General features: G+C 39.0%; 5 protein-coding genes across 10 annotated transcripts; 3 read left to right on the top strand and 2 right to left on the bottom strand.

The window, feature by feature from the left end:
* Positions 1 to 6,742: 6,742 nt before the first annotated feature.
* On the top strand, positions 6,743 to 8,764 carry LOC144035796 (uncharacterized). Of its 2 annotated transcripts, none has more exons than XM_077545734.1 (4): positions 6,743 to 6,857; positions 6,934 to 6,984; positions 7,070 to 7,141; positions 7,225 to 8,764. In XM_077545734.1, exons 1-4 carry the CDS (start codon positions 6,774 to 6,776, stop codon positions 7,318 to 7,320), a joined length of 303 nt encoding a protein of 100 aa, XP_077401860.1. In that variant the 5' UTR covers positions 6,743 to 6,773; the 3' UTR covers positions 7,321 to 8,764. The 2 variants fall into 2 exon arrangements, with proteins under 2 accessions (XP_077401860.1, XP_077401861.1); XM_077545735.1 differs by having other exon boundaries at positions 7,076 to 7,141.
* A 29,049-nt stretch (positions 8,765 to 37,813) lies between these two features.
* On the bottom strand, positions 37,814 to 41,542 carry LOC144036632 (pannexin-3-like). The gene is made up of 4 exons (XM_077547418.1): positions 41,463 to 41,542; positions 41,016 to 41,230; positions 38,843 to 39,594; positions 37,814 to 38,537 (listed from the first exon to the last, which is right to left on the bottom strand). The coding sequence occupies exons 1-4, from the start codon at positions 41,520 to 41,522 to the stop codon at positions 38,479 to 38,481; spliced, it is 1,086 nt and encodes a 361-aa protein (XP_077403544.1). The 5' UTR covers positions 41,523 to 41,542; the 3' UTR covers positions 37,814 to 38,478.
* A 16,065-nt stretch (positions 41,543 to 57,607) lies between these two features.
* On the bottom strand, positions 57,608 to 178,072 carry LOC144036631 (homeobox protein PKNOX2-like). 2 transcript variants are annotated; one of them, XM_077547417.1, is made up of 12 exons: positions 178,001 to 178,072; positions 148,631 to 148,708; positions 112,680 to 112,786; positions 107,089 to 107,225; positions 76,217 to 76,388; positions 70,759 to 70,944; positions 70,506 to 70,641; positions 65,957 to 66,054; positions 64,264 to 64,383; positions 64,091 to 64,167; positions 61,756 to 61,934; positions 57,608 to 59,953 (listed from the first exon to the last, which is right to left on the bottom strand). In XM_077547417.1, exons 3-12 carry the CDS (start codon positions 112,764 to 112,766, stop codon positions 59,673 to 59,675), a joined length of 1,473 nt encoding a protein of 490 aa, XP_077403543.1. In that variant the 5' UTR covers positions 112,767 to 112,786; positions 148,631 to 148,708; positions 178,001 to 178,072; the 3' UTR covers positions 57,608 to 59,672. The 2 variants fall into 2 exon arrangements, with proteins under 2 accessions (XP_077403543.1, XP_077403542.1); XM_077547416.1 differs by lacking the exon at positions 112,680 to 112,786 and having other exon boundaries at positions 178,001 to 178,063.
* Positions 178,073 to 179,093: 1,021 nt separating this feature from the next.
* On the top strand, positions 179,094 to 188,129 carry tmem218 (transmembrane protein 218). Its single transcript, XM_077546839.1, has 3 exons — positions 179,094 to 179,452; positions 180,434 to 180,536; positions 187,494 to 188,129. Exons 1-3 carry the CDS (start codon positions 179,343 to 179,345, stop codon positions 187,626 to 187,628), a joined length of 348 nt encoding a protein of 115 aa, XP_077402965.1. The 5' UTR covers positions 179,094 to 179,342; the 3' UTR covers positions 187,629 to 188,129.
* A 9,567-nt stretch (positions 188,130 to 197,696) lies between these two features.
* Positions 197,697 to 242,168, top strand: robo4 (roundabout, axon guidance receptor, homolog 4 (Drosophila)). 4 transcript variants are annotated; one of them, XM_077547524.1, is made up of 19 exons: positions 197,697 to 198,059; positions 215,780 to 216,106; positions 216,786 to 216,943; positions 220,036 to 220,156; positions 220,260 to 220,398; positions 221,678 to 221,805; positions 222,883 to 222,995; positions 223,073 to 223,304; positions 223,389 to 223,510; positions 226,262 to 226,433; positions 226,553 to 226,750; positions 227,413 to 227,470; positions 227,543 to 227,655; positions 229,992 to 230,309; positions 231,528 to 231,629; positions 231,745 to 231,880; positions 234,257 to 234,490; positions 234,630 to 234,922; positions 239,344 to 242,168. In XM_077547524.1, exons 1-19 carry the CDS (start codon positions 197,864 to 197,866, stop codon positions 239,523 to 239,525), a joined length of 3,342 nt encoding a protein of 1,113 aa, XP_077403650.1. In that variant the 5' UTR covers positions 197,697 to 197,863; the 3' UTR covers positions 239,526 to 242,168. The 4 variants fall into 4 exon arrangements, with proteins under 4 accessions (XP_077403650.1, XP_077403651.1, XP_077403653.1 ...); XM_077547525.1 differs by having other exon boundaries at positions 227,413 to 227,455; XM_077547526.1 differs by lacking the exon at positions 197,697 to 198,059 and adding an exon at positions 205,062 to 205,155.
* The last annotated feature ends 21,745 nt before the right edge of the window (positions 242,169 to 263,913 follow it).

Genomic DNA, 263,913 nt, shown 5'->3' on the forward strand with positions numbered 1-263,913 from the left:
CGGGGGTCGACGGCTCCCCTCTTTGATGGAGATTTTTATGCATGCCAGATCCACCACACCAGCATCTATCGAAACTCAGACACAATCTGTTTCTCCCTCAGGTCATTGAATCGGTGGAGGCTGGTGTCTGTGGATCTCACTCTGCTTAGTCTGTCCTTTCTACCTTTCCTCAGTTTCTCCTTTGGGCCCTTGAGGTCTCCCTGATTTGTTGGAATTTAGATGTCTCTGGGGTTGGTGAAGGACTCTGGTTAGTGGCCCAGTGGGTGGTGTCTGGTCGGTGCTGGGCTTCGCTTTTCTTTCTTTTCTTTGGTCCCTCTTCGGGTCTCCTGGCGGCCCCACGACTCTGGCTGGATTTTGAAGTGTTCGGTTTAGGTGAACGGTATGGGATTTTTTTTTTTTTTTTTTCACGCACGCACGCACGCACAAACACACATCCACATACAAAAAAAAAAAAAAAAAAAAGGGAGAACTGGGACTGGTCTAAAATCCAGGAGCCGGGGACCCACTGGCGGTCCTCGGGTCCGTACCCTTCCCAGTCGACCAGATACTGCATCCCCCTGCCACGCTTTCGAGAGTCCAGAATGACCCTCACCGTGTAGAATGTAGCGGAATGTAAGGGCGCGAAAGCTGAGTCCATTAGCGGCAACGGATATTTGTTTTTAACTCTTTCACTGCCACTGACGTTTAAAGACATCAAGTAAAAACCTACGGAGCACTGCCAATGACGTCAAAAGACGTCATCCAATGATTATTTTTATTTTTTTTGAAACGGGTAGAGGAAACCCTTCCGCATGTCTGGTGAAAGTTTCCAGCCTGTCTGTTGTGCCTAATGACTATTTTTGGCCCCTAGAGGGCAGCGATGACTCTCTTTTGACAAGATCGGGTGGGTGTCAGTAGAGGCGGAGCTAGAGCGTCGAGCAGGAGATGAGAGTGGAAGACAAAGGAAAAATGGCAGCCGGTCGTGAGGAGCTCACGCCCGAGCCGTTTTTTTCAAAGGCCAAAAGCATTGCTGAAAGAGCACATTGTTGACGACGATGATCATCATCGATGATGAAGATGAGGGTGGTGACTCCGTGGTTGGGAAGCATTGATGCGGCAGTAGAAGACGTTAGATGGAGCTAGATGGAGGAGGGAACGGGCAATGGCGAGCGTTTGCAAGCAGCTCTACACTTACAAGACGAAAGGCATCGACCAACGCTAAAATAGAACATTGATGACGACGATGATCATCATCGATGATGATGAAGGTGAATCCGAGCTTGACGGCGAAATTGGAACCGCTGACGTGGCGGCTATGACGGTGTCGTAACGCGGAGCACAGCCGAGCACGCACAGGCGGACGTTCGATCGGACGACGGAGAGTGCCCCGAGTCCAATGCATATTCATCGGAGGAAGTGTGTACAGTCTGTTACTTGCTTTTTATTCCCCGGAAAAAAAGGCCGTCAAGAAAGTGTAACGTTTGCACGCAAAACGGACCAATGCGAAAGTGAAAGTAAACTGTTGTGCGAGTCCTGGCGTCTCCTTGCACGCAGGAGAGCGTTACAAAAGGAAAAACTGTATTTGAAACATCCACATAATTGTAAGTAGTACCACAGATGCACACATTTGTAAATAGTTTGCGAAATTGTTTTGTCAAATTGTTACACTGTTGAATGGAAATAAACGTATTTTGCAATCAAAAAACACTTTTTCATTGTTGGTGAAAGCGTTTTACAGAAGTAAAGCACTATTTAGGTGTTTGTGGCATCATTCATGGACAAAAAGAAGTGTACAATTCACTAGAGTGCATGAAATAACATCGTTTCACAAAAAGCTCCTTTTCTCCGTTTTTTGTTTCAAAACAGAGAATTTCGGTGAAAGTAACCATTTTCTATTGTTGATTACTGAAGAACGGAATAAGGTAGAAACAAACTTTTTTTTCTGATGAAAGCTGAGAGTCCAATCTTTCATTTGGTAGTATGTGTGTTTCCATTGTCCAAACACAACATTTTCTGTGGACCTTGAAAGATCACTCAAAATGCTTAAATCGGCTGGCAGTGGGGACAACCCGTTTCTGAAAACGTCTGGCAGTGAAAGAGTTAACGGTTATGTCATTCAGACCACGGAAATCGATGCAATGGCGCAGGGTTTTGTCTTTCTTTTCGACGAAGAAAAACCCTGCCCTTAGTGGTGACTTGGAAGGTCGAATCAGCCCGGCCGCCAAAGACGTGGTGATATAGTCCTTGAGGGCTTGAAGTTCCGGCTTAGCAACTTGGTACAAGCGTGTACTAGGCAGTGGTGCCCCAGGAACCAGTTATATTGCGCAGTCATAAGGTCGATGTGGGGGGAGAGACATGGCCCGGTCTTTACTAAAGACCTCCCTCAAGTCGTGGTAGTCTGCCGGCACATCATCCAGGTCAATAAACTCCCTGGTTGCTTTGGCTTGGCCACTGTGGTCATTCACCGCCGACTGTAGGCAATGCGAGTGACAAAACAAGCTCCAGCCTGGGCATGCCCCAGTTAATGTCAGGGTTATGCCGGGCCAGCCAAGTCAGACACAGGACCAATGGGGCTGACCGTGACGGCATAATGAAGAACTGTCTGTCTCCACGTGGTTCCCCGATAGACGCATTAGTAACCCCTCGGTCCTGTGCGTAATCACACCCAAGAGGCGCCCGTCAAGATCATACATCTTCTTGGGACTCTCGAGTCTCACCACCGGACACTTCAAGGTGTTGACCATCCTCGGGTCGATTATACAGTCGTCCGCCCCCGAATCCACCAAAACCGTCATCTTTGTGTTCACCCCAACCCACATCATTTCTCCCGAAAGTTGTAGCCTCTTCGAGGTAACAACGACCATGGACTGGGAGTACTCACACTGGCTGTTACGTCGGGATGGGATGGTTGTGGCAGAAACGGTTGTGACGTCACGACGCCTCTCAGGCCGCTTCCAACACTTGGCCGATTGGTGTCCGGACCGACCACGATATCGGCATGCCAGGTCTCTCCACCCTCTCGAGTGCTCCGTCGCCGAGAGGCGCCCTCCTCCCAGCTGCATAGGTTCGACGCCATCTACAGCATGAGGGCGTCGCCACGAAGCGTCGGGAGGCGAGGCGTTGAGTACGTGCCCCGCGGAAGCGGCCGACACCGGCTGCGCAACCGTGGCCGTTGCCTCCGGTCGTCGCTCCTCGTCCCGTTCCAGTCGTCGCTCCCGCAACCTGTTGTCCAATCGGATGGCCAAGCCGATAAGCTCCTCCAAGGTGGACGTCTTGTCCCGTGCTGCCAGCTCGTCCTTGATCCGCGGGTTGAGTCCCCGCCGGAAAATCCCGCACAGCGCCGCTTCGCCGTAACGGCTCTCGGCGGCCAAAACCCGGAACGATATGGAGTATTCCGCCACGGAGGAGCCGGATTGTCGGAGGTCCAGTAAGCAACTGCCCGCCTCCTTCCCTTTTACTGGATGGTCGAAGACGTTACGGAAGTCCGCTAGGAAGGCAGGAAACGAGGCTCGGAGCTCCGGGTTGGCTTTGCTGACCGCCATCGCCCATAATGCCGCCTGGCCTGAACGAACTGGTCACACCCACCGATTTCGCCAGAGTAGCGGGGAGGATGGGGAATACAACATTGCCTGCTGGTCGGGACGCAGGTAAGACAGGAGACGCTCCGGCTGGTCGTGATCCTTCCGCGGCCGTAGATTCCGATCTCCGTTCCACCTTCAAAGAGAGCGATCCAATCTGGGCGGCTAGCATCGATATCGCCTCCTTTAGTTCATGGAAATATTGCTCATGCTGTCCGAGCAAGTGTCCATGGCTGGCCAGGGCCTGGCGCAGGCTGTTGGGATCTGCGGGGTCCATTCTTGGTCGGGTGATTCTGTCACGGCTTGTGAATGGAGGACCCAGATGCAGGGAGGTAGGAGAGCCACGGCAAGGATGCGGATAACGTAGTTTTAATTTACTAACAAAAGCAAACATAAAATCACGCTCACAGGCGGACAAAAGCAAACACAAAATCACGCTCACAGGCGGACAACAAACAAAACCAAAATCATGCTCGATGGCGGCAAAAAGGCAAGTCATGAGAAGCAGGAGAAAATTCTTGTGGGAGCGAAACCAGTCGGGTCAGGAGAGTAGCGTCTCGAGGTAATCACCCGACACTCCTTGCTGTGTCCGTCAGGCTTTTATCCTGGCCTGATGGGCAGCAGGTGTGTATGGTGGGCTCTGCCCACCAGCTGTTTCCCCAGTGCCTGCAAGGGAAACAGAACAGCTGACCCAAATCATGACAACTCTCACATCCAAATTTATTGGATGCTGCTCAATAAAAAGTTGCATTAAATAGGACTGGCAAAAATACTGGCACATTGGAGGCAATTTAATTTAACGCTTACTCTACCCAGCAACCAGAGTTGGGGAAAAGTACTGATATTCGCTACTTGAGTAAAAGTACAATTACTTGGGTAAAAAGCAACTTTGGTAAAAGTAAAAGTGCTCACTCAATTAATTACTCAAGTAAAACTAAAAAAGTACAGGCTCTGAAATGTACTTGACGAGTAGAAGTAAAAAGTAGGGATGGCCGAGTATCGGTATCGGGCCGATACCAGGCCACATTTCGGTACTCGCGACGGATATTGATACTGGTATTGACCCCCGCTCTAGCGGCCAATTTTGAGTCAGGAAATGTCAGAGAGACTTCGGGGAATGAACGTTTTGTTCTGTCTCGTTTGTTTCCTGTGTGTATCCTTATGAGGTAACGCTTGTTCATTTCATTACTTCCGGCAGCGCCATTTTGGTGTGCGTTACTGAGAATAAGTATGTACTCTTGTTGGGAGTAATGTAACCTATATCTGTGGTTCAATGTACAGTATGTTATATATGTTTGTAGCTCACTTAACTACGCAGTGTTTAACTCTTTGACTGCCAGACGTTTTCAGAAACGGGATGTCGCGAGTGCTAGCCGATTTAAGCATTTTGACTGATCTTTCAAGGTCCACAGAAAATGTTGTGTTTGGACTATGGAAACACACATACTACCAAATGAAAGATTGAACTTTCATCTTTTATCAGAAAAAAAAGTTTGTTTCTACCTTATTCCGTTCTTCAGTAATCAACAATAGAAAATGGTTAGTTTCACCGAAATGCTCTGTTTTGAAACAAAAAGCGGAGAAAAAGAGCTTTTTGTGAAATGATGTTATTTCATGCACTCTAGTGAATTCTATACTTCTTTTTGTCCATGAATGATGCCACAAACACCTAAATAGTGCTTTACTTCTGTAATACACCACCACCAACAATGAAAAAGTGTTTTTGGATTGCAAAATACGTTTATTTCCATTCGACAGTGTAACAATTTGGCAAAACAATTTCGCAAACTATTTACAAATGTGTGCAAGTGTGGTACTATTTACAATTATGTGGATGTTTCAAATACAGTTTTTCTTTTTGTAACGATCTCCTGCGTGCAAGGAGAGGGACCAGGATTTGCACAACAGATTACTTTCACTTTCGATTGTCCCTTTCGCGTGCAGACGTTACACTTTCTTGATGGCCTTTTTTTCCGGGGTAGCAGACTGCAGCAAGTAGCAGACTGTACCCACTCCTCCGATGAATATGCATTGGACTCGGGGCACTCTTCGTTGTCCGATTGAACGTCCGCCTGAGCGTGCTCCGCGTTTTCCGGTGTTAGCATCGCTAGCCCGTGAACCTTTATGACGTCGTCATAGCCGCCGCGTCAGCGCTTCCAACTTCGGCGTCAACCTCGGAGTCACCATCATCATCATCGATGATGATCATCGTCGTCATCAATGTGCTCTTTAAGCGTTGTTCGATGCTTTTCGTCTTTGAAAAAAAAATGCTCGAGCGTGAGCTGCTTGCAAACCGGTCGCCATGTTCTTCTTCCCTTCCCCAGCCAGTCCCCTCTAGCTCTGCCTCACGTCTTCTACTGACACCTACCCAATCTTATCAAAAGAGAGTCATCGCTGCCCTCTAGGGGCCAAAAATAGTCATTAGGCTCACTAGACCTGCTTGAAACTTTCACCACAGCTGGGCAAGGCTTTACTCCACCCGTTTCAAAAAAATAATAATAATAAATGGGTGGACGTCTTTTAACTCTTTCACTGCCACTGACATCAAAAGACGTTATCCAATGATTTATTTTATTTTTTTTAAAAACAGGTAGAGGAAACCCTTCCGCATGTCTGGTGAAAGTTTCCAGCCTGTCTGTTGTGCCTAATGACTATTTTTGGCCCCTAGAGGGCAGCGATGACTCTCTTTTGACAAGATCGGGTGGGCGTCAGTAGTATAAAAGGCCAGGCGGGGCTAGAGCGTCGAGGAGTAGACGAGAATTGAGGAGAGACGAAAAATGGCGACCGACGGTAAGAAACAGACCACGCTTGATCGATTTTTTGGAAAAGGAGAAGCATCAACCAGTGCTAAAGTGCACCATTATGATGACCGCGATGATGATGGTGATAAGGAGGTTGACGCCGAAGCTACAGCGTTGACGCAGCGGCAGCTTCGTTCACGTCCTAAGGCCTCAGAGGCTAGCGGTGCTAGCGCCGGAAAACGTCGTGCACGACCGAGCACTTCTGCACGCGAGGACGTTCAATCCGACGAAGGTGATGATGATGGCGACAATGAGGTTGATGCCGAAGTTGCAGCGTTGACGCGGCGGCAGCTTCGACCGCGTTTTAAGGCCTCGGAGGCTAGCGGTGCTAGCGCCGGAAAACGTGGTGCACGACCAAGCACTTCTCCGCACGAGGACGTTCAATCGGACGACGACGAAGAGTATCCTGAGTCCGATGGATATTCTTCGGAGGAGTGGGTACAGTCTGACCACGGAGAAAGTGATTCGGACAGTATTTCATCCGCAGAAGACGTCGAAGGTAAGCACAAACTTGCTATGAGATACTTTTCCAGCACGCTGCTAGCACCTCGTGTAACGTGAATGTGCATTCATAGATCGTGGATCGTGCTCACAGCGACGTCCCACTGCAAAGACGACAAAGAGAGGTATAAAAAAAGTGTTTTCAATACACCGCAACAACAAAAGAAAACGCTCTTTCGATATTATTGTAATTGTATATATTTCTTTCAGCTGCAGCTCAGAGTGACGCTCCTCAGAGTGAGCAGAATAAAGGTCCATCAACCAGTGGATCCAAGAAAAAACGTAAATATATATATTTATATATATATATTGCATCACACTGATCTAAAATGAATATTATATGATATTGAAATGTATATTTGCAGATCCCCAAAAATCTGGCTGGCATGAAGCAGGCTGGCAGCCAAACGCATTCCCCTTTACTGTGGCGCCAGGACCGAGAGGTGCCGCAGCAGAGCTGAATTCAACCCGGCCAGTTGACTTCCTGCAGCTCTTCATCACAGACGAACTTCTGCAGCACATTGCTGATCAGACAAACTTATTTGCACGTCAGTCAATGCAAAAACGGGCTGAAAGTCTGCCACACTGCAGGAGTCGTGCTTGGAAGCCAGTGTCTGTGTCTGAGCTCAAAACGTTTTTTGCACTCCAATTCCTTACTGGGTATATAAACAAGCCCAGTATCGAAATGTATTGGACTCAGGACGAAATAGAGACGACACCATTCTTCAGTCGCGCGATGCCTCGAAACCGCTTCCAGCTCATCTGGAGTTTCCTGCACTTCAACGACAACGAGACGGCACACAGTTCAGACGACAAACTATTTAAAATTCGTCCTGTGTTCAATCACGTTGTAAACAAGTTCAAGGAACTGTTTCAACCGGGCAGGAATATTTGTATTGATGAGGGAATGATGAGTTTCCAGGGACGTCTTTCGTTCAAAGTGTACAACCCCCAAAAGCCGGTCAAATATGGGATCAAATCATACATTTTGTGTGACTCCCAAACCGGCTATTGTTTCAATATGCAACCCTATGTTGGCATTAGTTGTTCTCTCCCCGATACAGTGTTCAACTTACTGGATCGTCTGCCAGGAAATGGGTACACACTATTCATGGACAATTTTTATAACTCGATTGCTTTGTGTGAACGTCTCCTGGCAGCGCGTACCAATGTTTGTGGAACGCTGAGGAAGAACAGGGGTGAACCCAGTGAGATAACGTGCCTAACCAACACTGGCCTTGGGGTGGGGGGGAAACTGGTAAGGCACAACACAAATGTTTTGATTGTGGCATGGCAGGACAAACGTTTGTTGAGGATGGTGACAACGTTTCACAAAGATGAAATGCGGACAGTGGAGGTGTGGCGGAAGGCACAAAAAAAAAAGTGCCTTTCGAAAAACCAATTTGTGTTGTGGACTACAATTCCAAGATGAATGGAGTGGACAAGATGGATCAAAACATCTCGTACCACCCATTCACACGGAAAACGTTGAAGTGGCACAAAAAGTTTGTTGCCTATCTTTTCCAAATATGCATGTTCAATGCTTACATCTTGTACAAAAAAAAAAAATCCTGGGACGAGTCAACCTTTTTTGGAGTTCATCCAGCAGGTGGTGAGAGGGTGGCTGTTGCCACAAGACCAGGAGGAAGTTGGGATGGAAGAGCATGAGGAAGCCAGACAAAATACCAGGTCACCGTATTTTGATCCTGAAAGCCGACTTGATGGTAACATGGCCAAACACACGCTGGAACACATGCCTGCTACTTCCCGGAAAAAAAAGCCAGCAAGAAGGTGTCGGGTCTGCATGCGAAGGGGCATTCGCAGTGAGACAAGGCTGTGGTGCAAATCTTGCAGTGTCCCCTTGCACGCAGGCGAGTGTTACACTGTTTACCACACAAAAGTAAAATTTATGTACTTCAAACATCCACACAATTGTAAATAATCACACATGCACAGTTGTACACTTTTGTAAATAGTTTGTCAAATTGTTACTGTTTTCTATGTAAATAAACTGTTTTTTTGCTATAAAAAAAGACTTTTTCATTGTTGGTGGTACTGTTTTATAGAAGTAAAGCACTATTTAGGTGTTTGTGGCATCATTCATGGACAAAAAGAAGTGTACAATTCACTGAAGTGCATGAAATAACATCGTTTCACAAAAAGCCGTTTTTCTCCACTTTTTGTTTCAAAACAGAGAATTTCGGTGAAAGTTACCATTTTCTATTGTTGATTACTGAAGAACGGAATAAGCTAGAAACAAACTTTTTTTTCTGATGAAAGATGAGAGTCCAATCTTTTATTTGGTAGTATGTGTGTTTCCATAATCCAAACACAACATTTTCTGTGGACCTTGAAATATCACTCAAAATGCTTAAATCGGCTGGCAGTGGGGACAACCCGTTTCTGAAAACGTCTGGCAGTGAAAGAGTTAACATCTTTGGCGCTCCGTAGGTTTTTGCAGAACGTCATTTAACGTCTTTGGCAGTAAAAGAGTTAAGTGCCACGTTTACGTTTGCCACACGTTTACGTTTGCCACACGCTTAACTCTTTGACTGACAAAAACGTTTAATGACGTTTAGTAAAATCCTAAGGAGGGCTGCCAAAGATGTTAAAAGACGTTCACTATGTTTTTTTGGGGGAAACGGGTGGAGTAAAGCCTTGGCCAGCTGTGCTGAAAGTATCAAGCAGATCTAGTTAGTATAATGACTATTTTTGGGCACTAGATGGCAGCGATGACTCTCTTTGGACAAGATTGGGTAGGCGTCAGTAGAAGACGTGAGGCGGAGCTAGTGTTGAGGTGAGAATGGCTGAGGAAGCGAAAATGGCGACCGGTTGCAAGCAGCTCATGCTTGAGCATTTTTTTCAAAGACGAAAAGCATCGATCAATGCTAAAGAGCACATTGATGACGACGATGATGATAATGGTGACTCCGAGGTTGACGCCGAAGTTGGAAGCGTTGACGCGGCGGCTATGATCACGACGTAAAGCCTCACCGGCTAGCGACGCTAACACCGGAAAACGCGGTGCACAACCGAGCACTTCTGCACAGGCGGACGTTCAATCGGACGATGAAGAGTACCCCGAGTCCAATGCATATTCATCAGAGGAGTGGGTACAGTCTGATCACAGAGAGAAGACACTGGTTCTGGACTACGATGCCACCATGAATGGAGTGGATAAGATGGATCAGAACATCTCTTACCACCCGGTATAGGAACTGAAGGACATGAGGAAGCCAGACGTAACACCACCGTAATGTCACCGTATCATGATCCTGAGAGTAGACTTGATGGCAACATGGCCAAACACACACTGCAGTATATACTTGCTATTCCCCGGAAAAAAAGGCCGGCAAGAAAGTGTAGCGTCTGCACGCGAAGGGGCAATCGCGGTGAAACTAATCTGTTGTGCAAATCCTGCTGCGTCTCCTTGCACGAAGGGGAGTGTTACACAAAAAGAAAAACTGTAGTTGAAACATCCACACAATTGTAAATAGTACCACAGTTGCATACATTTGTAAATTGTTTGCCAAATTGTTTTGTCAAATTGTTACACTGTTGAATGTAAATAAACGTATTTTGCTATCAAAAAAACACTTTTTCATTGTTGGTGGTAGTGTTTTACAGAAGTAAAGCACTGTTTAGCTGTTTGTGGCATCATGCATGGAAAAAAAAGTGTCAAATTCACTAGAGTGCATGAAATAAAATTGTTTCACAAAAAGCTTGATTTCTCCATATTTTGGTCCAAAACAGAGCATTTTGGGTGAAACTAACCATTTTCTATTGTTGATTACTGAAAAACGGAATAAGGTAGAAACAAAAAAAAAATTCTGATGAAAGATGATAGTTCATTTGGTAGTATGTGTGTTTCCATAGTCCAAACACAAAATTTTCTGTGGACCTTGAAAGATCAGTCAAAATGCTTAAATCAGCTGGCACCCACAGCATCCCTTTTCTGAAAACGCTTGGCAGTCAAAGAGTTAATTGCCTCGTTAACGTCCTTGAGCTGTGGTGCTAAAAGTGGAAAAATTCTGATGAAAGAAGAGACTCCAATCTTTCATTAGATAGGTTCCATGTCTTTATAGCAATAGAACAGAATAATATTCCGTGGGCCTTGCAAAATCAGTCAAAATCCATTGAAATAGCCGGGAGCGAAGGGGGTTGCTTCAGTGAAAATGGCTGGGAGTGAATTAGTTAAAATGTAACTGATAAAAGTAAATAGTAGTAAATAAAATAAATACTCAGGAAAGTACAAAGTACTGAAAAAAACGACTCAAGTACACTAATAAAGTATTTAACTCAACACCTCGTGTCGCGTTCACAGTACACCAACACTTAACCATGGAACACAAGATATAAGAAGACATCGAGGAAATCACCAACTAGTAGGACGATGACATTCAATCATCCCATTGTTTTCTTCCCAACACCCACCTAATCCTTAAACCGACGGTTGCTTCCCCCTAGAAAATTGCTATTTATAGCAGTTGAGCATTTGTCCCTATGGGAAAAGCAAAACGATAATCTGCACTCAGTATCTCATTGAAATATTTGTGTCCTTAAGGTGGATTAATGCCGGTATTTCCAACATTGAATATTTTTGTATGCAAATAATCATTCTATACGAAATTGCAGGCCTGCCTGGTGAATAAATAGGCTTACTTTGTGTCACCCTGGTGAAAACATGACAGTTAACAGAGGACAATAATGAGACATTTTTAATGCACCTATCACATCAATCTCCTTGTTTCCGCCATCTCTGTGTCTGTGGTAATGATGAGGTTGAAAATGAGGCTTTGTCTTGCCATATTAATATGTCTGGCCTTTGCAGCGGCATTCAGGCGCCCTGATTGACATTGCAATGCATTATATGTTTATGCTACATTTTCATTTCAAAGCGGAAACAACAAATGCATGAGATGATCACAGCGTTTGGAAAATGGGTCACAGCAGAGATGTTGATAGTTCTATTTTGCCCCCCAGTGGCATACACACTCAGTGCAGACACAGAGCATGTCATTATCTCCTCCAGGCTTTTGACTTTCTTCCACAGTAAAGTTGGAGTTATAGACTGGATGCATACATGCAAATGTGATGTGTGACTTCCAAATTCCATCATCCTCTTGTGACATACTATGACATGTATAGTATATTTCACTTTTGTACTGTATATTTTAGACATAAATGCTGTATTGTGTTTCACATCATTCTGCACTGAGATGGATGACTCATATGTCGAAGCCACAAGTCACCACTTACACTAATAAAGGCTACATTGTATTTCACATTTTGTTCAAGAAAAAAATCCACAATGGTCCCTGAAATAATACCTTTAAACTGGCAAAAAGTAAAAATAAATAAGAAAATGAACATTAGCTATAAAATAAAATAAAACTCTGTCATTTAATATTTTAATATTCTTTTTTTTGTAGGGGTCACCGACCTCTTTGAATCTGAGAGCTACTTCTTGGGTAGCCTACTGATTAACGGCTATCAGTTTGATACACACTCCTGAGATATAAAAAAAAAATCAAATTATGAATGGTTTTGTTATGCTTTTATGAATGATGGTTGTGTGACATTATTTGAATGATTTATCACAATTACGTAAATATTAATTGACAGCTAATCAATTATCAAATTAAGAATTATTTTTGATAATCAGTGAATTCTTAAGGTATCTTTTTAATTTAAAATTGTCCAAATGCTTGGAATTTCAATTCCTCAACAGTAGATATTCTCCAATTTCTGTCGTCTTCCATGAAAACAGACAGATTATCTTTGTGAAAAAAAGAATTAATTGATTTCACTTTGGAATACAATGATCAAAATGTTTTGCCTATTTTTCTCACGTTATAGATCAAACCAGTAACTTAATCACAATTTGAAATAATGTCTTCGTGTGTAAACGTTTTTTTTTGTTTTTGTTTTTTTAAATCCACTTCATCGATTAAAGGAAAAAATAATCACCAGATTAATCTATTATTCAATTATCTGTCACAATAGTCACAATAATTAGGAAACAGACACTTATTATGCAATACTATTTCTATAAATTGCTACCAATGTTGACATTTTCAAATGGTCACTTCTCCAAATTGCTAGGAAATTACAATGTCTCATTACTAAGCTATTTTTAGAGCAGTACTCATGTGGTCCTTACCGTCGGGTACCACATTGGTGACCCTTGCCCTATCTTAATATTTGAAAAAAAGAGTGACAGTGAGACAAGGCTTTAAATTCTTGGTTAGTTTGATGTATTACTGTTAACTTCAAAAATAAGGGAAAGAATAAATAAGAGTTTAACTTGATAGCCTTAATGGAATGCATTACCACATAATTGCGCTACTGCAAACATGATTTGATTTCAGCAAGTTGGGAATAGTTTCTATACTGTTTTCACATGAGGGAAATAATTAATTTCCTGTGTAAGCTACTGTGATATAGAATTCTTGATTACTTTTGTCACAGATTAATTTGCTTTGATCTCAACCCTACGAATCATTCAAAAATAGTGCAATTATGTGGACTTAATCATGATCAAACCCCTGAATTTAATCATCTGTTTTAATAATGCTGACAAAATATGCCATATTCAAGTTATTTTCATATCTAAAATATTAGAAATATAATAGCAGAGGTGGCAAATCCAGGTCCAGAAAGTAAAAACCCTGCCACCGTTTGCCTTTAGCCTCAGGTGCTAGCTAGCTCCCTAGCAGGTAACCGAGCACCCGGGGAGCTAGCTACCGGGGGCTAAAGCCAAACTGTGTCAGGGTTTTTACTTCTGGACCTGGATTTGCCACCTCTGTTAGGTTTAGGAGATGGAAAGATGACAAACATATGTGTAAAGTAGTAATTTTAATCTGAATTACAGCATTCAAAACTGTGCATTCATAACCCAACCAACTAGTGATTATCTCTTGTACTGGATGACGCTGGCTCTCATTAGATATGGAGGTGTATCTATTGTTATGGCTGGTGATTGTAAATGAACAAATGCAGCCACAGTAGGACTGAGAACCTCATTAGAGGAAGGAGGAAATCTAGGCCATCCCAATCATAATACCTCCCAGTTGGCAAGTTGCACTCTCTCCCTCATATTGACTGTCTAGCGGGTTTTCATGGAGAAAATCCATTATGATGCAATTACTAGAACAAGTACAATCCATTTGGATAGATTACTGAGTTTATTCAACACAGTAAATATTTATAATTTCGTCATGTGGTTCACATTGTGAGAAGTACCTGAGATAATGGTGTTTTCCTTACAAGCGGCACGATAAACACGGGTTTAGTAATCCCTGTTGGGAGTTTGTTCCTGGAGAACGGAGATAATGGCTGGCACCTGGGGCAGCAGCTTGGTTTCTGCACAGTACACATCAACATTTTCCATCGTTGGAAGAGCCCCAGAGTCAATCTGGACAATATTTCACATTGATAACAGCATTTGTAGGTGCTTGAGTAAATGGAGTTAGATACTGAAGGTGATGGCATGGGGTGACCTTATCAAACTGTGATAAACTCGAAACGCCAGACGGAACTCAAAATAACATCATAGTGAAGTAGATGGGATTCATTTGCTGTTCTCTTGCAGCACCCAGTGAGATGAGAAAAAAAAAAGATTGTGTGATGATGGACTTTGCCAGCTTGAAAGGAAAGGCAGCATGATTCAGTGTTGCTGTATTTGCTCTTTTTTGCCCAAATATCTCAGATGAAGTTAATGGCGATTGCTCAAGCTTGTCTAATCAAGCGGCACAAACCTCCTCTGGAGTGACACATTAGTATTCATAAAGAAACAAACACTAAATTTGCCCTAATTGCATCCTAATGGTACCTGATCACTCAACTACACAAATGTGAAAATCTCTGGGCCATAACTATAGTCAGGACAAATTGAGTTGTGTCCCACAATAAGATAAAGGAAGCATGTTTATCTGCTGTGTCTCTTGAGTAAATGGCCCCACCCACCAGCTAATTCATTTAGTATTTACTAACACTATGGCATTGTCACCACCACCTGCAAAATATTGTCCCAGCAGATGTCAGTGTTATACAAGCTATTCAAAATCCAAGACAAGCTCTCCTTTGAGCACGTGCCACAGTTATATCATGTATTGACAAAATAACTTCTAAATTGCTTACACAATCTGAATCTCAAGAATGACTCAAAACTCAATATGTCAAGCATGCACACAAGTGATTTTATGAGCAAACCGCGTAAAACTGCAAGAGAAACATAAGAGGGAGCAGGGAAGAGAACAAAAAAAAGAAGCTAATGTCAAAAAGTGTTTAATATAAGTCAGATTTATGACCCCACGATTCACATCCCTAATAAAACCATAAACGTGTAAAATATCAAACGGAAACAATAAAAGCTTACCTGTGAGCAATAATACATATGGGAACCATAAAAAAGGTTTTACTATCCCAATTTTAAAAGAGTAAAACAATATTGGGTGCCTCCAAACTAGCAAATCAATTATCGGATATGGTTTAGGGAAAAGCTGTGAAAATGAATAGCAAGAAATTGAAAAGATACGCCCCATCCCAGCCAAGGGAGTAATTGCAGTTATGGATAAAGCAAACAATTTGTGATGACTGAAAATCACTGTTGTGTTCATCCTGCTTGGATATTACCTCTGGTGTCCACCAGGGGTCTGTATCTGGGCCCAAAGTGCAGTATTCATTTCACAGGGTTTTTCCTGTATCAAAAAAGCGAAGTGCGCATCTCGGACCGCACAGTTGTGGGTAGGGGGCGTTACCCGGCTACCAAACAGTAGTCAAGAGTAATGGAAAGCAATGTAGACTAAAACGATTTCAACTGCATGGAAGTTGATGATTTAATTCAGCGTTTTTGTAGTTGCCGTGGATTGCCTGTTACAACGAGGACTGCGTTCGGCAACAGACAGAAACGGAAAGACTGGCTGCCCTTGCATATGCTGCATCGATCCAAAAACTACCAGTTTTATTAACAAAGGAGGAAGAGAGGGACGCTGTGAAAAATGACTACGTCATTGTTAATCGTTGGAGACAAAGTCATTTGTGACCCCTTGAGGACAAGTAACGGATGGCTGGAAGAAGCCCATGGTTTGAAACTGTCTGGAAATTGGGAAGAGTGAACAGAGGTTTGCAAGCGTTCACTTCCGTCTTCTCGAGCTTTGCAATGGTGTTTTTTTTGCCTATAAACTCCATTAGGACAGTTAAAAATGGCACCAAGTGCACCTGTTGTTTTGTCACTTAAGGCTGAAAGCCATTTAAACAATGCTTACACGCTTTATGGCACAGCACCGTCAAGCGAGGAAACAGCCGGGGAGCGAACCGATTGGATATTGACAGCGCGGGCGCATTAGTTTTGCACGTATGGAATGATGTCAGGACAGTCAAATCTGAGTGTTTCAAGCTGCTCAGACTGAGACACAACCTGACTACAAAAGAGCCATCCACATTCAATCTGGATGGGCTAAAAATCGGATTTGGGCTTCCAGTCTGAACAAGGCCCAAATGAGAGCAAAATGTGGTTGAATCCATGTTGAAACATAGTTCAGCTTAAGTATTGAATTTACGTTGAGATCTAAAGTTTAAATTATACAGAAAGCGCAAGGTTGATAAAATGTTGAGTCAACATTTGCTTTTTAACCACAAATCACACAATACCAATGTTGGTTCAACCACCATCTAAATCCACACTTATTTCACCTTATTAGTGAGCAAATACTTATTTAGAATAGACCAGACAAAGGCTCATTTATGCTTAACGTTGAATACGGATACAGTTACATACATTATTGGAGCCTTTCAAATGACAATGTGAAAGTGGAGGACTTTGCCTAGTTATTAAGCATTGAAGTGTGAATCAGGATTAGTCTAAAGTGTGAGAACTTTGCGTAGGAATGTCACACAGAAATGATACAAATATCCACTTTTGTCTTGGCGAGTTTAACAACATAATAAAGGATGGTCTTTTAGGTGGATAATTTTTAGTTAGAGTCCTGGAAATGGCTAAGAAGTTAAGTTGCATGCAACAGGATGAACACCAGCATGTTCAGGGCAAAATTTTTTTTTCAGAAAAGTGTCTTTAAAAAAATACTATTTAAATATATAATACATTATATGTGTGTATACAATATATGTGTGTGTGTATGTAAATATATATATATATATATATATATATATATATATATATATATATTTACATACACACACACACACACACACATATAATGTATTATATATTTATATAGTTTTTTTTTAAAGACACTTTTTCTGAAAAATGTATATATATATATATATATATATATATATATGTAAATACATATTTATATTTATATTTATATCTAGAGCGAGAGAGAGACAGAGAGACAGACAGCGATTGAAAATTATGTCGGAAAGATCACAACTCAGAAGTGTCGTAGAGACAGGGGACCAAGTTTAATGGATTCAGTGTCCTTCAAAAATTCAGAAATACTCTTGCTCGAAAGAAAAGATATTAAAGAAAATAGTATTTTATTGATTTTTAAGGACTCAAGTTCATTGGATTCAGCGTCCCTCAAATAACAATAAGTTGTCGTGCTTGAAACAAAAGGAATTGCAATCATGTAAAATCGCAATTATGCAATATTTATATGTATGACTGTGCAATAATTATAGCAGGCCTGTCCACAGAAGACCCCCCCCCCCCCCCAAATCCCTTTCTCCGCTGAAGGAGAAAAAGGAGAAAGGCAAACATAGAACGTTAATTAAACATTGACCTTTCAAATGTTTTAATTCTACCAAAATAAAATGTAGATGCAATGTCATCTTTTAAACACAAACTTCAATGTTGACATAAAGTTGCTGAACCAATGTTTATTGACCAATCAATCTTCAACCGTAACCAGAAATCAACCTTCTTAACCCTAATTCAATGTTGATTTAACATCTTTTGCTATCTGGGTGCCGTCTTGTTTTTGCTCGGGTGAGTAACTGTGATTCAGAATCATTCTCTTTTCATCTCAAATGTACAGTACACAAACGTACCACTAGCGTCAGGCTACAAGCTAGCTGGCTAACTGTTACGACTGGTCTTAAACTCATCAGTTATGCATCTACGTTCTGTAATTATGTAGACACCCTGTGAATGAACCAATGCTTAGGTATAAGTACTGTATATATTTCCATCAGTATGTTGTGGCCTTCCTGGAAGAAGGACCTCAATTTAAGAACCGTCGCGATAGCTAACATAGCTAGTATTGCTAAAAACAAAGACACAGCCACCTAACATGGACACAAAATCTGTAGAACAAACTCCACATAGCAATATCATGGTTAGCTATGTTTCCAATAATATCACACTTGCCTGTTGAGAGTTTTATTCAGCTATGTATTGTAAGTAGTTTCATTACTGTAGCCTTACCTTTCACAGAGTGATCACTGCATATACAGCCGTTGGCCGACTCTGCTCCTCCGGATTTCAGACGAAGGTTTTTAATCCAGTTTTGCCGTCTTCTTTCGGTAATTAAAACAATAAAATTAAATTGGCCTTTATGGGTTACTACTTTCGGGATGCGAAAGTAGCTTTTATTTTTTTTTCTCGATTAGACCGGTTGGTACAGCCATAAACAGCACAAAACTTCGGCATTTTCTCAGCTTTTTCCTATGGGCAAATTACTTCCTGCCCCCCATTAGGGGTTGCGCCGCTTGTCGTGACGTCACATGAAACCCACCTATTTTTTTTATCTTGTTATTTATTTATTTATTTTTATTATATTTATTGCCATTCATAGTTTTCATTCAAATTAAATGAATTACATGAATTATATTTTTAGAATATTTTTTTCTCTCTCACTTTTATTTACTTATATATTCATTTATTTATTTTGTGTTTATTTTGGGAGTTTTGGTCTTTCATACTATTGGTGTGAAGACTATAGATGCTTTGTACAGTTTGAATGCCACACTGGATAGCCTTCCTGTCCTATATGGCACATTTCTCATATTAGAGTGTGATGGAGTTAGTCAGGAAGCCTCCAGTGTACATCTGTACAAGGTGCTGTGTATTTGAGGGGGATTCTAAACTGTCACATCTTCAAATGCTCATTGTTAAATGACTGATTGATTTTATTCAATTAGTTTCAGTAAAACACACACATTAGGCATAGTATGAAGCCGCAGTTTATGAAGCCTATGCTCTCCCCCCCACCCCTCCTCTTTTTTGTTTTACAAATCAAACTTACTGAGCTAAGAAGACAATCGAAGCACCAACACAAAATTCACCACTTCACAGATATTAAGTCGTGAAAAGAAAACAAAAACGCATCTTATTAACACATTTCTATCATTAAAGAAAAACATTGATGAGAACTGAGGCTTCTAAAAATCTGAGTTTTGTAATGACCCAGCCAGATTCCAAACCTGAAGAGGGCTGGGCACAAGTTTTCCCTCTGGCATCCTAATCTACTGTATGTATCCTGATTGACTTTGCCCCATAGAAGGTGTTCCTTTTTAACAAATGTGACATCATTGTCCCAGAATAGCACCAAAAGCAGTGACACAGCCAGTGTCTGCATTTCTGGAGGCAAGATAACATTAAATTAAATGTGACAGGCCCAGCTGATGGGACTGAAATGAGAACAGAATGTGTGTGTGTGTTTTTTTGTGTTGCTTTTTTTTTATATAGGAGCTTACAAAGTTGTATTAGGGGCACATATAAATATATATTTTTAGAGGGTGGGGGCAAATTTGCGAGAAGAAATCTAAAAAAAAAAAATTTTTTTAAACAAAGTATTAATGACGATGTCTTTTCATTATTGTTAATACTGAGGGCAACATTGTTTAATTCATAAATACAAGCATGGCAATAAAAAACACTTATTTTAGACTTATAAATAACATTCACAACAAAAAGGCTACGTATTTGTAAAACTTAATGTAGTTATTTGAATGTATATGAAAAGTAAATAGTGGTATTATTGAGCATAAACAGCTAAAAAGGGGGAAAAAATATGTATTTTAACCTCATCGGTCCACAAAACTTGTTTCCCAAAATGCGTCTGGCTTATCGGTATGTTCATTTGCAAATTCAAACACTGATTTTTGTGGTGAGGATGTAAAGGAGGTTTTCCTCTGAAGACTTCTGTGAAGATGTATAGTGGGATAGTACTGTAGCACAACGCCAGTGTCTGCCAGATCTTTCTGGAGGGATTGTGCAGTTAAGCACAGGTTTTGACTTGCTTTTCTCACAATTCTGCAAGTTGTTCTGTCTGATATTCTATTTGTTTTCCAGTTCTTGCTATAACTTCCACTGTTACTGATGACTGCCATTACTTAATTACATTCCAAACAGAGGATATTGGCATCAGAAAACACTTTGCTATCTTCTTATTAGTGATGCACCGAAAATGGCAAAAATAGGCATTTGGACAAAATAAAATTAAAGCCGAAAGAATATGGCCGAAATAGGATGTTATGGTCCCCAAGGCTGTTTTAGTCAACTAAAACTACCGAAAAAACTCAGCTAAAATTCAAAAAGCAATTTCGTTAATAAAATAAAATAAACGAGAGGAGGGCAGCACGGTGGCTGACTGGTTAGCACGTCCGCCTCCCATTGCAGAGGACGTGAGATCGAGTCCGGGCTTCGGCCTTCCTGGGTGGAGTTTGCATGTTCTCCCCGTGCTTGCGTGGGTTTTCACCGGGTGCTCCGGTTTCCTCCCACATTCCAAAGACATGCATGGCAGGTTAATTGAACACTCCAAATTATCCATAGGTGTGATTGTGAGTATGGTTGTTCGTCTCTGTGTGCCCTGCAATTGGCTGGCAACCAGTTCAGGGTGTACTCCGCCTACTGCCCGAAGCCAGCTGGGATAGGCTCCAGCACCTCCGCGACCCTAGTGAGGAAAAGCGGTCAAGAAAATGGATGGATGGATAAACGAGAGGACGCATGCGCGAGATGCTGTGATTATCGCGAGACCGGGAAACCCCAACATGGCAGCGCCCTGCTGCTAAGATAGAACTAGCTCTATTATGCTAAACTAATTCGAGTTTAACCATTATATATCTTGGCTTTTCTCTTTTCTCTTTTCATCCGACAGATTTGGAACACCACCCAACGTGGAGGACATCGAACGCTTCATTGACGGTTATTTTTACAACTGCGCGATGGAGGACTCTTCCGTCGAAAAACCGTCGAAAAAACCCTCTAAAAAGAGAAAGAATGACTCAGCGACGGACACGGACGACCTAACCACTACGGAGGTCTCGGTCAGTATGCTGGAGTCCATAAATAAAAAATTAGAGGTCCTCTCCCTAATCTGCGAGGACGTCAAAGGATTAAAAGTAAACATCGAATTCTTCAGCCAACAAGTAAGCGATCTCCAACGCGACAATGCCGAGATACACTCTACACTCGTGACTGTTTCAGCCGAGTTAGAAACCGTTAAAAAGGAAAATAAAATGCTAAAAGAAACTATTCTGGATGTTCAATCCCGAAGCATGCAGGATAATTTAATATTCTTGGGTATATCCGAGAATACCTCTGACAATCCAGAGGTTGAGATAAAAAAAAATTATGACGACGTCGTTAAAAATTCCTCAGGAGACGGTAAATAACATCTCTTTTCACCGGGTACATCGGCTGGAGCCCGTAGGGGCAACAGACCCCGTCCTATTATCGCCAAATTTGAGCATTTTAAACAAAAAGTATTTGTTAAAAGTAAAGGACGGGAGCTTAAAGGGACCTCATTTGGAATGAACGACCAATTCCCGAGAGAGATTAATGAGCGGCGAAAGGTACTGTTTCTTACTGGTACTGTTTACTTACACATTTCCTCACATTTTACACAAATTATATAAATCACCTAACTACTTTGATTCTATCCTATAACATGCCAGTATTGACAAATGGCCTATGCAGATACACAGGACTGAGCCTATATTGTTTGTATGCATAAATTAGTTCTGGTTTCCTGGAATGTTTGTGGCGCTCGCTCACAGGCAAAAATAATAAAAACTTTAGACCATCTCTTAAAATTAAAAGCAGATATTTGCCTCCTGCAAGAAACCCACCTACAAAAATCTGAAGAAAAATTACTTATTGATAAGAATTTTAGCCAAGCATACTCTGCCCCTTATAACAGCAGACAAAGAGGAGTCTGTATACTCATACATAAGAATTTACTCTTTACTCTAAATAATACAATAACAGACCCAGAGGGCCGATACATTATTATTCAGGTAACTATATTTAATAAAATATATACATTTGGCAATTTATATGCCCCTAAAAATGATGATCCGGCTTTTTTCCATGAATTTTTCTACAGCTGTTTGATTTAGCAGCGAACTCTACTATTATTATTGGAGGAGACTTTAACACAGTCTTAAATCCATTAATAGACCGTTCTAATAACACAACATGTATAAGGCGATTACAATCTACTAAAGTAATAGGGGAATATATGGATGATTTTGGCCTCGTCGACAGCTGGAGACTTAAAAACCCAAATAAGAAGGAATTTACCTTCTTTTCCGCTGTGCACCGGTCTTTTTCAAGAATTGATTATTTTCTTACAAATAACTCTATTGCTGATAAAACTGTTACAAAAATACATCCTATCATTATTAGCGACCATGCACCAGTCTCACTTTCCCTACAAGTTGATTATACTTTTAAACCACCACCAACATGGCGTTTTAACATCTCACTGCTAAACGATGTAGAGTTTGATAAAATTATAAGGAAAGAGTGGGCAGACTTTTTGGAAATAAATGACTCTCCAGGCCTATCGCCATCTCTTCTCTGGGAAGCTGGGAAAGCAGTAATTAGAGGTAAAATGATATCATATTCATCTTATAAAAAGAAACAGGATCAAAAATTAGAAAATGACTTGGAAGATAAAATTAAACAACTGACGGATGAGTACGTAATAAACCCAAATGACCAAATATGGACTGACTTACAAGATACAAAAATACAGTTAGACGATATGCTAACTAAAAAAACAGAGTTTATAATACAACAATTGAGATACAACAACTTTGAATATAATAACAAATCAGGTAAATTTCTTGCAAACCAACTTCAACGCAATCGGGAAAAATCTCTTATAACGGCTATCAAAGGGACAACTGGTGAATGTACACAATCACCAGAAGAAATTAATCAAATTTTTTATAACTATTATCGCAACCTATACTCAGAAACTAACAAGCCTAACCCTGAACATATTGAGGCATTCCTCAGTAGCTTAAATATGCCTCAGCTAACTACTGAATATAAAGATATGTTAGAAGCGCCACTTACTATAAACGAGTTGTACAGTGCTCTACATAGTATGCCTAATGGCAAGGCACCTGGCGCAGATGGTTATCCGGCTATATTTTTTAAGCACTACTGGTTAATGCTTGCTCCGCTATTCTTAAGAGTAGTAACAGAAATCAAAACTAATGGTTACATACGTCCACACATGAATACAGCAGCAATTAAACTTTTATTAAAGCCAGAAAAAGACCCCACCCTTCCATCAAGTTACCGTCCGATTTCACTAATTAACACTGATATTAAAATTATTACTAAGGCTTTCACATCTAGACTAGAAACAGTAATCTCGACAATTATTCATAGCGACCAAACAGGCTTTATTAAAGATCGTCACTCTACTAATAATATTAGGAGGCTCTTTAACCTTATTAGCATGTCACAGTGGCATGATAAAAAGGCAGTTATTATATCATTGGATGCAGAAAAAGCTTTCGACAAAGTTAACTGGTCCTTCCTCTTTGCTGTTTTAAATAAATTTGGCTTTGGGAAATCATTTATCCACTGGGTGTCAGTATTATATGATTCTCCCAAAGCAACAGTTACTACTAATGGGATTATATCTAAGAGCTTTATTTTACAGAGAGGCACAAGACAGGGATGCCCACTGTCCCCTTTATTATTTGCAATATTTATTGAGCCACTTGCAATAGCCATACGCCAGGAAAGAAGGATTCAAGGAATTCACTCTGGGGTAACAGAACATAAAATTAATCTACTGTATATGCCGATGATATTTTACTTTATTTAGAAAACCCGGCGATTTCGTTAGGGGAAGTATTTAACTTAATAACTAAATTCTCACAGTTGTCAGATTATTCTATTAACTGGACAAAATCAACACTTCTACCTATTACAGAAAATTCATGGAACCCTGCAAGCCAGGACCCACACTACTCATTTTCTATAGGTAATTTAAAATACTTAGGCATAAAAATCTCACCTAAATTAACTGATTTAATTCATTTAAACTTTTCTCCACTTCTGGATAACATTCATAGTGACTTGGAACGCTGGAATAATCTTCCTATTTCTTTAATAGGACGAATAGCCACCGTTAAAATGAAGGTTTTACCTAAAATAAACTATTTTTTTCTCAATGATTCCATTTAAACCTACGGCTAACTGGTTCCAGTTGTTGGACTCAGCCGTAAAAAAGCAAAGATTAGTCTATCTACTCTTCAGAAAAGTAAATGCAAAGGTGGTCTAGAGGCACCAAATTTTATGTACTACTATATAGCTAACCAGCTACAATATATCGTTCTATGGGCGCAACCCAACAGAGATACTAATTGTTGGCTGGAACTAGAACAAAAGGATTGTAATAACCTCAGACTTCTAGATTTACTCTTTATTACAACATCAATTAAGCGACATAATTGTTTTAAAAACCCAATGATTTCCGCCACCCTGACTGCTTGGTGGAAGGCATTAGAAATTACAAAAGCCCAAGTGGAGCCCTGTGGGCTTTCTCCCCTATGGCATAACCCTGACTTTCGAATTAACAACCAATCGTTTTATTTAGGTGTGTGGGAGCAGAAAGGAATTACACAGCTCCACCATCTCTTCTCAGATAATATGTTTATATCATATACATCCTTGCTCCTAAAGTACAAAATAACAAACGGAAATTTTTTACATTATCTGCAAGTTAAAAATATGATAAAGAAACAAATTCCAACACTTCAGGGTACACTCCAACCGCCTGGTTTAGCTGAAGATATTACCAAGCTTTCTCCGACAACAACAAAAAAACTTTCAAAAATATATAAGTTACTTTCATATACGGATAAAATGTCTTTACCCATGTCGAAATGGGAGACAGACTTGTCTATAGCTCCGGAATCTGACTTTTGGATTCAAGTTTGTGAAAATGCATTTAAAATGACAAAACACACAAATTTACAACTTATCCAATATAAAATTATCCATAGAACATACATTACTCAATATATGATGAAGAAAATGGGACTCTCCGACTCCGACATTTGTCTCCAGTGTCTACAAAACACTACAGACACTTATTTTCATGCTTTATGGTTATGCACTCCGGTTATGTATTTCTGGACTAAAGTCTTAGAAAAACTTTCCGCTATCTTGGACTATAGGACACCTTTATCTCCAAACTTGTGTTTGCTAGGTGACCTAACAACAACTGACTTACCACACAAACAATTTCAATCTACACTTGTAGCCCTTACTATCGCAAAAAAAACAATTCTTGTTAACTGGAAAAATAAACAAACTCTGAATATCGACCAATGGTCTAACCTCCTCATAAATCACTTTTTAATGGAAAAAATATCGGCCTCAAATAAAAAACAAATATCAAAATTCATAGAAATATGGTCTACGTATATAGAATATTTTAACCTAATTCTGGTTATTTAATTCTGCCTGTTAGCGAGAGCCACTACATCGTGATAACTTGCATTGATGTTTCTGCATTTGGCAATTTATTATTATATTATATTATTAGTATGGGATTTTTTTTTTAATGGGCTTTAGGTGGGCTTTAGGTGGGCTAATGTTCGGATTCACTGCATGCCAGGGGACTAACTCTACAGGTGCTGTCCCCCCCTGGCTGGGCGTGGGCGGGTCTGCCCCTCTGTTGGCTGCTGGGTGGCGGCTGCGTCTTGGTCGTTCCCTGGGTCTCGTGGGGGGTGCTGTGTTGCGGGGCTCTCCCTGGTGTTCGGGGCGGCGCCGCCCCGGTGCGGTCCGTCGCTCTGGGCCCGGCGACGCGGGTCGGGGCCTGTGGGCCGCCGGGGTGCCCCGTAGTTCCCTCTCCCCTCCCCCTTCCTCCCCCTTGCTTCCTCTCCCTCTCCCCGCCCGTCCTCCGCCTCCCTGTCCCTTCTCCCTCGTCGCCCTTCCTCCTCCTCTCCCCCTCTCTCTGCGGCCCTGCCGCTGCCTCCTGCCCTTCCTGTCGTCTCCTTCCCCCGTCCCCTCCCCCTCCCCTGTCCGCCCTCCTCCCCCTCCCCTAGGCCGGGGGTTCCATCCGTGGCCCGGGTCTCGGCGCTCCGGGGGCCGGGAGAGTGGGCGGGATCGGTGTTGTGCCCACCCCGCTCCGGTGGACCTCTGGGCACTTCGGGCGGACCCCGGTATCCGGGGGGCGAGCCCCGCCGGGGTCCCGGTGGGGTGGGTGGGGGATTGGTGGGCAGATGCGCCTCCCCCCCCCCCCCCGCCTGGTTGGGGGGGGCCCAGCTGGTCGCTCCTCTTAACTCACGGCACTAGTTTTGCACAACACATTTTAGGGCACATAACACACTTTGGGGGGGAGTGGGGTAGGGTGGAGACACCGTCTCCGCCCTGCAGCTCCCCTCCAATTTTAATGCACCACACAACTGGGGGGGGGGGGGGGGGGGCATCGGTTGGGGCGGGCCGCAGCATGGAGTAGTGCTGCGGTCACCTGTCCCCCCCCGAGGGCCCCCCCCCCATTAATTTCTTTTAATGCATCACATACGCTCCTTGACATGCCTGGGGGGCGGGTGGATCGGAGCAGAGGGGGATATCATTTCCCTCTGCTCCGGTTCACCTGCCCCCAATTTTAATGCACCACACACACACACTTATGTATATACACTGGGTGGGGTCACACTCACGGTTTAGGGGTAGAGTTCGCCAGTCGGCGAGCTGGCGAACTCAGTAACAGGGTTAGTTTTTCACTTAGATCGTTGGGGTGACGACCGGGGCCTCTCCCCGCTGGGCCTGGGGTTCGGGGATGCCGCCCGTCCTCCGGTGCCCCCTTCTCCCCTTCTGCCCCTGGTGTTCCGTCCCTCCGCGTGGTGGGGTGGGCGCGGGTGCCCTCTCCGCTCCGCTGCCCGGCCCCTCTTCGGCGCGGATGCCTGGGTGCGGTGTGTCCCTGGGGTCGGGGGCTGGGGGGCTGTCGGTGGGTGGTGGTGGGGGCGGGGGGCTGGGCGGCTTGGTTGGGGGGTGGTGGGGGTGCTGGGGTGGGGGGGTGTCTGGGGATTTAGGGACCTGGGGGCGGTTGGGGCTGGGTTGGGGTGGATGGCGGGGGTGGGGGGTCGTGGGGGGAGTGGGGGTTGTCGGCTGGTGGGGTGCCTGGTGGGCCTGCAGTGCCCCGTCCTGCTGCGTTGGGTTGGGGGCGCGGGCCGCGTTGGGGTGGGGTTGCGCTCCTGTTCCTGGGTTTGCTCTCCGGCCGGTGGCCCCTGTGGGGCCCGGGGGTCGTCCTTTGGCGCTGCCGCGGCCTGGGGGGCCCTGAGGTGTTGCGCTTGCTCTGTCCTGGCGGGGGTCGACGGCTCACCTCTTTGGTGGAGATTTTCATGCATGCCAGATCCACCACACCAGCATCTATCGAAACTCAGACACAATTTGTTTCTCCCTCAGGTCATTGATTTGGTGGAGGCGGGTGTCTGTGGATCTCACTCTGCTTCGTCTGTCCTTTCTACCTTTCCTCAGTTTCTCCTTCGGGCCCTTGAGGTCTCCCTGATTTGTTGGAATTTAGATGTCTCTGGGGTTGGTGAAGGACTCTGGTTAGTGGCCCGGTGGGTGGTGTCTGGTCGGTGCTGGGCTTCGCTTTTCTTTCTTTTCTTTGGTCCCTCTTCGGGTCTCCTGGCGGCCCCACGACTCTGGCTGGATTTTGAAGTGTTCGGTTTAGGTGAACGGTATGGGGATTCTTATTTTTTTTTACACGCACGCACGCACACACGCACGCACACACGCACGCACACACACACACACACACACACACACACATACCAAAAAAAAAATATATATATATATATATATATAAAAAAAGGGAGAACAATGATGATGACATGTCAAATGATCAATACTGAGCTCTCCCCAGGGAAAAATAAATAAATAAATAAATAAAATAAATAAATAAAATAAAATAAAAACGAAAATGCAAAAAAAAAACTTACTGAAACTACATTTTATTTTTACAAAACTAACTATAATTATAACTAAAATGTCCTTGGTTTTAGTCTTTGGTAATAATTTAATGCATTAGACTTTGATGATGGGGATGATTTTAAATGTGATTTTAAGTGGATTTATTTTGATATTAACCGGAATAAGGACGCTTGAAAGTGTGTAACACAGAAATGAGGTCATCTAGCAGCAGCCAATAGAAAAGCAAGTAATAGACCTTTTTTTGAACTAAAACTAATACCGAAACTAATTGAAACTAAACTAAAACTAAGCATTTATTAAATAACTCAAACTAATACAAACTAACAGAACCAGCCTGAAAACTAATTAAAACTAACTACATTTAAAAAACAAAACTCAAAACGAAATGAAAACAGAAAATTCCAAAACTATAATAACCCTGGTGGTCACGCAACCCTCCACCCCCCAAAAAATGCTAAAAGCAAGCGTTTGTTTTAATGTCCGGCTCGCTGCTCGCTGGCGTTTCACATGTTTGGTGTGGACGCATTTCAATTCATATTGTCCTTTGCCAGCGCAAAATAAATATTTTATAATAATACTATAATTGTAATTAATTCTAACAAATGCAATATAGTAAAAAATTTGCATAATTTTTATCCGGCGTTTAGGTTTTCGGCTAAGCATATCTCATTCTCGGTTTTCATTTTCGGCCCCAAAAATTTATTTTGATGCATCCTTAATTCTAATAGCCTTCTCCTGCTTTGTGAGCGTCATTTTTTTTTCAGTTTCGGTTGTTCATGTAGACTTTTCCCGACATTTATTTTTTAATTTAATTATTTATTTATTTATTTTAAATATGGCCGTCACTGATTGTTTAGGCAAGATCAGATGAGTCTAAGCATTTAAAACATCTGAGATTGACATCATCTGGCCTTTCCAGACAATGATTGGACAAGGATTCAGCTGTGCCAAGCTGGTGCATGCCAAAAATCTGCAGGGTGCCAAACTTTTGTAGATGTCATTATATATATTTTTTTTCTGTTATGTTGGAAGTGTAAATGATGGAAATAGTATCTAACTTATTTAGACATGTTATAAGACGTGTCTGTAATTTGATACCTTTTAGAAATTGTTCTATCTTTCCTTGTCTTATTTATGCACAATAATGCAAATTACTGTATAATGTTTTTAATTGCCATAGATTCGCCTTTATTAAACCAGAATTCAGCTGCAGTAATTGATAAATTAACAAGAAAAATCACAATAAAATGATAATGAAAAGGGATGATAATCATGAAGTGTCATTTGGCTCCTACCGTAAAGGGTCACTTGACACACTTGAATGGTTCATTTGCACTCTTTTTTTTTTTTTAATGATGCATGTGTTTGTTATTACCGGAGGAAGATAATGCATAATTATGACCAAAATTTAGCTGAAAACTAAAACTCAGTGCAAATTAATTGAGTTGTTATTTTAATTAATATAATCTCACATCTCACTGATCATAAAACAATTTGTCAGTTAATCTGTAAAGGGAAAATTTCGAATGGCTGAGGAATGGCTGCGTTTTTGCCAGGGCATTCAAAATGAGAAACAGATGGAGATAACAGATGGGATTAGTGAATACAAATCTTTCATCCGAGCTGACAATTAACTAGGGGTAAATTGATGCATGTTACGATAATTAGATGCATGGAAAATTAATAACATTTTTCAAATGACTTACTACATCGTAAACTAAGATTTTCACTGATGAGGAAATAGGATTTCTGAAAAGCAAACAGCAAAAAGCATCAACTATTTTACTGTAATACTGTTCTGACAGAGGTTGGTTCACAGATTGTATTCCATAAATAATTAATGATGCGGTAAACACTAAACAAGACTGTTCTCAGCAAAAATGAAGCCATAAATGAAGAGTGAAACATTTGTATTTATTTATGTTGGCAAAGTGTAGCATGTGCACTGTGCAGTAGAACGATTTTGGGGGGTACAAAACAAGAAAATGTTTAAACGTATAAATCAAATGAAAACAATATTAAGACAAATAAATTTCTTTGAAATACTATAATTATGCAAGTTTCTTTTGGATGAAACAAAATTTATTAAATTTGTTATTTTAAAAAAGCTGCAAATGTATACATTTAAACAACTCAAAAAGTATTAATAATCTTTTTTTATGATTATGCTGATTTTGTAATTGTGGAGTGTAATAATTGAAATTGAAATTGAATTTTGATTAATTTCAACTAGCTGTAACTCATGGGTTACGGGTATGTTTCAAACATTTTAAACTGTCGTAATTTTGCAGAGCCGACACGCAGATCTGTTGTGGGGCCATTTACTTAAGATACAGTACTCTAAACAGTATGACGTTGTTTTTTTCCCCCTTATATATATTTATATATATATATATATATATATATATACTGTGAATTGAAAATTTTGATTTGGGGTAATGTTGAAATGTATATGAGTTGAACATTTCACTTTTTTTCTTCCTACTGTTGACAAGCCGCTGTTCTCAAATACAACAATCATGCCACTTTTTTTTATGTGAAGCACCTTGTGTTGCTTTTAAATTATTAAAGGTGCTATACAAATAATGATTTGATTGATTGATTCACTAAAGAACTAAACTGATCAATTACTACGAATAATTAAGTTGTGAATCACTCTTCTCCATTCATATTAACTGTACTCAACTTTATTCGTATTGCACTTTTAAAACAGTGGCAGCTAGTTTTGTTACCCCTAAGACTGAAGCTCCAAAACACGCTTCGAACTCGATAGGTGGCTTGAAGTGAAGCAGTGGGCCGCAGCTTGCTTCAGTTTACGTCACTGATGACGTTTGAACCACGTCACTGCTTCATTCCGGCCGAGTCGGCTGACTGCTTTGGTTTGACAGGCGGAGATTTGAAACTTTGGCACGAGACTCAGTGCATTTAAACTGGCTGAAACACCGCAGCGGCATCATGTCCGTGTTCTACACGTATTGTACGTTATGAATAGCCATCGCTTGTTGTTTGACATTCGGAGTTTTGGACTTTTTGACTGATGGGGCCATCCAGGAAGCGTTTTATATATATATATACACACATATATAGATATAAAGTTATGATTTGTATTAATATTATGCATCATCTTTACTGCTCTACCAGAACCAATTAACTCATTTGCTCCCCAAAACATTCTATTTTAAATATTGCCATGGTCCAAAAACGTATTTATAGGTTTTTAACGTTTTTTTTGTTTGTTTTTTTTTCATGCTAGAGCATGATGCGGCCTCTGACCTGTAGAGGTCGCTTAAAGCAATGGCAGTTATTACAAAAAAACAGCCAGCAGGTGGTAGCAGAGTATGGCTTCATGGCTCTCAAAAACGTACAAAAATGTTCCAGTTTAAATATTGCCATGGTCCCAAAAACTTATTTATATGTTTTTTTAACGTTTTTTTTTTTTTATGCTAGAGCATACAGACTTACAGAGGACTTTGATGCAGCCTCTGAACTGAAGAGAACGCTTAAAGCAATGGTAGTTACTACAAAAACGGCCAGCAGATGGCAGCAGAGTATAAGAGATCAACTAGGGCCATGTTGCAACAAGCTCGTTTCCCAACTGTTTTAAACAGATTTGTGAGTAATGATGAAGCTATATTCTAATGCCAATTGCTGCAAAATGGAAAGATACAAATATATATTTTTTTTTTCCTGATGAAAAAAAGAGACTCTAATCTTTCCTTTGGTAGGTTCCATGTTTTTATAGAAATATAACACAATATTCTGTCTTAAAAAAAAGGTTATAATTTATACGATGAGGTACAAATTCATAAAACACAGTTGCATTACCAAGTCATTTGACTAATTGCCACATTAAAAGTTGTGTTAGGTTTTATAATTATTATTTTTTTAATTATTTTATTTCTTTATTTGTCACAAGAAGCAGGTCACATTTTTCTTCTTTTTGGGGGGTTGATAAGCTCAAATGCACAATTGTGCCTACTGACACTAGAGGTCACCCAAGGGTACTGAATGAAGCTTCGTGTCGCGAACCACTTTACGACACAGTGGTTCAAAAAAGGTTCAGAGCTTCAGAAAGCCTCGTTTTGCCATCTAGTGGCAGCTGTAAAAAACTAAATAAACAAAAAACACTTTATATAAAACATAACAAACTAAAATTTGTAATTACAAGATCATGGACAAATGGGTTGAATTTGTATCATCTGATTTTTACCCAATATCAGGATTTCTCTGACACATTTTAGAATATTTTTTTAAATTTTATTTTTGCATGCATTTGTGTGTGTGTTTTTTTTGTTTGTTTTTTTTTTTACTATAGTACTATATAGTGGTGCAACGGCAGTCACGGATCGGATCACGGATTTGAATCACGGATCTGATAATTTTTCGGATCAGAAAAAAAAAGAAGAAAAATAGTACTTTGTCTTCATTTATTTTGTAAAGCGCTTTTTCCATTAAATAAAAAAAATATTTTAAAAATCTCTCATATAGCCGTTTAGGATTTAGGAACACAACTTTAAGTTCAACATGAGGCAGAAACATTCGTATTTTTACATGGTTCATGTGTAAAATAAAGTATTAATGTCTAAAAGTTGTGTTCCTATAATGTAAACAGCTAAATTTTAAATTTTGAGTTTAATGTTTTTTCTTCTTTTATTAATGGGCAAAGTTGTTTTATAAATTAATAAAGACAAAGTTCTATTTACCTTTTTTTTTTTAATTAAAAGACCTCAGCGTCCAATTTGAGGCACATTCCCTTCCTTTAAACGTGGAGAGTGAATTACAAAGTAGCCTTGGTCCAGAATATTGAAAAAGAATTCAAGTAAGACAGGTACCAGCTGTCAAACTTGCATACCAGCCACATACTCGTTGGTAATACTAACAGCTAGCCGCTTACGTCGGAGACTTCTGCCGTATCATACAATGACGGCGTAATTAATTAGCGGTTTCTTAGCGTCCTAAATTACCGATTGAACATGAGTTCGGGATAGCGTTGTGTTGATGTTGGTCGCAACTTTAACTCTTTGACTGCCAGACGTTTTCAGAAAAGGGATGCCGTGGGTGCCAGCCGATTTAAGCATTTTGACTGATCTTTCAAGGTGCACAGAAAATTTGGTGTTTGGACTATGGAAACACACATACTACCAAATGAAAGATTGGACTCTCATCTTTCATCAGAAAAAAGTTTGTTTCTACCTTATTCCGTTTTTCAGTAATCAACAATAGAAAATGGTTAGTTTCACCCAAATGCTCTGTTTTGAAACAAAATACGGAGAAATCAAGCTTTTTGTGAAACAATATTATTTCATGCACTCTAGTGAATTTGACACCTTTTTTTTCCATGAATGATGCCACAAACACCTAAACAGTGCTTTACTTCTGTAAAACACTACCACCAACAATGAAAAAGTGTTTTTTGATAGCAAAATATGTTTATTCCATTCAACAGTGTAACAATTTGACAAAACTATTCGGCAAACTATTTACAAATGTGTGCAACCGTGGTACTATTTACAATTGTGTGGATGTTTCAAATACAGTTTTTCTTTTTGTAACACTCCCCTGCGTGCAAGGAGACGCAGCAGGATTTGCACAACAGATTAGTTTCACTGCGATTGCAGACGCTACACTTTTTTGTGGCTTTTTTTTCCGGGGAATAGCAAGTATATACTGCAGTGTGTGTTTAGCCATGTTGCCATCAAGTCTACTCTCAGGATCATGATACGGTGACTTTACGGTGGTGTTACGTCTGGCTTCCTCATGTCCTTCAGTTCCTATACCGGGTGGTAAGAGATGTTCTGATCCATCTTACCCGCTCCATTCATGGTGGCATCGTAGTCCATAACCAGTGTCTTCTCCGTGATCAGACTGTTCCCACTCCTCCGATGAATATGCATTGGACTCGGGGCACTCTTCGTCGTCCGATTGAACGTCCGCTTGAGCAGAAGTGCTCGGTTGTGCTCCGCATTTTCCGGCGTTAGCATCGCTAGCCGGTGAGGCTTTATGACGTGATCATAGCCGCCGCGTCAACGCTTCCAACTTCGGCGTCAACCTCGGAGTCACCATCATCATCATCGTCGTCATCAATGTGCTCTTTAGCACTGGTTGATGCTTCTCTTCTTTGAAAAAAACGATCAAGCGTGAGCTGCTTGCCACCGGTCGCCATTTTTGCTTTCTCAGCCATTGTCCCCTCAACAGTGTTGAGTCAACACTCTAGCTCCGCCTCACGTCTTCTACTACTGACGCCTACCCGATCTTGTCCAAAGAGAGTCATCGCTGCCATCTAGGGGCCAAAAATAGTCATTATACTAACTAGATCTGCTTGATACTTTCAGCACAGCTGACCAAGGCTTTCCTCCACCCGTTTCCCCCCAAAAAAAAAAACTTGGTAAACGTCTTTTAACGTCTTTGGCGCTCCTCCGTAGGATTTTACTAAATGTTATTTAACGTTTTTGGCAGTCAAAGAGTTAATGTCAATCAAAACTATGAACGTCTAAAAGGGAAGTCAAGCTAGCCATCACACCACGACGTGGGCCAACTTCAAAGTAAAAGTGTACTAAGGCTATTTGAATTGCTGTCAATCTATTACTGTATTTGGTCAACTTTAATTTGAAGTTAGGCTTAGCGAGTTACATTGAGAATGTTTCAGCTTCCTTGACATGTCAAAATGGTATCAACTGTGAATGCACACTTTGTTTTTATATATTAATGTTTATTTAATATATTAATGGATAGCTGATAGGCCAAGATTTTTGAAGTCGTAAGCCCACCAAATTACTCCTCCCAAGAAACGTGTGTCTCTCTCTTTCTCTCTTTATTTTAAACTTGTTAAAAAATAGTGACCACCATGCGCCCTATACTATAAGAGCCTACGAGCTGTATATGTCTAATATGTATGTATACATATAGTTTATACAGTAGTCTGCTCGCGAGATGGGAGGAGTGAGATGGCTGCCCTGTGGCTTCAATGGCTAGCATGGGCGTGTATGGGCTGCTATTCAGTAATATATATATATATATGGGGCAAATGTTTTCAGGAATGCCGTGCGCTAAAGCAACAGTGAGGTCTGAAGACTGTCATGGTTGCCGTGGGGTGAAGGACCCAAATGCAGGGAGGCAGAAGAACCATGGCAGGGATGCACGGAATACTGAAAACAATTTATTAACAAAAACACTAACAGGGGTACTGGGTGAAACTCAATACAAAAAAAAACAACGAAGTTCAGAAAACACCAAAACTCAAAGTAACAAGAAAACACAAGAAAGGTGACAGCAACAATGATCCAACAAAGACTGAACAAAACCAGGAAACTAAGGCTCCGTCCACACGAAAGTTTGTTTCAGTTTATCCTCACAAGTTTCTTACCATTTATGCTGTTCATCCACACGGCGGTGCTGTATCGAAGCTTGAAACCGATCACTTTTGTAACCGGTCTTCAGAGTGGAAAGATTTCAAAACGCGTCCATCTGGACACCATATGCAGGATAATCCTCCAGTGATGACGTAATGGTCGCAGATCAATGACGACGCATTGTCGTAGTTTGATGACGAATGCTCCAATTCTCGCGTGACTGCGCGCGAACCCCCAGTCTGTCAACAACAATGGCGGATAGCCGTGTCGTAGTCGTTTTGCGCAGCCTCCTTGGCTTGCTAAATATAGCAAATATAAATAAATAAATATTTTGCTTCCTTATTCCCACGTTCAACAAGCGGTGTAGTTTTTGTATCACCCGCCATTGTCACGTCTCCTGTGTTCGTTGTCTTCATGTTGTTTTGATACATGCAAAGCCATGTTTGTTCTGTAGATTGCAATAAAGTTAGAAAAAAAAAGTGTTTGTCTTCTTCGCTGATTCTACGCTTTAACGCTTTACGTTAAGTCCCTGTGGCTGCGCTACAGCGCCACTCCAGACTTGGCATACACATTACAGCCGTTAAACGTCCTCAGGTCTTCTTTCCCGTCGGAAGTGATGTTGCAGCCAACAAACCCAGCCTTCATATTTCGAATTTGGACACAGCGTCTATCTGAAATCGGTCACTCTTGCTAAAGGGCCTGGATATTTGTCAAACGAACTGAATTTGAGTGGAGGCAATTTGAATTTGTCGAGTTTATTGATTCAAATTAAAATCCAAATTATTCAGATTCAGTTTCTGGTGGCACATATTTCATTCAGCCAATAGAAAAGAGAGAGTTATAAACATCTTACTGAAATTGTTCCTTTGTTTCTGTTGTACAAGTTGAGCAAACACATTTTTTTTTTTACAGCGTGGTAAGACTTGTGCTGTGATGGTGTGTTCAAATGAAAGTCGGAAGTTAGAGCACATGACATTGTAACGCCAGAGTTGTGTGCTCCCAGCGCTTCCCAGCCATATAAATACAACAAAACATGTAACTAGAATGCTTAGATGATTAGCAGATAACATCAATTATTTTTAAGATCCATCTGCCTTGCTGATTTGGAGTCTCAGAAATACAAACGAAATAGACGGAATATGAAAAAGTTGGAATTTAGCTGTTCACACCCACATAATAAAGTCAGATACAGGTCGTATTTGGGAAAGAAAAAAATAAATCTAACATGGGTCACGTTTGCCTTCTTGTGAAAGTAGCCTCAGTCTTCAACGTCACCAAAAATCAATCTTCTTCACCTTAATTCAACATTGATTCCACATCTTTTGCTGTCTGGGACCTGTTGAACTGCTTCAATCACGAAACAACAGTATCTAATCAAATATTGTTTATTTAGAATACTATAAATACACATTTTAAATTCACATGATTTCACTGATTTTATCAAAGTTAACGTATGAAGACAAGTATAATTCTAAATAAGTACGCATTTCTCTATTTTACTGAAACTTACACTCATAGTTGCCAAAAACATCTTGTTTTTCTGCACATTGCAATCAATGAGATATGAAATGTGACCAATGTGAGTTTTTCTTGATCAGCGGGGAGACAGGCATATACAAGGGGGGGAAAAAACGGTTAATTTTCTCCAAACAAGTTGAGTAATTTTAACGATCACATGAATTTTGAGACAGCTTTAATTTGTTTCACATGTTTTGTGTCACGTTTTGTCGGCACATTCTCCCATTCGCGCTTAAGTCATTTTTATTTCACGTCTAGCATGTGTACTTTCCAGGTGCAGCGGGTCTCCTTTACAGACTTCTGACCGGCCCACCACGTGTAACCTTTAAATTTCTACGTAACCATCAAAGAGGCATGACTCGGTGAAGTCCAAGGGTACGTAGCTGTAGATGAGTCCAATCTTAATCAGCTCGTCTTACTACAGCTGTGAAGTTTTGATTATCTGGAAGGTAAGATGCGGAGCAAAAACTTGTTGTGGAGGGAAAATAAATCAATTAAATTTGGGAATCAGTATGCCAATTTTAGTTTTAATCAGCATAAAAAAAATTAACTCAAAAGAGTATTTTTTTTCCAAGTTCATTGTTAAGGCTCTTTATTCCTTCTCCTGAAGCTCCCTGTAATCTATAAAAAAAAAAATTGGAAGTACACCCACCCACATACATATATATACATATACATATATATATATATATATATATATATATATATATATATATATATATATATATATATATATATAAAGTTAGGATTTGTGTTGATATTATGCATCATCTTCAGTGGTGTCCAAACTTGGTCATCAAGGGCTTTGCAGGTTTTGGATTTTTCCCTTCTCCAACACACCTGAAGCTCATCGGCAAGCTGTGCATAAACCTGATAACGATTCTGTTCATTGGAAACGTAAACATCCAGAACTTGCAGGACTCCAACCCTCGAGGACCGAGTTTGGACACCACTGCATGAAACTAACACTAACACACGTTCATCACAATGTTCAAATCTTTTGCAGCTCCAAAAAGATTTTTGGTTAAACCCGTTTGAATTCGACTCGCAGTCCTCTGTCTGGTCATTCATGGTCCTTTGTAGTACAGCGAGCATTAAAGAAAACAAAAAGACTTCAGTTCAGATGGAACTTAATACTCATTTCAGAGTCGGTCCATGCAGAGTGCATACATTTCATCAAGGTGCGTGATTGACACACTTGATTTGATGGGAGTATTTAGATCTGAAATGTTCAACATTACCTGCTAACTTAAAAATACAGGGGTAAAATGATTGTCCTGACTAAAACTAGACTAAAAGTTCAAATTATGTTTTCTTGGACTAAAATAAAGACTAAAATACTAGATTTATAGTCGACTAAAATGGACTAAATAAAATTGGAATGAGGTTGACTATGATAAAAACTAACTAGCGTGATTGAAACTGGACTAAAACAGACAACATTTTTAAAATGGTGGATAAAATTAACACTTAGTTCAGCCAAACAAGTGTGCAACAGAAAACCTTTTTTGACTTAAGCACATGGGAGAATATGCCCAAAGCCTTCCTTCCCCCAGCTTTTCACATTGATTCAGTCCATAGGAGGCCTAGTAATGACTAAATGGTGCAGTCTCCTTCAACTCATGGTACCCCTGGTGGTTTGGCTCTGTGAAGAGACAGAGAGGTAGTTAGACTTACTACAAATCCATCTCTTTTACAATCACCATTGGTTTTCACTCTTTGACAGATAGATGTGACAGTATGGAATTGTGGAAATAAAAATACAGACTAGAACAATGATTGCCATTAACTCACTTGCATATAAAGAGTAGTGTACATGTTTTGTTTTGTTTTTTTTAACATTGATGAGTTTTCAAGTTCACTTAATGATTTTCTGTACATCCCAAATGATGTAGGTAAAAATAGCCACTAGTAGAATGCGTTTGAGTGTGTAGATCAGTGTTACGGTACCAAAACTCATATTCTCCTCCACCATTGGCCTCTGTTCATTGCAGTTTACAATTCTTCCCTGCGCTGCTCCCAGAATAGTCATGAGATCCACAAGGTTGAACTTTCCTTCCTCTTTTGCTTCCTGCACCTCCTCGGCCAACTCCATTGCGGCCTCCTCCCTTTCTTCCATCTCCTCTTGGCTCAGCATTGCATTCAGTCCTTGTCCTGCTGTAGTCTTACCGACCATTGGTGGTGCCAGAGAGCACAAAGCCCTAACCTGCCCATATGACTTAAGGTGAGCAACATTGGCTCGCAGGAAGAGCAGCAGCACATTGAGATCATTCAGGGGACATCCTAGCCTGCGTTTGTTGAGAACATCCAGGGCTGGAAGGACCTCATATACGGAAATGAAGGTGGTGTCCCAAACGAAGAGCCTCATAATACTGAAGAGGACAATTGGTGCGAACAGCACATAGATGGCGCCATTAGCCACACTTATCACCTGAAAGACCAACTGGCCAATCATTTTACATTGAACCAGCTCAGGAACCCAGTTCTGATCCCGTAGCATGCCGCTACGCACAAAGCAGCTGAACTCATCTTGCAGGAAGGCGGACAGGTGGAAGTAGGCAAGATAAAGACAGGCAGCCGCCATGAAGGTCAGCAGGAGGAACCCTCGCAGGAAGAGCATGCTCACGAGGAAGTAGGAGTTTTGCTTGCACTGCATGTATCTCTCCAGTAGGGGGTACTCAAAGTACCGCTTCCTCTTTGCTCTGCAATGAACAAAAAGAGAAGGATATGAAGGATAGAAGGTGTCATACAGTTGCACATCATTCCGAGTGGGAAACAAGCACTTCTATATTTATCTTGTAGGAGCTGCTTACCACATTGCCCACAGTAGGCTTCCATTAAGAGGTTTTCCCCTCATTTTCTCCTTACCTTATCATTATACAGATACATTTAATTTGGCAGGAAGCTATGGTACACTGAAAAAACAACCTATAGAATTGACCCAATAAATGTAGAGTAACAATCTGCAGCCACTTTGTTGGGGTAAATATAAATTATACAGTGGTTAAATACATAGGTGGCAAATCCAGGTCCAGAAAGTAAAAAACCCTGCCACAGTTTGGCTTTAGCCCCGGGTGCTAGCTAGCTCCCATGGTGCTCGTTTACCTGCTAGGGAGCTAACTGATAGCATCAGGGGCTAAAGCCAAACTGTGGCAGGGCTGGAACTGGATTTGCCACCTCTGGATTCAGTAATTATGAAATACTTAAATATGTTGGGTAGAGTTTACCTAACATTTTTGATTACATTCTACGGCAACTCCAATCAGACAAACTACATTATTCCATTATGTGCTTGTTAAAACTCGTAGTGTGATGACCCATACGAATATTGCGGTGCAGACCGGTGGCTGTTGGGTATATTTTACTAAAAAAATGTCTGTATGTTTTGTTCAGTGTTTATCTGTAACACTTTTTACTGTTACAAAATAGATAGTCTAAGTTGAATTTACCCTGTATTTGATAATTACTTTACTGTCAAAAGTAGTCAGGTAAATTTTAAATGATTTTTGTGGATCTCGCCAAAATCTTTTTTTTTTTTTTTTTACAGTGTACTGTCCCTTCTACCGTGTTTCTATTCACTTTATCTGTATTTTGTCATGTCATTCATTGAGTCTTTTTTTTTTTACAAGAGAAATTACTAAAATGATAAGCATAAATCAAGTGTTCATAATTTTTTTTAGATAATCCAATTTACTTTGCCTTAATACTGTAGATAACTGATATTGGTAACGCTGTAATTTCCACTGATTGTTCTGCTTCTGTGATTCTTACTTTTCATGAACAGTTTGGTAAACTGTCTTTTAAGGCATTACTTGGGGCACAAACCAACGCACAAAATGAGGTCCATAAAGATATGGTTGAATGAGAAGTTGAGTGGTTTGCACAAGCTCTGACTTCACCATCATTACACAACTTCAAGAATGAACTAGAGCAGTAATTGGGAGTCATTCCGGTATGGATGAATGGACAAAAATCCCACAGACACACTGCATATCTTAGAGAAAGTTTTCCTAGAAGCTGATTTAACTGCAGAGGAGTGACTGAAACCTATTATCTTTTATATTTGGTTCCTGTATTGACGCGTTATCATTTGACAAAAGGTAATAAGGTAATAAGTTCTTACCTCTGCAGTTCTGCCTGAAATGTTAATGGGTTCCTGGTGTTCTGGCGCATATCCAGGATGCTCTGAGCCAATCGGATTGAGCGATTGTATGACTTGTCTAGTTCATCAATTATGAAGAGTAGGTCTGAGCCCAGTGAAGGTATGACAAGCTGACGCCAGATGAGAGCCGGAAGATACATTAACACTGCCATAGCCAGAAGAGAATATGGGAACATCTAGAGAGTGGCAGAGAAAACATTCAGGGTAGCAAAAGCATTGACAGTTCAATTTCTTTATACAGTGTGTTGTAGTACTTTTTGGTTCATTTGTCACTGGGCCTTAAATATCACAAAAAGGAATCAGTTGTTCTACCGACAAAACAATCAGCTTCCTAATGTGGGGGGAAGTGTAACCATCACGTTCTTCTACAAACCACAAACCTGTACGAATCAAATAAATTTCACTTACTTTGTGTACCCAAAGGGAGCGCTCCTCAAAGTTCCCATTGCTGTCAAACTCGTGATGCATGAGTGAGTCCCAGCAGTATGTATCAACATAGCTGGCCTGCTTCATTGTGAAATTGGTGGGAGGGAAACAGCTAATCTGTGGGCCTGCGCAGAAGAAAAAAAAGCGACATTATCAATAACATTATCTGCTAATGAGGGGGAATTTGAGACTGATCTATGTCAATAAATTGTCTTCAAGCAACCCTGACAACCAACACACAAACACAAATGAACCATTTTGTTATTATTGCTACATCAAGTGGAAAATGAGGCAGAGAGAGAGAGAGAGAGAAGAGACTATTGCTTTCAGTGGACAAAGGTGATGTCATCTCACAGCAGTCACGGCTTACTATGTCTTGTTTACTCTGAAGTCTTAAATCTCAAGAGATTTACTATCTGACCTGGGAGTTTTTTTTTCAATGCTTTATTTATGATCACAAAGCAACATAGGCTATCAATATAACAGATAGGGGAGACAAACAAAAATGAAAAGAAACTTGTCCAACAAAAATATGATAAAGCTCACACAAATAGAAAGTCATGGGTCCTTTCCTTCATATTTATGGAGTGTCCAATGAATCAGGCGTATGTCGTCGAGGTTTTGCGTAAATAGATCGCTTGGACAGAATGTCAGTTTTGAGATTTCTCTAAAAGTAACATCCTTAAGGTCTCTATTTTCATTTTCCAACATTACAGAAGTTGACATCTTACTATAAGTTTATAAAAATAAGTGATTTTGTAGACAATGTACATCGTAACTCGTAACTAGGGCGTGTTTTTAGCCGAGCTGTTAGCTAGCGCCACGTCTCAGGCACCTGTTGCAAAACACCAGAGTTCCTCGCCTCTAAGGTCATTCACAAATGATTTATATAAATGGACACAACAACCAATAAAAGTCACAAACACCATCATGTGTCCCTCAATTCGAAATCGAACAGAAGCCAGAGGCACGTCGTACAGCTGCGTGTTGAATAACGAAGATGCACATTTATGCGACACGGCTGTATACCTGCACTTTATTACCTTAAAGCAGATCATCATGTACGTAAACAATGTAACATTTTGATCAATGCCGTCATTCACGCGACGTTAACTACTGATAACATATCACATATCAGTCTGGATACCATCAGCACCACAATTTTCCATTTTATGCTCTTTTAAGTGGGATGAAATGTAAATATTTGCTATGAAATATAAAACCTGAAGATGAAAAGATGATGGTGAATCGTGATTTTTTTCCCTATTCCCTTTTTGTCTTTCTTGCAGTAAAGGTAGGTACTCTTGGGTCCACCTTTTCCAGAAAAGGTCAGCGAAGTACTGATTTTGTCTCCATCGTCTTCTTACAAGCAAGTCCTCCTTCACGAAAAGTCCAGTACGAAGAGTTCACCTGCTCTTCCTCTTAAAAGTCTACAAACATAACAATTTTTAATTATGCTTCCTGTCGCTGAATCAGCATTTGTGATCCAATATCTTTTCCTGAGTTTGTAAAGTACATGATTCTTTCTGCCATGTCCCAACTGCTCATGAATATGTCAGAGAATGAGAGTGGAGATGTGCTGATCTTTGTCCAAAAGGAACAAAAACTTTGTTTCCTCCGGCATGGAAGATCTATTTAATCGTCCTCCAACTCTCAAAAATCCTCCTTCATAAATTGGGTCATGTTTGTAGACTGTGCTCATTTTTTTTTACTTTAGAGCTTCCAGATGCGAGTGCTGCAATCTCAACATGGAACCTTTCATTTTGGCTGAAGCAAATGATGGACATTTCGGCTCCAGACAGGTCTTCTACAGATAGTCTTTGATTTCTGAATGTGGCCTTCAGCTTCTGCATTTCCAACTTGACGTTTGGCAATTGACTCATCCTTGTCAGTAATGCTCTCAGAAATAAGCAGTTTCCTCCTTTGACTCAGTCATCAAAATCCTCTTAAACTTCTTGGTGGCATTTTCAGTGTCCTCAGTGACGGATGCATTCACTATGCAATTTCTCTTGACTTCCAGGTCATCAACTGTCTGTTCACTTTCTGCTTCCCACAGAAATTTTGGACTGTTGATCCATTTTCCTTTAATTAAGTGTTCAATTTTCAGCCCCCTGGAGGCGTGGTCTGCAGGGTTTTGTGTGGTAGGGATGTACCTCCACTCCGAGACATCTGAAGATTCTCTAATTATTGCTATTCTATTAGCAACAAATGATTGGAACGTTTTGTCCTCATTTCTTATGTATTTTTGCACTGATGTTCTGTCCGTCTAAAAATGTGACTCTGACTGCAGCTCCGAACGCAACATTTTATCCATTTTGACAGCAAGAACTGCCGCTGTTAGTTCTAAACGAGGTATGGTCACGTGTTTTAACGAAGCAACTCTGGCCTTGCCTATTAAGAAAGCAGTATGGACCATGCTCTTACAATTACATTGAGAGGAGAAAACAAACAAACTGCGTTCTCCCGCAAAGATTGCGTTCCCTCGCAACGATAGTCAAAGTTTGTTGCGAGGGAACGCAGTATATTGTTTTCCCTACAATGTCACCTTAGGGGCTCTGTAGTAAACTTTGTTGTCACACCATTGCTAATAATCAATTGACACAAACATTTTAAATCAAATTTCCCAGAATTTGACTTCATTAAAATAAACGCGCACACACGCACACGCACGCACGCACGCACACACACACACACACACACGCGCGCGCGCGCACACACACACACACATTTATCAAGCATTAAACAAGCAAATTTCTTGCAGATGATTGCCCAAAAGATGAATTGCAAACTTAATTGAATCTTTAAAATTGTTTTTGGTTTTGAGGTCAAAATTAGCATTTTTGCCCGATTTCATCAGTTGAGATGTCAAACTTCCTCATATTTTAAAGGGTGAAAATATTGGATGACGCCTTATCTTTTATTGAAATGAACTTAAAATGAGGATCTTTATAATAAAAACACGTCCAGCTTCTTTGCTCTTGCCCAACTCAGTCCGCCTTTTATTGAACATGCAGCATCTCCACCTCCACACTTGTTAGTTACACACACAGGCTTCAACCTGACTCTCTCGGCACAAGATCGCCCCCTATTGGCTTAACTGATAACAATATATCATATTGGTCTTTCAACACTTCCTGAAAATTTGGGACCAATAGCTTTTTCCTAAAGTATCGATTGCTATGGACCTTTAGAGGATGTACGTACCAAACACTTTAAACAAGTTTTTCTCAAAATGAGTTATTTCAACTTGCCAACATTGACATTTCTCTAACTTTGTCAATTCTTGAGGTACCACCACATATTATACATCATTTAAACGTAATTAAGTGTAGAATTAGAATTAGAATATATGAACATCTCAATTTCCATTGAGACATAAGCCTGATTTTGTGAAAACGCATCACATATATTCTCTGACTTCATTTTCCAACTTATTTTTCCCCAAAAAATGTCTGACCTGGGACTATTCATGAATGAAATCGGTGCATGCCTATGATTCAATGACGAATGACGGAAACATTGACGGATGTCCATTTCGCTGAGAATAGACCAATGATGGTCTGACAATTACAATGCAGTTCGGCTTGAAATATTGACGGAATGATGATGACGGAAGTGTGTTCCGACTATTGACGATTGCCAAATAACAGACACTCAAAATTAATTGACACACTCACCTCCGTCAATTTCTTTATACAAGGAGAATGTGAAAATACAAAATTTAAATACAGCTCAGGGTGGAATTTTATCAATGCACTGCTTACATTTGCTGTGTGCTGAGAGGATGAGAGCACTGCCCAATTGCTCACCCACACAGCTTGCTCAATGGATTGGCAACATTATAAAAATGACTTCCCTACCACACCTGATCAGTTTACATTAGTGGTGCAACGGATCACAAAAGTCACGGTTTGGTTCGGATCACGGATTTGAGTCATTGATCGGATCGTTTCACGGATCAGCAAAAAAAAAGGAAAGATAAACAGTACTTTGTTTTCATTTATTTAGTAAAACGCTTTTGCCCTTAAAAATAAAAAAATAAACTCAAAATGTCTGATATGGCTGAACACAACTTTAAGTTTAATATGAGGCAGAAACATTCTTATTTTATACATTGTCATTGTAAAATAACTAGGTATTAATGGTTTCAAGTTGTGTTGATAAAATCTAAATGGTTATGTTTGACATTTTTGTTTTTAAATTATTTATTTAATGGGCAATAAATGAAGACAAGTTCTTTTTTTGTTTTGTTTTTAATAATAAGGGAAAAGGGTTTGCTTGACGGTGTGTGCCTGCCAGCACACGTTTTGCTGCCTTCATCATACACGATGCGGCTTTTCCCCACTGTGGTCGATATTCTCCCAGGCTATAGGAGGCAGTGAAGAGCGTCAATGGCTAATGAACAACACTTCACCCCATTAGAAGTAGAAAACAATTATATTTACTTATTTTTTTCAATATACTTACGACTTGGGCAGTTTGGGGTGAATGGTTTACATACATTCAACATGTGTGTGTGTGTGTGTGTTGTTTCCTCAATGTGAAAGATAGAAGGAACAATATTCAGTCGGTGTTTTAAACTTTTTTCTCATTAGCTAGATAAGGCTTGACATGTACTGTTGTGATAGCTGAATTGAAATACATTAAAATATACAGTATATGTCAATTGCTGTATTTTATTTTAACATTTACATATATATATATATATATAATACAAACACCGACTGAATATTGTTCCTTCTATAGTATACAATGTTTTAGTCCGTCCCCCCCAATTCCAAAATGCCATCTGCGCCACTGGATTTCAGTTACCATGATCCTAATGAGGAACAGCTTAGGTAAAGTAAAGGATGGATAAAAGATTGCAATCATCACCAGTAGTATTTTTGGGGTGCTGTAATCAAATTCAAGGTATTCATTTACATTTTTATTGCGAGTGTTGGTCTTACATAACATACAACATTAGAAAAAAAGGAAGAAGCCTTTTTGAGTAATTTTCATAGCCGCTTCTGAACCGTATCACAGGCACTCACTGAATAATGCCATTCTTATTGGTTGTGCTCTCCCTCATCTTCACAGGACTTGAATTCTCCAGGAGCTGATCCTTTGTCAGCAAAATGTGTGCAGTAATCCCAGTCAAGTTTTGCCTCAGCATTGTGGTTTGCAATTACATCCATGCAAACCCCAAAACTGCTGCCAGTGCCATCAAAGTCAGTATCTGAGTTGCAGTCTGACCCACTGTCAAGAAACTCATCCCACCATCTCATTTTATTGTTGTCACTCTCTTCGTCTTCTTCATCCTCACTGCTGAATTCTCCATTTAAGTCCTCCAACGGGGCTTCCACGTTGTCGTCCATGTCGACATTGTTGTTACTGGTGTTGACAGGCTGGATTGTGAGCTGTTGCAAAAGCTGCCTCCTGCCACCAAAACTATCAACTAATCCAACATCTACCATAAATTCAATGGGTTCCAAACCTGCATTCAAAACTGGATTGACAGGTGGAGTATCTCCATTTATAATTAACCTTGGGTATAGGTTAAACTGTGGTCCTGCAATATCATATTAGGCTTAGTCATTATGGATACATAATGTACAGACTAATCTTAAGAGGAAAAGAAAAATGTCACTCACCTTCAGCAACATTGTTGCTTCTGTCACCTCTTCCATCCATTATTAGATTAGAATCACATAATTTCCACTTTCCAGTTCAATAAACCAAAAATGCTTAAGTCATTGTATCATCATGGAAAGATACAGCATACATCTGACTTGCTCTTATTTGAGTCTGATCTGTATAACTGAAGACTGCCTGTTGCAAAAGCAGAAATACTTATATTTTCCTCACATGATGTATTTGAAATTATTGCATCATGCCTTGAATTTTGATTGGTCTCGATGAAGTGATTTCACAGTCTTTCAATATTATGTCATTACCCATTGTTCTTTAATTATGTCATTTATTATAGGCATAAGTTCTTTGATCTTTCTATGTTGCTGCGATGTCATCATTTTGTTACGGTGCCCCTTGAGCAAGCCACTACCCACACCTTAAGAGGTGCAGCATGTTTGTGTGCTACTTTTACTCTGAAATCTCCTCTTGAATCCTTAAAATAGACAACAGTGGCAAGTTGAATTTGGTGTTCAAATGTATCCTTAAATTATGTTTTATTTAAAATTAACTACGTCTTAACTGGGTATCACGTTGGATGACTGTCGTTGGTTCGAATCCGGGCTCCGGCCTTTCTGTGTGGAGTTTTGCATGTTCTTTCCGTACATGCAAGGGTTTTCCATTTCCCTCCCGCATACCAAAAAAAGGCATGGTTAAAGAATCCATAGGTGTGAATGATTGTTTGTCCACAAAGTACAACCCAAATTCTAATGAAGTTTGAGCACTGTGTTAATCATAAACAGTGTGGTAAATCCAGGTCCAGAAAGTAAAAATCCTGCCACAGTGTGGCTTTAGCCCCTAGTGCTAGCTGGTTAGCTAATTCCCTAGCAGGTAAACAAGCACCATGGGTGCTAGCTAGGGAGCTAGCTAACTAGCACCTGAGGCTTAAGCCAAACTGTGGCAGGATTTTTACTTTCTGAACCTGGATTTGCCACCACTGTTTATGATTAACACAGTGCCCAAATTTCATTAGAATTTGGGTTGTACTTTGTCGACAAACAATCATTCACACCTATGGATTCTTTAACTCTTTGACTGCCAGACGTTTTCAGAAAAGGGATGCCACCAGTGCCAACCGAAAATGTTGTGTTTGGACTATGGAAACACACATACTACCAAATGAAAGATTGAACTCTCATCTTTCATCATCATCTAGTGAATTGTACACCTCTTTTTGTCCATGAATGATGCCACAAACACCTAAATAGTGCTTTACTTCTGTAAAACACTACCACTAACAATGAAAAAGTGTTTTTAGATTGCAAAATACGTTTATTTCCAACAGTGTAACAATTTGACAAAACAATTTCGCAAACTATTTACAAATGTGTGCAACTGTGGTACTATTTACAATTATGTGGATGTTTCAAATACAGTTTTTCTTTTTGTAACACTCCCCTGCGTGCAAGGAGACGGAGCAGGATTTGCACAACAGATTCGTTTCACTGCGATTGCCCCTTTCGCGTGCAGACGTTACACTTTCTTGACGGCCTTTTTTTCCAGGGAATAGCAAGTAGCAGACTGTACCCACTCCTCCGATGAATATGCATTGGACTCGGGGTACTCTTCATCGTCCGATTGAACGTCCGCCTGTACAGAAGTGCTCGGTTGTGCTCCGGTGTTAGCATCGCTAGCCGGTGAGGCTTTATGACGTGGTCATAGCCGCCGCGTCAACGCTTCCAACTTCGGCGTCAACCTCAGAGCCACCATCATCGTCGTCATCACTGTGCTCTTTAGCATTGGTCGATGAGCTGCTTGCAACCGGTCGCCATTGTTCGCTTCCTCAGCCATCTAGCTCCACCTCACGTCTTCTACTGCCGCGTCAACGCTTCCAACCTCGGAGTCACCATCATCATCATCGATGATGATCATCGTCGTCATCAATGTGCTCTTTAGCACTGGTCGATGCTTTTCGTCTTTGAAAAAAATGCTCAAGCGTGAGCTGCTTGCAACCGGTCGCCATTTTCATTTCCCATCCCCAGCCATTGGCCCCTCTAGCTCCGCCTCACGTCTTCTACTGACGCCTGCCCAATCTTGTCAAAAGAGAGTCATCGCTGCCATCTAGGGGCCAAAAATAGTCACTAGGCTAACTAGATCTGCTTGAAACTTTCACCACAGCTGGCCAAGGCTTTCCTCCACCCGTTTCCAAGAAAAAAAAAAACAAGAAAGAACAAGATCCCGGATACAAACGGCTAGGGGTGTTAAAAAAATCGATTTGGCAATATATCGTGATATTACAGCGCGCAATTCTCGAATCGATTCAATATGCAGCCGAATCGATTTTTAAACATCAATTTTTGATGGAAATATTCAACAAAATGCCCTACTTAAGGTTAGGGTTCACACTTGAAGCATGGAAGAATGTTATATTAATGGAACATTAAGCCTTAAAATTTTATTTCAATACAGTTCAAACATAAAACAGATTGCAACCCGTTTGTTATATACAGTGGCTCACAGTTATAAGACTGAAGTACTTTTTCATACAAATTTTATAGTGTACATGTACAAGTTTTCTGATTAGTATTTTCTAAATTTGAGTTACAAAATTGCAATAATTGACTTATAGATTCGTATCGAGATTAATCGGTATAGAATTGAATTGTGACCTATGAATCGTGATACAGATCGAATCACAAGGTACTAGGCAATTCACACCCCTACAAATGGCCAAAATGAGTTTCCTCCGCAGCGAGTCTGGGCTCTCCCTTAGAGATATGGTGAAAAGCTCGGTCATCCGGAAGGGACTCCCTGGAGAGGTGTTCCGGGCATGTCCCACCGGCTGGAGGAAATGAGGAGTTCGAAAAGGCTCGCCTTGTTTTCACAAAATGTTATTTCTACCTCCTCCCGCATCTCTCCTCTGTAGAGTGTGTGGGTTTATATTGTTTTTTGTAAATTGGGTTTTGACTTGAGCCATTTGAGACTCTTTTGTTTGCGATACAAATAAACTTGACTTGAAACATATCATCATGCGGATAATGTTTATATTCTAATGTATACTGTTGTATGCATACATATTCTTGAGCCCGGCACAAAAGGATCTAATTATTCAGTGAAATTATAAAATCACATTGATACAGTTTTTTGTTCGTTTTTTTGTTGGTAAACCTGGATACCGGTACTTAAAAGAAAAGTTTTGAAAGTTTTGAAACTGTGAGTACTTCCCAAAACTGCGCTTCACCATCTTGTATTTAGTTGACTTTCCCACAACCACATATAATATACACCCATCTGTCATTTCCCAAAGTCTACTCCATCCTTAAACAAAAACTAGGGAGGGAACACACAAGGATTGAGCCCCACCTACATTGACTGAGCCTCACAAACACAAACATAGGACTGCTATTTTTGAAATGCTGCCTCCACAGCTGCCCTGTAGGAAAACACACCCTCTAATTGAATCTTAGGATGTCAGCTTTTCTAACTCATAACAAGCAAATGTTACATGGTCCACATTCTTCATCCATGCTTGTAATTTAAGCAACATTTTCTAATAACCCTGAGCATGCTAACAGTGATACGCTTGATATAATCACGATAGCTGTGAAAAATGAAAATATATTACAAATAATATTACATGTATGAATGCATGCTCATTTATTTTTCCACTGGCAATTAACCCAGTGAAAATCTTCACAAATGGCAGGCATTATTTGAAGAAATAGCCGTGGAATATATTTTGTACTCACATCAGTTTAAATTTTGTGATAAGAGTTATAATAACTGCTCTTAATACTGTGCTTTTGGCACTGTAGTTCATAAGTAAGAAGGCCTTCTTCAATTTTTTTAAACCTCACACCCACCTCCTTTACTCCTTGTATTACTTCCATAACCACAATGACTGAAGCATAACTACGACGAGCAGGTATTATTACTTCAACTGTTACAAATAATAATAATAATAATAATCCCTTACTGCTAAATCCAATTAAATTAAGACAATTACATATATGTATATATATATATATATATATATATATATATATATATATATATATATATATATATATATATATATATATATATATATATACTTTGTTTGTTTTTTTACTGAGCAGATGCAAGCAGGATGCACCATAGAAATTTTCACCTATGTGCATGCAGACAGGTAAATAATTTGAATAAAGTTGAATATCCCACAGTTATAGAGGACATAATAGGCATGTTTTAGAATAAACAATGAACACATACAATTAAGGACAAAAGCAAATATAATACAGTACAAACAAATAAAAACAAAGTCTGAGATCTTCTTACCGAGGGACACCTCACGGGCAAATGCCATGCAGACCAGCAACAGAGGGAGGCCAACAGATACATATTTGATGACTCTGTCCAAAGGAAGTTCCAGCTCCAGGTGGCTGATTCGGTTTAACGAAGCACTGTTCGGCAACAGGGCATCAGCTAGCATGGCCTTTGCCGCTTCTTTGGCAATGGACATTTTGAACACCTACATGTCAAAACATGTATTACTGTAGTGTGTTGTCTAAGCCCATTAAAAGTCAGTTTTTGAAACATGAACCAGATACATTTCTTAAAACATTAAGTGAGGTTACACACATGAAAAGAACAAAATGTTTTTATACACGGAACACACTTTTAGGCAAAACAAGCACTTACCGTATGTCTTCCAGCTTACTCCAGTGGTGCTCAAAAGGAAAAAGTAGTTGCAAAGCAAAAGCTTTGGACAGTATTGGAAGGTGCCCTATGTATTCTGGGTGTGTTTCAGTAAATGAGAGGTTGGATTTGGGTTGAACTAGAATCAGTTAGGTCCAAGCTTAATTACAGAGAACACATTTGGGACCATGCAGCCACCCAGATGGCCCTGACTCCAGCAAACCTCTAGTGGATTACACCAGGCTATGCAATTATATCTGTGTAATTGTGCACGTTTCTCTGGCCTGACCACACTTTGAAGCATGGTGGCTCTGTCTCCCTTCAAACAAGTGAGCCAGTGCTAGTGGTTTATTTAGGCTCTGTTATTAGTGAGTCTATTTTTATATTGTGCAAGACGGAATATCTTTCTACCGTTCCTTTCTAATCTAACAGTACATGTTTTATATGAAACACTGTGCAAAAAAAACAAAAACAAAAAATAAAAATTGAATGGATTAGACATGCACAGAAGAATATAGTGGTGCTTTTTCTGAAAGAATGACAAATCACACACACACAGCCACAGGGGTGATGTTTGAACTAAATTACTGGTTGAGCCGAGTAGCCCTGGATGCAGAGCACAGTCCGAGGCGTGGAGCCACGCAGGGCGGACTTAAATGTTTGGCTCCGCCCACCCACACGAATTTTACAAAATGAGAACAAAGATTTCAGACACAACTGCCATGAACATTGTTTAGGATGCAAAGGAAAAACTTGAATGAAAATGGGCTGCACAGTTGCATTGCCAGAAAAAAAGCCATTACTGCACTACGACGGCGTATTAGGGCCACGTATAAATATATATATTTTTAGAGGGTGGGGGCAATATTCCGAGAAATAACTCGTAAATTTGAGAGTTTTTAAAGTGGCAAATTTGCCACTTTATTAAGTAGCAGATTTGCCCACCCTGAGGATCAAGCATTTAAATTAATTTGTTAAAACGTATATTTACTTGTACATTTATGTTTCCAGAATTGTTATTTACACATTCATACATTTAAAAAAAAAATTGTGTGTACAAGTAGCTAAGTTGATGTGTCGAATCTGCTGCTCTTTGTCTTTCACTTGCATTTACCTTAAGTATGCTAGCTTTTGATTGGTTAGTGTTTAGTTGGCTGAGAGGGCATCTTGAAGAGTTTTCTTTCTAGCTGCCGTGTATGACGAGTAAAGTTTAAATTAAGAATGAATACATCTCCATCCTGCCTTTTCATTTTATGAAGTGTCCCATTAACGAATCCTCACATTAGACTATAGCTACGTTACGTGTATTTGTCGTAAGTTTCAGATTTTTTCTCTTGCAGATCTGCCACTTCATAAAGTGGCAAATTTGCCATTTTATAAACTCGCAAATTTGCATATAAATGCAATATAAAGTCGCAAGTTCATCAGAAAATTTTGGATGACACTTTAACATTCATCAGCCATGGGATGCATTTAGACTTTCCAACATGACAGTGACCTTAAAGCACAAGGCCAAGTTGACCCTTCAGTGTCTACAGCAAAAAATCATGAAGGTTCTCCTGACCTCAATATCACTGAGCCACTCTGGTAAGTTCTCACATGTGCAGTTTATGTAAAACAACACAATAATTTATAGGACTTGGTGGTTTTTGCCAAGAAGAATGGTTAGCTTTACCTCCTGAGAAAATAAAGGTCCTCATCCACAACTATCACAAAAAAACGCAAGCCATTACAAATGCTGAAAGGGGCCATGCACAGTGTTACAAACTAAATGTATGAAAATTTCCAAACGGGGGATGAGCTCATTATTTTCTTTGATGTTGTTTTGTATAATGATTGTGTTAGTCTGAAAGGCCATGAAGTGTAATTTGAGTACAGTCAACTAAAAATAGTGTTTTGCCTGATCACACACATTTTATTCCACACTTTGCTAGGGTAGGCTATGTAAATTTATGAACACGACTGTTCACATCACATTGAATTTTATGTGTTGTTTTCTGGTCTTCCCATTTGTAGTATTAAAAGCCGGCAGCAAGTGCAAAACGTCTGGTTATACATTATTAACCTGACTCACGGTCCACCTGAGACGTGATTTTAAGGCTTTCATCTTGCCTTTTTATTTCACGGCTTAACACCTTCTACGGATATCTTGCTGACTTAACTTCTAATATTCCATCCTAGGCCTTAAACTCACAACATACTGGAGCTAAATAAGTCAGCAGGCAGATGCATAGGCAGAATGGCCTATGGGAATTAGAATAGCTACCTCTGTAGAAATGATAACATCTTAAAACTTATGACATCATTTATTTCCTACATGCTTTCATTCGGTAAAACCACACCTCGTCTGCAACTATTCTCTCACCCTGCCTCAGCTCCTGACATCTGGATTGTGGTCTACCTTTAGTGCCACCCCTCTTGTCTCTGCGCTCTCTTCTCCTGTTCGGTGAGGGGGCCAGGCGGTGATGAAGTGAAGTGAGGCTATGGAGAATTCTGCATCAACATACTAGGACAGGAGCCATCTAGCTGCATGCAGAACAAACACACTCTCATTCTGGTTAAACTAACATTGTACTGTATAGCATTTATTTATCTATCATATCATGTGATTAACGTTGTCTACTCTGTATCACTTGTGGCCTGGAAGGGGGTTTCCTTTCATCTGTGTTCCCATCTCTGTGAACTGTGGGCTTGTGTAGCCCTTTAAAAAATGTGTTTGTGTGTGTTTAAGTGCTATGTAAATAAATGTGTTACTGAAAATAGAAGTAATTTAAACTACATTAGGGTGACCAAACGTCTTCTTTTGGGAGGTCAGACCATTTTCTTATGTCCTTTTCGGGCCTCCGGGGTTTTTATAAATTCATGAAAATGTTCAGTTGGCATTGCGTGACTAATAAGAGGTGAAGTATACTGTGAAACTGCGACTGGTACCACAATGTCAAGGCCGGGACAAGTGTCCTCTTTTTGGGGGGAAATGGGAAATCAGGTCACACTAAACTACTTACTTACTGAGAAAGAGCTAGCTAGTTAACGAGCTATATATATCTAGCGATAGATACTCTATAGCAGTGGTGGGCAAACTCAGCAGGCCCACCAGGTACCCCACCGGACCACAGCCCCACGATCATTACCAAACTTATGCAGAGCTTGCTGATGAGCTGATCATATATCAGCTGTGTTGGATAATAATAATAATGCATTGGATTTATTTTGCGCTTTTCTAGACACTCAAAGACACTTTACAGAGAAATTGATACATTATTCATGCACTCACACATTCACACTGTGGTGGCGGTAAGCTACTTAAGTAGCCAGAGCTGCCCTGGGGTAGGCTGACGGAAGCATGGCTGCCAGTGTGCGCCTACAGCCCCTCCGACCACCACCAAACATTCGCACCTTACATGAACCAGTGTGAGTAGCACTGGAGGCAATGTGTGTGAAGTGCCTTGCCCAAGGACACAACGACACATGACTTGGGGAGAGCAGGGATCAAACAGCCAACCTTCTGGTTACTGAGCGACCGTCTCTACACCCTGAGCCACGGCCGCCAGAAGGGAAGCATCCAAAACCTGCAGGACTCTGGCCCTCGAGGACCGAGTGTGCCCACCCCTGCTCTATAGCTAGCTTGATAGATAGATAGATAGATAGATAGATAGATAGATAGATAGATAGATAGATAGATAGATAGATAGATAGATAGATAGATGGCCATCCTTCATAACAATCGATTGTTCCAAACCTAACCAAAAAAAAGAGGATTTAAATTTTTTTTTTAAGGTTAATGTCTTAAACAAGATGAATTGTCGTGGGATTTGTGAGTTAACATTTTCACCAATGGTTCGGACCATTCACAAATCAAGGTTGTGTTTGTGGGGCGGCTGGGACGAAACTAAAAAGCGCAGAGGCTGTGGTGGGAAAAACAACAACAACCTAAGATGGACAGGGACACTGCAATTAAAGAGACACTTGACTCATTGAACCATTTTCAGGAGTAAAAAGTTAATATTTTATCCAGAATGAATTTGATAACTTCATTACTTTTCATGTACAATTAATACCTTTAAAAACTAATTTTTCCACTTGCTGTCGACTGAAGAACCTGTCCTAAGGAAGTAGGTAACGACCAATCACGGCTCAGTTTGCTAGTTTCCTGACCAAACCCAGAAAACAGGTGAGGCATGATTGGTCGTTACCTACTTCCTCAGCACAGGTGATGTCATCTTCAGTCAACAGCTAATGGAAATATTAGTTTTTAAAGGTATTAATTTAATATGAAAAATAATGAAGTTATCAAATTCATTCTGGACAAAATATTTGTTTTTTACTGCTGAAAATGGCTCAATGAGTCAAGTAACCCTTTAATTCAGTTCTTGCAGAATTATTAAGGTTTTTTTGTTGAATAAAGAACAGCAATACAGTATGCATTTTGAGCTGGTTAAAGATGTTTGTGCTTTTTTTAAAATTTATACCTACAATGGCATTTTCATCCGCTGCCGTGATTGGTCAAAACCAATTATGGTAAACGTGCACAGTTGCCGCATTGCCTACTCAGCTTGAAGTAGTGACAATTCCAAACATCCGGGCATTTTTGATACTTCCCTAATGCTTCCTTTATACGGTGAAAACAAACGGCGTATTGTATTGCTTTTGTCTGTGACTACAAATACAAATCATACAAATCACACAGATTGTTATAGTAGTCAAATGTCATCTCATAACATTTTAACATCAAAATAACCCTCACAAATCAAATTACAATGATCCAAAGTCAAAAGCTTTTCAATGAGTGGAGAGATTTCTTTCACCGAACTGATCGCCATTTTGACTTGTGACGTCCCTCGGAATTGTACTGAATGTCCCGCCTTTCCCAATCAAATCACACTGGAGCAGTCCCAGATTTATTTATATTGTGGAGAACTCCTTTGAGTGATTCACATCATTAATCTGGTTCTTGCCAGGTTAAAGTTGTTAAAGTGCAGTTGTCTCAATTCAATCTTTGCGGACTACCGAGCTTGACCTGGATGACTGAATCATTCTATACAGACACTTTTGCTGCATTGAAGAAAGTGTGAAGTCATCTTTACTTCCTTTAGTTTTTCCTCTTTATTTAATTTAGATGTTTCTGGAGTTGGTGAAAGATTCTGGTTTTGTAACTCCGGGTGGTAGGTGGTGTCTGGTTGCTGCTGGATTTCACTTTGTTTCATCTTTCTTTCCTTTGATCCTTCCTCTGATCTCCTGACAACGTCACGACTCTGGCTAGACTCTGAAGTATCCAGTTAAGGTGAAGGGTTTGGGATTTTTAACAGGTTTCAGGTGAATTAAAGAGCACCAACTCATAGGCATGCATGCACACACGCACACACGCAAAAAAAAAAGAGTGATGATGATGATGACATGTTGACTTGGGAAGGCTACTGAATGAATAATACTGAACTCTCAAAAAAAGACAAAGAAAAAAGAAAGTTGTAGTCTGACTTTACCAACCTTGACCAGGAAAAGTGCACATATCAGGAATAGTTCAAGGTTTGACAACATAAGTTAAATGTATTCTATAATTCATAGACCTTTGACATCAGACGTCTTTGTTTTCTTAAGATGTTGTTGTTGATTATGGGAAAATAATACATAACATTTGAAACTGCATAACATGCGGTACCAGTTTGCATATAATTGAAAAAGTAGGGCGGTGTTTGTGTGGTTATTTTACCAAAAAAATCCCACCTTTGTGCAATAGTCTGTTGGTGGAAACTGCACTAGTAGTACCAACAGCAGCAAAACATTATGAGGGTTCGAAAGGGTCATGTACGCTCCATACTTGGTGAAAATACATAATCCACATCTGTCAGTTTACATATTTTAATTATTAAAATTGGTCTATTTAAACACTGCAGATTATGACAAGAAGTGTACAAATGAAATATAAATATTCCCCGTTGTGGGTTACTGGAAGATCGAGTTTAAAAAATGTAGTTGAGAAAATAATATTAATGAGTAACATACTTCACAGTCACCACTCAAAACATTACATATAACATGTTTTTTTTTTTGACTTCTTCACAATAGAAATTAGTGAATCCATTTGTGATGTAGTACAAAACAAAATGAACTTTGTTTCCCAGTTTCTTCAAAATCCATCACATAAAATTGACTTCATGGCAGACTTTCTTCCGCAACCTGTGCAGTCTTTTGTCTTCATCAAAATTGATTTCTTCCCTTAAAAAGTCAGTTTGTAAATGATGATGGCTTATTCAGTCAGATATCCCAAGTTCCAACTTGTGTGTTTCCAACTGATGTCAAGATGAGTGTGAAAAGTTCGTTGGGGGTTGGAAACTCTTACAATGCTCCCCTTTATCACAATATCACATAAAATAGCCGAGCAGATCTCTAAGGACCTACTGCAGTGTGCAGGCAGCCATCATTGTCATTTTGCTCGAGCTACCCTCTGAGCCCAAGCAAAAAAACAAAAATAAAAATGCAAATCTTCAACCATCAAGACACTTGCCTACTACATTAGGTTTGCTTCTGGGGAACAGAAAGATCAAGGTCAAAGATCATGCTTAAAAGGCTTTCGGCAGCTCAAATATGATTTAAGTGGAAGAAAAATGCTCAGTGTTTGTTTGACCTGAGAACCCATAATATTTTAACAGGTATGAACAAGTATTGTGCAGATATTTAGACATCATCCCCTCATTTCACTTGACTTTTTTAATACCCTCTCTTTTGAAAAGTTGAGTATCTACTGTTGGTACCATTTTTGTCAAGCAAAATAGTTGGACTACTTACATTGAGAAAACTCTGTGTTGCATGAATGTTTCTACAACGGCGTATCAGGGCCACGTATAAATATAAATATTTTTTTAGAGTGTGGGTGCAATATTCCAAGAAAAAAAACTCGCAAATTTGTCATTTTATAAAGTGAAACCTGTAAATTTGCTACTTTATAAAGTGGCAAATTTGCGACTTTATAAAGTGGCAAATATACGAGAAAAAAAATCGTAGATTTGCGAGTCTATAAAGTGGCAAATTTGCGAGAAAAAAACACTTCACTTCCTGATCCCCTATCAGCTGACTAAATACTAACAAGCACATGCAAGTGAATGACGGAGAGCAGCAGATTTGACACATCAATTTAGCTACTTGTACATAAAAATAAAAAAAATATGTATGAATGTGTAAATAATAATTCTGGAAACATAACATGTACAAGTAAATATACATTTTAACAAATTAACTTAAATGCTTGCTCGTCCGGGTGTGGACCTTCGCAAAGCGGGGCGTCTTTGTCGCTGGCCAGTGGCCATACACAACGGTTCAAAGAGTGAATGCTTAACATGATATGGTTAATCTATGCTAAAGCAATTACTATCTCCTTATTTGGAAACCCGACCGAAAAAGTATTGGCACAAACAGTCGAGTAGTACGCTATGTGTATTTTTCGTAGTTTTTTTCTCGCAATTATTTTTACACTTTTTAAAGTGACAAATTTGCGAGTTTTTTTCTCTCTGTATATTGCCCCCATGCTCTAAAAATGGCACTAATACTAATATACGCTTCTGTACTTTGTTAACTCAAGAGGAAATTTTAAGTAGTCCAAACTATCAGGCTCGCTGAAGCATAAAGTTTTTTCACATTTGGCTATGTTGAGCATTTTATTTAGTAACTGTATTTTAAAAAGCCCACTACAGTTAAGTAAACTGTAACAACCTTTGTCTTAATATCATTTTCCGTAATTATAAGGGTGATTATGTCATATTTTATTCCATAGTTTCTCAAAAGAAGAAGCCCTGATTGATTTGCATGCCCTCAAATGCATATGGCAACAGTGCCATCATTTTGTGTTGGAATCAGAATGTTAATGGGGCCAGGTGGGGTCAACGTCTTGTCCAGTATGTCCCTCTTCTCCTACTACTCCAGCTCCTCTCTGTGTTCCATGCTCGCATCTCTTCTTCCCGCTCCTCCGCTGGCCATCGGCCTCCCCCTATTGTTTTCATTCTCTCCATCCTCCTCCTCTTCCTCCTCCTCCATTCCTTCTTCTTCTTCTTCCTCCTCCTCTTCCTCCTCTTCCTCATTTCCATCCTCTTCCTCTGTGCCATCCATGGAGTCATCAGCTCCCAACATGGCTTGCTGCATGGCCAGAGTGGCAGAGTCCGATGACAGCGACTGGAGGCTGTCCAGGCTAAGCGGGTCTGACAGTCGGGAAAAAGCAGCATTATTATCCAATTTTAATCTGAAAGTTAAATCATTACATTTTAAAATGAACTGTCCTTGAATCATATCACAACCCATGTACAGTAAGTCAGGGGTCACTAGCCTGGGGGCTGTTCCAAAAATAGCTTACCAGTGATAGGACATTGTGATTTTCTAGGAATGTTTTGCAAGTGATCATTCAAAAATTCAAATTAATGAAAAAAGTCTTGGATATGATATTTTTCTGTTTCCTTAATCTCATGAGAAACCACTGACATCATTGGTGCCTTCACAAAGACGAGTATCATTAATTATTATAAAGTGGCAAATTTGTCTGTTAGGGGTGTCAGGCGATTCAAATTTTTAATCGTAATTCATCGCTTTACTTCAATATTTATATATGTTCTAAATGTACAAAAAGTTGTTATACTGTAGTTGACATAAAAGTGCAAACAAATCTTAAACTAATACAATATAGCTGCATATTTTAGTCATTGATACAGTTATTTCATAAAAAATCATAACATTTAGTTAAAATGACAAAGATGTATTGTACTTTAAAAAAGAATGTGATATTGATTTGTGTTGAGGTCATCATTCTGCCACTAGATGGAATAATTGCATATGTAAGACGGTGACAGCTCAGTGCATTCTTCTTTTCATATTAAGATCTATCTAATCTTTAACATGAAGTAACTTGTGAAATTCAGCCCATTATTAATTTTGACCCTCGTCTCCACAAATATATGCATTATTATTTAATTTATTACTGCTAAATTGTGATGTGGATGTGTCTGCTGTGTTGCGATTGGAATGCTCCCAGTACAGGCTTTCAAAGTAAGGGCATTATGGGAACTTTAAATTAACTCAAAATTAACACACTCATTTTGACATCCCTAACAATAACACATACTAATAGTATTAAAGGTAATTTGAACAAATGTGTTACTTCAAGTGTGTATTATTATTATTATTATTATTATTATTTTTTAATTTTTATTTTGATATATTGTTTTACTGTTTCTCAGGTATCCTTTCCCCAAAACGTTTAGCTTCTTACTTCTATCAATGGTGGCATCTAGTGGTGAAAATTGGAAACATACAGGGCTGAAATTCTTTTTTTTTTTTTCCTGCACAGTATAGCTAAGACCGTGGCCAGATTTGGAATTCATGTGGATTTTTATTTGATGAATGTAAAGGAAAATAATTTAATAAATAATCTCATTGTTATTTTCTCAAAGTATGTTTTTTATGAATTTTACATGGCAGGAAAATGTGTTTTACACATAAGTTTAAATTGTTAAAAAAAAAAAAAATTCTTCAACATGCAATTAAGTAAAAACCATCGAGAGAACCATCATTGATTATTATGTCCACTCTATTTTTAAACTTTTGATAAAAACTTCCATAGCTAAAATTATTGAAGCCCTTTCTCAATGAAGGCATACAACATTTTCCAAATATACTGTATAGTGGATTTGAATTATTTTATGTGTTTATAATTATTCTACAGGTTTTCAGGATTGTTTAGAGTGTTGCTGACGATTTTAGTTCCTCAAAATTGGCCTATAAAGGAAGGCATATGAATAATTTTCAAAATGTCAAGTTATAAAAATGTTTTTTGTTTTCAGCCTGGCGACACCAATTCATCATTTACCTAACCAAAATCTAGCCAAGGTACAAATAATATTGGGGCTTAACTACATGTCTTCTAATCACAGATACAGTCATTTGCATGGGAAAATAGTATTTGTGTTTATGTATACAGTATTTACATCACATAGAAAGTATTTGGTATTACCGTCTGAATGGTTTCCTGTTTGAGATCTGTGTGTTTGCAAAACTCCAGCCACAATGGAGTCGGGCCAGAAACGCTGTGTGGGACGATGCTGGGACTTCATCTTCTTTGCTTTCGGAGCTGGGTCCGGGTTACTGGCATCCAGCATAGGCTGCAGGATACGCCGGCGAGCATTGATGAACCTAAAAAACGGGGAGGGAAAATGAAGTTGATGCAGTCAGGCACAATGGTTTACAGCCTGAATTGGTCGTAGCACACATATATAATAATCCCATTCACACCCATGGTCTCCAATTAACCCAACAATGAAATGTGGCAGAAAAAACACTCAAGCATTCGAAGAACATGCAATATCGACACGACGGCCTGAACTCTTGCAAGGCTCGAAAGAAGCAGGCGTGTATCGAGGACCAAAACTGCCAAAATTAAAAATAAATAAATGACTAAAAGTGAAAATAAAAACGGATATAAAAATATAATTCAAAAATTAAATCCCCCAAAATAAATAGAAATGGAAATAAAAACAACTATATACATATATATATATATATATATATTTTGTATTTCATTTTTGAATTATGTTTTTCATATCCGTTTTAAATTTTTGCTTTTACTCATTTATTCATTTATTTACTTTTCATTTTGGCAGTTTTGGTCCTCCATAGGCATGCACTGATAACAATTTTCTGGCTGAACACCAACACCATAGGCCTGCACCTTGAATTATAGATTTTTTTTATTTGATTGTAGACTTTAAACAATAGAACAGTTTAGTTTAACTGCACTTGAAGTAACACAATCAAATAGAAATGAAAAGCCTTTTAGTCATTTTAAAGCAGAGAAGGACAGTGTCTGACTTTTTAAGACCTCTGCGGATATACTGATCCCAACTGAGCACCCCAAGAAATAAGCAGTTTTGCATCATAGATTGTGAATCAAACTTTTCATTTTGCACCTAATCAAAACATATTGTCAACATATTTTGATGAGGCCAATTTAGGATGACGGAAGGGGGCCCAGGACGTCAACGAAAGACAGACCAGCAACAATTTGTAAAATGCCTTCCTCTGCATATTGAACAGCAAAACTGAAACTCACAGACTTTTAACTTTTTGCGATAACTGAACCACCGCGACAATCTCCAAATTCTCAATTCATGGGTTGGACGTGTGTGCATTAACGTGTCAACTACGTGTTGGTAGTAGGAAGTCGAGGCAAGCTTAGTGCTACTCAGGACTGTATTGTGAAAACAAATCACATTAGTTATAGTGAGTAGTGAACACTTAAATTTTCAGACTATACACGCTTTCCTGTGACTCGGGTGTGACAATTAGAACTCGGACTGGCTCTCTGTTTTGATATTCATTGTGGTTTAATGAGACACAAAATGCAAATTTAGAATCGCAAACTGTTATGCAAACCCGGCATACCTTGAGGTGTTGTTGTTGTGTTGTTAATTCTTTCCCAAAGAAGTAGTATTGATGTGCATTCACTCACGTCATTTAAAAAAATGTTTTAATTAACTGTTGGATTTAATTTTGCATGGTAAGTTAGTTTGTCATGTATGTGCAGTATCATGATTTTCACTTAACCAGCTTGTTGTTCAGTCTGCCACCTGGTGGCATCTGTGTAAAACAAGCATAGTAAGTGAAAGCTTGTGTCCATCAAATCAAGCTGCCTCTTTTGTGAAGGAAAAAAAACTACCAAAATAAATAAATAAATAAACAAACAAATAAAGAAAATGGATTTAAAAATATATATAATTCAAAAGTAAAGAAAAAATAAAAGTAAAATACAAGATTAAAACCAAGATAAAAAAAACAAACAAAGTAAATATAAAAATAAATGTGAAAATAATACAAAAAGATATAACTATAATTAAATATAAATCACTACCCAAGACACACTTAGGAATGCTCGCTCATACCATTTCCTTGCACATTTCATGACATGTCTGCAGCATGAAATAAATATATGATAGCAGAGGGTCTTGATTGATATTTAATTTTTTATTTATTTCCACATTCATTTTTATATTTATTTCTATGTTTTTATTTTTTGAATCGTGTTTTTCATTTTTGTTTTTCATTATTGTTTTTTATCATTTTCATATTTAACTAATAAAAGCTAACAAATTTGTTCTACAAAAAAAAAAACAGAAGCAAAAAATAAATAAAAATGAACTATAATGAAAAATCCAAACTGATTGTGACACTAGTCTTGACTGAGAGGCATAGAAACTAACCAACACCATCCTGACTGGAATAGTACACTACAGATCCAGAAGATGGCAGCATTTGGTAAGTCTTATATTTCCACACCGTCTTTAACATCTTACCAGTTATTCACTTGCAAAAGCGTCAAGCTTGTTTGTCCTGCAATTTGCCTTTTCTCATCCTCTGTTGGGTATGGGTGCTAACGGAGAACAGAACACAGCAATTGGCATCAGACACTTTGTTTTGCCACCCTAACACACAATATAGTACGTGCAATTGACAATTTCTGCCTTACCATAAGATGCTGAAAGAGCCACGAGCGCATGATGTTAGTGGCTTGTTTGGGAAGGACCCCCCTCTTATTCCTTGACTTCTTGTCTTCGCTGTCCAATAGGGCTGACAGATCCACATTCAACTGTGGAGAACAGTCGGGGAAAATTGACAAATCTAGTAAGAGAAAGGTGAAATCAAAGTGGATGCTGAAGCTTAGTTAACGTTGCCACGGAAACACAAGGGGGCACCCGGTTATCGTTTTTTTCTTTGACAATGGCAGAAACACCTCTTCAAGTGTCACCATGGTAACTGAATTTGAGTAATAACACTTCTTGCTTCAACCTGTAAAGCATCTTTAAATGTTCTATAAAGCAGTACAAAAACGTCATTTATTATTATCACTAAAATATATAAATCAACATGTGAATCTAAGCTATAGCGGAATAATGTATCGTATCGGCAGTACGGGTGGATATGAACATTAAAGATATTAATATCTTAGAATCAATGATATAGGTTTTCCCTGTTCGAAACTGCACGTACAACTCACTATTAAGCAAAAAGAAAAAAAGAGGCTCTAAACCAGAGTGTGTTGTGCAGGTTGAGCTCACTTAGCAATAATCATGAATCGATGAAGTATGCCAGCACAACATTAATACATTCCTCCACGTGACAACACGATAACAATCTTTTTAGTGCATCCAGCTACCGGTACATTGCAAATTGTGAGAGTTCACTGAAAAAAGTGATTAGTTGGACTAAATAAAAAAAACAAAAACAAATATAAAAACAAAAATAAAATAAATAAATGAATAAATAAAAGTTACATCCAAGTAACTTTTTTACTTTGGAATAAACTAATGTAAGTCAAATTTATTACTTTACCTCGAATCAAGCACCTCAGGTTGAACCCCACAAATTTTGTTCATACTGAATCAGAAATTCGATTTGGGGTAAAGTAATAAAATTGACTTTAATTAGTTTATTCCAAAGTAAAAAGTTACTTGGATGTAACTTTTTTATTTAGCTTGGGAAAAATAAATGTATTTGATTTCTATTCAATTGAAAATGATGCTTTCAACCAAATATTGAAAACAAAAAATACAATAAAAAATAAAAATAAAAGAAAAAAATAGCTGTAACAATTTACAGCATTTTATTTAGTTTAGTTCAATTAAACTTTTTTTTCCCTAGTGTTCCTTTCTGGAGCAGAAATGAGTAGTAAGCCAACGTTTCTCTCAAGGAACCTGAAGAAAGTTGCACTGTTGCATTCCAGGCACACATGCACACAGTTGTTTGTAGGCTAACAATAATATATGCTATTATTAAATTATAATATAAAATTGCCCCTTTTTATCACATTTAAAATATAATTGTTATTTAATTAATCAGTAGTTTGACATTTCATCAAGAAGTTTCAATCCTTACTTAATCCTTAAATGCAAATTTGCATTAGATTTAGGACTTTGAGAAAAATGTAACCTCAACGACAATAATTTCAAATATCGAGAAAAATAAAATAAAAAAATCTGCGGATATGAGTGGTGCGTGAATGCAGGGTTCGACTGTATCTTAGAAAGTCTCTCTGTTCGACTTGCATTTCCTATCATTCATCAAATGTTTTGTTTTCATCTGTATACCAGCATTGCATTGAGAAAGTGCGAATCAGGGGATAAATGTGTTGCGCATAAGAACCAACATTTGTAATGCTTTACCTGTGAGTTCTGGATGTGAAGGGTTCCCGGTGGCAGTGCCTGCGTTAACACTTGTCCTTGTGAGGTCACCATGGCAACTGGTTGATACAGGGTTCCACCTGAAATGAGAAATGACTGTCATTAGAGTAAGCAGACTGACACAACTAATTGATTTTAGTATACAGCAGTATACAAAAGTAAATAAAAGCCTGACAACCAAGAGCAATAACTGCTGAATTAAGTTGTGGGAAAAAAGAGAGAGATTTTGCTGCTGGGCTAATTAGCCTAGATAAAAACCACAGTCTGCTCTAGCTCTTCAATGTCTCGCGATCAAAAGCTGACACATTGATTTATTTGAGGTTAAAAGAGATTTCCAGGGGGCAGGATTAACATTTCACTCGACACGCTTGACATTATAAGGGTCTGTCAGCCATGCACCCTGTGAAGGATAATTACTACTGCTACTAAACCTCGTGTACGGAAACCTAACAATGTGTGAACACGGACCATTTGATGTGATTGAACCTACAGTATAAACGATTAATTTATGCCACCTAGTTATTATTCGTATCTATCTTTAATTGCCGTTTATCTAAATCTAAAAATATCTAAATTTTGTAAAATAAACTTGGACAATCACATGGAAAAGTACTGATAAAGTGTAAAAGTAACATTCTGAAATGATCGGCAATTTAACTAATTCAAACCCAAAAAACGTGTAAATACGTTTTTTTAACTAATACTTTGTCCTTCACCCCCAAAAGCGTATTGATAAATTGTTCATGTTTTTTTAAGGGCTGTCAAAGTTTAAGTGTTAACTAATTAGTTAATCACAAAAATATTGCATTAATCATGTATTAACACAGATTAATCACACTATTAATTTTGAGTGCAAATGATCCTTTAGCTGACAGCGGATGGTTACGTTAAATGTAGCACAGGTTGTGTTTGAGCAATAAACATAACTACATGAATTAAAGTAAAGCATTTCATAAATGTTTCCCTATGACATTCAGAATATTTGTTCATGTCAAACTATTGGGGTCATTTTATTTTCTATTTTAAATTATGCAAGTAATTAACTGATTAGAAAATGAGGAGGATGAGCGTGTGCAGTGGATCAAAAAATGTTAAAGACATCCTCATAACATTAAATGTCGAAAGAATCAACACAACACAGGTGCTGTTTAAATTTGGTGGGCAAATTTTTTTGATAAAAATGACTTTTAATTAAGCGATTAATCGTGATTAATCAAAATTCTAAGATGTGATTAATCTGATTAAAAAATTTATCTATCTGACAGTTCTAGTTTTTTTTAATGCAAGAGCATACAGAAGGCTTTGATGCAACTTTTGACATGAAGGGGGTGGTTTAAAACAATGGTAGTTATTACAAAAAACGGCCAGTAGGTGGCAGCAAAGTATAAGAGATCAGCCAGGGCCATGTTGCAACAAGCTCCTTTGTCCAATGCTTTGCACAGGTTTGTGAATAATGACGAAACTTAGCTATATTCTAATGCTAATTGCTGCAAAATGGAAACACATACACCTTTTGGTAGGTTCCATGTTTTTAAAGCAATAGAACAGAATATTCTGTGGATCTTGCAAAATCAGTCAAAATCAAGTAAAACAGCCGGGAGCGAAGGGGGTTGCTTCAGTGCAAATGTCTGGGAGTGAATAAGCCAATTATACTGTATGCATATTTGCTAGAATTAGCGTGTTTATGCTAAGTTGAGACAGGACACTAAATATTGGCTACCGCCCTGCAACTGCACTGAAGGTTCTCCGAGAGGAGAAGAGAAGAGAATCCTCCGACAGATGAAAAAAAATAGTTTGAAAATCGCTAGTGAACAGATGTGGCAAATCCAGGTCCAAAAAGTAAAAACCCTGCCACAGTTTGGCTTTAGCCCCTGTTGCGAATAATGGAATGTGAATAATGATGAAACTAATTGCTGCAAAACAGAAATAGATGCAAATATCTTTTTTTCTGATAAAAGATGAGACTATAGTCTTTCTTTTGGTAGGTTCCACGTTTTTATAGCAATAGAACAGAATATTCTGTGGACCTTGCAAAATCTGTCAAAATCCAGTAAAACAGCGAAGGTGGTTACTTTAGTCAAAATGGCTGGGAGTGAATGAGCAATGAGTAAATATGATGAGTTATATGGGGGGAAAAACTCCTTAGAGACGCTTTATCACATTCGCTTGGTTCAGTGGTACAGTGGCTGTCTCACAACGCAAAGGTTGCGGGATCGATCCTCAACCCTGGTGACCATGCCGAAGTGTACTTGAGCAAGCCACTGAACACTAACTTGCTCCCAGTGGGACCTGGCAGCGTCCTACAGGGCGGCAGCCGACCACTGGTGTATTAATATGTGTGAATAGGTGAATGTGATGCATTGTAAAGCGCCTTCAGCACCATATGGTGTAGAAAGCGGTATATAAATTCAGTCCATTTACCATAGATGGCAAGTTATTATAAACTAACATTATTTTATGGAGACATGCAACTGTGTATCAAAAGTTCGAAATGCATTAATTACCGTATTGTTGGGACCATAAGGCACACTTAAAATCTTTTAATTTAGTCAAAAATCGACAATGCACCTTACAATACGTTGCGCCTTATGGTGTCGATGTTTTTAGTTCGTCATCTTTAATTCATATTCCTCACTATTATGTTCGCATTCTCGGCTGTATCTAATTGCTAGCAAGCGTCTATTTTCGGCGAAACAAAACACTTTTTCCGTGTCAGAGAATCATGGAAAATGTAGTCGTTCTAACCACGCCCGTCATCACCATGATTGTGCACCCCCCCCCCCCCCCCATTTGAGGCATGGATCTCTAAAAATAAACTTTACTATTATATTTTTCATAGTAGCTCACTTTGTGTTTTAAAATACTAATGTTGAGTTATTTATCACTAAGACGTTAAAAATATGAAGAAATAGTGTTGTGATTTTGTTTGCTTGATGGTCAGTCTTATCTGCAACAGTCATCACAGCCTTGCTGTAAATACTGTTAGGTATGCTGGTTTATACGCAACGAATACGTCAATGTTGGCGTGCGAGATCCATGTACATTTTTCAACGTGAATCTGCAAGTTTATTTTTTTTGTTATTGTGTAATGTGGCAAGACTTGTCGGTATAACATGTACATACGACCAGCGTACGGCAAGTGAGGAGGGACATAATGCATTAGTGTCGGCAACTAAAGAGCCACTTGGAAAAAATAAACTACAGGAGCCACATATCGTTTGGGCATCTAAAATTAGGTTGGATTTTGCTTTCCTTTGTCATTCATACGCCATATTGGATGTGGCAATTGTATTGCCATTAAATCGGCAAATAATTAGTAAGATTGAGTTAGGATGGGGGCGGCACGGTAGCTGACTGGTTAGCACGTCCGCCTCCCAGTCCAGAGGACGTGAGATCGAGTCTTCCTAGGTGGAGTTCTCTCCGTGCCTGTGTGGGTTTTCAACGGGTACTCCAGTTTCCTCCCACATTCCAAAAACATGGGCAGCAGGTTGATTGAACACTCTAAATTGTCCTTAGGTGTGATTTTGAGTGTGGATGGTTGTTTGTCTCTGTGTGTCCTGGATTGGCTGGCAACCAGTTCAGGGGGTACCCCGCCTACTGCCAGAAGCCATCTGGGATAGGCTCCCGCACCCCCGCAACCCTTGTGAGGAATAAACGGTTGAAAAAATGGATGGATGGATGGAGTTAGACTGGGATAATATAATCAAAGGTAATGGTTCCTTATTAATCCAATGAGTTGTGGCTTGATGAAACATCTCCAAGGAGACAGTGAACGAGTCATCTTTACAAATAGATTCACTTTGCCTCATCCAATATGGCTGCGGCGTCAACGTACTCACGACAGAGTTGCCGTCTACTGTATGTGTACGTCTATGATAATACTTGTCATGGATGGATGCACGGCAGTGCTATGTAAATTTATCCAAATATATGGGGCAAGTTAATGCTATTTGTAGGGTATTCGTAATAATTGGGAACGGATTGATTGCATTTACATTATTTCCTATAAGAAAAAATGTTTTGGAGGTTGAACAATTCGGACACTTTTGAACACTTTACAGGAGCGAATTGTGTTCAAACTCCGAGGTACCACTGTATAGCTAAGTTACATCATTATACACAAACGTGTAAAAAACACTGGCAAAAAGAGCTTGTTGCAACATGGCCCTGGCTGATCTCTTATACTCTGCTGCCACCTGCTGGCCGTTTTTTGTAATAACTATCATTGCTTTAAATGACCTCTTCATGTCAGAAGCTGTATCAAAACCTTCTGTATGCTCTAGCATAAAAATAAAATAAAAAAATCCGTATAAAAACGTTTTTGGGAGTGAAGGACAAAGTATTAAAAACATATTTATACGTTTTGGGGTTTGAATGAGTTAGAAGTTTTTACTTAACACAGTGCTTCACCAAGATAATTTACCTAACCTGGTGCACCTTATGTATGAAGATATTTTAAAATAGACCCGTTGATATTGTGCCTAATAATACGTCCGTAGAATGTGGTAAAAGTGTATGTGCAAATTCTTACCTGATACCACTTGAGAGTTTATGTTTGTCATCGAAACATTGCCCTGTTGCAAACCCCCACTGGGTGCCACAATCCCTGGAGGGTTGACAGGGTTGGACACAGAGGTCATGGATGGAGAGGAGGTCTGATTTAGTTCCTGGGGATCATACAGAAACACAATACTATGAAGACAAAAATAACTCAAACTAGCAGTGGTAATGTAGATAGTGACATGGTGTATCTATGGAGAAGTTGACGAAACTGTAAAACTGACCTGCTGCATGCTGAGACTGGTGTGCGTAGGAGAATAGGGTCCCCCCAGGTCGTTACGGAGAAGGTTGTCACTGTGCATCTTGGTTTTGAGGCAGGTGATGTATCGGTTGCAGAAATCCTTACAGAGTTCATTGACCTTCTCGAGCTCCAGTAAGTGGATCCGCAACACTTGAATAGCTTTAACTATCTGAAGTTAACAAAAGCACATGATTCACAATCCAACTACAATTTTGGTAAACTTGACACACTCCTAGAATGCCCACTTTAGGGTTTTATATCCAGTATTGCAGCACATTAATGCAATGTTCAAAATTGTGTACGCTACTTATAGAAACAATGTCTTGGCCTGAATCTCAAGATGTGAAAATATCTCAAGATATGAAAATAAGGATACCGCTGTCAATGTATTTTACACACAGCAGTCATAACACATAACAAATGGGAGGAGCATGGAAAAGTTGTAATTAGCTTTAGTTTTAAATAGTTGGAGTATTTTATGTGTTTAAATTTGATATCTATGGCAATGAGCAATGCATTGAAAAAAATGCTAGCAGCTCGACCAGAGTGTAACATTTCGAGTTAAATGGCAAATAAATGGCTACAAAATAGTGTTAAATGAATATCATCAGTAAAAGGAATCTGTTTTGTATTCAAAAAGCACACAATGCAATTTTGATGAAGCAAGTCCAGGGCCAGTGTTAAAATTAAAATCTAAATCTGATCTTTGTCCAATCAACACTAACAAAGTAAAACAAAATATTACAAATATTATATCTGAATTGAAAACAACAAAAATGTTAAGTCATCCATCGATCCATTTCCGTTGCTCCTAAACTGGTCCCTAATCAATCACAGGGTGTCAAAATGAGTGCATTAATTTTGAGTTAATTTAAAGTTCCTTTAACGCCGCAAATTTTTTTAACTCGCGATTAATGACCACCCTAAAAAAAAAAGGTCGCCTGACACCCCTACACAGGGTACACATAACAATAAAACATTCACACCTATGAACATTTTTTTTCTTCAGGAAAGATGCATCCTTTTGAGATATAAATGAGTGTGTTTTTAACCACTATTGGATATCCGATGCTTCTGTTCTCAATCACCACATAATGTTTTTTCTTCTCATCAGCAGTTGTCTAAGCATCAATGACATTGGTGTTCTTCATTCTGTCAGACACACTACAATAAACTCCTTCAAAATCGACACTTAAGGTCAACATAATGGACAGAAACGTGCTTAACTGAGGAGAAAAGTCATCTAATTAGACGCAGTGAGCTTAATAACAGGACCAGTAACTTCTGTTTCCATCGCAACCATTCAGTCCCAATGTGACATTACCACCGGGAGAAAAAGTGAATGGCCCCTGGGAGGGATGCCTGTACCCTGTGCCTCATAAAACACACAGATGCAGGCTTAATTGACTGTTCAGCCCTCATCGGCCTGCTGTCCCAAACAAAAAAGTGTTAAGTTTTGTATCTGTCTTTGTTTCAAGGTAGATAAAAACCTTGGAATTCACAACAATTCAACCACAAGAGTCAAATTATCATTACAATTTTGAAAATTGTCATCACTGAGAAATTTGTAGAAGCTTAACTCCTTCACTCCCAGCCATTTTCACGCTCCTGATTGGTTTACTGGATTTTGACTGATTTTGCACGGTCCACAGAATATTCTGTTCTATTGTTATAAAAACATGGGACCTACCAAAAGAAAGATTAGAGATTATTTCAAAATTATTCACTGAAAGAAAAGGATGGTTTCATAAAATGTTTATATATATATATATACAGACGCTCCCCTACTTACGAACATTCGAGTTACGAACAACGGTACATACGAACATTTCTGCGCGTACAGTATGTCGAAAAATGTTCGGAAAGAGATGCTGTAAGTTAGATTTTGTATTGCGCGTAGTGCTTCTTTCCGCCGCTAATACCGACGCTTGGCGCTGTGAGAGCTCATTGGAGGCTCAGCAACGTGTCGAGGAGGAGGAGGAAGAAACGCCGGTCCCCATGGAGGAAATAACTTTTGAAGCCGATTCCAGCGACGACGAAGAATCTCTCATGATATAAAATCCTCCTCTTCCTCCTCCTCCATCATCTCCTTAAGCATCGAGTACATCTTCCAAAAGTAAGTTAAACTTCATTTTATTTATCTTATTACGTACATGTACATACTGTGTGTGTCTCTCGCTCTCTCTCTCTAACATACGTAGTACAGTACAGTACTGTACATTTCTCTCCATTTTATTAAAAGTTTTTTTCAGTACAAACCAATGCAGGTTACTTGTACAAGCCTTAAACATACTTATATAAACCTTCAATATACTTATATAGGCTTTAAACATAAATTATAATACAAAATATAGCACTGAAGCAACTTACAAACAAATTCACCTTACGAACGATCGTCCGGAACGTAACTCGTTCGTAAGGTGGGGAGCGTCTGTGTATATATATATATATATATATATATATATATATATATATATATATATATATATATATATATATATATAATTTTTATTATTACGAGAAAAAACTTGCAAATTTGCCACTTTATAGTCGCAAATTTGCGAAAAAAACTCCCCTAAATTTGCGAGTTTATAAAGTTTATAAATTTGCAAGAAAAAAAACCCTCAGACTATTATGACAGATACACGTAGCGTAGCTATCGTCTAATGTGAGGATTCGTTGGTGGTTAATGGGACACTGTTTATAAAATGAAAAGGCAGGCGGGAGACGGATTCATTCTTAATTTAAACTTTACTCGTCATACACGGCAGCTATTGTGACAACACTTCCTGATCAGCTGACTAACACTAACCAATCAGAAGCTAGCATACTTTAGGTAAATGCAAGTGAATGACGGAGAGCAGCAGATTCGACTTATCAACTTAGATACTTGTACAAAAACATTACCAAAATGTCTAAATGTGTAAATAATTCTGGAAACATAAATGTACAAGAAAATATACACTTTAACAAATAAACTTAATGCTTGATCTTCAGGGTGTGGACCTTTGCAATGCGGGGCGTCTTTGTCGTTGGCCGTACCCAATGCTTCAAACGTCATACGGTTAATCTCTGTTAAAGCAATCTCCTTATTTGAAACCCAGACCGAAAAGTATTGGCACAAACATCCGAGTTCTATGATTATTTCTTCCAAGTTTCTGAATTTGTTTCTCGCAAACTTGCCACTTTATAGTCGCAAATTTGCCACTTTATAAACTCACCAATTTGAGAATTTTCTCTCTCGCAAATTTGCCACTTTACAAAGTGGGAAAGTTTTTCTCTGAATATTACCCCCCCTCTTGGAAAAAATAAATAAATATATATATATATATATGTATATATATATATGTGTGTGTGTGTGGCCCTAATACGCTGTCGTACTAACAGCTCGCCTTCTCGTCTGGGGTAAACGTCTACACACTGTAAAAATGGAGTGATATTTACTTGAAAAAGCCTAGTAAAGGTTGATGCACTCAGAAAATTTAAGTAAATTTTACAAGGAATTTAACTAGAAACTTTCCTAGATTTTTTTCAAGCAAGTGCCGTCGGTAACGTGCGAGCTCATCTTCATCAGTCTCTGCAGTCGGCCTCACTTCATGGATGCATGTCCTCTTGCGGCTCTCAGCCATTTTCAAAGTATGCAGTGAGATTGGTGGAGCTACAATGATGAATGTCTGAATCCGAAGCTCAGCGGCTACATGCTACAAACGCTCGAAGTGAACGAGCACGAGTCGAGCACGAATGTAGTTCTTTTCCATTTGTTTCCATTCACAAGCGGAGGAGGCAGTAAGGTACTATGCAAAATTAAGTTGCTATCGAATTTTCAGTATCAGAGAGAATTGCACTATCCTGGTTTATATGAAACTTGAAATTAATATTCATGACATGTTTCTTTGTACATTGTACCAAGTTTTGGCAATGAATAAATGCATAATTAGATATTTTCCCTTTTTTAGGTATGTTTTTCTTTTTCAGTCACATATTGTTGATGAAAATTCTGAATATATATTAAATATCATAGATAATCATGTATCGTGATTAGGGATGCGCGAGTACCGATACCAGGTATTGGTACATATTCGCCCCCGCTCTTGTGGCTGTTTTTCGGTCAGGAACTAAAGGCTGAAATGGCTATTTTGCATTTATTGACCGCCACAGGGGGCTCCATTAAGAGAGCACATAAGTCTTCAGTTGTACTCAACAATTTAATTAGCTCTGACGTGCATATTATTTGTATTATTTATATATTATATAGTATAAATCATCATTGACTACTGCACTGCTATGAGATGAATGGCTAACAGAGAATGTGAAACAGGAAAGGGAAATAAAGAGCAGCCTTCCAAATTAAAAGCATGGATGTCAAAACAAGATATAATTAAACATCACACACTAAACAGCTTGAGGAATTCTTAACATAGTAGATATTACAAAATTACTTGAAGCACTATGGTACCGAATTGAACTCTTTGCACTTCACTGTATTCTTTAAAAAGAAGTTGTACCGCCACCTATTTTGATTGAGGATTTTTATGTATCATAAGTACAAATAGTATCGGTACTTAGTATCGGTGAGTACTTAAGATTTGAGTATGGTATCGGTCTTAAAAAAAAGTGTTATCAAACATCCTTAATCGTGATATTGTCGTTAATGTGGGCCATATATCATCACAGTATCAAATCATGAGTTACCTGTATGGTCCCACCCCTACTCTATGCCCTTGTGGGGTCCTCATGGGTACATGGGAGTTTTCCCAACCAGTCTACATGTGCTATGTGGACTTGGAGAAGGCATTCAACCGTGTCCTTTGGCGAGTCCTCTAGGGGGTGCTTCAGAAATATGAAAAAATATACCGAACGTATCGGAATTCTCCTAGACAAAGTGGCTGAGGGGAGGGAAATCTGGGCTTCCCTGCAAAAAGATGCCCCGAGACCCGGTCATGGAAGAGCAAAGAAAATGGATGGATGGTAATTTCTTCAGTGTCGTCCCATGAACAGCTACAATAAAATATTTACAAAAATGTACACACTATTGCGATATCGTAATTCTTTAACACTTGCTAAAATTATTTCACCTGAGGTACTTGTTTGGTGGTCTTTAATGAAGACACCATCCAACATTCATTCACTAATGCTCCCAACTGCTTATCCTCACTAGGGTTGCAGGCTTGCTGTATCCTATCCCAAGTTTGTGGTATGCTGATATGTTTTATATGTAGTTCTAACTCAGAAAATAGATTGAATATTTAAGTTGTGACTGTGGGTGGATGCAAACAAAAGGAGAATATGCAAACTCCACACAGTCCTAGTCACTATTTTAATCGAGGGTCTTCAAACAAAAACATGTATTTGCATATATTGCTACGGTCGCTGTAGCAATATATATACGGTCAACATAGGCGGCAATCACGATGAGTTATTTGTGAAACCAGTGAACTCACCAAGTTGTCTAGCTCTGGATCTTCACTGAAGAAAGGCTTATGATCCCGCTCCTGCTGGTGAACAAAGTTTTCAATGTCGACATCAAAGCTGGCGGATGTGATGCACTCAGATCCCTGTGTAGCCTGCTCACATTTCTCAAACAACAACGCCAGCAGGGGGAATAACGGATGTCTATGGAGAAAGAAAGAAAGAATGAAAGAATGAAAGAATGAAAGAAAGAAAGAAAGAAAGAAAGAAAGAAAGAAAGAAAGAAAGAAAGAAAGAAAGAAAGAAAGAAAGAAACAAATAAAGAAAGGAGCAAAGAAAGAAAGAAAGAGAGAAACAAACAAACAAACAAACAAAGAGAGAGGGCCACCAAATAGTTAAACTGATTCACAATATGTTATTACCAGGGGTGACAAATTCAGGTCTGGAAAGTAAAAACCCTACCACAGTTTGGCTTTAGCCCCAGGTGCTAGCTAGCTAGCTGGCTCTCTAGCTAGCTCCGCGGGTGCTTGTTTACCTGCTAGGGCGCTAGCTAGCTAGCATGAGGGGCTAAAGCCAACCTGTGGCAGGGTTTTTACTTTCTGAACCTGGATTTGCCACGGTTATTACTGTATATAATTGGGATATTGGGATCGGAAAATGACAAATACAGATACATTTAGGAGTAGTAATGATGTGTTTTTTTCCCCAAATACTTTTTTAATTACAGAGAGAGAGAGAGAGAGAGAGAGAGAGAGAGAGATGTTGATATGGTGTAGATAAAGTGCTATATAAAAAGCAGTCCATTTAACATGTTAGAGGTGGAATGATTACTCGATCAATCAGCAACTGCTCAATTATTAATTTAATTGATTGATTGATTTCAAATTGTCCAAATCCTCAGAACTTCAGCTTCAACAATAAATATTCTTTGATTTCTGTAGTCCCATGAAATCATGATGATTTTTTTGCTTTGCATTTAAATAGAACACTTGCTTTAATTTTGGAACACGATGATCAAAATTTTTGCCAATTTTCCGCCATGTTATGAACCAAACCATTAACTGAATCAATTGATTTGTTTGTGTATTTTGTGCACTGCCAATTTAAAGTATTGTCCTCTTTTCGAATGAAGGCATGGAAATTAATGTGTTTAAAAAAAATCTAATTTATGAATTTATTGACAAAATAATCCATCCATCCATCCATTTTCTTGACCGCTTTTCCTCACAAGGGTCACGGGGGGTGCTGGAGCCTATCCCAGCTGGCTTCGGGCAGTAGGCGGGGTACACCCTGAACTGGTTGCCAGCCAATCGCAGGGCACACAGAGACAAACAACCATACTCACAATCACACCTATGGACAATTTGGAGTGTTCAATTAACCTGCCATGCATGTCTTTTGGAATGTGGGAGGAAACCGGAGTACCCGGTGAAAATCCACGCAAGCACGGGGAGAACATGCAAACTCCACCCAGGAAGGCCGAAGCCTGGACTCGATCTCACGTCCTCTGCACTGGGAGGAGGCGGACGTGCTAACCAGTCAGCCACCGTGCTGCCCGACAAAATAATCATTAATCAATTTATTTATAACTAATTAATTATTAATTGCCTATACAATTAGGGGAATTAATTATAAAAACGTTCTGAGATTGATGCGTCGGGCCCAAACCTCATAAGTCACAAATTGGCAAAGTTATTATTTTTTCAAAAATCTATGCTTTGGGTCAGTCCACACGCGTGGGAGTTATTTTTATGAATTATTGACCAGTCTATTGACGATGCAATGTTAATAGTTAAACAAACATGCCGTTTTGGGGCTTTCCTGAAAATAAACTATTTTGGTTTATCTAACCTAAAACATATATGTATTGCATATTAATTCGGAGCACACTGTCGTCTTGCAGAGAGTCCCACTTGCATGGTAGGCCCATCTTCAGACTAACCTGTGACTCTCATTTGCATCCTCTAATAGTCCTCTATATTACACTCTAATCTGCCTGATCCCAATTTAATGTCACTCCTTCAGCCAGACGTGGCCAGCATAGTAAGCAGGACGCTTACATGCACAGTAAGAGGCTCTGTCTTGTCTGTTTAATGTCTACTTGAGGGAGGGGTGGAAACAAATGAGCCTGGTATTACACAGGAACTAAGGATGAGCTCAACACACACACACAAAAAAAACAGTTCTGGTGCTCTCCACCGTGCTCAACTTGAGTACACCCCCTTTAAAAAGTAAGATTGTTGCAGTAGAGTGAGTAAACACAGTATGATGATTTCAAAATGTCCATTCATTAAAAATAACTTTGATACCTCAATGCCCCCCATAACAAAAGATCTTCATAAATGCAAACAAATATGTAAAAAAAAAAAAAAAAACGTGAAAAAAGAAAAGAAAAGACCATAGCAGTGCCGCCAGAAATCCATTTCCAGAGCAAACTGTTTGCAAAATTTTGCATTTCTAATATTGTCAAGAATGTCACAGGATTACTGCCACTTCATAGCTCAGAACAGCCCACTGTAGTTCACAATTTTTTTCAATGAAGTTTTAACCCTTATTTAGCTTACCATTCATCTTACCTCAATTTGTATATTGTATTTACATTACATTTGTTCAAAAAAAAAAATCTGAATTACAACTGAATGTGCTTACAAGATCACAATCAGTGTTTATTTGAAGAAATATTAGAACATAAAGTTAAAATGGCCAAAAAGGGACCAAACATTGATAACATGGGTTGCAAAACTTCACAGTTCACACACGTCAGTTGTCACCCGCTGTTAAGTCAACAACATTTAGGTAGCTGACATGGTACTTCCTCTTTACACACTTGAACTCAAGTCAAATAACGTCCGGCCTGAAAATGGGTCAGCTATTCGGGGAAACTCCCGAAATTCCCGATGGCCAGTCTGCCACTGGCTGCATGTGTGTGTATGTCAAAGCCAATAATTAAGAGGTAAACATAGCAAGCACAACTGAAGTTGATCCACAAATTATTGATGATATGATTTTGACTGGAATACCACAGCCAACAGTCACCTCAACACAGGTTCAGCAAATGGTCCAAAATCTGCAGTATCATTCCATAAAGTCATGTACTACCTATAACATTGTGATTTAATGTTGACCTAATAGTGTCTGATTTTAGGTCCAACCAAACAGCTTTTGCGTTTTCAATTGAATAATTGCAATTACTGAAAAATCCTGTGACTAATGCTCTTTTTTTTTTGCAAAAAAATGGTGCATGTTACTCACGGGAATTTACAGTAATTAATATTTTATTCACTGTTTAATTTAATTCATTCACTCACAGCCATTTTTACTGAAGCAACCCCCTTCGCTCCCGGCTGCTTTATTGGATTTTGACTGATTTTGAAAGTCCCACAGAATATTGTGTTCTATTGCTATAAAAACATAGAACCTAGCAAAAGAAAGATTAGAGTCTCATCTTTCATCAGGAAAAAAAGTGTATTTCTATCTGTTTCTGCTGGCCGTCTTTTGTAATAACTACCATTGCTTTAAGCGACCTTTTCAAGCCAGAGGCTGCATGAAAGCCTTCTGTATGCTCTAGCATGAAAAAAACACAACAAACGTATAAATACGTTTTTGGGGCCATGGCAATATTTAAAATAGAACGTTTTTATCTGAATTTTGGGAGCAAATTAGTTGATATAATCTACCTACCAAATTTAGAGTTTCTTGTGATAGGTGTGTACAAGAAGGTTCAGAAGATGAAAATTTTAACAATTTTAAATACATTTCTAATAGACGAAAAAAACATTACATTAATTCAATTCAAGCCACTGGTACAAACCGGAGGCATACACCAGGACCCTCCTGAATAGACCACAGTGCTGCACACCAGCCGTACATTACACGCTTCATCAGCATGGAAAAACAAGACTTTTGCTATTCGGAAACGCCTTATAGTTTATTTTAAAAGACAATAAAATGGTCTTGCGCATGTTTTCTTAAAGAATGATACAAGCATTTGAAATTCTGGTAGGGTATGTAGACATTTCGGATCACCACTGCACTGTACCATACATTCATTGTCCTACGAAGTGGAGGTGGTATGCACTGCTTGCAGACAGATGCTACTAAGCAATGGATAATGCAAATGGCCAGTGAAATGTGCAGTATGTGGCAAATAATAGAAGCCTTTCTGAGCCGAATCTTAAAGGGGACATATAAAACAGATTACCAATGAAGTGTGAATTCACGCATCCAAGTCGATATTTTATGAGCTGCCTATTTCCCAAAATATGAGTGTGAGCAAGTCTTTCTGAATTTTGCCAAACTGTGACGATGGGCAATATTTTTGTTTGGCAATGTGTCCTCTGCATGCGAGACATACACATGCATCCTTACTTGACAAGTGGCAGTTGGCAGCTTGGCAGGGAGAATCAGGTGCGGCTTCGCGCAATCACAATTGCGTTAAAAGGAGGGAATATCTTTAGTTCAGAATGCTACTGGGGTTGAGTCAATAAAAGTCTCTAACAATCACAGAGCAGGTTACTAGATTTGTGTCTTTAATTTTTTTTTTTAAAGAGGGGTCTGAGCACTCGTTAAATGACAACAAAGTCACTAAGTAAGCCACATTGTCACACTCTTTTTTCTTCTTTTTTTTTAAAGAGGGGTCTGAGCACTCGTTAAATGGCAACAAAGTCACGAAGTAAGCCACACTGTCACACTCAAAGCTGAGTTGTTCATGTGCATAAGGCTGGACCACACCGACAAACAAAAGCTACTTTTCAGCGAGGCCAAAAATAAATAAATAAATAAATAAATAGAATTGTGAGCCACAGGGCATTTTTGACAAAAGCACATTGTGAATAAGATATTTAAACTATTTTACCGCCAAAAAGTCAATTGACCTTAAGGACACTCCCGCTGTATACTGTCAATAATGTAAATTAGCGTCAACAACGTTTTTTTATTAATGGGCAGTGCAACCTCTTGTGCAGCGTTGATTTGTGAATGGGGTTGGAAAATCCCAAAACACCCACTAACAATATGGCCAGCAGATGGCAGTATTGTATCTCTTTTCAATGGGCTCCCGTGTATCAAATTACATGAAAACATGGCGGATCTTAGGAAATAGAAAGGCTTTCAAGGATGACATACATGATCAAAGCGTTTGTCACATTAAATCTAATTGACAGAGCGTCGCTAAACAAAAAATATTTGTGTCAAAGTCACTGTTGTGCAGAAATTGTACCTTTTAACAAAACACTTGTTTTCTCCTTTAATTTTTCAATTTTTGCTTGCTGGAACTCAACTTACCTATTTTTAAATGGTGATTACTAAAGAACAGAATAAGGTCAAAACATTATTTCTTTTTATAATGAAAGAATGAAATACAATCTTTCATTAGGTACTATATTTATGGAGTCATAGCACACAATATTCTGTTTGCCTTAAAAGATGAGTGAAAATGCTCGAAATCGGCTGGCACTGTAGGGGTTGTTTTTTGGATAACGTTTAAGAAAGTTAAGACACTTGGACACTATATTAAGCTGTAAAAAAAAGAATAAAGCATAATACGTATGTCTTTTTTAATTCATTTGTACTTTTTAAAGGATGCTTAACTCTTTGACTGCCAGACGTTTTCAGAAAAGGGATGCTGTGGGTGCCAGCCGATTTAAGCATTTTGACTGACCTTTCAAGGTCCATAGAAAATTTTGTGTTTGGACTATGGAAACACACATACTACCAAATGAAAGATTGAACTCTCATCTTTCATCCCAAAAAAAGTTTTTACCTTATTCCGTTTTTCAGTAATCAACAATAGAAAATGGTTAGTTTCACCCAAATGCTCTGTTTTGGACCAAAATACGGAGAAATCAAACTTTTTGTGAAACGATATTATTTCATGCACTCTAGTGAATTTGACAACTTTTTTTTTTCCATGAATGATGCCACAAACACCTAAACAGTGCTTTACTTCTGTAAAACACTACCACCAACAATGAAAAAGTGTTTTTTGATAGCAAAATCCGTTTATTTACATTCAACAGTGTAACAATTTGACAAAACAATTTGACAAACTATTTACAAATGTGTGCAACTGTGGTACTATTTACAATTGTGTGGATGTTTCAAATACAGTTTTTCTTTTTGTGTAACACTCCCCTGCGTGCAAGGGGACGCAGCAGGATTTGCACAACAGATTAGTTTCACTGCGATTGCCCCTTCGCGTGCAGACGCTACACTTTCTTGCCGTCCTTTTTTTCCGGGGAATAGCAAGTATATACTGCAGTGTGTCTTTGGCCATGTTGCCATCAAGTCTACTATCAGGATCATGATACGGTGACATTAACGTGGTGTTACGTCTGGCTTCCTCATGTCCTTCAGTTCCTATACCGGGTGGTAAGAGATGTTCTGATCCATCGTATCCACTCCATTCATGGTGGCATCGTAGTCCAGAACCAGTGTCTTCTCTGTGATCAGACTGTAGCCACTCCTCCGATGAATATGCATTGGACTCGGGGTACTCTTCATCGTCCGATTGAACATCCGCCTGTGCAGAAGTGCTCGGTTGTGCACCGCGTTTTCCGCCGTTAGCATCGCTAGCCGGTGAGGCTTTACGACGTGATCATAGCCGCCGCGTCAACGCTTCCAACTTCGGCGTCAACCTCGGAGTCACCATCATCATCATCGTCGTCATCAATGTGCTCTTTAGCATTGGTCGATGCTTTTTGTCTTTGAAAAAAATGCTCAAGCGTGAGCTGCTTGCAACCGGTCGCCATTTTCGCTTCCTCAGCCATTCTCCCCTCAACACTCTAGCTCCGCCTCACGTCTTCTACTGATGCCTACCCGATCTTGTCCAAAGAGAGTCATCGCTGCCATCTAGTGCCCTAAAATAGTCATTATACTAACTAGATCTGCTTGATACTTTCAGCACAGCTGGCCAAGGCTTTCCTCCACCCGTTTCCAAAAAAAAAACAAAAAAAAACATAGTGAACGTCTTTTAACGTCTTTGGCAGCCCTCCTTCGGATTTTACTAAACGTTACTAAATGTTTTTGGCAGTCAAAGAGTTAAGCAGTGTACTTAAGCAAGAGTAAGAGAATCCAAACACTTGCCCTCAACCCCGACCCAGTGACAGGCTCTGGCAAATGGATCCTCATGTGTCAAAAACTCAAAATTGAGATATTCTTATATTCAAATTCTACACTTAGTTCCCTTTAAAATGCTATCTAATACATGGATGTACCTCTAAACTTTACAAAGTTCAGCAATTTTAATGTTGCCAGGTTGAAATCCCTAGTTTTGCATCTTTCTATTGTCCATAGCAACCAGTACCTTATGAATAATATAAAGACCCCACATTTTTAGGACCTGCTACAATATCACTGAAAAGGCAATTCCAATAGCAGACAAGGCCATCATCCAAGATACAAATCCTTTCAATGTTTTTGAAATTTGACCTCTCAACAGATGAAACAGCCTCAACTTTGAAGATCCTATTGCGTTTACAATTTATCTTCTGAGGCATCAGCCAAGGTTTGGTTATTTTATTATTGCTCCTTGCGATATTTTCTCATTTAAATGACGTCCTATTACTGCAGTGGGGAATTTGGTTGAATAATTTTGTGTGAATTAGAAGATTATTTGCCACTTGGTGTTGCCTGTGACAAATACGTTTATTGATAACTTATTAATGTTATGTCTTAAACACAGTCAACAACTTTATTGTCAAATAAAGACAATGAAAATTGTATGATGGTTCAACAGTTCCCCACCACCACACCAGTTTTTATATACATCAAAACAAAAATCGGCATGTCCAAAATTAGTCATACCCTTCTCAAAAGTCAATAAAAAAGCCTTTATTGGCGATTACAGCCTGATATTATGATATTATTGTCCATTCCTCTTAAGCGATGAGCTCCATCTCTTTCCAGTTGGAAGGTTTTCTTGTCATCACCCTGATCTTCAGTTCCCTCCACAGATTCTCAACTGAATTCAAGTCTGAACTTTCTGGGTCACTGCAAAACGTTAATATTTTTGTCTGAGAACCATTTCTTAATCAGTTTTGCTTTGTGTTTTGGGATTTTGTCATGCAAAACTGTCTACTGGTGCCCAAGACCAAATTTCACCACAGACTTCCCTAAGTTGTTTTGGGAAATCTCGAGTATCTCTCTTTTTCTTCATGGTGCTGTTTACTGTGATTAGGGACCCTGGTCCAGGGGCTGAAAAACACCCACAAAGTATGAGGTTCCTAAGACCATGTTTGACAGTGGGGATGAAAGGTGGCAAATCCAGGTCCGGAAAGTAAAAATGCCAGTTTGGGTTAAGCCCCAGGTTCTAGCTAGCTAGCCGCATAGCTAGTTCCCGTGGTGCTCGTTTACCAGCTAGCTAGGGGCTAAAGCCAAACTGTGGCAGGGTTTTTACTTTCTGGACCTGGATTTGACACCTCTGGTGTGGATGGTGTTTTTCGGGTTGAAGGCTTCCCCCTTTTTATCGCCAAATAAAGGTTACATCACTGTGGCCATAAAACGTCATTTGTTTCATCTGATCATAAAATATAAGACCAAAAATATTCAACTTTGTTCAGATGACCATTTGCAAAGGCCGAGTTGCTATTTGTGGAGAGGTTGTGTCTGCCCTGGTCCGCGACCGTGGACGCCTGTTGGGCGGTAGAGGCCACATTCACCAATATATCCTTGGTGGTGATCCTTAAATTCTTTTTCACCTCTCTCCCACCCTTTAATTTGCCATCTTTCATTTTCATTAAAACGTAATGTTACTGATATCAGTGTTCAATGGGTTGAGCCCAAGTTGCCACACTTTATATCCCTGCATTCAAGCTTGGGTGTACATGAGCGCAAAGTTGAGCATTATAATGATATACAACCGTACAACCTTGGAGCCAGTTAACTAATTTCCTACCAAAAATGTACAACCACGTTCTATCTTAAATTTTGCCATGATTTCAAAAACGCATGTATACGTTTTTTTAATGTTTTTTTTTTATGCTAGAGTATAAGTCTTTGATGCTGCCTAAAGAGGTCACTTAAAGCAATGGTAGTTACAAAAAACGGCCAGCAGGTGGCAGCAGAGTATAAGAGATCAACCAGGGCCATTTTGCAAAAAGCTGTTTTCCCTAGTGTTTTCAACAGATTTGTGAATGATGATGAAACTTAGCTATATTCTAATGCTAATTGCTGCAAAACTGAAACAGATAGAAATATACTTAACTTTCCTGATGACTCTAATCTTTCTTTTGGTAGGTCCCATGTTTTTATAGCAATAGAACACAATATTCTGTTGGCCTTGCAAAATCAGTTAGAATCCAGTAAAACAGCCGAGAGCAAAGGGGGTTGCTTCAGTGAAAATGGCTGGGAGTGAATGACTTAAAAATAAAACTTCAACAATTTCAATGACCTTTACACACGAAGTCACAATTAATGTAGCTGGAGTATGAAAAAGCATGCATTTTCATTAACGAGAATAGAACTGCACTGTGTGCATCACTGGATGGCCATCCTCATGCAATGTGCGTTTGCCAGTCTCCTACAATACCTTTCCCAACCATCCTGAGCCCTTCAACCCCCCATCATGTCGGCAGCCATAAGCAGCAGGTTCTATCTGCACTGCGACAGAGTGAAGATTGCTGGCTAGGGGATCATTACAAGGGCCATAAAACAGCGATTTACAGGACAGCCAGCGAGTGGAGTCAGCACGATCTTCCACCCTCTGGCGCTGCACTGTGCTGGGTCATCAAGGAAAAGCCCAAAACAGAGAATCAGAGGTCAGTAGGGTATAAGATGACTTAAACATGAAGGAAAGGAATGTGGCAGCTCAAGTAGCATATGGTAAACCTATGGTAAGGGCAAAATGGAAGAAGGTGCTATAAATCTTTATGCATTTCGGGTCAGTCAGCTCCCTTATAATCTTCTGACCCAATTCTAACATGGTATGTTTCTGTAAGGCTGTCTGGGGATTGGGGTGGGGGCGTGAAGGTGGAGGGGGGGGGCATTCATAATTTCACGGCTCTGTAATGTATGGATGCAGTCACTTTATAGCTGTATATAGACTGCTTTGGTGCGCAAGATTTCCCGGTCAAAGTGATATCAGTCCATATTACAATGGGGAAGACATTTTTTTGCTGAATTAGGTCTGACAAAGACATGACTGCAATGTTTAGCTAACACTATTAAAATATATATACAAAGGATATGGCTACTACCTCATAATTCCTACTACTGTATGCTAGCTATTTGCAGATATTGATAATACTGACCTATTGGCAGGTGCACACACCTCTCACCATCTTTATTGTGACGGCTCAAACAGGTTGCCATGGAGCTGTAGTCGAGTCTAATAATAGTCAGCTCTTCTTACTACAGTCTTTCTACAGCTATTCAGTTGACCTTTGCTTAACTCTTTGACTGCCAGACGTTTTCAAAAACGGGTTGTCGCCAGTGCCAGCCGATTTAAGCATTTTGAGTGATCTTTCAAGGTCCACAGAAAATGTTGTGTTTGGACTATGGAAACACACATCCGACCAAATGAAAGATTGGACTCTCATCTTTCATCAGAAAAAAAAGTTTGTTTCTACTTTATTCCGTTCTTCAGTAATCAACAATAGAAAATGGTTACTTTCACCGAAATTCTCTGTTTTGAAACAAAAACCGGAGAAAAAGAGCTTTTTGTGAAATGATGTTATTTCATGCACTCTAGTGAATTGTACACTTCTTTTTGTCCATGAATGATGCCACAAACACCTAAATAGTGCTTTACTTCTGTAAAACGCTTTCACCAACAATGAAAAAGTGTTTTTTGATTGCAAAATGCGTTTATTTCCATTCAACAGTGTAACAATTTGACAAAACAATTTCGCAAACTATTTACAAATGTGTGCAACTGTGGTACTACTTACAATTATGTGGATGTTTCAAATACAGTTTTTCTTTTTGTAACGCTCTCCTGCGTGCAAGGAGACGCCAGGACTCGCACAACAGTTTACTTTCACTTTCACATTGGTCCGTTTTGCGTGCAAACGTTACACTTTCTTGACGGCCTTTTTTTCCGGGGAATAAAAAGCAAGTAGCAGACTGTACACACTTCCTCCGATAAATATGCATTGGACTCGGGGCACTCTCCGTCGTCCGATCGAACGTCCGCCTCTGCGTGCTCGGTTGCGCTCCGCGTTACGACACCGTCATAGCCGCCGCGTCAGCGGTTCCAATTTCACCGTCAAGCTCTGATTCACCTTCATCATCATCGTCATCAATGTACTCTTTTAGCGTTGGTCGATGCCTTTTGTCTTGTAAGTGTAGAGCTGCTTGCAAACGCTCGCCATTGCCCGTTCCCTCCTCCATCTAGCTCCATCTAACGTCTTCTACTGCCGCGTCAATGCTTTCCAACCACGGAGTCACCATCATCTTCATCATCGATAATGATCATCGTCATCAACAATGTGCTCTTTTAGCGATGCTTTTGGTCTTTGAAAAAAACGGCTCTGGCGTTAGCTCCTCGCGACCGGCCGCCATTTTTCCTTTGTTTTCCATTCTGATCTCCTGCTCAACGCTCTAGCTCCGCCTCTACTGACGCCCACCCGATCTTGTCAAAAGAGAGTCATCGCTGCCCTCTAGGGGCCAAAAATAGTCATTAGGCTCACGAGACCTGCTTAAAACTTTCAGGAGAGCTCCGCAAGCCTTCCCAGCACCCGTTTCAAAAAAAAAAAAAAAAAAATGGGTGGACGTCTTTTAACGTCTTTGGCGCTCCTCCGTAGGTTTTTGCAGAACGTCATTTAACGTCTTTGGCAGTAAAAGAGTTAAGCTGTGCAGAAAAACTTGACATGCTAAAGCAAAGTTAATGCAATTTTGGAATCAGCATTCCAATTTTAGTTTCAATCAGCATAAAAATTTTACTTAACATAATTTTGTCTCAAATTGTTCCCCACTGTTATTAGTTTAAAAATTGCCAAGACAGACTTGTCATTTTAATTTGTAATTTCTTTATGTGCTAATGTTGAATCAATCAATCAATCAATCAATCAATGGGGTAGATGCCATGGACTTCTGACTTCCGGGTTTCACACTTCAGCGTGGTTTCCGGCCACTGATGACCGCGTTCCAACAATCTCACCCTCACCCTTGCGCCCCCCAAGCGCGCGCTCCCGCCCATTAGCGGGAGCGCGCAGAACGTCTCAACTGCAAGAATGCATGAAAGCAGGTTGAACTCAAAACAACGTATTCAAGGCTACCAAGAGGGTCCAGCGAGAGGGACAGTAGGATTTTAATGGTATGTGTTTATGTGACAGTGGGGAAGTTGGTCTCTCACTCTCTTGCCCCCAAATGTTTCCAGCCTAATCAAGCCTGCTATATCCTCACATATTAAAAACCCAGTTTGTGGTAGTTTGTTCCTGCTGTGATTGCTCCCTACAGGTAACTATTGTAGACACTTGAAATAATTCCTGTGTAAGATTGTGTGTGAGGGGCTGGCACACACACAAAAGCATACGATGCACACACAAACACTGAAAAGGGACAATTAGGCACATTCTGAATAAACCCATGTATTTCTGTTTTTCTGAATAACTCATTCACTCCCAGCCATTTTCACTGAACCATCCCCCTTCGCTCACGGCTATTTTACTGGATTTTGACTAATATTGCAAGGGCTACAGAATATTGTGTTCTATTGCTTTAAAAACATGGAACCTACTAAAAGGTTCAGGAAATTAGCATTAGGATATAGCTAAGTTTCATTATTATTCACAAATCTGTTTAAAACTGTGGGGAAACAGCTTTTTGCAACATGACCCTGGTTGATCTCTTATACTCTGCTGCCACCTGCTGGCCGCTTTTTGTAACAACAACCATTGCTACAATAAACGTATAAATACGTCTTTGTGGACAATGATAACATTTAAAATAGAACGTGTTTATACATTTTTAGGAAGAACTACCATTGCTTTAAGCGTTCTCTTCAGTTCAGAGCCTGCATAAAAGCCTTCTGTATGCTCTAGCATAAAAAAAAACATTAAAAAAAACGTATAAATGTGTTTTTGGGACACTGGTAATATTTAAAACAGAACGTATTTATACGTTTTTGGGAGCAAATGAGTCTGCCCTTCTCATTTTCTTGACTGGTCTTGGTTTTTTGTTTTCAGACCTTAAGCCACCGTCAGTATCTAGCACTACACTAGCTGGTTTTCAGCATAAACTGTCCAAGAAATTATGACTTATACTTACAATGACAATGTTTTAAAGCATACACAGGGCAATAGTTGTTCGGTGAATCAAGACAAACTATGATGACAAATAGAGATAAACACTTATTCTTTCTATACATAGTAAAAATTACATACACAGTGTACTATATATAAACATACCCTCACAGCCCTGCCAGAGGGCATTCAGTGGCAGCTGTGAAGTGCAAAACATGTTCTTTTATGTTCACTGGAGGCAACTATTATGCCAGAAAAAAAGATAACACAGATTGCTAAATTGTGCATGTTGTGAAGAAAAAATAAAACATCCATCCATCCATTATCTGAACTGCTTATCCTCACAATTGTAGGCTATTTCTCTTGTAAGAAGCCAAAGAGGGAGAAAATGCATATAGGAATGTGTTTGTATCTAAAGAGTCTACTAATATAAGCAATTAAGCTGTCATAGTTTATTTTAGTCAGCAGCAGCTGGACACCAGCACACAATGACCTGCTGAAAAGAAGAGGCATAGCAAAGCCTGTTTTACGCCTTGCATCAACACATATACAGTAGATAAAAATACTTTTTTGGTGCAGCTCAGATGCAGACAATCACAAGAAACTTGTACACCACCGGACTGCACAAATGTCAAATGCAAGGATGATCAAATAGCGACATCTCATACAAATGTTTAATAAAGGAATTTACAAGAGCTTTAAAAACCCTTGAATTCTGACTTAATGCAAAATTAAAAGGATAACCAGTGCAAGTAACGAGTTAAGGAAAACAACTTATTCAAACCCAAATATGTATAAATACGTTTTTAATACTTTGTCCTTCACTCCCAAAAACTATTTATACGTTTTGTTATATTGTTTATGCTACAGTGTACAGAAGGATTTGATACAGCTTCTGACATGAAGAGGTCACTTAAAGCAATGGTAGTTGTTACAAAAAAATGGTCAGCAGGTGGCAGCAGAGTTTGAGATCAGCCAGGGCCATGTTGCAACAAGCTCTTTTTCACAGTGTTTTCAACAGGTTTGTTAATAATGATGAAACCTAGCTATATTCTAATGCTAATTGCTGCACACGGAAAAAGATAGAAATGTACTTTTTTCCCCTGATGGACCCTATAGGATGAACAGATATTCAAAATAAAAAAACGGGACACAACTATTTAATTGAAAATTAAATATGCAATAAATACTCACCAGGAATATAATACCAACCCAGTGACCAAACATCTTCTTTTGCCCGAACATGTAAATTTTTTACATCCTGTCCGTCCTTTTTTTCTTTCTTTTTTTGATAACTTCAAGAAAATATCCGCTTGTTACTGTGGGACAAATGGGAGTCAGAGTGTTATTGCCGCAACTGGTAAACCAGGGATTGCTCGCAAGTTGATCACGAGGGACGTAGAGAAAAAAGGGCTGGGTTTGTGTGTGCATTTTATTATTGTCATATATATTTAAACATATTTTTTTAAAGAAAAAAGTAGATTAGCTGTTCAAATAAAGTCAAAAGCTGTGTCTGCGGCCCAGAATGTTAACTCACCGGTAGAGCTTTGCGCTCACAAACCGGAGACATGGTCTGGGCCTCCATTTTTAAAGCATCAATTCAACAGTCTCTACATTCCTAATGGCCTCTGGCAGGCTGTTCCAGAGGCGAGCATCCTAGAACCTCCAAGCTTTGATATGATAAAAGGAAATCGGAGACATGGTCTGGGCCTCCATTTTTAAAGCATCAATTCAACAGTCTCTACATTCCTAATGGCCTCTGGCAGGCTGTTCCAGAGGCGAGCATCCTAGAACCTCCAAGCTTTGATATGATGAAAGGAAATCAGATCAATATAATGGGCCCCAGACCATTAAGACACATAAAGACTTGTAAAATAACCTTAAAACCGATCCTGAAACACACGGTCAGCCAAAGCCATGGTTTTTACACCGGTGTAATAATATTTTAGTTTTTTGAGAGCTCGGTGTTATTCTTCAGGCAGCCTTCCCAAGTCAACATGTCATCATCGCGCTCTTTTTTTTAATTTAATTTAATTTAATTTTTTTAAACCTGTTAACCTGAAACCTATTATAAATCCCAGACCCTTCACCTTAAACGGAGTCCTGCCAAGGTCGTGAAGTTGTCAGGAGACCAGAGGAAGGATCAAAGGAAAGAAAGATGAAACACAGTCAAATCCAGCACCAACCATACACCACCTACCACCCACAAACTAAAAAAAAACTGAATCTTTCACCAATCCCAGAAAACATCAAAATTCCAACAGATTAGGGAGACCTCAAGAGACCAGAGGAAAGACTAAAGGAGGGAAGGAAGGATAGATGAAGCAGAGTGAGATCCACAACACCATTACACTGGTGTAATGTGCTCCCACCCTCTGGTCTTTGTCAGCACACAAGCAGCTAAGTTCTGAAGAAATATTATCTAAATTAAAGAAGGAAGCCCTAAACTACGACCTTACAAAAAATAAATCCAGTAACAGCACTAAAGATGACTTAACACAACCAACACTACTACTGCGAAGACCATGAACAAACAGACGCATAAAAGTGTAGCTTTAAAACTGTATGTATTTTCCTTTCGATGTATTTCCAAGAATCACAAAAATATTTCAGTTGAGGAAAGGACAATAGCAATGCTTCTATCAATTAACAGCATATCTGCATTTGTACGCCAAACCATCCTTCGTCACTCACATGCTACATCTGCAACCTGAGAAATAAAAGACCATCTTCTTTTAATGGGATGCAGAGGCTCCAGAAGGATCTTTATAGTAAACGCCACAACTCATTAGGCTAATTCCCCTATCACACATTTACTGCGCATCAAACAAAGGAGGAAGAGATGCAGAGAGGAATCCGCATACCCTCATAAAAATTGGAATTCTAGTAATTAGTGGAAAGAGACAAGAACTTGTGGGTAAAAGAAAAATGGTGGAGATTTGATTCTTGACATTCTTCTCTTTTCTAAACCTTTTAAAAATCCCTCCATGCTCTGTGTTTTCATGTTATAATTAGAGAGCACTGTAAAAAAAAAAGTGCTTCTCAATCTTTTTGTCAAGTCAAGTTGATTTAATGGTAAGGTAACAATATGCATATATATATATATATAATTTATTTGCACATCTAGTAAGTAAATTATACTGTTGTTAATCATAATATGTATTAGGTGTATGCATGAAACATTTGTTGGTTGGATGATTAATTGTGTAGTGAGATGTTAAAATGCAAAACAATCTGCCATTAATGTTAGAATAATGTTATTATACATATATTTTGTGTTTGTTTACATACTGTATTCATTGACCCAGATTCGGAAAAATAATTATACCAAGTAAATGTTAGCGCTTTGTTGTAGAAATAGGGCTACAGTTATTTCGAGTGTAATTGTATGTAGTTTTATGAAAATGCCTAAAACGAAGGGTTTACCTGTCAACTTTACAAACACAGCAGCGGTCACCAGTTTCACATGAAGACATTTTCACAGAACAGCATTGAAGCAAATAAAAACAAATTACTAAATATACAATTTAACATTATGCCGAATGCAGATGTTGTAATTACTGGTAGCCTTGCACATATTTTTGGTCCATAGGAAGGCATTGACGGCACATCGTAGCCAGGCTCCAAAAATGCTTAGTTTTAACATTTCTATTCTATTTGTGCTTATATTATGCTTATTTTTATGTCTAAGAATACACCTGCAAATTTTGCAAGTCCTACATTCTCATTTTCATTCAAATATTTCCTCAAGCTTGTAGTATGGAATGGGCCTTATGACGTATCGCAACACAGCATTGTAACGTGACATGTCGTGGATTTGGTGCGTGCGTGATCCTTAGCCTGTGGCTGGGCAGCGAGCTCCAAAGCCGTAGAAAACAAAGCCTTGACAGTGACTTGAGTGGGCGCCATATTGTCACCCATCTTAATTACATCACTATACAATGCAATACAATGCAACTACTTTCAAATGGACTGTATTAAAGGGATAGTTTCCACAGAAACCAGTTACAATATTCAGTTTATATTTATGTTAATCTGAGATATCGCCATGGTCAGTTAGTGAAATATAAAAGAAATAGGCCTGCATTATTAAGATTTTTATTGACATTTATTATTTATTATTTATTTTTACCAAGGCCATCAAAAGGTTGGCAAGCATCCATTATTTTTTTGTTAGAAAAACAAAACAAAAAAAACATCTCTTTCAATTAAATTCACATTAAATTAGTTGTGTGATTCATATTTGATTAATATAGGGTTTACCTCCCATAGGCATTGCCTTTTTGGGTTATTCGAGAAACAATGCATCCAGGATGAGTGGAAAAGAAATAAGACCAACAATTTTGCCCAAATAAAAAAATCGTCCGCAAAGCAAAGCCCGGGACAAACAAAAAAACAAACAAACAAACAAACAATCAATCAATCAATCAACTAAAATGATTAGGAAAAAATAATAATAGATGTATAAGAGCAGAGCTTCTTGGTGGCTGGGCCTCGGGGGTGGATGAGATCTGCCCGAAGTTCCTAAAGGCTCTGGATGTTGTGGGGCTGTCGTGGTTGACACGTCTCTGCAGCATCGCGTGGACATCGGGCACAGTGCCTCTGGATTGGCAGACCGGTGTGGTGGTTCCCCTTTTTAAGAAGGGGGACCGGAGGGTGTGTTCCAACTTTAGAGGGATCACACTCCTCAGCCTCCCAGGTAAGGTCTATTCAGGGGTGCTGGAGAGGAGGGTGCGTCGGGAAGTCGAATCTCGGATTCAGGAGGAGCAGTGTGGTTTTCGTCCTGGCCGTGGAACAGTGGACCAGCTCTACACCCTCAGCAGGGCCCTTGAGGGTGCATGGGAGTTCGCCCAACCAGTTCATGTGTGCTTTGTGGACTTGGAGAAGGCGTTTGACCGTGTCCCTCGGGGAGTCCTGTGGGGGGTGCTTCGGGAGTATGGGGTACCGGGCCCCGATACGGGCTATTCGGTCCCTGTACGACTGATGTCAGAGTTTGGTCCGCATTGCCGGCAGTAAGTCGAATTTGTTTCCTGTGAGGGTTGTACTCCGCCACGGTTGCCCTTTGTCACCGATTCTGTTCATAACTTTTATGGACAGAATTTCTAGGCGTAGCCGAAGCGTTGAGGGGGTCCGGTTTGGTAGCCTCAACATTGTATCTCTGCTTTTTGCAGATGATGTGGTGCTGTTGGCTTCTTCAAGCCGTGATCTCCAGCTCTCACTGGAGCGGTTCGCAGCCGAGTGTGAAGCGGTTGGGATGAGGATCAGCACCTCCAAATCCGAGACCATGGTCCTCAGTCGGAAAAGGGTGGAGTGCCCTCTCCGGGTCGGGGATGAGATCCTGCCCCAAGTGGAGGAGTTCAAGTATCTTGGGGTCTTGTTCACGAGTGAGGGCAGGTTAGAGCGGGAGATCGACAGGCGGATCGGTGCAGCGTCTGCAGTGATGCGGACGCTGTATCGGTCCGTTGTGGTGATGAAGGGGCTGAGCCGAAAGGCAAAGCTCTCGATTTATCGGTTGATCTACGTTCCTGCCCTCACCTATGGTCACGAGCTGTGGGTCGTGACCGAAAGAACAAGATCCCGGATACAAGCGGCCGAAATAAGTTTCCTCCCCAGGGTAGCCGGGCTCTCCCTTAGAGATAGGGTGAGAAGCTCGGTCATCCAGGAGGGACTTAGTGTCGAGCCGCTACTCCTCCATGTTGAGAGGAACCAGTTGAGGTGGCTCGGGCATCTGGTACGGATGGGGAGGTGTTCCGGGCATGTCCTACCGGCGGGAGGCCCTGGGGACGACCCAGGACACGCTGGAGAGACTACGTCTCTCGGCTGGCCTGGGAACGCCTTGGGATCCCGTCGGAAGAGCTGGCTGGGGAGAGGGAAGGCTGGGCTTCCCTGCTAAAGCTGCTGCCCCCGCGACCCGACCCCGGATAAGTGGAATTGAAGACGGAACGGTATAAGAGCAGTGTAAAAATAAATGGTCATAAAAGACCCAAAAAATACAAATATGAAATATTAGCTAAAGCTAAAATAAAAGGTGGGACTTGAGCCTGGGATAAAAAATATATATATATATATATTTTTTAAAAGCATTCTGTGTGGAGGTTGTCCGGCAAGCTGTTCCAAATATGGGGGCCATAAAAGATAGACGACGATGCTTCGCCGTGTGTGTCCTGACTTTTGGAATGACTGGAAGGCCGGAAAAAGAGGACTTCAGAGCTTGTGACGGTTCATCAGTAAAATGAGTTTAAAGATATAAGAGGGTCCAAGATCCTTAAGACATTTACAAAGTGTTGAAGTCAATGCAGTGATTTTAAAATTGGTGTATTGTGCTCCCGCCCTCTGATGATCGTCAGAACACGCACTGAGTTCTGTATTCATCAAAGAGAATACAATAATTTGCAAATCATTTTCAACCTACATTATACAATATTTGGTAATCTATTTTGCGTTTCAGAATGCATCACTCATTTTCAATGGCAGGCAGGTCTGGACTGCTGGCAGGCCAGCCTAGTACTCAGACTCTTTTACCACAAAGCCACGCTGTTCTACAACGTGCATAATGTGGCTCGGGATTGTCTTTTTGAAATTAGCCTTTACTGGAAAGTCATTTTATGTGTCTCAATCTCCTGCATGAACTCTTGTGAGTCCTTTCTTCATTTAGAGCGTGCGCCTCTCGCTGCTAGGAATTTAATGATATCCAAACATCACAATACAATACATATCACCATATGAATCTCACGATATATATATATAAATATATATATATTTAAAAAAGCTGAGAAGTTGATAAACATTTGCTGGTATGATGATAATTCAGTGGAGTGATAACAATTAAACTGCACTAATAAACTAACCACCAGATGGTGCTAAAACTGAACAAATGGAATACAACCTTCCATTTTAACAGATGTGCTGCTTTGAATATCGTGACATGACGAAGACGATATTGTGGCAATTTTAACTGCAATATTGCCGTTATCTACTCGCTGCACTCAATTTTAATAGATTATTGAAGGGAGCCGCTTTGATTGGCTGTGTATCAGCTGCATTCCCTCCCACAATAGCACAAATGTCCTCTTCTACCTGCACTAGCCTTGAAAAATACCAAAAGAAAGAAAACTCCACCCACAGTTTGTTTGTGCTTTGACTTTTGGTGAGCATGAAAATAAGGCCATCCGTGTCCATTTTTTTTTCTGGAAATTGGCTGTTCTCATCGTCGACTTTTTTTCTGCATGGCAGGTTTTGAAAAAGACATGATTGGGACTGGGAGACAGGATATTTCTTCAACTTCCACTTTGTGTCACTACAGAATTACATTTTGCCAAAAGCTGTCATGAGCCTGAGCTATGGTAGCCCATAAGTGATTTAAAAAACAAACAAGTAAACAAACACAAAACACCCAGGACAATGACATGGCCAAATAGGTGGGGGCTGCACTAACATTAAACTTTGATACCAAAATATCATCCTGCAGAGGCACAAATGGCCACAAATTAGTTTGAGCCCCCTAGTAAAGCTAATAAAGGTTCCAACAGCAGTTGAATTATGTGTTTGGTCATGTAGTCCACCATAGTTCATATAGCATTTATTGTACAAGTGCTACATCTGCAAACGCTATATGCCTCAATCTTCTTCCACTTTGTATGCATGTGAAAAGCCATTTTGAATTAACTAATGTGTATAATGCACTAAAGACTGGATATACAGATCACAGCTGTTGCAGGCACTCCAATCAAGCTGCTAATGAAAAACTACAGGGCTTTCAACATTACAGTAATGTATTTTCTAGGCAGAGGGCGACAAAGAAAGAGAAGGCAAAGAGAAGGAAGAGAGAGGGGGGGAGGGGGGTTGAGAAAGAAAGAGAAAGTGAGGGAGGGAAAGAGGGAGAAAGAGAGAGAGAGAGGCAGGGAGGGAAAGAGAGAGAAAGAGAGTGAGAGAGAGAGAGGTACAGAATGAGGGAGAGAAAGAAAGAGGGAGAAAGGGAGGGAGAAAGAGAGGGACATAGAGAGAGAGAGGTAAAGAATGAGGGGGAGAAAGGGAAAGAGAAAGGGGGAGGAAACGAGGGGGAGAGAGAGGGAGGAAGTGAGCGATAGAAAGAGAGGGAGGAGAAAGGGAGTGAGGGAGGGTGAGAGACAGAGAGAGAGAATGAGGGAGAGAGAGAGAGAAAAGAGAGGGAGAGAAAAAGAGAGAGAGGGGGAGGGAGGGAAAGAGGGAGGGAGAGAAAGAGGGAGAGTGAGAGAGAAGTAGAGAATGAGGGAGAGAGGGGAGAGAGAGAGGGAGAAAGAGAGGGACAAAGAGGGAGAAAGAGAGGGAGAGAGCGAGAGAGGGACAGAAAGAGAAAGAGGTAAAGAATGAGGGGGATAGAGAGAAAGAGAGAGGGGGAGGAAGCAAGGGAGAGAGAGGGAGGGAGAGAGTGAGATACAGACAGAGAGAGAGCGAAAGAGAGGGAGGAGAGAGGAAGAGAAAGGGAGGAAGAGGGAGGGATAGAGAGAGACAGAGACAGACAAAGAGAGAGAGAGAGAGAGAGAGAGAGAGAGAGAGAGAGAGAGAGAGAGAGAGAGAATTTCCTGGTGCAGTCAAGTTTCTACCTTTCTACCTCAGATTGTATTTGTGGATGACTACATTTATGTTGCTTTAATTCCTCATTCTAAAAAATGAGCATTCACGCAACAAGGTTTTCCTCATGTTTTTGAGAATATAGTGAAATTTGCATAGGTAGAAACAATGAGGAAATAACTTGTTGAACAGTTCCACATTTTGAATTATGAACTATGAACCAAACTGTGGATAGTTCAATTTAAAATTTATGACCTGAACTTTAAACTAGTTTGTGTAGAAAATAAACTTTCCCAACACTGCCCATGTGCTATACATATACTGTGAGGCTACCTGAATCTGAACCTGAGTACTTTAATTTGTATGTGGTTACGGAAGGAAGAGGCAACTGAAGGCCACCCAAAAAAAGCATGAGAACACTAAGAAGGGAATGATTAGACCAGAGCCTCCAACCAAGAAAAACTGCTCCAAAGATGGCTGCTCACATCAAAGCAAGCCTTGTATCTCGGAGGAGTTGCAAAGGATTTTACAGCAGCTTGCCTCAGGCCTGAGTGCAGGGGCTCGCACCTACTTAGCCTGTGCCGGCGGGTAGCCTCGGGTGGGACCCGGGCCAACAGACGACCCAATACAGTCTGCAGTGTCATCATTACAGAAACATACAGCAACAGACATAAGGCACCTTGCTTCTCATTTGGCAACAAATTAAAAATAAATAAAAATTCTGCATTGTCTAAACCAGATGATTATTCAGCCGGATACAAATCTGAATTTTTAATAATCTATTTCAAAAATACATAATAGAAGCTGATCAGGTTGCATCAATATTCTAGAGAAAAGTACGTTTCTTTTTTTCTTTTTCGTTTTAGGTAAGAAGTTAAGTCTGTTCCTGATCTACCACATTCTAAAATCCTCAAGTTTCTCAAGTTGCCTTTAACTGAAATGACTGAAATCTTGAATGTTTAAAAATGGCACAGTACAAAAATCATTTTGGGGGCTGTGGATGTAGGCCTATTGGAGCTGTCAAACAATAATAATAAAAAAAATCTGATTAATCACACCTTAGAATTTAGATTAATCAAAATTAATAACTTCATTGAAAAGGCTTTTTATCAACAATTTTTTTCTGCCAAATTTGAAGAGCACCTGTTATGCGTTAATTAATTTTGACATTTAATGTCATGAGGATGTCTTCCACATGTTTGATCCACATGTTGATTTTTCTAATAAATTAATTACTTATACAATTTAAAAAAAAAAAATATTAACCCAATATTTTGACTAGAACAAATAATCTGAATGTCATACGCAAACGTTTATTAAATGCTTTACTTTAATGCATGTAGTTATAATTATTGCTCAACACAACCTGTGCTACCTTTAATGTAACCATCCACTGTCAAGCTAAAGGATAATGTGCGGCCCAAATTAATAGTGTGATTAATCTGCGTTAATACATAATTAATGCAATATATTTTTTTAAGATTAATAAATTAATGCTTTAAAGTAGCACTAAGGAGCTTTTCAACCTTAATAAAATAATTTATATATATATATATATATATATATATATATATATATATATATATATATATATATATATATATATAAACTAAGTTTCATGATTTGCAACATGTTTTTCTGAAGATGCTCATTCAGATTTGTGATTTATAGGATTTTTCTCCTATTGGCTAAGGTCGTTTCCCACTGAGTTGAGAACGAGAACTGTGAGGTTGTCGCCGCAATCATTTTGCGACATTTCTACGACATCTTTGCGACAATTGAGACGAGTGAATTAACCTGAAATTTGTCCCACGCAACAGATGAAAATGATTATTTTTCTTTGCCTTTTTATTATAAGATGTAATTATTGGACATTTTTGTCCAGTGCACGTCATCGCTGTGATGTGTTGCGCGCAGGCAACACGGCCCTGTTCATTTTGGACTTATTTCCTGGTCTATTGTGCTCTGAAAAAACAAACAAAACAATTTTTTTTTTTTTTATGTATATATAAAAAAAAAAATTCTAAATGAATACACGTGTAGACAATATTAGATTAGATAAAATATTAGAACAAAGCTCACGTCATAATTGGCTCCTCCGCCTCGTAGACACACAAAAATATTTCTTGTATGTCCAAAAAACATGACAATTATGAGCACATGTTGTGACATGTTAGAATGAAACAAAAAATATTTTGGATAATAATTACGCCGGAAACCTGCATTTATTTGCATAATAACATTTTTGAATATTATCCAAAATATTGCTCGTTTCGTTCTAATATTTTCAGACTATGATTATCCCACGTCTACACATTTCATCAAAAATTTGGGTGACAATCAGTCTTGTTTTTTGGACATAAAGTGACGTAATGTTTTGTGTCTGCACGACGAGAATAATAATCATTAAAAAAATACTGCGAGTTTCGTTCTAATATTTATTTATTATGGGAATGCTGAACGGTACTGCATGCCTAGGTGGCACTATTCAGTGATTTTTTTGGGGGGTGCATTTTCCAATTGGATATCATTAGTTCCATTTTTCCATCTAAATGAATAGAGGGTACTGCATGCCTAGGTGGCGCTATAGAGTGATTTTGTTTTGTTTTGTTCTGCATTTTTCAATTGGATATTAGCTCCACTTTTCCATCCAAAAGAATGAGGGGGACTTTCAGATAACACTTTTCCTTATAAATTTCAACTTGCTTCAAAACTTGACGCCTCCCGGGTTAAAGCGCTCTTTTTTTCATTTATCTTTCAGCTACAATTAATACTTCATAATTTTCACAATTTATCTTTTAATTTAATTCATAAGAATTCATCTTAGCAATCAGCTATTAGCATTCAGCCTTCAGCATTCCCATGTAATTTCTGCAGAAATTGCACTTAGCATAGATATATTTATTATTTATCATTAGCACATGTACCCATAAATTTTGGTGACAATCAGTGACAGTTTTCATTCATATGCCACCTTAATGGACCGCTTGCGCACACTACAGATTAGCTGTGTTCACTGCAGTCATTTCCATAAATGCCTTTTTTTGCTTTCTTTCTCAAAGGAAGAATATGAAACCTGAGATGGTTCGGAGGGCTTTCTAAATTATGGCAATACTTGAAGACGCCATTCGGCATTTTTATAGCACAATAGACCAGGAATGTATTTATTAATAAGGAAATTGTGCAACTCACATGATTGATATAAAGCTTTTTATGTCTTTACTGTTATGCACTTTTGTCTTGACCATTATACCTGAAAGTTGTCAGTGCTTGATTTCTCCCACACAAGTTTAAGAAATCTTGCTGTAACATAACATTTGAATATACCGCCATGAAATTCATCTCCTTATGGACTTTACTATTATGGTTTAAATGTTTAAAAAATAGCAATAACTTTTTGAAAATGGGACTTCCGGCAAGGCTGTTTCGGCATGAGAGACATTTACTCACATAAAACCAGGCGGCATAACAGGCTAAAGCCTAAATTTGAATATTTTTTATTATATAAAATGACCTATATATTATTAATCCTCCTCATTCAAAAATGGGTATAAATACATCTGGAAAAATTAGCATTTTATTATTTCAGTGATTAAATTTTTTTCTGGTATTTTTTGTGAGTGTTGGGGCAGCAACCTTGTGCCCTCTACTGGCCAGCCACCATTTTGGGGTTTGCATCCCATTTCATTTGTTACATTGTTTGTCACAAAGGTGATTATCCCTGGTGTTTTTCCCCATCCATCCATCCAACTGTCCATCCGTCCTTCCGCCCATCCATCCATCCATCCATTCATTCATCCCTGCATCCATTGTTTTAGCCTCTTATTCCTCACACGGATCGCGGGGGTGCTCTCAGCTATCTTTGGGCAGTAGGCAGGGTACACCCTAAACTGGTTGCCAGCCAATAGGTGAAGTGTGTATTACGTTTGCGCATGTGTGAAAATCAAGTAAAAAAAAAGGTGTAGCTACCAAAATAGCCGTCATTTTTATGGCAGAGATTAGAGTGTTGAAAGTGTTTGCATAATTGTACACCTTAAAGCTGGCAAGCATAACAAATTACAGCATTTTTTTTAGTTTAGTCCAATTATTTTCATTGTACACATAATTCACCGCCGAGATGCACACTTCGCTTATTTCCCCTTGGAATGTAATTGTTTATGCTTGTTTCATTTTGACCGCAGAATGTCCAAGACTAAGAAAATTTGCAAGATTATACCTTAAAGACCTTTAAAAGCAATTAAAATGGAAACGTTACAACTTTTCACATCCTAAAATGTTTTCTAAGTACAAATCTTTGTGTAGTCTGTGACTGACATGGGGAAAACTATTTAATGTTTTTCTATATTAGTTTTCTAAACTACCTAGTTTTTATTTACAGTATTTTCATGACCATAAGGCGCACCATATTAAAAGGCGCAGTCTCAGTTACGGGTTATATTTCTGCATTTAACACACACATAAGGTGCACCGCACTATTGGTCGCAGGCACGGGGAAACATACGCTAGCTCAAAACATATGGTAGGATGCTTTCACACTAAAAACGTTTTTTAAAAGGCAGTGGAACAAATCTGAGTTTTTTTTTACTCTATTGAAGTATTTATCAATGTAAACAATGAGTTCAGTTGTATTTGAAGCATTTAACAATGTACTCATTACTTTTGATCAATCCTCATCTACAAATCCCTTAAAGTCCTCATCTTCTGTATCTGAAACGAACATCTGGGCTAGTTCTCCATCAAATACGCCAGGTTCCCTCTCGTCATTGTAGTATTGTCAGAGTCCAAAATGATGCCGGCTTTTGCAAAGCTCCAACATTAGTGCAAGCAGACATGTTTAGCCCAAGCACGCACAATCCATTCACAAATTGCGGCGTAATTCGCTCTAGCAGTTCCATAAAGTGAAAGCAGTGAGCACCATGACATCCTAAGCCGCGTTTTCACCGCAGGACATTCGGGTATGGAGAGGGGGGTAGGGACTTTCACAGGAACCGTCCTCTCAGCCGGCCCGCTTGTGGCTGTGTCTCCACTGCAGAGTACGAAAATAGGCAAAGGATTATTAAGAGAATTGTTTTGGTGGAAGAGACTTAAACCGAGAAGGCATCATCGTCGCGCATGAAGGTAAGATCATTTTTTATACTAAATAATTTTTAGCCAATCAGCACGAAAGCCCGATCGGGAGTTTATCGGGCCGGCCCAGGATCTACCCTCGAGTAGGACCTCTGCTCGTCCCCGTAACTTCCTGTAAATGTGGCCCGGTTGGGAAAACTCCTGCAGTAAATTTAACCCGAAGTTCCTGCGGTGGAAATGCGGCTATTCTGTATCTTATATAAAGTAAACCTGGCCCTGGTTGAAGACTGGCAGGCATGAGAAACCAAAAGACTCACATCATCATTCAGTTGAGTCTTTCGGGTTCTCATGCCTGCTAATCCTTAACCAGCGCCAGATTTCCTGTATACAAGCAATATGTCGGCACTGCTTTGCTTGACTGTCTCTCGGCAGAAATGCTCCCACACAGATAGTCAAGCGGAGCCCTTACCGAAGTCACACAACATTTACAGATTTTGGAACTCAACTGCACACAAAAGGCGCACCTCACTATTAGGCGCACCGACGATTTTTGATAACATTTAAGACTTTTAAGTGTACAGTGTTGGGAATAACGGCGTTTAAACTAACAGCGTTAGGTAACTCTGATTTTTTTTCATAAACAAACTAATATAACTAATTATTCTCTCCATATTTGAAACACCGTTATCGTTATTGTATGTGAAATGCGTTGCGTTGCGTTACAATTCATTTATTAGTTTCAAGGCTCGAAGTAAGCTTACAAGACGAGGGGTGACTGGCTCTGAAAATGTAATTTGCGCACAGTTACAGGCACCGTTGAAGTCGGACCTCATCACAATAAAAGTGTCTTGACAGCTGAAATGTGTAGTGACTTTTATTTTTGAGGTGCTGCGGGAAGCGTGTCACGACGTGACGGACGTGTCTTCCTTCTGGACGGGTCTTCTTTTCTCCATTTTAGCAAAGACAACTTTGACAAAAGTGACATTAATCAAAATAACAGTAGAGATTTGCAGAAAAAAAACGGCCGCTATGTGGAGGGATTTGTTGACAATTCTTGCGACTCCGCAAACACCATAACCACCATACAGGTCATAGCGATTAGCAACTAGTGTAGTGCCTGGTGTAATTAATAGCGCCAACAATTGTATTTCTCTTATTTCACAAGTGCTAAACACGTGAACAGTGTTGAAAGAAATATCCAGTCTCGGCAAATCCCACTGAAGAGGCGATGGAGTTGAGGTCTGTCGGGAGCATTGAACTAATTAAAGTGAGAACGGTGTGCAGTGATGATGCAAACATAAATCAATAAACATTTCTATATATGTATAAAATTATCAACTGATGTTATAACACCATACTCTCTTAATTAAGTGTACAAAGGGTTTTTCAGAAGGATCAAGTGGAAGCTGATGATTTTGAGCAGGAAATGGAGTAGTAGTTCTGGCAATGATTTTGGCCATGATAGCATTAAGCACTGTATATTTAATAGCATTGGCAATTTCTTTTATATATTATTGATTATTTTAGTCCGCAACGATCATAAAAAAAGCCTGTGAAATCCTGGAGGGGCTGGCTAGGACTGACACAAATCACCATAAATCCAGTATTTATTTTATTTTTATTATTATTCTGATTGCTGTAGCAATTGGCAGTGGTGAACATGCATCACCACTCCAAATTTAATAAATAATATAATATATTATATATATATATATATATATATATATATATATATATATATATATATTAAATTAAACCATTTATTATTATTATTATTATTATATGATATGTCATTATGGAGTGAGGCATTTGTGTGACATAAATATTCACAAAAATAAATGAAAACACCCTATAAAGCCTGGAGATAATTTGAATACCTTGTATATAATAATATTTAAAAAATGTAAAAAAAAATCCAAATAATTTGACATGAAACTTGAAAATAGTTACTTTGCCTGTTAACGAGTTACTTTTATTATGAAGTAATTCAATTACTAACTCAGTTATTTTTTTAAGCAAGTAATGAGTGACTATCACTAATTACTTTTTTAAAGTAAAGTTCCCAACACTGGCCGTATAGTCGCAGGGTTGAGCTTTAGCATTTCAGCGTTTTAGCTCCCCAATGGCGACTAAAAACCACCTCGGGCAAACTCAATTTACGGTACCATTCGCCTGGATGGCTACCTGAAAATTATTGTGATTAGAAGAGTGCACACAGACGCGTGACAGCACGCGCTATAAAACGACGTTCATTTGGAGACTGAATCAAAGAAGACGGCACCGTTAGCGTACACTGCTCAAATACATTTTGCGACGAGTATCACGAGACCTCTTCCATACTTTCGCTTTTCCCATTTGAGTGTGCTATTAGCTTGCGTTCATTGTGACCATTAGCATAGCATGAAACTGCGTTGACCAATCAGGGCAGATAAAAGCCTTTGGTCGCCGAAAATTGTCTTAAATTGGGAGGGAGTTGCTATCTGTGCTTGTAGTGAACACTGGGTTGGATTATCTGTACTGTACAGTATTCTCAGTAATCATTCTTCCATTAATATTTAATCAGTCAAAATTCATTCATCATCGATGACTTTCTTCTTCGGCTGTCTCAGTGAAGTACATCATTACGTGGGTAGCACCCAGTGTGCCACCTGGTGTTCAAACAGCGACACCACTCCAGATAAACTGGTACTGTACTCCTAAACATATTTAAAGCACACACTGTTTTATCGAATGTCATTTAATTCCTTGCACTACAACCACATACTGTAGTTTGAGTGGAACTTTTTAATGGGCACTAGATATTTTTCTTTCATTTTATTAATGTATTAAGTTATTTTAATTAATTTTATTGTGTATTCTACAGGCTGTCCATATAGTTTAGACACAGAGTTGAAAATACAAATAGCCTTACACATTTCATAAATAAATGTGATTAAATCAGCACTTAACATACAGTAGAGGCCAAACGTTTATACACACCTTCTCATTCAACACTTGGCTTTATTTTCATGACTATGTACATTGTAGATTCTCACTTAAGGCATCAAAACTACCACGACAACTATGACAAATAACTAACAAATGTTGAGTTACGGACTTCACAAAGGTAAAAATAATAAAATAAATACATAAATAAAAAGACACCCTTTTCTCTGATTACTTTTTTTGCACATTCTCGGCATTCTCTCGATGAGCTTCAAAAGGTAGCACCTGAAAGGGTTTTCCAACAGTCTTTAAAGAGTTCCCAGAGGTAAGAATGTCAAGAGTTTGTAAAAAAAAGTAAGCAGAGCAAAGGATGGCTATTTTGAAGAATCTATAATATAAAACATGTTTTCAGTTATTTCACCTTTTTTTTTTTTGGAAAGTACATAACTCCACATCAGTTCATACATAGTTTTGATGCCTTCAGTGAGAATCTACAAAGTAACCAGTCATGATTATAAAGCAAATGCATTGAATAAGAAAATGTGTCCAAATTTAACAATAGTTTTCAGTTTTACATCTTTTATTATTAGTGTAGGAATCATTATTTTCTTTTATTACTTATTATAGTTATCTTATTGGTGAATATTTTGTCAAAAATAACACACACGTGTGACCAACTAATAGTATAGATTTTTTTTTTTTAATACAGTATATAAAATTGACCAAATTATGATACGCGGGGGATCGGACCAAGCCAGCGATATACTGGGGCAGTGCTGGTTCTGGCAGGGCCACCACCCGAAAAGGCTTAACGTAGAACCATGCATTATTTTCAGTTTTGTGACGATATGACTTGGGAAAAAAAAAAACATATTTCTTATCAAAGGCTCGGGCTACGTGGAAAATTGTCGGGCTATCTCAATTTCCCATGTTAGGAGCCCGGCTGGGTCCTTAGCCTGGCTGGCTGGCTGGCTAAATCTCAGGCCTTTAGTCGTGAAAATACGGTACTGTACAATAAGGACCCGTGTATTACTATGTTTGTAGCAATTTCATTGAGCTGGCTCTTAAAGTATCTTCAAGTTGAAATCGGCTGCAGTTACAAACTTACACAACCATTAAATATAACCTTTGGGCAAGGTTTGGATAGATGGTAAACTATATACTGAATGTGTTGTACCAACCTGTAAACAGCCCTCTTGTCAGATTCGAGTTGGGTCTGTGGGTCAAGGGTCACACTGACAGAGTTATTTCCTCCTGCGGAGGCTGCTGGGATATTGACCTGTGAGGTCTTGTTGTTCTGCTGGGTTGTGCCCGTCATCTGTGAACCAAAATGTAAGGACAAAATGAGGATACAAACCCAACAGTGTTCAAAAACCAACAGATACAGAGAAGAAGCAGTGTTTATATGTGTTTATAAACAATGTCAACTGCTACAATTCTAATCATCATGCAGCTTCGAGTAAGGTATTTTAATAATCACTTCCCAAATGCAATCAGCTGTGACATGCATTTCATACTGGCAGACTACAAATGAGAATTGACAGGGAATTATTTTGCACAACAGGGCAGCTCTTTTATAATCAACTTGTTAAATAAAATGAAACAGAAGACTCAATTAAATATTACACAATGTGCAGGTCGTACATCATTTAAAGATTCCTGTTAAACAACTGTCAATTGGCATTTAATAAATGAAACACGTTGCTGGCCATTTAACCTGAATTAAACAATTTATTATTAGTAGTATTTATTATTATTACATTTTTTTTCATTTTCATTTTATTATTATTATTTTTTCATTTGTTATTTTAATTTTATTATTATTATTTTAAAAATGTAAAAAATGTTTCTCTCTACCTTCTATTTCTCTGTTTAGTTTGTGCATTCCAGCACCCCACCCCCACCACCATTCTTGTGACAGGTTGGGGTGGGTGAAAGCTTCAAGTCTTAATCCCAGCACCAAATGGGAAATAAATTAGCTTCTTCACACTTAACTAGCTCTCATTTGCATTTTTCTAACATGCAAACTGCTTCTCTCCTCTTGCATTAATCCTCTGGGTGAAAGCAGACAGAGGTGGTGGATGATGATGATGATGAGGAGGAGGGTGAGGATGAACATGCTCTACTTCCTCTCGGTGGGATTGTCTGCACTGTGGGACAATGGCTAGATCCAGATACATTCAAAGTTTATTAATTAACACTGACCTGTTACACACATCACACACTGTGGTAAGCTGGTTGATGATGAAGTGTTTGTTACCCATCCATCCATCCATCCATCCATTTTCTTACCCCACACACTTATTCTGACTCGACTACAGTAACCTATGTTGTATTTATTGTTGGTGCACCCTGCGTGCAATATGTATTATTATGCATCCATTGTTGTTGTTGTTTTATATATCCTGATGTTATTTTTTCCCCATTTTATCAGTTTTGCATCATGTAATATAGATTTTTAATTTTAATTTATCGTACAGTCTCCCACTACACAGTAAATTCTGTAGAGTAAATTTGACTATTTAGAGTGGGATCAAATGTTTTAGAGTAGACTATTGTTTACACTTGGAAGAGAGTAAAATAAAGAATTGGAAAATAATAATAATATAAAAGTCACTCAAGTGTTTAGGAATAAACTCACGACCTTCCGCTTGGGAGACTGCCACACTACCACCTGAGCTATGCAACTCCTCCTATTTGCTTATCTCCAAGAAGAGAAAAACAATGTTTTTGGTCTCTTGCGAGTTAGGAAGATTCCAGCTGATACTAGCGATATACTACACTATAACAAAATTGATTGTAGAATTTACAAGAAATAACTGGCAAAAACGTTGCTTATTCTTGTAAAATTGCATTTAATAACTGTGAAAATCTATTACAGTATGTACTGTATATAAATTACAGTTACTTACTGTATTTACTTTTTTAAGAAATCAGCAATTCACTGTAATATAATTTACAACTGGTTCTTGTATTCTAATTTACAGGAATTTACTGGCAACTAGAGTTGCCAGCAAATTCCTGTATACCTAAATAATGCAGTATGCCATTGTAAAATCCATCCGTTCATTTTCTTAACCGCTTATTCCTCAGAAGGGTCGCTGGAGTGCTGGAGCCTATCCCAGCTGGCTTCGGGCAATAGGCGGGGCTACACCATGAACTGGTTGTCGCAGGGCACACACAGACGAACAACCATCACCTAGGGACAATTCAGAGCGCTCAATTAACCGGCCATGCATGTCTTTGGAATGTGGGAGGAGACCGGAGCACCTAGCGAAAACCCACGCAGGCATGGGGAAAACATGCAAACTTCACCCCGGAAGGCCGAAGCCCGGACTTGATCTCACGCCCTCCTCACTAGGAGGCGTACGTGCTAACCAGTCATCCACCGTGCCGCCCTCATTTGTAAAATCAATCCTCGTTCTGCAGCTGAATGCATAAAAGAATGTTAGCTGTAATGTTGCCTGTTTATCTAAAAAATGCATTGTGAAGACGCTGCAGACTGTGCTAAAATATTACTAAATTCCCTGAATTCTTGTCCTTGCTCCGGTGACAGTACAGGGTCCGCTATTTGCTTCTTCTCCTATAGAGATACCCGCCAAAATCCGACTATCTTTAAATATTTACCTGTATTCCACATAAATACATACCAAAACAAAGTTACTGTTAAATTTACAGTATTTGACCGCTTATTATACGGCAAATTACCGTACTTGGTGTATACAGTTAAATAATGTAAAATTAAAAAACAAGAACATTTTGTAATTTTTTACTGTTGATTTTGCAGAAATTTGTTACAGTGTAACACAGCAGCTCCGGCAGTAGATCGGCTGTCTCCCAAGCTGAAAGTCGGGAGTTTGCTCCTCAACCCTTGAGTGGCTTTTATTTTTTATTTTTTTTATCTTTCTTTATCTAACTCTCTTCCAAGTATATTACTCTAAAACTGAGTCTATTTGGTCCCACTCTAAAAAGAGACAAATGTATTCAATATAATTGACTGTGTAGCAAGTTTTAATTTTGACATTTTGAAAAACTGTAAATTAGTGTGATTTACATTTAGATTTAAGTGAGTCAGATCACACACACACACGCACATGTTGGGTTTACATTTCTAGGGGTGACATCTCATTTACATAATGCATTTCCTAGACCCTTACCCTAACCTTAACCATCACAACTGACTGCCTTACCCTAACCCTTACCCTAACCCCAACCAAAACCCAATTCAAACCTAAACTCTAAAACCAAGTTTTGACCCTCAAAAAGAGGTCTGCCTCATGGAGACCACCAAAATGTCCCCACAAGGACACCTGGTCCCCACAATGATACTAAAAACCCAGAAAATGGTCCCCATGATGTCATAAAAAACCCGCGCGGACGCACGCGAACATACACACACACACACACACACACACACACACACACGCACACGCACACACACACACACACACACATTATACGCTATATGTAAACATACTGCAGGTCTTACTTGCACAAGTTTTGGTTGAACCCATAAAGTAAGTTCTTCAAGTCACTCACTGTACACTCTAAAAAGAGAACTGTTGACCAATTTAAAAAAGTTAAATTAAATTTAATATATTCACTTTGGATTACCTCTGGATTAATTTAATTCAAGTGAATATATTAAGTTTAATGAATATATATTCACTTTGGATTAACTTAATTCATTCGTGAGTTACCAATTTTTTAAAGTTGGTCAACAATTCAATTTGTAATCCTAAATAGGTTCAACAATTCTCTTTTTAGAGTGTGGCAGACCGCACACTGCAAAAAACAATTACTAATTTAAGCATTTAGTAATAGTTGAGATACAGTATATACTGTGTGTACAATAACCCAATAAAATACAACCGTGTACAATAATGCAAATATTTTGACCTTACTACAATTGTATGCTCATTTATCAGATGTAAAAACTTACTTGATTTCAACATATCGTATTTGTATAATGAGGGAGCGTATGGCCTAAGAAAATCAACACTCGAGGGATCTATTTTCGTAGACAGGCACACGTGGGCTCGCCATAAAAAAGGTGCATCTCAGTTTTCGTGCAGAGGCAAGTCTAGCCAATATTTCTCCCAGCGGATCAGGAAAGTTGGTAACATATGGTAGGCTGCGCTCGGTCCAAAAACATTTTCATGCCAGGGCAAGTCCAGTTAACGTGTGTTTGTGAATTTGCGAGACGTGCTAGGCCTCTGTGGCCGTCCCGGCGCACCGAGCTGTTGCACCCCATCGGTGCATCTCCAGTTTGGTGACAAAAAAGTAGATGCGATTTTAGACTCTGTAAGACCAGGTCTAACTAGTGGTGCAGGTGGTGTAACATGATTTTAGTGGATTTAATTGAGGCTTCACGTTTCGGTACTGTGGGGTCGAGTTTTTGTTTGATTTTGGTTGTTCATTTTCTTTGTTGTCTGAGTGTTCAGTGTTTTGTTTTGTGTTCCTTGTCTTTCCCTTTGTCTCGTTATGTGTAACCACATCCGCCTGTGTGTCTTCCTTTCCCCTGTCTGTCAACCTATCAGTGCCCGCAGCCACTTGTGTCTTCCGCAGGTGTGTCTTGTCAAGTAATTAGCAGAGGTGTATTTAGTTTGTGGGGTTTGTTCAGTCATTGTGGGAGCATTGTCTATATTATGTGTTGAAGTTCATGTGTCAAGTCCTCATCACAGTCAAGTCGTCCTCATCACAGTCAAGTCGTCCTCATCACAGTCAAGTCGTCCTCATCACAGTCAAGTCGTCCTCGTCACAACCAAGCAGTCTACGTCACAGCCAAGTCATCTTTGTCACAGCCAAGTCATCTTTGTCACAGCCAAGTCATCTTCGTCACAGCCAATTCGTCCTTGTCACAGCCGAGAAGCCATAGCCCCAGCCAAGTCATAGCCACTCCACAGCAAGTCAAGTTAAGGCAAATCAGGTCCTTCCACGTCACGCTCGTTACTGTCATGGTGACCAGTCTATGCACGTCTTGTCCAGTCATGGCGACCAGTCAATTCTCCTCCCGTCCAGTCATGGTTGTATGCTCACCATTCTCTCTATGGTTTATTAGAGTACCACGCATTGCACACAAGTTTACCTGTAGTTTGACCTACCAATGTCATGCACAAACACCAGCAAGTCTTTCTCTGTTTCCACATGTGAAGCCCGATGTGCATTCCGACCACACTGATTCTAACGCAAATGAGGGATGCCACTGTAATGGGAAAAGTCTACGCCGCACAACAAAGCAAATGCTCCGTTACACCCAACTCTACCTCAGCAAGTCTACAAAAATACCATAGGAAAGAAATCGCCACCCATGCGTTAGCCTGAGCATTGCGCTAGACTTGCACTGGGAACAAAAAAAGGACCTTGGATGTCAGGGTGTGCATAAATATTTGCCAATGATTATCTTTGGGCAAAATGGTCCCCAAAAGAGCTATGACTGACTATGAAAAGTGAAAACTTTTGAAAGAAGAGTGCTACAGCATGCGTGAAATTGCAAAGATAATGGGCCATGATCACGGAACTATCAACAATTTTGTTGCAAAAGGTCAACAGGGTTGAATTTTTTTTTTGTAGAAATATTGGGTTTCACATTTAAAAATGTTTGCTATCTTTGTTCAGTGTTGTGTGTGAATTCATTCAGAATCAGGAGTGGTGTGATTAATAGGAATATTCTGCAGCCAAAATGTGTGATCACATATTGTAAATGTGACTTTTTAGTGTTGGTCAATTAATGATTGTTTTTATTTTTTATTTTTTCCCAATTCTGACCAACCTGTTGGCTCTCCTGGTACGATGGTGGAGGAACACGCTGGGTGGCCATCATTATCACTGCAGGTGCCGGGGACACATGTTGCATCATGGGATAGCGTCACATTGAGACTGAGAATGATAGAACATTGAAAAGAGGAGTCAAGTGATTGAAAATTGTATGACTACAGTAGCCACCAGGTGCTAGTAAGAAAGTATTGTATTTCCAAGCATGTCACACATACTATTTTCGATTTACCCAAGCCACTATCAGTTCCCATCTGTAAGCGCTGCACATAGTTGACAGAGACACTCGATGCATCATGATAATTGTTTGATTGTGCAAACACAAACACCATGTTATTTATGTAAATATATGTTACATGTAAGCGGGTTCATAATTATACTGGAAACAAAGCTATGGCCAAAACAGGGGTCTGCGACCTGCAGCTCTGGAGTCACATGTGTCTCTGTAGTCCCTCTCCTGTGGCTCCCTATGGAGCTCTAAAAATTGTTATATATATATATATATATATATATATATATATATATATATATATATATATATATATATATATATATATATATGTATATATATATATATATATATATATATATATATTTATTTATTTTTTAATTTTTTTAAAATATATTTACTTTAATATTTTAAACAAAATATTCTTTGAATGAATTAATGATGAAATTAAAAAAATGAAGAATTAAGTACAGTATTAAAAAAATGTGAGAGTCCAAAGTTTTAAGTTGTCAGAAAAAGGAAGATTAAAGGTAGATGAAAAAGGTTGAAAAATTACCTAAACATGTCGAAAAAAAGTTAGTTAGTTAGTAAAGAAGAAAGAAAAAAAGCAGAAAATTACAATAATTACCAAATATGTCAGAGAATTGACAAAAAAATGGCAGAAAAGAAAATGTTCAAAAAGTAACGATAAAATGTCCATAAACAAAAGAAGAAATCTGGGAAATGACCATAAAATAGCTACAAAATGTCCAAAAAAGGAAGAAGAGAGGGAGAAAATTACCACATACACAAGTTTCTAAAAATGTATTAAAAAAAATATATATATATATATATATTAAAAAATACAAAAGCAAAAAACAATCCAAAACTAGTAGATGAAAGGTAGAAGAAAATGAATCTTAAAAGTATTGGATGCTGCATAATTGTCTGTTATGGTGCAGCTCGAATTAGCTATTGGGCCCTCAGTACATTAGACTAAGACTAACTCACAGTTTCGTTCATCACAATGTTGAAATGTTTTGCTGCTCCAGGGAGATTTTTTGTTATTTATTTGGCCTAAAATGGCTCCTTTGAAAGCTAAGGTTGCTGACCCCTGTCCTAAACAAAGCTGTAGATTGTAATTATGGCTTGAAGGAATTATTTTGAAGATAATTTGTCATAGTGCAGCAACTTTGGTTGTCTCCACATGAGGACAGCTGGGTCATTGTTGAACCGTTATCAAGCCAATCAAAAAGGCTAATTAGGGCTGTTGTCAGTGGGCTAATTGCTATCGGCCAGGACCCCACACAGCTAAATGCTTTACCCTGCGGAATGCCACTGTCGCATTCACCCAGTCACTGTAGGAGCTAATTGGTTCAGGGGTGCATTGCACACACATACGAACACAAATAGGCCCCCTGCAATCAGCCCAACTTACTATAGGCAAGCACAGCAGGTGAACCATCCCGAAGCTACAGATAACCTATGTGTTTATGCTGCATGAAAATATCCTGTAAATTGCCACTTTGAGCCTGAGGAGAAAGGGTGTTTTGGTGTAATATAATAAGGTAACCAATGATGCCTAAATAGATGTAACTGCAAGCCTTAAAAAATAAGTCTTCTTCATTAATGGAGATATAAAAAAACAACAACTATATTTCATGGATTCAAGATGCAAAATCAAAACCTCTCCAAAAATATCTGGGATGATTAAATACAGAATACAGTGCCAGAGTTGAAATCTGTCACAGTATGCAATAGAGCTGCCAGATTAGTCGACTAGTCATGACAACGTCGGTATCAAAACCGTCGCCAATTAATATTAATAGTCGATGAGTCGTTATTTATGATTTATTTGGCGCTCTGTTTTTGTCGAAAACTGCCTCATCTTGCACTCATCTGCGACGGAAAGAAAATCATTATGGGTAGTGTAGTGTCATGACTAACTGTGTTAGCAACAGAACCTGAAACGTCTGGCGCATCTCAACCATCTCAACAGCTCATGGTAAACCTCCCTTTCATGTGATAAAGCAGCATTTAAAAAGGAAGCATGTTGTGGCTGATGCTGAAATTTTTTTTTGGCATAGTGTATATAGTCATGTCTGAAAGCTAGCATTAGCACCGTGTGTGTAACATGATGTTCTGTTTGGCACGCTAACATATTTGTAAGGTTTCACCGAGGCTTTAGTCAGCGAATTCGCGTTTATTAAAAACCAAAATACTTTGCCACCGTTGACGCCGAACGTGCCTCTTCTCGGAGGTCACAGTGTTGCGTTTATGAACTTGGACATTGCAAAACTCAACAAAACATGACAGCTTTGCCACAACCCCTCAACGGCAACACATTACAATAAAGCACAAAATAGTTTGTTACATAAAAAAAGTTCCTCCTAATCTTGAAGGATTTATTTATTTATTTGTTCATTTTTCAGGTGCATACCATATCTTGTTTGCGTAGATCAATTTACTCCTTTTAAAATACACATACAGTGCTTCCCATGTTCACCGTGTTAATACTTGGGCGGGCCACTCAAGTAAACTGGCTGCCACCGAAGAAATTTTCAAGAAAATTTAATAAAAATATATATATATTTTTTTTAAAGAGAAAGAAAACCATGTCACGACCAGATATACCGCATATAACGTTACCTCGCCGTCACTCAGAGACACAAGTAACACGACTGAGAACGCCCCGCGCGACTACTGTTGGTGATTAGTCGACTAGCAAAATAATCGTTTATGGCAGCCCGAGTATGCAATTAATGTGCTTTTGTACGAGTGCTAAAACTACGAAAAAACATCTAGTTGAGGTGCAGTCTAACCAGGAGAAAAATCTCAGTTTTTACTTTCTGACAGGCTTCTATGTCAGCACTTCCAAATATCATCACGCTGGCAACCAGTCATTTCACATTGTCTCTCACTGAGTGAGTGGAGTGTGAAAAGGGCTCTACAGTTTACATGCATTAAATGATTTACTCCTTGGATAAAACGACAGTCTTCTGACAAAACTTAACTACCTATTACAAAATCAGGAACTGATTATTCCACCAGGTGTTCGCACACCCACATAATAAAACAAAATAGACCATTATAAAATAAGACTGTAGGTCATTTTTGGTGACTTTGTGGATTTCATTTTATTTATTTTTTACTTTTGTTTAGTGGTGTGCATGTCTGCGCAAGTCATTTTGTGTACTAATTGTGTCTTCTGTTTTTTGCTCTCATTCCAACTGTTATCTGCTGAAAGGCATCTTCTCTGTTATCTGTCCTCAATTTAATTGCAAAATACAGCCAGCGTGTTAGTGATTAAATGGAAAATTGTGCATTAATTGATGAGACTGAAGATAAAGCAATTCCAATTATGGCACAGTATTTTAGAGGGACTCTCAAGTTTCACCATCCCTCGAGGGAACAAAACCACAAAATAGCAATTTGGAGCACGGAACAATGCCAGTCTATAAAAATACACAAACACACACACATTTCAAGAGCATCCTGAGTGTAGATGTAAAACAGTAGTAAATACATCACAATTGTAACTTTTCATTTAAGTAGTGAAGTGACTAACTGTAATAAATTATTGCAGAAATCACATTATATATTGCAAATCATTTGGAAATTGCCTGCAGCAGCAATCAAAATTCACTAGCTAGCATTAAATGAAAAGTGAGAAGTAGGCATAAAATTATTCCCAGTAACATCAAAGAGGTCTGTGAATTTGGATTGGAGGCAAACATGCACACACATGCAAACAGTGCTTTATGGTTTTTGTGCAATACAAAATTCCTCTGTTTAATAGTCAACGTTCAGACAATTCCAAGGTGTAGACTGTAGCTCTGCCTAACAAATGCAAAATTAGTCACTGCCACGGCTTCTACATGCATATTTGGTTACACATGATTGCCTCAAGCCTGTACTTCAAACGAGCTGTTGCATATCAGACAAGGTGTGTATAATGTACAGAGCTTCATTCTTCTCAACCCTTAATTGAAAAGACTCAGAAAGCAGTCACAACAGTTCATGCCATTCAGACTGTGAGATGTCTAATTTATTAAATGCAACATACTACTGTTACTGCTTATCTTCAGTCAAACATAATTGCCTATACACAGTATGCAATATCAGACTTTTACATTTACAGTACTACTATATACTTGGGGTCACCAATGTGGCACTCTTAAAGATTATTAACTCATTCAAACCCAAGAACGTATCAATATTTTTTTTTTAATATTTTGTCCTGCACTCCCAAAAACATATACTGTACAGTATACTTTTTTTTTTTTTTTAAGCATACAGAAGGCTTTGATACAGCTTCTGACAGGAAGAGGTGGTTTAAAGCATTGGTAGTTATTACAAAAAAAAGGCCAGCAGGTGGCAGCAGAGTATAAGAGATCAGCCAGGGCCATGTTGCAACAAGCTATTTTTCCCTAGTGTTTTCAACAGGTTTGTGAATAATTATGAAATTTAGCTATATTATAATGCTAATTGTTGCAAAACTGAAACAGATACAAATATACTCATTTTTCCTGATAAAAGAAGAGACACTAATCTTTCTTTTGGTAGGTTCCCTGTTTTTATAGCAATAGAACACAATATTCCGTGTACCTTGCAAAATCAGTCAGAATCCAGTAAAACAGCCGGGAGCGAAGGGGGTTGCTTCAGTGAATAGGGCTGGGAGTGAATGAGTTAAAGGTGATTTGAGCACATTTGTTATTTTAGAAGTGTTATTAAACAGGTGGCCCATTAATCAATACCCAAAAAGGTCGGTGACTACTTTTCTACAAATGGTATTTCACTTGTATATTAAGGCACTCAAAGCACTTCACACTGCCCTGGCATTCACCTATTGATGGCACCGCTCTTTCCTCAAGGACACTTGGACATGGCCACAAGGGCCAGGAATCGAACCCACAACCTCTGGGTGGGGTGATGACCACTCTAGCACTGAGCCACGCCACCTCCTATACTGTATTGACTCCAAAGAGAGGGCCAAGAATCGTAAACGATAAGTCAACCGTTGATTTAACATGAGTATTAGTACTGCTAATTTCATCATAAAGTTTTGAAATCTACTCTACATTTTATTTTGTAAACTCAAACTGTACCCTGTAAAGTGAATTCAGATTGATGAAAATGTGCCAATATGGGGAACTCTTGTAGTAGTCAATTGAGGAGTATTGCATTAAACTGTCTGTTTTTCGCCATTTTTTAAAACAAAAGGGAAAAAAGTAACATACCATATTTAGTGGTTGAAAGTTAAGTGCTCTAGCGAGCTAGTTTCAATGTCAACACTATATGCATCTCTGCAAGACATGAACATGAATAAATGTTTTTTTTTTGTTTTTAATAAGGATTGACTCGAAACATCACATTATCGTCAAGCCTAATTTACAATGCAAACAGAGCACAAACACCATATATACTCTTGGGAACAGGAGTGCACGTAAACACAGGCTTAATCCAAAAATTCCAACACCAAATGTATGTGTATATTTCAAAGATTTACATTCAGACTCAAGTACATACACACTCAGAGGAAAATATTCTCTCACTTTAGGGCTTTAGGCTACAAATCCCCTTCAGTGTTAACCTAGCTCGACATACACCGCAGTCAGAATCCTGTTGACACTCCCAGACCACCTCATTAACCTGTTCTAGTGGCGTTCCCCCCTGCCTTGAAGTACAACAACCCCCTCTTCAATAACGCATGCTTAAAATTCATGCTGGTATCATTTATTCATCTGCCCATGATGGCTGGACCACTTTTTGAACACCAAGTACTTGCATTGTGTCAGACATTGCTGACCAAAAGTGGTGAGAAACTTTGTTGTCACTGACAACATTTACATGCAATCAGTCCTTTCATAACACAAATATTGCCAAAATTCTGGTTTTGAAAGGCTATGTCAACATGCGCAAAAACCCAAATATGCTCTTATTTGGGATTTTGGGTTACCCCTTTTGTACCCGAATACTTGTTCATATACATGTGGCTGGAATACCTCGTTTGAGTAAGACATTGGTTTGTATTCTGCTCATGCTCTATTCGCAAAGAATCTTGGTCTTTTAACTCATTCACTCCCAGCCATTTTCACTGAAGCAACCCTCTTCGCTCCCGGCAGTTTTACTGGATTTTGACTTATTTTGCAAGACCCAACAGAATATTGTGTTCTATTGCTATAAAAACATGGAACCTATCAAAAAAGGATTAGAGCCTATTCTTTCATCAGGGGGAAAAAAGTATTTATATATATATATAAATTTGTATCTGTTTCCATTTTGCAGCAATTAGCATTAGAATATAGAGTATATATATAGAATATATATAGTTTCACATTACAGTGTTCCCTCGTTTTGCGCTGGGGTCAGGTTCCAAAAAGTACCCGCAATAAATGAAATTCTCAAAGTAGTTAGCTTTATGTTTTACATTAGTTATAAATTATTTAAGGCTCTAAAACCCCTCACCACACAGTTTATACACTTTTCTCATCGATGCATTTACATTTTCTCACATTTGTCTCTCGTTTAAACATTTTCAAAGTTCAAATTTTACATTGAAGTTGCCGTGATAGCTAGCTTGACTTCACTTTTGGACGTTCGTAGTTTTGATTGACATTAAAGATGTGACCAAAATCAACACAACGCTATTCCGAACTAAAATTCAATCCTAATTTAGGACGCTAAGAAACCGCTAATTAATTACACCATCATTGTATGATACGGCAGAAGTCTCTGACGTAAGTGGCTAGCAGCTAGCTAGCATTACCAACGAGTGGCTGGTAGCTCTAAATGAGTTTGACAGTTGGTACCTGTTATTTTTCAATATTCTGGACCAAGGCTAATTTGTAATTCAGGCTCCATGTTTAAAGAAATGGAATGTTCCTTAAATGGTATTTTCATTATTAAAAAAAAAAAAGAAAAGATAAATAGAACTTTGTCTTGATGCACTTTATGGAACACTTTTACCCATTAAAAAAAGAAAAACATTGAACTCAAAATGTCAAACAATGCCGTTTAGATTTACAAAATAAATTAACACAAAGTACTATTTATCTTTTTTTTTTCTCTTTTTTTTGCTGATCCGAAAAACGATCCGATCCGTGACTCAAATCCGTGATCCGATCTAAACAGTGACTTTTGTAATCCGTTGCACCGCTAGTGTTTATAAGTCCGTGCGTCTGGCGCGCAGCCCACCAGACAACGCAGAAAATAACCACACTTTCACACTTTATTAGTGTGGTGAGTGACGTGACTATAATGTTAAAAATGTAATGCAAAGCCCACAATATATAAAATTGGAGATTGTGTAGAGTAAGTGGTCATTTATAATAAGAAAGCATTGTCAATCAAGCAAAACATCTGTAAGAATGTCAATTTCAGTGGGGGGGGGGGGGGGGGTTTCCCCTCTGATGTTCTAACAAATTATTTATTGGTCTCGTCCTTATCAATTTCAATTCCGATGACATTTTATGCTTAAATTCAAATTCTATAACCGTTTCTACTTGATTCTTTCATGCTGAACTTCTTAATGAATGTCCTTCATATATTCAAATATGCCCTACAGCAGTAATAAAGACATCAGGATTTCCCTGGGGCATGACAGTTTGCAAGATTCATTGCTTCCTTTCTAACTGCTGACAATGGCATCAGTGGTCCAATCACATGGCAATTGTTGTTGTCTTTTATGCAAATGTGGATATTACACATTCCAGTTATATTGGGATTTTGCCTTTGAAAAGTCGATTAAAGTCTCAAGTAAAAAACTACAATACAGTGCAAAATTCTTGTAATTCCCAAATGACAGGAGGAATACATGAAGATAAACTCATTAACATAGCTAAAAGCCCTTATAATGAGGCGTGTTCTTTTTTTTTCTTGATGAGGGGCCTTCTAAGAGGGAGAAAGATGAAAAGAATATTCAGATAGCACCAAGGATTTCTCAATGACTGCTGAATGTTCTACTGTTTCCAAAATATCACTGGATAAAGAAAAATAGTTTTATTTAATAATTATACCTTTTCAGATTATGCATTTTAAATATTTAAACCAATATTAGCAGGGTTGTGTGCCGGTTACTTTATACTAAATGTAAATCCAAACAGCATTCAGCATCCAAACCAGAAAGTGAATCATAATTGATTTATGTTTGTGCCTTTGATGCACTGTCAATTTGAAATAATGTCCTGTTTTTTTTTTTATTAGATATTTTATTTAGATTTGTTCTATTGTATTCAGCATTTATTAAAGGTTTTTTTTTTTTTTACCTCTTTTAATACACTTCTACATGGGCACCATTAGTTGGACGAAGGACATCAAGACGGTACTCGATTTCTTGCCATGTTCGCTGTAGCATAGCCTCATCAATTGTGGCAATGGCATCAGTAATCCTTTGCTTAAGGTCAGTAATGATAAACACTGTGTGTTTTTTTAAACACTGAATACAGTAGAACAAATCTCAATAAAATATCTAATCAATTGCGATTTTAATAAATTTTTTAAATGGCAAAGAGACTTTATGGACACCCTGTATATATATATATATATATATATATATATATTTTTTTTTTTTTAAAGGGAAGTCAACCTAATACATTTCTTGACAATAATATGTTATATGTGACCTCACTAGTCTAAACATGGCATTCTGATTAATATTACATTTGTGGAATATGAGTTATGAAGCAAAATCCAGCCGATTTTATCCAGCACAGCTTCAGGAAACAGGTGAGTTGTGATTGGTCGTTGCCTGAGCCCTGAGCAACATTTATGTCATCTTCAGTCGACAGAATGGCCGCCCCCTGAGATGGATAAAAACGGCTAGATTTTGCTGCTAAACTCATATTCGACTAACACAATATTAACCAGAATACCATATTTAGACTTGTGGGGTGCATAGAACATATTGTCCAAAAAAATGTTTTGGGGGTTGAATTCCCCTTTAGCAAGCTATTTCAGATTGTATATCCATGTGTAGAATACTAGAATGTTAGCTTAGTCAAAACTGACTCATTCCCACTGAATAACAAGATGGATTTGTTTCCTGACCTACCAGAATGTAGGAAGTGGAAAATATTCATGGAGACAGATGCTTTGACTAGATCACTAGCTACCCACTGAGCAGTAGAAAAAGTATACATCATTTTGAAGCACTCTTGTTTTTACTTATGCTCAAAGGAATTTGGTCTTTAGCTATCATTGACCTACTGTACTTGATCTATTTAACATCCTGTGAACAATGTGCTTATCAACTGTATTTGTTTCACTTTATTTATTTATTTATTTTATTTTATTTATTTATTTTCAATTCAATTTACTTTGCACGTTATGTGTATACAAAATGTCTTTTATGATCAAATGGAAAATAAGATAATAGAAAATTGCCATTAATTTGATGCAGTTTTAATTAAGGAACATTGGGATGTATAAGTATTTCTTTAAAATTATCTGTCATATGAAGGGATGGATGTTTCTGGATGTGTGTGTGTGGACCTTTTATGTATCTAAAGTACAAGTGGTATCATCAAATTTTTATCTGGAGAAAAATAGGTATCCAACATCAAACAAATGCATCATACAAAAGCATGCAAATTATTAAATTATTTAAAAAAAAAAATCAATATAAAAACTTTTTGGCCTTTTTTTTTTGCATTTTCGATAAGAATTGGCATTCCTAGCATGCTTTGCTGCGGGTATAACTTGCATTTGTGCTTGTGTTTGTTGATATATTTAGTATTATTTTTATTTTTTTTAAATTATTATTTAAGTTTACAAAAAAGAATACTTATTTCAGAATTGGAGTGGGCATTCTGGCCAATGTGGCCGACCCGACCCTCACCTTGATCGGATTAAAGTTTGGCGAGTAGGGATGGGTACCTTTCACATTTGAATACTCGATACTGGTACTCAACGTTCCCAATTTTCAGTACTTTTGTACTCTTTCAAATAAATGTTCATCGTTGTTTATTTAACATTAAAATGCTTTAAAAAAAAAAACGATTTAACAATTACTTTTCAATATATACAGCTTGACAAATAACAAAAATGTAAAATCTACAACAAATGACCCAGAGAGGAATAGTGAAAAAAACTAAAGTTAGAACGTGGACAATGCGGGCCAGACCGAGGCGGCAGCGGCACCCACGGGGCGGGCGGTCTCTCGGCCGAGCCGCCGCTGGGGCTGCCCGCACCCGTCTGTCTGTCCGCACCTGTCGCTACCGCAGGCTGCCCCCGCAGCTCCGGACCTGCCGGGTTCCTGCGAGCCTCAACCACGCCCCCTCTCTCTCGTTCTTCGCACGGGAAATCCTGCGCGAGTGGGTGACATCAGTACACCAGGTACACATAATGTTGCGTTGAAGTGCGCCATGGAAAATCGTCAACTCATATACTCCCTCACAGTCACAACTTAAAACAACGTGCTTCAAAACCAAAACATGGCACCGTTAGATTTGATGTGAATCAGTGCTCGGTAGTACCGACCCAAATCGGTCCACACCACAAAAAGTACCGTTTTCGGTACCCATCCCTATTTGCGAGCGTACCTTTTTCTGCTAAATGTTAAATAAATGTTTTTTGCTGCACTTGGGACACAAATGTTCTAAAAGTGTTATACTTATTCAATGGCAAATTTGATATTTTTGTTAATCTGTTAATACTCCTCAATTATTGCTGTGTAATTCCAACAGTGACATGTATTTAAAAACACTGCTATTTAAATTACGTGAACCGAAATGTGTCCACAGTTATAGCACAGCTAAGCATGGAAAACGTGCAAATTGGAGCATTTGATTGTTTAATATGTAACTATGCTTGGCATAGATAAATCAATGTTTGTTTTTTATGAGAAAATAATGATTTTTGCTCAAATTAACTGGAAATGGATCATTTCCCGCGGCACACCTGACAATATCTCACGTACACTGGTATAACAGACCAGACCAGCATAAACGGCTCCTTTTATGCATCAGAGATCTTGCGTTGGAGAAATTACCACTTGCTGGAAATCATTTTCAATACAAAAATATCACTGGATGCATATCAAGACTCATTTAACTTCAGCTCTTATTTAGAAGAGAAATTATTATACTATATAGCTAGGGTGACCAGATTTTTTAAAAAATTAAAAAGCGGGACGGTTAAACATACAATTAATTTTTCCTAATTTAAAGGGAAACTTCAGCCGTGATGGCATTTTCACTTTCATAAACTCTCTTTATGTATTTTTGCCAGGAAAATTATATTAGCTTGTATTTTCATTTTAATCAATTTGTTTGGGATACATCAGAGAATAACTAAAATATGCCCCAGTTTAGCAGCCAAACATTAACTACGCTTTGATAGCTGTCTGTTTTTACCCAGGCAGCTAATTAGCAGCCTGCCAGTCCAACAAAACTTGCATCGCTAAATGTCAAAAAATCTAAGCCCAATTGCCACTAAAATTTATACGCACATTCCTATTCTTGTCCACGTCAACCTGTAAAAGTAAAAAACACCAATCAGCACAATATTTTTGATGTTGTGGAGGTGGTAATGTTTAATGTTTTTTTTCCTCATAGAAGCTCACCTTATGTCAATAAAATCTCAAATAATATGCTAATCGCTTTTATATTTTCACATGTTGAGGTGCACAAGAGTGTGAATGTGCATAATGCATGTTTTGGTGACGATTGGTCACTGTTTTCAGACACTAAGTGACAATAGAACGTGACAAAACAAGCCAAGAAACATAATTACGATGCTTGCCTCCTTCCCTCTTGTGACGTTGACACGGTGAGATAGGGGGAAAAGGCAGGCCATGCGCAAAAAGTGGGTGGGGCAAAATGTGTAAAATGTAGTCATATAAAATGCGTTAAATCACTACTGAGTTTTTAAGGGGGGGGGGGGATTTTAGTGTGTTTTTACATAGAGACCTTTCAAATAAGTGCCCATGTTCATATCAATCAAGCGTCATTTTTTTAAATTTATTTATTTATTTATTTTTTAATTTAAAGCTCAGTATTGTTCATTCGATTTGACATCATCATTGCTCTCCTTTTTTATTTTTTATTTAAAAAATAATAATAATAAAAAAATATATATTTTTTTTTATACATACATACAGTATATATATATATATATATATATATATATTTTGTATGTGGGTGAGTATGTGTATGTGCGTGTGTTGTGTGCGTGCGTGCGAGCGTGTGTGTATTCATCAGTTCACCTAAAGCCTATTAAAAAAAAATCCCATACTAATAATATAATATAATAATAAATTGCCAAATGCAGAAACATCAATGTAAGTTATCACGATGTGGTGGCTCTCGCTAACAGACAGAATTAAGTAACCAGAATTAGGTTAAAAAATTCTATATACGTAGACCATGTTTCTATAAATTTTGATATTTGGTTTTTATTTGAGGCAGATATTTTTTCCATTAAAATGTGATTTATGAGGAGGTTAGACCATTGGTCGATATTCAGAGTTTGTTTATTTTTCCAGTTAACAAGAATTGTTTTTTTTGCGATAGTAAGGGCTACAAGTGTAGATTGAAATTGTTTATGTGGTAAGTCAATTGTTGTTAGGTCACCTAGCAAACACAAGTTTGGAGATAAAGGTATCCTACAGTCCAAAATAGCGGAAAGTTTTTCTAAGACTTTAGTCCAGAAATACATAACCGGAGTACATAACCATAAAGCATGAACATAAGTGTCTGTAGTGTTTTGTAAACATTGGAGACAAATGTCGGAGTCTGAGAGTCCCATTTTCTCCATCATATATTGAGTAATGTATGTTCTGTGAATAATTTTATATTGGATAAGTTGTAAATCTGTGTGTTTTGTCATTTTAAATGCGTTTTCACAAACTTGAATCCAAAAGTCAGATTCCGGTGCTATAGACAAGTCTGTCTCCCATTTCGAGATGGGTAAAGACATTTTATCAGTATATGAAAGTAACTTATATATTTTTGAAAGTTTTTTTGTTGTTGTCGGAGAAAGCTTGTTAATATCTTCAGCCAAAACAGGCGGTTGGAGCGTACCCCGAAGTGTTGGAATTTTTCTCTTTATCATATTTTTAACTTGTAGATAATGTAAAAAATTTCCGTTTTTTTTATATTGTATTTTTGGAGCAAGGATGTATATGATATAAACATATTATCTGAGAAGAGATGGTGGAGATGTGTAATTCCTTTCTGCTCCCACACACCTAAATAAAGCTGTTGGTTGTTAAGTTGAAAGTCGGGGTTATGCCATAGGGGAGAAAGCCCACAGGGCTCCACTTGGGCTTTTGTCAATTCTAGTGCCTTCCACCAGGCAGTCAGGGTGGCGGAAATCATTGGGTTTTTAAAACAATTATGTCGCTTAATCGATGTTGTAATAAAGAGTAAATCTCAAAGTCTGAGGTTATTACAATCCTTCTGTCCTAGTTCCAGCCAACAGTTAGTGTCTCTATTGGGTTGTGCCCATAGAACGATATATTGTAGCTGGTTAGCTATATAGTAGTACATAAAATTTGGTGCCTCTAGACCACCTTTGGATTTACTTTTCTGAAGAGTAGATAGACTAATCTTTGCTTTTTTTTTATTCCAGTAAAATTTTGTAACGGCTGAGTCCAACAACTGGAACCATTTAGCCGTAGGTTTAAATGGAATCATTGAGAAAAAATAGTTTATTTTGGGTAAAACTTTCATTTTAATGGTGGCTATTCGTCCTATTAGAGAAATAGGAAGATTATTCCAGCGCTCCAAGTCACTATAAATGTTATCCAGAAGTGGAGAAAAGTTTAAATGAATTAAATCAGTTAATTTAGGTGAGATTTTTATGCCTAAGTATTTTAGCAGGGTTCCATGAATTTTCTGTAATAGGTAGAAGTGTTGATTTTGTCCAGTTAATAGAATAATCTGATAACTGTGATAACTAATCAAGCGTCATTTTAATCACAAGCCCAATCTTCGTCAACTGGGGTTTGGGGTGCAAACGAAAGACGGCCGACGAGCGAAAGGCGGCTGACGGGGGTAGTCATCATTAATACAAACAGTGTTGGGCAAATTACATCCAAAATGTAACATATTTCATATTATTAGTTATTTGTGTTTGAAAGTAATACGTTTCTTTACAATATTACCGGAACCAAGTGGCTATACCGTAAATACTGTATAAACAATTGCTGGTAGAGGACGTAAGGTACTAACTAGTAGGGGCCACGTCTCCATGCGTTCCATGTTGAAAGGACAGCACCAAAACATAACAAAAATCAAGGACGCATGTTCTGTTTTGAAAATTGGTTGATTACGACGGCATATTAGGGCCACATATAAATATATATTTTTTAGAGGGTGGGGGCAATATTCTGAGAAAGAAAACTCGCAAATGTTCCACTTTTTAAAGTCACAAATTTGCCACTTTATAAAGTGTCAAATTTGCGAGTTTATAAAGCGGCTAATTTGTGAGAAAAAAATTGTAAATTTGCGAGTTTATAAAGTGCCAAATTTGCAAGTGTATAAAGTGGCAGATTTGCGAGAAAAAAACTCATTTACAAATTCATACATTTTGGTATTTTTTTTTGTACAAGTAGCTAAGTTGATGTATCGAATCTGCTGCTCTCCATCATTCACATGCATTTACCTAAAGTATGCTAGCTTCTGATTGGTCAGTGTGTCAGTTGAACCACCAACGAATCCTTATTTGTCGTAAGTTTCTGAGTTTTTTTTCTCAGAATATTACCCCCCCCCCTTCCCCCTGAAAAAAAAAATTATATATGTACGTGGCCCTAATACGCCGTCATAGTTGATAAATGAGCAGATTATGGCTTCTTTTCAATGTAAGTCCTTTGAAGGAACGTTGTCACCATGTGTCGCCACAACGCTTAGCTGGGCTGCTACTGCGTGCAGGAATGTGAGGGCAGTTGATTTGCTTGTCCTTTTGTGTTTGTTCATGAATAGAGAGGGGGAATATAACAAGTTGCTGTGCTAGATTGCTAATCACTGGTGAGATAGAAATGTCATGAGTGAATTCGCATTAACATTAGCAGTTGCAGCATCAATCACCGCAGAGAGTTTCACAACGGGCCAGGGTCGCTGTCAGGGCTACCTGTACCAGACATTCAGATTTGGCCAGTGTAGGTTGTTTTTTTAATTAACTGTATTTACAGCACAGATATACGTACATTCAACATGACACCAGATTTTGTTTTCTATTCTTCATTTCTTCGGCTTTTGAAGTAAATTTTTTACATGGTGTGTTTAGACTGACACACGATGCCTGGAACAAGATGACAAACTTGTTTTCCTAAAACACGGGTTGAATGGTAAATATTCCTCAATGTTACTTGAAGCGCTGCTGTAATCAATTTATTTATTTGCACTACATTGAGCTGTACAACCACATATTTTGATTGGGAGTGTGTGACAATGATTTGTGTTATTTTTGCCCCCCCATTTTTGTGTCTTCTATACAAAATATGTATTTTGTGAACAAATGGGAATAAATGATATAAAATTTCTATTTTATTAATTTCATGTAATGTTAAGGAAAAATTGATATATGGGGGGAAAAAAACAAAAAATTATCCATCCATCCATTTTCTTAACCGCTTGTCTTCACAAGAGTCGCGGGGGGCGCTGGCTTGGGGCAGTAGGCGGGGTACACCCTGAACTGGTTGCAAAAAAATTACATAAAAAAATATATATTTACAAAACATTCAGTTATTTACATTTGAGATATCTATATTATTTTTATTATATTTTTATTTTATTATATTATTATTATTATATCTACAGTATATTATCTGATATGGTAGTAGTGTGATTATTTACATTCAAGTATTGCACAGATTTTTGATTGGGGAGGTAGTGGTGTGTAGATTATTTCACGGCTTGGTGGTAGAAGCTGTTTTTGAGCCTCACGGTTCTAGACTTTAATGTCCTGTGGTGTTTTTGCAGGGGAAAGGAAAAATGAGTGGTCAGGGTAGGAGGGGTCTTCTTCTCTGGCTTTCCACAGTGGAATCATTAAGGACCCCTGCCACCATGGACACCCCCCCCCCCCCCCCCTTTCCCCTCTGGGAAACTTGATGAATAGAATAGAATAGAAAATTCACTGTCACATGAACAATGAAAATCTGTTAGGATCTCATAACATATATATATATATATATTTATTTGTGTGAGTAAAACTTTACTCACTTGCCAAAACACAAAGTTTGAGAGTTTGCTTCTTGGTATGAAAAGCAGTGCATGCCTTATTTCCTCAACCCACAACCCCACCCTCTCCTTTCAGATGGCAGGACATCTGGAGTTTATTTCAGCACGAAAGGACATTGGATCTCCCCTGAGCGGCTGACTGGATGGGTGGCCCACTGTTGTCCAGTCCAACCTTATTGAAAAAGGGAGCCCCTCACAAATACACACTCACACACCTCAACATGTGTTGTAACATTAAGGCTGAAACCCCCATTAAACAACGACTCAATCAATCATTATATAATTACCACTAACCATCCAAAATTAAAAAATTACACACATATATTGTATTATATGTATTGGCTTGAACTTTGTATAAGTACAAGTTCTGAATATAGAGTGATTTCAGTGATGTCATAAAATCTGCGTGATGTAAAGAAATTAAGTTAATAGCAGTGATTCTTAACCCTGGTTTGATCGAACCCACAGGTTTGGTGTGTCTCAGGGGTTCGGCAGATGGTTTGTGATGATACGCCCCGCATGGAATTTGGTTCGCTCAATAGTCGACTTATGACTTTTGTGATGGTACGTCGCGATTAATTTATTATGAGGTATATGCCAGGAGATTTGATGAAAAGGCGACTCTTCGTGTTAATTTTGTTCACCATGTTTGGGAAGGTTTTTGTTTGTTGTTGTTGTTGTTTTGTTTTTTGGGGGGGTCACATTTTATTTTTCAATAAAGAAGTGTTCGGTGAAGGCACATTGGAAACTGGTGGGGTTTATTACTTCCAACGAAGTTAAGAACCACTGGTTAAGAGGTATGCATACAACCATAACCTAATCACAAAGCCGGCACAAATCAAAGCCGAGGAACATATAGGAGAAAAGAATGAAACTTCAACGCACCTCATTTACAGTTAATTGTTTTATTTGATTTCACATCTAAAATAAATGTCTGTGTAGGCTAAAATTGTGAATTTAAGGATCCATCCCTTCACACAAATGTGTGAACATACAGTGCAGTAGGATGGAAGCAAAAGAAAGAGGGGGAAGATCGGTAAATCCTTGCCAGGGAGTGGGAAAAAAGTGAGAAAATGGAAAGAAGTGTCATTTAGAGTAAATGGCATCCAAAAACCCTCTCCAATTATCTTTGCTTACCATGCCACACAGGCTGACTTAATTAAAATAACTTGAGAGGAAGCGGAGGAAGGAGCTGCCAGTGATTGAGGGGGCAAGCAGTTGATGTACTGTATCTGCACTGAAACACAAAGCTCATACATTGCGCAGGCTGCCGACCACTCTGCCTTTTCAATTGCTGACTTCAAAAGAGGGGAAAAAATACATTCTTATAAATATTTTTTGGCTGGGTGGGGGAGGGGGTGCGAGTCTCTCACTTCTCAGAGATGTAATTGCACCAATTCTTCATTTTTATCATCGCTGGAATATCTGTTAGGGGTATAAGGGGGCATGGGTAATACAAAGGAATAATAAAACTGCATTTGTTTTCATCTTGTCTGATTCTCCCCCTCTTCCACAATTCATCTGCCTTTCTCTGAGAAAACCTTTGACAGTGACCTTTTCACTGTGTTTCTATGGGAACAACACCCAACCACTTACTATATGACTGGCGCTTATCTGTGATTGTGGAGACAAATTTGGCCCACTTTGTGTCCTAAAGTATGCATCACATTTAAAATGTAATGCCTATTTTTTATTTCATGTGCACAAAAATGCCTAAAACATTTGCCACAACAGGTCTAAAACATGTCATTTCATGTTAAGACGTACAAAGAGTTAAATACGTTTCCACCATATCAGGGGTAATACAAATCTTAAAGGGCCCCAAATGTATTATTTTTTTCAATGACACAAAGGGGCATTTATTGACGTCGGTCAGGCCCCATGCAATAATACTGCAATATTGAAAGCAAAAAAATAGGGCCCGACCGATTAATCGGCCACCGATTATAATGGGCAGATTATTGCCCTTCAAACATTTGCCAAAACAACCAGCCAATTAGGCCAAATGGCAGATTAATTTTGCCGAAATTTCCGACACTGTGAAAGTACCCCGAATGCACTATTTTGCTTCCGTGGCATTAGCAACTAGCAAGTGTGTAGCGTGTTATTCTGGTTGTTCTGTTTTCCCCAAGTCACCTTTAAGCTGTTTAATGACATCACAGTTGGGGTTAACTGTAAAACTAAACACACGACAATAAGAATATCATCCATTGTATATTTAAACACAAAACATGCTTGGTTTTTAAAACATCGCTAACCTAGCGTTAATGCTAAAAGCGAAGGGAGGGTCCCATTCAAATGCTAACCGGAAGTTAGCATCAACTTTGGGAGTGTTTTTCCTTTAAATCACGAATATTCACACACAAATGCTGTTACAAACAAGGGTTACAAACAAGGATCGCAAGTCACTTTTGACAAAGACAGACCCCGACCTCCCTCGATTCAACCTACTACAGTCACGCACCCTCAGCAACGCAGACAGAAGCAATGTTAGAAACAATGGCGACACAGAAAACAACCAAAAGCGGGAACCACATACATGTAAATGTAATTACTGTACTGTAATATCTATTGAGTTTCATAGTACTAATAGTGGCTTTATCAAATGTTCTCTATTTCGGTACAATTGCGTGTTTTGGTAAACGCTCACTGGTGCCGGAATAAACAACGAGCAAGGTAGTACAGTGTTGTTGCTCCTGAATATAGTGACAAATTGATTTTCATGCCAATGAAACTCGAAATTTCATTTCATACACTGTCGTTTGATACAATTGGCCATGTTTTAAAAGCCTACTAGGAGGCTGCTTCTGAATTATGTGGCATCCGTTTGTCATTAATTAGTTAGCTAATCAATCATGTAATATAGTAATTAGAAGTAAGAACAAACTGATCCTCAAACTGATGACGTAGTGTTGATCTACAATGTTGCCAATTCCGAGAGAGATTTTTTGTCTTTGCCCCCAAAGAAGTAGAAGGGGGAGGGGAGAGATTAAGGAGACAAAGGGTGTAGTGTGAAGAGGAAATAATTGGATTGGGCCTTGCAAAAATGTTATTTTCATTCAAAACACAAAAATACTCAAATGAATGTGGCTTCCAATTTGACAAAAATTGTAATAGTTGAATGAAACAAAACATGACCCCCTATCATGAATTCAAAATATGGGTGTGTAATGTCATTCCTTCTACAATATTACCGGTGTGTTTTCTTGAGTGATTAAAATAATAAAATAAAAAATTATATATTGTGAAATTGACACTGTAAGGACGTGATGACGTATTCAGTAACATCATACGTCATGTCATCCATTCGGACATACACACGTTGTTCCCTACTGAATAACAACAATGTCGGGGAGCGTGAGCAGCTCTGCAACGTCAGCTTCGTCTCATGACGATTTAGTGCTGCAAAAGGCCACAACACATTGCGACACTGCATGCCCAGTGGCTACCTCTCTGTGAAGCCTCACTATGGCAAGTCACCACCAACCAATGTTAACCCCACTTAGTCGGTTGGGTGTGACAATCACTGGCACTTGAAGTTCCTAAGTTAAGTTCTTACCAAAAACTTGTCATCATATCACAATACAAAAATGTCAATAGCTAGAAAGAGGTGATGGTCAAACAACTCCAATTGAACAAGGAAATTTAATGGTCCATTTATGGACCATACATCAACCACAGCTACCCGCCAGAGAACAGCAAACCGTGCAAAAAGCATTTTAAACACCCAACAGCTGGACACGCGCACCCAAGGCACCAGATGAGGTCAAGCCAAACTCACATGCAAAGGCCACAGTGCACTTTAGGTCCATCCTGAAGCACCACCAAAAATGCTAAACATCACCAACTCCCTGTAAGCAATGCATAGACCAAGTCATCAGCAGCCTTAATCACATTAATCACCCCAAAACGTCTTGGGTGCTGATTAATGCGAGAAATGCGACTTTACCAGAGTCCAACGTGTCCTGGGTCTTCCCCAGGGCCTCCTCTCGGTGAGACATGCAAGGAATGCCTCAACAGAGAGGCATTCAGGTCAGGAGGCATCATGATCAGATGGCCAAGCTACCTCATTTGGCATCTCTCAATGTGGAGGAGGCTGGAGGCCGAGGACTGAGATTGCGTCTTTATGCAGCCAGCAGAACCAGAGATGTATCAAAATGTCACTAATATGTACACCTTCAATGCCTAGAATTTCTATCCATTAAAACTCATTCACACACATTCACCGGCTGGTTTACTGGATTTTGGCTGATTTTGCAAGGCCCACAATAATATTGTGTTCTATTGCTATAATAACATGGAACCTACGAAAAGAAAGATTCGAGTCTCTTCTTTCATCAAGAAATAAAAGCATATTTCTATTTGTTTCCGTTTTGCAGTAATTATCTTTAGATTAGTTTCATCATTATTCACAAATCTGAAAAAGCTTTTTGCAACATGGCCCCGGGTGATCTCTCATACTCTGCTGCAACCTAATGGCCCTCTTTGGAATAACTACCATTGCTTCAAGCATTCTCTTCAGTTCAGAGGCTGCATCAAATCCTTCTGCATGCTCTAGCATTAAAAAAACAACACAAAAAACTTAGAAATACGTCTTTGGGAGCATGGTAATATTTAAAATAGAACGGATTTATAATTTTTTGAGGAGCAAATGAGTTAAGGTCACGAAAAAGTTGATGACAAAGGTTGCAGGGTTAGAGGAATCCAACCCCCACTGGAAACGACTCCAACTTACTGCCGAAAATGCGGACCAAACTCTGACGTACAGTGACCAAACAGCCCAAATTAGGGCATCCTGTACACCCTACTCCTGGAGAACCTCTCACAAGATCCCCTGGGAGACACCATCAAATGCCTTTTTCTCTCCGACACCTTCGAAGACCCTGCCGAGGTTGTAGAGCTGGTTCACTGTTCCACAGCCAGGACAAAATTCACTCTTCTCCTCCTGAATCTGAGATTTGACTTCTCAACAGGATTTTCATTTACATCTGAAGGTTATTGCTGTTCTAATATCTTTTGAACTTTCTTAAATAATGAACATCAACTGAACAGTCTCTGCCAAAGTATGGGCTAGCTTTAGCGACCTCTACATCAAACACACACTCACACATTCTCACTCTAACACACATTCCTCTCACCTACTCAGCCAACACACAGTAGCGGCTCGTGTGTCACAGCTGTGCTTTTGTCTTGCAAGCTTATTGTCCGGGAGTGTACAGTAATGTATTTCCTACTGAACATAACACAAACTCAGACTGTTTAATCAAATGTGTTTGCACAGAAGGTTGGTGGGTGCAAAAATCTGAAGTTTAAGAGTGAGAATGCATTGTTTCTTAAACACGCCAAACTTTAGCAACTACTTATTATTACACAAAATATCAACTTATACAGTATGGAAAATAGTTGTGATCTTTTACATGTGTAAAAATTTTACAGTGCCATCAAAAGTAGTAGCCTCAAATTTGTTGACTTTTGCATAGTTTAAGATCATCAATAAATGTAAATATCAAATACAGATATCCCAAGTAAACAGAAAATGCAGACTTGTTCAACATTGACCCCACTGTCTCAATGTTGGTTTACAGGTGACATCTTTGTGGTTAAGGAAGCCAAATAAAATGACTGTTGAGTGAGCTGACACGTCTCGCTCCGGCTCTCCTCCTTCAGTTTTGTACTTCATCTTGCACCATTCACTTTCGCATTTGTCTCTTTTCAAAACCGTGTCGTAAAACATGTCAGCGTGTAGCATTCACCGGAAGGAGTTACTCAAATATGCAAGTCCATCACAACAACAAAAGCACAAGTGATTTAATTACAAACAGTGAAAATAATATTAATTACAACTACACTCACTATTATCAACTTTTTTCAAACCGATACCAAATACCGATACCACTAGTACATCAAATTCCCCAAAGAACAAAGTCAGTGAATTTTAAAGAAACACCTATATATCTCAATATAGCATTTCCCTTAAAATTGCATGAAATCAATGGCAATTTTCTATTCTTCTAATTCCTAGTTCCTGATCATAAAAAGGCCACAAGAAGGCGGCCGGTACTGGTATCAGCCACCATAACAAGTAGTGATCTGTGAAAATAAGGCTTTACCTGCTCAGATACAGATACCTGGTACCTACTCGCCCATCCCTACTATTTATGAACCCATCCATAGTGTTAAAAAAAAAAGAAAAAAGGTTGGGGACTGCTGCAAAATATATCAACGACATCATCGTTTAATCAAACTTCGACTTCACTTAGATCACACTATAATTGACAACAAAAAAACATTTTTGTCTTTGAACTCTTAGTCAACGCAGCTTTTAAGTGATGATCAAGTCTACCCTTAACCCAAAGCCCTCCGTTTCTGCTACTGACAGGCTACATTGTTTTACCCCTTTCACACACCAACTGAAAAATACTATGACGGGCTCAGCTCCAGTTGCCAGGGAGACTTCCATACAAGGGCTGTGACCCAGGAGGTTTGACACCCCCCCCCCCAAAAAAAAACACACACACACTTGTCTTTGTATCATTGTGGGGACATCTCATTGAAATGATGCATTTCCTAGACCCTTCCACTAACCCCAACCATCAAAAATGATTGCCTACCCCCATTCTTTACTCTAATGTCATCCATAACCCAATTCAAACCTAAACTCTGAAACAAATTATTGACCCTCAAAAAGAGGTCTGAACTTCACAATTTCAAGTAGAAGTCGGTTCCCACAATGCAATAGTTAAACCTGGAAAAACACGAGTGTATGGGCACAATGTAGCAAAGACAAAAATGCACACGTACATGCACAGACACTGCCGCCACCAAGTACAGAAGAAATGACGGGCTAGAGGAGAGGCGTTCCTTCTACCAGGTCCAATCCTTAAAACATGTATGCTGGAAAGAATTTCAGGGGCTTAAACATCCGACAGCCCAAATGAAGAGATACTCTTGCAACATCCTATTCTCCATGATAAACAAACTGTCTGGCTTGTGGTAATGATTCCTAATAATGGGATTGAATTAATTAATATCCAGTAACATATTTATTTCTGGTTTTGACAATTAACATTAGTTAATATAGAACCAGTACTATCATCCATGCAGTTCAACTTTAGCAGGTGTCTGTTTTCTCCTGTTATTATTGGAACTACAGGGATTAAAATACAACATCTGAAGCTAAAGGACCTTCACAGTCTATCCAAATTCACATGCAGGGCCGCCTCGCCCTACATGCAGAGTACGCTTAGCGTACCATCGTCTCGGCAGGCACCATCGGACGTGTGGGGCAACATTTTACAACATCATCGAGTCACGTCATTGGTGAGCTTCTAACATACACATGACATGTTGTTGTCGTTAGCACCCGTGCCAATGTATTAACTATTTACCCCCACCACCACCACAAAAAAAACACACACAAAAACAATTGCATCACTCGCCACACAAGGGCGCGCATGCATTGGATGTGACATGACCACGTTTGTTTTTATTTAAATACATAAAGAACTCACTTTCGAGTTTTTAAAATGTTCAGTTCCATAAAAAAGGTTTTGGGTTAAAAAGTGCTTGCATTCTACAATTCAGAGATGCGTGGAGAGAAGCATAATAAAAGAATTACGTAATTCACGTTCGGCAGTAAACTCAAGGTTTGTTTGACCATCCGCACGGTAGGGTATTTCAAACACACATAGAAAAAAATCAATGTATCAAACACTTTGGCTTTAGCCCCTCGTGCTAGCTAGCTAGCTCCCTAGAGCACCCGGGGAGCTAGCAAACTGTGGCAGTGTTTTTACTTTGTGGACCTGGATTTGCCACCTCTGATTGTGACATTACAATAACATGCAGCTGGGAGCATCAGCGGCTGATCAGACGCAACGGAAATGTGCGTGACACCAGTCAATCAGAGTGCAGGTTTTCCTTCTCTTCTGCGGTTTGCAAGTTGAAGACATAAACAGAAAGTGAAAGAAACAAGAAGTAAACAATGACCGAACGCGCAGCTTAACAAGCCATGACTTGGTTTCATCTTCCCAAGATGAAACAGTTTCAACAAGATGGTTCTTCCCTGTCACTTTTGAGGAGGTATCTCATGGAGTAAATTGTTGTGCAAGGTAAGTCCTCAAAAACAGTTAACACAGCAATCCTGTGATCATTAGAACAAGCTAGTGGAGCTACCATGTGGCAAAGATGACAATGCGAGAGGGGTATGCACAGGCTGCTGACGTACCATTAGCAGTTTAACCGCCAGCTAGCTGTGCAGCCACCAGACCAAAGCAGCAATCAATTGTGTCATCTTTTGTTCACCCCACCCCGAGTGAATTGCGAATGATTGTCGGTCCGCAAAAACTTGCTTGAACCAGTCCGTAGCGCAAAAAAGGTTGGGTTTGGGTCTTAAAGCCATGCAAACTATTATCGTTGTATGAGAAACGCTACCCACCCCCACCCTACCCCGTAAAAAAAATTTAGTGGCGGCACTGCTCACATGTGAAAAATATAGGTTGTCATATTTGTCATTATCACACAGTGATTTGCAAAGATCAAAATATAAATTTGCGTAACAGCCCAGCACTAACATGTACAATCATTATTACCATTATTTTTACTTCCCTGCCTGCCAGGATTTTTCTCTAACCACCACTTCATTAGTTGGGTGTGTTTTTATGTCATTGGGATGGTTAAGTCTCTGTCAGATCTTTTGTTGTTCCACCTGGACACCGCCAAGACTTGATAATGAGTGCTTTATACCTAGAACCCACATTGTTAATTTAGCTTTATTCCTTTAGTCTGGTTCAGATCCCTTTGTTCTTCCTTGTGCTTATTTGAAAGTGCATTGTTCAGAGATTTATTTCTGTTCTTGTTTACGTGATTAAATCTTCATTTCATCTTTTTTGACCAGTTATTATTTGGTTTTTGGTCAGTTATTATTACTTAGAAAATAACATAACAGGATTTTTGGGGCCGATCACAAGCGCCGATCAGAAAAAAGTTTAAAAACTTGTATATTTACTCTACAGTATAACACAGGGGTGTCAAACATACGGCCCGCGGGCTGGATCAGGCCCACAAAGGGATTTAATCCAGCCCGCGAGACGATTTTTTAAGTTGAAAAGTTGTAATGTCCAACCAATTAATCAGCCGGCCACAATCAAATCATATGAATTCGTAATTTCACAAGCAGTCCTGAGCAATACAACTTGTACACGGAATCGTCCTGGATGTCATTATTTTACACGCAACTTAAAGTTACGGTTTGTTTTTCAAAGAATGATAATAACAATCATAGACCAACATAAACGTGTTAAATATGACACAAATTATATATGACAAGGATTAACGTCCTTATAGCTTCATTAACTGCGCCACAAATCAAATAGTATCGATTTCAGAATTGGCAATACTGGCCCTATATTTAATTAAATTATTTGTAGTATCTCACACCACTAATGGAAGTCTCAGAGAAAGTGGGTGTGTGTTTAGTAGAGGCTGTGCGGGGGTGGGTTCGTGGGTTCTAATGACGTCATAGAGTGAGCACCCGCTCGTTTTCTCGGACTGGTGCTGGGAGAGCAAAATGAGCTAGGATTTCTCATCGAGGGGCGAATAGAGGAAAACACTACTTAATCGATGTTTTTGGTGAGGAATTAGCATTTTTACATGGCTAAAAGCTAAAAAATACTAATTGATTTTTCATGTTACTGTCACTTTAAAATTAAATAAATGGCACACATACTGGAGCTAGTTATTTTTATTTGATGTAAATAAAATGGTTTTCTGACTTTTTACCAGTCAAAATAAACAAACAAAATAATATACAGAAAGGCTATTACTTTGTGATTGGCTAGTCGAGGGCGTGGAGGCGGAACTTCCACCTATCATTCGAAGCCTTTCCATAACCTCTCCCACAACACGCAAGAATGTTAAAAATAGTTTAGCTTTTGGACTCTCATACAAACTAGCACAGAACAACAGAGAACAACTTTGGAGTGAATGGAGTTGTTTTTTGTTGGCTCAATGGTAGAGTTGTCGTCTCGCATCCCAGCGGTTGTGCATTCGATTCCATGCCATTGTGACGACGTCAAAGTATCCTTGAGCAAGATACTGAACCCCCGGTTGCTCCTGATGCTCCTGACATCAGTAGGTGAATGAGTAGTTGAATGTAAAGCGCTTTGAGGGCCTTGTAAGGTGGAAAAGTGCTATATAAATGAACTACCATTTGCCATTTATTTTGCGCATCTGGTCAATGACGTCATTGATCGATCACGCAAATTGTGACATTACAGGCGATCAGATTGGTGTAAAGTCGACTGTAAAATAACAGTTAAATGCTGTAAATTAATTAATTGGGATTTTACAGGGGAACTTCATTGGAACAAATTACTGTAAAATATAAAGTTACTTATCGTGAAATGCTGGTAATTTACAGTGGTTTGGAGTAATGCTGCCATCCAAGCAACATCCCTTTTCAGGGGCGTCCCTGCTCATTTTTGCAAGACAATGCCGGCTCCCATTCTACATGAAACAGCATGGATTCGTAGTAAAGGTGTGAGAGAACTAGTGAGACCTGTCTCCCATTCAAAATGTGTGGCGCATTATGTAGCACAAAAGACTATTTAGCAGCGAATTGTACATCAACCAAGAGTGGGGGAAAATTACACCTAGAAAGCTTCAACAATTACAGTTCTCACTAAGCGTAAACACGATGACGTAACGCAGTGGTAAAGATGCCCCTGTACTGTCAGGCATCAAATTCAAAATGAGCTTTGGCATTGGTGAAACCATTGTTCAGATGCTAGAGGCGTCACTAAAGCAAACGATATTAGCATCAATGTCTATGTTCTGCTTGATTGTTTCAGCTTATTTTCTCTGGTTCGTGGGAAAACAAGTGCATTTTGTAAACCTGACTATGTTGAACTGCTGCTTACAAAAAAAAAAGGTAGAATCAAACTTTCCTGGTTAAAATGTATTCTTTCAGTTGTTATATTTGGTATACCAAATATAAATAAAATATAATATTGTATAATCATAGAACACAATATTCTGTGGGTCCGAAAAAAAAATCATTAATAAAACTCTAAAATGGCTGACAATATGGGGTGACTACAGGGAGTCCTCGAGTTACATCATACTGGACCTACGTCGTTTCGACTTTACGGCACCCGTGCCTTGTCCATAGCACCATCTTTTTCGTTAATTTCCCACAGTAATCACGCCATTTTAAAGTTATTTAAAGGTGTGTTATTGTTGTTACCTCCAGCAACGGACGTCCATCGGGCAGGTCAAAATATTGGTTCCGGCTCTTCCGGGTCGCACAAATATGTTTTTTTTTAAATTACTGTACAAAGTATTTTGATGTAAATATCTACTTTAACGGTGAAATCTGACTTATGTCAAAATTTTGGTTAAATTTGGTTCGAAATTTGGTACTCCCTGTACTCTGAAAATGGCTGGCAATGAATGAGATTTAATGAGGAAAATAACCACAAATGTCCCATTTAATGCATGGGTGCCAAACATACGGCCCGCGGGCCGGATTAGGCCCGCAAAGAGGTTGAATCCTGCGAGATGATCTTGTAGAGTAAAAAAAATGAGTAATGTTTTTTTGATTGTTGAAATAAAATAAAATAAAAACATAAATCAAGCATAAACTTGCTGAATGCAACACACATTCAGTTGCTGGTAACACAAACACATATGCCATGGAAAAACATCCTACAGCTTCATTAACTGCACCATATAATGCATTCTGGGAACAATAAATGTGCAAAACAGGTAGGCACACCCGGAACTTATACGGGCAAAGAGTTGCCGCGTTCCATTTGCATTTGTGATTTTTTTTTGGAACAATATATTTACAGTTGAGGCCTGCTATTTAGGGCTGGCCTGCAAATAACGAAAATCTGTGTATAACTGACGCCAATTGTTTTGAAGCTATATACCATTATTTTACTGATCCGGCCCACTTGGCAATATATCCATGTGGCTTGAGCTAATATGAGTTTGACACCCCTGATTTAATGAGAAAGATAAGAGATAAGGATTTTTTTTTTGTTACCACTACCACATATGATGGAGAGCTTGGCAATGGTCATATAAACTACAGATCTCACACGCTCATGTACACGCACACACACACTAGGGTGGTCACGATACTAAGATTTCAAACTCTATATCGATACCCAGGAAAATACTCAATACTCTATACCATGGAGATTAAAAAAAAAGAGAAATACTTGCATAGCATAGAACAATATTTTTACTAACATAGCCGCAAAAAAATAATAAAATAAAATAAATAATAAACAGAAAATGAAAAAAAAAATAAGAAGACAATCACTTTTTTACATGCAAATAAATTATTAATAACACAAATTAAAGAATACATCATACAAAAAACGCCACAAAGAAATTTTTTGTTGTCTGAGGTAAAAACACACATGAAACATCCATACATCCATTTTCTTAACCGCTTTTCCTACACAGGAAACAGCAATTGAAAAAATTTTTGAGGTGGTTGAACTATACAGGTAATCAGAACTACAAATTAATTTAAAATAAGGGTTGGCACTAGTACTTTCTTAATTTCTAGATAATTAACCCACGCTGAGGCTACAGCAATAAAAGGTGACTGAAAATAATTCATCCCCATCTGATTCCAGCATATATTCGCATAGCTGAATGGGTATTTTATTCAGTGTGTTATAGAATTTCGCAGGCTTCACATCTGCAAGAGCCCAAAAAAGCACTGAGCCGAAACCAACAGGAGACTGCCCATGTCAGCTTGAATATAGTGCAGCAAATTAAAGTATAGGAAAACTGATCTTGAAGCTGCACAATGACATAATAGTCCAAAGGGAACGGAATGATTTTACCAAGATAAATGGCTCAGTAGATTTCAAGGACAGTTCAATCAGTGGGGACTCATCACTACAGAGAGAGATTAGAAGTAGCCTGGATAGGGAACTTGAAGACAACATTTTGTGGAAAAAGTAACACATTACTCCAATGTTGTTTCATTTTAAGATAAGGTGAATCTGTTTCTGTACTGCATGGTGAACCCATTTATACTGTATGTAATTATTTTAGTTCTACTCATAGTTTCTTCAAAGACTTTCTCTCCCAGTTTCTATTTTATACACTGCTATTTTTTCACTTCATTCATCACATATGGCAAAAACCTGATTATCCAAAAGAAAATATTCAAACACATATTTTATTGAATTTCAGTATGGGTTTTGGCATGTTATGTATGGAGGAACAAAACTGCCAAAATTAAACATAAATAAATGATTAAATGAAAATAAAAACAGAACAAAAAATATAATAAAAAAATGAAATACAAAAAAATATATAAATAAAAATAAATAAATGAAATAAAAACAACAACAAAATCTATATTTCCCTAAATACATTTTAAAAAGTAAAAAAAAATGAGATTCAAAAAATGTAAATAAATATAAAAATAAATGTCAAAATAAACAGAAAAATAAATTTATAAATAGAATCAAATAAAAACGCTCTGCTCTCATATTTATTTATTTCATGCTGCAGACGCTCTGTCAGTTTGCAACAGCAGCGCCCAAACCCAAGACACGCTTAGGACCGCCCCCTCATTTGAATAACATTTCGACCTGACAGAGCGTCTGTAGCATGAAATAAATAAATGTGAGAGTAGAGCGTTTTTATTTATTTATTGAAATTGTATTCTATTTATATATTTATTTTTGTATTTATTTTGACATTTTTATATTTATTTTTTGAATCTCTCTTTTTTTTTACATGTATTTATTTATTTAGGGATATATATATATATATATATATATATATATATATATATGTTTTTTATTTTCATTTATATAAATTTTTCTATTTAATTTTTGAATCATATTTTTTCATATCTTTTTTATTTTCACTTATATTCATTTATTTCTATATTTATTATTTATTTTTTTGGGGCAGTTTTGGTCCTCCATTGTTATGGGGTATATGTTGGTCTACAATACATGCAGCATTGCGGCCACAGGCCGTTGCATCCATCCATCCATCCATACATCCATACATACATACAATTTTTGCACGCATCAGAGTCCCTCTCAATTTAAAAAAAAAAGGTGTGAAAAAAATTGTGTGACAGTTTCCAAGAGCATGAAAAAAAAAAGCTGTTTCTCTGTAGAAATATATTTCTCTAAAAATAGAGGAAGGGAAAGAGTAACCTGTGCTTTTTGTTTGTCGAGCTAAGTGAGAATATTGGTGATTTAGCTCTCCCCCTCCATCTGTTTTGTTTTCCTTCCATCTCTGTTTTTGATGAGCTGTGTCTTCAGTCCCCCATATAAAATCCCATTAGCTGTTAATGAAGTCGGGCTCCTAGCCTCTTGGCCTCACCTCATTTAGCACGATTGTCTTGCGGCCATTAGCATCGAGGCAATTACAGCCGTACGACAAGAGTAATTGGAAATGGCGACAGGAATGCTGAGAAATGGGAATAAATAAATATAAAAAGATATTCCGACTAATAAGCTCCTATTCAAATGGCATGGAGGGAGCCGCATGTGTCTAAGTTAAATCAACATAATTACAATTAGGGTTGGTAGGGGTAAAGAGTGCGGGTGACGGTAAAACTGATATGGTTGGATTTTCACATAGAGGTAGTAAATGTGATGGAAGAAAATGTGAGCTCACACTGCGAACATAATAATGAAGAGCATAACCGTAACCTTAAACTTTTGCGAGGTCAGGGAGGATGTGTTTGTGATTAACGGAACATTGACTATTTTGCAGAACAGTTCACATCCATGAAGAATCCATGTTCAAAAGTTTTGCACTAATTGTCACACCCACCTAAGTGAGGCAAAATTCATTCTCCGCATTTGACCCATCCCCTGAGGGAGCGGTGAGCAGCATCAGGGGCTGCACTCGGGAATCATGCGATGATCTAACCCCCCAATTTCAACCCTTAATGCTGAGTCTCAAACAGAGAGGCAAATGAGTCCCATTTTTATAGTCTTTGGTATGAACCAGCAAGGGACTGAACCCACAACCTCCCAGTCTCAGGACGGACACTCTACCACTAAGCCACTGATTGACAAGTTTGTCACTAATTGTGCAATATTTAGTGTCGTGAGGCCAAAGAGGATAGGTAATTGCTATTTGTTTGGGTTTGTGGGTTTAATATTAATTTTTAGATACAGTCCCTTCCAAAAGTATTGGAATTGACAAGGTCAACTAGAGTAAGTGCAATTTCTGCAGAAATTGCGTGGGAATGCTGAAAGCTGAATGCTAAGCTGAATGTTTAGGAAGGAAATTGACGGATAAATTACAAAGTAATTAACTATTAATTACTAGTAGTAGTAGTAGTAGTTGTAGTAGTAGTAGTAGTAGTAGTAGCAGTGGTAGTAGTAGTAATAGTAGTATTACTAGTATATATTAAGTAGTAACCTATAGTTGAATGATAAATGAATAAAAAGAAAACTTGAACTGCAATCTGGTGAAGGTGGGATTCAAACCCTCGCCTCCTGTTTACCGGTCAAAGCTCTGCTGAACTAGCCACTGGGCCATTGCTGCCATAGAAGCATCTGTGACATTGTATGTAATTGACGTGAATATTGAGGTATGAAGCTGAAACCTTGCGTTGAATTTGAATGTAGAATGTAGAATGGATAATATAGAAAAAAAATCAATAATGACGAATGACATCAAAATTAATGGCGAAATAATGTGACAATGATTAGTATTCAATATTGCATTTGTACTAAAGAGTGGTTGAAGCAGGATTCGAACCCAAATACACTGTTCACTAGTCCATTTCCTTAACCATTGGACGACTCAAGCCTTAGACGAATCTGTGACATTGTATGTAAATTGTAGTAAATACTTTCATTTTTTTTAAGTAACTAAAGAGTTACTTTCGATAGTAACGCATTACTTTTTGGTTAAGTAATCTTCAGAGTAATTGAGTTACTTTTAAATTGAAGTAACTAGTAACTATTTTTTAGTAACGAGCACAACACTGGTTACAACGCAACATTAATCCAACGGCTATAACATTCCAACAGTAATGTTAATCTGACCGCTAACTAATACTGGCTAATTTACTAGCTTGTAGCATGAAGCCATAGTCGCTCGCCACTGTTATTGTGTGTGAAGTTGTTTTTCATCAAAATGATGAGAGAAAATTTTATGTGAAACAGTTTTACATCTGAAATGTTCAACATTATCTGCTGACAAAAAAAATACAGTGGTAAAATGATTGTCCTGACAAAAACTAGACTAAAATGTTGACTGTTTTTGTTGACTAAAACAAGACGAAACAAAACTAACAAGCGTGATTGAAACTGGACTAAAACTGAGACTAAATTTAAAAACGGCGGATGAAATTAAACTCATTCACTCCCAGCCATTTTCACTGAAGAAAGCCCCTTTGCTCCCGGCTGTTATACTGGATTTTGACTGATTTTGGAAGGCCCACAGAACATCCTGTTCTATTGTTATAAAAACATGGAACCTACCAAAACAAAGATTAGAGTCTCTTCTTTCATCAGGAAAAAGTATGTTTCTATCTGTTTCTGTTTTGCAGCAATTAGCATTAGAATATAGCTAAATTTCATCATTATTCACAAATCTGTATAAAAGAGTGGGGAAACAGCTTGTTGCAACATGGCCCTGGTTGATCTCTTATACTCTGCTGCCACCTGCTGGCCGTTTTTGTAATAACTACCATTGCTTCAAGCATTCTCTTCAGTTCTGAGGCTACATCTAAGCCTTCTGTATGCTCTAGAATAAAAAAAATCATAAAAAATATGTATTAATTTAATATTTGGGAATATATATATATATATATATAATATTTAAATAGTATTTAAAATAGAAAGTTTTTATACATTTTTGGGAGCAAATGAGGTAACACTATTGTAGAGTGGAAACAATGTTAAAACAATCATCGCCTTGACATGACAGTATGATGATGAACAAATGCATGCCTTTAAAGCTACCTTGTAGAACAACAGTCAAATCATTGTTATTCATCCTTTCTGCCATTGTCCCAATGAAATCCATCGTAGCGACGACAAATTTAAGCCATGCCACATTTTCAGCATGGAACAACATGTGGAGTAGGCTCCAGCTCACATCTAATTCAGTGCTTTTCAGTTGTCTCTGCATTTTTACGTGAGCATTTCACAATTGCAAAAACTTTTTTTACAAAAAACGAAAATGAAAACCAAAACAAATCAGTTTTACTAAGGCATACTAGTCTAAACATACCTCAAGTATTTTAAGAGAATGAGAGCAAAAATGTTCGAGTTGAAAATGATGACTTAAAACGTCTGAGTGACTAATGCAAGCTTACTGCCAGATTGCAATGGCATCACTCATGCATTCAACCCCAGCACCATCAACCACGCTTGGCCCCCTACTTCATAAGCTGACTGACAGGTGGCAGAAACACGATCTGTAAAGGCCTTCCATGAAGGAAGCTCCCCCACTTTAATGGGCACTCTGCCCACTCACCAACCAGTGGACAACAGCACAGTGGCCTCTGCAGCTGAATACAATGATAATGTGTGGGGGGAGCCGGAGGTGGGGAAGCAAGACTACAAAAGGACCCAGGGGCATGAGAAGGAGAGGGGGACAAGGGTATAATGGAGTTTTTGGCTGATAAATCAAGTGCCAAGGCAAGAACCGAGTGTCCAGGGCTCAAACGGGAAATGGGAGTCTGGCTCCCACAATAGTGTATGAGGGAGTCCCGAGTGGGTTGTCCACAATAGAACATCAAGCAGCTGCTGTTAACTACAGCCAAGGTCTTATTGCTAAAGTAAGATGGTCCCACCTTTTAGATTTAGCATTTCTTCACTGACGTACAGCTAATGCAGGGATTACTGCACGTACATTATCTGCAAAAGGTTATATTACTTGGTCTGTGAACTCCCATCGCTGATTTTCACTTCGCCAGTGAGCAACAGTGTAAACATACTCTTGACAACAAACGTTTTGGGATAGCTGGCAGTGTGCAAGTAAGGTGTTACTTTTTAAAGCACATCATTACAAAGTGCTTCACAAACATATGGACATGCAAAATTTGGACAAAACGAAACATACAGTCATGTAGGCAAAGTAGACAAGCATGCAAACATGAAAACGAGAGAAATCACGCCAGAATAAAACATTAAAAACCAGAAAAACAGGGCATGGGAACACTTAAAAAACGATTTTGGAGAGATGTAAATATAATCCACAAAAAAAATCACCTAGAATGTACCTGATTACTTAAGACAGCAAAGGAATGATCAAATACAGGGTACAATATGTACTGTATTATGTAACAGTAAAAAGTGTTACTGACAAAAACGGAATAAAACATACATAGAATTTTTTTTTTGTAAAATATACCCAACAGCCACCGGTCTGCACCGCAATATGTGCATGCGTCATCACTCTGTGAGGTAACAGCACATAATGGGTTGTAATGTAGTTTGTCTGATTAGAGCTGCCGTAGCGCGACATCATTGGCCAGCGGAAGCAGGAGGAATGATTTGCATGTTCTAGCTAAACAGTCAATCACAGTGATCTCCATTTTGCACACTGTAATTGATGGCACAAACTATGTCTAGAAAGTGCAATGACTTACTTATTCACAATTATAAATGTTGCTTTTTACTTAGATTTGTTCCTGATGTTTGGCATTTTAGTTCATGAAACCATGACAGTAATTGGTCACACAAACAATGACTTTTAACCCTTATGTGATAGGAAGAGACGTTCTTCCTATAATATAATGTCAGAAGAGTGATTTAGGTACATATCTTATTCACTCTCAGCCATTTTCATTGAAGCAATACCCTTCGCTCCCGGCTGGTTAATTGGATTTTGACTGATTTTGCAAGGCCCACAGAATATTGTGTTCTATTGCTATAAAAACATGGAACCTGCCAAAAGAAAGATAAGAGTCTCTTCTTTCATCAGTAAAAAAAAAAGTATATTTATATCTGTTTCCGTTTGTTAAGTGTTTATTTAAATTGAGTATTGGGAGCATTCATAAGCTGAGGGTCCGCGGACATCGGCTCTGCGACTAGTCTTTACTTTATGGAGGAACACAGAAATGGCACCGGGTAACCGGACCTCCTCTTGCCTCTAGCCTAAACATTGCCATGTGTGCAGCTGCCTCATAAGCTATCTTTTATTTTGTCTGCAGTTTCCTTTTCTTTTATATTTTACAGGCATATCACAGGCAATTAATTGCATCAGAGTAACGCAGTGGAATTTCCAGCATTCAACAAATTAGGGTTGAATAATAGAGCAGTTTTGACTACCAATGGAAAAATGTTGTCATAGCAAGTCATGTGTGGCCTGTTCAGGTCCATTTGAAACCAATATACTTTCTCTTTTTTTTATCCGAATGGATGGATGGATGGATGGATGGATGGATGGATGGATGGATGGATGGATGGATGGATGGATGGATGGATCTTTATTGTCACCAGGGAGCAATATGTTGTTTTTTCCTTAATGCTCATGCTCTTTGGCTCTCAGGTGAAATGCTGATTATTGGTAGTATATTAGAGGATGTTCACTTACAGTTAGCTGGCCAACAGCAGCAGAGCAGCTTTCACTTGAGTTTGCCCGTGGCCCAGGGTCCAACTCTTCACAAAGAGCCTGTCAATAGATCATATGTAAAACAGATGTGTGGCAAAATAAGGATTGTATACAATCATCATGTATGATGCATCTGGTTTATTTTATGTATACTACTTTTAAAACAAACCTAATAATCTGGTTTGTAAAGTATATAATCTATCAAGCAGAAATAATAAGTACATACTTTGTTGTATACCCTTTTGCTATTCCTTTTGTTAAAAAATTGTACCCATGACTAAGAATGATGGCTATGTTAATGTAACAGTTGCCATGGTGATTTGATTAAATATAATGATCTCAAGAAGTTCAACTAATGGAGTGTTTCGATCAAAGGCTGCCATACTCGACATTTGGCAATCTTTTCATTTTTTGTCAAATAGTGGCACAATATAGAGAAGTCCCAAATGGAGTCTGACTCCCATGTAACACAGTTGAAGTCATAGTATTTTACTCTTCTGTCTCGTGTTCTTGTTCTTTGTCTCCGTCCCCGCGCTAATCTCACTCTGTCCAACTGCATTTTACAATAAAAACCCATCACAATACAGATTACCACACAGGGAATATATAAAACTCCTGTTGCACAGAAAAACTATTCTGGGATAAATAGGTTTAGAGAACCTCTTTTCTGTATGACCAAGCAGCTTAACAGGGCAGTTTAAAAAAAATAAAATAAACAGATAAATAATTTAGGGGTGCCAAAATTAGTGCATTAATTTTGAGTTAATTTAAAGTTCTTTCAACACCACTAATTATTTTAACGCACGATTAATGACCACCCCTTGCTTAGAAAGCCTTTACTGAAGGAATTCCTGTCGCCACGCAGCAGACACGTCCACGTCAACATTTAGCAGTAATAGATTTAATAATAATGGATAGATTTGTGGAGACTGAGGTCAAGTTGTATTTTACTTCATGTTAAAGATTAGAGCGCTCCTAATATGAAAAGAAAAATGCACTGAGCTGTCTCTAACGTCTTCCAAATGTAATTATGCCATCCAGTGGCAGAAAAATTATCTCAACACAAATTAATATCACACTCCTTTTTTTTATAGTACAGTACACCTTTGTAATTCAAATTTTTACTAACTAACATTGTTGTTAAATTACTGTATAAAAGACAGCCATATTTCTATTAGTTTACATTTTTGTCCACTTTTATGTTAACAGTATGAAAACATACATTTTATTGATATAAAAATTGAGAGTAAGTTGTGCAATTAATTACGATTAAAAAATGTAATCGCCTGACACTCCTAAAATAAATAAATAAAAAGTGGATGTGTTTTGAATCTGCATTCCAAACAAAACACCAACAGTTAAACTTGATTCAAATGAGCTACATGAGCATGAATGATTGACTGTAGTGCCAACAGAAGGAGACAGTAATGTGACGGCACCAGATATCGCAGTGCATTATTGGACTTGTAGCATCAGAGGTGTGTGCATCATACAGTTTGTTAATTTAGACATAAGAAAAAGAAACTTGGTAGTCCGAATAAAAGTAGGCAATATCTTGAGGATCTTATGTTTCACTTTTCAGTACTGTGACCCTATATATTGTAAATCTGTCAAAAAATTATTAATGTCCAAATATCAGATGATATTCTATTTACTAGTACCTAGAAATACTGAAACTAATAAACTACGAATTTAATGTAAAAAAAAAAAAAAGAAAAGTTTATTTGCAAACAAAATTCTGCACATCTAAATTACACACTATATGTGGAGAAGTGAAATGTGGTCAAATTCTCTTGAGCTACTGACTGAAGCCACATAGCAGCACAAAAGTAGCGGTAAGGCGCATATGCAAAAGATTTAAGTTCAATCATGCATTCAGGGCTGGACACCTGATCTTTCGCTTAAAGCTCCCCCAGAACCATGGGAGTACGGTCGGGTCTCACAACAGGCCTCCTACCTCCAGCGATCCGCTAATACAGAGCCTCTGATGGGATGGTGTTTATTCACTTCAACACTGCTCAGTGGGGACTACTGTGTGTGGTAGGTAAGTGGGCAGTACCAGAGGCCCTGTGTTGATATGTGTGTCTGTGTGCAAAAGGGGCTACTAAGAAGAACAGGAACAACCTTTATTTGTCCTGCTGAGCTAATGGAAAAGTAGTTTGTTTTTATCGATTATAAATAGCCTATTTAATGCCTTTACTTTTTCAAAGCCCGATATTGAATCATTAAATCATAAATCAACTAGACTAAGTGAAATTTCTGCAGAAATTGCGTGGGAATGCTGAAAGCTGAATGCTTATGACATAAATTGAATGATAAATTATATGAAAATTACAAAGTAATTAATTATTTATTACTAGTGATAGTAGTAGTAGGAGTAATAGTATTAGTATTAATAGTAATTATTAAGAAGTAACTTGTAGTTGAATGATAAAAGAATAAAAAGAAAACTTGAACTGCATTCTGGTGAACCATCAACTCCTGTTTACCGGAGCTGAAGAGTTGTCCAAGCAGGGTTTGAACTCTGGTCTTCTGGTGTCGCAGGCAATTGCTCAAACCACTGTTCCATTGCTGCCATAGAAGAACCTGTGACATATTCTATATAATTGTCGTGAATATGTCAGTGTATACAAAGCTTGTGTTGAGTTTGAATTTTGAATATAGAATGAAGTAAAAACTTAATGACAAAATACATCAAATTGTGCACTCCTTCTTTGCTCTACACACCTAAGAGAGAAGTGCAACCTCCTTATTTATAGATGTACATGCAGCAATAGTTACTGCTTTGTAAACTTTATGATGTAATGTTGTAAATTGAAAAATCTAATGTATCCGTATTGAAGTATTCCGTTTAATGAATCGCTCTAATCCTACTTTAAAAAACCCAAAACAGACTTAGGTATTAGGGGTGTGCCCAAAAAATCTATTCTCATAAGAATCGTGATTCTCATTTAGAACGATTCAGAATCAATTTTAAATGTCCCAACATCGATTTTGTTTAAATTATTTTATACTGTCTTGCCCTTGTTTGTGTGTGCCTTTATTGGGAGCACTGTTCATGTTGTACACGATTTGGCCACTTAGGGGCAGTGTGGTTTCATTCTGATACACTGTTAAGGCGTAGCCACATTAGAAAGTAGAAGGAAAAAGTCACGATCAAGTTATGCCAATAAAGTTGTTTTTTTTGCAGCGTAGGAAAACCATATGCCGGCGAGTAATGTTAAGATGCTTCTCTGTTTACATTCCTGAAGCGTTTTGTATGAATAGACCTTCATTTGAGTGATGAAAGTTCCGCGTGATGCGCGCTAATTAGTGTTAGCGAGTTAATGGCACTTTCCATTGTGCGTTAGCCTTCAGCTAGCTACACGTTTGGGAAACAAGCTAAACAAAGTGTGTTTGCATTTAAGTGTGTACTGTGTTTTGTGTTTAGATTTACAGTTCACCTCAACTGGAGCGTAATAAATGGCTTGATACGGTAACAATAGTACTGTTAGTTTGAGTTCATGTTGCTTGGTGGACTGATTAGAGTGAGAACACACTACAGGAAGTGAGGTAGACCGAGAGTGTCTATGAGCCAGGAATAACGTACTGTACTATGTTGAGTTATGGAAATAAATACAAGTAAGCAAGTCACAGCTTTAATCGTCCACATGATCAGTGACAATGGAACAGGGTGAAACAGATACCAGCATTGGACTCTTTTTGAGGGACTGTTCACTGTCTGCTAAACTGTACTCAGTCTGCTCAGGGAGGGCAGAATATACTGTAAAAGTTATACAATTTATAGCTAGTTACATAGAGTAGCAGTTGTGGTTTACATACTGTTTTTGTGGAAAAAGAAACTCGCCTTATAATTCAAAACTTAATAAATGTCAATAAAATTGTTTAAAAAAATAACTATAAAAGGAAGACATTTTAATGTCCCCATTTGCCCATTCTGTCTTGCAAACCAGACTGGACCGATTCTTTGCACATCTATAAATTGAAGCAGAAATCATTGTCAATCCAATTGTTTTGAATCAAATATTGTTCTCTGAATCGAAAATCGATTCTAAATCGAATCACAGACCCGCAAATCGGAATTGAATCGAATCGTGAGACAGTTAAAGATTCCCACCCCTATTAGGTATATTTGTGCAAAATTTAGGACATAAAAAAGATCAAACCTGTAATAATATACGGTATACAAATATAGTAAAGTAATGGAAACAACAACAAAAAAGTATCTAATATGTAGCTTGAGTTTCATAGCCTGAATGCTTTCTCAGGGCTTGAGAGCTTTGGACAAGAATGTTTCTTAGGCTTCTTTCAGTAACAAAGAAAACATTTTAGCCTCCTCATAATTCCTCCACAAGCCCCTCTAAGCTCCGAGGGTCCTTCCTCCTTTAGATATCGCTTTGGTCCTGTCTGGCATCTCTATACCAAGCCTGCCACACACCATTCAAATAGTCTGCATGACACCTTTGGGACCTAGCTGACCTTCCTGTTGACGTCAAAGTAAATCCGTTGCTGCAGCTAGGGGCTCCACCCAGGGGGCTGGAGGTCTAATCACCACATTCATTACTGCAGCCACAGAGGAAACAACAATTCCTGAATTGTCACAAATGACATGTACAGTAGCCTCAGCAAAAGAAGACTTGACTAGCAGTGACTTCCATTTGTTCAAAGTTGACAGATACTGTATAAGCAAAGTAAAAATTTGGCCAGGTAACCATGTTACCTCAACAACCTTGAAACATACCACAAAATGGGTTCTTGCACTGCAAAGACCAATTATTAAACAGTTGAAAACAGTCACTGCTAAATAAGAACAATATCTGTACTGTTTTAACCTTGAACACAGCTTTCTTTCTTTCTCTTTCTTTCTTTCTTTAACCTGGTTTCTATTATTCAAAATCCTAAGTTGTCCTTTATTTAAGTTTCAATATGATCAGTTAAAAATTGCACTAAGCAGAGTGCCATAAAGCCAGCAAGAATGTATCACCTACCATTTTAACTTTAAAGCTCTGATACCTCAAACCTCCATGGAAGTAAAAATAATAATAATAATAATAATAATAATTCTGAGCATATATGCTGTTTAGAACAGCTGTAAATTTATCTTGATCTGCTCTATCCCTGAAAGATAGCCATGATATAAATAGTGCTAATGCGTTGTAGAAAAAAACAGAGAAGCCAAGTCTGCCCTGTTCCTCTGTTCTTGTTTTTAGAACGATGAATAAAATAAATAAATAAAAAATCCACATATCATGACTCTACTATCAGGATCCAAATGGACTAACTAGGAAAATATACAGTAAAAAAAAAAAAAAAAAAAAGTCGGCACAGCATTGTTCAAGTTTTTGTGATACATCTGTGATTTACATTTTTTCGTCAAAATTAAGATTCAAAATATCCACCAGGAGAAATATGATAGCCCCACGAAGCCCACCACCCCCACCTCCAGAGTTGTTGTATGACCAGCCCAGGATCTCACTGTCTTTCATCCCTGAGCGCAACATCCCTAATATGGTCAACAATTTATAGTATGTTGACAGTTGAAGTAACAAGCTTCAAAATTCTACAGTGGAAGGACATGGCATTGTTCTTGAGTTGTTTCTGATTCACCAATTTTAGTTAACTGCTTAAAGACATTTTTGCTAATCTTTTTGTACTTTTTTAATCTATACATAATTCATGTCATGCCCTCATGTGAGTGGTTCAATATGCATGCTTGACTTCACTGTGCGCATAAGTGGCACGATAGTCACTTAACTTTCTTCTTCCTTTAGCTTTGTGTGTTCTTATTGGAAGGTTCTCTGAGAGAAAGCACTGTCCAGATGGATGTCTTTAAGATACCAAAAGCTTCCACAGTTGAATTCTTGGGGTCAAGGTGGAAAAAGTGGTCCAAAAGACAGTTTTCCCACAATGTCTACGCAGCTATAGCCCCCAGCTGCTCAAGGACTTCCATAACAACAGCTGCACAGAGGTTTAGTGGTTCATGTTGCTATGACAACAGCAGGATCAATTGGCATGCACAGACTCAGTGCTAATAGTGAAAGTGACATTATGCCAAAATTCCACCTCAATAAAACACAGACAGGTTTTTAACTGCTTTGAGATTCAGAAGAAGGCAAAATCGTTAATGTTTCATTTTTAAGCAAGTAAGTTAAGCTTGAACATTCCTAGGAATAACCCACACACATTGACAACTAATTGAATAACCTCAAACTCTTCAGTTTTATTTAAGATTTGCTGCGTACAGATGCTCATACAATAGATGTTGTCATGCCAAGCTGGATGTGCCACAGAACTCTGATCAGCAGGATGTGTAAAAATCATGTGTTTTTGTTCTTGTAAAAAACAGGATATTGGGCCTGAGAAGTATCGTACACACGTACAAAACTAGTACCAAAAGGATGTTAAGGAGAAAAATACAACAGTGGCAAAAATACATTACAAATTTATTCATTAAAAAGCAGTTTGTGTAATTTTTATGTTGTCTGCCATGCATCATCCAGCCATGTCCAGAGCATTATAGTGATTCAAAACGATGGCTTTAGCTGGTAGTCCCACAGGGGTAACCAGAGCTGGTGCAGCATTGCCATGGGGATAAGCTCCAACATTTAACGAGCCTGCAACTGATAAGGACAGCTGTGCTAGACAAAACAAGTCACAAACTCACTTAGTTTGCTTGTTAATTTCCAGCCTCAGTTTGAGGTACTCTTACTTCAGGTCTCTATAATATATTGGAATTAAAGGACGATTGCCTGATATTTGACAACGATTCAACTGTATATATCTGTTTTTATGTGGGTACAGGAGGGTAACTTTTACATATTCGTTGCCATTTTTATCTCTGTAAAGCACTTTGTGCTGCATTTCTAATGAAAATTAAAGATGAAAAGATGAAAGAAGATGAATATATGTAAAGTGCTATATGAATCTACCTGTCCATTTTCCAAACTGCTTATCCTCACAAGAGTTGCGGGTGGAGCCTACTGCACTCAATTGCCCTCATTCATTCATTCATTCTATAGTGGTGGACTCACACTTCCCTCTCCTTAACCACTTTGTGCAGCTTCTCTTGGGGGATATAGAAACGTTTTGACGTTCTGTCCTGGGTCGTCCCTAGGGCACCCTTCCATTGGGGGGTGCCCGGAACACCTCAACAGGGAGGCGTTCAGACAACATCCTAACAAGATGCTTGAGCCACCTCATCTTGCTCGTCTCAATGCGGAGGAGCGGTGGCTTGATTTTGAGCCCCGCCCGTATGACCGAGCTTCTCACCTTTTTTCTAAGGGAGAGTCTGGACATCAATCTGCCTGTTGATCTCTCTCGCCATCTTCACCTCACTTGTGAACAAGGCCCCGAGATACTCGAACTCCTCCACCTGGGGAAGAATCTCATTCCCGACATGGAGAGAACACTCCCTTTCATGACCGAGAACCATGGTCTCAGATTTGAAAGTGCTGATTGTCATATCGCTTCACAATCGGCTGCAAATTGTTCCACTGAGAACTGAAAATTGCAGCTTGATGACGCCAAAAGAACCATATCATCTGCAAGATGCAGATACGTAATGTGGTCACCAAACCAGAAACTGTGACTAAGGGCAACCGTGGCGATGTCCAGCGTTCACTGAAAAAGAATCTGCCTTGCTGCCAGCATTGTGGACCAAACTCTGACCCTCCAGTAAACGGTAAAAAGCAAATCCACAAAGCACATGTAGACTGGTTGACCGTACTTCCACGCACCATTGAGGACATTTTCAAGGGTGTCGAGGTGTACCAATGTTCTACAGCAGGATGAAAAACAAACTTCTGAATCTGAACTTCGGCTTCCCAACGGCCCTTCCTTTTTATAGCATCCCCGAATAGACCATACCCAGGAGGCTTAGGAGTGTGATTCCCCTGTATTTCAAGCACACCCTCCGGTCCACCCTTATTAGACAGGCGAATGACCACCCCGGTCTGCCAATCCGGACTGATGTCCCTGATGTCCATGCCATGTTGCTGAGGCGTGTTATCCAGGACAGCCCCACAATATCCATAGCATTTAGGAACTCTGGGCTGATCTCATCCACCTCTGGGGACTTGCCACCGAGAAGCTTTTTAACCGCCTTGGTGACCTCAATCCCAGAGATAGGAAAGCCCATTTCAGAGACCCTAGAGTCTGCTTGGAATCGAGGATGTCTTTAAAGTATTCTCCCCACCAATTCACAACATCCCAAGTCAAGGTCAGCAGTTCCCCAGCCCCACTATGCACAGTGTTGATGGTGCACAATGAGAGACGGCAGATTGTGGGCCAAAATTTCCTTGAAGTTGTCCATAAAAAGTTTTCAATGGCCTCACCAAACTGCTCCCATGCCCAAGTTTTTACCTCGCTGACCATAAAAGCTGTGATACACTTGTCCCAATCAGTACCCATCAGCTCGCTTCCTCAGGAGTCCCACAAGCCAAAAAGAGCCAATAGAACTCCTTCTTCAGCTTGATGGCATCCCTCACCGCTGGTGTCCTCCAACAGGTTCAGGGGATGCCGCCACAAAAGGCACTGACCACCTTAATGGCCACAGCTCCATTCAGTTGCCTCAACAATGGAGGCACGGAACATGGTCCACTTGGACTCAATGTCCCCCGCATCCCTCAGGACATGTGCGAAGTTCTTCCAGAGGTGAGATCTGAAACTCTTTCTGCCAGAGGACTCTGCCAGACATTCTCAGCAGACCCTCACATTATGTTTGGATGTGCTAATTCGAACTGACATCTTCCCCCACCTTTGGAGCCAACACACAACCAGCTCGGCCCCTCTCTTCACTCAAGTGTCCAAGACACGCGGCCACAAGTCTGATGATCACAAAGTCGATCACTGAAGTGCGGCCCAGGGTATCTTATGTCTGAACATAACCGATTTGACCTTGCCCTTCCAATACCTTTGTATGTGTACGTTTCTTCGTACATACGTCACAACGTACGTACGATTTTGTATGGTTATCGGTATCTTTCAGCTTAACCTGGCACATGCATTATAACTAAGATGAGTAAAAAGGAACTGCTCATACAGAATTGGCTAAGAGCCATGTTGGTCTCTTCAAAGACATTCCTTTTCCCATACAGTATCTCCTTTCACTTACACAAAGGTAAATGACGTGACTGTGGTGAGTGTGAGCAAGCTTGACTTTTCAGTCTTTTCTACTTATAGATTTTAATGAGAGCGTGATTTTATATAATAAAATTTAATGTAAACTTAGTGATTGACTGGTGATCCTGTGTACCCTCCCTCTTAGCAAATAAGCACAATAGTGGTATTGATACAGGATTTCTCTGTCCAATTCTATCGTTGTATTTGAGAATTTACATCAAATAACCAATATTTCTCATTACTCTCTATCATATTTCCGGAGCTCACTTAACTATAATAACTAAAACAGCAAAGGAATCTTGCCAAAAGTAGAATGCAAAATGTGGAATGTGAGAGAAGCCAAATAAGAGAAGGAATTCTGGTTCTTGCTGCAATGACTAACTTAACAGACGGCATCCTGCTGAGGCCGTCTTGTGATGTGTGGAAAAACATACAAGTCAGGATATCTTAGTTGAAACAGTTGCTTGCTCCAGACAAAATCAGTCATCTTCTCTTCTGGATATACTGTAGTATTACCATTAAAACCACACTATTTTTTTTATATATTTTACTTTATATTTCCATGCACAACATTGTTGCATACAAATAAAATAATATAAAAACAATAATAAAGCACAATAAAAGGAGTGAATACATGCGGCATAAATCAATACAGTAAACCATGCTTATTTTTGACTATGTGCAATCAGAGTAGATACAGCAGAAACTAATTAATTGACTCTGATTTCTCCAGGATGCTCTTACACGAAAGATACTTTAGATAAAAATACATTAATTTAAGTTTCTTTCAGTTCCGGCGCAATATTTTAACTGCAACTGCTGTCTTCCTGGGATTCAATTATGGTAATGTACATTATCTGTACAGAGGGCAGTACAGTTAAGTAATGGTTAGCACATCTTTCTGATTTCTAATCCAGAGGTCATGATTTCGAAACTCAAACTCCTCTATGGAGTTTGCAAGTTCCTATGTATGCCTGAGTTGTCTTATTTCCTCACATATTCCAAAAACATGCATGGTATGATCACCGAAAACAAGCAATTGTCCATGCATGTAAATGTGAGTGTGTCCGGAGTTCAACAGGCTTCCCTGCTGACATGCATTGCCACTACGCCACTACTAACAACATGGCTGCATACAAGTGGAGCTTGTTTACAAAAATGCGGTCGCCGGTCAGTGTTGCCAAATGAGTGACTTTGTCGCTGTTAAGAAACTTTCCAAACCCCTCTCGTGACTATTTTGAAAGTAAATGACTAATTCCTGTTAAGAAACATACATGAGTGGAAGGCAATGGCAGAAGCCAATCATGATTTGCCAGTGACAGAAAGCAAAAGCCGACGGTGTAAAGTGCTCGCACGACATGGACAAATTAGTTACCCTGCCTTCACATGCTATGGGAAAGATGGACCTAACCACTTGGACACTCCTAATTACGACTGAGTTCAGTTAATTTGCTTTTGTTGTTGTAGAAATTAAAAAGTTTTTCAACTTGGAAACTCGGGTGTCAAAATAAATTCCCAGTTGTCCAGTGGAAAATAAGACATGAGGGGGCGGGGCGTTCACTGCAATTTTCAACTCGCCATGTGGTATTTACCATAATTTTCGATACCACATGAAGGCAGCAAAAGTCATTACTGTTCCACAAAACCTGTGGATGCCGTTAGAGCACTTCAAAACTGTCAAAACAAATCAAGAAGACATTTTAACCATCTGTGGACTGTGAATGTTAATACTAAAAACTAGGGATGAGCACGAGTGTCCAGTACGGATAATTCCTTATTACCCGTATCCGACGCTCCATCTCTCTCTTTCTCTTTCTCTCTTTCTTTCTCTCTCTCTCTCTCTCTCTCTCTCTCTCTCTCTCTCTCTCTCTCTCTCTCTCTCTCTCTCTCTCTCTCTCTCTCTCTCTCTCTCTCTCTCTCTCTCTCTCTCTCTCTCTCTCTCTCTCTCTCTCTCTCTCTCTCATAAAAAAAATTGTTCTGTAAATAGTTCCTTTATTATTGTGATCAAAAACACTTAATTTCAATTCTCACACTGTTCAGTAAATATTTATTCCTACACATACATGTTCTGAGTTTATAAAAAAAACCTCTTCTTTTGTAATCAAAAGCACTGATTTCAGTGATTTGAATCTCAATTTTGGCGATAGTTTTCAAATAAACAAAATTTATAGCAACTTTTGATCAATCCATAGCAATATCACACTTTATTTGACCATTTATTTTAAGTATAAAATTGAAAAAAAAAAATACCGATATAAGCCCCACTGATTTCAGATCAAACCCACTTCCGGTTTAGACCACGCCCGCTCGAAATACAGATACAGATCATTTAGATGGTTGAACAGATACAGAGAGTGGTGTACTCGTTCATCCCTACTAAGAACGTGTCTACCAATCAGCAACCTCATCCACTTGTGTCGTGTCGAGGTGTTTCTCATTGTCTCATTAGTTTGCTTGAATTCATGCTGCATTCGAGGAAGGTGGGAAGTCGGACATATCCTATTTGGATTCTTCCAGTTCCGTCATCAAAGCATTCAAGGCAAATGCAAACAACAAAGTTGGCTGATTCTGATAACTTGTTTGTTATTCTGGTTAACGCAGCCAGTCCAAATCACTTTATGTTATGTAAAGGTACTTCTTTTGAATAACAAAATGAATGTTATAATAAATAAATAAATATGTTTATAATTGTGCAAATTACATTTTGCCATTCACTGGCTTTGTCTCTATGGGGGTCATCATTTGTCGAGATTATAGCCAGTCAGTGATAACTGGGTCCTTTTTTTTTTGTGCTGTCAAAGTTAAATCATTAATTCATTGATCAATCACAAAAAATTAATCATGTATTAATGTAGATTAATCACACTATTAGTTTTGATCGCAGATGATCATTTAGCTTGACAGCGGATGTTTACGTTAAAGGTAGCACATGTGTTTGAGCAATAAACATGCAACTACAGTAAACTTTTTGATCATTTTAAATTGTGCAAGTAATTAACTGATTACAAAAACAGGAGGATGAGAGCGTGCAGTGGATCAAAAATAATTGAAAACATCCTCATAACATTAAATGTAGAAAGAATTAACACATAATAACAGGTGCTCTTCAAAAACGTGTTGTTAAAAAGCCTTTTTAAATAAGTGATTAATCATGATTAATCAAAATTCTAAAATGTGATTAATCTGATTTTAAAAAATAACCGTTTGACATCTCTATTTTTTTAAACATCTTTATTACGACTTAGCAACTCGGCTCTCCGAGTTCTTGTGAACACTTCCTAGTAAAAAAGAAAAGTCTGACTTCTCACCTTCCTTGAATGCAGACTGAGTACCATTTTTCTGTACAGTCCTTGTTGGATCATTTTCATCAGTGTTTACTCGTTTGAATGTCTGTTTCTTTGAATCAATTTCTTTTAGACTTTTGTTAGTTTCTTGAAGACTCCAAAGTGTCTTGTTTTCCTTTTATCTATTTATATTTCCTTGTATTTTTTGCAATTAAATACCTTTTTTTGTGAGCACACGTGACTTGGGCATAATATCCCGAGAGAAAAAAACTCACAAATTTGCTTACACTTTATAAAGTGGCAAATTTGGCACTTTATTATTTACACATTCATACATTTTGGTATTTTTTTGTACAAATTTCACACCTTTTTTTTTACAGTACATATGACTATACTCACATATGTGTGACTCATTTTAATCTTTTGATCTGAAACCAAAATGTCTCAGCATACAACAAAAACAAAGGAAATGACATTTCCGTTTTTGAAGGGGACTGTATGCCTAAAAATGTCTACAGTTTCCAAAATGTCAATATCACTTTTTTTTTTTTAATAATGTATAACCAAAACAAAAAGTGCAAAATTCCCAATGCCAGCAGCAAAATTTAAATAAATACATGGTTTCTTGAAGTTAATTCAGTTTTAAATTGCTCTCTCATCGGCCTTCAGAATTTAAAGGTTCCATAGTATGAAAATGCACTTTAGTGGGGTTTTTCAACAATAATATGCATCCGCCCGCGACTTTTTTAGCTTTCTCCTCCTTTCTAAAACTTCCGTGACTGGGTGACATCAATAAGACACGGAAGTGCACTTGACACCGCCCCCTCGCGTTAGTGGCACCACCTCTGGTAAAGGTTTGTCACGCCCACTGAAATTCGAGAAGTTGGCAGCTTCTTTTTTTTCCCCCTGGTCGGATACCTCCGTGGAGAACAATGGGGAAACAACGATCGGAAAGGAAGGTGCTGCTTTGTAAATGAAAAGCCTGTTCAGAGCTTGATTTGCAAACATAATGGATCGATCCCAGCTGTGTGTGACACGACTGCAAACGTGGAAGATGTAAATTTTACATTTTATTTGGAATATATTTAGTGACTAAAGTGGGTGGTCATTTTGCCGTGACTAACAACTCGCCACCTACTTGACGTGACTTTGTGATGCTAACTGCCCGCTAAGTGATATCGACGAGACGGCCTGCACGTTGCGACCGCGCACATTTGTGTTATTCATAACCGCTTGTAAATGTATACAAGCATTCACGGCAAATCAGAGACATTCATGGCAAAATAACACTCCCAGGAGAGTTGCCGGCTACGGCAAAACAACCACTGCCTAAACAATCGCAAACTAACGCTACAACATAGTCTCTGAAGTAACGTTATGCTACTTTTTCTTACAGTAAAATGTTATACCACTTTTCCACATATAAAAATGTTCTCAAATGTGTAAAAGACATGTCTGTCTGGCTCAAATTGGTAAGTCTGGTCGCTATGGCTGAGTCGTTTCCATTCACAACATTCAGACATGGCTAACGGAGCCGATATCACAGCCCTTTCAAGAGAGAAGGGTATAGCCTAGGCGTGGCCTGGTTCTGCTATTTACATAAAAGTGGCACACGCCTTAAACAGGCTGTTTTGAACAAAGCATTTTTTTTTTGCTGATTTGGGGACAGCAAAAATATTAGATCCAATGTCAGTTTTGACGAATGCATGTCACAGACATGTCTTTTACACAGTAGGTAGGAAATTGCAGGTTGCACAAAATGCATCCATTACTCCCATGGACTCTCAAACTGTGTTTATTTTGTATAAAATGGGGCAATGATGTCATCTACTGGTGGTTGGGCATCAGTAAAGTTGTTTCCAAGTTCGCCATTTACAGTGGAGCATAATCAGATTATCCCTCATCTAGCCTCGTTGAAAGAAATGTAATTGACAAGTATTTGTCAATGGCAGGCTAATGCCAACTTTCAGCAAAATGCTGAATATTGGCCCCAATAATGGGTCCGGCTGATAGTCGTGTGTAAAAATTAATGTGGTCCATGTGGCCATGTGGTCCATCTATTTTAATCTCAAATTAAACCACTTATATAGAAAATGTGATGTTGAAGTATCAGCATGGAGCACTTGAGCATTGATTTACCTTCAGCGGTGGATTGACCCTGCAACCTCTCTCTCCTACATATTTCCCTTTAAAACTACATAAACAATCCAAATGACAGCCAACACTATTAGATTTCCATTTTCCATTTGCACCACACCGACACCATAGTAGTCGGGGGAGACAAGTACTTGCTTCCCGCAGAAGTATTGAGACCATCACCAGAGTCGAAGCAGTTTATGAGAAAAGAAGTTTGTGTTCTTGTCATATTGCACGCGTGACATTATTTCACCTCCGAGCTCCTGTATTTACCCATGTGCTGCCTTAGCTGCTGTTTATACTCATTTTAGCACAGCGCTGTCATCAGCCTTTGGAGACGAACCTTTATGAAGTTACACGGTGAGTGAAAGGTGTGTGTCGGCGCTTCGCCGCCATCTCTCTGCTCTTTAATTCAATAGTTTATTCGATTATGATAATGAAACTCTTCCAGATGTATATTAACTCTTTGACTGCCAGACGTTTTCAGAAAAGGGATGCCGTGGGTGCCAGCCGATTTAAGCATTTTGATTGATCTTTCAAGGTCCACAGAAAATGTTGTGTTTGGACTATGGAAACACACATACTACCAAATGAAAGATTGGACTCTCATCTTTCATCAGAAAAAAAAAAGTTTGTTTCTACCTTATTCCGTTTTTCAGTAATCAACAATAGAAAATGGTTACTTTCACCCAAATGCTCTGTTTTGAAACAAAATACGGAGAAATCAAGCTTTTTGTGAAACGATATTATTTCATGCACTCTAGTGAATTTGACACCTTTTTTTTCCATGAATGATGCCACAAACACCTAAACAGTGCTTCACTTCTGTAAAACACTACCACCAACAATGAAAAAGTGTTTTTTGATAGCAAAATAAGTTTATTTACATTCAACAGTGTAACAATTTGGCAAACTATTTACAAATGTGTGCAACCGTGGTACTATTTACAATTGTGTGGATGTTTCAAATACAGTTTTTCTTTTTGTAACACTCCCCTGCGTGCAAGGGGACGCAGCAGGATTTGCACAACAGATTAGTTTCACTGCGATGGCTCCTTCGCGTGCAGACGATACACTTTCTTGACGGCCTTTTTTTCCGGGAAATAGCAAATATATACTGCAGTGTGTGTTTGGCCATGTTGCCATCAAGTCTACTCTCAGGATCATGATACGGTGACGTTACGGTGGTGTTACGTCTGGCTTCCTCATTGTCCTTCAGTTCCTATACCGGGTGGTTGATCCATCTTATCCGCTCCATTCATGGTGGCATCGTAGTCCATAACCAGTGTCTTCTCCGTGATCAGACTGTACCCACTCCTCCGATGAATATGCATTGGACTCGGGGCACTCTTTGTCGTCCAATTGAACGTCCGCCTGAGCAGAAGTGCTCGGTTGTGCTCCGCGTTTTCCGGCGTTAGCATCGCTAGCCGGTGAGGCTTTATGACGTGATTATAGCCGCCGCGTCAACGCTTCCAACTTCGGCGTCAACCTCAGCCATTGTCCCCTCAACACTCTAGCTCCGCCTCACGTCTTCTACTGACGCCTACCCAATCTTGTCCAAAGAGAGTCATCGCTGCTATCTAGGGGCCAAAAATAGGCATTATACTAACTAGATCTGCTTGATACTTTCAGCACAGCTGGCCAAGGCTTTCCTCCACCCGTTTCCCAAAAAAAAAAAAAAAACTTGGTGAACATCTTTTAACGTGTTTGGCGCTCCTCCGTAGGATTTTACTAAACGTTATTTAACGTTTTTGGCAGTCAAAGAGTTAATAATTCCACATAGAGGCTCTACCCTACAAACAGCTAGCAAAGGTTTTTTTCCCCCATGTTGTGTGTTTGAATGACAGCAATGTATTTTTATGAATGACAACATGTCAGAAGCTATAAAAGCCAGCAGCCACCAGCAGCCAGGAAAGTCATTGACATCAAAACAGCCTTTTAACAACATGCACATGCCTAAATTGACAGACTAAAAAACATGGAAAAAGTACTTCGAACACCTGCGAAATCCCCCATAATATTTTTTTTTCCCTTAAATACATAATTCTACTGCCTACATTGCTCTTCTCACAAATAATTTATTTGTTCCATTTGCAATATTTCAATATGTTGATATTTGAGAAATAGTTCGGTCATACTGTTTTACTCAAATTTAAAGTTTTTTAAAGAAATTTTCTTCAGACAAAAAAACAAAACAAAAAAGAAAAACAAATAAAGCATTGTCTGATTTTCAAAATGATTGCTGCATTGTACTGTGATTAAAGTAGCTATTCTAACCAGATTAAGCATTTTGACAAACTGTAATTTTTGGGAAATCTTGTCATGTTGCTACTTAGACTGTGTATAAATAAAAACAATATTAACTGTCATTTTGGAAAGGAACACGGTTCTTCTCACTACTGTTTTGATATTATGAGATGGAGGACTCAAAAGTCTGTCACAGATGTGCAGTGACATAAAGGTGCAGGCTGTTGTTTTTTTACCCCCTGAGGAGTGCAGAGGCTATAAGTCAAGGTCACAAATGAGAGAGTTTACACGAAATGGATGCTGAACGATTTTACGAAAAAGACAGAAATGTGAATTTTCTGACATATATTGCAATTTGGATTGAATTCACTATTTTCTTCAAATTAATCTTCAGTGTAATAATTACTATATACAGTTACATTTACAAACATGACAGAAAAATAGATCGTACCACCGTTAAGACCTCGTTATACTTCTGCGTGAGGCGACGGCGGAGACGATACGGCGCAGTGCCGCTGTACTTGTACGCAATAGGTCACCACATCACAATACACTTCAATACACATTGTTTTGAAAATGTGCTACAGTTCAACTTTAAGTCGGGGTGTCGCTACGGCTGCTATTGGCCAGGACGCCACAGAGTGGAGATTCCTCCGCATTTTATGGCCAATTTTAAGTTTACGGAACAAGGAACAAAGCCGGGCGGAGAGTTGGCCCATCACCATGGCAATTATTCAATGCCAATTTGCAACGGTTACTTTCGGCTGTAACTCACAAAAAAAAAAAGAAGATTTTTTTTTTCTTGCCATGCACACATCCACACAATCACACACACGCGGTCTCTCGGGCAGGAAGTGGATATGCGCTGCCTGCGCTTACAAACACAGTTGCCTTCACGGAAACTATCCGGGGGGGGGAGAGAAAAAAAAAGCCGAGTACGCCATCAAACAGACCAATCATGAGCGATGTTACGACCCACCATCTACGGCGTACAAGAATTGGAGACGTGTGTGCAGCACCTGGACATGAGCTACGGCGCACTTCTCGTTAATAACACGCCTGTCATTAACGCAAGAACAAACGCAGAAGTATAAACCAGGCTTTAGGATAGGCATCAGCAGGAGGATTGGTATGTAAAAAGATGTCAAACGGAAGCGATGCATTTATGGTTTAGAACTGCCGGGGGAAATGTAGCGTCTGTGAATGCTAACAAGCTATCACAAAAGAAGTTTTGCTGCTGAGAAGCAATTTGATGCTAAAAAAAGCGATGCTACAACCATGCTATTGACAAATGTAGTTTAATTAGCAGCACCGCTACTTGTAACACTGCTATTGCCCAACACTGAACACAGTATGTTTTTTTTTAAATAGCAATTTGATGCTCAAAAGAGTGATGCTACAACCATGCTAATGACAAATGTAGTTTAATTAGCAACATCGCTACTTGTAACACTGCTATTGCCCAACACTGAACACAGTATGTTTTAAAATAAAATAAAAATAAAGAAGAAAAAAACAACAACTTGGAAACATGAATTTAAAGATAAATTAACATACTGTAAAATATTGTGCATGCAATTTACAAATATGTTCGTGTCAACAAAAGTTAAGTAAGGAAGTACGGCCCAATCACTGTATTGAGAGAGCAGCTGTGGAAAAAAAGCTATGGGTGAGCAGCAGGCAGGTATTTGAAGCTGCTGGTGTCTCTGGAGTCCCAAGAACCACTTGATGCAGGATTCTCCAAAGGCTAGCAGTCACGCATAAAGCTATATTTCAGCCACCCTGAATGCTCACAAGGAGAAACATTTGCAGCATGCTCAGAAATATGAATCCAACAGCTTTATGCATGCAATGTTATTTTGGATGGCAGGGATGGATGGACTTCTGGTAAGTTGATGGATGGTCACCAGTGTTGTACCAAAAGTTCATGAACTTGTTCATATTTTGGGTGAACGTGAACTCCTGGTTGCCAGGTTTTCTCTTGTTAGAAAATCAGAGTAAAGACACCATAAACTGCCTAAATTAGGCAGGAAATGCCATTATCTGGCAACCGGCGACATCAAAATGCTTTGTACCTTTAGTAACTAACCATTACCTGGTATGGTATAAAAACAAGAACAGGCCTTCCCCTAGGGATTGTACAGACTTGTTCACGTGTCGTCTTAACTACTCAACGATGATGTTTCCAGCTTGAGGTGGTCTAGTTGTTAATCACATTTGTGCCCTGCTAGCTGAGGAAATCACAGCCACTTGCAACAAAAGCTGTGCAACCAGAATCAAATGAATCTGCTCCCGTAATTAGTGGAGAAAGAACTAATGATCGTGATTGGCCGATTTCCGTGGAAACACATGTGATCGACATATGTCAATCAATGCCTTTCACTGCCGATCACCCGCAGCTTGCACTCCGTAGCCTGTGGCCAACTAGAGACCACCAGCCTGTGTGCAGTGTCACATCCCCTCCCCCTTTGCTTCACACTGCACTGGTGCGCAGCAAACCAAACATGCACGCATCAACATTTTCCCCTATTTTCTGACATGTTACAAACCAAACCGGTAACTGAATTGTAATATATGGTGTCAATTTGAAATAGTGTCCCAGCAGCCAGCACACTGAGAAAAACAATTCCCCCCCCTTCTTCACCTACATCCATGCACTTGTGTTCTAATTTCTATGTTCTGCATAAGTTTAGTATATGGGCTGTCCATTGTCAGTGACTGACAGATTCTCTACTCCTGTGATTGTATTGATTTGTGTACTGAAGAATATCAACGACACTATTAACTAGGAATGGGCGAGTACCGATACCAGACATATTTCATTCATGGTATCGGTACTTGCGATGGTTAGCGATACTGGTATCAGTCCCCGCTCTTGTGGCAGTTTTGGGGTCAGGAACTAAACGCTGAAATGGTTATTTTGCATTTATTGACCGCCACAGGTATCTCGAGTACGAAAAATCAGAGCGCTTTTTCCTGCCTTGTAGTCGTTTCTTATAGTTATTATATACTCGGGTAAGTTTACGCATTTGCGCCCAAGGCAGTATGAATGAAGCGAACGACACGATACATGAATATGTTGTATAGGCCCTATGTTATTTTAGCGTAATGTGAAGGCTGCCACGTTATGTTTCAACTAGCTCCCGATGTGGCCTGTAGGGCAATACAAATTATTGCTAATGGATAATTTCCTGTGGCACTCCTGTTCTCTCAGGGCATACTGGTTAGGAATCACTTGCTTAAAATTCACATCACGGTATAAATCCGGTATATGCGGAATATCACATGATGAATCCCAGACTTGCTGAGTATACTGCGATACAACGAGCTGATGACATGATGATTTTAATCTGAACTTTCCAAAAGTTTGTTCCCTACGACGGCATATTAGGGCCACGTTTTTTTTTTTTTTAGAGGGTGGGGCTAATATTCAGAGAGAAAAACTTTATAAACTTTATAAACTAGACTTTATAAAGTCACTTCATAAGCGTTCTATAAACTAGACTTTATAAAGTGGCAAATTTGCAAGAAAAAAAACTCATAAATTTGTGACTTTATAAAGTGACAGATTTGCGAGAAAAATACTCAGAAACTTACGACAAATACACGTAGCGTACTACTTGGATGTTTGTGCGAATACTTTTCGGTCGTTTTTTCAAATAAGGAGATAGTAATGGCTTTAGCAAAGATTAACTATAAGATGTTAAGCATTCACTCTTTGAAGTGTTGGGTATTGCCAGTGACAAAGACGCCTCGCTTTGCGAAGGTCCATACTCTGAGGATCAAGCATTTAAGTTAATTTGTTAAAATGTATATTTACTTGTACATTTATGCTTCCATAATTAATATTTACACATTTATACATTTTGACTTTTTTTTTTTGTATAAGTAGCTAAGTTGATGTGGTCATTCACTTTTACCTAAAGTATGCTAGCTTCTGATTGGTTAGTGTTAGTCAGCTGATAGGGGATCAGGAAGTGTTGTCGCTTTAGCTGCCATGTATGACGAGTAAAGTTTAAATTAAGAATGAATCAATCTCCATCCTGCCTTTTCATTTTATAAACAGTGTCCCATTAACCACCAACGAATCCCCACATTAGACTATAGCTACGCTACGTGTATTTCTTGTAAGTTTCTGAGTTTTTTTCTCACAAATTTGCCACTTTTCTCGGGATATTGCCCCCCTGAAAAAAAATATATATACGTGGCCCTAATACGCCGTCATAGTTTTTTTTTTTGTTGCTGCTGTGACTAATGTTAAATTTTGGTATATCTTTAACACAAATGACGTCTAAGCATAGAATATTTTCATCATAGGTAGCTTTTGAAAATGTATTGTGTAAAACAAAAGACATTGACCACAAAATTGAATCTCTACATAGTAAATTCTGTAGAGTAAATTTGACTCGATTTACAGTAAATTTGACTCTATTTAGAGTTGGACCAAATAGACTCAGTCTTAGAGTAGAGTAATATATACACTTGGAAGAGAGTAAAATAAAGAACTAAAAAAAATTAATAAGTCACTCAAGGGTTGAGAAACAAACTCACAACCTTCAGCTTGGGAGACTGTCACACTACCACCTGAACTGTGCCCCTTCTACTGTTTGCTTATCTCCAAGAGGAGATCAAAAACATTGTTTTTGAGTTTTTCCTTGGAGTTAGGAAGAGTCCATCTGAAATGAGTTATATACTAACACATAGCAGGAGCTGCGTGGCTCAGGGAGTAGATCGGCTGACTCCCAAGCTGAACGTCGTGAGTTTGTTCCTCAACCCTTGAGTGACTTTTTTTCAATTATTTTATATTATATTAGTCTATTTGGTCCCACTTAAAATTTAGTCAAATTTACTCTACATAATTTATTGTGTACACAGTAATGGCATATATCATGGTATAAACCTAAATGTAAAAATTATAATGGGCATTTTTCTGAATGGGTTGTAGTAAATTGATCCCCCCCCCCAAAAAAGGGCCCAGCACAAGTCTAGTGCAAAGTGCAGTCTAACTGGAATTTTTGGATGGAATTTTCTTTCTTTTGGTAGATTACTGTCATTACCTCTCTCTACTCTTGGAGATTCCAAGGCTAACGACAACCTAATCGATCGCAGAATGGTGAAACAAACGGGGATTGATGTGACATCTTTAACCACTCCTGTTGATGCCCTTAATCGACTCCTGCTTTTTCACATCGATCAACAGATGGTACCGCTATCTCTTATTCCCTGTGGTAATCAATTATATAATGGCAATTCAAAAAATTATTGCCAGATGGATTCAAATATGGCAACTCAAACTAAAAACAAACTTGCCAGCTGCGCACATAGCACCATATTTACCCATTAGCGAATAAACCTTATTTATGCACTTGGGCACAAGCACCTTTCATCTTCATGTATTCTACCATCAAGACCTCTGACATGTGCAACCACCAAAGAATTGTGCTTCACTGAAATATGAGCATGGTTGTAAAATCATGGAGCATGATGTTTTCCTCAGATTTGTAGATGTTACTGGAATCTATTTGAAAAATATAGTACAATTTAAAAATGAAAATATGTATCATCGGCCAGTCGAGACGTGCACACATCTCCAGCAAACACACTCAAGAAAGAGCATGTTTTTTATTCTGAATGAAATACAGTACCAGGAGAAAGTATTTGCCCCCTTCTAAAATTATTTTTTTTTTGCATAGTTACCCCACTTTCCCCAGGTGACCTGAGCTAAGCCCCTCCTACTGTTTGCTTATCTCCAAGAGACCAAAAACATTGTTTTTGGTCTGTTGGAGTTAGGAAGATTCCAGCTGACACGAGCGATATACTAACACAAAGCAGGAACTGCGTGGCTCAGGGAGTAGATCTGCTGTCTCCCAAGCTGAAGGTATGAAATATAATAAAATACTAACATATGAGCACCTTTAGTGACAACTTAAATGCTGCAATTTTTTGTTAAAATTATCTAAATATGTTTCTTTTAAAAAGCACTCTATACCGCTATCACCATTTAATTGCAGCAGCATGCATCCTTCTTTACTGCAACTCATCTACAAATAACTATACCATAAATGTTGATGACCCCAGGAAACAAAACAAAAAACAAGCAAACAACTAAAAGTGATTATAAAAAGACATTCATTTAATGAGTTTCTAACTTCTGTTGACTGTTAACTTTGCAATAAAAGTAACAGCGGAGGAACAACACAGACCCTGCTGGAAACTGTGCTGCAATGGTGAGAAACGGATACCACTGTGTCTGCAGTAGTCAAACACAGAGCTTGAAGTAGAAAAAAATGAGAATGTGAATGGAACAAAGCACTCAAGTTGTACACATTTCATTTGTACTTAGGAAACAGAGTTAATGAAAATATAGACATAACAATTGGGTTTGATACCAAGAGATGAATACCAGTCAAGAAATCTTTACGTCTGCATCATCAAGCGACGTGGCAGAGACAACGCCGGCCAGAACAAGCACATCTGCCAGGCCAGATCCCATCCATGTGTCGTCATTGTAACGATAGCCATACTTATTGTAACGAAAGCATCTCGACATTAGCCACCTAAACAAGCCCCTAAAAAAAACTTTCAACTCTTGAATATGCCAACTTGCCCGCTGTTTTGTCACTAGTATTACTATTCAGGTTACTCACACCATTGACCAGCGGGTACCACCAGTGAGGATCACTATCACAAATAATCCCTTTCCCAAAAATAATCAAATAAATTATATAACCCCGGATATGGATAAAAACAGGTAGATTTTGCCACTTAACTCATATTCCACAAATGCAAGATTATTTAGAATGTTGTATTTAAAGTAATCAAGCCGCATAGAAAATATTATTGTAGATAAAATAAAAATGTAATTTTAATTAAAAAATGAAAAAAGGTCATTACTTTTTTTCTTAAAGAAAAAAGTAGGTCAGCTTTTTCCGTACCTCACTTCATAAGTGTTCAAATAAAATCCTTAGGTTTGTCGGCTCCCCAGAATTTTAGCTCACTGTTAGCGCTCAGTGCTTGCAAACCGGAGACGTGGTCACTGTGTGGGTTAGATTCTTATTTTCCCTTTAAAAGGTCTTTAGTACATCAAATTAATAGTTATGTTACACAGATTTATGGTCATTAAAAAAAAAACGGTTTTAGTTTAAGTGTTACGCTTGATCAATTTCCGCCTATAGTATGGAGAGAAAGGGTGACATCAGTTAGAAATTCTTGATACTCTTTCAAAATGGTCAAATAGCAGGAGCTCACAAAAATTGACAGAGTTCGCATTAAAGCACTTCATAGTATGGGATGGTCTCTTCTCCTTTTCCTTTGGACTTAGAAATGTGTTTAGCACAATTTCCATTAAACCAGCTTACAGTATACCGAAACCCTGAAACAAATTAATTCCCTTACCTCTTTGAGAGTAAGTGTCTAAAATGCTTTGTAGCTGCCTCCGCGTTTATATTCTATGATGCAGCATGTGTGCAGTAGAGCAAGAAGATTAGCGATAGCGCTGGCAGCTAACAGCGTGAAGCAAGGTGTTATTGATACGCGTCCACCATGCTTAAAAGTCATTATTCTGAGGGAACTACTGTGTATATATAGCCGTTAAACAGACTAGACTGAAATAGAAATCTCTTCAGTTTAGCGTGCTAGCGGTTAGCAGCCTCAGATGTGTGTTTATTTGCGAATGGTAGCAAGCACTTTTTTCACCCTTTGAATGAGGATAATGTGTTCATGCCATGTTTTTAAAGTGCACTCGCCAATTGGCTGGGGCATTGTTTTTTACGTTATAAACACACAAGTTAAGCACTATTTTGTGTTCATCTATGCAAACAAAAAACAAACTACTGATTTTGAAATACCTACATTTCAAGTGTCTTTAATACCGGTACATGAAAATCCCTTTTGGCTTTTTCTTTTCAAATTTCTCATGAGAAAAAAAAGTGAGCTCAGCTGCTGATGTTACATGGTATACTTATTGTATTTGCTTTCGGTGCATGTATTGTTTGTTTACTTTTCTTTTCGTCACATCATAATTGTGATCCTTTTGGTCACTATAACCGTGATATTAAGTTTTCAAACCATTTCATCTGTAATAGCCATTTATCAAAATGAGTAGCAAGCACGAAAGCAGTGGGCTCTACTTGCCAAGATTTCCTAACCGTTGATCTGCTGTTGAATTGAAATCAAATACTTTGGACCTCTCCCACTTCAGCTTTTACCAGGATTCTCAAATTATAATACATTCTGTATTTACTGCCAGGCTTCATATTTCTCTGTGTGAAGCACTCCTCATTTATTAGGATTATCTACATTCCACTAGAGATAAGAACCAAAGGCACAATGAGGTTCAGCGTCTTTAAATACAGAATATATAATAAGATGTTGCTAATTTGATTTTGGGCTTGATCCTTGAATAATAACTACTGATGTCTAGAAATAACATAACTGTTTTTACTGCAAAAATAATTACATCAAAAGAACTTATTCCGACAGGGTGGATGCTGAGGACATTAGGGTGTACATAGCCATGCTAATGGTGTGTGTGTGCGTGTATTTGCGTGTGTGTGCGCATGCACATCAATACGTGTGTATGCATCCCCCAATGATCGCAGAAAAATTATTTGACTACTATTCTATTGCATTATTGTGGAATGGTTCCTGCTGATGCCGAAATCCTTAGGCTACGTTCACACTGCAAACAAATGCGACCAAGATCGGATTTTTTTTGCCGAAATGCGACCTGTATCTGACTTTTTTATGTCAGTCTGAACGGCTCAATTCCGATTTTTTTCATATGCGACCCGGGTCACTTTCATATGTGGTCCTAGATCGGATACGTATCCGAATTTTTGCAATGCGACCGCAGTCTGAACGGCCAGGTCGCATATATCCAACCTCAACGTCATCAACAGTCCAATTGCGCTCTGCGCGGGCGGGGGCATTAAGCTTGATTTATGCTTGACGCATCCGCGAGGTCCAGGACACGTCACGTACGTGAATCGGCAAAGTTGTTTCGAGTAACAGTTGTGACTTTATATTTGACTTTAATTTAATCCCACTTGAAACATGAAGTATAAAGATGACACTTGTGGTGGTGATATTAGTAATTTAGCAAGGCAGCCGGATCATTTATTACGCGTGGCAATGACGTGACGTCATCCTTAGGGAGAAAAAAAAAGGAGATGTCTCCGTGAGATGAGACGCTCGAACAGGCTTGCCTCTTTTTCATAAAATATGATTTCTACCTCCTCCCGCATCACTCCTCTGTAGATATGAGATGGTAAAAATATGAGGAAAGCAAGACGAAGGCCAATTGATTTTCATGTGCTTAACTGAATCAATAAGGAATGACAACAACAAAATTTCCAGATGCAAAATTTGTTCTTTTTAGCATTTTGAAGTAGGGCTGTGCAATTAATCAAAATTCAATTACAATTTCAATTATTACACTACACATTTACAGCATTGGCATGATCGCAAACAAAAATAAAAGATCATTTTGAGATGTTTAAATGTATATATTTGCACCCTTTTTATTTTAAAATGACTAATTTAATAAATCTTGTTTGGCCCAAAAGAAACATGCATAATTATAGTGTTTCAAATAAATGTATTTGTCTCAATATTTTTTCGTTTACACATTTTCTTGTTTTGCACCAAAAAAACAAGTGATCACCCTCATCGTGATTTAAATTATTACCAAATTAATCGTGATTAATATTTTCTTCATAATGGAGCAATCCTATTTTGAAGAATTAAAAACATAAGCTATTGCTATTATACTCTCCTCCAAAAGTATTGGAACAGTGAAGCCAATTACTACTTAGTTTGACATGGAAAAATATGAACATTTCAGCTTTAGTTACAACATAATAGCGAATATTTATCTTTTGATCTTAAAAGCAAATGGTTTAGTTTACAAAAAAAATAATTGTAATTGGTCTCAGTGTTTCAATTCCTTTGAAAGGCAATAAGATATAAAACAAAGTTAACACCAATTATTTTCACGACATCACCATGTTCCTCAGAGTATATGGCAGTCTGGCAGATCATGAATACTTGCTGACCTGCCCGGAACATAAATTAAGCCAATCCATCTCACTCCGACCTTGCTCCCTAGTGGCTTACTTAGTATCATGCCAATGTGTAACACTGGCTGCGGAACGAGCAAGGGTAAGCGTGCTGCCTGTCTTGATGCTGAGCTGTCTTGACGGTAAAAAGAGGCCTCTGCCTCCTCTTGAGAGCAGTCGGAATCAAGCGGGCTTAGTGGGCATGAACTGTGAGGGCCATGACAAGGCCAAAAACATGCAACACAACACAACTGACTAAAGGTTCGTTGCACTATTGAATATAATAGAACGAAACACATCGCATCGCTTGCGGGCTTGGATGAGGACTCCATGCACTCTGCTGAGGATACCAAGCAGACGAAAGGCTTATGAATAATTCTAAACATCCTCTTTTTCCAACCTGATTTACAGAAAGGAAATTCACGTCACACAGTCTGAATGCTAACAAAGCCTGCAATTAAAGATGTAATTACTCAAATATTGAAAGTTAGATAAATCGGGAAAACATATATTGTTTTTATTTTTTATTTATTTATATTGGTTATTGTTGGTCTTTGCTTTCTAGTCCATTTCCTTCATTTTAAAATACAAACATATTTGTTTTGGACGATAATGTATGTTGTGTTTACCTCCAGTTTATGTGAGCAAACCCATTATTAACAGTTTCCCCCTACTCTAAAAAAGCTGGAGGATATTGTTCTTCCTCAGCTTTCGATAGTGTGAACAGAAATATGTAAATAGTGACAGAATACTTGCGGGCTGCATGTCCAATGACACAAATCCTTAATTAAGATCTCAGCATGATTCAGAAATACACTCAATTGGTATTGTCCCTAACTGATGACACATTATATCAAAGAACAAACATCACCATGGGCAATTGGTGGTGATTCTTTTCAACTGATGTTTCCATCAATGTATTCAGACTTTCAGTTGAGAAAAAGGTAGTAGGGACAGGGTGACAGTGACATCACTTAATCCTCAGAACCTGCACATGTCAAATATATCTGACAGTCGAAATTAAAGTGGTCTAAATTGCAATTGTGATTTCTCAGGGAAGCATATGATTACAGTAGTCGATAAATGGCTAGCGCATATTTAATTAACCTATTATGGAAAAGGGCTGTGATTCAAGTATTCACTGGTGAGACTAGAGCCCTTTTTTGGTTGCAACTTTCCCATACTAATGAATAACTAAGAAGTATATTTTCTAATTTATTTCAGCTAACTTCTATTTTTGTGAAGAGATGTGATTATGTCCAGCTATACTGTAGCTATGGCTATGAGTGTTCTAGTAATCTATTTGAGGTTAACATAGCATATTGGGCATGCTTCAAAGCTGACACGTATACAGAAAAAAAACCACATATATATATACAAATATATATATTAAAAAATCAACTAGATTTAGTTCAAAGGATGAGCAGGTCAGTCAATCTGGAACTTGCAAGAGCATTCAGAAAAGTATTCGGAACAATAATCAATGGTCATGTCTTGAAAGTAGCCTGCCAGACTTTAAAGTCTGAGTCAAATATGCCTGATAAGAGTAATGATGAGTAGCCTAACCATGGTGAAGTAATATTTTGTCTTGGGGAATATAAATTGGTAAGCATCCCAAAGAAGGTAAATTTACTTGGTTGTTCCTTTTAGTCTGGCAGTATAAAGGTAAACATTCACCCTCAAAGAGCAGCTGAGGGTCAATATACAGGGTCATATATACATACATATGGCTTCTTTCTCTCTCTCCCTCTTTTTTTTTTTTTTTTTTTAAACAAAAGACAGTTACTTGCCACAATTTTACAAATGTATTTTTTGAGTTTTCAATGTAGATAATAGTTGTTTTTTTGGGAGGGGTGAAAATGCTGAAGACCTACGTATCTGAGTCGAGCACTGCTAGCTTTCAGTTTTCACTTTTATAAATCGCAGGTTTCGCATTGATAAACGCGTCCGTGAATCAGTGCAACATTATGTCCTTCAGCGTTTAGTTTGAAATTCCAAATTATTTTGAAATGTAATGGATCAACCATATAGTCACAAAAGGTTCAATCTCACAGCAATTACTCGTGTACAATCAATCCGTTCTAATGTTTAATTGTTTAGCGACAAATGCATTAAAACAAACAATGTCCGATATAGCCTCGAACTAATAATATACAATAACAAACAACAACCACCATCTAAAATACATCCGACGTGCATTCGCCGCGAAAATCGCCGACACATTTAAATCCAAACGTAGAAAAAAAAATCCACTGGTCTGTCCCTCCAGCACAAGAAGACGTGTTCCCTCCTTTCCCTCTTTCTTCTCCCCTCCTCTACTGCCCCCTCCCTCTCTCCCTTCCTCCCTTCCTCCCTCTCCCTCCCTCTCTTGCTGTGGCCTGGCTGCCTGTCTGACTCCATGAACAATGTCCTGCCTTTTGTAAAGAAGGGGGGGAAAGGGGGAAAGGGCCGCTCAAATGTAAAGCCCTGCTCACAAGCACTGACATTGAAAATGAATGACAGCTTACCTGCATGCCAATCTTCATCAGACTGACACAGGGTTGACAGCACAGCCTATACTCCTCCACGCAGCAAATGACGTCAGACATAGCAAGCCCCTCCCACCTAATGCTGTCTCGCTCTGTCTCCGCTCCCCCATTTTCTCAACCCCACAGTGCCGCTGATGCCTTCAAGTGTCCATCGGAAATGCGACAATACTTGTTGGGTACTAAAGATAGATATAAAAAAAGAATATGATTTAGAGGTTATACCCTTTTGATACCGTGTTCGGGTTGTATGGTTGCAGGTGATGGCCAAAAGCAACGGTCACAATATTATATAATCAGGTTACAGTGATTTAGACATATAATACGTAAATATTAAAAGTGTAAAAATTGAAAAAAACGGGCCGTACCCTACTGTACTCACAAATTATTGTTTGTCCCAACAAAGTCACAATAGCACTACGTTCTAAGTGCAAGTAATTGTCAAATAATTATCGACTGTGTTGTATGAACAACACAAAACAAGTTGTTTTACCGTTTTACACTCGTGTATCATCTAATTTCAAATCAGCACAGTAACTTCACTGAAATGATCGAAAAGGGGTGGGAAGAACTACAACAAATTTGTTCAAATTAATTTAAAAGCAAAACTAAGGGTAACTCTCAAAACCACATTTTCGAAGGCGGATCAGGCCCGCCACCTGTCGGCTCTTTTCAACTACTGCACGTCTTTAAGTTGCAACTCTGTACTGCACTTACTGTATGTTATGTACTTGGAACATAGACCACGGGTTTGGATGAGCTTGATGTCACTTAAACAAACTTGTGTAAAATAGCGTGCGACGGTGCCATTATAGGCGTGCTTGCGTGCTTTAGATGATTGACGTTTAGGATAGTCACTACCTACTGGACTAACAAAACGGCCGTAAAAACATTACATGACGAATCTGTGTAACAGTAAGGCCATGAACACAGAACATAGTGAAGCTCTTTTCCACAATCCACTATCCCCACATGGCCCGTTTTTTTTTTTTTAGTAACAACGCATTCGATTGGCTAGTCCAGATTTCAGATCTCCAATCACACTTTAGCTTTCTGTTACTAGGAAGTGATTAAACGCTTGGACGCGTTGGATGGGAGTTAATTTTGAGCCACGCAGTAATGTATTTTTGTTTAGACCTAACAAATTGACATGAGCGAAGCACATCTGCGTGACCAAGACAGCACATTGAAAAACACTGTATCGCTAATGTACACCCGCCAGTATTATGCAGTCCACAATCTGAACGGAATGGTTAGCATGTACAGTTAACAGTTTCAGCAACGCTTGATCTAGACGCCGGATTTTCCCGATAACCCCCCATAAATGGCGACTACGGTCTTGGGAGTCGGCACAGGCGTTTTCGTCATCACTGCCGTTTGGATTGTGACTTTTGGGCTTTGGATGATTCTTCTGAGAGCGTCAGGATCATCAAAGTGAGTGCTATTAAAAAGACGTCACGTCCTTACGGCAACCAATAATTCAGTGTTTATAAACTTGTGAGCCTAAGATTATCTTGGATACTGATACAAAAGTAACGTTGCGTCACTCTACGTACGTTCCACGAGCCAATCGCTTTTATCTTACTGTCTATTTTATTTAGACATTACTTAGCAATCAGATAAAGATCAAAAGAAAAAACTCCCCGTCTACACATAATTACGTTATTAGTTTACTGGTACGTTGGATAAGCAGCCCTCAATAGGAACAAAAATGGAAAGTCCATCTCCCTGGATTGGTCAAGGCGTTCTAATCATTGCTACTGTTTTAATCGTGGCTCTCGTGCTTGGGTTGACGCTGCAAAGAGCAACTGGATCACTGATGTGAGAGCAGTATCAATACACGCACCTACACGCCACTCTGAATACAATGGAGAAGAATTCCGCCTAAACGATAAGGAAAAACACATTTAATAAAGTAAAACTTAACTAGCCAGTGCACATTGTTTATTGTATCGGGTAAAAACATGGCTTCACTCTACCCTTTTGAAGCCATTAATTATTATTTAAAAACAAACAACAAAACTGCCTTCATCCTTCAAAACGAACATTATATGGAGATATCGCATACAAACACACTCGTAAAATGATTTTAACTTTTATGCCCTTAATTAGTACAAATAAATAACCCTTACCCTGCTAAAAGTGAATTACATTATATATGTTAGACAGCTATAAAGCATGCCTTAGATTCACTTATGTTTAAGGTGAAGCTACTTGAAGGGATGGATGTTAAAGCCTACAAGAAAAACCCTTTTATACACACTTACCGTAAAAAAGTGTAGGTGTAGCCTGTACCATAGCCTATTTCTTAAAGTAAGATTAAGAGCCTATATGTTTATGTACACTTTGCTATTTTCATTGGTTAAAAAAAACATGTTTGTGAATGTGATTTACTGGTATTTATTTATTTTCCAGGCTAGGAGTTATCCCGGTTTTCCTCTTGGCTCTCGTCATTACCCTGGCACTAGTGTTTTTCCCTCGAAGCCCAACGACACCATCTGCTTTCAAAGAGAGAGAGGTGAAGCTCCACACTAATCTAAAACAAGCTTCAATTTACACTTTACTTCTAAACCCATATTTACTATTATGCATAGTATGGGTGTGCCATATCAGACCTTATATGATATTACCAGTGTATTTTTTGGGGTGATAAAAATTTGAAATATTGTGAAATTGATCCTGTAGGGATGTGATGACCAGGCTTGGGGAGTAACGGAATACATGTACAGGCGTTACGTAATCAGAATACCCCAAAAAATGTAACTGTATTCCGTTACAGTACAGGTAAAAAAACAAACATGTAATCAGATTACAGGAACATGTATTAAAAATGGGGATTTCTTCAAGGGATTACAATTTTCTATGATGAGAGAGAGAGAGAGAGAAAGAGAGACACGCTGCTGTTGTGTTTGTGTTGACGTCGCTGAGCTTCTTGCTAACCATAGGCATAATGTGAGTTACCTTCCGAACAAATCTCCCTCCCACCAATTCACTATTTAAACACCCATACATAATATACACGGCTAAACTCGTAACTGGGAGAAAAGTTTTTGCAGTTGATATCACGCATGGTCATCCTCATATCAGTATTAGTGCATACATGCGTGTGGGTGAAATGAGCTACCATGGGAAATGTTGCTTTCAAAAGCAAATTTTCCATTTTCTTACCCATTCCACCAACATCTATCTATCTATCTATCTATCTATCTATCTATCTGTGAGGTGTGGTTGCTTTCAGTGACAGTTCGAAACAGCATATGACCTTGAATCAATCAATCAATTAATTAATCAATCAACCAACCAACCATCTATTCATACATTTTAATGTGTGTCAATTATACAATGATTTTTGCTATTAGTAGGCTGCCTGGGTCCCTATCACCCGCAAATAGCAGTGGCACACTGAATAGAAATATATATTGTGGTGATATAAAGTTTTATTTTGTCTTCATGAGCAAACTTGGTATTGGAGTAATCCAAAATAATCAAGTTACATTACTCTAATATCATGGTACTTGGATTACGTTACTAACTACATTTTTAGTAGGTAACTTGTAACTGTAACGGAATACATTTTAAAAGTAACCCTCCAACCCTGGTGATGACGTAATCCATAACATCATATGTCATTGTGTCCATTTGGACTTACACGCCTTCTTTGTTATAGCATAACAACAATGTCAGAGAGCGTAGGAGTCTGTCATGTGTTCAGCCTCAAAAAAGGATTTAGTGCCTAAAGTAGGAGCTACCTATGTTGTGTGGAGGTTGTTTGGTTACAAGAGGTCAGTTATGATGCAAAATATAATTGTTTGCAAATTATGCAGCAAAACAGTTACCAGTTAGGAAGAAACACAAACAAGAGTTTTAACACACTGCTGAATATGCACAGGCTAAAGACACATAGGGAGGACATAACAGCTCATTTTGTTATTCAGCGTAAAAGTGAACAAAAGTTTTAACCGAGCATTGTTGGAGCACTCGTTATTAGACAAACTCCTTATGAAAGAAAAAAATACAGACAGTGATTGGATGAAGTGGTTGCGTATTGTTTGGACAAGATAACCAATCCACGGTGGTTATTTTGCCGTGACCGTCAACTTGCCACCTAATTGATGTGACTTTGCAATGCTAAGCTAAAAGTGCTCATGAGGTGTGTCCGTCTGACCGTGCACCGGCCTAAACGTGCACATTTCTGTTCTTCATAACCACTTGTAAATGTCTACAAGCAGTCACAGTATTCAACGGCAGTCCAAGAATTACTCGCTCCTCTGATTGACCAATCAGAGACATTTACAGAAAAATAACGCTCACATAATAGTTGCCGATCACAGCAAAATACCCACTTCCTAAACAATCAGTAGGATTTTTTTTTCCAGCAACACATTTGCATGCGATGTGCAAAGCTTGATGCCATGAATTGGCTGCTACCAAATCATCAGTGAAGTTTGCCCCCAGGATCAATCACACAGGAGAAAATAATAGACTTCTTGACTTATCTTGACTCGTGCAATTTGCAAGAGCACAAACAGGTATGAGGCTACTGACTTCTGAAGATTTGTGTATTCTTTGTATTTAGTCATTAAGCTTTAAGCAATTATGTTACAATTAGACCTTGCTCGGAAAACACTAATCACACCCCCGCCCCCCATTTATGCTGTGTCACTTATACAGTTGCGCTATATTTGTACTTTGTTTTCATTTCAATAAAAAAGGGTGATTTTAAATATTGCGTGCAATAAAAAAGGCTATCATTCTGAAACACCAATCACAAATGTATTGTTAAGTAATTATTACCAATATCATCAAAAATATTGCCACCACAAATTTTGTTGAAATATCGTGATATAATTTTTAAGCTACTGTATATCGCCCACCCCTAATGCATAGCAAATGTCGGCTTTTGGAATAAACTCCCTGTTCGTAAAAAACAGCAGCTTTGGCCATGTACACACATAAAGTAAATTGGGCTGTTTTGGTCCACATTTGACCCCTTCCCATCCAAGGGTGTCAAAACTCACGACAATCTTGTGTCTTTAGAGAGTCGTAGAAGATTATCATCATGTCCGAAGTGTTGCAGGACTGTGAATAATGTTGAAACAAATCTCTCCCCATACTGCAAGAGCTGCCTCCTGTAACTACAATATAACCAAAATAATGTTCACATAATAGCAAAGCCTTTATTTTCATTTTTTATGAAAAGACCAACTTGTTTCATCAGGCATTGCTTGTTGCAGCCAAACATTTTGTTACAGTAAAATGTTTTGCAAATATATACTGTATTCAGTAACTGTCAATCTTTACCCATACAAAACAATATAAGACAACTTTACATCAGCAAATATGGTCACGCTGCACCTCCCCAGAAAAGAATAGGACCAAATACTGCGCTGGTGCGACCAACTGAAGAAGTTGGTGGTTCGGGTTTTTAGGCCGCCTTCCTCATACACGCTTTAGAGGTCTGCCCATGTCTTGTTTATAGGATTGAGATCAGGGATTTGTGGTGGCCCTCCAAAAGATTGACTTTGTTATCCTTAAGCCACTTTGTAGCCAACTTGACAATTTGCTTACCAGTAGCTTCATTGTCCATTTGGAAGACCCGTTTTTGCCGAAGCTTGAACCTCCTGGCTGATGTTTTGACATGTTGCTTCAGTATTTCCAAATAATGTTCCTGCCATTTATTTTGTGAAGTGCACCAGTCACTCCTACCGCACAACATGATTCTGCCACCCCTGTATTGCAAAGTTGGGATGCTGTTCCAGGCTTAGAACTGTCTCGCTTTTCCCTCCAAAAGAAGCAATGGTCATTAAGGCCAAACAGTTCCATTTTGCCTTCCTCAGACCACAGGTGATGATCGTTATCAGGCTTCTCCAGAGCTTGCTGATGAGCTGTCATTGGAATCACCTGCGTTGGGAATAGGGAGACATGAAAAACAGGCTGGATAGTGTGCTCCGAGGACCAGGGTTGAAAAGCACTGTTCTCGACGACTATTTACACATTCAGAGATCAGAGGCACATAAAATAATAAAATCATGGATAGATACACAACCTGTCCCTAAACTTAATATCAGCTCTAATAGAAGCCATGAAGCATATTCATCTTGCTTCGAAAAAGTATGTACATGTTTGTATGTACACATTTGCATGTGTGTACTCTGCATACAAGCTTGCCACAAAGGCCTGCTCTGCTTTATCTCAGCAACACAGAACAAACACTCCCCCATGTAGCCTCTGGGTCGTGCCAGTAAGCCAGCCAGATCTGCCAAGCAAGCTGCCACCCAAAAGAAAAAGCAGAGCAGATCCCCATCCTGGCCTGCTCACATTATGTAGCCTTTGTGCAAACCTTGACGTCGCCAAGCAAGAGAGAGGCAGCACATTCAGGTTTTCTGCACAAGGCCTTTCTGCTAAAATCAACCCACTGATTGTTTACTCTGCTTTGAAAAGCTTACACTGTACACATTGCAGAGTAATGACAATATTATTATTAAGTCACCTCAGCTGTACAGTATTCCTGAGAGTCGGGACAAAATATGTCCTACATAAACTCAAATTTTTATTAAAAATCAAGACCTGACCTCAGCTGATGGATGGATAGATGGAAGGAAGGGAGGAGGAAGGGAAGGAAGGAAAGAAAGAAAGGAAGGAGGAAAGGAAGGAAATTATGCAGTAATTTAATCTAGTCCTTGCCCTGCGTGTTTGTTTTACCAGTATTTGAATGTATCATATTTAAGACATTTGTGTTGCACTGTTTTTACTTTTTATTATTTATTTTTGAAAACAAACCGTGATTTAGGGTTGTATGTACAATAGTGACATCCAGGCCAATTCTTTGTGTAGCTTGCAATGTAATCTCATTGTACATATTTAAGGTTTACAAGATATGATGCACATTTTTATAGAATTAATTTACGAGATTATTGTTATTTGGGTACAACTGCTGTAAATAGTGCTTAAAGCTACAGTCAATGGTTCCTAGCGCCATCTAGTGGTGAACTAATAATTCATTTAAAAAAAGACTCAATAGTATGCAAAAAAAAAAAGTATCTCAGAAACATTTTTTTTGCTAGCATTAGCTAAAGTATTTAGCACGGCCACCACGATGCCGGTAGAAAAGTGGAAGCATTTGAGGGGATCTTATGAAGAAAAAAAAAGGGAAGGCGCTGCAGGAGAAAGAGTGGCTCACCTGTACTGCAGTACACGGCAGTTCTGTCTTTTTTCGACCCACTTAAATGTTGTACACCAAGCGAGGCCCCTCTCCACCGGTCACTGTTGTGCAGAAAATGTATCTTTTCACAAAAAGCTTGTTTTCTCTTTATTTTTCTATTTTCTCTTGATGTCACTCAATTTACCTATTTTCAAATGGTGATTACTAAAGAAAGGAATAAAGTACAAACATACTTTTTTTTCTAATGAAAGAATGGAATCCAATCATGTTCATGTAGTCATAGTACACAATATTCTGTTTGTCTTGAAAGATGAGTTAAAATGCTGGAAATCAAAATTTGGTCATGTCTGTGATGTCTGTTTTTTGTGTGTGTTTGTTTACATAGTCCTTGGTTTAGCTTGTCTTGTCAAATTGTTTTTTTGCTTGGTTTCTTGGGGTTTGTTGGTTATGTTTGTGACGTTTGTCTTTTGTATTATGAAAAAAAAGAAAAAAATTATTCAAATAAAAACTTTTTTTTTAACTCTTTCACTGCCAGACGTTTTCAGAAACGGGTTGTCCCCAGTGCCAGCCGATTTAAGCATTTTGGCTGCTGATCTTTCAAGGTCCACAGAAAATGTTGTGTTTGGACTATGGAAACACACATTCTACCAAATGAAAGATTGGACTCTCATCTTTCATCAGAAAAAAAAGTTTGTTTCTACCTTATTCCGTTCTTCAGTAATCAACAATAGAAAATGGTTACTTTCACCGAAATTCTCTGTTTTGAAACAAAAAGCGGAGAAAACAAGCTTTTTGTGAAACGATGTTATTTCATGCACTCTAGTGAATTGTACACTTCTTTTTGTCCATGAATGATGCCACAAACACCTAAATAGTGCTTTACTTCTGTAAAACGCTTTCACCAACAATGAAAAAGTGTTTTTAGTTTGCAAAATACGTTTATTTCGATTCAACAGTGTAACAATTTGACAAAACAATTTCGCTAACTATTTACAAATGTGTGCAACTGTGGTACTACTTACAATTATGTGGATGTTTCAAATACAGTTTTTCTTTTTATAACGCTCCCCTGCGTGCAAGGAGACGCAGCAGGACTCGCACAACAGATTAGTTTCACTTTCGCTTTGTGCGTTTCACGTGCAAACTGCCTTTTTTTCCGGGGAATAGCAAGTAGCAGACTGTACACACTCCTCCGATGAATATGCATTGGACTCGGGGCACTCTTCGTCGTCCGATTGAACGTCGCGCTGAGCGTGCTCGGTTGTGCTCCGCGTTTTCCGGTGTTGGCATCGCTCGCCCGTGAACCTTTTATGACGTCGTCATAGCCGCCGCGTCAACGCTTCCAACTTGGCCGTCAACCTCGGAGTCACCATCATCATCATCGATGATGATCATCGTCGTCATCAATGTGCTCTTTATAGCGTTGGTCGATGCTTTTTGTCTTTGAAAAAAACGGCTCGACCGTGAGCTACTTGCAAACCGGTCGCCATTATGGCTTCTTCAGCCAATGTCCCCTCAACACTCTAGCCCCGCCTCACGTCTTCTGCTGACGCCTACCTAATCTTGTCAAAAGAGAGTCATCGCTGTCCTCTAGGGGCCAAAAATAGTCATTAGGCACAACAGACTTGCTGGAAACTTTCACCACAGATGCGGAAGGGTTCCCTCTACCCGTTTCAAAAATAAAAAATAAAAAATTTGGATGACGTCATTTAACGTCATTGGCAGCCCTCCGTAGGTTTTTACTTGACGTCTTTTAACGTCAGTGGCAGTGAAAGAGTTAAGTGCTCGAAATCGGCTAGCACTGGCGGGGTTGTTTTTTGAATAACGTGTGGCAGTAAAATAGTTAAAGTTATTTTTTATTCTGATCACCTCTTGTGTGCAGGTGGACCTAATCAAGGTCAGACAATAAATGATGTAGTACAAGTTTAATTGTCTAATTTTTAGGTTGTTTTTAGATCAATACTATTATCAAAACAATGTACACTTAGATGGAGAAAAGGATAAAGAAGAGATAAAGAAAAAAATAATCCCAGTTACGTATTTCACAGGTTGGCAATTATTGCTACTTACTGACTTTGAAAGACTATTTGTTTACATCCCGCAATTTTCCCTCCCCCCTTGCTATGGTGCTTCTGATTATGTTTAGTGAAAGCTCTCCTGACATCTATTGACTAAAAATGATCAAATGTCAAATTACAAGTGCCAGCAACTTAACTTTTTGATTGAATTGTAGCTTCTCTCTCAAGTACCATACATACAATGTAGTCAAAAACGTCACACTAAAGAAATGATTTCTTCTTTTTCTCTACACAGATAGTGGACACTTTGTTCATCGCTCGCTATGTCCTACTGGCTTTAGCGAGTGTGATCTTTCTCAGCGCCCTGTTCATGCTGCTGCCCTTTCATTTCTTGGAGCCTGTCTATGCTAAAGCTTTGCGAACACACTAAAAAAAAGTTGGCACTGGATCACATTGCTGATGTTAACAACCTAAAAGAAGAGAATCCAGCAAGAGGCCCCATCACCGACTGGAATTAAAATAACTAGAGAAACTTTCCCATGGCCAACTTCCTATAGGTTGTTTATCTGTCGTGGTCCAAGCTGTGTAACTTAACTCTTTTTTTTTCTTTTTTTCAAGATGCATCAGATACTACAATAGCTTCATATTAGGCTCAAGTTAGGGATCATTATTTGTGTTTTATCTAGCTTCGTATTGGGTTCATCTAGAGAATTACGATAGTTGAATGCGTATTGAGGCACTGTCTTGTGAAGTGTTTTGTTTGCCTACAATTTTTTTCAATTGTGTGTTTCAGTTTTAAAACAAATTTTGAACCCTGTTTCAAGCGGCTTCTGTTTATTTTAATTATTATATAATAGTGCTGGTGACTAACCTGTATTATTCCTTTTTGTTTTATTTCAATTTCAACAATAAAAGAAAAGAAATACACAAATACAGCCTTTTTGTCTTGTTAAAGCAAAAGGACAGGCAACATGCCAGTGACAAAGGGACATAATTAATAATAAAAAAAAAAATCTTAACTCTTTATTAATCCATTAGACTGCTATGCACTGCAAATTTTTATACTGTGCATGAATGTGTCGCTCAAGTTAAAATACAACCCCCACCATGGAAGTAAATAAACTTTTCCATGATATTCAAATTTTTTGAAAGGGGTATGAGTTGGGTGTGTGTCTTGACCTCCGCCGAACCCCTGAGACTGACTCACAGGACCCCTAGGGTTCGATCAAACCCAGGTTAAGAACCATTGCACTGACCTTTTAAGAATGTCATTGTTCAGCTAGCAGGGTTTACCAATTCCGGTCCTGGAGGTCCGGAGTCCTGTAGGTTTTAGATGTTTCCGCCCACTAGCACACTTGATTCATACAATCAGCTCTTTAGCATGCCTGATAATGATCCTGATCTTTAGTATCAGGTGTGTTGATAAGCAGAAACATCTAAAACATGCTGGACTCCCGACCTCCAGGACTGGAATTAGTTAACCCTGAGCTAGAGTCTTTGCGTTGCACCAGCATTAGCAAAGAACATTGATGGTTAGCCAAATTTGTTGTCTATCCCATTAACAGAATTGCATGGATCTATATTTACAGTATGCTTCTAAGTCCCGGACTGCATTTTGCATGAGCATTTGTCATTTTTTAAGAGCCAGCCATTTCTTCAGAGGTTACACAATCATTATACAAAATTTAGGACTAGTAAGTTTTTATGTTGTCCGGTTTGATTGATAAGTCTTGAAAACCAAAATGTGATGTTCTCTTATGAAACTGATTTCAGTTATGAACGAGCATATTTTTCCAGTGAGAGTTTTTGAATCTTAAAGCTCATGTAAACACTTGCCCTCTTCCTGTTTTTTTAAAAGTGTGAAGCTTGAGGAGATGTGGAGCGGAATTCCAACTAGGATAATAAAAGGGAATCTAATGAATCAAAACAAATCCTATTCGTTCCAGCCCACATGTCTATACTGTGTTCCTTTTGTGGTATGCATAACAATACAGATCCAAGATTTCACACAAGCTGAAAAAACGGGTGAATTTCAGCTGGGTGGGATCTGGAACGTTTTGACATAGATAGACTGTTTGCCTGATAACCAGAAAACATTACCTGAGTCCTTGCAGAAAGAGGTGCTGAGAAACCAGCTACAGTATATGTTACATTTAAAATTAAATATAATTTTTTACCAGAATAGCTTGCTAAATTAAATGAGTGCCATACTAATTCAGTGTCATTGTGCTTCCTTTTGCATTTCAGGATTGCGATCCAGAAAAGTTATTTTTTTTATTTTTTGGCTTTGAGACTATAATCCCCAAAGGCCTGATTGAGAATATCCAACAGTCGTTCTTGTCTGACATTTTTGTTTTCACACAATTTCTCACACTAACGCACTTCTATAATCTTTGCCCTCCGCCCCCCACCATTTTTCCCCCCTTTGGTTTCCTCATTTTATTTTTGGTGGCTAAACTCTGTGTCTGGGGAGTGGGAAAATGATCAGAACAAAGCAAGTGGGGGTTTGAGGGATCATTTGAAACCAGGGGACAAAGTCTTTGTGGCACAGCCAGCTGGACATATAAAGAGACGGGGGCGGGAAGATGGGAGAAAGAGCAATGCAAGGGTAAAGAGGTGTGAGCCGAAAGCTCGGTGTGTGAAGGGGATGTGGTGCACTCCTCTCCAGTAGATTCTGCATTCAGACTCATTCGAGCAGAACTTTGAGTTGCCCTCTGATTGTGATATGCATGCCACCACCTCCCCACCAAGCTCTCAGTCCGCAAAAATTCATTAATGTTTGGGGGACACGGACACCAAAGTTAGTGCACTTACCCCAGAAGAATGAGTCTCAGTTCAAGTTAAATCATCCATATAGCAATGTTTATCAGTCTTCCTGAAAGTGTGGAAAATACAGCTTTTTTGGGGGTGCACTATGTGGTGACACAAATGTTTACCATTTGGGCATTCCCACCCAGTTTAAAGCCATGACAAAAATAAAGTATTTTCTGTTTTCCTTTGCTTTTCCCTCCATCCTTGAGTAGCTCTAGGCTTATTTTTCCTTTCTCTTCTACGGAATAGCCCCGTTGGTCTCCTAAGGAGCAATTGAATGCGCAGATTAGCAGTCAGGTTGCTCACCTCTAGCCCTCTGCTGCTTGAACATGGCACCCTATTTTAGGATGAAGAAATCTTTATCAGTGGAGTGGTGACTTGACATTGCTGAAAAAATAATTTTAATACTGCCAAAGCTTGGGGAAAGCCAGTGGCTATAATGATAACATAGAAACAGCATGGGTGGTCATAGCGGTCCCTGGTGCATTGTCAAATCTACAGAAATTGTCAGTCATGGACTTGATCTTGTTCTGTAGCCATCTTGTACCAACTGCTCCTTTCTATAGTGGCCAAAGAACTAAATAGCCAAACTGTCAAAACTCAGGTTTCCGGCCTCTCAAATGTGAATACTTAGATGTCTTTAAAATCAGGTAAATTGCCCTTCTGTTTTAAGATAAACAAGACACTCATGGACAGCTGGTCATCAGCTTGGATTTAGAATAACTGGCATACAAAATCTACCATGTTTTGCATACTGTGACATTGTGTTGCCCAGTTTGTGATTAAGCGTGATTTGACAAGTAAATTTGTCAATTACATTTTTTTTCAACAGGGCTAAATGAGGGAGAATCTGATTATACTCCACTGTAAGTGTCAATGCTCAACCACCAGTAGATGACATAATTGCCCCATTTTATAAGAAATAAACACAGTTTGAGAGTCCATGGGAGTAATGGCTGCATTTTGTGCAACCTACATTTTTCTACCGTCGATTATAAAAGAACGGGAAGGAGAGTCAAAGCTCCCATTTGTCAGATTCGGTTTGTATATAATTATTGAACATAATATTGTGTAGGTATTGAAAATGTTTAAATTGTCTAAAATGGATGGCAATGTATGTGTGAAAGACCCTTTCACACTGCACTCATTATAGTACACAAGCACAGCCTGTCGACTAACAGATTCTGACTGACTTCACAACTGTTGAATGTTCTAAAGTACCACTTGATTGTCACACCTAAGTGGGGTGAATTTTGTTTTTTGCGTTTGACCCATCCCCTGAGGGAGCAGTGAGCATCAGCAGGTGCCACACTCATTTGGTAATGTAACCAATTCCAATCAATGGGTCACATTTTGATAGTCTTTGGTATGACCTGGCTAGGTATTAAACCCACAAACTCCCAGTCTCAGGGCGGACACGCTACCACTAGACCACTTAGCTTCTGCCTGATATTCCAAACAGTAGTTTTGTGGGTCAGTCAGATTTGACCAGATGGTTGACATAAGTATACGGCTGTACAATTCAGCAGTTTGTGTTTGTGGCCGTCAAGGTTTAGGAAAAATGCATGACGTGTGTTGTTTACCTGTATTTATATTTGCATTTGAGTAAAAAAAATTACATCAATTGGTGGCTGGTTGTCTGAAAATAGTAAATAGTTGCCTTGATCAACAATTTAAAATTGCAGAAGCCTTCAACTTTACCCAGTTTTCATAACTTCCTTTTGCTGCTTGTTTACAGAAAACAAAAGTTATGGCTAACTACGGTTCTATGAGTTCCAGACAATGACCACAGGCATTGCTTCAATCACTGAATGTTCCCTTCGCCCATGCACAGTTCAAGTTGTGCATACCAAAATAGTCACCTGTGACTCCTGGATGGCCCTAGAAGGGTATAAATTCCGGTGTCACCAGAGGTTCATTTCGTATGGACTCATTTCGTGACCATGAGGATTCAGAGTGACAGGATGTTCTGGCAATTTAAACCACGGCCAGAAAGGGGCCACCAAGCAACACAGCGTGTGCCCCTCCTGAAGGACCCTCTAAAGCATCAGCCATATTAAGAGGCGGTGGAAAGCCGTAGAGAAGGTACTACGGTCACGGGTGCGCCAACACATACTGACACAGAGGGCTGGTGGTTTCCCTCACAGAAAACCAAAGGAATAGAATAGAATATAACTTTATTTGTCATTATGTACACAATGAAACTTATTTCAGCAGCATCAGCAACCTTCGGCACTACATCATAAAACACAACACAACAAATAATAAAATAAGCCCTAATGCCAATATAAAGTCCATTTAAAAGTGGTCATGCGTAAGTGCATTTATTAAGGAGGTTTTATGCATTTAACTGCGGATAGAAACTATGCAGTAGTCTATTTGTGTGCATGCCCAGTATCCTTCTTCCAGAAGGGAGGGAGTAACAGTTTGTGGCCAGGGTGTATGAGGTCTTTTGAGATGGAGCTGGCTTTACTTTGTAACCTGCCAGCATAGATCTCAGCCAGCGGAGGCAATGTAATCCCTATCACCTTCTCCGCCGTTCTCACCACCCTATGGAGAGTCTTCCTGTCCGCTGCTGTGCAGCTTGCATACCACACCGCGCAGCAATATGACAGGAGACTCTCCACAGTGGCCTTATAGAACCTGACCAGCAGGTTTTCAGGGAGCTGGGACAGGAAGTAGAGCCTCTGATCCCACCTGATGGCTGATATGCACTGACCAGGTGAGATCAGCTGTTATGTGTACTCCCAGGTATCTGAAACATTCCACCCTTTCCACCTTCTCCCCATTGATGTCAAGATCATTGTACTCAGTCTGTTTTGATTTCCAAAAGTCTATTATAATTTATTTAGTTTTTTAAATGTTCAAGTCTAAATTATTGTTGTAACACCATTGTGTCAAGTGTTGGATCTCTTCTCTGTAGGCTGTCTCGTTGTGGATCAGTCCTACCACAGCTGTGTCATCAGCAAATTTAACGATGGTGTTCATGTGGTGGATGGGTGAGAAGTCATAGGTGAAGAGGGAATAGAGGAAAGGGCTAAGAACACACCCCTGTGGTGTTCCGGTGCTGGGAGTCAGGGTGGACAGTCAGTTATCAGTGGCTCAAGTCCTCTGAGGCAAATCGACTCCCTCTCTGCCGAAACCACCCAAAGGCATGCGCACCACCTCCGGGTGAAAACGCAACTCTCCTGGAGGAAGATCCAGACGGGAGAGTAAGCTGGCAGATACACGGCCCGTAGATTGGCCAAGCGGGGGGCAGACCTCCTGAGAAGGTGCTGGGAGGCTTGAAACAGTCGGGTGGACCTTGTGCTGCCCTGGTGTAGTTTATGTGAAACATTGTTGAGGTGTTGTCCAACTGTATGAGCACATGGCTTCCCTTTGGGTAAGGCAAGAAGTCCATGGCAGCCTTGTGCACCGCACGCAGCTCTATCAGATTGATGCGATCGGCCCTGCCCTGCACAGACCACAGTCCCTGAGCCATCCTGTGCTGCCAGACGGCACACCACCCTGCGAGACTGGCATCTGTGGTGACTACCTTGCAGCGGCCCGAGACCACACCCAGTGGGATGCCCCTCGACAGGAAAGCCTGGTCTCTCCAAGGTGCCAGGGTAAGAAGGCACCAACGCGACACCCTGAGCTTCTGGTGGCTGTGCCACTTGACATCCAAGGATGTCAGCTTGCACAAAAGTTACTAATAGGTGAGGTAAGGCAGCAGCTTCTCTTGAAAGAGCCCGATGAGGCAAAGAAGGTCGTTCACTCAGTGAGAGGACGGTTGGGCCCTCTTAATTGTGGTGTCCAATGTCACCCAAATAAAAGTAGACTTGGGCAAATTGACCCTGATGCCCAACTGGGCCACATCCGACAGGAGATCGGAGGTGTCTTGGACCACCTGAGCCGACAGCGCGCATATGAGCCAATCGTTGAGGTCTGGCAACACCTTCATGAAGACCTGTGGGCCGAGGGAGAGCCAGAAAGGGAGCACACGGAATTGCCTCTGTAGGTAAAATGGAGAAACTGTCAACCCCCCTGGGCGACCGTCTGCAAGATGTTGGTTGTAGTCAGCATACATAATGGCAATACTTTGTATGTTGGTTGAGCCACTGAGGTCCAGTATTGGTCGATATCCGCCAGTTTTCTCCGACACAAGAAGTAGGTCGAGTAGAAGCCCCAGGGGTGCGGCAGAGGATCCACAACCTTGATCGTGTCCTTAGCCAAGAAGGCGGGCACCTATGACACCTATTGAGGCTGGAAATTTGCTGCCTGTCTTCAGAAGCCCTAAATGAACTCTCCAGTGCCGCAACTGAAGCTAAACCAAAAAGCTCCCACGGCTCCACAGGAACACTACGGAGAGCTCTCCTAGAGGCCTCGCTCAAGGGGGATTGCGCCAGCCACACCTGGTGGCATGCCTGCACCAGGAAGGACATCACCCGCCTGTGTTCCCTGGTCATGAGGGCAAATGCTTAGGGCCCCCTTCACTGAAGGATACAGCAGCATCCATACTGCCCTCTCGCAGGGATGCAGAGAGAGCTAGCAAAAGGTGAGCCAGGGAACTCCCAATGCAACCAGCACACGCACCAGCGATTTAGGCCCGGAGTGAGAAGGCCATCGGTCACTTAACACTGAGATTGAGGACATCACACAGTCTGCCAAATGGTCTCCTCCGGGGACGTGATGAGCATGGTGGTTCCACGTCAGGCATTCGATCCAAGCGGACACCAGCAGCGTCATGGATAGGCTCCAAAGCGCGACCGTCGGCAGAAAGCTGTGAAAGTATCTTTCCAGTAAGCCTGCAGCTCAAGGACACTTGTGCCGCAAAAAAGTACTCTCAGGAGCTGACTGAACCTTCAGAGTCACGCCCAAATGCAGGCGCTCCAAGGCACTGCACAGGACAGCCTGCATTGAACCATCCCCTGCCTCACTGGACAAGCTCCGAGCAGACGACGAAGAGCTCGGTCCCAAAATCATAGACGTCGGCCCACCAGCAGCGTCGTGAAAAAGAGACGCTCAACCCACCAAAGAAATTACATCATCTAGGTGGGGTGGGTGGTTCTGCAACCTCTGTAGGGGCGGGGGTATAACAGCAGCACCTCGGTTGAAAAGGTGAGAGCTGACGCAGGAGGCAGGTGTGCTCCACACAAGGAGTGCCAGATAGACTCTCGCCAACATGATCAAAAACGAGGCATTGATCATCCTGGACATCGGCGGCCTCAAAAAGGGTGCCACAGTCAACACAACAATGGGAGCCCTCCATCGCAAATGGTACAACAGGTCCTGTTCGCGATAAGCTGAAGGCAGGATGCGCGGAGTCCACCAACGAGAGCAGACGCACTGCGAGCGGCTAACACAGAGGTTAGGACAAGCTCCAAAGATAGTGTAGCAATAACCTGAGAGAAAGGGGCCCGAACGCCACCTGCACAGCAGACGCGAGATACGCACCGCCAGTGGCTCACACACAAAAAGAAGACAGGAAAAAACTTGGCGCGGCACCTGTGGCACACACAAGCCACAGAGCCAAAGCAAAGCCAGTTAGTCGTTCGACCGAGAAGCACAACACAACACCGTAAGCTAGGAGCGACAACGCAGATGCTGCCTTCACCAGTAAAGAAAAAAGGAACAAACAACTAATAGGCAACTCCAGTGGAGTGACAAGCGCCAGCAAGCTGGGAGAAGGTGTGCTAACGCCGTTCAAAGAAAATCGAGGCGAAAAAAGTCAAGAACAAGTCGAACACACGTTCTTCGGGGTAGAGAAGTAGCTTAAGTTTGCACACGCCATGCAAGAAGAAAAGAATAAACGAACCTCTGGGTCACAGGTGGCTATTTTGGTATGCATAACTCGGGCTGCGCATGCGTGGAGGGAACATTCAATGCTTGAAGCACCGCTGAACTAAGGCAAAGAGCAGGTAGACATGCAGTGTAATTTTTTTACCAATAGACAATGCTCAAAATAAGCGGTTTCACATCGCAGTTTGCGGGGCAAAATTTGCATTTTGCGCCCCATCAAAACATAATGAATAGCAAATCATAATTGCTGAAATGATCTCAAAAAGCATCGCTGGGCTGGACGTTGGACCTTGCTTCTCTGCGTTTCGGTCCACTTCAACACAAAAATTCTGACAGAGCATATCTTTAATTTTATTTTTAATGAATTGAACTTTGATAAAAAAAAAACATAAAACCCATAACCTCACAAGCCAGATTGATCATTGAGATTCAATCAAGGGAGTTCTTCACATTATCAATCTGGAACTTCACTCGGCAGATCCGTTTGGTTAAGGAGGGACTTGCTGTACAATACTTAGAGCTGATTGTACGATGCGGCATCTTTGCACGTTTGTTCTGACCAATCAAGGCAACGGATGAAAATGTAGTCTTTGGTCGCATCTTGGGGGGCGGAGGTTGGTGGTGCACGAACATCTCACCAGATAAAAATGCATGAAGTGCCTTTCGCTGCTCAAATTCAACAAGGAAACTGTGAGTAATTCTGCAAGAACATAATTAATTGCAGCATCCATTTGTCTTTTAGGTTTGTTTGTTTCCCCCCGCCATCTGTGCTTCTTGGTTACGCCCTGCCGTAAACAACGCCTGATTGGTCTGACAAAGGGCGGTCGCAAACGTATCAGCGGGAGTGGTACAAGATGTATTCTCCGGAGTTTGTGAACTCACAAATACCGCGAGAATTCAGCTTGTTGGCAAGGTTATAAAATCCATTCAGAATTACTATGTTTAACAAAAAATATATATAAATTTTTCATACATTATATTGTAAAGTTTTTGTTGTTTAATAAAACCAGCTAAACAATGTGGCTGGGCAGAGGAAAGTCTGGGGGGTCCCTGCTTAAGCTGCTGCCCCTGACCACGGATAACCGATGGATGGATGGATGGATGGATGGATGGATGGATGGATGGATGGATGGATGGAATAAATAAAATAAAAACCTTGCTTCAGGTGTCTGCAAAAAAGTTGCTACTTATAAGAAAGTTGCTCCTCAAACGAAGTAATTGATGAGCAAAACTGCACTGCAGAGAATAAAAAGTTATTTCAAGCCTTGCACTTAAGGAGCCCAAGCAAATGAGCCAAATGTGTTGAAATGAAACTCCTGCATTCTCACATGGTTTAATTAAATACTGTTGTTTCTCTCTTATGTGCACAACATGATGTATGAGTGTCATACTGTGTAGACTGGCAGCTACAAATTTGCTCAGCAAGTTTACTGGTCAAGTCAGTACTGTACTGTTCGGTACTGGTCAGCTTTTCGAGCTATTATAATTGTTGTATAAAACATTGTGGTGAAAGCTTTTTTCTCTATGGTAACACTTGAATGACAAATATGTATCATTTTATGTGAACAGAAGAATGTCAAAAATATATTGGGTAATGTGACTTAAAACAAACATTATGCATTTGATACATAAAAATATGTTTTCATTGAAATACAATGGATAGCTTTCTTTGTGTTACCCACCTTTTGATCTCCAGCCTCAGACTGATCCTATGCAGATTGAATGGCATATATGGGTGACAAGACAGTACCCCTTGGTCCCCGTTCCCGATTTTCTCAGCATGAGGTCGGAATCTCTCTCTTTGGGGGCTTTGTTTTCCCCCAACTTCTCCCTCCTCTTTTCTGTCCCCCAAGGAAAAAGTATCCAATGAGAAGAATGAATGGGACCAAAGAGGAGCTAAATTAAAGAGTGCCATCAAGGGTCCTCCGGCATGTTTATGGATTATCATGTTAAACGTATGTAGGTTGGAGTTTTACAACGTCAGTAAATCACTCTGCATGGGTGTCGTAGTAGAACCAGTTCAGATTTTTGGACTGGCACCCAGGAACCGAAGGCAGGAATTTCAGGCTCAAGATGAATGTTAGTGCATGGCTACTCTATGTGGCATGGCTCTACATTTGGGCTGAGTACTCTCAGATGTGCAAATGCCAAGATCTCTGCCCATCAGAACTGGAGAATAAGAAGTCTAAGACCCATACAAAGGCGCATTTACGCAAACATCTTGGACATAAGCACACACCTCTCAGGAGCAGGCCAATCCACAAAAAAGGTAAGTACATAAAAATGTTCAGTCATGTTAACTTCACATTTTGACAAGGACATGGATTTTTTCATAATTAGTCAGAACTTGAATAATGTTGCTAAATGCTGCGTTTATCATCATTTTATAGGACTCCCACAGAATTTAAGCTGTTTATTATGTTTATTATGATTACAGATATGAGAAATTATTTTTATATTTGAAATGTGTATAAGTCTTCCCCCACTATTAGATGTGTTGTTTAGCAATGTCATAAAGATCATATATAACTAGAAAGTAGAGATAGACCGATATGGTTATTTCAGGGCTGATTCGATTATTAATAGTCAAGGATGCCGATAACCGATATTTGGAGCCGATATTAATTTTCAAAATAAAAATAAGAATACAAACTCCAGCTCTTAAATTTGTTGATTTTTTAAACATATTATTATTATTGATATTATATTATATTATATTATATTATATTATATTATATTATATTATATTATATATTATTGAGATTATTGAGCAACTTTTAGGATTCGCTAAGTATTGCGGTTCAAAAAAATCTTAGTAGGTAGCCATCTTTGTTTTAAAATTCTAACAAAAAGTCCAGGGATGTCCCAAGGGCAGTAGCATGTCTTCAAAAGTCAAATAAAAACTTAAACAAGCAAATAGCTCCCTATTTTTTCTACAGTAAATGAAGTTTTCCAAAATTTCAAAATATCTTTAAGTATTAAAATTATACTTACCCGTATCTTAATTATAATTTTAAACAAAAACAAGGTGCAGATAGTTCTTAGGGTAAGCAGCATCACTTTGTTGGTGTTAACTGAAATTTTAAATAAATTGTTTCTTGAATTTGACACATTTTTTAATTGATATATTATCAGATGTATGATTCTTTAAAAAGGCTGATGCCGATATTCGTCAAAATGTTGAATATCGGCACCAATAATCGGCCCGGACAATAATTGGTCTATCCCTACTAGAAAGCCACTAGAGAGTAAACCAGAGATCACCACAAATCCTCAACTAATAATACAAGTGACAATAACTCATATACAGAGGTGGGTAGTAACATTTACTCCGTTACATTTACTTGAGTAACTTTTTGAAAAAAAATACTTCTAAGAGTAGTTTTACCACACAATACTTTTTACTTTTACTTGAGTAGATGTGCTTAGAAGAAACGCTACTCTTACTCCGCTATATTGGGCTCACTAGAGTCGTTACCCGCCGCCCCATTCATGTATTAGATTTACCGTATTTTCACGTAAGCGCTCCAATTGACTGACTGTGTGGGAGCATTTCCGCAGACACATTAAGGCGCAATTCTTCTAATGTCCCTTCTCGCGCGATCTTGCAGTTCTGTAGGAGGTGATCATGATGTTTACGGAAGACAGACGCCCGGAGTTGTTAATATTACTTTAAAAACATCTCCCTCCCCTCATCGGACTGGTTCGACCATTTGGTGTCGGTGTGTGTGCGCGTGCTTGTAACTCATATTATGGTGCGGACGGTGGATTTCAACGACGACGTGCGCCGTATGACGCTTGTTTGCTCGTTGCCCGGGGCAATGGCAATTTCTCATGCAACGATATGGGACGTGACGACGAAAGCGAGTGGCCCCGCAACTTCCTACTTCCTTTCCTTTGTGACCGGGCGGGGGTCACATGACTATAGGGAATGCGCAAAAAGTGTTTCCATTACACTTTTGCGAAATACTTCTATTTCGACACGTCTCAAAAACCACCTCATGAGAGCGTAAAAACTTTTGGGCGAGATTTGAGAGTTACTTTTTTTAAATCATGTGTTTCCATTACCAGAGCTTTATGCGCAACTTACCTTTTGTGCAAAACTGAGGCTAATGGAAACACACATTGTGACTATTGCGTGCAGTGCTTACTCTAAGAAAAGTTCTATGTGAAGCTTGGGTAAATCGTCGCACGTTTGTTTGACTCGGTAACGAGCAGAAGAGAGCTGTTGTGCGTATGAGCCAACCTTGCAAAGCATTATGGGTTAGGTAGTTGATCACATTCAATAACAATTATTGTGCATCAGCTTTGTTGTAATAAAAAATAGATGTTATTTGAAATCAAATCAAACAACATAGAACATACATTTCAACAATAAATAAAATGTATACAGTGCATGTATATGTATAATGATACATGTAATATTAGCATTATATCGTGATATTTGTATTTGTTTTGTTCCAGGTTTATGACCTGTGGTCTTATGTTCAATAAACAAACAGACAAACACGAGCCATAACAATGTGTGTGTCCTGCTGAGCCTTTTCGGAGGGCTAAAATAAAAATATCGGAACACTTGGGCTAACGTGTCGTTCGAGTTCAAAAATTGTATTTGTATTTTTATTATAATATGATTTGAAGATGCCAGCATTTCCACACAATTTTATGTTTTTGTCTGTCTGATGACATTATTATTATCCCTTGGTGTGATTGTGAGTGTGAGTGATTGTTTATCTGTGTGTGCCCTGTGATTAGCTGGCGACCAGTTCAGGTTGTACCCTGCCTACTGCCTGTAGTCAGCTGGGATAGGCTCCAGCACACCCACAGCCCTTGTGAAGCGTTTCAGATGATGGATTGATAAATGGATACTAATAATAATAATAATAATGGTATTGATGCCGAATGCTGATCATTGTGGCCTTCCTTTGTTTTTTAATTAATTTCATAAATTAAATAAGAAGAAGAAGAAGAAATTACCCTTATCCAGATCGTCACCAAACTAGATTGAAATTTAATTCTTGAAATTATTGGTTCTTGAAATGTAATTGGTTGTTCCATAATGCACCATTATCAAAACAAAAGTAGTGGTGACTTATGTTCTTTACACAGTCCTGTTGCATACAGTATACAGGCTACCTTGGGAGAGGACTTCACTTTCTGTGTGCGCTTGCTTTGTTTTTAAAATGCATTTCAATGTACCTTAAGCATCTCACTTAAAGGCATATTTTTTATCACATCCCTCAATAGGGACCATTCGTTCTTTTGCGTCTCTGTCCCACCATCCTTCCCCATTCAAGTGCATATTTTGATCATTAGTCGACATCGTGAGTGAGATTTCTTCCTTCACACTTATCTTAGTGTCATGTATTGTATTGAGCTGCAACAAAAGGTTTGGAGAGGATGAAGTTCTCATTCTTTATCCTCTCCAAACATTTTGTTGCAGCCGGAAAGATGGCTGAAGTCGGGGCCATCACTCCCAAGTTGGTAGATCAATATAAACATCAATCACTTGCTAAACTGAATATTACGGGGTTGATATTGTAATTTTTGCAATGTAAAATAGAAACCGATGCCGATGGGTGCTCTTCGGGTGGCTGTTGTGTGTCCTCAAATGACTGACCACACCCCTTAGTCACACCTTCTGTCTCTACTGCCTCTGATTGGCTAGTGAGTTTTAAAATTCATTCTCTCTCTATACCGCTTATCCTGAGAGGGTTAATTTTTCAAAAGATCATTTTATTTTAATAGTGTTATACTGTCTCAATAGTCTTAAGTTTAACATATGACAAAAAGTGTTTGTTTTTCTCTATATATTAGGGGTGGGAACACAATTCGATTCGATTCCAATTTTTGGGTTTGTGATTTGATTCGGAACGATTTTTGATTCAAAATGATTTGATTGACAATGATTTCTGCTTCAATCTATATATGTGCAAAGCACCATGATTATCTACTAAAGTCTGACTCGCTAATGCTAATTAGTGCGCTCCTCGCAACACTTTTATCACTCAAAATAATATTCACTCAAAAAATATTCATACAAAACGCTTTAGGAATGTATACAGAGAAGCATCTTAACATTACTCACCGACATATGATCTTTCTACACGGCAAAAAAAACAAAACTTTTATTGTAATAACTTGATTGTGACTTTTTCCATCTACTCTCTAATGTGGCTACAACTTAACTGTGTATCAAAACGCATGGAACCACACTGCCCCTAAGTGGCCAAATCGTGTACAACATGAACATGAATACAGGCACACAAGGGCCAGACAGTATAAAATGATTTATTTTTATTTTCACAAGAATCAATTTTGGGAAATTTAAAATGAATTCTGAATAATTTTTGGGCACACCCCTAGTATACATACATATAGAGAAGTATATGTGTGTGTGTGTATATATATATATATATATATATATATATATATATATATATATATATATATATATATATATATATGTGTGTGTTTATAGATATATATGTATATATATATATACATGTTCTCCCCGTGCCTGCATGGGTTTATATGATATATGATATGATCTAATATGATATGATATGATATGATATGATATGATATGATATGATATTAATCCTGGGCGGCACGGTGGCTGACTGGTTAGTACGTCCGCCTCCCAGTGCAGCGGACGTGAGATCGAGTCCAGGCTTCGGCCTTCCTGGGTGAAGTTTGCATGTTCTCCCTGTGCTTGCATGGGTTTTCTCCGGGTACTCCGGTTTCCTCACACATTCCAAAGACATGCATGGCAGGTTAATTGAACACTCAAAATTGTCCATAGGTGTGATTGTGAGTGTGGATGGTTGTTCGTCTGTGTGTGCCCTGCGATTGGCTGGCAACCAGTTCAGGGTGTACCCTGCCTACTGCCCGAAGCCAGCTGGGATAGGCTCCAGCGCCCCCCGCGACCCTTGTGAGGACAAGCGGTTAAGAAAATGGATGGATATATATATATATATATATATATATATATATATATATATATATATATATATATATATATATATATACAAATAAAAAGCCCTGATATGCGTTCCCTGCGCGTTTGCACTCGACCTAGCTCTCTCGCTCGCTCGCTTTCTTTGTCACATAAACGCTAACTACCCACAGAGACAGACACGCACGCACACACACACGCATCTTCTTCCCCTGCTGCTCCACCTCAGCCAGGTAACTGTGTTATGAATCCTTTGATGTTTGTTTGCCCTCTATTCCCTACCTATAATCATTTTGTTGTGAAGTAGCATGTTTCATACAGCACAAACAACTGACCTTAAATTAGCCGATATTAGCCACCTAGTTTAAAATGTATGCTAAGTCAATAATAGATAACGTGATAACCACCACATAGTAAGATTAATGACGGAGAAAGGAAGCTCTCTGTAATCTGTGCATTGAAAAGCATTGGACTTTGGATCATTGTAATTTGATTTGCGGAGGTTATTTTGACTTCAAAATGTGATGAACTGTTATTTGTGTCTGGTTTGTATTATGCTAGTAGTCACAGGCAAAAACAATCCAATACGTGATTGGTGATCGAAGCATTTGCATTGAGTTGCATTGTGGAAATGCAGAAATGCCCGGATGTTTGGAATTGTCAATTGCCTGTGAAAAATACTCTTTTGCCGTTTTGTAATGACAACAGTCAGTCTTATTCATTCTCATGCCATTGGTCTGTTTGGTTACAATTGGTGTATTTATTAGTAATTGTAGCATAATGCCTAGAAAGGAGAGGCTGAAAAGGGGAAAAGAAAAAGAGCTACAGCAATCAGTCAAGTGAAGCATCTCTCTGCTCTCTTGGATGAAATCAAAGACACATGAAGATGAAAGGTCAGACTTAGAGTCAAGGCCAGAGAGAGTCATGGTAACTAGAGTTTAGCACCTTTTAAAGATCTCATTTTAATATTGATTTGCTCCTTAAGGTTAATTGTATTGGGGAAAAAATGTTTTTTCAGTAGTTTGTACTAAATCAGCAAGCATGAAGCTATTATTAGCTATTATTTAGTACAAACCGTAATTGTAAGTTACTTCTATGCTACAAGTCTTGCAGTCAGGTTGCCCTAATAGGTTGTTATTAAAACTAGCTGTGGGGTATTATTAATTATTATTATGTGTGTGTAATGTTTATTTAAAAACTTCTATTGACATTTCCGAACATGCAGGCATTTTTGATATGTCCCCAATGCAACACATTGCAAAAGCTTCCTTTATACGATGAAAACAAACGGGAGATTTTAATTATTTTTCCTGTGACTATCATACAAACAACATCTCATCACATTTTGAAATCAAAATAATCCTCTGTCAAAACGGGGAAGCTTGGGGACCCAAATGCGGGAAGACAAGGCGAGGAGGCAAAGGTTCAATCAAAAAAAAAAAAAAAAGAATTTAATTTCTATGAAAAAAAATTTTTTTCATAGAAATTTGGAAAATCTTCCAAATTACAAGATCAAACAAATCAGAAATCAAAACATGGGAGGGAACAACAAGGAAAAAAACGAGCAGCGTGACATGGGGAAAAACAATGTACCCACACAGACAGAGGGGAGACAGCAGACTAAATACACTAACACTAACGACACAACAAGACACACCTGGACAAGACACAAGTGGCTGAGGGCACTGATTGGATAACACGAGGATGGGCAGGATCACACTTAACAAGGCAAGGAAAACAGAAACTAAACATGACATCCTCACAAATCAAATTACACAATCCAAAGTCCAATACTTTTCAATGGGCAGATAGATTTTGTTCACCAAATTGCCAGCCATCTTGACTTGTGACGTCATCTCGGAATTGTGCACAAAAGTGCTCTTTTTTCCCCACCCAGAGCACTTGCCCTTTTTTTCCCCACCCGGAGCACTTGCCCCCCAAAATCTGACTCTAGTATGTCTCTAGAAGTAGAATGGATGTGTAAAACCAAAAGCATTATTTTTAATATTCTGTTGGTGTAATTCCAATCAAATATGTAGATTTCTGAGGGCTTTTAAGGGCTTCTCATTTTAAAATGCCACATCAGATCTGAATGAAATGTCCTGGGTTCGATCGTGGGCTAATCTAATTTCTCCCAGAAGTGGAATGGTTGTATGATAACCGAGTGTGTATTTTCTATAATTATTTTTCATCTAAAGCATCGATTTCCATGTATTTGTTTTGTGCTTTTATTTTGAAATCTGCCCTCACAGCACGTTGGCTGCGTGTTACCGTAATACGAGTATAAACAAAACTTGAAAGTCTTTGCGGAATGTGGAGACTGCTTTGACTTGACTTGGACTGACCGCAGTGATGTCTAGAAGTGATTTCATGCTGCTCTACGTGATAACTGCACTTCTTTTGCCACGTAAGTTACTTGTGTACTGTACTATAATTTCCTGTAACACATGATGTCGCCAAATCAAAGAGCTATTGATTTATTGTAAAGCAACGATGATATGGTTGCTGATTAGTTTAACGTGCATTCATGGTGTTCAAGTGTGAGATTATTTTAATAAGTAGACATAAAATGTGCAGTACATTGATAATAACAGCATTTTTTTTGTTTTTGTTTACTTTTCCATGTGGAGTTACTGTGACAATGTGGCCAAGTAGAATATTGTTGTCTGTTATTTGAGGCATTTCCGCTTCTCACGGATGAAAGAACAATTGAAGAAGAGCAGCTCTATAGTTGGTTGTGCAGTAGCTGTTGAATGACACTTGATTTGATCTGACCAGTTTAGTGCTTATGTCCATTTGCAGTCAAATGAGCTGCCTTTGAATTAAATCAACTTAATAGTTTTAAATGTCTTTTAACATGGAAATATTAGTTCAACAACGTATCCATATTGAAATCACTTACATTTTCGGTCAATTTCAAGTTTACAAGTTCACAGGCGCTATAAAGTTTATTGAAAATAAACATCAATTTCTAGTGGTTCTTCAGTTGTCCCTGAGTGCTTTGAGCTTCCTCTTCTATCAGGAAGCTGATCACCCCCGTTTCCTTGGATGTGGTCATCCAACTTTGCAGGAAATTCAAACAATGGCATTCATGTTGCACACCCTGCAAACATTGTTTGTTGGTAATCCTTTTTGCCTTGGATTAGGGCTGGGCAGTATGGGCGAAAACTGTACCACAATATATGTAGGCCTATTTTTCTTATCAGTTGATAGTGACAATATGAATTTAACTAGTCCCCAAAAACAAGTAACAAATGGGTTTAAGCTGAACTACAATAAAACACAACTAAATACTATTCCAAATAACTGGTATAAAAAAATAATTTCCAAGAAATGTACAGTGTGCATTGTAATAGGTTGTAGCTTTGTCATAGGGTGTAATTTCTTCTGGTTTGGTTTATGGTTTTATTAAACATATAAACATAAAGAAAACACAAAACACATTACAAGTATAAAATACAAGTAAAAAGAAAAACAAGAATAGGAAGAAAGAAAAGAGTTTATATGTTCAAAAGGGGTAGGAGGAAGTTAAAAACCAATATATGCAAAACAGGATAACATGTAGATATAACACATATGGGCCCAGTGTGAGCCCCGCTGTTTAGGGCTGTCCTGCACACCTGTGTATAACTGACCCCAATTGTTTTTAAGTTAAATACCATGATTTTACCAGTTTCGCCCACTTGGTAAAATATTTCCCTCTATGTGTCCTTTGTTTCCGGTTCCTGTTTGCAACGTGTGGGCCGCGTCCCAGTGCTTGCGCTTCTGCCTTTGTGCCCCTCGGTTGCGTGTTCCCGTCAACGGGTGCGAGTGTGTAGTGTCTCAGTTGTCCGAAATATTTCAGACAACTGATACGTCCTCAGCGGGGGCGTGTGGTTGGGGGGCGCAGGGGTGTGAGTGCCAGTGTTGGAAGACAGTCAGCAGTGGCTGGAAATGGCGCTGATGTGTGAAACCCGGAAGTCCGTGCCATGTACCCCATTGTTTTTTTTTTCTCATACAACTTTAATAAACAATTTCAACAGAATACACAAACAAATTGTGAATGCTACACACACGTTATTAACATGTATTCTATGCCTACTGACTACATAACTGAGGGGAAGTATGTCGATATTGAAGAGGGTTAGAGTGAGCATGGAGCTATACGAACATAGATCGTGAGAGATATTATCGAAACGGAGGAAATGGAGGTCGGTGCGAGTGATACCAGTATAATGCTGTAGATATGGAGGACTAAAACTGCCCAAATTAAATAAATAAATAAATGACAAAAAATCAAAATAAAAACGGATATAAAAATATAATTAAAAAAATAATAATATATATACATATATATACCAGTACATGGAAATAAAAACAACAAAATATAAATATATCCCTTAATAAATGAATACAAGTAAAAATAAATGCAAAAATAAAAAACGAGATTCAAAAAATAAATATAAAAATAAATGTCGAAATAAATACAAAGATAAATATATATTTAGAATTAAATTATTATATATATATAATACATATAATATATATTCAATCAATCAATAAAAACGCTCTGCTCTCACATTTATTTATTTCATGCTGGAGACGCTCTGCCAGGTCGACATGTTATTCAAATGAGGGGGCAGTTCTAAGCCTATCATGGGTAGGACTCCGCCGTTGCAAATTGCCTGTCTTGATCGAGTGAGCGGGTCGGCGAATAAGTAAGTCTCGCCAGCTTGCATTGGAGAGCTCCAGCAATGGACAACTATCTTGTCCACTGCCATCACAACTTGTTATCGAGCAACTTAAGTCGCAAGTTATTTTTTTATTTATTTTTATTTTTTATTTATTTCGACATTTATTTTTTAATCTGTTTTTTATTTTTGCATTTATTTTTACTCATATTCATTTATTTAGGGATATATTTATATTTTGTTGTTGTTATAATTCCCATTTATATTTATTTTTGGGATGTAATTTTTTAATTATATTTTTTATATAATTTTTATTTGCACTTTTATTTATTTATTTAGTCATTTATTTATTTTTAATTTTGGTCCTCCATACAGTGAGTGGTGTCAAACAAAGACAATTTGTTCAAGTGTAATACCAGATTTGACCACTAGAGTTCTCCAGAGCTGATGAAAACAAGATCAGAATCACACACAGTCGCACACATTCACAACTATCCAATATTTAGTGATGGGAAAATGAAGCCTCATGAAGCACTTGTGATATTTTTTGACTCCTCTAGATGGCACTATTGGTTTAAAAAGGCAGTGGAAATGTAATACATTTTCATTGCACTAGCCTTTATATTTGAACCAAGAGCACCATCTAGAGGAGTAAAAAAAATAGTAAAAGTGCTTCATGAGTCTTCATGAGGCTTCATTTTCCCATCTCTACCAATATTGTCTGCTTCTGATTACAGCTAAGACATATATAATCAGTAACAGCTTCATATATATTAAGTAACACAGCCTATAACCATTATCCCACTGATTACGATTGAAAAGAGTAATTAGGTCCCGTCACAGATTGTGGGTGTATTATACAATGATGAGTGTTTTCATGTGTGTCTTTATTTATATTTATAAATGCGTCCAACTTGTCCCTAGGTGTGATTGTGGGTGTGGATGGTTGTTCGTCTGTGTGTGCCCTGCGATTGGCGGGCAACTAGTTCAGGGTGTACCCCGCCTACTGCCCAAAGCCAGCTGGGATAGGCTCCAGCAACCCCACGACCCTTGTGAAGAATAAGCGGTTCCCAAAATGGATGGATATATTTATATTTTCACGTGTGTCTTTATTTTTATAATAAAGTGTACTTTATTGTTAATCCTTTTTGGACATATTCAAAACTTAGAAAATAACTAAAGACAGATTTGAGGAAAGCACTGGTAGAGAGATAGGAAGAGAGTCAACTTAGCATCAAAACCTCTACTCTGTCTTAGTTTGAATTTGGTCTTAGTCAACTTGATCAATCAACCTGTCCAACAAAACAGAATTTACATGTGCTCGTCAAAAATTAGAAAATCCTCGAAAAGTTGAATCATTTCCATAATTCAATTCAAAAAGTCAAACTTTCATAGATTATAGATTCAGGGCCCACAACAAAAAAGATTTCATGTATTTATTTGTTTATCTTTACATATATTTGGGCTTCCAGCTCATAAAACCCACAAAACAGGATTTAAAAAAATTATAATACTGTGAAGAAATCACGATGCATACTTCCCAGTGTTTTGCATGGGAAAAAAGAAGGATGGATCGATGGTATTTTCGTTATTATTTTTATTTTTTTTCTCAGGAGAGCTCAGTATTGTTCATTCGATTTGACATCATCATTGCTCTCCTTTTTTTAAAAAAAAACAAACAAATAAATTAAAAAAAATTTAATAAATGTTTTTTTTTTTTAAATATATATACACATATATATATATATATATATATATATATATATTTTTTTTTGTATGTGGGTGAGTATGTGTATGTGCGTGTGTGTGTGTGTGTGTGCGTGCGTGCGTGCGAGCGTGTGTGTATTCATCAGTTCACCTAAAGCCCATTAAAAAAAATCCCATACTAATAATATAATATAATAATAAATTGCCAAATGCAGAAACATCAATGTAAGTTATCACGATGTAGTGGCTCTCGCTAACAGACAGAATTAAGTAACCAGAATTAGGTTAAAAAATTCTATATACGTAGACCATGTTTCTATAAATTTTGATATTTGGTTTTTATTTGAGGCAGATATTTTTTCCATTAAAATGTGATTTATGAGGAGGTTAGACCATTGGTCGATATTCAGAGTTTGTTTATTTTTCCAGTTAACAAAAATTGTTTTTTTAGCGATAGTAAGGGCTACAAGTGTAGATTGAAATTGTTTATGTGGTAAGTCAGTTGTTGTTAGGTCACCTAGCAAACACAAGTTTGGAGATAAGGTATCCTACAGTCCAAAATAGCGGAAAGTTTTTCTAAGACTTTAGTCCAGAAATACATAACCGGAGTACATAACCATAAAGCATGAACATAAGTGTCTGTAGTGTTTTGTAAGCATTGGAGACAAATGTCGGAGTCTGAGAGTCCCATTTTCTTCATCATATATTGAGTAATGTATGTTCTGTGAATAATTTTATATTGGATAAGTTGTAAATTTGTGTGTTTTGTCATTTTAAATGCGTTTTCACAAACTTGAATCCAAAAGTCAGGTTCCGGTGCTATAGACAAGTCTGTCTCCCATTTCGAGATGGGTAAAGACATTTTATCAGTATATGAAAGTAACTTATATATTTTTGAAAGTTTTTTTGTTGTTGTCGGAGAAAGCTTGTTAATATCTTTAGCTTAAACAGGCGGTTGGAGCGTACCCCGAAGTGTTGGAATTTTTTTCTTTATCATATTTTTAACTTGTAGATAATGTAAAAAAATTCCGTTTTTTATATTGTATTTTTGGAGCAAGGATGTATATGATATAAACATATTATCTGAGAAGAGATGGTGGAGATGTGTAATTCCTTTCTGCTCCCACACAGCTAAATGAAATGGTTGGTTGTTAAGTTGAAAGTCGGGGTTATGCCATAGGGGAGAAAGTCCACAGGGCTCCACTTGGGCTTTTGTCAATTCTAGTGCCTTCCACCAGGCAGTCACGGTGGCGGAAATCATTGGGTTTTTAAAACAATTATGACGCTTAATCGATGTTGTAATAAAGAGTAGATCTCGAAGTCTGAGGTTATTACAATCCTTCTGTTCTAGTTCCAACCAACAGTTAGTGTCTCTGTTGGGTTGTGCCCATAGAACGATATATTGTAGCCTGTTAGCTATATAGTAGTACATAAAATTTGGTGCCTCTAGACCACCTTTGGATTTACTTTTCTGAAGAGTAGATAGACTAATCGTTGCTTTTTTTTTATTCTAGTAAAATTTTGTTACGGCTGAGTCCAACAACTGGAACCATTTAGCCGTAGGTTTAAATGGAATCATTGAGAAAAAATAGTTTATTTTTGGTAAAACTTTCATTTTAATGGTGGCTATTCGTCCTATTAGAGAAATAGGAAGATTATTCCAGCGCTCCAAGTCACTATGAATGTTATCCAGAAGTGGAGAAAAATTTAAATGAATTAAATCAGTTAATTTAGGTGAGATTTTTATGCCTAAGTATTTTAAATTACCTATAGGAAATGAGTAGTGTGGGTCCTGGCTTGCAGGGTTCCATGAATTTTCTGTAATAGGTAGAAGTGTTGATTTTGTCCAGTTAATAGAATAATCTGATAACTGTGAGAATTTAGTTATTAAATTAAATACTTCCCCTAGCGAAGTAGCCGGCTTTTCTAAATAAAGTAAGATGTCATCGGCATATAGATTAATTTGATGTTCTGTTACCCCAGAGTGAATTCCTTGAATCCTTCTTTCCTGGCGTATGGCTAATGCAAGTGGCTCAATAAATATTGCAAATAATAAAGGGGATAGTGGGCATCCCTGTCTTGTGCCTCTCTGTAAAGTAAAGCTCTGAGATATAATCCCATTAGTAGTAACTGTAGCTTTTGGAGAATCATATAATACTGATACCCAGTGGATAAATGATTTCCCAAAGCCAAATTTATTTAAAACAGCAAAGAGGAAGGACCAGTTAACTTTGTCGAAAGCTTTTTCTGCATCCAATGATATAATAACTGCCTTTTTATCATGCCGCTGTGACATGCTAATAAGGTTAAAGAGTCTCCTAATATTATTAGTAGAGTGCCGATCTTTAATAAAGCCTGTTTGGTCGCTATGAATAATTGTCGAGATTACTGTTTCTAGTCTAGATGTGAAAGCCTTAGTGATAATTTTAATATCAGTGTTAATTAGTGAAATCGGACGTTAACTTGATGGAAGGGTGGGGTCTTTTTCTGGCTTTAATAAAAATTTAATTGCTGCTGTATTCATGTGTGGGCGTATGTAACCCTTAGTTTTAATTTCTGTTACTACTCTTAAGAATAGTGGAGCAAGCATTAACCAGAAGTGCTTAAAAAATATAGTCGGATAACCATCCGGGCCAGGTGCTTTGCCATTAGGCATACTATCTAGAGCACTGTACAACTCGTTTATAGTAAGTGGCGCATCTAACATGTCTTTATATTCAGTAGTTAACTGAGGTATATTTAAGCTACTGAGGAATGCCTCAATATGCTCAGGGTTAGGCTTGTTAGTTTCTAAGTATAGGTTACGATAATAGTTATAAAAAATGTGATTAATTTCTTCTGGTGATTGTGTGCATTCACCAGTTGTCCCTTTAATAGCCGTTATAAGAGACTTTTCCCGATTGCGTTGAAGTTGGTTTGCAAGAAATTTACCTGATTTGTTATTATATTCAAAGTTGTTATATCTCAATTGTTGTATTATAAATTCTGTCTTTTTAGTTAGCATATCGTCTAACTGTATTTTTGTATTTTGTAAGTCAGCCCATATTTGGTTATTTGGGTTTATTGCGTACTCATCCGTCAGTTGTTTAATTTTATCTTCCAAGTCTTTTTCTGATTTTTGATCCTGTTTCTTTTTATAAGATGAATATGATATAATTTTACCTCTAATTACTGCTTTCCCAGTTTCCCAGAGAAGAGATGGCGATAGGTCTGGAGAGTCATTTATTTCCAAAAAGTCTGCCCATTCTTTTCTTATAATTTTGTCAAACTCTGCGTCGTTTAGCAGTGAGATGTTAAACCGCCATGTCGGTGGTGGTTTAAAGGTATAATCAACTTGTAGGGAAAGGGAGACTGGTGCATGGTCGCTAATAATAATAGGATGTATTTTTGTAACAGTTTTATCAGCAATAGAGTTATTTGTAAGAAAATAATAAATTCTTGAAAAAGACCGGTGCACAGCGGAAAAGAAGGTAAATTCCTTCTTATTTGGGTTTTTAAGTCTCCAGCTGTCGACGAGGCCAAAGTCATCCATATATTCCCCTATTACTTTAGTAGATTGTAATCGTCTACATGTTGTATTATTAGAACGGTCAATTAATGGATTTAAGACTGTGTTAAAGTCTCCTCCAATAATAATAGTAGAGTTCGCTGCTAAATCAAACAGCTGAGAGAAAAATTCATGGAAAAAGGCCGGATCATCATTATTAGGGGCATATAAATTACCAAGTGTATATATTTTATTAAATATAGTCACCTGAATAATAATGTATCGACCCTCTGGGTCTGTTATTGTATTATTTAAAGTAAAGAGTAAATTCTTATGTATGAGTATACAGACTCCTCTTTGTCTACTGTTATAAGGGGCAGAGTACGCTTGGCTAAAATTCTTATCAATAAGTAATTTTTCTTCAGATTTTTGTAGGTGAGTTTCTTGTAGGAGGCAAATATCTGCTTTTAATTTTAAGAGATGGTCTAAAGTTTTTATTCTTTTTGCTTCTGAGCGAGCGCCACAAACATACCAGGAAACCAGAACTAATTTATGCATACAAACAATATAGACTCAGTCCTGTGTATATATCTGCATAGGCCATTTGTCAGTATTAGTATGTTATAGGATAGAATCAAAGTGGTTAGGTGGTTTATGTAATTTGTGTAAAATATGAGGTAACGAGTAAGTAAATATAACAGTGAAAAAACAGGTAGGGAGGTAAAAGTAAAGGAAGTTAACGGGGGATTAAACATAAAAATACACCAATAACTGGTAACCTAAGCGAGATTTTTTGTTTAAATATACTTTAGATATAGTTATGTATTTAATAATATATTTATAATATCGCCTAAACATAATGAATATTCATATTTAAGGTTTTATAACCACATATACAGTATATGTATACATCTAATGATCAAACAAAGTTTAGTTCCACCAATGCCATTTAGAACAGTCAGGGAGTGGAGTTGGGGTTCCGGAATAGTTGGCCATCGATGTATAGTTTATCGACGACCATCGCAGTCCGTTTACCCTCCTGCCTATTTTGTTTCATTATAGGAAACAGTACCTTTCGCCGCTCATTAATCTCTCTCGGGAATTGGTCGTTCATTCCAAATGATGTCCCTTTAAGCTCCAGTCCTTTACTTTTAACAAATTCTTTCTGTTTAAAATGCTCAAACTTGGCGATAATAGGACGGGGTCTGTTGCCCCTAGGGGCTCCAAGCCGATGTACCCGGTGAAAAGAGATGTTATTTACCGACTCCTGAGGAATTTTTAACGACGTCGTCATAATTTTTTTTATCTCAACCTCTGGATTGTCAGAGGTATTCTCGGATATTCCTGAGAATATTAAATTCTCCCGCATGCTACGGGATTGAATATCCAGAACAGTTTCTTTTAGCGTTTTATTTTCCTTTTTAACGGTTTCTAACTCGGCTGAAACAGTCACGAGTGTAGAGTGTAACTCGGCATTGTCTCGTTGGAGATCACTTATTTGTTGGCTGAAGAATTCCATACTTACTTTTAATTCTTTGACGTCCTCGCTGATTAGGGAGAGGACCTCTAATTTTTTATTTATGGACTCCAGCATACTGACCGAAACCTCCGTAGTGGCTAGGTTCTCCGTGTCCGTCGCTGAATCATTTTTCCTCTTTTTCGAAGGTTTTCTCGACAGTTTCTCGACGGAAGGATTCTCCATCGCGCAGCTGTAAAAATATGCGTCGATGAAGCATTCGAGGTCCTCCACGTTGGGTGGTATTCCAAATCTGTCGGATGAAAAAGAGAGGGGGAAAAAAAAGAAAGGCAAGATATATGATGGTTAAATTTGGATTAGTTTAGTATAATAGAGCTAATTCTATTTTAGCAGCAGGGCGCCGCCATGTTGGGGTTTCCCGGTCTCGCTGTAGGTCTCGCGATAGTCACAGCATCTCGCGCATGCGTCCAAGCTTCAGAATCCTGAAAGATGGATGGATCGATGGTATTTTCAAAACCATACGTCAATCTTCAATAGTTGGTAGGGAATCCCTTGGCCTTAATCACTGCCTCGATGCAGCCCTGGCATTGCCTGGGGGTCCTGGAAGCCCAGGCTTTCCTGATGCTTGCCGTCAGCTCTTTGTTTTTGGGTCTGGTGGCCTTCATTTTCCTCTTGTAATACTTGGAAATACTCTATTTCATCTCACACCATTACCGTCTCCATGCAGATTTTTGCATACAGGCCCCATTTTTGGGGGGGAACCAATGCACTTAAGTCTCGAGCTGCGCGACTGGCCATCTAGTTTTACTAATTTCAAAACACAACTACAAATGTATACCTACTATCAAAAGTGTATGTTGAATATCATATTGGCCCTTACGTTCTGCATTTTGTTTTTTAATGACAGTATTGAAAGTGACACCCTTGCTATTTTTAGACAACCCGTGATACTGTAATCGTAAAATTGCCCAACCCTAGTCCCAGATTGGTATTGTGGAGTACTCCTTTGAGTGATTCACGTTATCAATCTGGCTCTTGCCAGGTAGAGCTGTCAAAATTAATCGATTAATCAACAAGTAATCGATTATCAAATTAATCAACAACTATTTTAATAATCGAGTAATCGTTTGGAGCATTTTTTTATTTCAAATTGTCCAAATCCTCTGATTTCATCATATCAACATTAATTGTTCATTGATTTCTTTAGTCTTTAATGAAAGAAGACTGATTATCTTCTGTTTAATCAAAATAAGACATTTGCAAACACCTGTTTTTGATGGCCAAACCAGTAACATAGTACACTATCAACCCCCCCCCCCTTTTTTTTTCATCGCTACACAAATACAAAATACGAAATAACCACCTTTCACTGGTTAATAAACAGGAATCAGGGAAAAAATGATTTTGCAATACAGTTAAATGCAAAATTAAAATGAATCAGATTAGTCGATTAATCGATTGAATAGTTGATAGATTAATTGATACTAAAATTATTCGATATTGCCAGCACTATTGTCAGGTTAATATTTTTTTTGAGTCTCAGTACATCTGTTTCTACTAATGCCAACATTATTTTTAATGCCAAAATGTAATGGCTTTGTTCTGGTTCCATATGTTTTAAACAATTATTGAGAGGCACTCAAAGAGAAGAATGCTATTGAATTAATGATTTTTCGCTTTTTTTTAACAGGTGCCAGAGTTTGTGCTGACGATGTGCCACCACACATCGTGCACCACCCCTCTGATGTGGTGGTGAAATTGGGAAAACCTGCCACATTCTCTTGCCGAGTGGATGGCAACCCAAAGCCAAGCATTGAGTGGCTGCACAACGGCCAGCCCCTGGAGATAACGAAGGGAGATGGCCAACTGCAGCCCATGGTTTTGTCAGATGATCGGCTCTTCTTCCTGAGTGTGGGTGGGAGTGGGCGTGGCCACTCGCATGAGGGTACCTACACTTGTGTGGCCAGGAACAGTGTAGGAACAGCTATCAGCCGGAATGCATCCTTGCACATCGCGGGTAAGTCTTTTGCTGATTAATATCCATGCTGAATTATTTTGAAAAATAACTCTTGGAGCTACCTGAATGTTATTGTTTGTTATTTTAAATTATTTTTTTAAATATTTTTTTTATTTTTTCCCCGTTTTTTAATAAAAATTTTCTTTTGTTTATTATGGGATTTATGTAAATTGGATTCACTGGTATTTTTACTATTCTTCTATGTTCAATAAACGTTAAAAAAACAACAACATATTTTTTAAAAACATTATTTTATTTTATCAGTTTTTTCAATTTTTATTTTGTTTATTATGAGATTCATGTAAATTGGATTCTCTGGTATTTGTACTATTCTTCTATGTTCAATACATGTTTTAAAATAATATTTTTTTAAACATTTATTTTATTTTATTTTTTTCCTGTTTTTAATTTTTATTTTGTTTATTAGGGGATTTGTGTAAATTGGATTCACTAGTATTTGTACTATTCTTCTATGTTCAATAAAAGTTTAAAATGTTTTAATTGTTTAAAAAATATATATTATTTTATTTTATTTGTTTCACTGTTTTTTTAATTATGGGATTCATGTAAATTGAATTCACTGGTATTTGTACTATTCTTCTGTGTTCAATAAATGTTTAAAATGTTTTAATTGTTTTTTAAATAAAATTAAGTGTCAGCCCTTTTCTGTATTTTGTAGCACTGCAGGAGGCCTTCACTGTGCAGCCCAGTGATGTGGAGGTGGCAGAGGGGGAGGTAGCTGTTTTAAGCTGTGCCCCCCCAATGGGACACCCAGAACCGAACATTATGTGGAGAAAAGATGGCCTGCTAATCAACTACACTGACTTCCACTACACTGTAAGATATTTGCCTCTTCCCATAGCTTCAGATCAATTTTATGCATTTTGCTTACGAGATTAATCTTACTCCATTACCTTGTATAGAATGGTAATGCACAAAAGTTTAATACCATCATTTGCCATTTCTTTCTTTTCACAGCTGTCATTTTGACATGCTAAAGGAGGAGATTTTAGCTTGAGTTAGCTAACTTGAGCACATTTACATTGTAAAATGTTGATCAATGTGCATTGTCCCTTTTTAAATAAATAAATTAAAATTCAAATGTGGCAAATCCAGGTCCAAAAAGTAAAAAAACTTGCCACAGTTTGGCTTTAGGCCCAGATGCTATCTATCTATCTAGCTAGCTCCCTAGCATATAAACGATCACCATGCGAGCTAGCTCGCTAGCACCTGGGGCTAAAGCTAAACTGTGGCAGGGTTTTTACTTTCTGGACCTGGCTTTGACACCTCTGTAAAGGAGTAAATAGGTCTAATACATTTGACAACATCATTAACCCCCCCCATTCCATTTTGGTAAAGGTCCAAACTATTATGGCACCACCAGTCTGTTTGTCATCCTTGAGCAGTTGTGGTTCGGTAAATCATTCCATTTCAAACACAAACATTGATTCCTCGAGTCTGAATCTACTTCACTTGATCTCATTTACTCCAGTAATAGCAGTCTGTGGGGACAAGTAGGTAAACACTTAAAAGACACATAGTCATTGCGGTCTGTGGGCTAAACAACACAGTCAACGTCCAATACAGGGACAGAGTCAAAAAGGAGCAGGCTTGGAGAATAATGAGCGAGGAATTTGCCATGTTTGGTGACTTTATTTACACAGCCGTTAAAATATGAACAAAGATGGTATTAAGCATTTGCCAAAGGTTTCGCCCCACCGCTACTACTACTTAATATCTATCAATGTTCAAACTTTATTTTTCTATCAAAGGAGGCAAAAACTGGCTACTTGTCCTTTAATACGTCAAGGAAATGCACCTTACATATTAGATTTTGTTTTTTTCATTTTCATACTGCTTTTAACTGTGCCTGACCACTTTACTATTGTCTGTGTTGTTGTTGTTTTTTAGTCTTGCTGACACTTGGGAATGCAAGGGAACGGAATTTCGATTCTTTGTATGTCTAGTACATGTAAAGAAATAACAACAAAGTTTACTTTGACTTTAGTGCGCTAGCCTTGTGCATGAACTCGAGAATCCTGCTCGGATGAGAGGTGAAAAGCCTTCTAAGACAACCAGACCAGTTCAGGTGTCAATTCAATAAGAGTAAGGGAAGGTATGTACTGTATGTAAGGATATGTTAAAATGTGTATTTTTTCAAAGGATTAATATATCCATCCATCCATTTTCTTAACCGCTTTTCCTCACAAGTGTCACGGGGGGCGCTGGAGCCTATCCCAGCTGGCTTCGGTAAGTAGGCAGGGTACACCCTGAACTGGTTTCCAGCCAATCACAGGGCACACAGAGATGAACAACCATCCACACTCACACCTAGGGACAATTTGGAGTGTTCAACTAACCTGCCATGCATGTCTTTGGAATGTGGGAGGAAACCAGAGTACCCGGAAAAAACCCATGTAAGCACAGGGAGAACATGCAAACTCCACCCAGGAAGGCCGAAGCCTGGACTCAATCTCACGTCCTCTGCATTGGGAGGCGGACGTGCTAACCAGTCAGCCACCGTGCCGCCCAGGATTAATATCATGTCATGTCATGTCATGTCATGTCATGTCATGTCATGTCATGTCATGTCATGTCATGTCATGTCATGTCATGTCATGTCATGTCATGTCATGTCATGTCATGTCATGTCATGTAAGGTTGCTTTCTCACTGTAGTGCTCCTTAATGGCCCGATGTATAATTCTGTGCATGTTTGTGAAATGTAATTTAGATTCCTGTATTGTCAAAAAAGGCAAATCTCTCAATTGGCTCTCAACTGCAGGATGGCTCAGCATGTACCACCACTGGCTTTGGACATGGTGCCCTGGGGTTTCAAATTGGTTCCCTTAGAAAGACCATTTACGCCAGTGGTTCCTAACCTTTATTGAGCCAAGTGAAAAATGACACAAAAAGTGGATTACACATATCAATTACCTGTACATACCTTATGCTGGTGGTTCTCACCCTGTTTTCAATGATGTTCCCCCTCTGGAATATTTTTTCAGCTAAGTTTCTCCTAACCAGCGTGAAACAACACTTAAAATAGAGTGTTGCGCCGTCATTGTCTGATTTATTACATTTTGGAAGTTTATTTCATTAATCTTGAACTTTTTGGAAATAAAAATATGTTACTGAATAAAAGAAAGAAAGAATTAAATTAATTATAGATTTGTGCACATACAAATTATTACCATTAACTGTTCTCCATTGGGGTCATAGCTTAATTTTAAATAGTTTTGAAATGATTGACAGATGATGCTATAGGTGGCATACGACAGGCTGGGTCGAACCATTCTGCTAAGGGGAGACTCAGGTTTTTTTGCACAATGAAGTTGAATAACATTTATTTTATGAACTTACATTTTATTGAAGTATTTGCATAAATTAGCAATTACTTTTAAAGCATTTTTGCATGGGTGCTATGTTTTAATGATTCTTTTAAAATCTCACGTACCTCCTGGAGTGCCTTTACGTACCCCCATTTGAGAAACACTGCTTTATGCCATCTAATAGAACTTAGAAAATTATTTATTTGTTCTGTCTGTCACTAAAATTTGCTGGCATAGAAACCTTATTTGTTCAAAATATTCGGACCAAAGGGAAATTTTATCATTTCCCACGGCACAGTAATGTACCATGGCACACTAGTTGAGAATGCTTTATGCTATTTACTGTCGTGGGTGGGTTGCATCAGTAGCGGCATCAGGTGTACCGTGTAACTGTCAAACATATGAAAGCCCCTTGCTTGACTTACAGGGAATAAGGCCAAACAAATCAATCTGCACCCAATGTCACATGAATAAAACTACACTGATATTTGAATATACTATATTGTACATTTGTTAAGTGATGCAATTTTTGTCTTGTATGATTTCTTCCTCCACTGAACTGTTGTTGGGTGCGTATGTTTTTGTGTGTGCTATACAGGAGCTGAATGGAAAGCTTATCATCGCTCCTGCAGAGAAGAATCACTCTGGTGCTTATGTGTGTGTGGCCAGCAACACCATGGGTGTGCGCGAGAGCAGGGCAGCTCGACTCACCGTGCTCGGTAGTAATAATTAGCATTGTTTAACATGACAGCATTTGGGCTCAATACTATTATATGCAATGCAATTCCATGTTGAGAGCACATTTCCTCTCTTTTACTGTAGAAAAACCCGTTTTAGTGGTGAAGCCTGAAAATGTCTCAGTGAGAATGGGAGAGTCTGCCCAGTTCTACTGTCAGGCAAAAGGTGACCCACCACCTACGGTGGTCTGGAGCAGAAAGCAGGGGCCACTGCCCAACGGCAGGTATTCTGAATTTCAAATTACACAATACATTACACAGTACAATATAATGCTCCTTTTATTCATACCACAAACTCCAAAACACCAGAGTGAAGAAAGCTGGAGTTGGTAATTGACTAAAATGACCTTGATCAACACAGGAGCAAAAAGTAGTGATCTCTCTTTCTGTACTCTCCCTCTACATTAAAAGGCCTATACAGTTCATACAGTTTCAGGCTGTACAAGAGATTGTACCATCACAAAATCCCCCCCAAATTGAACTTCTTGGCCATACTTCCAAAAGTATGTTTGGTGGGAGGGCAACACTGCTCATCATCAAAAGAGCACCATAACTAAAGTTAGTTTTCCATCAACCACCTGCTATAAAACAAAATAAATGACAGAAAAAGCCTACTTGAACACCTAAACTTTATTTTAGGTTAATCAGAGGCATGTTAAGTGTTGACAAGTGTCTGCCGACTCTCATGTAACTGTTTAAATGTGATGAATTCTGAACATAGCCACATCCTCGTTAAGAGCACATCTGTGCAACCGTGTTATCTCACTTGTTTATTTTTAATTCCACTCTCAATGTACCCATTTTATAAAATGTATGAAGGTTTGAACATTGAGAATCATTAAACAAGAGAGAAATGTGAGTAAATGTAAATTCCTCGAAGACAAAAGTGCATAAACTGTGTCGTGAGGGGTTATAGAGCCTTTAAAACATTTATAATAAATGTAAAACATAAAGCTAACTACTTTGCGGATTTAATTTATTGCGCGTATTTTTTGGGACCGTTATGTGTGTCTCATGTTCTTTTTGCCCATATCACACCGGTTGTTCATTAGAGTAATGCTGGGCTTAGACCAAAATATTTTCACAGTCTCAAACTAAAGTAGCATAATACTACCTCTGCATCAAAATGCTATGTAGCATAATGCTAGGTAGCATAATGCTGTCTATATATCAAAATTCTTGGTAGCATAATGCTACCTATACATTAAAATGCTAGGTAGCATAAGGATGGAGTGATAAACAACAGTAAATTACATCTGTGGCGTGTGAGATATTGATAATTCAAATACATATTCTACACAATCCCATCCATCAATCAAAAAAAAAATCGCTAATGGATTTTCATGACCATTCTTGTTAATTGATTGATTTTCATAAAATCCTACTGAGGCATTCATTTTACTGTAGATGTATCTGGAGAATACATAACTATTTTATTATTTACCAATCACAGTTCACTTGAGCAATAAAACAGAAAAGTAAGTAAGTAAAATTTGTTTTCAGATATCTTATGAACCCAGACCAGACTCTCCAGATCCACTATGTGACATCCCAAGATGCTGGCCAGTACACCTGCACTGCAGTCAATGATGTCGGTGTGGTCACTGCCACTGCACAGCTACTAGTAGAAGGTAAAAATACGGTAGTATGATTTTGAGACACATTTAATGAAGCAAAACATTTAACCTTATTAATGCAATATTTAGTAAAATGACATGTTCAACACCACTTTTTTTCAGACCGATACCATTACGAGCACTCAACTCTTCAGTAGTCACTGATACCAAGTACCAAGACCGCGAGTAGTTTTTGATACAAAAAAAAATCATTCCAAAACAAATAATGAGATAATTTTAAAGAAACACTGTATGCATCCCATTACAGCATTTTTCCTCAAAATTACATGAGATTTTCTATTCTTGTAATTTGTCATTTCTAGTTTCCTAATTAAAAAAAATAGCCACAAGAGGGTGGCCTATACTGGTATTGGCCTCCGTCGCCAGTATTAATACGCTGAAATAAGGCCAGGTATCAGCCTGATATCACCCATCTAAGTATGGCAGTAAGCAACTGATATTTAAACACAAGCATGCAGCAACACAGATAGATAGACAATATAAAAATACAGGCAAAATGTTCTTTATCATCTGCCAACAACTATTAATATTACTGCAGTACACCAAGCCAAGTCCCAGTATTTGTGCTTAAAAAAAAACTTGTTTGTGCCAAAGTTGAGTTCACTCACATACAGCGCTTGTATCTTACGTTTTTGCTCACAAATCAAAAACATTGTCCGAACAATGGCTTATAAATGTTGTAATTTATGCACAGATGATGTGCACAGATTACAATTTCCTACTTGTTCTGAGGCACACTCCGCCAAGTCCTCACTTTTTAATAGGATTTTCCCTAGTTTACACAAATGTTGCTGCTCTAAAGAGGAGGGGTATACACAGCAGCAACCTTCAAGGATATGAGTCATTGTACAGATAATAATACAGATGTGTCTTTCTTCGGCACTGAAGGTTTCAACAGTCAAAGTTCAAATGTGTTTCAGTTGCTATCTTGTGATAAGGCACAGTTCCTGTCCTGCAGCTGCAAGATTAGAATTCATGTTTTGCAATACTATAAGAATAAATATGGGATAAGTTATGTACATTCATTCTAAAAGTTTTGACAATGCAGTAAGCTGTGACTACTTTCTCTAGCTGCCAGCACAAAACAGAAAGATCTCCACATAGAAATGTCAGCCCTACGACTGTCTCTAGAAAATGTCACCGTCATAGCCCCAGGGTCCAACATATCGCAAGTACAGTGGAAGGTATGTAAACAATGTTTGACAAAAATGTAGAGAACATTTTGCTTCATCAGGTGTTTTTCTTCATTGTGTGCTTTCAGCTCCAATCCCTTCCCATTCAACCTCATTACATAGATGGCTTTGAGGTTCTTTATCGTTCCCTTTTACCTGCAAGCTCAGACTGGGACACAAAAAAGGTGACAGTGTTAAGCTTTCAGACACAAATTGGCCCATTACGGAGAGGCTACAAGTATGAGTTTAAGGTTCGTCCCTACGGCAGCAGTTTGTATGGCCGGGAGAGTAACACACGCCACCTCAGAGTTCCAGAGACGGGTGAGAAATATTTCAGTCATTATGTAGTTGTAGTTTTAACATTCTGAATTCAATGGTGACAGATTAATAACGTTCTTTACACAGTTCCCACGGCAGCTCCATTGGCTGTGTCCATAACAGTTAACCACGATCGCAATAACTCTATCCACCTGAGTTGGGAGCCTCCACCATTTGAAACTCATAATGGGATCATACAAGGTTACCAGGTCATTCTCAAGATGTTGCTTTCATCTATTCTGTCTTTAATTATACACACTTCATTTATACCACCTTCACAAGATTTCTTAATTAGATGACCAAGTGTTGAAGCAAATGTGATGAGTCATCAGAGCCATTTTGTTCTTGGTTCACTTTTGCGCAGGACGAACACCAGAATCTTTTCAGCACAAATATAGTATATAACACATGTCATATTGTTAGTTAATGGACACTTTTCATAGACTGACTGTAGTTCTTATTCATTCAAATGTTGGCATCTGTTCAGCGGTGGCAAATCCAGGTCCAGAAAGTAAAAACCCTGCCACAGTTTGGCTTTAGCCCCAGGTGCTAGCCAGAGCCGTATAGAGAGAGTTTGGCCAACTCTGTTTGAGCAGGGTAACAAGATGGCTTCCATATGTCATGTGACCTGCTGGTCACACAGAGTTGGCCAAACTCTCTCTCTCTATACGGCTCTGGTGCTAGCTATTGTTGACATTGTTAACATTTTTACTGTTTTATTTTACATTTTACGTGTTTTGCATTTCATTATAGATGTGTTGATGTAGGTGTTATTATGTTAACCTAATATAATCTGATGAGTAATGCTTTTGACATTTTTGCTATCTTTTCTACTCTTTTCCCAGACATGAGAAAGTTAATATGTTTCGTTTGTTTATCTAAGAAGTCTAGTTCCTGTTTGTCAGAAATCCGGTTTTCAAAAGTTCAAGGACAATCTAGTATACTGGGAGAATGTAATCTGATTTTGTACCTCACGGGAGGACAGAGGCGTTTCCTGTTGTTTTGAATAAAAAGGCTGTGTGGGCAAAAGAGGACACACATATTGGATGACACTGCTTGGGTGATATGCATTTGTGTGACCAGAGATCTCTGTAATAAATAACCTTGCAAGGACCCTCTTCACAAGAATCTCATCTTGGATTTATTTGAACACGCAAAAGATTACAAAAATAAAGGTAATCTTTCACTAGCTAGCTAGCTGACTAGCTAGCTCCCATGGTGCTCATTTATCTGCTAGGGAGCTAGCTAGCTAGCTAGCATCAATGGCTAAAGCCAAACTGTGGCAGGGTTTTTACTTTCTGGACCTGGATTTGCTACCTCTGCATCTGGTCAAGAACAGCAAATGTATGTTTATTTTTTATTTTTTTATTTGACTTCAGTTTACCATTTATTCCAAGTGTGCACGATGTTACATTGTCAAGTGTAACACATAGCCAGTGGCTTCAAATAATAATAATAATAATAAATAATAATGCTTCATGAAGCACTTGCAATATTACTAATATAAGTATATGTAAATATTTCTAAAAAATACAAGCTCTTAAAATTAATTTTTATGTTCAATAGGCTATTCTATTTCAGTGTCCTAAAAACCAGCATCTCTCTCATACCTGAATGGTTCAACCCAACTTGAACCAAATGTCAATTACTTGAACTTTTTTTTTTATTCAGTTATTTATTTTTGAAAACAGAGCTTTACTTTGATCCCAAAGGAGAACACTTTATGTTGATTTATGTGGAATATATATATTTTTAATCTATAATTAAATTAATTATTTGTAAATATTTTTAGTTATATCTTTTTATTTCCAAATAGTTCAAGAGAGACCACATAAATACAAATAGAGTTCCACAGTTTAAATACATCAGACAATGATGGCACAGCACTCGTTTATTTTGTATTCATTAACCGGAAATGTTTTGCGCTGGTACATGGGTACTTGGCTGATTTTTTTTTACACAGCGTACGTCACTGAAAAAAAGAGAGTTGAGAACCACTGCTCTAAATGGTATTCATGATTTAGAGATAAAGGCAATGGAAAGTGATTACATTTCCACTGCATCTTTAAACCAAGATTGCCATCTAGAGGAGTCAAAAAATATCACAAATGCTCCATGAAGTTTCATTTTCCCATCTCTAATTTCTGAGCACAATTTTGAACGCATAACTTCCTATAACATCCTATATTTAGAAAAGATAAGTTTGATCAATTCTGAGTTTGGAGAGGAGACAAAGTGTTGGGTGGACAGAAACTGTGAAAGTATACTCAACAAAATTGTAAATGCAACAGTTGTGTTTTTGCTCGCATTCTTTATGAGATGAACTCAAAGATCCATTTCTCTCAAATATTGTTCACAAATCAGTCTCAATCTGTGATAGTGAGGACTTCTCCTTTGCCGAGATAATCCATCCCACCTCACAGGTGTGCCATATCAAGATGCTGATTAGACATCATGCTGATTAGACATCATGATTAGTGCACTGCCCACAATAAAATGCCACTCTGAAAAGTGGTGGTTTTTTTTATATTGGGGATGGAGGGTGAGGGGTGGTGTCTGGGGACCCAGAAAACCAGTCAGTACTGACCAAATTCATGAGTCCCCTTCCCTACCAATAAAATAAACAAACTGCACCTTTCATTGTGCGCAGTCTATGGCACACCTGTGCACTAATCATGGGGTCTAATCGGCATCTTGATATGGCACATCTGTGAGGTGGGATGTATTTTCTTGGCAAAGCAGAAGTGCTCACTATCAAAGATTTTAGACTGGTTTTGTGAGCAATATTTGAGAGAAATGGTGATATTGTTTTGGATCTTTGAGTTCATCATAAAAAATGGGAGCAAAAACAAAAGTGTTGCATTTATATTTTTGTTGAGTATATAATTCAAATTTAGGATCTTTGTGGATTGGCTCAGATGTTGCTGCCCAAACCTAATGCAAACAGTTTCTTCATTCAGGTGTGGTGTGTAGAGTCATTTGAGCAGCACTACCAAAACTGGACTGTTGGTAGCAACCAGCACTGGTTTGAAATCCGTGCCCTGCAACCAGGGAAACGCTACTGGATTACCCTTGCAGCAGTGAACGGGGCTGGAGTAGGGGTGCCAAGTGACCCCCATGGATTTGTCATAAGTAAGCTAAAGCACATTTGAACAATTTTCAGGATAATGCAAACACTATTTGGAATCCATTCTGTCTTACTGCCACATGGAGAATTATTTGTGGGGCAATTAATTTTGTTTGTTTCAAAGATCCACAGATAAGATTTACTTCAGAGTCAGAAAGCCAGAGACCGGATCAGTCTCCCTTGCTGATGCTGTTAAAGGACCCGGTTTTGATTGGGAGCATTGGCGCTCTCCTGTGGTGTATTTTGATGGTTGCAGCTGTCTGCCTTTTAAGACGCCACAGCAAAATGGCTCATTTAATTCCAGGACGTGACAAGGCTAAAGGTGTGGAATTGACCAACAATTAAAACTAACAACTTAAGCATTGAAAATGTCCCCAGTTAGACATTGATTAATTGATTGACAGGGTTTAATCAATGTAAAGAACTTTAGGTTGCATGACAAATATTGTTTACACAGTAAATTTTGTAGAGTACATTTTACTCCAAAAATAATTTTATCCCACTCTAAATAGAGTCGAATTTACACTTACAAATTTACTACTAAGTATTTTTACTGTGTATGAGAGAATTGGCCAATGCCGAAAAACTAGTAATGGTTTTTTTTTTTTTCAATTTAAATAAAATTTAAGAAGGAAATTTTGTGAGTACATTTTGTTAGTTTATTTAAAAAAAAAATCATTAAAAAAAACATCACTCAAGGGTTGAGAAACGAACTGATGACTTTCAGCTTGGGAGACGGCCACTCTACCACCTGAGCTATGCCCCTCCAACTGTTTGCTACTATCCAAAAGGAGACCAAAAATTCTCTTGTACACAAAATACTTTGAGTAAAATTTACTCTGAATATTTTACTCTCTTCCAAGTGTAAATTTTACTCTGTGGGACCAAATGGATTCTTTTTAGAGTAAAATGTATTCTACAAAATTTACTGTGTAAATAATGTTTGATTGAATGATTGATTGCTCTTGTGATTTTTCTCCATAGGTTTGCGAAGACAAGCCAGAGAAGATATCTTCATTAATCACAGGTCAAAAGGAGTGAGGTGTGAGATGTACAATATTTCGGAAATCCTAGATGCTTGAAACTTACCTGCAGTGTGATTCGTCCTCTTCAGGATAACAGCTCCAGACTCTCCTTGGATCTCTGGGAGTTGGAGACCTGCTTTTAACAAAAAGTACCAAGACTTGTGGGTTCAAGGTAACAAACCTTCAAGGACGAGGAACACAAGTGAGTATCGACTGTATACATGGAGAAGTCCATGCTTTCTGAATTAGTTGGCTTTCTTTCTTTCCTTTTTTAAATGTGTAATTTTTCATTCTCAAAAAAATTAAAAGACTCAGCCAGTCCTTCAATATTATTATTTTAAAAATCATCCCAAAAAATCATGAACAGACTCTTATTTCAATCAGGTTATTTGTTCCTTTGTTCTCTAATGAGTCATGACAGACAATTCATGCAGCTTGCTCATTTTCATGATCTTGAATGATTGAGCTTGCCTTTTCCATTGGCAGTAAATCCAAAAGCCATTCAGCCAATTACCGCTATCTTAATTCATGAATATTTTTTGGTAACAGACAGAAAAGTGACAACAATGATTTGTTGGTTAATTTTTACATTTAAACATTATTTCCCTCTCTACTTCCCAGTCGGCATACACAAGGACATTGAGGAATGTGAACATTCAAAAGAACATGTAAAATATCTATTACTTCAGCCCAAAATTGTTTGACTGCTGCACAGAACCAAAGTAAACAGAAATGTCATGCAGCTGGGTTTTGAAACATTTGGGTCTTTAAAAAAAAAATTAAAAAAAGTATATACTTGTATGGTGTAATATAAGCTCTATGCACAAGTTTAATTTGGATCATTTTATATCTCAACAACTTGAAATAGATGTTAAATGTTTCCGTTTTTAAATCCTACTGCTTCATGTTGAGAGCTAAACCTTCTGTATGTTCCGTTCACATTGTGACTTTGCTGTCAGACAGGGATGAAATTAAAACTTATAAATATTTCAAACCATTCCTCATCCTGTAGCAGTTATACTCATTGGCAGTATGTGTTCCCAACATGATTCCTTTTTTTTTGTTTATAAAAAAGAACAACTGAACAGAGGTGGCAAATCCAGGTCCAGAAAGTAAAAACTGTGCGACAGTTTGGCTTTAGCCCCAGGTGCTAGCTAGCTAGCTCTCTAGCTAGCTCCCATGGTGCTCGTTTATCTGTTAGGGAGCTAGCTATCTAGCTAGCACCAGGGACTAAAGCCGGTTTTTACTTTCTGGGCCTGGATTTGCCACCTCTGCAACTTAAATTACTACAGATATGAGTAATCAATCAGGCCGAAGATGGCCTGTAAAGCTGAGTCCATTTGATCGTTTTGTTTAACACCTGTATTTTATAAGTAATCTATTCAAGGATCAAAGAAAGCTCTTGGAACATTCTTTGATGATAAATATACTTTCTATTTGATGATTTTACATTCATTCCAATATTTTACTCAAGTAAATATCTGTCACTGGCTTTGAAGAAAAATGGAATCAGAGTAAAAAAATGTGAATAATCGTGATTAACTCGTTCACTGCCAGCCCAGTTAAAATAGCACTTTGACGTCTTTAACCATCAATGGCAGTGAATGTGTTAATTACGGAAAATTGTGTGATTAATTAGTTAAAACAATTTTATCGCTTGACAGCACTATAATTTATCATTTTTGAAGAGATCCTCAATTATAATGTATTGTCTGTTCTTGTCAACGGTTTGTTATAATAATTTAATCACGATTTGTTTTGCCGTCAAGATGCTGGCACCCCTTGATACTCCATTGCCTGGTATGGAAAATACTTTTCCCACTCAGATCAGTTTTAATTTAGGAATTTGAACCGCCTGTTTTAGTCCCACCTCTTAAAGCATTGCTATATCACATGCTAATGATTTCAGGTGTGAGATAATTTTACAGCTTTTAAATGTATTTGCGACATTTTTTTATATTCAAAGGTATTAGCCTTACAGTCATGAATGGGTTCATTGACAGCGCTCTGCGTGTTGCTAAGTGCAGTGTGAAAAGACCGTTGACAAGCCCATTCGTTGTGTACAGTATATGCTGCGAGGACACGATGATGCAGTGCCTTGGTGTGTCGTGCATCGAGGGGCAAGGCTGTCATGACGCAAAACACCATCTTATTAAAAAAACAAAATAACAAAGTCAAACAATGGGAAAAGCCTCCCTGTTATTTTTTGCTGTGTTGTTTTACTGGCTATCCATATAAACGTATACTGTACTGTTATATTTGGCAACATTTTTAATCATGTTTGTCTGTTATGTTATTGGCAAATTTCAAGTACATTTTAGTGTCCTAATTTATGAGATTTCATGCATGTGATCTTCATGACCTGACTGAAGTGTTTTTTTTTTTTTGAATGTTCTATAAACTTACAGGACTTCAAATAGTCTATCATGATCCAGGGCTATTCCCTTTGCTGCCTTTTGGTTGTTTCATTTAATTTTGGCTACCCTGGGCAGTGAATTGCATACCACTTCAATCATATTTGAATCCATGTTTCATCAGACTTTCAAGTGCCAACCAGGAACGACCCGACCTGCATGGACTCAGCTGTTCCCATTGTGACTGACAGCTGTGGCGTCTATGGCACCTTTTATGTTGACCTCATGGGAAATAGGCTCAAGACCTTCAATAGTCCCAGGCATTACCCCAAAATGCCTCATGGTCTGCCACAACAGCAAGGATTTGAGACCATTCAGATATTCACTCAGCCTAAAACCTCGCCCCTCACTAGTAGAGAGATGTTGCCATGGAAACAGTCCATAAGGCCTCAGCCCAAAATGGGTGTTTTGAGGTCGTGGGAGAAGAGCCACATCAAGCAAGGTGAGTAGTGGTGAATTATATTATAATATTACGACTTTACAAGTGGAGGAGTTCAAGTATCTTAGGCTCTTGTTCACGAGTGAGGGCAGGATGGAGCGGGAGATCGACAGACGGATCGGTGCAGCGTCTGCAGTGATGCGGACTTTGCATCGGTCTGTTGTGGTGAAGAAGGAGCTGAGTCGAAAGGCGAAGCTCTCGATTTACCGGTCGATCTACATTCGTACCCTTAACTATGGTCACGAGCTGTGGGTCGTGACCGAAAGAACAAGATCCTGGATACAAGTGGCTGAATTGGGGTTTCCTCTGCAGGGTGTCTGGGCTCTCCCTTAGAGATAGGGTGAGAAGCTCGGTCATCTGGGAGAAACTCGGAGTAGAGCCGCTGCTCCTCCACGTTGAGAGGAACCAGTTGAGGTGGCTCGGGCATCTGGTTTGGATGCCTCCCTGGAGAGGTGTTCCAGCATGTGGCACCGGCGGGAGGCCCCCAGGACGACCCAGGACACGCTGGAGAGACTATGTCTCTTCGCTGGCCTGGGAACACCTTGGGATCCCGCTGGAGGAGCTGGTTGAAGTTGCTGGGGAGAGGGAAGTCTGGGCTTCCCTGCTAAAGCTGCTGCCCCCGCGACCCGACCTCGGATAAGTGGTAGAAAATGGATGGATGGATATTATTACTTGTTTGATCTAATATTACGGAAGAGGATTAGGGCCAGTGAAGAGAAAAAAAAGATTGGCAGAATTCTGACTTAAAAGCAAGAATTCTGACTTTAAAGTGAGGATTCTCACAATTCTGAGAATAAAGTGAGAATCCTCACTTTAAAGTCAGAATTCTGCAATTAAAGTGATAGTCACAATTCTGAGATTAAAGTCAGAAAAATCTGAATTCTGAGATTAAAGTTATAGTCACAATTCTGAGATTAAAGTCAGAATTCTGAGAATAAAGTCAGAATCCTGCCAACCCTTTTTTTCTCTTCACTGGCCCTAATCCTCTTCTGTACAATATTCATGTTTCCTTTTTTGGTGAATGTCTGTGAATGCTATCATTCAACAACTCTTTTCAACGCATTTTTTTTTTTAGGTCTCCACAAACTAATAAAACATGGTCACAAAAATCTGATAATTTTTTCATATCTATGCTGTTTGTTTGAGTTTCCAGTGGTTTTAATTTAAATTCTATGAATAATTCTGCCTGAGTCATGACAATTGTTTTATTTTTCCCTGCAGAGTTACATGCAGTGAACAGTGTCCCCATAGTACAAATCAGGAACCAGGTTGCTCCATCTTATGTCCAACAGAGATTCAGTCATGTCCCATCGGGTCAGCTCGGTATGTTTAAAAATTCAACCACTCATCACTGAGACCTCCATTTAGAATTGTCTTCTTATTTTGTAGCTGCTATTTCAACCTTTCTGTTGTATGTCTATACACTTTGGACATCCAGAGTATAATCAGTTTGCTGACAGTCCTCGAGTGCTGCATAATTCTGCGTCACTACACCTAGTAGATGTGCGGCCACCACCACATCTGTTTCACTTGGAGGAAGCTACAGACACGCACAGTGTGACCTCAGACGAAGGGTAAGACATGTAAGACATACACACAGGTTATATCAGAAATAGTGATGGACTGATTATCCGCAAGTATTTGGGGCGGATATTCGGCATTTGAAACACATTGGAAAGATAAGTGCTGCAAACGTGCAGAGACTGGTTAGCTCTTGCTGAGTGGGAACACTACCCTATTTTCGTGCCCACTGACTGGCTACCTCCTTCAGCTAACTAGCTATCTATCTTCAGCTTCCCCCCCTGAGTGTCGGCCATGCACACAGCCTTGTTTGTGTTGTTCACTTAATTTGTCATGTAGCTTACATTGCTGTAAAATTATAACCGTTAACTATGACTGAACATTGAGTGATGAAGAGAGGAAAACAATGTCAAATTTCCTTTCAATTTATTAGGGTTGGTTTACACATACATTTTAGCACTTGCAAGTCTGAAAGATGTTTCTAGAAAGTCTACTCCTCGATTGTGCAGGATTCTTGGATTAAGCACTCTCAACTGCAGTACTCTCAGTAGTGAGTAGTCTTCAATGGCATAAAATGCCCGGAGAACATCCCTCTGTCCCAATAAATGGTTATATTTAAAAAAACAAAACAAAAACTCCTCCCAGTCAGCAAATATGAACTCGCACTTGGAACAGTTACTTCAATGAATTACAATCCTTTAGTGGTCCACATCTGGCATCCACAACGTGGGCCACATAAAACCCATATCTAAGCCATAGCTGGCCCTGCTGTGGCCCTACGCTGGGCTAGACTACTGGTGCCGGATATCAGCCTTAGGCCCCGTCCAGACGGAAGCAAAGCCGGCTTCGTTCCTCAAACAAATCTCGTACACACAGAAGCATTTCAAGACTTGCGTGTGTCCAAAAGAAGACGCTGAGGATGTTTAACGGCTGTAATGTATATGCCAAGTCTGGAGTGGCGCTATAGTGCAGCTACAGGGAGTTAACGGAAAGCGTAGAAGAAGAATCAGCGAAGAAGACGGACACTTTTTAAAAAAAACAACTTTATTGCAATCTACAGAACAAACATGGCTTTGCATGTAACAAAACATGAAAAAGACGAACACAGGAGAAGTGACAATAACGGGTGATTTAAGTACACTATTTCTTAAACATGGGAATAAAGAAGCAAAAAATGTTGCTGCAAAAGCATAAGCAAGCTAAGGAGGCTGCGCTAAATGACTATGACATGGCTATCCGCCATTGTTGACAGACTGACGGTTTGCGCGCAGTCAAAATTGCCGCATACGTCATCAATCTGCGACAATGCATAGTCATCGTCGTCAAATATGGCAGTTTGGCACATGAATGCAGTGGCTTAGTTAAGGTTGAATTAAGGCTGATATCCGGCACCAGTTGTCTGGCCCAGCATAGGGCCAGCTATGGCTTAGATATGTCACGGTGGGGTGGAAGACCCAAATGCAGGGAGGCAGGAGAACCACGGCAGGGAAGCATGTAATACTGAACACAATTTATTTAACAAAAACACCTACAGGGGAACTGGGTAAAACTCTAAATAAACAAAACCAACAAAGTTATGAAAAGAACAAAAATCAAAGTAACAACAAAACACAAGAGTGGTGACAGCGACAATGAGACAACAAGAGACACCTGGACAAGACACAAGTGCTGGGGGAGATGATTGGACGACAAGGGAACAGGATGACGAGTATAGGTGCAAACAACCCAACCAGCAAGACAGGACACAAAGCCAAAACAACAAACCCAAGCATGACAGACACAAATCACAACAAGATATGGGCCTTATGTGGCCCATTTTGTGGATGCCAGATGTGGGTCACATATTGGAGGTTTAGCCGCATATTCTGAAGATTTATTTTATTTATTATTTTTTTAATATCATGTTTCTTTTGGCCCGATGCATTTCAATGGGCCTCATTTATTCACGTATTTTTGGTATTCGCCGGCCGCCACATATTTTGTCCATATTTAAAATGCCATTTTTGTTATACCTTATGTTAGGTGCATGGTCCTACTTGGCCCCTCAGGAGCACTGATGAAAAACGTGGCCCCCTTCTTTCATCATTTCAATTGCTTATATTACAGTAAATATACATTTTCAGACCAATCGGAGGTTAGACTGCCAATGAAGGTGCTTTCAAAGGCTCACGGGTATTTACAATAGCTACATGAAACCATAACTTCTGTTTTTACTTCCATTTCTGATTAGCAAGCTAACGCGAGCTCACCCCTACACATTTACTGGTAAATAATCCCTATATTGTGTCTTAACTAGTGCTGAAAGGTTTGTACAAACACTGAGCACACTTTATTGTTTTGAGGAGCTAATTATAAAGAGGAACAGCAATGTTTGGCATCTGTTTCTATAACACTAAAAGAAAAGGTGCCTTGTTTCACAATTTTCTCAGATCCAGTCGCTCCACCAAGCTAACAATGGATCTGGGCTCTCTCCAATCAGTCTATGATACATCAGGCAACCATCTACAGTCAGGATCTACCACCACCAACATTAACTACCCTTCCTACAGCCCGCTATCCGCTACATTGTCCAGCAGAGCTTTGGATGAAGAACAGGATGGCACACTGACTGCACAGGAAGCCACTTGGTATCTGGAGCTGAATCCCAAACTCGAGAAATCTAGGTATAAATACAATAATGTGAAAAAAAGAAGAAACACTTTATCAAAATGGCTGACCCACAATATAACCCTTTATTCATTGATTCTACTTTTATTTCAAATAATACAATGTCAATAGCTGACCAAGTGATCATTCTCTCAGCAGTGGCATGGAGCATAACAGTGAGCTCAACCCTTCTGCTCAGATGGTCCCTGACATTTCCTCTGAGGCCCCGGCGATTGGGTTGCGCCGTGTTCGCCTTCAAAGTTCACCTTCCTCCTGTTACAGTGACTGGGACGGCTCCCTATGGAACACCTGGAGCTCGATCACGGATGAAAACTTTGCAAGTGCCCGCACAAGCCTCATCAGCTCCGTAGACAGCTGCTACACTAATGCCAGTAGCAACTTTGCCCACTTTCTGACAACGGAATCTGTTTCTGGAGCTTCTTTGTCAGGTAAGCAGAGAAAGAATCCTACTAAATTTATGTTGTTGCAAAAACGTTGCCACTGCCTATGTCAATGGTCCCGAATCTTTTTTCTGGCTCAAACAAGTACTGGAATTTTCGGGCTGTAAGTTGCACTTTTTTTTATAGTTTGGCTTGGCTGGTCCTGCAACTTATACTCAGGTGTGACTTGAATCGTATATATTAAAATTAGAGCTTGGACTCCCCATTCTCCAATCATGATGATGGCAGTGAATGAAATCCGGTTGTATTCAAAACTTCAGCTTCTCACTTCTTTTTAGTTTAAAATAGCTTACTTTAACTAGAAAAAGTGCAATTTCTGCAGAAATTGCATGGGAATGCTGAATGCCAATAAAAGCTGAATGCATGTGGAATGCTTGTAAAATGCTTATTAAGTAAATTGAAAGATAAATTACGTGAAAATGACAAATTATTAATTGTATTTGGATGATAAATTAAAAAAAGAAAAGAAAACTGCATTGATGCTAAGGAGCTTCAAGGGGGAATTGATCCGCACGACCTCCTGGTCACTGGACAATGCACTTTACCAACTGCGCCACTGAGCAGTATCAGACACCTGGCAATGATGATCAGATGTTTGTATGAAAGTGGGCGCGGAAAGTGGGACTTGGCAAAAGTTCAATGTCAGTCCTATTGAAAATGAATGGGGAAAGGTTGATATATAATGTTAAATTGTGAAAATACTGTAAGTAATGTGGAATCAGATGATATATACTCCGGGATGCATGAATTTTTGAAGCAAGTTTAAATTTGAACGGTGTAAATCGGAAGAATTATGTGGGACTTATTGATCATTATTTCATTATACAATTATTGTGTATTGTAACATTGTTATTTTATTCACTAATTGCTTGGGAGCAATTGCATATTTCTATAGCCTTGTGGTTTTGCTTTCAATATTTATTTTTAACATCAAATAGTCTTGCTGCCCTAGTTCATCCTCAAAAAAAAAAAAAGAAGCTCTGCGCTGACATATTTTAAGACAGCTGTTCTTTGTTACGGCTTCACAATTAAATCATGACTAGCCTAAGGTGGGGTTCTTAATGCTCATTGCTCAAGACCATTACCAGAACAGTAAGATAAAATGTCAACCATGACAGGAAGTGCTGAAAGTAAAATCAAGTAGTCCAACAGCAGTCTTATTACATACGTTATGCTTTTATCTGACTTGTAGCTTTATGTTAACATAATTCAGTATCTCAATTGTGTATTAGTAAGGCAAAGCAAATAATTGCTGTACTAAGCATCAGACACCAGTGGTCTATCATCCACGGCCATTCGCCAAACATCTGACTTGAATGAAGGCTGTTCCACTGTTGCAACCATTTGATTTTAGTATGCACTTTTGTATTCATCCACTAGATGGGGGCCTTACTTTAAAAATAATCCCAATTCAGCTTTCCCATTGGATAGAAAATGTTTCTGTCGTTTTTTGCAGGTTAGCGCTTTTGAGGTGTGTGCGTGCGCGTGCGTGTGTGCAAACCAAGTCTAAGCAGCAGAATACGTGCAAGTCAATAGACAAGTCTAACCTTAAAGTTGCAAGCCAGCCCCAAATTACTGTGAAAAAATCTATCTATCTATCTATCTATCTATCTATCTATCTATCTATCTATCTATCTATCTATCTATCTATCTATCTATCTATCTATCTATCTATCTATCTATCTATCTATCTATCTATCTATCTATCTATCTATCGACTAAATGACACCTTTAAATAAACGTTTGTTGGGTTTCTTAGATTAAAATTGATTAAAATTGTAATTGTCCTGAATGACTAAAACATTTTGCAGATTTTTTGGGCCATATCGCCCAGCCCTAGTGCCCAAAGCACTTTACAATGTCTCGCATTCACGCAAAGATTCACACACACACTCACCAGTGGTCTGCTGCCATGCAGGGGCGCTGCCAGGTCTATTTGGAGCAAATCGGGGTTCAGTGTCTTGCTCAAGGACACTTCGGCATGGTCACCAGGGGTGAGGATCAAACCCACAACCTCCCGGATGGGAAACAACTACTCTACCACTGAGCTATGCCACCATTCCAATAACTCCAAATTATCCAATCCTAACTTCTATTGCATGTTTAATGTTCAATTTCAATTTTAGGTCCTTTGTTATTTTTTATATATGCTCCCTCTTGGCGGTGTCATTAGGAGACATGGAGAGAATTTCCATAGCTATGCTGACGACACGCAGTTGTATATCTTTGTGTCTCTGATGACAACAGTCCAATGGATGCTCTTTTTAACTGTATCCTTGACATTAAATTATGGATGGCAGAAAACTTCCTCCAGTTTAACCGGGACAAGACTGAATTAATTAACTATCGGTCTAGAGGCCCAGAGAGAGAAAGTCTTAACTAAAATATGTGCAATGTCCTCAGGTCAAAAACCTTGGTGATATTTTGGACTCTGAGCTCACTTTTATTCCACATATGAAAAATGTAACAAAAATAAGTTTTTATCACTTGAAGAACATCGCCAGAGTCCGACCCTTTCTCTCTCGGCCCAACATAGAGACGTTAATGCATGCGTTTATTACTAACCAAATTGATTACTGCAATGCCCTGCTTTCCGGTCTTCATAAAAAGAACATTTCACACCCACAATTACTGCAGAATTCGGCAGCACGTGTTGGAAGACGAGAGCATATTCCAGCAATTTAAAATATTTGCATTGGCTTTTAAGAAGCTTTTAAGTTTTTCGATTTCAAAGTAATCTTATTGGTTTATAAGAGTCTTAATGGTCTTGGGCCTTCATATCTTTCAGAACTCCTTTTACCTTATGAACCCTCGCGAGCCCCGAGATCCTCCGGCACCGGCCTTTTAATTACTCCAAGAGTCAGGACACACACAGACGGGGAGGCATCGTTCCAGTTTTACGGCCCCCATCTGTGGAATAGCCTGCCGGAGAACCTCAGGGCTGCAGAGAATGTTCAAGTTTTTAAGAACACACCTTTTTAATGTGGCTTGTACTTTTTATTTTATGAATAAGTACATAAAATAAAAAGTACAAGCCACATTAAAAAGGGGTTATTTATCTTAGCTTTTATTCTTATGTTAAACTAAATCTCATGTATCCTGTTTTTAGATGCTTGGATCTTATATTATTTATGTTTTGAACATGTAGCAATTTACATTATTATTCCTCTCTTCTTTTTATTCTTTCAGTAATTTATTTTTATATTTTTAGCTTGGGACTTATGTTCTTAAAAAATATTTCCAGTGTTTCCTCTGAGGGATCCCTCTGCAACAGAAGCTGGGGTTGGGTCTGCAGCCGTAGCTTTTGGCCCCTTTCCTGGCACAGAGGGCTCGCTGAGATGTTTTCCGTTGCTAGGTTAACCTGTGCTGAGCCTTAGATCATCGGTTTTGTTTTGAATGTTTGTTTAGACACTTTTTTTTATTTTTTAATTGTGGGGGGCGGTGGGCTGGGGATTTGTTTTTAAACTATGTAAAGGACTTTGAGTTGCATTTTTTGGGGGGTATGAAAAGTGCTATAAAAATAAAGATTGATTGATTGAATGTAAGACTTTACAATTCCGGACAGGAGCAAGGGCTAACTTCCCCCTTACCTGCACTCTAAAAAGAGATGGGTCAAAAATAACCCAACTATGGGTCAAAAATGGACTGATCCTCTACTTGAGTCAATTTGACCCAACTCTGAGTCAAGAAATGGGTCTTTTAATGTAAACAACTCATAAATCTTGGTCAGATCCTTCACTTAGGTAAAAAAAAATTGGGTTATTTTGTATAAAACAACCCAGCAAGTTGGGTCAAATTGACCCATAAAGTGGATCAGTCCATTTTTTTTATCAGTAGTTGGGTTACTTTAGACCCAACTGTTTTAGTGTGAAAACAGCGCTATACCTTTTTTTTTTTTTGAGAACTCAGTATTGTTCATTCGGTAATTTTACCGATTTGACATATCATCATTGTTCTCTTTTTTTTTTTTCTTCATGACAGATGTAAGGCAGAAGACATGCTGCCATTTTGTACGTTCGAAAATTAATTGTGTAAATTATATGCTGCTGTCCATGTTGTGTATTGTATTGTATACTGCACTCCAAAAACAGTTGGGTAAAAAAATAACCCAACTATGGGTAAAAAAATGGACCGATCCTCTACTTGGGTCAATTTGATCCAACTTTAAGTGAAGAAATGCGTGTTTTAGTGTAAAACAACTAATAAATATTGGTCAGATCCTTTACTTGGGTAAAAAAATGGGTCATTTAGTATAAAAAACCCAGTCAGATTGACCCATAAAGCGGATCGGTCCATTTTTTATCCATAATTGGGTTACTTTTGACCAACTGTTTTTAGAGTGTGCATAATCCCTTAATCTCACAACTACTGTCAATGCACGTCAACATACTCTCCCCTTATGTGTTTAGACTTTTCTCCACCAGCTTCCCCTCTCAGCAGCCTGTATCCATCATTTTGTGCTGAGGGCAACACACTCGGAGAGCTGGACCCGGTTCCTGCGTGGGACTGGAGCATGAACTGGATGGACAAAATGGAGGCCCAGTACAGAGCCCACTATTCTGTCAGAAATATAAAACCATTTAATACTTAAAACAATTCTCCCAGGTTTGTCCCAACTACTCAACGTCAAAGCAGTTAGACACAGTTTTGTCTTCACAGCCCTGGAACATGTAAAACCCTCAAATATTTGATGATTTCCAAGAATATGTGAATATCCAGGTTTAACGTCTGACTACATTGGTTTTTGTTGTTGTGTTCGTCCGATCTGTGCAATGGTTTCCTCAGGTCACATTATAGAAGTCCAACTACTGTATATGTTAACCTGCAAATGACTTCTATTGCGTTATTCTTTTCCCTTCACTGTATTGCTGTCGCTCATAATGAGAAACCTTCCTTGCAATGTTTTCACCTGCTATGTTTTGAAAAAGACACAATGGCAGTGAGATAACTCATTAAGCACAAGAAATACCAGGTGAGCTTTTCTCACAGCAGATGTTTGCGGATTATAATTGCTGCAGGATTTTCTAAGAGCTGACAGCCCATCAAGTAGCGTTGCCTCTAATTTTTTTTTTTACTTGCACACTCACAAATTATTTTGTTAGTATAAATATGAAAGGGTGCCGCCAGGGATTTGGGGCCTCATTAAAAAAATCTGACTTTGGGCCCCTCCAAGTCAATGCCACAAATGTAAATGCTATTTTTAGGTCCCCTGTCAGTCAGGTGCTGTCATCACTCCCAACCACCACCATCAACTATATTATGGCAGCCTTGTAAACCTCGACTTAGTTATTTAAAGACGTGTGAACATGTATCAGAGTATTTTTTTTTCTTGCTTATCAATTTCTTATTTATGGAAGCGTAGAACTGTCAATGTGGAGTAAACATTTTTGACTGCCGAGTATGTTCCAACTAGGGTTGTCAGGCGATTCAAATTTTAAATCATAATTAATCGGATGACTTCAATAGTTAACTCACAATTAATCACAAATTTTATATGTTCTTAAGGTACAATAAAATATGCAATAAAATATTTGCATATAAGTTTCATACTAGTTTCATAATTCATAAAATTGAGTCAAAATTAAAAACATGTACTGTACGTAAAACGAGTGATATTGATTTGTGTTGAGGTCATTTTTCTGTCACTGGGTAACATAATTACATTCTGGAACTCGATTTGCCACCTCTGATTGCATTTGTAAGTGCATTTTCTTTTCATATTAAGAACTATCTAACTAACTATCCTAAACTTGAATTAACTTGTGAAATTCTGCACATTTTAAAAATTGTAAAATACAACTGGACCCCAGTCTGCACAAATATATGCATTATTATTAAATTTCTGGACAAAGTCATGGACTTTATGATTGGAATTCCCCCAGTACAGGTGTTTTAAGTAAGGAGTGGTCATTAATCACATTAAAAAAAAAAAAAAAAATAGCTTTAAAGGAAATTAGCGCACTAATTTTGACACCCTTAGCCAACGTATTTTAAATATGTTCGAATGCATTCACAAATAGGTTTGGACAAAATCGCAAATACTTTTGAACATACTTGTAGACCAAATGCTACAAAAATAGCATATTTAACCATAATGTTACAGGGCATTTTACTTGTGCAAGCGCAAGTCATTACCTCGTTGCATTATGGGAAAAAATGCCACACCTAAATCATGCACTGCGGGCATAATGATAAATCAAAAGTTACAAATAAACAATGTTTTTTACTTAATTTTCTAACTTATTGGTATAGTGTGGGCCAAATGCTTAAAAAAAGTGTTTTTTTCACTCATGCATGCGGGAAAATATGCTATGCTTGTAGCATTCAGCGTACAAGGACGGTCGAATGTATTTGCGGATATTTTTAGTGCTGCCAAAGTTAAAGCTAACTAATTAATCACCCAAAAAATTATCGCATTAATCATGTATTAAGGCAGATTAATCGCACTATTAATTTTGGCCACAGATGATCCTTTATCTCGATAGCAGATGGTTACGTTAAAGGTTGCACAGGTTGTGTTTGAGCAATAAACATTCCTACATGCATTAACGTAAAGCATTTAATTCAGAATATTTGTTCATGCCAAACTATTGGGGACTTTTTTTTTCATTTTAAATTGTAAAAAGTATTTAACTGATTAGAAAAAGAAGAGGATGAGCATGTGCAGTGGATATTTTTTTGTGAAGACGTCCTCATAACATTAAATGTCGAAAAAAATAACACATAACAGGTGCTCTTTAAATTTTGCGGGCAAAAAATATTAATAAAAAAGCCTTTTTAATTTAATGATTAATCTAAGATGTGATTAATCTGATTTAAAATGTAATCGTTTGACAGCTCTAAATATTTTTGAATGTATTTGCGAGTATGCGTATTTAAATACGCTCAAACGTACTCGCCAGTCAAAAATGTTTACTCCACATTGGCACTTCTATGCTTCCGTACTTATTACAAGATTTTTAAATATTAATGATTTGCCTTTATATGCACATTATAGTTGTAGTTTTAGAATAGTAGAAAATATATGTTTCAATGTGTTTTTATTTGCATTTCATTTAACTAATCTAAGATCAAATATGCCTAAATATTTTGTAATTTTTTACTAATTTAACAGATTAAGTTTGTTGGAATGAAATCTTGTTTGCCTTTTTTTTTTTTTTTTTTTAAAGATTTGGCATTTAAAATGTTCTTGACATCCAAAATAAAATGTGAAATAAAATCAATTTCAATGCAAGTGTGTCACAGTGTGTGTGTTTGCATGCTAATTATACAAGTATGGCTTTTACAGTGTGAGAGTCTCCCACCCGAAGGCGGCGGGAGGCTACCCTCTCGTTCACCGGGATAAACCCCAACGTACAGGCGCCTAGCCGAGTGGGCAATGAGTATGCCCACACCTGCTCTGCGCCTCTCACCGTGGGCAACTCTAGAGTGGAAGAGAGTCCAGCCTCTCTCTCGAGAGAGAATTGGTACCAGAATCCAAGCTGTGTGTGGAGGCGAGTCCAACTATATCTAATCAGAACTTCACACCAGCTCGGGCTCCTTCCCTGCCAGAGAGGTGACATTCCATGTCCCCAGAGCTAGCTTCAGTAGCCGGGGGTCGGACCCAATTCACTGCGCACCCGACCCTTTGGCTCCTCCCACAGGTGGTGAGCCCATGGGAAGGGGGACCCACGATGCTTTTTCGGCCTCACCTAGGACCTGTTTGCCATGGCTGACCCTAACAGGGGCATGAAGACCCAGACAACATAGCTCCTAGGCTCATTGGGACATGCAAACGGGAAGAGAGGTTAAATGGTCAAAATCTTCAAAATGTTAAAAATTTTGAAGGTTAAATGGACAAAATCTTGGACTTGTACACAATGAAATGCATGCTAGAATCATATTCAGGATGCTAAAATACACTATATAGAGCAAGAATTTAAAAATAAAAACTATATATGTGTAGACAGGTCTGATGCCACTGAACATTTTGAGTGGTTGAAAGTGAAAAAAGTATTCATAAATGACTAAGTTATCTCACTTCAAAGGAAATGCCGGATTTTGGCAAAATTACAAGAGTTTTGTGCTATTCGGAAAACTGCCATTGTGTGAAAACTGGGCATGCAGAAAAAATTCTATTGTTATGACTTATGGACTTATTCAAGCCTCTAAATATGTCATATGAAATATTCAAATTAGTCTTTTATTTTATATATATATACAGCATAGTTAGTCTTGCTATTAGCATAATACCGCTATTATTGTCCATAGGGGGCATTAAAAAAATTAAATAAAAACTATATATGTATAGATAGGTCTGATGCCACTGAACATTTTGAGCGGTTGAAAGTGAAAAAAATATTCATAAATGACTAAGTTATCTCACTTCAAAGGAAATGCCTGATTTGGGCAAAATTACAAGAGTTTTGTGCTATTCAGAAAAATGGCATTGTGAAAAACTGGGCATGCATAAAAAAAATTATATTGTTATGACTTATGGACTTATTCAAGTTAAATCAAGTCAAATTAGACCTTTATTTTTTCCTTTATACAGCATAGTTAATTTTGCTGTTAGCATAATACTGCTATTATTGTCCATAGAGGGCATTAAAAAAAACTTCTTTTTTTAAAAAACTAAATATGAATAGATAGGTCTGATGCCAGTGAACATTTCGAGCGGGTGAAAGTGAAAAAAATATTCATAAATTACTAAACGCCTTTTTAACCTGATTGAGTTGAAATGGTCAAAATCTTCAAAGTGAACATGTGCACAATTAAATGCATTTTAGAATCATATTCAGGATGCTAAAATACACTAAATAGACCAATCATTTTTTGTCCAGAATGTTTGGTTTAAGTTTGAGAGTCAAGATTACCTTTTTATTACTTTAAAGATATTTTCAGATCCTAATTTTATATTTGAGGTGAATATAACAAAATCTTCAAAATGAACGTGCACAATTAAATGCATTTTAGAATCATATTCAGGATGCTAAAATACACTAAATAGACCATAAATTTGGAGTCCACAACGTTTGGTTTAGGTCTGAGAGCCAAAATTAACTCTTTTTTGCTTTAAATATGTTTTCAGCTTCTGATTGTATATTTGAAGTAAATCTGTCAAAATCTTTCAAATGAACATACACACAATGAAATGCATGCTAGAATCCTGTTTAGGATGCTAAAATACACTAAATAGAGCAATAATTCGGAGTCCACAACGTTTGGTTTAGGTGTGAGAGTCAAGATTAACTTTGTATTGCTTAAAATGCGTTTTCAGCCTGGTTGAGGTGAAATGGTCATAATCTTCTAAATGAACTTGTACACAATGAAACGCATTTTAGAATCATATTCAGGATGCTAAAACACACTAAATAGACCAAGAATTTTTAGTCCACAACGTTTGGTTCAAGTTTGAGAGCCAAGATAACCTTTCTATTGTTTTAAAGGTATTTTCAGCTCCTGATTGTATATTTGAGGTGAATCTGTCAAAATCTTCAAAATGATCTTGTACACAATAAAATGCATACTAGAATCATATTCAGGATGCTAAAATACACCAAATAGAGCAAGAATTTGGAGTCTACAACGTTTGGTTTTGGTGTTAAAGCCAAGAATAACTTTTTATTGCTTAAAACGCGTTTTCAGCCTGATTGAGGTTAAAATGGTCAAAATCCTAAAAATGAACATGTACACAATAAAATGCATGCTAGAATCATATTCAGGATGCTAAAATGCACTAAAGAGAGCAAGAATTTGGAGTCTACAACGTTTGGTTTAGGTGTGAGGGCCAAGGAAACCAGTTGCTGCCAACAGGATCAAGCAGATTCACCTCCAATGGGCACTAAGGGTTAATATTCGGATTCACTGCATGCCAGGGGGTTAATTCTATAGGTGCTGTCCCCCCCCTGGCTGGGCTGCCCCTCTGTTGGCTGCTGGGTGGCGGCTGCATCTTGGCCGTTCCCTGGGTCTCTTGGGGGGTGCTGCGTTGCGGGGCTCTCCCTGGTGTCCGGGGCGGCGCCGCCTCGGCGTGGTCCATCGCTCTGGGCCCGGCGACGCGGTTCGGGGCCTGTGGACCGCCGGGGTGCCCTGTGGTCCCCCGTGGTCCCCTCTCCCCTCCCCCACAGCGGGGGCTGTGGGCCGGTGGGGTTCCTGGCGGGCTGGCAGTGACCCGTCCTGCTGCGTTGGGTTGGGAGCGCGGGCCGCGTTGAGGTGGGGGGCGCTCCTGCTCCTGGGTTTGCTCTCCGGCCGGTGGCCCCTGCGGGGCCCGGGGGTCGTCCTTTGGCGCTGCCGCGGCCTGGGGGACCCTGAGGTGTTGCGCTTCCTCTGTCCTGGCGGGGGTCGACGGCTCCCCTCTTTGGTGGAGATTTTCATGCACGCCAGATCCACCACACCAGCATCTATCGAAACTCAGACACAATCTTCCTCAGGTCATTGAATCGGTGGAGGCTGGTGTCTGTGGATCTCACTCCACTTGGTCTGTCCTTTCTTCCTTTCCTCAGTCTCTCCTTTGGTCTCTTGAGGTCTCCCTGATTTGTTGAAATTTAGATGTCTCTGGGGTTGGTGAAGGACTCTGGTTGGTGGCCTGGTGGGTGGTGCCTGGTCGGTGCTGGATTTCACTTTCCTTTCTTTTCTTTGGTCCTTTCTCGGGTTTCCTGACGGCCTCACGACTCTGGCTGGAAGTGTTCGGTTTAGGGAAACGGTATGGGATTTTTATTTTTTTTTATAGGTTTTAGGTGAACTAATGAATGCACGCACGCACACACGCACGCACATACACATATTCACCCACATACAAAATATATATATATATATTGAAAAAAAAAAGGTGTGAGAGCCAAGAATAACTTTTTATTGCTTAAAATTTGTTTCCAGCTCCTGATTTTATATTTGAGCCAGTGGAAGCCCATTTGGCTCAGTCGGCAGAGCATTAGACTCTTAATCTCAGCGTCGTGGGTTTGAGCTTCACATTGGGAGGTTGTTTGTTTTGTGGGATATTTTGTCGTCTTTGTCATAGCTTTGTCTACATATTTAAAAACAGTACTGAACCAGTAGCAGCATTGTTAGCTCAGTCGGTAGAGCAATAGACTCTTAATCTCAAAGTCGTGGGTTCCAGCCCCACATTGGGCAGTGGTTTGTTTTGAGGGATATTTTGTCTAGTCTTTGTCATAGTTTTATCTACATATATAAAAACAGTACGGAAGCAGTAGTAGCCCAATTATCTCTGTCGGTAGAGCATAAGACTCTTAATCTCAGGGTTGTGGGTTCGAGCCCCACACTGCCAGGTTGTTTGTTTTGTGGAATATTTTTTCTAGTCTTTGTCATAGCTTTGTCTACATATTTAAAAAACAGTACTGAGCCAGTATAAGCTCAGTCGGTAGACCATTTGACTCTTAATCTCAGGATCGTGGGTTTGTTTGTTTTGTGGGATATTTTGTTTAGTCAGTCAAATTTTTCAATTTAATAAATCTTTTCTATAAAATATTTTTCTTTTTACATGCATTCTCTGTCCCCTTCGTCATCCATGCCTCATTTAGACCTTTTTATTTTCTTGCATTTTTAATATGTACTTCAATGGTCAAACATTCTATTAGATTGTCAATGGTGGTAGTCAAATGTTAAATTTTACTTTTTCATAGAGCTTTGTCTACAAATTAAAAACAGAATTTTTTTTATTTAATATGTAGACAAAGCTATGACAAAGACTAAACAAAATATCCCACAAAACAACAAATTTGAGATTAAGAGTCTAATGCTCTACCGACTGAGCTAACTGGGCTTCTACTGGTTGAGTACTGTTTTTAAATATGTAGACAAAGCTATGACTAAAACTAGACAAAATATCCCACAAAAGAAATAACCTCCCAATGTGAAGCTCTAACCCACAACGCTCAGATTAAGAGTCTAATGCTCTAACAAACATAATATGTATATTTTTTTTATTTTTAATTATAACAAACCACTGCCCAATGTGGCGCTGGAATCCATGACTTTGAGATTAAGAGTCTATTGCTCTACCGACTGAGCTAACTGTGCTGTTACTGGTTCAGTACTGTTTTTAAATATGTAGACACAGCTATGACTAAAACTAGACAAAATATCCCGCAAAACAAGCTACCGCCTCATGTGGGTCTCGAACCCGCGACCCTGAGTTAAAGAGCCTAATGCTCTATCGAAGGTTAGAATATATATTTGAGTTAACAATAGCTGTTGACGGTCCTACAGTATGTGTAGACTGTGTCACTCAGTATCACCCCTTTAAACAGCCAGACATACATGTTACTCCAATACATCTTCTTGTCTTGTTTTTTTCAGCCTATCATGATGTGGCTTTCAGCCACATGTATTTTATCCTTTGAAAACATGGATGAATCATATTTTTCTATTGAAGTTTTTCTTACAATTATTTTGTCCAGTCCTTCTAATGCTCGCGAATTGCAATGATGTGAAATGTCCATACCGCCATTTTCATACCTTTCAGTAGCTTGCTGGCCTGGGGGAGAGCCACTGCGCTTGAGTCAAGTAACCTTTTTGGATTTGAGGCTGTATTTTTTAGGACTCTGGTCAAATTCCTTCAAACAAGAATACAACCTCAAAACTTCAGCAACCTCAGCATTACTGAGGGCTGTTATAGTCCTGTTAAGGCCAACCACGTATCCTGCCAGGGCATCAACAGCCTCCCATCCAGGAATCCCTCTGAAATCACACCTTACCTACCACAAGAAAGAAACAGATAAAACCAGATATTTCTATCTATCTATCTATCTATCTATCTATCTATCTATCTATCTATCTATCTATCTATCTATCTATCTATCTATCTATCTATCTATCTATCTATCTATCTATCTATCTATCTGATGAGAGGAATCCCTCTGAAATCACACCTTACTTACCACAAGAAAGAAACAGATAAAACCAGATATTTCTATCTATCTATCTATCTATCTATCTATCTATCTATCTATCTATCTATCTATCTATCTATCGATCTATCTATCTATCTATCTATCTATCTATCTATCTATCTATCTATCTATCTATCTATCTATCTATCGCTGATGGGGATAGGACTTTCCGAAGTAGGATACAATAAAAAATGTTGTTGCGTACAACTGACACTGTACATGCTACATTAAAAGCAAACTTTTTATATGAGGAGTCACTTTGATACTGGTTTAAACTAACAAAATAAGTTGGTATCCACATTTGCAAGGGATCTTTTTCCCAAATATGTCCAGTTTGCCAACACTTTGACCAGGAAGAGGATTGAGGGGACAATTTTTAATTCTGTCTAGTGTTGACCTCCATCTCCTGGATCCGGGATTTAGGACAGTTGAAAAAGTGTATTTTACACATTACACTAGCCCAGTATGAATCCGATTTCAGAGTCTTTGTCATTTCCGCTGATAGGGCACAAATGTGGTTATTAGCCCAGTAATTAAAACACAGCTTAAACTTACTGAATAGTGAAGAAGTGACCCCCCCCCCCCCACCACCACCACCACCACCACCACATACACACACACACACACATTGTTCTTTGTAATAAGTCAATTGCTATTTCCTTCTGTAAAGGTTACTTCGGTCCGTTTAGTAGTACATGGCATTTCTTACTGTAAGAGTGGTATCGCATTCTGTAAATGTTTCTACTCCATTTTGTTGCTACTTCAGGCCGTGTAGCCTGCTTTAAAATGTGTAAACCATGTAAACTAAGCTATACGTTTGAAGTTCGAGCCATGTCGCAAATATACTTCGCCTACGCATAAAAATTAAACAGTATACGCTTTTACAATAAAAGCCTACTTATTAATTTTGAATACTTAGTACTTACTACTGTTTTCTTCGATACTACAGAACCGTGACAAGCGCGAGACCAGCGTCGCATCGTGATATTTTCGATTAAAGTCATCCACCAATCAGAGAAAGGTGTGTTGAGCCGGGCCGTCAAATTGGTTCCTTTGAACCAGCGAAGATGATTGTTTTTTTGCCCCGCTGTTACGAAGATGTTAGGACTCCGTTACGAAGATGTTAGGACTCCGTTAGGAAGACGTTAGGACTTTGTTAGGAATCCGTTTGAACTGTTAGGACTTGGTTAGGAACTGTTAGGACTCCGTTAGGAAATGTTAGGACTTGTTTTTACAGTCCGTCCGGCGCAGGGTACCGTCCGACGCAGGGTACGGCTACTAACTGGACTTCTACTAGTTCAGTACTGTTTTTAAATATGTAGACAAAGCTCTAAGAAGCAGTAAAATTGAACATTTGACTACCGACATTGACAACATAATGGAACCATTGAAGTACATATTAAAAATGCACCAAATGTCATCATGAATTGTATGTATAGGACACCAGGATCATGTCTTGACATATTTAATGAAAAACTAACGGACATTCTCAGGAACACAAATGATGATTTTTCTATATTTTTTACGAAAATAATGTGTGGTGATTTTAACATTGATTTGTTAAATCCGAATGGGGCACAGAAAGTTGATTAGAACTGATTTTATAAATACAATGTATAGTAATAATCTATTCCCTGTAATTATGAAACTTAGCAGAATAACAATTGATACAGCTACACTAATACATAACATATTTATAAATAAAATTGACCATAAAATAGAAAGTGGACTTCTTATTAATGATATAAGTGATCAACTTCCGGTCTTTGCAATCTTCCCAAGACTATTTGATAAATAAATAAATAAAACCAACAATAACTTACACATCAGAAACAAGGCTAAGAACACAACGCTCCATGGCTGCCTTCAAGTTGGATTCAGAAAAACATAATTGGTCTGAGGTCTATTCAAATGATGATCCCAATATCGCATACAGTGCATTTCAGTCTACCATTATTTCTCTATACAATAAACATTGTCCATTAATAAAAGTCACAAGAAAATTAAAAGGTCTAAATAAGGCATGGATGACGAAGGGGATAGAGAACGCATGTAAAAAAAAAAAACATGTTATACAAAAGATTTATTAAATTGAGAACTATTACTAAGACTAGACAAAATATCCCACAAACTAGCACCCAATGTGGAGCTAGAACCCACGACCATCAGATTAAGAGTCTAATGCTCTACCGACTGAGCTACTGGTTCAGTACTGGTTTTATATATGTAGACAAAACTCTAAGAAGCAGTAAAATTGAACATTGGGGCTTCGTGTAGAAACATATGGCCTTAAGTGAAGGAGACAGATGAAGGATAATCCCTTTTGTCTTGTACGCAAAAGCACACACACATACATTCTCACACAAATTGATTGAAAATGCAGCACAATGCAAATTCTTGTTAACACTAATCTTTGTGTCTCCTGAAATGTCATTTTTTCTGCTTTCTTTCCTTCACCTTTTCTCCTAATTGTCTTCCTGTAACATTTCGCTGAAGAATAACTGGCAAGGAAAAGATTTGTTTTTAAATACTCCACGCACAAAAAGCTGATCCTGACTGGGCTCGTGCAACGCAGCTTATAAATGGAGCAGACAGTAAAGCCCTTCTTTACTCAATGTACCCAGTTCCATTTGACCCAAGTGACCCAGATACAAGACAAGGATTATGGAGGAAAACGCTGTGCTTTGCAGTTTGTGTAAAAGACAGTATTTCTGATTTACTGCAAGAGTTGATCGTGATGACCTTCATGATGAAGAACTGCTAAATTGTAGGAATGATTATGTTGTCACAAATTACAAGCATTTTCCGACAAGTAAACTAATTATAAATATTAAGTTAAGTGTGTGCCAAAAAAATGGATTCTCATTTAGTACGATTTAGAATCAATTTTAAATGTCCCAAAATCGGTTTTATTTAAATTATTTTATAATGTCTTGCCCTTGTGTGTGTGTGTCTTTATTGGGAGCGCTGTTCATGTTGTACACAATTTGGCCACTTAGGGGCAGTGTGGTTCTGCACGTTCTGATACACTGTTAAGTTGTAGCCACATTATAGAGTAGAAGGAAAAAGTCACGATCAAGATATTCCAATAAAAGTTTGTTGTTGTTTTTGGCAGCGTAGGAAGATCATATGCCGGTGAGTAAAGTTAACATGCTTCTCTGAATCGTTTTGTATGAATAGCTGTTCTTTTGAGTGGTAAAAGTGCCGCGAGTAGCGCGCTAATTAGCTTTAGCGAGCCAGACTGGAGTAGATCATGAAGAGTCTTTTCACATCTATAAATTAAAGCAGAAATCTGATCCTAGGAGCAAAGTTGTTTATTTATTTCGACATTGATTTTTATATTTATTTTTATATTTTGAATCTCGTTTTCTATTTTCATATTTATTTTACTTTTGATACTGCTCCTGATTGGTGGACTGGTGGCACGCTCCTTGGCTTCCTCGAATGTTGTGTTTACAAACAGCAATGGAAAACCGCCGGACTCTGACGTCTCAGTTTACATTCTTCGGGTAAATGCAGTGTTATTTTTTTTTTACAGCAAAGTTTGATTAGTCGCATTCTTTTGACTGAAATGTAATTAAGTTTTGGTCATAACTTCCTGCCTCCTTAATTATTTTAGTTTTTAAATCTAGTTTTAGGTATTAGTTTTAATCTAGTTTAAATTGACAAAATACTATAAGATTATGGCTGACAAAAACTGTAGTAGATTTATATTCATTGACCTGTATTAAATATCAAAACGTATTTAAAACTAAAAAAGGCTCAGCTGTTGCCATGGCAACCTTAGTAGTCTGTACGACTATTTGAGATATAGTAATGAGATCCCTGTTAGGACGGCATTGCTAACGTTAATACAAGATTCAAGATGATTTCACGTCATAATGTTCACATACAGCGCAGCAGTGCTTCTGATCTGAGAGGAGTAAAAAGCAATTGTCATTCCCAAGCGGTGCTTTAACTGCAACATTTTATTTCTAGCCTCATTGGTTTTGTCTCAATAAGGTCCCTTTGCCTTTCACAACCACATCCCAATCTCCCGATAGGAAGGCTTTATTTGACTTTTCTCTGTGTATGTATCACAGACGGCATCCAAAAAATTGTGAACATCCATCTCCCTTGTCATGGGCAAATTAACATGGAAATTGGGGGGGGGGGGGGGTTGCATTTTGAAATGAGGGAGCAAGGGTTTAAATGATGCCATCCCCTCTCGTCCATCCATTTCTGTCTTTGTGGCCGTCCAGCCTCCTCCTTTAGACCCCAGTGGGCGTTTTGGCCCTGTCACCAGCCTAATGAATGAGTTAGTGATTTATAGCTCGGGGGAGAGAATGGAGGGAAAGTGATGGGGGGAATTAAAGGACAAAGGGTGTGGGTCATTCTGTTGAAGGTCAGTGATGTAAATATTTTTCTGTCATCCTTTGCTGTTGCTTGCTTGTTTGTGTTAATCAACAAGGCAAACGACGGGTAGCAAACAAAATCCTACAGCTCAATAAATGTAATCTTTCTGGTGAAAGTCTTATTAGTGTCATTGGTTAAGATAGTAATCCTTAACCTGGGCTCAGTTGAATCCTAGGAGTTTGGTGAGTCAGTCTCAGGGTTTTGGCAAAGGTCAAGACACACGCCTGACTCATATGATTGGTGATGACATCATTAGCTTGGCAATCATTAGCTGCAGGTGATCCCACTACATTACTTGGCATGTGCTGCAGTGACTTTGGTGCACTTAATAGTCGACTTGTGACTGTTGTGATAGTATGTTGTGTGATTTCTTTATTTTGTTAATACTTTTACTACAGCGAGGGTGGGAGTACGTAATTGTTTTGCAAGTCACAACTCACAAGTAAGTCTCAAATCTTTGCCCTCAAGTCCCGAGTCAAGTCCCAAGTCAAGTCCCGAGTCAAGACTGACAAGTTTCAAGCGAGACTTGTACCCAAACAACTAGAGGTGCAACAGATCACAAAAGTCACGGATCGGATTGTTTAAAAAAAAAAAAAAGAAGAAAGAAATCAGATAAATATATCTTTGTATTATTTTTTTTATAATGATTTTGCCCATTAAATTCAAAAAATATATAGATAGATAGATATATATGCACTCAAAATGTCTAATATGGCCGTTAGGATTTAGGAACACAAATATTATTGCAATAAGGCAAGATACATAATTATTTTATACATGGTCCATGTATAAAATAACAAGGTGAGGGTATCCTGTCTTACGTTATATTGCATTTGTATTGCACTTGAAGTTGTATTCCTAAAATCCAAATGGCCATATTGGACATTTTGAATGTGTGTGTGCGTGCGTGCACGCGCGCTCTAAAGCTAGTGTTTTATAAAATAATTATAAATGAAGGCAAAGTTATATTTATTTATTTTTTAATAATGAAAAATACATCTTTCGGGGTGGCATTATGCTAATCGTGGTAGAAAATATGTAATTTCAATAAAAACCTTGATAATACAAGCCAAAACGTCAAAGGAAAGTGGTCAAGCTCGCGTTCACGCCACCATGCAGGCAGACTTCAAAGTAAAATCAATCAGAGCTCTCGCATTGGTGTCAATGTATTATTTGGTCAGATTTATTTTGAAGTTTGCCTTAGGGTAGCGTGTGTTTGTGCCTTTACGGCTTCTCTGACATGTCTGAATGACGGCACTGTGTCATGTCAGCCCAGTTCGCACACGTACACACGGCGCACACACACCGAGTAACTTACTCGTGAATGTTAATTTTAATCTTTTTGTTTTAGTGGAAGAAGCAAGTCTTTTCAAGTCAATGGGCTCAAGTCCGAGTGAAGTCACAAGTCATTGTTAGTAAAGTCCAAGGCGAGTTGCAAGTCTTTTAACATTTTGTCTGTCAGTCTAAAGTCGTCAAATTCATGACTTGAGTCTGACTCGAGTCAAAGTCACATGACTCGAGTCCAAGTCACATGACTCAAGTCCACACCTCTGAGCTACAGTATGTCAAGTGTGGTATACAACTATATTCAAATTTATTATATTTAGAATTATATTGTTCCCACAGGTATTTTGTGTCACTCTATAGTGCAGCCCATGTTCAAAGTGTGGTTTTCTTGTTATTGCTTAATAGTTGAGGAAAAAGGAGAAAAATGTGGTATTCTAGAAAGAAAGTGTTCGCTATATTGTTTACATGGCTTGGAGCTTGGCATTCTAAAATGAAGAAGAACTACACGCAATGTGGAGACAGTCGTGTATGTGAAGTTTTGTGAACGCTGTGCATTAAAAGCATTATATTTTGTGTTTTACAGGTAAGAGAAGGTTGCTAGAATGCTATAAATTGATGGATGCTTATGTTTATTGATCGTTTTGTGTTTCATATTGAAGTGACTATTGTTTAGATGATTAAGGTTAATTATCCCGAACGTGACTGAGCAGTTAAAATGGATGACAAAGTCATGTAAGAGAGCACGATGTACATGTTGCTACTGCGTTATTATTTTGTTTTTGATACATAACGACAATGGTGTATGAGAATTGATTCTAAAGCGAAGAAGAGCCACACGAAATGTGCAGACTGCTGTGTATGTGAAGTTTTGTGAACGCTGTGCATTAAAAGCATTATATTTTGTGTTTTCCAGAAACTCAAAATAAAAAAATACCAAAATTAAATGTGTAGCAACAAACTGCATTCTGCACCACGCTACACAAGCAAAAAAAAAGAAGAAAGTGATCGGACAAATATGTGAAATAAGAATTCACATGTATAACATAATATATGGTGTTCCACAGGGTTCAGTTCTGGGTCCCCTGCTGTTTTCATTGTATGCTGCCCTTGGGTTCTATCTTAAGAAAAGAACGGTGGTTATTTAAAGTGCTCTATAAATATAGTTGAGTTGGAACTGCATGATTTGCAAAGCCAAGTTGAGCAATTCTAGTCCAGCACAACTAGCTATCTAGCAAAACTAAAGGAACACTTCCTTAAACTGCATTGAGAATTGGAGAACTTGCCAAATTCAAGGTGAAGAGAGCCAGATTTGATGAAAAGGCTCTCTCTGTTCATTTTGTTCATCAGTAAACCTAAACCTACTGTATATCTTCAATTTGTTGGGGGTGGGACTGAATTAAAAAAAAAAAGTGTTAATAACAAGGGTTAAGTTAAGAACATAATAATTGAAAAGTGATCAACGGAGACCCAAATCAATTACCAATGAGGAATGAGTTTAGAATCATCAATCATGGTCAAATTCAAGTGGAAAAACCTCACATACTGACACAACTTCTGTGAATTTCCTCACTGCTAACTTCTGTGAATTTCCTCAACGCATCCACCAATGTGGCTCAGTAATTTGGATGCAATCAGGGCTAAATCTGTGATATGTCTTGGTTGCAGTGTCGGCAGCAATACATGATGTCCCACTGAGGCACTTGACTGGCTTCAGGTTGGGGGATTGATTGGGTGGTCCAGCCAATATCGTTGATGCCTTTTCATGTCATCTAGGAACTGCTGACGGACTCAGGCCACATTGACACAACGAGGCTGTTTTTGGACTCAGACGCAGAGGAAGAGGTGGAGGGTAAAGCAGCTTTTAATTAACAAAACAAAAGCTCTTCGATGAGAGGGAGAAAATAAAGACTATACAAACATTAACTGAAAGCGCTCCAAAAGGGAGGAAGTTCAAAACTACATTCAAAAACAAAAATCACTCTATGACTAAACAAAACTAAGCTATACAAAATTACAAACAAAGATTCTCTCACAAGACAAGGCAATAAAGGCAACAAGGCAATTGGGTATCAAGGCTGTGGTCTATGGCAGGCTTCAGTGGCTCAAACGAAAACACTTCGGCACAAGACAGGGAAAACGCAGACTATTTAACACATGAGGGTAATGGGGAACGGGTGGAAACAATCAGGGATCAGGGTTGACACAGACACCACACGAGGAAGGGCAAGTGACCTGAAATGAGAGGAGTCAGACTTTTCACAATAAAACAGGAAATGACAAGACACCCTCACCGCGGTGTGACAGTACCCCTCCCCCTACGGCCGACTCCTGACGGCCCAGGCTGGTCAGGATGATCCCTAAAAAAGTCTTCAATTAGAGAGTCATCCATGATGAAGCGGGAAGGTATCCACTGTCTTTCCTCGGGCCCATACCCCTCCCAGTCCACCAAGAACTGCCTGCCCCGGCCCCGCTTGCGGACGGCCAGCAATCGCTTGACTTTGTAGACGGGCCCCCCATCCACCAATCACAGGAGGCGGCGGGGGCGTAGGAGCCGGAACCAGAGAACTCTCCCTGACTGGCTTGACTTGGCTTACGTGGAACGTTGGGTGAACACGCAGAGACCAAGGCAGGCGAAGACGGACCGCGGCTGGGTTGATCACCTTGGAGATGGGGTATGGGCCCACAAACCGAGGCGCCAACTTTTGGCATGGCACCTTTAAATGCAGATGTTTGGCTGACAACCACACTTTGTTCCCTGGCTGGTATACTGGAGCAGGTCTCCTTTTCCGATCCGCTGCTCACTTGCCTCTGTCCCTCTGGCGCTCCAGAACCTGCCGAGCGGCTGCCCAGACGCGATGGCAACGACGGACCAAGGCATGGGCTGAGGGAACAGAGGCCTCAGACTCTAGGTTAGAAAAAAAAGGAGGGTCGTATCCAAAAACGCATTTGAAGGGGGTGAGTCCAGTGGCAGAGGTGGGCAGGGAGTTATGGGCAAACTCAACCCAGACCAGGTGTTTGCTCCACGATGCCGGGTTCTGAGAGACAAGGCACCGTAAACCGGTTTCCAGCTGCTGGTTGAGACGTTCCGACTGACCGTTAGCCTCAGGGTGGTACCCTGAGGTTAGGCTGGCTTTGGCGCCTATTAGGCGGCAAAATTCCTTCCAAAAGCGTGACACAAACTGGGGCCCCCGATCCGACACAATGTCTCTAGGGAACCCGTAAACTCGAAAAACGTGTTTAATCATGACCTCAGCCGTTTCCTTGGCTGAGGGAAGCTTTGACAAGGCTAAGAATCGGACCATCTTAGAAAATCGGTCGACTACTGTGAGAACGGTGGTCTTTCCTTTGGAGAGAGGAAGTCCCGTGACAAAATCCAGGGAAATTTCTGCCCATGGTCTGGAAGGAATGGGAAGAGGCTGTAGCAGACCCATGCGCGATCTGGTGGATGTCTTGTTTCGAGCACATACCGAGCAGGCCTCGATGTACTCCCGGACCTCCGGCTCCATGGAAGGCCACCAGAAACGCCGGGAGATGGCGTAAATTGTCCGTCGAACTCCCGGATGACAGGATAGAAGCGAGGTGTGACCCCAATGGATCACCTGTGGGCGCAGCTGCTCTGGAACAAAAAGTCTATTCGCCGGGCACCCTTTTGGTGGGGTTGCCTCACCGTTGGCTTGTTTCACTTCCCTCTCGATTTGCCATGTCACGGCTCCAATCACACAGTCCGGCGAAAGGATGGTCTCTGGTTCCTTAGTTACAGGCTCAGGGTCGTAGAGACGGGACAGGGCGTCGGGTTTGACGTTTTGAGACCCCGGCCTGTAAGTGAGAGAGAAGGAAAACCGGTTGAAGAACAGTGCCCATCTGGCCTGGCGTGATTTGAGTCTCTTGGCTTTGCGTATGTATTCCAGGTTCTTGTGATCGGTCCAGACCACGAATGGATGCTTTGCCCCCTCAAGCCAGTGCCTCCACTCTTCCAGAGCAAGCTTGACGGCCAGAAGCTCTTTGTCTCCAACGTCATAGTTCCGCTCGGCCTTGGATAATCGTCGTGAAAAGAATGCGCAGGGGTGCATCTTTCCATCCTTCTCTGCACGTTGAGACAGGACAGCTCCGATCCCCTCATTGGACGCATCCACTTCCACCATGAATTGCCGCTGTGGATCTGGTACTATGAGGATCGGAGCTGTGACAAATCGTTTCTTGAGTGCTTCAAAAGCGGCTTCAGCCGCCGGTGACCAACTGAACCTCACCAGAGTGGAGGTGAGGACATGCAGAGGGGCAGCTATTGCGCTGAACCCTCTGTGATGAAGCGTCTGTAGAAGTTTGCGAACCCGAGGAACTGCTGAACCTTCTTGCGGCTAACAGGAGTGGGCCACTCCGTCACGGCCCTAGTTTTAGCCGGGTCCATCTGAACCCTCCCCGGGGCTATGACAAAACCCCAAAAAAGAGACGGTTTCAGCATGAAAGACGCATTTCTCGGCCTTAACATACAGTTTGTGCTCCAGCAGTCTTTGAAGAACCTTGGAAACATGGATCTGATGAGTGGCTAGATCTGTCGAGTATACGAGTATGTCGTCTAAATAAACATATACAAACTGGTCCAGAAAGTCTCTCAACACGTCATTGATCATGGCCTGGAAAACCGCAGGAGCGTTAGTGAGTCCGAAGGGCATGACCAGGTATTCATAATGGCCACTAGGTGTATTGAACCCTGTCTTCCACTCATCCCCCTCTCGGATCCTAATGAGGTGGTAGGCGTTGCGCAAGTCCAATTTAGTAAAGATCGTGGCTTGTTGGAGATTTTCAAAGACGGAGGACATGAGAGGAAGAGGGTAGCGGTTCTTTATCGTAATGTCATTAAGGGGGCTATAGTCTATACATGGCCGTAAGGAACCGTCTTTCTTCCCCACAAAAAAGAAACCTGCTCCCGCTGGTGATGAGGAAGGACGAATCAGTCCAACCTTCAGGGAAGTTTCGATGTAATCCCTAAGGGATTCTCTGGTCCTGAAACAGAATATAGGCGTCCCTTGGGAATGGTGGATCCAGGAATCAGTTCTATGGCACAGTCATAGGCACGATGGGGTGGGAGCGACATGGCCTTGGTCTTGCTGAAGATCTCCTGGAGGTGATGGTAGCATGGAGGCACGGTGCTCAAATTCGGGTATTCTGCGTCTGTGAAGGATTTGACAGAAATGTGATCAACCGTGGTGATGTCTACTTCTCGGTTTGATGAACCAATCCCATGGCTCCCACAATTCTTTCCCCATCCCCGAACTTCGCCAGTTACCCAGTCTACATGGGGATTGTGTTCACACAACCAGGGGTGTCCTAGGACCAGGGTCCGTGAAGGAGACTGAAAAACGTGAAAAACTAGGTGCTCCTTATGTTTGCCGACTTGGAGCTGGATGGGTTCTGTGATGTGCGTAATAATGAATAGTTCACTTCCATTCAGTGCCCTAGCCTCAATGGGCTTGATTAGCGGCTCAGTCTTGGCTCCTAAATGTCTCACCAGCCCCCAGTCAATTAGGCTCTCGTCGGCCCCAGAATCTATCAGGGCATAGAGGTCTGTGGGAGTGGTGTGATGATTGATCCTTACTGACGTGAGTCTTCGTGGAACCGCCGCCAGAGTCGTGACTTGACTCACCTCTTGGGTCCTTTTGGCTGGGCAGGCGACCACGAGATGATCTCGGTTCCCGCAGTAGAAACACAGCCCTTCCCGCTGTCGACGCCGTCTCTCCTCCAGCGAGATCCGCGCTCTGCCCAGTTGCATGGGCTCTTCCTCTGGTTGCGCGGGAGCTGGTTGGCGCTGAACTGACAGGGATCCGAGAGGAGCTGACCCCCCTGATGTTGGGAAGCGCGGGAAGCCCTCCATTGTCCTGGTCCGGCGAGCACGGCTCTGCGTCACCTCCTGCAGCCGATGATCCGTCCGTATGGCCAGGGCGATGAGGGAGTCCAAATCCGGTGGAAGATCGACTGCGACGAGAAGCTCCTGGATGGACGTTGCCAGGCCCTTGAGAAAAACGACGTAGAGCGCCGTGGTGTTCCAGCCACTCTCTGCCGCAAGAGTGCGGAAGCGTATGGCATAGTCACTCACGGAGTCCCTTCCTTGGATCAGACTGCTTAGCTGCCGGGCCTTTTCCCGGTCGGAACAGGCTGGGTCAAAGACTTCCTGAAGAGCGGCTCGGAATTTCGGGGCGGAGCTGCAGAGTGGGGAACAGCGGGCCCACTCTGCCGTGGCCCAGGCTCTGGCTCTTCCAGTCAGGTGAGAAATCATGAAAGCCACCCGTGAACGATCTGTGGGAAAAGCCTGGGGGGAGTACTCAAAATGAATGTCACAGTCTGTTAAAAAGGCCTGGCATTGTCCTGGCTCTCCAGAGAATTGCTCAGGAGAAGCTAACTTGATCCCCGATCCGGTATATGGCACGGGTGGGATCGGCAAGGTAGCTTGAGTCTCTGGCTCGGACGGAGGGCTATTGGTGCGACTTCGAGCGCCCGGAATCTGAGCTGAAAGCTCGGTCATTTGCGTTGCCATGGCGGTCTGAAACTCCTCCTGTCGGCGTAGACGGGCATCCTGAGCCCGCAAAGCTGCGATCAATTGCTCTCTCTCTGCTGAGTCCATGCTGGCCGAAGTGTTCTGACACAACGAGGCTGTTTTTGGACTCAGACGCAGAGGAAGAGGTGGAGGGTAAAGCAGCTTTTAATTAACAAAACAAAAGCTCTTCGATGAGAGGGAGAAAATAAAGACTATACAAACATTAACTGAAAGCGCTCCAAAAGGGAGGAAGTTCAAAACTACATTCAAAAACAAAAATCACTCTATGACTAAACAAAACTAAGCTATACAAAATTACAAACAAAGATTCTCTCACAAGACAAGGCAATAAAGGCAACAAGGCAATTGGGTATCAAGGCTGTGGTCTATGGCAGGCTTCAGTGGCTCAAACGAAAACACTTCGGCACAAGACAGGGAAAACGCAGACTATTTAACACATGAGGGTAATGGGGAACGGGTGGAAACAATCAGGGATCAGGGTTGACACAGACACCACACGAGGAAGGGCAAGTGACCTGAAACGAGAGGAGTCAGACTTTTCACAATAAAACAGGAAATGACAAGACACCCTCACCGCGGTGTGACACACATGAGGTTGAGGATTGAGAGTCTTTGTAAGTCCAATGCCCACTAGGCAGCATTTGGTCTGAGGATTTTATCCTGATATTTAGTCTGAGTACACCTGGCTGGCAAATGAAGGTCTGTCAAGACCATATTAGGATGTGTTTATCAAGCTAATGTTAAGTTTTACTACCCAGACCAGAGGTGTGCACTTACCAAAACAAATGAACTAACAATTTTTAACTCAACTTGAAAACTCTAAACTTTAAATAGTGTATACATGTAACAAGTGAAACGGTCTGAAGTTGTCATTTCATCGAGTAATTGCTAGCAGTGGTTGTTTGATGTTGTCGTTTGATGGAACCTTAGGGCGTCGGTAAGTCAATCTCAGGGCTTCAGGGAAGGTCAAAACTGTGTGTATGTGTGTCCCTTTCACAACTCTTTAAATGAAAAACACTCAACTTTTTGGTGTCAAGAAATCCTAGTGTACGCTCTATCACCATTTGTTATAAAGCATCTTTGCGAGGATGGTGGCCTTAAAAACGAAGAAAAGGAACAGACTTGTGAAAATGATACGAGTGACACTTGCCAAGATGAAGCCGCACATTTTTTAGCTTGTCTTAGTAAAGCAACAGTCTCATTCATTTGTAGTAAATGTTTATTGTGTTTTCTTCTACAGATTGGGTCGGGTGGTCATTTTATTTTTCCATGTGCGAAGGTGAGATTTAGTACCTCCACAAGGTTAAAAACGATTGATTTAGACTCATAAATCAAATAAAAATCCTCAATTAAATGGTAAGACACAATTTCACTGCTCCACTGTCTACGATGATTTCATTGATGTACAAATTGTACGTCAAGCACTGATTTTATTGTTTGCTCTTACAACAGGGAAACAAACTCATGAATAAAACAAGCCGGTCGCATCAATTAAAATAAAATGGATTCGCTGTGAAACGAAATCAAGCAAGACTCTCAAGGGCGTTGTTGCTCAGCATTATCCTGTGAAAAAACCCCAAAACATTTACCAGCAAATAACAAGCAGTCTTGTGAACGGTTTGAACATAATCAAGTAGGCCTGTTAAAACTTATGTTATTATTAATAGCCCAAAGTGAAGTGATTTGTGAAGATGCCTACTTGCTCCTTGAAGATGTATCATCAAGCCACAACTCATTCGATTACTACTGAGCCATTAAACTTGAACTTAAACATTTTGATTGTATTAAGTTATTGTAACTCAATTTGACAAATATTATTTGGAGATTTTATGGCTATGTGCTCACATATCACTTCAAACAACCCAGCTGGTTTGTGGCTCCTGTTGTTGTTTGTTTGTTTTTAACAAAATGGGTTCAAATGGGTCTTTCGTTGCTGAGCACCAACCCCAATGTAAAATGTTCCTCCTTTTTTCTGTGATTTTGCCAGGGACAGTCGAAACCACAGGTCTCAAACTCGGGTCCTCACGGGCCGCATGTTTTAATTATTTCCCCTCCTCCAACACACCTGATTCAAATGATCAGCTATTAACAAGCTCTGCAGGAGCCTGATAACGATCCTGATTGCTTGAATCAGGTGTGTTGGAGGAGTGAAACATCTAAAACATCTAGGACTGCAGCCCTCGAGGACCCGAGTTTGAGACTTGTGGTCTAAATGCGTAATGTATGAAAACTAAAAATCGCCTACCGTCCGAAAACTGCGATCATTGTTGCCAAAATTTATCTTGACAACCATATTGGATCGATCACGCTGATATAATCGAGTTTTTGGACAGTCAGTGCCTCTCCACATAGTGTTTCTCAACCTGTATTGAGCCAAAGCACACATTTGACAAAAAGAACTATGAACTAGTTCATTTTTGTACTGATGAACTTTGTTAAAAAAAAAATCAGTTATGAACTATGAACTGAAGTAGTTCATATTCAAATCTGTGAGCTGAACTTTGAACTAGTTCACAAAATGAACTTTCCTAACAATGATGTTGCCAGTTTCATTTATTAACATGCTGTATAACCTATCCCAAGAAATGTAAATGTCCAATTAATTCTTTTTTTCACTATTACTATGGCGTATTAAGGCTACGTACAAATGCTTTGTTTTCAGAAGTGTGTGCGTGTGTGTGTGTGGGAGGGGGGTGGGGGTTGGGGGTGGGGGTAATATTCAGAGAACAAACCTTGCAAGAAAAAAACTCAAAAAGTTACGAGAAATACACGTAGCGTAGCTATAGTCTAATGTGAGGATTTGTTGGTGGTTAATGGGACACTGTTTATAAAATGAAAAGGCAGGATGGAGATGGATTCATTCTTTATTTAAACTTAACTCGTCATGTACGGCAGCTAGAGCAACAACTTCCTGAACCCCTATCAGCTGACTAACTAACCAATAGTGGTGGGAGGATCGATCCAAATAGCGATATTATCGATACCAAGTCAGTATCGATATCAGATAGATACTGACACCTTAATATCGATCTAGTGGTTTAGTTTCAGTTTGGCTCTTTTATACACTGCTGCAGTCTGGTCAATCAGATAACAGGCATTTCACAATAGCCACAGGCACACTTGCTCCCTCTCTCCCTCCTCCCCTCCTGTGTTTCGATCGTGTACCGCCACTTGACTTAGCATCTCATCTTTGTCGTAGATTGCATGAACACTTACAGTATTGTACTTGAAAAATATATTTTTTGGGTATGTTGTTTTATGTTTTACATTTGTTGTTGCATGACAATTTTTAACATTGTGTTTATTTAGGTTGAAAAATAAGTGATTATTATTTACACATTCATACATTTTGGTATTCTTTTGTACAAGTAGCTAAATTGATGTATCGAATCTGCTGCTCTCCGTCATTCACTTGCATTTACCTAAAGTATGCTAGATTCTGATTGGCTAGTGCTAGTCAGCTGATCAGGAAGTGTTGTTGCTCTAGCTGCTGTGTATGGCAAATAAAGTTTAAATTAAGAATGAATATGTCTCCATCCTGCCTTTTCATCCCATTAACCACCAACAAATCCTCACATTAGAATATAGCTACGCTACGTGTATTTGTTGTAAGTTGTAAGAGTTTTTTCTCTCGCACATTTGCCACTTTATAAAGTCGCAAATACGGCTGAGCGATATGGTCCAAAATTCACATCACTGTATAAACTGCATCCCTTTATGGTAACGTATAAATAACAGTATAGAATTAAGTTTTTTTTTTTTTAAATGTATTATTAAATAATTTGCTCACTAGTTTACATAGTCCTTTATATAAAATATATGGATTAAAAAAACAAACAATGAAAGAATAAATTTACTTT

Source organism: Vanacampus margaritifer, chromosome 16, assembly GCF_051991255.1.
Source record: "Vanacampus margaritifer isolate UIUO_Vmar chromosome 16, RoL_Vmar_1.0, whole genome shotgun sequence".
Taxonomy (NCBI): Eukaryota; Metazoa; Chordata; class Actinopteri; order Syngnathiformes; family Syngnathidae; genus Vanacampus; species Vanacampus margaritifer.

Coding starts and splice junctions, on each gene's coding strand:
- LOC144035796 (XM_077545734.1), top strand. CDS start 6,774: ATGGATATTCTTCGGAGGAGTGGGTACAGTCTGACCACGGAGAAAGTG. Junction 6,858..6,933: donor ATCCGCAGAAGACGTCGAAG/GTAAGCACAAAC, acceptor GTGCATTCATAG/ATCGTGGATCGTGCTCACAG. Junction 7,142..7,224: donor CAGTGGATCCAAGAAAAAAC/GTAAATATATAT, acceptor GTATATTTGCAG/ATCCCCAAAAATCTGGCTGG.
- LOC144036632 (XM_077547418.1), bottom strand. CDS start 41,522: ATGCATCACGAGTTTGACAGCAATGGGAACTTTGAGGAGCGCTCCCTT. Junction 41,231..41,462: donor GCTCCCTTTGGGTACACAAA/GTAAGTGAAATT, acceptor GCCACTCTCTAG/ATGTTCCCATATTCTCTTCT. Junction 38,538..38,842: donor GGAGGAGAATATGAGTTTTG/GTACCGTAACAC, acceptor GTCTCTTCACAG/AGCCAAACCACCAGGGGTAC.
- LOC144036631 (XM_077547416.1), bottom strand. Junction 70,642..70,758: donor CCAGTCTCAGCATGCAGCAG/GTCAGTTTTACA, acceptor TATGATCCCCAG/GAACTAAATCAGACCTCCTC. Junction 64,168..64,263: donor GGCTCTTTCAGCATCTTATG/GTAAGGCAGAAA, acceptor GTTCTCCGTTAG/CACCCATACCCAACAGAGGA.
- tmem218 (XM_077546839.1), top strand. CDS start 179,343: ATGGCGACTACGGTCTTGGGAGTCGGCACAGGCGTTTTCGTCATCACT. Junction 179,453..180,433: donor AGAGCGTCAGGATCATCAAA/GTGAGTGCTATT, acceptor TTTATTTTCCAG/GCTAGGAGTTATCCCGGTTT. Junction 180,537..187,493: donor CTGCTTTCAAAGAGAGAGAG/GTGAAGCTCCAC, acceptor TTCTCTACACAG/ATAGTGGACACTTTGTTCAT.
- robo4 (XM_077547524.1), top strand. CDS start 197,864: ATGAATGTTAGTGCATGGCTACTCTATGTGGCATGGCTCTACATTTGG. Junction 220,157..220,259: donor AGCTCGACTCACCGTGCTCG/GTAGTAATAATT, acceptor CTTTTACTGTAG/AAAAACCCGTTTTAGTGGTG. Junction 230,310..231,527: donor GAAGAGCCACATCAAGCAAG/GTGAGTAGTGGT, acceptor TTTTCCCTGCAG/AGTTACATGCAGTGAACAGT.